A 280,906-nucleotide genomic window follows, 5' to 3' on the forward strand; every position below is an offset into this window, starting at 1 on the left:
CATTTTCCCTAATTTTTCCTTGTAATTTTAAAAAATTGTTTTCAGATAAGACCACATATCATTCTGTAATGTGTTAAATCAAATTAGCTAACTCACATTCCCTGTTTTCTAGATGTAAAGTTTAACTAACTTTGAGATTTCTTTAATTAAGTTTATTTGTCATCAATGTGTTCAAATTGATGAAATTTTCCTCAAAAGAGTGGCATCATCTTTAAATTTCCTAAAAGCTGTTTTTTAAGTTTTATTTCTTCTTTCTATTTTACTAAAGATATCAAAATAGTTTTATCCAAAGAGACATTTTATTTCTTAATCTCACCAGATTTCTGGATTCTCATGGTAAATTTTAACACTCACAAAAAAGCAAAAACTCTATCAATTGAGAACACATGCAAAACATTTTGCAAAATCCTAATACTATATAAATACTATATGTTAATGTTATTTTTAAATATATCTTATATTTACTTACTATGAACAGGTTATATTTTCCTTTTCCCTCAAAATTTTCCTCTTCCTCCACTTTACACTCAGTATAAAACTGAACTCATCACCTACCTCTTGAGGGGAAGGGCTATGTGTCTCACTTCTGTATGTATATAACCAGCAACCAAAATGGGGATTGCAGTATATTAGACCTGGATTCAGGAAAAAAAAAATGAGTTCAAATCCAACCTCAAACATTTGCACACTTTGTGGCCCTGAGCAAGTCATTTAACTGCTCTTGCCTGTTTCAGTTTCTTTATCTGTAAAATGGTGATAATAATGGAACTTACCTAACAATTTATAAATTGCTTGGTAAAGTTGAGGGCCATATAAATGCTATTTGTATTGTAGCTTTTAAAAACCTGTATGGCCCATAGTAGACCTTTAATAAATACCTATTGGTTGAAGGCTAGTCATATTCTTCATTATTTGATGTCATATTTAATTGATCTCTTTGTGCAAACCTTTAAGTCCTTTAATTTTGTATTAGTGATACTTATTATTCCAGTGACAGTAAATTGAATAATCCATTAATATATTTTTAAAATCAGGTTTCTGAAACCCAATTAATTTAATCACAACATAATTAGGAAAGTAAGACATAACTCAAACCCTTTATTGCATTCCCTCTTGTTTTAAAATTCTAGAGTTCCTCTCATTTCTTCATGCTCTTAGGTAAACTAGAAATATTGCATCATGGGCTTTGAGATCAACTTCCTTCCTCAAATCATTAATGAATGTACTTAAAGCCCATTGGCCTCTATTCTGATGAGCAACCATTCATTACTACTCCTTTTCCTATTTCCTAACTTGCTTTTAAGCCATTCAGTAAGTTTAACCCCCTGTTTTTCTTTTGTTATGCACAAATATTTAAGATAGTTGTTCTAACTCCCCATATATTCATTGCATAGTAGAAATTCAGCCTTTATTTATTTCAATTATCACATCCTTTGGATTCATTGCCCACCAACATAGACTGCATGGCAACTCCAATGCCATTTCCATTCTCTGCATTATTTATTTCCTTATTTTCAAAGAATTGACAAATAATTCAGGAAAAGAGAAGAGTTCTTGCTTTTGGTATTTAAATGTTATTTATTGGGCTCCATACCAATATTACAAAACTGCTATTTCTCTCCTCTCCTTCCTCCCAGTGGGTGTATTTCCCAAGGCTTGGTTGTTGACAATCTGACAAACAGAATTTCAATGACTGTTTCTCTGTAAATCTAACTCCACTCCCAGAATTCCATTCTGTTTTTCAAACTTCCTTCTGGATATCTCTACCTCCACTTTACACTCAGTATAAAACTGAACTCATCACCTCCCCAAACTTACCCATCCTCCTAATTTCCTTATTTCTGTTGATGGTACCACCATTCTTTTGGTCATCCCTTGCAGGAAACTTTTTTTGTCATGACTTAGTCTTCCTTCTCTCTCATCTCTCCTTCATCCCTTCATTTGCTAAACCCTATGAATTCTGTATTGCCAGGCTCTTACTTCTAACCCTTCCTTCTCAAAGCAGCAGCTATGCCAATTTTGACCCTCATCAGTTACTGCCTGGACCATTCTAACTACCTCCTAACTTGTCTTCCATTCTCTAGTCATTCTCCTCTTCACCCAATTTTCCAGTCATTCTTATCATCAATCAACAAGCATTTGTGTTATATGCCAGGCACTCTGCTTAGTGCTGAGGATACCAATACAGAGAATTGTAGCAGTTAAAATTAGTTTCTCTGCTAGAAGTATTATATTTTTATGAGGTTTATTAAGATTAAGAATTAAAGAAAATACAAAATAAGAAAGCAGGTGTCTAGGAGGGCCAAATGGCCTATTCAATTACACTACATCATGAGAGACCCGGCGTCTGCTCAGAAGCGGAAGTAGGAAGAGAGACCTCAGTAGGCTTTACGGCCAGTTTAAATAGAAATTTTGATCTCACCCAGGTGTGGATCTCAGTGAGATTAGAGGGCATCTTGGGAACTCGCAAGGACTTCTGGGGATCGAAGTCAGGGGTTCAAATCTCCATTTTTACAGAATGAACATGGAATTCCTCTGCTTGAAACCCCTTACAGGCTCCCCTTTGACTACTAAATAACTAATAATCTTATTCTGGTATTCAGTGTCTTCAACAAATTGGCTTCCCTACACACTTGCAGCCTTATTTCACAAGACTCTTCTTTCATAAACTCAATAGTTCTAGCAAAACCACATCCTCACTACTCTTCTTGCCCTCTTTGTTCTCACCTAATCACTCCTTACCAGGATCATTTCTTCTCCCTGTGGATAAGGCACTTTCTTATCATTTTAGATTCATAGGCTCAGAGCATCATAGATAGTTAAGATAAGAAGGGACCATAGAGGTCATCTAATCCAAATCCATTCATTTTCCCAAGGAAGGAACTTCAGCTGGATGGTTGGAAAGAGACCTTGATAAATTGACCAGTTTTGTAGTTTCAACAGCTCTATTCACCAACAACCTATAAATGTAAAGTTTGTTCCAACAGCCTTGTTAGTTTGCCATATGCCATCCAGAAATCTGCTTCATCAGGACAACAAGGTGGCTGAATAGATTGAGAGCCAGACCTAGAGATGGGAGGTTCTGGGTTCAAATCTGACCTCAGACCCTTCCTAGCTGGATGACCCTGGACAGGTCACCTAACCCCTAATGCCTGACCCTTACTGCTCTTCTGCCTTGGAACCAAAACACAGTATAGATTCCAAGATGGTAAGTAAGGGTTTTTTTAAAAAAAGAGAAATATGTTTCATCCAGCTGAATTGAGAGGAGCCTTGTTCATAGAGTGCCTAACAGCCTATGCCTGCTAGATTGGGGCTATTTGGTTTTTTATTTTTATTTTTTGATGCCCTGTGCTCTGAGACATAGCTCAGGCCAAATTGAAAAACCAGGAGTACTATTATTCTCTCTACAGTTGTTCTGGCATTGTAATACACCCATAACTTAGCTGGGCTGGCAGTGTTTATTCCTATCTCATAAGAATGTGAACCATATCCTTCATGGTAGGGTTCCCCAAGGTCTAGCTCAGCTGGTTCCCAAAGCATCATAGCATTGCCTAATGGTAAGAAAAGCACTGATTGAGAGTCAAAAGATTGTTTTTATGAGGCTATAATTTCCTGATGTACAAAATGAGGTTTTGCATTAGTTGAGCTTTAAGCTTCCTTCCAACTTTCACATTTTATGCTTCTATAATCTATAATTTATTGTGTTGTTGTTGAGTCATGTCAGTTGTGGCTGACTCTTTGTGACCCAATTTGGGGTTTTCTGGGCAAGGATACCGAAGCAGTTTGCCATTTCTTTCTCCAGCTCATTTGACAGATGAGGAAACTGAGGCAAAAAGAGTTAAGTGACTTTCTCAGGATCACAAAGCTAATTAGTGTCTGAAGCCAGATTTGAATTCAGGATGATGAAGCTTCCTGACTCCAGGCCTGATGCTCTATCCACTTAGTTGCCCATTTATTAGCTGACTTCCTCCTTTGGATTTTGACCACCATCATGATATTGTCTGTTTTTAAAGTAAGTTCGGGATCAGAGAACCTGGTTTAAAATCCGCAGCTTCTCTTTTTACTACCAGCATTATCTTGGACAAGTCAGTTAACTTTTCTGGTCAGTTTATCTATAAATGAGGAGGTTGGACCAGAGGGCGTTTAAAGGACCTTCCAGATCTAAATGTGTATTTCTATCTGAAATTAAGGCTGGGAATGTAAAATAGAGGGTCTATAATGGAGTCAGGAAGGCTTTGGTTCAATTCTGCCTGCAAACATAATAATTCACACTTCATGAATGGTCCCTTTTTCTTTGCCTTTTTCTGGGAGAGTGTCCATCATTTCTCTGTACTTGCTCATTAGGAAGTCCAACTAACTATCTTATGGGAAATATGTCGTTGGTGAAACAATCTTAATAGGGTCCTCTCCTTTCCCTAGGCCTATTATATAAATAGTTGCTTCTCAATTATCTAGTATAGGTTAACTTTCAGTGGTCAGCTACCTTGCAAGTCCCTTGAATGATGAAAGCAGACTTATCCTTATCATACTCAGACAAAAGAATCTGGTAAGGGGGCAGCTGAGTGACTCAGTGGATTGAGAGCCAGGCCCAGGGACCTGGGTCCTGGGTTCAAATCTGAACTCAGATATTTCCTAGCTGTGTGACCTTGTGCAAGTCACTTACTTGACCCCCCCCCCCCATTGTCTAGCCCTTACCACTCTTCTGCCTTAGAATCAATATACAGTATACATAGTATTGATTCTAAGATGGAAGGTAAGCATTAAAAAAAAAATAATCTGGTAGCATCTATAATACAAGTTCAAGCTGAAAATCACCTATAGACAATCCAGGGCATCTCATATCCATTCACATGCTTTACTGATCCATTTTAGTATGTTAGTTAAAAGTTCAGTAATCAATATCAATCTGTTTATCTTTCCATTTTTCTTAGGCACTACCACTAAGGATGGCATATTAGGGCAGTTGGATTCTGTAATATTATCACCAGCATTTCTTTGAAATAGTTTCTGAGATTCTTCATCACAGACAGAAGAATTCTCAGATATTAATCTGAATGATCTGGAATTAGTGAGTTGATTCTGTGGGTTGTACCTTAAACATATCCCATATCCCACTCATGCAATGAGAACATCCTTGTTCCCATCTTCACCTATCTTTCTCTCTTGTGGCCCTGGGGTATCCCTCTAATCAGGTAACTCAGGATCCAGCAACGAATTAGGGCTCCTGTAATGATCACCGGAATCTCTGGCCTCTCTCCTCTGTCTGCAGAGTCTACACGGATGGCCAAAAGGGGCAGATATTAGGTCTTGGATTGTTCTTGCAGTATTCTGCCAGAATTTTAAGAAGATGATAATTAGTTCCATCAGGAGTGATACTCCAATGAGTGTTGGAGGACCTACAAAAGCCAGTGTCTACTTTCCGTTGATATCACTTTGTTTGTTATTGTTGTTGACAACAACTTTCTTGGGGAATTTCAAGCTTACCTGGAGGCATCCCAAGTTTGGACAGCCTTTATCACTCAAACCCACAAATTCGAGACATGTCATAGGCTTTAAAGGTATTTTACCCAAATGCCTGCCACAAAACAATTGGAAAATGATGATAACTTGAGATCCATTGTGCAGGAAGTAGAGCTGTCCACATTCTCCATTTTTACCAGCACCTCTAGAAGAGGTCCTATGAGTCTAAGTGGAATAGATGCATAGAGAATTGATGAAACATCAGCATGACTATACTTGGGGGCCCACAGTGACCTTCTGCCCTTGTCTTGCTCCAGTTTCTCGAAGGGAGACTAGAAGATTTTTAACTTTTTTATGACCAAGACCACATTCTCTTTGCCAGAACAGCCAACAGAACAGCCATTGTTGGTAATGGTTTCTGTGTCTGCATAACTCTGATGACATCGGCATCATGGGGGTCGTGTACCAAGTCCAAGATCTGTAGTATAATTTTTCCTGCATTCTTAGGATCCATAGTGAGCCTATCTGTATCAGTCTATCTCACTGACCTTAATATAATTGAATGCTCTTATAATCCTTTCATTTTTCTACCTAATATCTTTTAAATGACCTTATTCTTAAGGTCTGGGTTTATTCCTGAGGTTGAGAGACCTCTATGCTTTCCAACTATAAAAGTAAGAGTATCTGTCAAGTATCTTAAGCTTTATATTTTCTAGAGATTGGTTCATATGGGCCCTCATTAATAGACAAATATTAATGCAGTTAACATATATGTACAATGTTGCAGCAACCATAGTTTATAGGATTAATATACCCCTCCTTAAATACTACAAAAGTATAACAAAAGACATGAATTCAAATTATGAAAATAGTATCATTGGTTGCCATCTGGGACTTTCTCTTTGTTGAGCTGAAATGTTTTCCTTCTAGTAGGACAGCTAATTCTCTCTGTTTAGGGTCTAGTATACCCTCTTATTTGCATACCTTCTCTGATTTCTGTTTGTTATCTGCTTGGATAGTAAGTCATTAATTATACATTCAGTAGCATTCAGACTTTTAAGAAATATGCCATATCAATCAATGCAGCAATTACATAAAAGTAGGTTGAAGCTATGCCAGGATAAGCTTGTTATACTTCCAGAAAATCCACAATATAACACAATTGAAAGTATATTGAAAAAGATATCCAGAATGTAACTGGAAAGAAACAAAATCATGCCTTATATTATTGCATTTCTCTTTATTTTATATATTCTTTTTATTTCTTTATATGCACATATATATTTATATGCAGATAAATTGCAAATAAAAAAAAACAGCCTGTGTTTTCGAAGGTTTGTGGCAACCCTGCTTTGAGTAAATCTATTGGTGCCATCTTTCAAAACCATGTCTCAGTGGCACTTTTTGTTAATTCTTGCAACGTTTCAAACTTTTTGTTATTCTTATATCTATTATGATGATCTGGGATTGGCTATCTTTGGTGTCACCATTTTTTGGAGGGGCAGGTTTTCCATGTTTATTGATTTCATTTCATTACTGGTACTTCCAAGCAAAGGAGGCAGCAGGCAGGTAGGTGGTAGCAGAGTACAGGGATCCACTTGAAGCTTTTGCCTTGATTGAAAGTTTTACCCATGTGCTAGAAGGCCCCCTCCCAGGAAAAGCATTCTTGGACCATGATCTGGGCCTCCTCTCTGCAAGGATCCAATTTGTGCCACAGGTAGGACTCGTATTCCACCTCCAGTCCCGGACTTAGTAGGAAGGCAAGTTCCTAGCCCTGGGAAACCCAGATTCCAGAAATGGTACTGCTATTGTTGTAGCCAAAAAGGATGATACTGACAAAGGTGTTCTTCCTCAGATTGTCCAGGTGCTGGGACATTCCAGTGATGAGGTCATAGCTCATGAAAGTCTGGCCAAGCTCCTGGGGGAAGTGGTACTCAGTGTACCACAGGGACCAGCCATCTTCTTCAAAGTTTATGATATTTGTATTGTATTGAATTATAATTGTATTGGGGTGCCACGAACCATGTCCATATAAGATAATGAACTTAATTGGTAAATGTTGTACATGTTCTGACTGCTCCATTAAGGTCATTCCCCCATCTCACTCCCTTTCTTGGGTCTCCCTGTTCCTTGAGCTATAATAGTATTGAAGAATATTATATAAACTTAGGTGATAAAGCAGTTGCAAGGTGTGAGAGATTTGTTTCCACTTCTGAAAGACGTGGGTAAAATTCTAGCAAACAGCATCACATGCTACAGAGAAATCTTTCATGAAAGGAAGTCAATTGATGCCACAAACTTCATTCTTGTCTTATTTTAGGAAATCACCACAGCCACCCCAACCTTCAGCAAGTTGTCTTATGTCTCAAAGCTGACGTCAGAGACCCAAGCTCTCTCTTTGCCCAAGCTTGAGCCAACTTCGCCCTTTCATCAGGCATGGGACATCAAGTAATAAATCTCTACCACCCTTATCAGTCAGCATCGAGGAAGACCAACAAAAAGAATATGACTCATTGAAGGCTCAGAAGATGGTTAGCATTTTTTTTAGCAATAAAAGTATTTTAAAAATAAGGTATATGCTGTATATTTTTGTAGACATAATGCTATTGTACACTTAATAGTCTACTGTGTTTTGTGAACATAACTTTTATATGACTGGGAAACAAAAAAATAGTATTTAACTTTATTGCAATATTTACTTTATTGTAGTGGTCTGAAACAGAACCAGAAATATCTCTGAGGTATTCCTATCCTGGGGCAGCTAGGTGACACAGTGGATAGAGTATCAGGTCTGGAGACTCTATGTTCCTGAGTTCAAATCTAGATTCAGATGCTTATGAACTGGGTGACCCTAGGCAAGTCACTTAACCCTGTTTGCCTCGGTTTCCTTATCTGTAAAATGAGCTATAGAAGGTACTACTTCATCATCTTTGTCTAGCGAACCCCAAATGATAAGTTGGATGCAATTGAACAACAACAAATGCATGTACTTCCTCTGAAGAAAAAAATAAACAGAAACAAAAATGTTTTCCAGAATAGGAAGACAAAATCTCATTTTTGAAATAAATCTGGCCATGGAGACAAATGAAAAACTTTCTTTCTAAATCAAAGATTTTTCTCAGGCTTCAGTTTTACTTACAGATTTATTGCCTATTTGATAATCACTAAGAGCTAAGTTAAAATAGGGACAAAAGAAGATGGCCTTCCTATTCACCATTACATTGAGAGAGAAGTGAAGAACTCCAAGTTTTCTCATGAAAATTTTAATTGGTAGAATACAATTCCTATTTATACTCAGTCTAAGTCATCACAACCTAAATGATGGACCTTAGAAGGCTTGGGCTGGGGCAATGTATGCTTAAAAGTGTACTTAAGTAGTCCCAGTTTTAGAAAAATAAATCTAGCCCTCCCCCCAACCATATCTTGTGAAATGAAAGCAACCAAAATTATATTCCGATGACCAGAGTGCCCATGTGTAAGGGTATGGAACTTCACACGTATGTGCAGAGGGGCCACATGTATTGAGGGACTGTTGTTTAGCTCAAAGGGAAGCCAAATAGGCATGTCTGGCATCTTCTTCCCCAATCCTTCTCCAAGAGAGACTTTCATTTCTGCCAGGAGATGAAGCAGAAGTTTGGGCAGCAGGCTGCTCTTTTCCCTGGGGAGTACTGAGCTAGAAGGACATCTATTTGACCCCCATAAATATCATCAGTCAAGGGGAAATGATTTGGATCCATCAAACTTTTTTCAGCTTTGTCATTTTGGGGAGGAGTTGGAAGCCCTTAACCCCTTCCTAGTACCTAATACCTAATTCCTAATAACCTTATACCAGCTTTACAATGAACACAGTGAATAGCAAAGAAACCCATATAGCAAAACAGAAACCAGAGAAGATACACGTAGGAGAATATATGCCAAATAATACCAAGTAAAGGAGCTCTTCCTGTGGGAGAGAAAGGACTTGGCTCAACCAAGAGAGAGGGTCCTGGATCTTACCCAAGGGAAGTCTTTAGAGTAGCAAGTTGGGAAAAGAAACATAACAGAGACTCATCCCCTCACATCTTAACAGCCCTTTTCCTTCATCAACCTGAAATAGGATTAGCTTCTGCTATCCTCTCTCAAAGCTGCAAGTCAGGAACGTCCAAACAATTAGTCTTGCTTTGGGTACTAATTGAAAAGGGAAGCTTTGGCCTCTTGCCACTGTACCCTCTTCATTTCCTTCAATAGTGTCAACATTTCATAGGATGGACTTTAGGACAAGGGCTACATTTTGTGTCTCCGGTTCTTAATATGCCATTTTAGAGTATCCAGAGGCTCAAAGTCCTTTAATAATGGTGGAGACTTCTTATGTGATGTTCCAGATCTGATCAAGGGGTGAAGTTGGAACAAGCTTGGGAGAAAAGAGAACTTGGACCTCTTGATTTTAGCTTTGAGAGCTGACCCACATTCTTCAGGAAGAATTCTCTTAAGGGAAAGAAAGACTCTGCAAAGAAGCCAGCATGTGGTATCTCAATCATGTCCCTATCTCGAGATTATCACTTTAGAAGCTTCAGGAATTTCCCCTTTGAGTGTGATAGGGGACTTTGACTCTTGGTTAAACTGAAATGTTTTGTTTCCAGTGCGGAAAGCTAATTCTCTTTGTGTATTGTGGGGCACATTCTCATCTGTTTATCTTCTCTGACTGCTATTTACTATCTATTCGGATAAATGGGTTTATTTGCTACTAACTATGTATGGTCTTTGTGTAATTAGCATTTGTTAGAATAGAGTGATCCCCCCTCCCCCTCTCTCTCCCTCTCTCTCTCCCTCCCTCCCTCCCTCCCTCTCTCTCTCTCTCTCTCTCTCTCTCTCTCTCTCTCTCTCTCTCTCTCTCTCTCTCTCTCTCTCTCTCTCTCTCTCTCCCTCTCCCCCTCCCTCCCCTCTCTCTCTCCCTCTCTCCCTCTCCCTCCCTCTCCCTCCCTCCCTCTCTCTCTCCCCCTCCCTCGCTCTCTCGCTCCCCCTCCCTCCCTCTCTCGCTCCCCCTCTCCCCCTCCCTCCCTCTCTCTCTACCCCTCCCTCCCTCTCTCTCTCCCTCCCTCTCTCTCCCTCCCTCTCCCTCCCTCCCTCTCTCTCTCCCTCTCTCTCTTTCCCTCCCTCCCTCCCCCTCTCTCCCCCTCCCTCGCTCCCCCTCCCTCCCTCTCTCGCTCCCCCCTCTCTCTCCCCCTCCCTCCCTCTCTCTCTCTCTCTCTCTCTCTCTCTCTCTCTCTCTCTCTCTCTCTCTCTCTCTCTCTCTCTCTCTCTCTCTCTCTCTCTCTCTCTCTCTCTCTCCCTGTCTCCCCACCCCACCCCACCCCACCCCCGAGTAGTGTGTTGGTGGTTACTTCTTTCTCATCAAGGGATAGTGATGAGGCATGCAGCTTGAACTAAAAAAAAAATATTTTCTCTGAATTAACAATATTTAGGCAGGGAGCTAGATGTAATTCTAGCCTAATACTACATTTTCTGAATAAAGCAAAGCAGGCAGTTTCATGACTTCAATCTTTTGTTCCCCTCCTATTAGGAGTCAAATCGAATCTCCCTTGGAGAAGATGGGGGAGGGTTTCCAGAGATTAGAGAAATCTATTCATGTCTCCTTGTGAGCCACTTTGAGATAGACCCATGTTGATATACAACTTACACAGGCAACACACACACACACACACACACACACACACACACACACACACACCTTATATTAGTAATACTGTTGTGTCGAGCTTGTTGTATCTACCAATAGGAAATTACCCATTAGGGCTCATAAACTATAGTTTTAGCAGTAGACATATTTAAAAGACACATTAGAACATGGGAGAAGCAACTGTCCACAATGGAGCCATCACATAAATATGAATACAAGTTGGAGGAATAGCACAAAGGGGCTACCAGGTAAGTGTAAGATTTCTGGGACATCAACAAGCTTTTGACATCTTTCTTTTCTTTTCTTAAACTTTAAGTCATATTTTCAGAATATTCTTTGTATCACCCTTCTTGTACCTATGTTCACAATAAACCAGATTTTGCCATGCTTTTCATATAATTTCTCTGTCTCTTTATTCTCTGAAACATATATTGGTATATAATATAAGATTGCATTCATGATGATATTTTTACTTATGCTTATTATGGACATTTCAAGTCAAGATGACCAAGTGTCTGATGAAATGATGTTTCTTAGTGCCATTGGGAAAAGATTTACTCTCTCACCTCTTGATTAGCCTTTCCAAGGAGATCCTTGGAGTCATACTGCCATTGAATTCTAGGATCCAACTGTCATCTGTTTTCATCAAAAGCAAGAATGTCAATAATAATAGGATTCAGTTTTTCCAATAATATATCCAATTACTGGCCATTGGACAAAGATCACACATTTATTATTATTTTTTATCTTGAGAAAATTTAATGAGTTAATTTAGAATATTTTCCCATGGTTCCATGATTCATGTTCTTTCCCTCCCCTCCCCCCACTCCCCTCCTGCAGCCAACATGCAATTCCTCTGGGTTTTACATGTGTCTTTGATCAAGACCTATTTCCATATTATTCATATTTGCACTAGGGTGATTGTTTAGAGTCTACATCCCCAATTATGTTCCCATCAACCCATGAGATCAAGCAGTTGTTTTTCTTCTGAGTTTCTACTCCTATAGTAAAGATCACACATTTAGAGTACCAACCATAAAACAAGCATTTATAGACAACTTAAAAAACTATTTGATTCAAATTACTCTCTGCTTCCTTTTCCCTCAGTTAGTCAGTTAATAAGCATTTATTAAGTGCCTACTGTATGCCAGGCACTGTGCTAAGTAAGCATTGGGGATACAAAAAGAGGCAAAATATAGTCCCTGCCCTCAAGGAGTTTATAATCTAATAGGGGAAAGAGCATACAAACAAATATGTACAAACTATATACAGGATAAATAGGAAATAATTAACAGAAAGAAGACACTAGAATTAAGAGTGCTGTTATAGTACCATCTGGTGGATAAAACAAAAACATCAGGTCTTCTGACTAAATTTCCTTTGCCTTTCCTAAGATCTGTCTCTGTCTCTGTCTTTCTCTGTCTTCTGTCTCTGTCTCTTGTCTCTGTCTCTTGCTACAGCCCCCACCCCCCACCCCCCAACCCAGGGCTTCTTACTTAAATCATGCAATAAATTTGCAGCAACATTTCGCCTCATATATAAGAATTCTGATAAAAGAACTATGTATGTTGTTCTAACGTATCTTCTCTTTTATAGTATGGGCAGGAAATGGAATCCATATCAAATATAGATGAACAATTTTCCAAAAAAGTAGAATATAATAAAAATTATGTATCACTTAAACTATAATGAACATAATTCATCCTCATTGGTACTAGGGACCAATGTTATTGAATTACTTCACAGAATTTGGATAACAGATTTTACTTTATCCAAAAAATCTAGAAAATTTGGCAAATATCGATCAGTATGACAGAGGATAATTATAAATTTTAGATTTCTACTAATATGCCAGTCAATAAGTATTTATTCATCATCTATTATGTGCCATTTACTGTTCTAGGGATACAAATATTAACAAACAATGTAACTTCATTTAGACAAATGCTTGTGTTTTCAAGTTATTAAAGGTTAAACCTTCACTAAGACTTTTGGGATGCCCAGTGTTTATGTATATATACAGAAATATGAGAAATATTCATATATTTGTGTATGTATACACACGTATACCAAGAACAGATGGGAAAAGGTTTTATATATATACACATACATATATATGATAATACCAGCATTTCCCTCTTGTCTTTGTCACATTTCTTCTGGGGTGTGTGTAATGTGATCAGACCAGTGCTCTAGAAAAGATTACTTTGGCAGATGAATGAAGGATGGCCTGGAGAGAGTTAAGGTTAGAGACTTAAGGCATAGAGAACAATCAGCCAGCTATTATAATACCCCAGGTTTCTTTTCTAGGGTCTTTTCTTCTGTCTTTAGTACTAGCTTGTGAATTAACTTGACAGCTGTCAAGTGACAAGTGCCACTTTTCAGGGATTTGACCACATATTTCAAGAAGATGTGAGCAGAGACATAGATAAGATATTGGGCCCTGGATTGGCCACAAGCACAGAACCTCTGAGATCTAAGAACATTTCTAGGATTTTTTTAGCTATTATTGAAATTTTATTTAGGATTTTGTTGCTCCATAAGAGAAGATGAAAGGGACGAATGCAGAGAAACCCGGGAAGACGTGTATGAATTAACGCAGAGTGAAGTGAGCAAAACTAGAAGGATAATTTATACAATGACTATGATATTGTAAAGGAAAATAATTTGGAGAGATTGAAGAACTCTGATCAAAGCAATGACCAATCACAACTCTATAACACTATTACTTAATATTTCTTAGGGTGTTGATGGGCTAGATGTTTTCAGGCATGACCACAGGGTGAATTTGTTTTGCTTAACTCCTTGTTACATTGGAGAATTTTTATTTGGAAGAACTAGAGAACTGAGTAGGAAGTAGGAGAGTAATGACAAAGAGATGTTCAAAAAATGAGAAAAAAAAGTGTCAAACTGTTTTTAAAATATAAAGAAGAGAGCAGGAAAAGTTTGCAATGTGATAAAGGCAAGCAGAGAAATGATGGTACTATTCTCTTTCTGTTCTTTGTATGTGTATATATAAATGTATATACTTACACACATATGCATCTCACCTATATGTATATAGACATATACACATATAATACACATGTATACACTAGGTATCCCAAAAGCCTTAGTGAAGGTTTAAACTTTAGTAGCTTAAAAAACTTCAGACATTTGTCTAAATGAAGTTACATTATGTTTGTTAATGCTTGTCAAGAAGATGAAGGAGGAAGAGAAAGAAGAGGAGGAGGAAGAGAAGGAGGAGGAAGAGGGTAGGGGAGGGGAAGAGGAGGAAGAAGAAGAACAATAAAAAAAAGTTTTAAATGGATAGTAATGGACTTTTAGGGCCTTGGAAAGAGTAGGTCAAATAGCACTGGAGATCTGAAGGGTTCAGAGGTAGGGCTTCAAAAGCCTGGAGAAGATAGGGGGTAGACTGAAAATAAACTGAAAGCCTCAGACCTTAGTGTTTATATTTATATATATATATATTTATATATATATATATATATATTTTATATTAGAACTGAGCCCAGCACATAATTGTTTGCATGCTGCTTGCCCAATCAGATAGTGAATTCCTCAAGGGCAGGGGCTCTCTTTTGCCTTTCTTCCTATCTCCATTGCTAGCAGTGTCTGGCACACAGTACATAGTAAATGCTCATTGACAGACCATCTGGTACATTATAAATGTTCTATCTATCTATCTATCTATCTATCTATCTATCTATCTATCTATCCATCCATCCATCCTTCTTTCTATCCATCCATGTATGTATGTATGTATATATGTATCTATATCTATCTATCCATCCATCCATCTATCTATCCATCTATCCATCCAACTATCCATCTATCCATCCATCTATCTATCTATCTATCTATCTATCTATCTATCTATCCATCCATACATCCTTCTTTCTATCCATCCATGTATGTATATATATGTATCTATATCTATCTATCCATCCATCCATCTATCTATCTATCTATCTATCTATCTATCTATCTATCTATCTATCTATCTATCTATCTATCCATCTATCTATCTATCTATCTACTTGTGGAATCCTGGGAATTTTTTTCTATCTGTAAACTATCATTTGTTTTTGATGATTTAAAATATTTTTTCCAATTTTGTTTTAGTTTTCTAAGATCAATAATCTTGAAGTTACTTTAAACTGTCTCTTGGACCTGTGATATGGAATTGTATTTTCCTTTTCTTTTCATAGTTGAGTTAGTTTTTGAGCCTGTTTTTGTGCTTCGCAGATATTGTCTGTAATTCTCCTATTAAAAAGTTATTTGCTTCTATTGATCTTTTCAGATTTCCTATTATATTCTCCACATTGCTAAAAAAGTGTTTTCCTGCCAATATTTTTAAAAATTATTTTCATTTATTTTGTTAAATATTTCCCAATTACATGTAAAAATTTTTAACAATCATTTAAAAGATTTTTTGAATTCCAAATTCTCTCCTTTGTCCCTCCCCTTCTTTGAAAAGGCAAGCAATTGAGGGCATGTAGGTGGCCCAGATCTAAGGATTCTTGACAATCTTTTTCAAGCATCATTTAATTCTAGCTTATCCTAAAAATTCATATGGTCCTTTTATTTCTTTTTATGATTTTCTTGCCAGGGTTAATTTTTACTCATGTTGTCCAACTATTCCATTTTGTTTATGTGAAGATATCTTGTAGTATTCTTCTTTTCAGTCTTTATAGACTTCAGTTTCCTTTTCTGCAAAAAACTTCCTTGAATCCTGCATATTCATAATTTCTTAAAATGCAATCATATTCCATTACATTCACATAACCAATTTGTTCAGGAAACATTCTAAAGTGAGCAAATGTCTGCTGGTTTCCTTCTGCTGGGCAAGTGGATGGCCACTTATTGGGTATGTCAAAGTAGAGATTCCTGTTCTTATGTGGGCTGGATTGTAGATATCCTCCAACTATGATATTCCATGATTCTGAATAAGAAAGAGAGGTAGTTGATTCCCCCTCACTTGTATTCTTCAGGCAGAGGCTGCTTGACCTTTTAGCCAATTTTTTTTTAGAAAGGATCCTTATTCAAGTAGAGTTTAAATTTAATAATGTCCAAGGTCCATTCTTCCTCAAACTCAGTAATTATACTCCACCACAGAAGGTGGTGCATCCTGCATTTCTCTTTTGTAGTCACCTGACTCTTAACTGACTTGAGGAAGGTGGATTTCATTAGTAATTCTCTGGGACTGAAAATGCTCATTATAATTAGTTAACCTGACTATCCCTGAGTATTGTTTTCATTTCTATTATTACAGACACTATATTCTTCTGATTCTGATTACTTTTCTCTGCCTTGATTCATATGAGTCTTTTCTCTGCTTCTCTGAATCCTGAATATTCATCATTTCTTAAAATACAACCATATTCCATTACATTCATATTACCCAATTTGTTCAGCCATTCCTCAGTGTTCCCTGGGACATAGTTAAATGTTCTTCAAATTCAAATTGGGAAAAATGGATTTTTATACATCAGTATAACATTATTATTGGAAAAAATTATTGGAGAAGACATTCTTTTATAGCTAACATTGAATGGACCTTTGTGACTTAAAAGAAATGGATGATATGTAGCAAAGAGGCTAAACTGAAGGAGTATTGTGAAGTCTCACTATTTATCTTCATTGAATTCAAGTAAAATATTCTTGTGTTAAGTCATTTTCAGGGGGAAAGGATGATTTGTGGATCCTTTGTTTAAATGGCGGTAGCATAAAATTGTTTTTCTTATGAGTGAACACTAGATGTCTCGGTTGTATTAAATCTGTGGTGGAAAAACAGGATCTACAAAAAAAGATAAGCACACACTAAGAATGTGAGGTCTGAAATATGGCACATAGTGTTGATTTATACTGTGAAGACTAGGATTTAATTTGAAACTGACATTTTCTTTGGAGCAAACTTTTGTGATATTCATTGTCTTTAAGGTATTTCTCAAAATATGTTAACAAGGAAGTCCCTGTGAGGTCTCTAGTGTCTTGCCTATTTCTCTTATGAGGAAACAGGAAGAAGAATATTGAGATATATGTTGAGGGTAAGGGCTGGAGTCTTCATTTGAGCCAAAGTAAGAATCTGAGACTTCCTAATACCCATTTTCGACTTCTAAAAATCACTTCTAAATCTTGACTTACTTATATGTATATTTTAGATCTTAAACTGGACCCAGTTTTGGCCCTGCCACTATTTTGTATAACCACAAGAAAGAAATCAAAATGCAGATCTCAGACGTTGCCTCTCTAAAAAAGTCATTTGAAAAATGGAAATTCAGCATTATTATTATAAAATTCCTATATACTTTGGAAGCCTAGCCAATGAGTAAATGTCAAATAATAATGTGACAGTGCTGCAGGTTGGGTCTATGTTTGGTGGATGTGCACAATGAAAGTTCATGCTCTGCAGTATCAGTATGTCCTATTTTCTGCAAGTCTACCAAGAAGTAGACTTTTAATGAACTGCTATTTAAGTCGTTTCAGTTGTGTCTGATTCTTCATGACCCTGTATGGGGTTTTCTTAGCAAAGATACTGGAGTAGTTTGCCATTTCCTTCTCCAGCTCATTTTACAGATAAGGAAACGGAGGTAAACAGAGTTAAGTGACTTGCCCAGGATCACCCAGCTAGTGTCTTTTTTGAATTTGAATTTGAATTTGATTTGAATTTAAATTAACTAGCAGAAGTGTAATACATAATTGTCTACAAAATGGTGCTATATTCAAGCCACCAGTTGAGTGATTTCATAAGTGTGTATGGATTTTCTACATCCAGTTGATCGTGACCCCCTTATGGAGAGCTCTCATCTCTCAGCTTCTGTGATATTGTTTCCTCCAAGATCTCCTACCTCTCTGATTACTTCTCAGTCTCCGTCTCTTTTATTCAGTGTATTTATATCTCATAAATCAGTAAATTCTACAAATCACATCTCGATTTATTGTTTTGTTCATTGTATAGGCCTACTACTGGGAGACTTTAATGCCCACGTTGGCCAGGACCATGAAAGATGGAAAGGACTGCTCAGCAAACACGGCATGGGCAAAATAAACAACAACAGCCTACTGCTACTCAGCAAATGCTCAGAGTTCGAACTCACCATCATGAACACTGTGTTCAGAATGGCAAACAAATATAAAACAACGTGGAAGCATCCATGATCAAAACAGTGGCATCTCATTGACTACATCACTGTACGCTGGTGAGACATCCAGGACATACAGATCACCAGAGCCATGAGAGGAGCTGAATGCTGGACAGACCACCGATTGGTTAGAGCGACTCTTCAAATGTGCATTGTGCCTCGCCATCCAAAACGTGCCCAGACAGTTCGCACATCTTGCAACGTGAGTCGTCTCAGAGATCCATTTTATCTGCAAACATTCCAGTCCTGTCTGGACGACAAGCTGTCTACCAAGGGACCACTCATTGGAAACCCAACTGAGAAATGGAACCAGTTCAGAGACGTGGTGACTGAAACATCAAAGGCAGTCCTAGGCCCCAAACAACGCAACCACCAGGACTGGTTCGACGAGAACAACACTGCTATTGAAGACCTGTTGAACAAAAAGAATAAAGCCTTTATAGAGTGGCAAAATAACCCAAACTCTGCTCCTAAAAAGGACAGATTCAAGTCCCTCCAAGCCACGGCACAGTGTGAGATCAGGAAAATGCAAGACTGATGGTGGGAAAAAAAAGGCAGAAGAAATCCAGCGCTTTGCTGATACGAAAAACTACAAATAATTTTTCAGTGCCCTCAAGACTGTCTATGGGCCATTAAAACCCACCACCACTCCCTTGCTATCCTCTGATGGTGACACTCTCATAAAAGACAAAAAAGGCATCAGCAACAGGTGGAAAGAACACTTCAGCCAGCTCTTCAACCGACCCTCTTCAGTCAACCAAAGGGCCCTTGACCAGATCCCCCAAAACTGCACCATTGAGCAACTTGACGTCCCTCCTTCATTAGAAGTTCAAAAAGCCATTAAACAAATGAGTGCAGGCAAGGCACCCTGTAAAGACGGGATCCCAACCGAGGTATACAAGGCCTTAAAGGGAAAGGCGCTTCAGGCATTCCATATAGTGCTGACCAGCATATGGGAAGAGGAAGACATGCCCCCAGAACTCAGAGATGCCTATATCGTAGTCTTATACAAGAACAAAGGCACACAAGCAGCCTGTGACAACTACAGAGGCATCTCACTACTCTCCACTGCTGGAAAGATCGTCACCCGTCTTATACTCAACAGACTCCTGTCATCTGTTTCAGAGCAGAACCTGCCTGAATCACAATGTGGCTTCCAACCAGATCACAGCACCATCGACATGGTCTTCACGGTGAGGCAAATGCAGGAAAAATGCCTTGAGCAGAACCTGAGTCTCTACATTATCTTCATAGACCTGACAAAGGCATTTGACACAATAAACAGGGACGCATTGTGGGTGATCCTTAGCAAACTTGGTTGCCCAACAAAATTCATCAAACTGATCCAGCTCTTTCATGTCGACATGACAGGGGAAGTCCTATCTGGTGGAGAGACTTCCAATCGCTTCAACATCTCCAATGGCGTGAAACAAGGCTGTGTCCTCGCTCTGGTACTATTCAACCTATACTTCACCCAGGTATTACGACATGCTGTGATGGATCTAGACCTGGGCGTCTACATCAAATACCAACTGGATGGCTCACTATTCAACCTTCGCCGCCTGACTGCAAAACCAAAGACAACAGAGACTCATCCTGGAAGCTCTCTTCGCAGATGACTGTGCTCTCATGGCCCACCAAGAAAATCATCTCCAAACCATTGTGGACAGGTTCTCCACCTCAACAAAACTGTTTGGCCTGACTATCAGCCTCAGCAAAACAGAGGTGCTGTTCCAACCCGCACCAGGGAGGCCAACGAACCAGCCGTGCATTACAATCGATGGCACGCAGCTTTCTAATGTCAACACTTTCAAGTACCTGGGCAGCACCATTGCCAACGACGGGTCCCTAGACCACGAGATCAGTGCCAGGATCCAAAAGGCCAGCCAGGCACTCGGGCGGCTGCACTGCAAAGTCCTCCAACACAGCGGTGTAAGCACTGCGACGAAGCTCAAAGTGTACAACGCAGTGGTCCTCAGCTCGCTCCTGTACGGTTGTGAGACATGGACACTGTACCGGAAGCATATGAAACAGCTGGAGCAATTCCACCAACGCTCCCTCCGGTCAATCATGAGGATCTGATGGCAGGACCGAATCACCAACCAGGAAGTCCTCGACAGAGCCAACTCCACCAGCATCGAAGTCCTGGTCCTCAAGACCCAGCTACGATGGTCTGGACACGTCATCCGCATGGACCCACAGCGAATACCAAGACAGGTATTCTATGGTGAACTGTCAGCTGGACTCAGGAAACAAGGCCGACCAAAGAGAAGATTCAAGGATCAGCTAAAGTCCAACTTGAAGTGGGCTGGCATGACACCAAAGCAACTAGAACGCGCTGCCTCTGACAGAAGCAGCTGGCGAACCCACGTTCACCATACCGCCGCCACCTTTGAAGATGAGCGACGTCGACGTCTTGCCGCTGCGCGTGAACGCCGACACCAGGCCACAACCGCACCTCTGTAACAACTGGCATCCCATGCCCCATGTGCCACAAACTGTGCGCCTCAGCCTTTGGACTCCAAAGCCACATGAGGGTACACCGTAGATGAAACTGCACAAAGACAATCGTCATTCTTGGTCACCAAGAGACTACCACCACTACTACTACTACTAAAGTAACAGAGAAAATATTAATAATGTAGACTAAGCTTAAAAGTATGTTGTTGGGGGCAGCTGGGTAGCTCAGTGGATGAAGAGCCAGGCTTAGAGACGGGAGGTCCTAGGTTCAAATCTTGCCTCAGACACTTCCCAGCTGTGTGACCCTGGGCAAGTCACTTGACCCCAATTGCCTAGCCCTTACCACTCTTCTGCCTTGGAGCCAATACACAGTATTGACTCCAAGACGGAAGGTAAGGGTTTAAAAAAAATTTTTTTTTAAGTATGTTGTTCATTCCTTTTTTTCCCCCTGGAGAGTTGGTTGTTAAATGTTTAAGCACATCCCTGCCTTTCCTGGACCACAACTATCTCCTATTCCTTTAATTCATCAGGGCTCAGGACTGACCTTCCCCTTTAATTTTTACTCTTCCTTTTAGAGATTTCTTTGGCTTCTGTGGATTCAAATATTATCCCTATTCAGATGACTCCCAAGCCTATGCAGCCCTAATCTTTCTCCTGAACTCCAATCATGCAACACCAACTGTCTAATACATATTTCTGTCTGGATTGACCATTGACATCTCCAACCAAACATGTTCCATATGGAACTGATTATTGCACTCTAAACCTCTCCTTCCCCCAGCTTGCCCATTTATATTGAAGGCTTCATCATCCTTCCAGTTAGGCAGGTGTACAACCTCAGAAACATCCTTGACTCTTGTCTTTCTTTTACCTTCTCATCAATCAGTTACCAATTTACTCCCCAAGGTTATAAGCTCTTTTAGGGCAGAGACTCTCTCATTTGGGTCTTCGTGTTCCCAACAACTTATACATGCTCAGAACTTAATCATGTTTGTTGAATTTAGTTGAGGAAACTGAGGCTTGGAGAAATGAAATGACTGGGATGATACAACTAGTAAATGAAAGAACTGGGATGTTTAAATCTCATCTCTCCTGATTTGCATCCCAGGACCCTTTTCTTTTAGAGTTTTATTGTTGCCTTTTTTTTAAACATTAACATTAGTCATTTCCCCTCCCTCCCTTGAACTTTTTTTTTGGTAACAAAAACATTCCAGCAAAAGCAACAAACATATTGGCCACATCAGCCAGATCATACTGCATTTCTCTTTTGTAGTCGTCACCTGCCTCTTTATGGAGTAGGGGAAGGTGAATTTCATTAGTAATTTTGGGGTCTGAAATGCTCATTATGATTAATTAGTCTGACTCTTTTGAGTGTAATTTTCATTCATGTTATTATCAACATAATCTTTTTCAGTTTCTCATTACTTTTTTTCTGTCCCAATTCATACATTTTCTGTGCTTCACAGATTCCTGCATATTCATTATTTCTTGAAGTATGATATTCTAATATTCAATTACATTTATATAAGCCAATTTGTTCAGCCATCTCCTTTTTTCTTTCTACTTTTTTGGATATCACAGCAAGTGCTACTATCAATATTTTGATAGGTTTGGGAAATTTCTTTCTAACTTTGACTTCCGTTGGGAGTATGCCCAATTGTAACTCCAAGAGTATAACCACTTTAGTGGCTCTTTTCAAACAATTTGACATTTTTCTACAGGAAGATTGGACTAAATCGCAACTTCAGCAGCAATATATGTGTGCTTTTCTTCTCATGACCTCTTCCTTGCAAATTATTTCCATTTTTTTGCCATCTAAAGAGATATGAAGTTGTTTTAAATTATATTTTACTTATTCATTATTTGGAGAAATCTTTCATATAGTTGTTGATGGCTTAATTTTTTTTTTAAATTGCTTGTGTCTATCCCTTAGCCATTTGTCTCCAGGGGAAAGTCTGTTGGTCTTTTATATTTTGTCAATTTCCCATATAGTTTGAGTATCAGAATCTTAATAGAAATACTTAATGCATGATTACACATACATAATCTCTAGCATCTTAGGGAGGGGGTTGAAGTAAAGGGAGGGAGAAGAATTTGTAACTTGAAATTTTGAAAAACAAATATTAAACTTATTTTAGCATGTAATTGGAAAAATAAAATATTGAAATAAAAACTTTAAAAATGAAAATAAAAAAGAAATATTTCATGCAAAGATTTTTTCCTATTTAATATTTCTTTTCTTACTCTGGTTATATGTAGAAGCTTTGAAATTAAATATACCCCCAAATTAATTCAATTATTTTTATTTATATAATCCAAATAGTCCTGAAATTTCTTCTATCCATTGATTTATGCTTCTGTTTTAAAAAAAAAATATATATATATATATAAATTAATACTGAATTTTGTCAAAGACTTTTTCTGTATCAATTGATATGACCATGTGGGTTTTGTTATTTATATAAGTAATTATGCTATGCATTTTCCTAATGTGGAACAAACTTTGCCTACCCCGTAAAAATCCAACTTGGTTGGGGCAGCTGGGTAGCTCATTGGATTGAGAGCAAGGCCTAGAGACAGGAGGTCCTAGGTTCAAATCTGACCTCAGATACTTTCTAACTGTGTGACCGTGGGCAAGTCACTTAACCCCCATTGCCTAATCCTTGCCACTCTTCTGCCTTAGAGCTAATGCATAGTATTGGTTGTAAGATGGAAGGTAAGGGCTTCCAAAAAAAAAAATCCAACTTGGTCATAGTGAATTTTTTTTTTTTTAGATAATATTGTTTACAGGGTGCCATAGTGGATAGAAAGCCAACTTTGTAATCAGGAAAATGGGAGTTTAAGTGTGCTTCTGAAACGTACTGGCTATTTACCCTTAGAAAGGGCTCAGCCTCTGAAAACCCTAATCAACTCTCTAAGACTAGAGGGAGAAGGTGCTAGTATACCTTGGTAGAGAAAATTTCTTAATGGAAAACTTCCTTTTGTGTTGCAATCACAGGGCCAGTCCCCATGTTGGCCAAATACTCTATAGACTCTTGGATAAAACTTTCTCTTTCCTTAAGCATTCTCTAAGTTTGAATAACATTAGTTTGTGATGCCTTTTTCTTACCAAAAAAAAAAAAATCTTGCTGTCCCTTATTCATACCTCTTCCAGGATATCCTAGAATCTATTCTCCCATTCATAGATTTTGTTTGTTTGTGTTCTTCTTTGTTCTCTCCATTATCCTTATGCACAGTGTGGCTTCTAGGATGCCCTACTTTTTTCTCTTGCCCATTGTCTCTGTAATTTGTGTAATTATAAATCTCTCTCACTGCTCTTCCCATGTCCATCCATCCATTTATCCATTCATCTATCTGTCCATCCATACGTATATACATCTATCCATCCTTTTATATTTTTCTCTTCCAGCTTATTTATTAATTTTAATCAGTTAAACATAATAACAAATTTCCACATGAGTTTTCCTATGTTATATGACAGAACTTAGATTCCTCCTTCCCTTCCTTTCCCCTTCCCACTGCTGGCAGGTGACTTGATCTGGATTATACATGTATTATCATGCATAACATAATTGTTCATTTTGGTGAGTATTCTTATAAAAACAAAAACCCAAAATGTAAACTCAAATACATAATTAAAAAATAATAAGCTTTCATCCACCTTCTGACTCCAACAGTTCTTTCTCTGGAGGTGGAAAGCATTCTTTGTGATAAGTCCCTCAGAACGGTCCTGGATCATCGTATTGCAGATAATACCTAATTCTATCACAGTTGATCATTCCACAATATTGCTGTTACTGTGTACAATGTTTTCTTGATTCTTCTTGTTTCACACTGCATCAGTTCATGTAGGTCTTTCCAGCTCTTTCTGAAATCATCCTGTTCAGCATTCCTTACAACACAATAGTATTCTACCACCATCATATGCCACAATTTATTAAACCATCCTCCAGTTGATGGACATCCCTTTAATTTACAATTCTTTGCCACCACAAAAAGAGTAGCTATAAACATTTTTGTATAAGCAGGTCCTTTCTCATTTAAAAAATTTCTTTTGGATACAGACCTAGCAGCAGATCAAAGGGTTTGCATTGTTTTATAGTCCTTTGGGCATAATTCCAAATTGCCCTCCTGAATGGTTGCATCGGTTCACAACTTCATCAGCAATGTATTAATGTTCCAATTTTGTCATATCCCCTCCAATATTATCCATTAATTTTTAAAGGATATTCTGGGGAATCTCATTCTTGGTACTATTATGTTTTTGAGAAGGCTCTTGGAGTGGTAGAAGATGCTTGTATCCCCCAGTCTGGGGCCAGTCAATCCTTTATCTTTCCCTCTTGAGACAAGTATTTCTTAGTCTGGGCCTTTGTCAGCCTTGAGATCCACTTTTCCCCAAATCTGAGAGGGTCTTGGGTAGGTCACACTTGAGGAAAGGAAGAGGGAAAAGAGATGGTTCTGATAAAGGCTGCACCTGGGGTTGGAACGGTGTGGGTGGATGATTTGGTTTTTCTTTCTTCTTTTTTTTTTACTGTATCAGTTTCTCTTTCTTCTTCTTATTGTTACTGTTTACTTTATGAAGATTATTTTTGATGTTTTAAAGTGGTGAAAGAGAAAGAAGCTTAAACATCACTCACTCTGCCATCTTGTTTCCTGCTCTATTAAATTATTAGCCCCTTGAGAGGACTATCCTAGTTGCTCTCTTTTTTGTTTTGTCTCTTAACTAAATAAAATCACTGTTTTCTGAGCACTCTGGGTTAGGAATAGAAAAAAAGGAGAAAAATATACAGTAGGAGATTGTTGAATGCCATTAACCCTATTTAGGGGTTCTTAAGCTGAGGCTGTGGATCAATTCCAGGGGGTCCCTGAATTTGGAATTTAAAAAAATTTAATGTAATTGATTTCCTCTATAGTTCTCTGGATTTTATGCATTTAAAACATTATTCTGAATTGAGAATCATAGGGTTCCCAAGACTACCAAGGGAGTCCATGACTGGCAAAAAAATTAAGACACTTTTTTTTGGGGTGCAAGATCAATGGCACCAGGAGTGGGAAGGCTAACTGGTTGGTTGCTGTCCTTTGCACTTGAAGAGGATCAAAATGACATCACTGATGTCTTTTGACTTGTGCATAAATTGGATTTAAGTGAGGCAGAATGGCACAAAGTCGTTGACTTTTCTGTCTCTTCCAGAGTAATCAAAATCCAATGGCAAGACAAAAGTCAAGATGACTGGTGATAGCTCAAAACACAGTGGAGACCTTTATGTCTTTGATGTCTGATCAAGTTCTAATGGGTTCTCAGTGCCCGCTTCTGTCACCCTTAGAGCCATTAGAACAAATTGTTCACATCCACCCACCCACCCCTTCTGCTTGAAGAAGTCTTCACATGCCTGGAGCAAACACTTTGCTTTGCTCAACCATGGTTTTGAGGCCCCTCAATTACCCTCAATCTGGTTTAGCCCATCTGCCAAGATGCTTTACTGAGGTGTGGCCACTACACCTGGTACAGCTTCTTGGAGCCACAGGTGAGAGCTAGGTGGCAGGTGGCTGCCAAGGGGGAAAGCAGCCCTGGAGGGGGCTTGGCAAGTCCTAGAACCAGAGGTATTAGTCTCCCCTGAAAGCCCCAGAAGGTTGTTTTAAAGTTGGTTACCTTTATGATAGAGAAAAGAATGCCGCGTTTATACCCTTGCCCCACTGGTTTTCTAATCTTGGAACATAGTGTGTCCCTGATTTATACCGGGGTGTGGGTGATATTTGATAGAGGAAAGAGGGAGGTGTTAAAGGGATAGTGGATCCACTTTTTGGTATTCACAGCTAATACAAAAGTAAAAAATACACAATAAAGGACTTCTTCTTTATGACAGAGACCTTGACTACAGAAGGAACCAGAGAAATCATCTTTGTACCTATCCATTCATTCATTGTAAAATTGGTTGTAACTAGATCAAGAAATCATGATGACTGACAACCTCCAGAGTGGTCGTAATGTTATTTTGTTGCACAGAGAGCCTGGGTTGACTTGGTATTAGCTATGATGGGATTTTAAAGGAAAACAATATGGCATAATAGAAAGAGAACTGAACCTGAACAAGTTCAGAGGACTTGAGTATGGATCAAGGTTCTGATGTTTTTGAGCTGTGTGACTGTTTAAGTCATTTAAACTCTCCGAGTCAGTTTCTCCATCTGTAAAATGAGACTTCTAACACTCATACCTCCTTTATCCCAGGTTTGTTATGAACAAAGTGTTTTGTAAGCTATATAACACTCTTTTTAAGTATTATTGATTTGTTGAAATAAAGCAATAATTTAAATTGAAGCATTTTGATTCATTTGAATGGTAACTTGAAAATAATATTTAACTGGGGTTTGAAGATCCAAGAACAAACTCTAGTTCTGCCACTCACAAGCTTCTTAAACATTTGCTTAAGTCAAGTTGATAAGCATTTATTGAGAGCCTACTGTATATCAGGCAGAAACAGTCCTGGCCCTCAAGGAGTTCACAATATAATGATAGAATTGACTTATAAATAAATTTGTTTTATGCAAGTCACTTATCTTCAGCCTTTTAAAAAAATTATCCCATTTATGAAATAGGGAAGAGATAAATGAAAGGGAATAAGCATTTATATAGCACCCTTTATATGCCAGGAACTGTGCAAAATGCTTTACAAATATTAATGTATTTGATCTTCACAATAGCTTTGTGGGATAAGTCCTATCATTATCTCTGTTACCATTAAGGAAACTGAGGCCACTAAGGGTTAAGTGAATTGCTCATGGTCACATAGCTAGTAAATGTCTAAGACTAGATTTGACCTCAAGACTCCCATACTCTAGACACTGCATCATCTGACTGTCTCAATGGGCATAACAAAAATAATTAAATAAATGTAATAAATAATACAATTTAAATAAATAATAAAAATAGCAATCATAACAAATATTTATTTAATACTTTCATATCCCACCTGAGTTTAATAACTGCTGAGTGATTATATATATAGTAATTATATATGTTATTTATATATATAGTAATTATAATCCCCATGTTAAAGATGAGGACACTGAGTGAGGACATATGGAAACTGATTGATTTGCCCTTGGTCACACAGCTAGTAGGGATAAAAGGTGGGATTTGAAAAATCCTTTCTACCTGTCTTACTACAGTTGTGTCTGACTCTTCATGACCCTCTGGCTCATGTGACAGATGAGGAAACTGGGGCAACCAGGATAAAGTGACTTGCTGAGGGTCACCCAGATAGTAAGTATCTGAGACTGGATTTGAACTCAGGAAGATGAGTCTTTCCGGCCTGGCAGTCTATTCATTGTGCCACTTAGCTGCCCTATTCTTACAAAACTACCTAAATAAATATCCCTTTTTAAAAGCTAATTGGGTCTGGTTAAATAATCTATTTTTGTAGGTGCAGGAGCTGAGAATGATTAAAAAAATTTTTTTTAAACCCTTTACCAAATCCAGAGGAACTTATGAGAAAGAAAGCTATCCATGTCTACAGAAAGAACTGTGGGAGCAGACATGCAGAAAAAAAAATATGATCAATTACATGGTTGGATGGGGATATGATTGGGAGTTTGGCATAAAAAGATCACTCTGTTGCAAATATGATAGGTTTTGAACAATGATACATTTATAACCCAGTGGAATTACTTGTCAGTCCCAGGAGGGGGGAGGGAAAGAACATGAATCGTGTAACCATGGAAAAAAAATCCTAAATAAATAAATAAATGAATTTAAAACGAAACACCTTTACCATCTGTTTTAGTATCAATTCTAAGAAAGAAAAATGGCAAGGGCAAGGCATTTGGGGTTAAGTGGCTTGCCCAGGGTCACTCAGCTAATAAGTGTCTAAGGCCAAATTTGAGCCCAGATCCTCCTGACTCAGGCTTTTCATTCTATACTGGTTTTTATATTTTTAAATAAAATATTTACAAGTAGCAAAGCAATCTTAGCTCTACTCAGTATAAAAAACAAGTGGTCAACTAAATGTGGTCCAAGGGTTTAATTTATTGACCCTAGTTTATATGATAACCTTGAGGATATGGGCTAAATGATTTGAAAATCCCTTTTTTGAGAGAAAGGAAATTGACACAACAGTGAGTGGCAATTCAGTGGAAGATCACTGGGTGGCAGCAGCTAAAGAAGAGTTCCAATATGGAGACTGAGCAAGTGAAAAAGGAAGCCAGCTGGGCAACACTGGGTATATTTACATCCACTCCACTGGGTATATTTACATCCACTCCACTGGGCAGCCTGGAACATCTTCATCACTGGACCCGCCGAATGACACCAATGGTTCTAGATAGAAGAGCTAACAACAGCAACATCAAAGGTACAGAAGGTTTCCTACAGAGATGCTGGCCATGAAGCTTGGGTTGTCATGGCTGCACATCAATAAAGAAGCATTTATTAAATTTTTAATATATATCAGATGTTATACTGACAGACTCTCTTCCTGTAGATGGGTTCCCTCAAATATTTTCCCTCATCATGTTTCCTCTCCCATCTTACTTGTAGGGATCTGTGGGAGATTCTCTCTTTGTACAAGGATAATTCTTATCATTTATTTTGCTATAATGTTTAAATGAAGTGTCACATGATTTTAAATAAATGTGCCTTCTTGTTGGACTGGTTAAAAGAAAATTGAGTGTATGTGTGTGTGTGGGGGGGTACAGTGAGGTGGCTTAGTGGGTTGAGAGCCAGGGCTAGAGATGGGAGATCCTGGGTTCAAATCTGGCCTCAGGTACTTCCTAACCTGGGCAAATCACTTAACCCCCATTGTCTAGACCTTACTGTTCTTTTGCCTTGGAACCAATACCCAATATTGATTCTAAGATGGAAGGTAAGAGTTTTAAAAAAAGAAAGAAAATGGGGGGAAAGAGGTTCTTATGAGCTATGATTGAGTCTATGTTAACCCAAAATGTGGCTTGCACTTTGGGTAATTTTTAGGGGGTCCCACAATTGAAGGGGGATCCACTTTTAAAATGATAAAGCTTTATATGAGTATGTTAGCACTTTCTGAAAAATTTAAATACCACTTCCTATGTTCTTCTCCTCTTCCAAAGCCACTATAATCTGACTTCCAATCTCAATATTCAACTGAAACATCTACTCTCTAAATTACCAATGATCTTTTGATCCCTCAGTCCTTATCCTCTGTTAACTCTCTTCAACCTCTGACACTGTGAATCTTGTTCTGGATGTCCTCTCCTTCTTGGCTTTTTGTGACCCTATCTCCTGGTTCTCCCACTCCTTGGCTCAGTCTTCTTGCCTCGATTTTCATACTTGTCATGCCTACTAATTTTGAGTGTTCCCCAGTGCTCTGTCCTGGGCCCTCCTCTCTTTCCCCTTTATCATATCATCAGCTTCCACAGATTCAACAATCACGTCTCTGCCAAATGATTCTTAGATCTAGTTTTTCAGCCCTAACCTTTCTTCTGACCTCCAGTATGCCATCACCAACTGACTACTGGACATCTCAAACTAAATATGTCCAAAACAGAATGCCTTATCATCCCCCCAAAATGTGTATACATTTTCCAAATCTACACACCTAGTCTGGTCTTTCTTCTGAGTTCTAATTCTGCGTTTCCAAGTGCCTATTGAGCATTTTAAGCCAGATGTCCCACGGGCAGCTCAAACTTAACTCCAAAATAAAATCTCATGTTTTTACTCCAAATCTCTCCTGAACTTCTTTATTACCCTTGGCCATACCTTGAACAACTTGCAAAGTGGGTGCTATTCTTATCCCTATTTTATAGATGAAGAAATTGAGGCAAATATAGGTTAAATGACTTGTCCACTTAGAGTCACACAGTTATTAAGTGTCTGGGGTCAAACTGGAACTCAGGAAGATGAGTCTTTCTAACTCTAAGCCTGATATTTTATCTGCTGCTTCTAGCTGCTCTTTTTCATATTTAGCCATGGCAATTATGTCTCACAAATGCAGTACTCCATCACCCTGCTCCCTGAGACTGCCCTTCCAGGCTCTCAGCATCAACTATATAGGACTATGAATTGTTCAGCCTCAGTTTCTTCACCTATAAAATGGGAGTGACAATATTTGCACTACTCTAACAACATCATTGTGAGGAAAGGCACTTTGTGAACCTGAAATCAATATATAAATGTGAGACATTATTTATTTATCCTGGTAAACCAGCAGGTTGTACCAAAAGCCTCTCGCTATGAACATGCCATTGTCCTTGGCTACCAAAAGCAAACAGAAACACAAAGGTGACATTTTCAGAGAGTAATTTCTCTTTTTGTAGTTCTAATATGTGACACAGATAGCTTTATAAACCATTAAGGCATTTGCATTCACATCAGGCAAATAGATATTGATGCTTAGCTGGCTCAATGGGGTATCCCAAAAATCTTAGTGCATTTTTCAAGCTTTCATAGCTTCAAAGAGTACTAAGAGCTTAAAACTGTCCTAAGACTTTTGGGAAACCCTAGTACTGCAGTTCCATTCTTCAGAGAAAGCCCAGCAGACAAAACAGAAACCATTATCTCTATGCCTTGTGGGTGGTGATTTGACATGGCGCACCGGAGGCCACCACTGCCAAGAAGTTCCCAACAAATAATCATCTTAGATCAAAGTTTCCTAAACTGAGAGCAAGAAGGAAGTTTAGAAGGACGTCTGAACTGAATGACTTCTTTTATGGACAAGGAAGCTAAAGCCCAGAGAGATAAAATGATTTGAAGGGGGTCACACAAGCCCTTTTTTGATCTAATTATTTATGAATGAATGAATGAGGGATGAAGTGGACCTTTCTGGAAATTTTTGTCTGAGATCCCACAAGATAATGTTATGATGCAAAGTACTGTAAGTTCTGGAATAACAAAATGGCGGCTTTTGGTTAGTAGATACTTCTGGCAGAAAGAAAATGCATCAGAAGCCCCATCTCTTCTGAGTCCTTGTCAGCCTTTCTTAAATGCATTAGTTTGATTTCTTGACTGTGGTAAGTGCACTTACTTCCTAATTTTATGATGCAGAGAATTTCTGAAATGCTCATGTAGCAAACAAAACACATTCCTAAACTAAACATGCACTGATGCATTTGTTTCTACCACCATGTCCACTGTCAAACTGAACGAACTGGTAAAGATGGCAAGAAGCTTATTTAAATTATCAAAGCTTAAAATTGCACTAAGAGATGGGGACAGTTTACATTGATTGATTGATTGAAAATCCTTACTTTGTGTCTTAGAATCAATACTGTGTATTGGTTCCCAGGCAGAAGAGCAATAAAAGCCAGACAAGTGACTTGCCCAGGGTCACACAGGTAGGAAGTGTCTGAGGCCACATTTGAACCCAGGACCTCCCATCTCTGGGTCTGGCTCTCAACCCATTGAGTTACCTAGCTGCCATTGACATCATATGTTTACTAAATAGTTTCGAAAGGAGTAACAAAAAGGGAGGATTCATGAAATGTGATTGAATCTGCTTCTGCAGTGGACGACAGGGTCCTATGTGGCTGTTCTCTCCATGAATGGATGTTGAAGGTGAGCCAGGCTGGGCAGATGTGAATGAACATTAACTCTAGGAGGGATCTAGGTGTTTACTTTCAAAAAATCTACTCCCTGGGATAAGTTTGCTTTTATATTCAGCTCCCAGCTCTGAAAGTAAAGTCAGGGTTGCAAATTAAGGGTTCCAATTTGTGGGTCATTGGTTGAGAGAATAACACAAAGTAGGTGATAATCTAAGCTCTGAGTCTTAAGCATATTGAGGCCAACAAAGAAATCATTACTTAGAAGTCATTGCTACAAAGATAAAATTTTCTGGCTCTGCCCATCATCCTTGAACTCCCACTGCAATGCGAGGTAATGGAAAGGGCATTGGATTTAGAGTAGATGAGCCAGAGTTCAAACTCAGATTCTCTTATTTAATGTGTGTTGTTCTGGAGTTACTTCAACCATGTCCAATTCTTCCTGATCCCATTTGGGATTTGAGGGATACTGGAATGAATTGCTATTTTCTTCTCCAACTCATTTTACAAATGAGGAAACTGAGGCATACAGGATGAAGTGTCTTGCCCAGGGTCATACAACTAGTGAATGTCTGAGATCAGATTTGAACTCATGAAGATGAGTCTTCCTGACTCCAGGTCCAGTACTGTATCTATTGTGCCCTCTAGTTGCTATCCACTACTTACTGTGTAACCCTAGCTGAATAACATTGCCCTGTGTACCTCAGTTTCTTCATCTGTAAAATAATACCTAATATTTATATAGCACCTGAAGATTTTAAAAAATGCTTTATGTATAGCATCTCATTTGATCCTTGAAGCAAGCCTATGACTTAAGTGCTATTAATATTTCCCTTTTACAGAAGAGGATGCTGAGGTAGAGATAGGTTAAATGCCTTGCCCAAGGACAAATGAGGAAATATTCAAACTTAGGTCTTCATGAGTCCAAAGCCAGTGCTCCATCCCCTAAATTATCTAGTGACTTCCTGAAGGAAAGGATGAGAGATTATTAACCTGGAGTCCATGAACTTGCTTTAAAAATATTTATATATATATATATATATATGTAGATAGATAGATAGATAGAGATACTTATTTATAGAATAACATTTGTAATATAATATTATAATATTAATAAGTATCACCAAACTGTCAGACAGCCTGTGAGATGAAAAGAACTCTTGGTCTCTATGATGTATAAAGCCCTTGTTAACAGCTATCAACAATACTTGGAGGTAGCTAGGTGGATCAGTGGAGAGAGTGCTGGGTGTAGAGTCAGGAAGATTTGAGTTCAAATCCAGCCTCAGAAACTTACTAGCTGAATCACTGGGCAAGTCACTTAAGCTGTTTGCCTTAATCCAATGAAGAAGGAAATGGCAAACCACTCATCTTTGCCAGTATGTTCCATAGGGTCATGAAGAGTGGGACACGACTGAATGACAGGAACCTCAATAATACTAGGATAAATTTGTGACAACGAATTGGTTTGGCGAAACCAAACAAAGAGGTCTAAGATGAACTGGCCCTAGGATCTGAAGAGACATCTTGAATTGTTAAAAGTGGGCGTTAGAAAAGAGATTCTGAGAGCAGCCACCAGCCTTCATCACTCTTGGGAAACAACTCATTTCCCCCAAGACAAAGCCAGATCTGCTCTGTTCTCAGATTTGAGGAGGAATGGGTTTGTGCACGATAGAGGCTCTTCATGCCCCCAAACATAACTGGCCACGTAAGTGTCCACTTAGCTAGCAGGTCAAGAGCCATCCCCTGGACTGGTGCTCAGTACCAACTTTCTGGGTGGGAAGTATGGGTCATTGTGGTGAGGTATGGACAGAGTGATTTCTAATCTGGACATTTGGGATCAAATCCGTGCTCTTCTTCCTAGCTGTATGACTGAAGGCAAATCGCTTAAGCTTTCTGAGAAGAAAGTGCTTTAGAACTCTTTAAATTCTTAAAATGTTAAAGAAATGTGAACACTTTCAACTCTTTTCTCTTCTGTACATTTTTCATTTCCTTCTTGGCATGCGTAAGGAGCTCCTGCTATGGAAAATCCCTTTACCCACATTTATCATAACTCTTATGAAACTTATAGGCAGAGAGTTGCCTGAGAGCTTAAAAGACTTGCTTGTGGTCACTAGATAAAGGGAAAAGTATTAAAGGCCTGTGTTTAAAACTGATAAGAGCACCTTTCTAGGTCTGCCCCCAAAATTTTGCCACTAGACCCTGATTCGAATCCTTTCGAGGTTAACAGGCAGACCTGTTAACTGGCAGGACTTGGGGTCGACAGACTTCCCAAACCCTGCCAGGTCTTGTTTAACCTTGAATTTGGGCATTTGAGAATCCAGGGTTGCCATTTCCACATCACTGCAGAGCACAGAGGTAAGACTTCAGAAGGAAGAGAACTGGGTATTTTTGGCATTTTTCAGTATTATTTAAATCAAGGATTGGGGTCTTGTGACTGAATGGTTAGAAAGTTGTCCATGGGGTCAGGCCAACCTGAGTTCAAGTCTCAAATCTGAGGTCCTGGCTGTGTGACCCTCGGTAAGCAATTTAACCTGTAGGCAACTTTCTAAGAATAGATATTACAGAGAAGGTGGCAAATTGGCATTGGTGGAGAGAGTTGCCTAGTGGAAAATTATGTATACCAATGAAAGGTGGGTCTAATTCCATCCCATCTTACCCCAATCCATTAAATGCTTTGAAATTCTCAAGGTGCTGCAAAAAAATGTAAAGCATTATTTGATGCTTCAGAAAAGAGTCATTTATTAAATAGACCTTGATGTCAAACCTTTTATGTATCACAAATACCGCATTGCTGTTAGAACAAGTTTTTCTGTTAGTGTTTAAATCTATTTTGATCAAATAAATCCACAGCAAGTCAGTGGACTTATTCGTTGCTCTACTTGGCCCAGGGACTTGGCCAAGAACAACCCCTCCTCTGAAAGGAGGGCAATGCAGACAGCCAGAATAGCTGGAGGTGAGGGACTTTCAGATATGAAAGAAAATGAAGTAGATGAATTGTTCAACATCCTTCCATGCTTTTAGGAGTTATTGAGATGTGGGAAGTAGCACTGTCATGGGCCATTATCTATGAAGTAGAAAAGGAAGACTGGAACAAGGAATAAAACTTTCAGAATGATTTAAAAAAAAACAACTTCCAGAATGATTAAAGAACTATTGACAATCTTCAGTTTTCTTTGTAACAAATGACGTACTTATTGAAATGCTTTATAAAATTTTCATAAATGAATACAGAGTTCAGAAAAACTTTATAATTGATTTGTTAGGTCTGATTCAAATATGGAAGAAGAGTGCAATAAGAAATCATGTACTCTCATCTAGTGAACTGTTTAGGTCACTGATGAGTCAGGCAAAGTAGAATAACAGAGTGCTTTGACATGCCTCCCCCATTGCCCCCATCAACATAAACACTAACTTAATAATAATCATGTATTAGCATCTTCATTTATTCATTCATTCATTCCAACTTTTATCAAACACCTCTGTGCAATGGGTCATCCTTTGAGACTAACCAAAAGAGTATTCTGTCTTTCATGATGTCACCTTCTAAAGATGCCATGTTCTTCCTTAGTCCTAGACTGGAAGGTCACTGCCATGTTGCTATTTCACTGTGTATGAACAAACAAAGAAACAAAAATACAGCAGGCAAATCCAATGTTCAACATCAGTCTGTAAAAGTACAGTTCCTGCTGGTGTAAGAGAATTACCATTCGAGATATTTGAAAAGAGACTAGAAATAAGAATAAGCCAGTTTTTAATCAAGCAAAACCAAATTTATATTCATTCTTTCTAAAAATAAAATTAGACTTTTTCCAACTCTTTACATCTGCATTTAATAATATTTTCTAAACAAAATACAGATGCTATAACATCTCAAGTGACAGTCTATCATGTAAAGCATACGAGAGATTCATTGATTACATTTACTTCAGTTCTAGTTTGGTCATCAGTACTTGACTCATTACGTTAAACATAGGACTTAGAATAAATTTTCCACAATTGACTATAAACATTAAGATGCTGTCTTAAAACTGCTCTGCTAGAAACTGTATAGAATATACAGAATTACAAAGTCAAGGGTTTTTTTTTTTGGTTTTGTTTTTTAATCAAAATATACAACCCTCCCCCAAAACAAACACAAGCTATCAGCATTTTTATTTTTATTTTTTTTTTACGAATGATACAATTATAGAAAATATTTGTAAAATTATCTTTTCATGTATAAATATTCTGCCATATTTACTTTGGTCTAGAATTATCAGCGTACAAGTCCACTTAGAAAACATCCCACATGTGCAGACTGGAAGAATTCACTACTGATAATAGTGACTTCACAACTTGCATTGTCTGAAGCCAAAGGAACTAATGAAATAAAATACTTCTCCTGGACACATAGCCCTCATCTAGGGTAGCATGAATCAGTGGACCACAGGATTAACTATTCAATACTGTAGGTATTATTTCAACAAAGACTTTTTAGCCTGGTCTGACTCTTACAAAACTTTTAAAACAAAACCGAAAGTAAATGATTAGTGCAGGTATGTTATGTATAAAAAGAACATGTAAATTCACTTGTATTTTGCCCTTTATAATACTGTATGAAAGTGAAAATGGAGACAGGAGGTTATTGAGGCTGCAGTATTGTGGTTATTTAATAGCAAAGCACTACAAAATTAAAGGTCAGCTTCCATCCCGTCCTTTTTCTGGATTTTTAAGATGCAGCCTTGCTCGCCCAATGTAACAAAGGTCCTCTTCATAAAGACTTCAGAGTAGCATGATGGGAAATAGTCCTGTAGAGTGATGATGCAAGGTATCACGTTGGAGGGCCCTTCGCATGCCGAATTGGCTTTAGGGACTGCAGGGCAAGCCTTGAGCTCTTGATGGATGGTTTCCAGAAGATGCTTTAATGTGAGGGGACAGGTCAGGAATGCACCCAATCTCTCTCTGGCAGGTGCAGAAAGTCAGAATCATGGCTCTTACCCCTTCTGGGGAAGAAACAATGTGAACCTCTTTAATCTGACAACCACAGGCAGCAATGAGTCAGTTTTTTTGGGGGGGGGGACATTAAGGATGCTTGTCAGCTGGAGATGATATTAGGGGATGCATAGAGGTCTCTGGCAAGGTATCTATTACCAAAGATGGAAAAGAGCCATCTAGCATGGTCGTCTAATTTCATAGGAGTCCAATAAGTAAGGGAATAGAGAGCCTCTTTACTCATTCAACATCCCACCTTTATACACGGAGTCCAGATGTCAGATAGTGCTAATGCTTGGATTTAAGACCTCACTCCCTTAGGCCAACAACCCATGGGAGATGGAAATGCCACAGTTTCCCTAAGTATCTCACTCTTGCATGATAACTTGTGTGGACTGCCTAGTCTTTCCACAAGATTGGCCCATGGCGGTAGGGTTTGGGCATGGTGACATAATCAAATGCGTGACAGTTTGCTACATAAGCTTACCTTCCTTCAAGCATTTCAAAGGGGGAGCTGGGTAAGTCACATTTCATTTGGTTGGGCCTGCCTTGAAATGGTAGCCTTCTGAGATTTGAACGGTGCCTGGAAGACTGCAGATACGTTCAGCCCAATTTGACCCTTCTTCATTCTCAGAGGTGAGCTGAGCTGTTATGAAACTCTCCTGGAGCAACATACAGTTTAAGTAATTGCTGGTATATTTAGTAGTGTGGTAAAAAGATGTTTGGGGAGGGGGGGGATACCAAATAGACCACCGATATCAAGATCCCCACTGTTGATAAGTAATAACTTCAAGAACAATTTCATCCAGTAGCACACACTGTGTTCTTAAGTTAGGTGTTTGGCCACACTGAAAATACCCTTTATGAATTTTCCCCAAATTCTCATTTCCCCTCATCGTTTTCATTTTCTAACTGAACATGGACAGTGTAAAACTACAGGGTTTGTGTTATTTTTACAAGGTTTGTTTTACAAGAAAGGAAGACGAATGTCTTCTTTAGGTTACTCATCTCACAATTTTTCCCCAACCATGTAGGGTTTCATATAATATCCAAAGTTTATCCTTTGAAAATTTTAACGGTATTAAAACTGGATGAGGGAAAAAGAATCGATGATGGGTTTCATTCACCTTTTAACACACTGGTGAAGTTGACATTCTTATGGCATCTGAACTCTTATTTTCTTCAAAGCGATTCAAGTTCAGTATTTCACAGCCAGTTTGGCAGCTCCTAACAACACTCCACCCAAAGAGTGTCTGGCGGATTCTTTTTCTTTTTAAATTACAAAGTACCCACTGGCCGAGATACTGTAGCTAAGAATCTCATTTACCCTCATATTATATTGGGGAATATGAAGCCTCAGTTTGAATGTTTGGGTGTGTTTTGCTTTTGTAGTTAATGCTGAAACCTATGAATAGGAAGAAAAAGTGTCATGTTTCAGGAACTTACACAAATTTGAGTTTCCTTTATACTTCACCCAATGATGTCGGATACCTAAAAAAAAAATCATATCATTCTAGTGGTTTTCCCACCACTGTCAATCAAAGGAAAACCTCTTCGGGCATAGTTTGTAGGGTTTCCTTCATCTTGTTTCCACCTGAGTCAGTGAAGGGTTGATTCTCAAAGGACTTGGGGATGTCATTGCCCCCACCCTCTTTTTTCTCTGGTTGATTGGGGCTTTTGAATAAATGTTTCTTTTGGTGCATGCCCAGGGCAGCTGCTGTTTTGCAGATTTTAGGGCACTGAAAGCAAGCATAACCCTTCCCGTTATGCTCATGGATATGTTTCTGCTCGTGATTCCTTTTGGTAGACAGATACAGAAAGCTCTGCAAACAGAACTGACAACGATAACGTTTTTCACCAGTGTGAATTCTTTCATGGATTTTGAGGGTTTCATTTAAAGTGAATGCCTTGCTACAATACTGACAGATGAATTCTTTGACTCCAAGATGAATGCGTTCATGTTTCTGTAAGTTCCCTTGAACCGAAAAACACCTTCCACATGTTTTGCAAGCATAAGGCTTCTCTCCAGTGTGACATCTCATGTGCATTTTGAGGGTGGAGGGGCTCTGGAATTGTTTTTGGCAGAGTTCACAAACGTGAGACTTGGACGTGTTATGATGCCAGTGGGGCTGGCCTGGAGGTCCTTCCGTAGGTCCTTTGTCCCCAACACAAAGTTCGCAGTGCAGACTGGGCATCTCTTTACTCTCTTCTCCTTCAGGGATCTTTTCCTTTGGGCTTTTTTTAATGGAGCAGTCTAGGTCACTGGAGTTTGTGAATTCACTGCTCGGGCTCCTGTTTCCATGTCTTTTCTTCCACTTGACTTTCTTCATTTTTTTTAATTGCTTGGATTTCTTCTTGGGTTTATAATTGTAGTATGGCCGCCAAGGTTTGTCTGTGGAATCCTGGTCACTCCCTTCATCAAACATTTCACTCATTTCCACACATTCCGAGCGACTCAGCCTCGTTGGACTGCTGCTCTCTTTCTGTTCCACATCATTTTCTTGAGGCAGACTCTCCTCCTGAGTTTCATGTTTGGATCGTCTTCCCCTTTTATAAAACAGTTTGGACCCTAAAATGTGTCTTTTCACAATAGCCTCATTCCCAATTTTTACTGTTATCTGGCAGAGAGGTGCTACATTACTGTTGGTGGACGTTCCAGGCAAGGCAGGTTTTGCAATATACGTTTCAGTTTTACTGGTTTCCTCAATAACACTCGTGGTTTTACTCAAAGGACCTCCAGAACTGGCGGCATACTTTGCCTCCTCCAACGTTTCTCCCCGGTTGTAGGGCACCATTTTCTTCTTCTCCTTAATGCTTCTGACCTTGGTGGGGATTTTGCCAAAACTCTCCGCATGCTTACTGTCATCTCTTGGGGACTGGTTAACGGTGATGTTGGAAGCGATGGTGCTGCTGCTCGTCATGGCAGTGACTGCATTACTGTGCATGATCACCGAGGAAACCCGGCTGCTGTGCACAATGACAGACGGGGCCGAGCTGCTGTAGCTGATGACCGATGTGGCATTTTCACTGACGTTACTGTAGGATGGAATCGTCACGTCACCTCCCTGTGAGCCAGAAGTGAGACTTTTTCCTCCTGAGGGAACCGGCTTCTCAACAGGGCTAAAGTTATTTTTAACAGGGCTCAGCAGCCCCCCTCCTCCTCCTCCTCCCTCCCCTCCTCCTCCTCCTCCTCCCCAAGGGACCCCATTCTGAGGATCTATAACCTTGTGGGCTTCTTTGCTTGCAGGGACAATGGGTAAAATGGCCGGGCTATTTGACAGCATATTCACACTGTCTGGAAAAGTCAAAATTGGCAGTTCAGAGCTTCGTGGATTCGGAATAATGCAGGTACTAGGAGCAGCCTCACCCGTTTGCCTATTTTCTTGTGGATTTTCATAGGAAGAACTTCTATAGCTCTTATAGGGAGCCCTTTTGCATTTCATAGGCAGCAGTCTGTAAAGCTTGTAAGGATAGATACTGGGCTTCAGGCCTCCGTTGGCCGTCTTCTTATTCACGGGAAGGCGATGGTCAATGGCATGGAAGGATTTCTGATGGTTTTTAAGGATGTAGTAGGTCATGAAAGTCTCCAGGCAGAAGATGCACTGATACCGCCGCTCTCCCGTGTGCCAGATTTCATGCCTGGTCCTATATTCTGCCAAAGCAAACACTTTGCTGCAGTAGTGACAAGGGTAGGTTCTCCTCCATGAGTGGACATTGGCATGTCTCCGGAGGCTTGACAGAGTGACGTAGCTACGCTTGCACACGATACACGTGTAGAGTATCTGCCCATCCACCACCTTCACCGTGTGCTCGACTTCGGGTAAGGTCTGACTCGTGCCGGCATGTTCACCCGCCTTATTCTCAGATGACAGCATTTCAGAACCCTTGTAGGAACTTTCCATCTTCCCATCTGGAGAAGAAAAGCTCTGCTCGTTTCCGACAGGAACAGGGAGACGGTGTGAGTTCATGCACGTCTGCTCATGCTTGTCCAACCTGTTGGAGGTGGTGAATTGTTTATCGCAGTATTTGCACATGAAAGCTTCTGGGGGTTTTGTGTGGAGCAGCAAGTGGGACTCCAATAAAGCTCCATTTTCAAATGATTTGGAGCAGAAAGTGCAATTGTAAACAGGAGGAAGGACTGGGGCTATGGATTCAGGAATGTTAGCAGGCGGGTTTTCGTCTTCCTTAGAAAAGTGGTTGTCTTCTTGACTCTTGTGAGAGTCTGGGGCACAAGCAGCGGCTGGATCTGGACTCTTTTCTCCATGAGTCTCCGTGCTGGTTCCTTTTGGGGGTGCTATTTTTGCCACTGCTAAACTGGAACCTTGAGGCCTTGGGGGTGTCTTTGGCCTACAGGCTTGTGTATTCGCTGGAACCTCATCGCAGTTTTCTTCGCTTGGTGTATAAGGTGAACTGGCAGCACACTCGTACAAAGGACGTCCTTGAAAAGCATCCGCCGCGGATGGAACGGCGTAGGAATGTTCGGCGAGTGTCCTGACGGGCTCAGCTTCGCTGCAGACATCGTTCCTTTCTAGACCAAAGCTGGATGTTCTCATGGAGTCTGAGACCTTTTTGAAACTCGCCCTTAAGTCCAGGGGAGAAAACATACTATTATTATTTTCAGTTTCAAAGATGGAAAAGGCATTTGTGATCCTTGGTCCATTGGCAATGGCTGGTTCTTCGGTTCGTTTTTCACTTTTTTCTTCTTTCACTACACCCTTCTCTGTGATGCAAAATACATAGGGACCTGGAGAGTTGGAGAAATTGCTATCTGTAAGATCTTCCAGAAATGATATTCCCAGCTTTTTTCCTGCAGCTGCAAGATCAGTGACTGTTTCCTGTCTCTTAACAACAACCGTGGAACTGTAGATATAATTAAGGATTTCAGTAAACACTTCAGCCTTGAGATCATCTAACTCCAGGACGTGGCTGGAAATGCAGATAGTACGACTCCAAAATAAATTTTTGAAATAAAGGCTTGAAGCTGCCAGGACATTGCTATGAGCTTTAAATTTAGTGTCCTCCACAATGATAGTGACATCACATAAAATACCCCGAATTCGTTGTTCATTTAAAATGGAGAGGACTGTGTCACTGTGAAAGTCGTCTTTGAGGTCCTTTGAATGGGACATGACTGTCATCTAGAACAAAAAAAAGAAGGAAAATGGTGACCAGCATGTTTTTGAGTCATATACTCCGAAAATTCTCTTTCTCCCAGAAAATATCAGTGAAAATTTAGTTTTAAAAACCTGTATTCATTTCCTTTTTAAAAAGTGTCGATAAATTATTCAGAAGTAGATAAATGGTACAGTGGATAGAACGCCAGACCTTGAATGATGAAGACCTGAGCTAAAATCTACCCTCAGATATGTCTTAGCCATGTGACCTTGGTCAAGTCACTTAAACTCCATATGCCTCAGTTTCCTCATCTATAAAATGAGATTATAAAAGCACCTCCTTCAAAGGTAGGCCAGGATCAAATGAGATAATAACTATAAATGCTTAGAACATAATAAATGCTATGTAAATGTTAGCTAAAACAAAAAAGAAAAAGAAAAACCCTAAACTAATTTATGGGTTGTTGACAGAAAGGAGGGAAGTATCTTTAACTAATAATGATCACTTTATTTGACCAGGGTTTCATTGTCTCTCCATGTTCACTTTATTCAGATTGCAGTTTTTTTTCTTTCCTTGTTTGGGAAAAAATCCCCCGTACTCTCCATCTTCGAATCATTACTGTGTATTGGTTCTAAGGCAGAAGAGTGGTAAGGGCTAGGCAATGGGGGTTAAATGACTTGTCCAAGGTCACACAACTAGGAGTGTTTAAGGTTGAATTTTAACCCAAGACTTCCCATCTGTAGTCCTGGCTCTCAATCCACTGAGTTACCTAATTGCTCCCTGTCCATTTTTTTTAATTTAATTTAAATTTTTAAATTTTTAATTTTGGGGGGGAATTTTTAGTTAATTAGTTAATTTAGAATATTTTCCCATGGTTACAAGAATCATGTTCTTTCCCTCCCTTCTCCCCAAACCATCTCCCATAGCCGACACCTGTCCATATTTCTTAAGCAATTTAAAAAATTTATTTTTATTATCATGCAAAACACACTTCCATATTGGTCATTGTTGTAAGACTCATACAATTCATACAAAATCAAACCCCCCCAAATAAAACCATAAATACACTGATGTGAAAGATAATCTACTTTGATTCACATCCATCTGACTCCATCAGTCTTTTAGAATTGTCCCAGATCATCGTATTTTGTGTGCAGCTGAGTTTTCACAATTGAGCATCATACAATATTGCTGGTATTGTGCACTGTGTTCTCCCAGTTCTGTTTATTTCACGCTGCATCAATTCCTGCAGAACTTTCCAGCTTTTTCTGAAATCATTTTGTTTATCATTTCTTATAGCACAATGGTATTCCATCACCAACATTAAATAACTGTTAATGGTTAAATATTAGACTCTATCCTTCCTTTCCATCCAAAAGTATAATCACTGAGTGTCAGGATTATTAGACTTACTGTGCGCAATTTTAGGAAAGTTTCTTTAGTGGGTTAGTTTTGTGTGTGTGTGTGTGTGTGTGTGTGTGTGTGTGTGTGTGTGTGTGTGAGAGAGAGAGAGAGAGAGAGAGAGAGAATTTGCCCTAAAAGATCAGCTTAACCCATTGTAATTAAACTCTTTCATTATTACTTCCTTGTATTTTTCCAAAATAGAAATTTTCTAAATTATCCATAGTCCAAAGAATAGGAAATAGCTAAAAAGGCAATCTTTCCTAGGAGACTAACTGGTCCTTATGAAAAATAAAAAATAAAATCCGTCCTGTCATTGGATAAAGCAAATATTGTACCCTTCTTTAGACTATAATTTTGTGGCAATTGGGGATCTTTTAATAATTCTAGTTATATTGACCACTAAGGAGAAGCTTTCATTTACAGAGTTGGCAGAAAAGAGTTGAAAATATAAAAGTAACAAACAATAACAAATGTTTTATGCTAGTTATAATACAGAGATTAAGAAACTGACTCTAGCTATACCTTTATATAAATCAATGTAGAACTAGATGTATTAGGGTCAAATTTCAGTTACTAGAATTCAGATTTTTCCTTTCTTTCATTCATTCATGCATTCATTTAGTGAATGCCTACTATGTCCAAGATACAGTTTTAGGTATTATGGGATAACAATATGAAGGATGACAAATAATCCTTGCTTTCAGGAACTTGAAGTTAATCAGTCCCATTATTGGAGCCCATGCATTCATTCAACAAACATTTTGTGTTTACTATCTACAAAGCACTATGCTAATCACTTGGTTTACAAAAAGAAGCAAAAGATAGTCCTTGACCTCAAGGAACTTAAAATATAATACCTATTGCACAAATAAAAAAATTGAAAAAGAAGTGGAGGTTGTAGATAAAATTCCCAAATCCATCCTTAATGGCGTCCTTCTTCAAGGTGCCAGCCTACCAATATGTCCTAATAATAATTCTAACAATCTCTCTTTTAAAAAGTCAGATTATGGGGGCAGCTGGGTAGCTCAGTGGATTGAGAACCAGGCCTAGAGACGGGAGGTCCTAGGTTCAAATCCGGCCTCAGCCACTTCCTAGCTGTGTGACCCTGGGCAAGTCACTTGACCCCCATTGCCTAGCCCTTACCACTCTTCTGCCTTGGAGCCAATACACAGTATTGACTCCAAGAAGGAAGGTAAGGGGTTTAAAAAAATAAATAAATAAAAAGTCAGATTGTATGAGAAACACTAAAACTAAAAACCAAGCATTTGAGGGCTAAAAAACCTCACTAAAACAAAACAAAAACAATCCAAAGGATTTTATGCAAGTGTGTCTGCTTCAAGGAAAATAAAAATTGAGAGATGCTTTACCACCACACTTTTTCTTGTCAAAAAAAAAAGAATTTTCTTTTTCTTTTATGAGTATTTGCTCTCAGGTTTTTACGCGTTATCTCCTGGTACATATAAAGTATTCACAGGTAAAATGTTAGAAATGAAAAGAATCTTAGAGTTCATCTAGCCCCATCCCTTTTTCCAGAAGAGAATTGTGAGAGGAGTCTTTTTAGACTCCAATATATTTTCAGCTTTGTGCATAATATAGAATTCTTGGGATAGATTAAGTCAAATAGTCTAGAAATAGAACCCATTCCCACTCCCAATCACCAGCCCTGCCTTCCTTCCTCGTTGACTGGAACAACATTTGTGGGGAAAGATTCTGACTCCCTACCACCAGAAACTGTCAACCAGCTGCCACTGATGAATATATAAATTCAAGAACCTTAGGAATAATAAGTAGTATTTCCTCAGACCACTAACTAGCCCTTCTTCCACCTGGTCCCCACAGCCATCATATAGTGAAGCAACCTTTATAAGAAGAAGCCACCATAATTAGTTCTAACTGCTGAACCAACTGCTACCAACAGACAGACGAGTACGGTGGTAGATAGCTGCTACCCTCTGGATGAGGTGGCAAGGAATCTAGAGAGAAAGACAAGAGTAACACTGCTACCGCCCTGACCATAACCTTCCCTAGACTCTAGTTCTAAAACATCCTATGAACCTACGCTCAAGAACCCCAGAAAGAAGTGCTCCTCGTGACCTTTTTACTGCTTTCAACACAGATCCAGTAACCATTGTCTAGGGCAATGATAGATTTAGAGACTGCGTGCCCTGTCCAAACCCCTGCCTTACCAAGACCACATGCCATGCTACCCTTGACCAAGTGCTGCATGTTCCTCCCCTCTTACCACATACAGAGGCGAGAGAAAGTGCTCCCATTGGGCGGCTGGGCAGAGGGGAGGGTGAAGTGAAAAAATGTCATCAGGTACATGGAGAGGGGGAGGGAGCAGCATGCCCTCTCTGGCACATGTGCTATAGGTTTGCCACCACAGGTCTAGGGGATCAAAATTTGTGGAAATGGAATCTGTCTATTGCTTCTTTGGATGCAGCAGCTCCCACCTATGCCACAGCCACAGGTACACCACAGATGAACACTTGGAAGATAACATCTTCACTGAAGTCCTTGGTACTACCAAATAGTTGGACATCAGGAACAGGTTTATTTTTTACAAATGGAAATGACATTTTAAAAAAATAACCTTTGCCTTCCCTTTTAGAATAAATACTAAACATTGACTCTAAGGCAGAAGAGTGATAAGGACTAGTCAATGTCTGAGGATAGATTGGAAAAAAAATTTTTTTTAAATCCTTACCTTCTGTCTTAGAATCAATACTCTATATTAGTTCCAAGGCAGAAGAGGAATAAGGGATAGGCAATGGGAGTTTAGTGACTTGCCCAGCGTCACACAGCTAGGAAAAGTATGAGGTCATATTTGAACCTAGGACCTCCCATCTAGGCCTGACTTTTAGATCCACTGAACCATCCAGCTGCCTCCCCTAGAAATGACAATTTAAAAGATGCATTCCCATCTGCTTTGCCTTCACACTGTAAAGACCAACAGGCCTTTCCATCTGACTTGTACCTGAATCCTTCTCCACATCTTGCCTTTTCCCATTTAAAATTGAACTTCAGCAGAACAGAGGGACTTTCTAGCTTTCCAATTCATTGAGACAGTGCTTAGTACTTAGTAAATGCTTCTGCGTTTCTTCATTTGTAGGTGGGCAAAATGAGGCTGGAAGAGCTTATATCTTGATCAAATGTTTATAGTTATTTAGTGACAAATATTGTGACTTCAACTTGCACCTTTTCATACCAAATTATGAGATGGAAATACTTGAATTATGGAACGTGTCACTTAAAGCTGAAAATTGGAGCAGCTGCTGAGCAATGATCAATCCAAAAGAATAAGGCAAATCAGTGGGAAAATCAGATTTGATTAAAACAAATGTAATTTTTGCCCAACTTTTTAGAAACACCTGTTGGGGGGCAGCTGGGTACCTCAGTGGTTTGAGAGCCAGGCCTAGTGACAGGAGGTCCTAGGTTCAAATCTGGCCTCAGATACTTTCCAGCTGTGTTACCCTGGGCAAGTCACTTGATCCCCATTGCCCAGCCCTTACCACTCTTCTGCCTTGGAATCAATTGATTCCAAGACTGAAGGTAAGGGTTTTGTTTTTTTTTAAAGAAACATCTGTTGGGTAAAACTAGAGATTCACATAGCTTCTCACTAGCCTCAATGACATTAGAACATTTCAAATAAAATTTTTGGAACTCAAAATAAAAGATGGATATTAAGAGAGAAACCATTTGTGAGAAAGAGGTTGGTAAAAATTTTTAAGCAAATCCAAAAATGATGAAGAGATGATACATTTTTAAGCATTAATTTTTTTCTTCCATGGCTAATATTGCCATTATTCTAAATTTGTATTCTAACAGTATCCTTGTTGAATGAATATGATATATATGTATTTTTTAATTCTTTTTGGGCTGGACCCATAATTTCACTGGAACTCTTGTTCAGTTGTCTTTCAATTGTGTTTGACTCTTTATAACCCCATTTGGGATCTCCTTGGAAAAGATACTGCTATTTTCTTTTCCAGCTCATTTTATAGATGAGGAAACTAAGGCAAATGGGGTTAAGTGACTTGCCCAGGGTCACTCAGCTAATAAGTGCCTGAAACTACATTTGAATTCAAGAAGAAAAATGAGTCTTCTTTGTTTCAGGCTTGATGCCCTATATAGTATGGCACCACCTAGTCGCCCCCAAAACAATTCATTAGAACTAGAATTTTCTAATGAAACCTCTATAAAAGCATAGAAGTGATATTTGCTCTGTGGTTTCTAGTCTTAGAGAAGAGGCAGGGAGGGCACAGAGAAGTTAACTGACTTAGCTGGGGACACCGAGCAGCTATATGGATCAGAGGCAGCACTCCAACCAAGGCTTCCTTTCTCCAAAGCTAGCTCTTCAGCCACCATTCCATTGGTCCTTGCTCTATATCTTGCTCTATCAAATTAACAAACTCATTAGAAATTACTACTAAATTAGGAGGCTTGGGGCTTTTGGACTCCTTTCCAGCCTCCGCATGGACTCATTTCTGCCATAACTGCTATCTAGTGCTCCCAATCACAGCTCCAGTGTGTGGCTTCATAACCCACAAAAACTGTCCCCTTAGAAAGAGCCCCCGTCTTCCCTGCTCAGAGACAACTGGCACCCCTAAGAATGCCATTTGTCCTTATGTCAATTAAGTAGATGGGAAGGGTGGCATGGAGGTGCGTGTGGGGGCAGCTGATCCCAGAGGGCAGAGCCAGGAGAAATAAGTTTCAGAGGGCAGATTTCAACTCAGTATAAAGAGAAAATGTCCTAAGATTTGGGGCTAGCCCAGAGTGCAATGAGCTGCCTTGACAGGACTGGATGCCCTTTAGCTGCAGGGATTTAAACAGAGGCTGGATGACCTTCTGTCTGGTATATGATAGCAGCATCTTGTCTAGGTGAAGGCTGGAATATAGAATCTCAGAGGCTTCTTCCAACTCAGATTCAGTGATTTTCTTCTTCTGGCTGCCTAACCCTGAGGCATATTTACATGCAGCCACATAGATAGAGATGCACGTATATATGTGTGTGTATTTTTATGGGGAAGCAGCTGATCTTATTAAGATTCTCATTTCAGGTGATATCAAATGAGATAATATTTATAAAGCTGGCACATCCTACATGTTGGCATCCTTCCTCCCCATCCCCCATTTCAGAGGATCATGAAATGGGTGACTATTATGATCTGATCCAGGCTCTTCTGGAGCGAAACAATACTATAGCTATATACTAGCTATATTAGCGGTAGCGAATAATAATGATAGCCAGCATTTACACAGCCCTTTCAGCTTTGCAAAGTGCTTTACAAATATTATCTTATTTAACCCTGGAAGGTAGGTCCTAGCATTATGCCCATTTTTCAGATGAGGGAACTGAGGACAGATTTGAATTCAGGTCCAGTGCTCTATTCTGGGTGACACTTTGCTGCCTCTATGTAAATGGGACGCAGCTGTGTTTCTTGCCTTCTACCTGCGTCTGTAATCTTTGATGACCTTTTCTAGATTGTAACCTCTTAAACTCTGTGTAAAATGACAAGCCTTGTTACTATCAATAGCATGTCAGGAGACTGAATTGAATTGCTTCAAGATGGCGATGAGAGGAAGAGGTTCTGACTCCCGGGCCAACTAAGGAGAATAATACTGTGCTGAGCTCCGTTCCCTATTCTTGGCTCCCAACTTTTGCATGTTTCTGTTTTGATAACCTGGGCATTGAGTGGTATTCGTTGAATGGCAAGAAGATACAGGATTTGCTCTGGTTGCAGCATGATTTTTTTCCCCTAGGACCGCAAGGTATTGAGAACAGTCAACGGCTTGGATCAGAAAACCCATCTGAACCGAACTAAATATCTGGCCTACCGAAACTCAAGATCTCCTTTCAGAGATTACTAGAGATTTCCAGCTTAACAGTTTGACCAATTTTTCCCCGTCTCAGACCTATAAAAATGTTCAAACTTGACTGTAAAATAATTTTTTTTATAAAAAAAATGTTTATTTTACTTGCCAAAGCAAAAAATAACACAGAAAACCTCCCAACTGAAAACAGCGATACGGACTTGATGATTTAGATGTCATGAAACTAGGGTAAGATACGAAGCAGACAACCCTACCCCCTCCACTCCCCAGAAGCAAAGGTTCATTTTATTTTGTTGACCTTCATCTTCAAAGGAGACATCATTGATGGCTATCTGGGTGTGTGGGCTCGACTGAAAAGAACAGTGCGTAACCAACAACTCTTTCCACCCGGTGCACTCGGGGAAGAGGAAAGCGCTCCTTGGTTTGTAGCCTCGGCCTCCATTTCTATTTACTGTTCCTACTTGCATCACTGACCCCCGGCCTCCCCCTCCCCACCCACACGGGCACCTCAAAGCCTCCCTCTTAATCTTTGGTTTCACCATTTATTCCACATGATCAATTCAGACCAATGCTGTGAAAGCACGCTTCCCTCGCTTTCTTCCCCTTTCTCTTTTCCCTACCCACCCCTTTTCCCAACATTGCCTTTAGATATTTATGGGCACCCTTTGGGGACGGAGTTCAAACCTATGAAGAAACTCCTGGGAATTATTTGGTGAGGGTTTGATTTCATGAAGTACCATAATACAAATGAGAAACAGCGTGGAATAGTAGAGAGAGAGCTAGCTAGTTCAAGACGCCCCCTGCTAACCAATAAGGCTCCATGACCTGGGCAAGAGCTCCTGCCTCTCAGGGCTTTTAGGTAACTCTCTAATGCTGTGAAATTTACAGGAAAAGTGCCCAAAATACCGTGGTGGAAGGAGTTTCCCCACTTGGGAATGCTCAATACTAATGGAATCCCAAGGCCAGTCACTAACTCTATAATCCTTCTAACAACAACATTTATTTATATGCCACTTTAAAGTCTGCAAAGCGTTTAGACTATGTCTTATTTGAGCATCACCATAGCTCTGGGAAGACGGTACCATTCGTATTTCTATGGAAGAAGAAACTGAGGCATGGAGCAATTAGACCCGCCTTGCCTTTTGATTACAGAACAAACAAAAACTATCAGAGCCAGAATTCAAACCCGGGTCTTCCCGACCCCAAGTCTAATACTCTATACATGGCACCATGCAGCCTTTCTACTGAAACAGACATAGGATACTTTGAAAATTCAAATTATGTTTTCTGTTGGAATTCTAAAAGTGGAGAAGCAAATAAAGTATCTTATTTTTTCATTAATGTTGTGAATAACAATGATTGTAATCAACCTATTGAGGTAAATTATCTTAACCGTTCAAAAGGCAACACGAGCTCAGTTATGAGTATTTCATAGGGAACATTTCCCAATGTTAAATTTAAAAAAAAATAGATCTCTAAGACCTTTCTAAGGGTCAGAAGTACGGGTCCTTCCATTCCAAGAGACCTAGGCATGGAGATGTTTGGTGATTTCCCCAAGGCCACACAGCAAATCAATGGTAGTGCTGACATACATAATTATGTTTCCACGATTTCTAGCCCTACATTCACTCTAACAGACACAACGACAAAACTGCATGGACACAGCCACTCTCTGTTTTGCTTCAGATTTCCTTGCATAAATAAAGGTAGATTTCTCACCTCCCCAAACCCCCCCTCCGCCTCCACCTTGCCCTATCGCCCTAAACCCCGGTGAAAATAAGGAGGTACTGTATTAGGATACTGACCTGAAGTTTTGCAAAAGTCAAGATCACTGTCCATTTTGGCCCAGGACAGGTTCCATATCAAAATGGAATCTGCTGGACTGGAAACCACTCTCTGTGGAAAGTTCACCGACAAAGGAGAACATTTTGCTTCAGGCTATCAGGCCCCACCATCCCACACACATCCTCACAGTAAGTTTTCTTATAGACAGTGTTGGGAGATTACGTCAGACTTGCTCATGTGACAGGGTATTAGAAACACAGGCATCAGATCTCCAAAACAGATTTCAAAACAGAAGCCCTTTATAGCATTGAGCTGAGTCTAGGAAAAGGAAAATCCTCTCCCTTTTGCCGACCAAACACAACTAAAATGGGGCCTGATAAGTGTTTTATTTACTTGACTTTTAGGGATCCAAATTATCTGGGTTCCCAAAGCATAATTATGAAAAGCAAAGTTGGGCAGCAATGGATCAAGATTTACGTAGACTTGGTGCCAAAATAAATTTAGCTAAATTGTTCTTCGTCTCTGAAGGGGGTTGACTCTTGGGGCAACCTCTCTTTGAATATATTATCTTATAGAGGTAAACAATGGGTCACTGGACTTGTGCTTGCCTGTATGCTGAGGACATGAATGAGTAGATTCGTATTCTTCAGTGTTGCATCAGGCTTGGTTTTAAGACTTCACATAGCTGGTTCAGATAGATTTTCCTTCCTTCCTTCTTCCCTCCCTCCCTCCCTCCCTCCCTCCCTCCCTCCCTCCCTCCCTCCCTCCCTTCTTTCTTTCTTTCTTTCTTTCTTTCTTTCTTTCTTTCTTTCTTTCTTTCTTTCTTTCTTTCTTTCTTTCTTTCTTTCTTTCTTTCTTTCTTTCTTTCTTTCTTTCTTTCTTTCTTTCTTTCTTTCTTCCTTCCTTCCTTCCTTCCTTCCTTCCTTTCTTTCTTTCCTTCTTTCCTTCTTTCCTTCTTTCCTTCTTTCTTTCTTTCTCTTTCTCTCTTCCTTTCTTTCTTTCCCTTTCAGAGTGTTCCTTGTCACTTAGAGTCTACTTCTATATCTACCTTGCATGGACACTGGCAAACTGGTTTCAAGGTAATCTGAACATCAAGCCCCTAGGTAGGATATCTATTACTCTCTCACAATAAAGAATCTGCCTCAAAAGCTCTTTCAAATGCCATTTTCTGCGGGAGCTTATTAAAATAATTAGCTGATTTTCTGATGGCCTAGCTTGTTCCCAAGTTTTAAACATTTCCTTATTTAGGTTTTAATCTGGACAGGACAGTATTATCTACCATTGGACAAATCTCCTTCTGGCTGTTGAGTTTACAGTTTTCCCAAGGAGAAGAAGGCTCCAGCCATTGACAAGATTGTGACATTTGCAAAAATCAGAAGGAACATTGGCTGTTGTATTGGCGCTAAATTAACTGGGAGCCCCCTCTTCCTGAGGGACCCCCTTAAGCCACTGTACCACTCTTCACCCTGGCTCTCCCTGCATCAACCCGGAAACCCATTGAACAACCACAACGAACTTAATTGCTAACAGAGTTTCCTGACCAGTGTGGTTAGAACTTTCTGTGCATGACATGAAGGTTCCACAGGTTTGTCTGCCCTCATGTAAATTGTTGAGGACCAAATGATGTAAAACCCAAGACAAAGCACCAGCTGAAGCATGTGAAGATAGGGGTGCTGGGTTTAAATTTAGTCTCCGGTTTCCCAACTTTATTCAACACTTGCCTAGGCCAAGGAGCACAGAACAGTGGTACAATTGTGTTGTGTTTCAGGGATGCATCTTGTTTGGGATAAATGGTGGTGGTGGTTGTGGGGATGGTCAAGAACCTGCCACAGCAATCCACCAAAGCACAGAACAAAGGGCAACGCTTGGGTCTTTCTTTTCTGAAATGGGTAGTATGAAGTTAATACAAAATTGGATACCTCCTGTTTTTACCAGTAATGTTTGTTTAGAATCATTCTTTTTTAGATGGGTTGTTTATAATGGTTATAAAAACAAATTAATTAAGAAAGATTTGCTAAGCACCCACTATGTATCAGAACTGCACTCTGAGACCATACCCACATCTCCTGGCACCCCTTGTTTTCCTTCAAGACTCAAACTCTATATATGGGTGTGTGATTTGGGGTTTTGGTTTTTAAGATTACTCTATTGCAAAAATGAATAATACAGAACTAGAATTTGGGTGATAATACATGTATAACCTAGTGGAATTGCTTTCAAGTCCAGGAGGGGGGAGGGAAGAGGGGAAGGAGACAACACGAATCATGTAACCATTGGGAAAAAAATAAAATAAAAAGACTCAAGTTCTATCTTTTGATTAGGCCTTTCTCATTCTGCCCAGCTACTAGTTCCCTCTCCTATAGGGTTACTTTTTGTGCAATATATATATTTTGCTCTGTACATGTTGTCTCCTGCTACAAAATGTAAGCTCTTTGAGGATAGGTCATTGTTTATCCACTTTTGTCTTTGTATCTCAAGCATGCTTAGCACAGTACTGATGACACATAGTAAGCCTTTGATAAATGTTTCTTAATGGATTGGCAAATCAGTGTTATTTTGTACGTGTTTTTGTTTTCCCTCCAAAGAATTCTCGTTTTAAATGTGTAGTGTGTTGACTTCCTCAGGGTGAGCTGGTATTTGTTCTAATGAATTGTTTCCCAGGCTACAAACACGACCTGCTCTCCACTCAGCTTTTAAGTTACCCAAACTGAGTTCTAGGCGCCCTTCATGATGGGACAGCCCAAGATTTCTGCCTTTCAGACCCATACACATATGCATGCACACATACATACAAATATACACACATACCTGTGCATATAGGCATATTGCATATATATATGTACCCTACAGAATGAAAATGTATGATGCAAACATGCACTGCTTGTTAAGTAAATATGTACACACATGTATGTGTATGTATATACATGTGTGGAGGTACTATATACATTCTATGCTTACACATGTATGTGTATACACATTATATAAGTAGACGTAGAGAATACATAATATATAGTGTGTGTACATATACACACATTTATTGCTATATGTACGTGTGCCTATGTGTATACATGTGAATATGTGTACAGACTCTAGAAATAAAATATTATATACATATATATTATCTATGCATATTATATACCATGTACATCAACACACACATATATACACATAGGTGTATAAATATGTGGATATATACACAACGGAAATAAAATAACATATATACATACACATTGTATATGTATATGTATATAGACCCTAGATAAAACATACATATACATGAATGTCCATGTTGTGGAGATAGGATTAACTCTTTCCTGATCTATTTTTAGCTAATCAAATCCAGAACTTAAAGTACCCCTACTAGCACTGAGTAAGAAAGGTCACTCCCCCCGCCTCCCCATGGTGCTAGGCAAATTAAAAGACTGCCATTGGTTTCTGTGAAGAAGGGGGAGAGACAGGAAGTGACAGGAAGTTGTGGGGAGCCATCTTACCCCTCCCGCTGTCTGACAGAGTCACAGTCTGGGGAAATGGATATTGCAAAGCAGCGACCAGAAAATAAGGCACCCATGGAACACTTTCTATATGACTTCTCTCTCTAACTTCCCTTACTAATGGAATTGTTATGATTATTGTTCTCTCCCCAATACAGGAGAAATAATATGAGAACAAATACTTATAGGGCTAACACATATATGTCCCACTTTAACCCCCTTAGAATAGTACCCCAAAAAGATTACATTCACAGAATTAAAACCCAAAGATCACTACCCATTACCCCTCCTTTATTTCTCTTAGCAGAGGTACATTCAGAGGCCCCACACCCACTGCAGGCCAAGCAAGACAGATACATCAATCATTCCTCTGAAATACAAGTTATAGACACACTTCGCTGGTTCTTTATGTTTACTATAACCAGGCAACTTTGCCAGGTGCTTGAATCAAACACAAGAAAAATGCAACTTGGAAATTGAGGAAAATTCCAATTCTGTTCTGCTTTAAGTTACCCTCTAACCCCACACCTACCTACAAAATGTTTTGTTACCCATCTCCTAAGTAATAGTGATTGATTGTGAAAGCTGATCAAAAGCAACAATGATTCTCCCAGCTGGTCATCCCATAGGTCAGGGGGAACTAACCTCCATTATGTCATTCATCTATTTCTGTTATAGCAGCAATGTTTCATTGACTATCTCCTTAGGCTTCGCGTCTTTGGTTAGGTTATATGGAAACATGTATGTTGAGAAATGATTTTGTGCCAGAAAAGTATGTACTCACTGAACCTATAAAATAAAACACAAACCCTGTGCGTGGCAGAACACTGTGTGATGCCTAAACACAGGATTGAGCATACAGTGTCTCACACCACTTATTTGACTGACCGCCACACCTAGACAGAGGACCCTGAACCTTGAGAGATTGTAGGCTCGGCTCTCCAAGGGAAGTGACACAGAAAATAGAAGCATAAAAAGAAGATACCAGCATGGTCTATAATTATTCCTTCCTGGTTTCTGGAGAGACTGGTTCCAGTGATTCCTCTCTTGGCTTTGGAGGAGGCTGTGTTGGTGGAACCCTGGCTGAAGACACCATAGGGACCTCTGGCTGAGGATTATCAGGAAATTCACATGGAGACAGAGTCTTGTGGAAGCCTTGTTGGGGCTGAGCCTGGCTTCTCAGGAGGACTAGTAGGCTTATTAGACTCTGTCTCTTTATCTACATTTTTCCACTTTCACTCTCTCTACTTATTTGTAAATAAAGTTGCTAAAAGTTATTTTGACTTAAGCTATAATATTTTTAAATCAGTGACCACAATATTACTTTAGAATTCTCATATTTAGTTAAAAACCATAAATTTAATTCTTACAACATACATATGCACAGGTGTATAAATACACTATAAAATAAAATACATGTACAAATTATATATGTATATAGGCTCTATTTAAACACATATACATACATATACATGTGTACATATCTATTTATATATGTAGCCATGTACATGGTATATAAACACATGTGAATACACGTAGATAGATACTATAGAAATAAAACACACATGTACATACACTAAACATAATGTCTATACATACATGTACACATTTATATAGGCATGTCTATATGTACATATGCAGACTTGTATATACCAATGTATATAGGTAGATATATACATGCTATAGAAATAAAATATAAACACTGTAAGAGTAGGATGCAAGGGAGAGGATGGAATGTTGAAGAAGACTTGACTGACAGGTGAAGACAGTTGGAAGGAGAGGAGAATGGGAGAAGAACATTGACCCGGGTGAGTTCCCAGGAGAAGGAGGGACTTTTGGGACTAAGATCTCAAGGTGAGAGGAGGCTTCTTGCCTTGCTCAAGATCGTACAAGAGCCAGTCAAGAGATTAGCCAAGAGAACCATTACAACACATATAGGTACATATACACTAAAGAAATAAAATGATATATATATGTGTGTGTGTGTGTGTGTGTGTGTAAATCCATATTCATGTATATATGTGTATATGCACCAATGCATGAATGCATACATGTATGTCTGAACATATATACATGCGTGTTCACCTCTTTTAGAGAAATAAGCCATAACTCAGAAATAAAGGTGGAATCCCAGGCACTATGGGAGGTAGATTAGAGCAGGCGTCAATGGGTGCTGTCACATGAGCACAAGCCTTCATGGGAAAGACTTGCCTCACTTCAGTCGTGTGGTCCCCTTCCTGGACAATGTTGCTTCATGAAAGGGATGTGGCTTCTAGCAGATGCTGCAGGCTGCCACTGTACATCTGTGCAAACTATCACAGGCCACCCAAGTGTGAACTACATTAGCTCGCTTCCAATTAAGCATGTACAAGCGTCTTTCCTGGCCTTGGTGTCTCCTAAAGATATGATGGAGACTGCAGGCAAAACAGGTATATAGTAAAGCAGAGAGCGAAGTCAGCAGGGCTTAACACTCACCTCAATATAAACTTTAAAGTTAAAGTAGAAAGAATTCTCCCTTCAAGACTCAGCTCAGGTCCTTCCTCCATTACGTTTTTTGAACCCCACAAGTTGTTATCCATTCAGTACTCCCCCCACCCAATTACTTTATATTTTACTTTTCTATACTTTCCATTACTTACATGGATACACATTGTGTATTACAGTGGAATGGAAACCCTTTGAGGGCAAGGACTCTTCCGGTTCTCTTTGTCTCCTCAGTACTTAGCACTGGTGCCTTTCATATTATTTATTTCTTTTCAGTCATGTCCAAGTCCTTGTGACCCCATTTGGACTTTTCTTGGCAAAGATATTAGAGTGGCTTGACATTTCCTCCTCCAGCTCATTTTTAGATGAGGAAACCGAGGCAGAGTTAAATGACTTGTTAGGGTCACATAGCTAGGAAGCATCTGAGGTTGGATTTGAACTCAAGAAGATGAATCTTCCCAATTCCAAGCCCAGGGCTCTACCCCCTGAGCTACCTCTATTCTTTTGTATACATAGTAGCATTTAATAAATGTCTCTGTGATTTAATTGCCATCAAAGAGTTTTCCTACAGACTTATTCACCTACCCTTTGGGGCTTCTCTCTCAGCTAAAAGCAACTGGAATCAGGAAGACCTGGCTTTCAAGGTCCAAATTTGTCTCCTGATGAGGGGGGTGGGGGGTGGGGGGACATTCTTTTGGCCACTTGTGAGATTTTTCGCTTCAAGCTCCACAATTAAGCAGGTGCTGTAGAGACATTTTGTGATTCTACCATTTGCTATCTGACTGCTCACTAATTCTAACCCCTACAGAGAGAGGCTGTGCTGGGAGAAAAATAGCAAAAGGCTATTTATAGAAGTATGGAGGCTGGTGTCTCATGCTGGTCCTAAACATGGCCTTCACCAAGATAAGAAGAGGAAGGACAGCCAGTGACAGTATAGCATTAAGGAGAGTGGCAAGAGCAAGGGCAAAGAAAGGGGCCTGAAGAGTGTAGTCTTCTGGCTAATCACACATGATGGAAAATGGGCTGATTTTTGTTTTTTCTGGGGCTGGGGCCATTGGAATGGATCAAGATCTGTGATTCTAATTGTGAAAATTCCCACCATAACCCCCAGTCGGCAACCCCTGGAACTTGGTCTCAAAGAGTTGCTTCAGGCAAAGACAGCTTGTGACTTGCCTTTGGCTACATGATCAGGATGTCCCTGAAGTAGAATTTGAACCTGGGTCTTCTGGATTCTAACCCTCCCAACAATTACGTTCTATTGCCTTTCACCATAACCAATAAAAAGCACTGACATTTATATTATAGTATTATGCCTGGCCTGCAAAGCAGAATTTCTAAATTAAACAATCTATCTGTGTGTGTGTTGTGTATGGGGCAATAAAACCCCCTTTTGGCCCCCTCATTAATCTAGAGTCTTATGCCCCTTCTTCAAAGGACACCTGAACGATCCAAATGCAATTTCAATACTGAAATCGACTTTGTCTATAAAATAGTACTGGACAAAGACTCAAAAGAGTGGGCCCCAGGCTAGGGAGTGGGGCTAAGATGAAATATGGGGGGGGTTGTATGCATAAACATACACATGTCATTGTGAAATATGATTTCAATTTGTGGAGCAAAAAAAAAAAGACAAATTTGCTGATGTTTAAAACATTTAGAAACATAAAATCTCTCTCTTTGTGAAAGTGAAAATGCCCATTAGTTACACATAAAAGCACGTTATTCTTATCCCCGTGCCTGCACAGATGTGATTTGGTGTCCCTATACTATATTTGCTCACTGTGCAGCTGTTTTCAGAAATACGATTGTATTTTTGGCCCCATTTCTGCAGTTGGGCTCACTATCGTTTGACGTGACTTGTATTCAATTCTATCTCTGGCAAAGTCCACTTTTAATAGGTCCATGGTACTTCGGCTAGGTCTTTGCAAGAAGCCTTGGGTTTCTCTGACTGGAACATTTAGGGTCAGCCTTGGGAGAGGCAGAGAAGTGTTCTGACAAGAAAGACAAAAACAATCCAAGCCATTGGTCTGAAACGAAGCTGAATAGTATTTGGCGAGATTTTTGTTTAAGAATTCATTAAACAAGTTAGAACATTCAAACTCTGAATTTTGGCTTGCCTGCTCTGACTCAAAAGTGTCAAATAATTCTTAAATCTCCGATGACACCCTAGTTTCAGTTCTGATGGGCCCAGGCTCCATTTACCTTATCTGCCCCCCACCTTCCTTTAAATTGGGACCATATTGGGACCCTTCTTTAGTTTTTTAACAGTATTTTATTTCTCTCTAGTCTGTCAGAGATCATGACATTCACCAATTTTTAATACCCTGGAATCTTCCTGGTGTGGGCTGAGTGGCTTGAATTCCTCAATGACAGACAGCTAAAGGCTTTCTTATTTATCTTGGCTTTTAACTACTGGAATTCCTAGCCATTTTTTGTGCTGTTTTTCCAGTCCAAGGGCCAACAGAAGCAAAATAAGATTTGAGCACCTCTTCCATAATCCATTATCATCATCTTATCTATTCCAAGCAGTGTTTCTAGCTCTTCTTTGATCCTTTTTTTTTTTCAGTATTGCTTAAAAAACCAAAGAAAGCAAACCTTCATTTTTTCATCATCCTCTGATTTCCCTGCCTGGGGTTATTTTAAGCTTTTGCACTTCTGATTTTTTTTACCCAACCAAACTATCCTACTCCATGTATACTCTGATGTCTGCTTTTACTTCCATCTTCTCTATGTCTTTAAAAATCTTCGTTAATAAGCTCCCTTGTACTCATATCATCTCCTTTATGTAATTTCTCTCTTCCTCCTCATCAGAATTATTCTTTGCATAATTAGAATTGTACTTCTTCTGCCCGCCTTGGGCTAACTTCCTCTGAAGAATGGTAAACCATCGGATCCTCCCCTATTGGTCATCTATCCATCTTCACTGAACCCTGTCTTTCAATGCTCCCAGAGTCTAGGGTGCAGATCAGACTATGTCCAACTTTTTTCTTTTCCATCACAAATTTCAAGATGACATGTTCATTTTCCTCTAACGTGCCCATTCTTTCCATCCTAGGAACCAGTTTTTTCATGTTGAGAATTAGATCTGGAATAAAAGTTTCCTTTGGAGTCCCTTTATCTTTTGAAGAATGAAATAATCACAAAGTAAAAAAGACCAAACAAACAGTATTAGCAGTTCTGCCTTGGGCAAAGGATTTGGAGTCTAATAGATCTCCAGATAATCAAAATCTTCTATCAATATTACACTATTCCTTGATATGCTTATTATTTCTTCTTCATATTTATTTTTCTCTTTCTGTTTGTAGTATACTCTGATAATAATATAGTTTCTTCTGCCATTGACTGTCACCTAACACCACCATGTTTCCTTTCCCTTTGGTTCTTGGATTTCCTCACAAAAGGAAATCTTTTTAATATTCAATACTATTCCCACATTCTTTATATACCTGTAAGGGTTATATTGGGGTTTTGACTAATAAGAGAGTTGTAAATTAATATTTTAAATATCATACCCTAAGCTAGAGGAAACTGTTAGCAGCTGTTAACAATTTAGTTTAACTGGAATATAGCAAAAGGAGGGAAATATAGGAAGTAGGTAGAGAAATAAGTTGCCTAACTAGCTACCCTATAACTGCCATCAGAAGTCGTCCAACTGACCACCCAGCTTCTGCTTGGAAGGCCTAGTGGTCTTCAGCCAGAAGTCCAGCAATGCAAGCCTCCTCCTTCACAGCTTCAGTAACTCGCCCAACAAATCAACACCGGATCCAAGGAAAAGAAAAAATAAATAAAACAATAAAATCCCTTCACACACATCTAAGTAGTAGAGCACCTTCAGCTCAGCTCACCAGGCAGAAAAAAGCTCCCACCCCCTTTCAGTCCTTTTGCTAGCCTTTTATATACCCTTTTCTATCTACCTCATTTCCTGTCTCTCTCTCTGGTTTCTCCTTCCTTTCACTCAGGGCTGGTATATCTTTACACATCTCTATGGTAAAAGGACTTCCAGATCCCTGGTTGAATTAGAACAAAGGGAGGAAAAGTCCAAGTTCTTGATTGATTTCATTAAAATAAAAAAGGGAATAAAGAATTTCTTTTCACATACCTAACGTGCTGTTTTTGAGTCAGAATAAATATACCCTTCTAGGAACATTAAAAAAAAAAAACTCTTACCTTCTGTCTTAGACCTGAAACTAAGTACTGGTTTTAAGGCAGAAAAGACCAGGAAATTGGGGTTAAGTGGCTTGCCTTGGGTCCCACAGCTAGGAAGAATGTGAGCCTCGATTTGAAGCCAGACTTCCTTATCTTCAGGCCGGGTGCTCTATCCCCTGAGCTGCTTAGCTGCCCCTTTTTCATTTTCCTTTGCTGGATCATCATCCGCGTCTCTTCCCCCTAACAGTGGATACCCCTCAAGGTTCTGTTCTGAGCTCCTTATCACTTAGCCCTCTATATTCTCTCCCATGGAAAACTAATCAGATCCCACAGACAATTATTATCTCTGTATTTTGCCCTGGTCTCTCCACTGAGTTTCAATCTCACATAAAAATGATTTATTGGACATTTCAAGCAGGATGGCTGAACCATCTTAAACTCCACAGATCTAAAACAACTCATTCTCTTTCTCTCTAAACCTTCCCTTCTTCCAATTGCCCCTATTTTTATTGAAGACGCCATCATCTTTCCAAAATCCCTAGTCTGTAATCTTAGTCTCATATTGGATTCCTCACTCATCTTCATATTTAATCAGTTGCCAAATCTTGCCATTTCTACTTTCACCACATCTGTGGAATCTGACCCTTCTCTGTAGTCACACGGCTACAACAGTAATTCAGCTATTCATTGTCTCTTATTTAGATTACTGAAAATAGCTTCCCAACTGGTCTCCTCGCCTCAAGTCTCTCCTATTCCCCTCCATCCTACGTTAAGTCATTTTCCTCAGTGTGGGTCTGACCAAGAGATCCTCCTATTCAATCAACTCCTGTGGCTTCCACTGTCTTTAGGATAAAATTTGCACCCTTCTCTTTAGCTTTTAAAGCTCTACACGATATAGTTCTAATCTCTATCTTTCTATTCTCACTGAACATTGCTCCTTTCCACCCCTATCCTCTGCCTTCCAGCCACACTGGCTTTTCTATAACAGCCTCCAACTCATAGAGACCCCTCTCTTTCTCTAGAATGCTTTTTGGGTAGCTCAGTGGATTGAGAGCCAGGTCTAGAGATGGGAGGTCCTGGGTTCAAATCTGGCTTCAGAAACTTCTAGGTGAGTGATCTTGGGCAATTCACTTACACCCCATTGCCTAGCCCTTACCACTCTTCTGCCTTGGAACCAATACTAGTATTGATTCTAAGATGGAAGGTAAGGGTTAAAAAATACAATAAAATGCACATTGGGCATTATCTTCTTCAAGAAATCATCCCTGGTCACTTAACCCCAATTGTCCAGCCCTTGATGCTCTTCTGTCTTAGAATTGAAGCTAAGACAGAAGGTAAGAGTTAAAAAAAGAAAGTCATTCCTGATTCTTCCAACTACCTTGCATATATATATATGTGTATATATATATATACATACATAATACACATATATCTTTGTATTTTATTAACTTTATATTTATGCTACATATATATTTTTTTTCTATGTACTCATTATCTTCTCCATTAGGTTTCTTACTGGGAATAGTGATTCTTTCATTCTCTGTATCTAAATCCTTAGCACCTAGCACAGTGCCTTTTATATAAACACTTGTTAATTGATTAATATATTTTCTATTTCCACAAGTAATTTAATTCTTCTGCCTTAAAAATGGCTATAAAAAAGAGGTTTATATTTATTTGTACACATATTCTTAATTGTCTAAGTCTTGCATTTCAGGGAGCAAGGCTCAAGCACTTTCATTAAATAAAAATGTCAGAAAGCTTGCTTTATATAAAAATGACCTTTGGGGAATAGAAGCATGAATTAAAAAGAATCCATTATTTCCTAACATTTCTTCCTTTATGTACCATTTGCTCAGTCTTTTAAAATTATATTCTTATGCCCATTTTGTCATAATCTTAACCATTTTTTCTCTCTTCCTGCCTCTTGTTTTTCATAGTCTGCTGGCATTTTTACTAGTAGGTGGGCAAAAGAAATGAGATTCAAGTCAAATTATCCAGTTTTTCATTTTTAGGAGCTCAAGTCAAAATTTAGTTTGATAGGGAAAAAAGATCAAAATTATTCATTAGGCAAAAATTTTAGGTCATCTATAAATTTCCATTATTCATTTAATAAAAATTCTCAAAAGAGTTCATCATTTAAATGGGATGTGACAAACTTTACCATTGATGTAGCTTTCCTCTCTCAATTTACTTCTGTTGAAAAATAAACTACAGTTTGGGTTATTGTTTACTTTATATAGTTATTTATTCTAACCTAATGAAGCTATTTTTTGCCATGTTACTCTTCATATGTAAAACAATGAAGGAAGACAGGGATAGAATGTTTTTCCTTCTCTCCTCTCCAACTTCTAGCAACCTCATATAAAACCTTCTATATAGCAGGAACTCAACAAATATTTGGATGAATGAAGAGGAAGATTCTGGTTTTGGTTTTTGCTGAGGCATCTTTTCATAGAAGTATAGATTATTAGATCTGGAAGGGACCTAAAATATAATCTGTTCCATTTTAAAGATGAGTAAGACAAAGCTCAGAGAAGATGAATAACTTGGTCAAGATCATAAAACTACTTAGTGGCAAAGGTGGGTCTTGAACCCATCTACTGACATCTAATCCAGTGTTCTCTTTTCTACACTACACCATAGACTTACACGCCCAGAGACTACACTTATTTACCCACATATTATACTTATTTTCTTAAAGTTTCAGTATAGCAGGGGTAAAAATTTTTTTGAGTGAATAATATCTCAAATCAAGAATCAAATGGAACATTAATCTGTTTTGGTTTGTTTTGGAGAATATTTTGGAGTTTTGGTTGAACAATTTGGGAAGATAAACTTGGTTCCAGTTTGAATTGATTCAGTTGCTTTTTCTTATTTTAAATGTTATTTAGGTCAAGGTTCAATAAAATAAAATTTGTGTCCTGCAAATTTGTCCTATTTGTTCTGGATTTTTTTTGTCCTTGTTCTAAAAGTGTTACAATTGCTATATTATTTAGCTATCGTTCTTTTATCTTTGAATTCAAGGCATCTGTGTTCCTCTGATTCAGTTTTGTTCTTTTCCACAGTGATAATTTTAAATTATAGCAACAAATAAAACCTTTTAAAAAGTTCCATCCAAACATGACCAACCCTCTGTTTTCCTCCCTCTCCAAATATTACCAGTAATCTGATGCTCGGTAACATAAGTAACATTAGAAATATGGCAGGATTGAGGAAGGAATTGGGGACTGCCCAGCAGTAGAAACAGAAAGTCCAGGGCTAAGTGGTTGGGGGACACTACTGGACATATAATGAGGCAAGATTAAGTTAAATTTAAGCAGAAGATATTCAGAGAAGTTAAATTCTGCTCATGCTGACCTTTAAAGGAAGAAAATCGGTTAGGAAAAATATATATACAACAGCTCAGATCAGATCAGTGAAGAATGGTGGATAAGAAAGCAAGTGATGACTGAGGATAAATGATACTTTACACCAGTGTATAATCATGAGTATTTGGGAGAGGGGGTATTTTTGCCCAATGGGAGGAGGCAGGCTTCTTCCTCATAGGGGCTACTAACTCTTTGCCTTATCTCTGGTGAAGTGTGGCACAATTGCATTGGGCTTCCAGCATCAAAGTCCCATTATAATGGTGACTTTCTTTGCAGGGTCTGTCTTCCCACCAATTCTGCTAGGGAGGAGTCACCCCTTCTCCTTGAGTGTCTGCACCTGTTCTCAGGTACCCCATCCCAAATTTAGTGTGTTCCAGGCACAGTTATAACTAGTTATCTTTGATTAGAACCATCTGCTGTTGTACATTTTATAAGAGCATGGAAACATAAAACAATAAAAATAAACATTAAGTAGACCTTAGTACCTGCAAACTTGGTAGTTAATAGGTATAAACATGTCTTCTCTTTTTCAAAGAAGGAGACTTAAACCTTAAAGATTAAACTTGTGACAGTCCACAGCTTAGCTTAATTGGGAAAGACGGTACTTTTGTTCATGGAAAAGCAAAACGGGTGGATGGAACGTCAGCCCTGAAGTCAGGAGGGCCTGGGTTCAAAACTGGTCTCATATACTTCCTAACTGTATGACCCTGGGCAGTCACCTAACCCCAAATGCCTAGCCTTAATGCTTTTCTGTCTTAGAATCTATCATTAGTATCTAAACACCAATCTTCATCATCCCGATGATCACAAATTCTCATACTGCTCCTTGTGTTTCAATATAAAAAAAGAAGAAGAAACCATCCTCAAGTGCTCAAAATTCCACTAGACATCAAAACCCAGGAAAGCTTTTGTTTTCTTTTTGGATAAAAAGAGAAATGATATTTACTAGCCTGCTTTACAAGACTCATGTAGGACAGACATATCAGTGAAATTGGGGTACTTTGGTGGATTACAAACCTCCTAACACAAAAGCTGATTGTTTTAAAGACTCCTCATCTTGAGCCCATGTTGGATTTGCTGTTGTAAAGAATGACAGCAACTCGCCTTACATATCCTTAATGGTTTACCAAGTACTTTCCATATATGTTCATTTATGATGGCAATGAAATTGTGGTTATTCTTTGGGTTTGCTTCCTGCCCACAAGGTGGTGCTGAACTCACAAAGAAATCTATACTCTCTCGGTTCACCTACAGTCTTTAGGCAAATGAGTCCCAAATGTATATATCCAACCCTATTCTATCTTCTGAGCTCCAATCCCACATTTCCAACTGCTGATTCGACATTTCTAAACAGATGTCCTATGGGCATCTCAAACTCGGCATGTCCAAAGCAGAACTCATTGTCTTTCTCTCTCAAATGCTCTCCCTCTTCTTTTGAAATCCCCCATTACAGTTGATGGCGTCACCATCCTCTCCACAGGGCCTTGCACTCTACAGTCATTTAATATTTGCGGATGCTAGCAATGTGAAGAGTGAGCCATCATTTTAAAGTTTTCCATATTATACTCTGGAGATAACCTAGATATCTTTAGATCATAAAGTCGATTGTGGAGGGCATAAATAGGTGACATCAGAGTCTCATTTGCCTTTGGTCAAGAATAACCGTGGACAGATAGTTATGAAGTTATAATGGGGCAGTCTTTACTAGCAATGTTCTGGTAAATGTTTAACAACCAACTGAAAAAAAAAGTATAGATGTTATACTTCAAAGTTACATTTTCTTCAGGAAGTTCTTAAATCTTGACAATAAACCAAACAATAAATCAAGCTCTGATTCACAGTGTTTGCCAACTCCAGAGCTTTAAATGCTCAGATTGAATATTTAACAATGAACTCTCTAAGCCAGTGAGAGCTGACTCCAATATGTCTCTAGGCTTTCTGATCTCCCATAAGTTATGTTGTTCAGTCATTCCAGTCATACTCAACTCCTTGTGACCCTATTTGGGGTTTCCTTGGCAAAGACAATCAAGTGGCTTGCCATTTCCTTCTCTAGCTTGATTTACAGATGAGCAAACTGAGACAAACTGAGTTAAGTCACTTGCCTAGGGTCACACAGCTAATAAATACCTGAGGCTGGATTTGAATTCATGCAGATTAGTCTTACTGATTCTAAATTCTCTACACTGGGCCATGTAGCTACCCTACACAATTTTTAACCAGTGCAATAGGGAGGTAAAACAATAGCAGATAGCAAAAATATATGACTCATAGGAACACAGATTCAGAGCTAGAAGGAATCTTAGAGGACCTAATACCCAAGCCCCTCATCTTACAGGTGAGGAAATAAAAGCTTAGAGAAATGAAATGACTTTCCTTTTGTAAACTACAGTAAATTACAGAACCAGGATGTGTACACTCAGGTCCTCTGATTCCATATCCAGTATTCTTTGCGCTGTACCATATAGAAGAGCCAGCCTCAATTCTCACACCATTATGTTACATGACAAGGTATCAGAGATTTATATAATAAAGTGTTACAAAATAATGAGGTGTGAAGGTTTCATTTTGTAACTATCTTCAGTGATTCTCAGTAACATAAGAACAGGAAAAGAAACAACAAACATGGATTAACAGGGTAAGATGGGTCAAAATTCAAGGAAAAAGATATTCTAGGATAGTAGCTAATGAAACATTCAAGTGGGAGCCCAGATGGTCAAGGCTGTGTGAAGGGCAAAGTGAAGTCCCAGTGGGAAGAGGAACCTGGAGTCAGGAAGACCCAAGTTCAAATATGACCTCAGATACTTGTTAACTGTGTGATCCTGAGCAAGTCAGTTTCCTCATCTATAAAATGCATATGATAATAATATCTATCTTCCAGGGTTTTTTTTTGAGGATCAAATGAGAGAATAACTGTAAAGTGCTTAGTATTGTGCCAAGCACATTGTAAGCACTAAATAAATATGTTAGCTATATCAAAGGACTTGAGGTTCAGATAAGGCTGAAGAGTAAATTCAGTCTGAATGAGAGATGGGAGAAGAATGGCTATAGTCAGAATAGAATTCCAAAAATCAGGATCTTTGATGTGATACAATTCCAAGACACAGAAAAGTTATAATTCCATACTCATGGATAGCTGAAGAGGGTCCTGAGAAGCCATACGATTGTGGAGACATGTTTGAGGCATTGCCATCTTGAATATTGGACTTCTCATGGATTGATGGCAAGGAATAGGGTAAAGAGTAAGACTGAGGGCAAGTACTAAAATCATTGAGAGAGTGATGACCTGGATATAAGCAGATGATTATTGGATGAAAAGTCTGGGGAAATGGTTTACATAAATAATCAAGCTAGTTCTGTCCCTGGACATTTTTAGAGAAAGACTATATATATAAGAAATGTTGTAAAGAATATATTTTACAAGAGACTACATGATGTATAAAGTCACCTTTTACCTGGACTTTTGATTAATCTGCCTTTTTCCAGGCTCTTCTCTCTTAATACAATCTTTACGCAGCATCCAAAACAATCTTTCTAAGGTAATATAATGGATAGAGTGTAATACTTGGAGTCATAAAGATCTCAGTTCAAATACCAATTTAAAAATTTACTTGATTATGTTACCTGAGGCAAGTCACTTAATATCTCTTAGCTTTAATATGCTTATCTGTAAAATGGGGATGATAATAGTGCCTACCTCACAGAGTTTTTGTGAATTTATATAGCTGTTGCGATGATAATGATTGCGTCACAGGTCTGATGTTACTTCTCTGCTCATAAAAGCCTTAGTGGGGGGCAGCTAGGTGACTCAGTGAATTGAAAACCAGGCCTAGAGATGGGAGGTCCTAGGTTCAAATTTGGCCTCAGATACTTCCTAGCTGTGTGACCCTGGGCAAGTCACTTAATCCCATTGCCTTGGAACTAATACAGAGTATTGATTCCAAGATGGAAGGTAAAGATTTTTTAAAAAAGCCGTAGAGGCTACTTCTTATCTTCAAGCTAAAATAAAATTCACTAATTGGGTACTTAAGACTCTCCATAATCTAGACCAAGCTATTTTCTGATCTTAAATCCCATTAATCTTTTCTATGAGGTCTATGTTCTGGCCAAGTTGAACTGCTATTTTCCAAATTTGACATATCATATTTGATAATTCCATGCATCTCAGACTTTTAACAACCTTCTCTTTCTTCAAGGCTCAGTGGGGGTGCTAATTTATCCATGAAGTAGATCATTCAGCTAAGAGCGTTCTTTCCTTTCTAACAATTCCCCTAGGTACATGCTGGAGGCCATCATACCCCCACTGGATGACAAGGTCACAGTCTGGGGAAATGGAGTCTGCAAGGCAGCCCCCAGAGAATGAGGTCCCCACTTATCCCCCTCTGTGACTTCTTTCTCTTTAACTTCCCTTAATAATGGATGATTATTGTTCTCTCTCCAATATAAAAGAAATGATATAAGAGCAAAGACTTATAGGGTAAACACACATATTTCCACCTTAATCCCCCCAGATTATTACCCTAAAAGATTACATCCACAGAATTAAAACCTAAAGATCATTACCCCCCTCCTTTACCTCTTCACAGAGTTACATTCACTCCCATTACAAGCCAGGCAAGCCAAGAACACAGGTTGACAGGACACACTTCGCTGATTTGTTGTTACAATAGCCAGAGCAACATCTCCAAGTACCCAAGTGAAACACAAGAAAAATGTGACTTGTAAATTGAGGAAAACCCTGAATCTGGTCTGTAATTAAATTGCCCTCTAATCTTGTACCTAGCTACCCATCTCCTTGTTACCCATCTCCTAAGTAATTGTGATTGATTGTGAAAGCTGACCAAAAATAACAATGATTCTCCTAGGTCAGGGAGAACTAACCTCTAGATCACCCTGTCTATGTCATTCTTCCATAGCAACAATGTTTCATTGACTATCTCCTTAGGTTACATGTCTTGTAGTTAAGTACTATGGAAACACATATGTAGAAAATTGATTGTGTGCCAAAGAAGTATATAATCACCAGCCTATATAATAAACAGACCTCTGTGCTATGGCAGAACACTGTGTGATGCCTAAGCATGTGAGTCTGAGCACACAGTGTCTCTCACCTCCATTACTAGACCGGATCGTCACACTTAGACGGAGAAAAAACCTTGGACCCTCAGAGAGACCGCTGGACGGCTCTCCTTACGTACATTGTCTAGATCTCTGCCATGCTCTATCACTTTCTGCCTTTTACTGCTATCTTTGTATATGTGATATACCATCCAATAGACTATAAACTCCTTGAGGCAGAGGTGGAAACTTTTTGAAAATCTTTATATTACCAGAAAAGAGGCTATGAAGCATAATATATTGTTGGACTTTGAGTTAGAAAGCCTTTGGTTTAAATCCTTCCTCTGATAATAGTTATGCAATTCTGGGCAAATCATTTGACCTGTAAATGTATCAGGTAACTTGCTATGATGAGTTGCTAATTGCAAATTGGTAGGACATGTGTCCCATGCCAATTGTTACAGATCCTTTGCATATCATTTCTATATTTGTTTATATTCCCAGTGCCTAACAGAGTGCCTTATTCATAAGAGGCAGTTAATAAAGATTTATTGTATTGGAGGGCTCTTAGCATGATAGAGTTGAATAAGTTACTGTGTTTAAGTCAGCTTCTCTTCATCATCTCCAGAAAACACACACACACATATATGTAATATATATGTCAGATAAAGAAAACAACAAGAGAGGAAAGGAAAGATTACAAAGGAAAAACCACAGAAAAACAAGGAAGCAGCCTGAAAAAAAATCTCTTACTCAACAAATAAACACAAGAGAGAGAAGAAATCTTTTAAAAAATGACTACTATTACAATACAGTAACTACAACTCACCAAAAGAGAAAATGGAAAAGTATACCTTTAATTCTTTTATTGAGTTCATAAACCACATTGGAAGAGGTAACGAGGGAGATCAGAACTCTTTAAATAGGATGCAACAAAATAAATAAGAGAATCTACTGAGAACAGATATTGTAAGATTGAATAAAGTTATCAATGCTTTTAAAAACATAAAATCTGAGACAAAATACAAAAAATAAACAAAGAGAAAATACTAAAGCAAAACCCAAAGACAATGAAATAAAAATAACTGCTAGTATTTATATAGCATTGTAATGTATGCAAAGTAATATATATTTACACATGTGTATATATGTCATTGTTAGGATTCTAAAAATGACATTATGTGATAGGTACTACTATGCCTATTTTACATATGAAGAAACTCTGGAAGATAGAACTTACCCAACATCATATACATAGACACTTTTTGAGGCAGATTTCAAACTGAGGTCTTTCTGACCCCAAGTTCAGCAGTCTATTTCTAACACTACTTAAAGGTACCTGAGTTCTCTACAACTCAGAGCAACTGATCTTCCATATCATACCTTAGTATAATAATTTAAGAATTATTGGCTTTCTACAAGAAAAAATACAAAGAGCCAGGAATTTTCCAGGAAATCATATCCTTTCTCCTTTCACTCTGCAAAATTTCTGATACTGGAAATGACAATGTATAGATAACTAGAATCCATAGGATATTAGCAGAGTGGAAACTCAAGTTTAATTTATCCAGAAATGTTGTTACCAAGTTCATGAGATTCAATTGTCATATCTTTTTAAAAGTCAGTTCAAATTATGCAGGATTACTCACCATACAGCAAGAAAAGAAAGAAAAAGCTAGAAAATGATATCCTAAATACCATGAAAATCACCTATAATCACATAGTCTATAAAATGGAACATTACTATACTGTCATGAAAAAAAATATGATTTTTTATCTGTTTGGTCTTAGAGGTCGTGACTCGGAAAAACAGGCAGAAATTGCAAATAAGTTAATCAGGTATATTGGTGGGGTATGCTTTACAGATATGAATAGAAATAGATGGCTTCTGCTGTCCCCTTTAAATCAGATTCAGTGATTCTATGTTCCTTCTCAGGTATAAAAGAAGATAAGTAAAAATAAAATGTAGGAATCTAGATTCATGGGGAAGAGAGGTATATATTTATATTTGAAGACAGAGTTGCATTTAATCAAGATGAGCTATATGGTACATTGTGATGAATTTAAAAGAAGTAACATAAACATTGGCAGAGGAGGAAATATATTTAACACATATCCTTGAATGTCAGTATAATACACTTACTGATAAAATGGTTCTTTGTGCTATCTCTAGTCTCTCTATCTCTGCCTTTAACCTTTAACTCAAGCTTTCACTCAAGAGACACTGGGCTTCTGATTGGTGAGAGCTCTCTATATTAATGATATAGATATAATCTGTATCTGTCTGCCTATTCTAGCTAACTCTCATCTGTGTCCTTATTTGTTTCTCACAAAGCACTCATGCTGATAGTGTCCGTTTCATTCTGTTCATATTGCAGATATGTGAATGATCCATCATTCTTACTATGTGCCCTGCCCACATTTTTAAATTTAAAATTTAATTAATATTTCATTTTAACCTCATCTTCACTTTGGAATAACTGTTCCCCTTACCCTACTCAGTAAGCCATTCCTTGTAACAAAGAATTTTTAAAAGAGATTTTAAAAGTTCTTAAAAAGTAGTGAATAAAGATTAACTCATTGATTAATTCTGACAGTTTATGCTGTGTTCTAAACCTATAGTCTTAAACCTCTGCATGTGTGTGTGTGTGTGTGTGTGTGTGTGTGTGTGTGTGTGTGGTGGTGGTTATATTTTATCTTCTCTTAAGATGACCTTCAAGGTCCTTTTTTTAGCTCTAGAGCTATGACCAAGGTGGGTGATTAGACTCACCCAACATTAGTTTTGGTTTTGCAGTGTTTGAATTTGTATCATCACAGTCACTGTGTATATATTTTTCTGTTACTTTAAAGTTCTGGTTCCTTTACTCTACCTCAGCTCATATAAATCTTCCTGTGCTTTTCTGAATTCTATATATTCACAGTTTCTCATGGTGCTGTAGTTTTCTGTTGTATTCATTTATCTGATCATTCCCCAATTGATGAAGCCTATATATTTGAATCATATGTTTGATGACATCTTTTATATACTTCTACCATATAATTCTTCCTTTATATTGTAGCCTTCCCATATGTACCCTTTCATTGCATTTTAGATAGTCTTCAATTTAAATCTCAAGTGACTGAAATGTTCTATAATTTGAAGTCATTGCAGAAGAACATCAAAATATTAAGACATCACTGGTTTTTAAAAATATAGGCGTTAGCATGCTGTTACCTGGTTCAGGGGACTGAGAGCCAGAGGCCCAGGCAGAGGATGTTTGGGGTACAAATCTGGCCTCAGACACTTCCCAGCTCTGTGACCCTGGGCAAGTCACTTAACACCACTCCCCACTGCCTGGCCCTTACCACTCTTCTGCCTTGGAATCAATACTTAGTATTGATCCCAAGACAGGAGGTAAGGTGCACATATATATGTTAATATGTTATATATATATATATTATATATATACATATATATATATATAGGCCTTAATGCCAGGAATAAGCTTGAGGTAATTAAAGAGAACTTGTAATTTTCCAAAGACAATTGATTTTCCTCCTCCTTTTTACTTCTGAGCCTAGATCATTGTCCATATTTAAGACATTTTGTTTTATCTGTCCAAGACATGCTTGGTGTATATATAGACATATATACACACACTTATAGATTCTGAATAATATTACTATTTACAGAGTGCTTTAAGGTTTGCAAAATTCTTTGAAAATATCTCCTTTTATCCTCATAACGTCCCTTGAGAGGAGGTGCTATTATTATCCCAATTTTACAGATGATGTTAAACTGAGAAAGACAGAGGTTAAGTGACCTGTCTAAGGCCACATAGTTAGAAAATTCTGTATTTGAATTCAAGTCATTCTAACTTCAGGTCTAGCACCCTCTTTACTGTACCACATCACTACCTTGACAGGAGAACCCTCTATGTTTTTCAGACTACGATAGGTGATGGGGATGGAAAACAGACATTTTGTACACTTAAATTTTCCAGGAGGGATAGTAAGGTCAAACTTGTTTATGTGTTTTTAGGGTCTTATTTAGAAAGTTTTGCACCTAGCCCCCTCCCCTCCAAATGCATACAGCCCAATGTCATCCAAGAACAGAAGCATCTATAACAAATCCCTCCTTAACTTGGACTTGATACTGAATTTCCTCAATGAAAATATCTTTGGTAAACGGTTCTTTATCTTATATATTTTCTGATATTAATGAACAGGGGACTGAACAAGATTATCTCTATTGTACCTTAAAATAATCTTGCATATTTAGATATGTCTATAGGAGACATTTTGGGAAGATTAATGTAGTGTTTTGCTTTCTTTAATCAGATACTTTTAAAAATAGTCATATAATACCTGCTGGATCTTATATTCACTTCTTGTTTCAAGTCAGTTGTTAGACAGTAAAGATGTGGTTTCCTGCAGCATGTCATTTGTGAAGACTTGCTTAACACTATTTAATTTTTACATAAATGATGCCCTCAATGTATCACATAGGAATCGAGTTTTAGAGGTAGATGGGACTTTAGAAGTCATCTAGTCCAGAGCATAATTACAAAAATTTCATCAAAATGATAAAGTAGGGGGCCAGCTAGATGGTTCAGTGGATAGAGAGCCAGGCCTAGAGAGAAGAGGTCCTGGGTTCAAATCTGTCCTCAGACACTTCCTAGCTTTTTGATCCTGGACAAGTCACTTAACTCTCATTGCCTACTCCTTACTGTTCATCTGCTTTGGTACCAAAACCCAGTATTGATTCTAAGATGAAGGGTAGAAATTAAAAAATAAGAACGATAAAGTAGAGTTACTAATGCTTTCTCAGTCACTTTGAGGAGAGAGTCTCTAGACTTTTGGTCCATTCCAGGCCTTCAGATACCCTGAAAATCCAACCCTCAGTGCTTTCAAAATTGTCTCATCTCCAGCACCAAGCCTCTCTCCATTGGTTTGGTTCACAGTTTATCCTCCTATTTTTGTTCTCTTTAATCCTCAAGAAGCACATCTGACATTGTGATGGAAAAGTCTTAATGTGGTGGCTCTACTGTCCTTGATAACAAAAAGAATTAATTAGACATATTGTTTCCATCTTTCTTCTGGGTATTGTCTTCCCTATTTCATCCTTAAATGCCCTCAGGATGATCTGGCTTAGTTGGATCTTCCATCAAACTTTCTGTAAACTGGATTTTCACTTCATTGTTTCTCTCTGTATCTTGAGATTATACTGCTCATATTATTCCACATTATTCCATCTCTGGAACAATTACTAAGCAAGTTAGTATTCTATACCAGCGTTACTTTGGCTGCCATTTCTCTCTACTTGACAAGTAGATCACGTGTTTGCTGACTGGAGTAGTGTTTAGGCTCTTTTAGTCTCCTTGATATGGCAGCTGTTTCAAATAGATTAAACTTCTGTTAAACAAAAAAAATTAATGCTAATGTTCTTTTTTCCATCCATTTCTATCTTTTAGTATCAATATTTTGTTCAGGTAGGTCAGATGGCATTTTTTTAATTGAATGTAATATTTTTTTTCATTTTAATTCTTATTGTTATTAATTTTTATTTTTGCTCTAACAAAATATATATTGTATATATGTATAGCCTTGACTATACAGACTTCTGTTAATGACAAGGTTATTTACAAGTTATTTCTTATCTTTAAAAATATAACAGATTTCCTTTTTTGTGATATTATTCAGTATGCCCAAATATTTTTCTTCTATGCATAGACTGTCTTCCTCTAAAAAAAATATCAGATAAAAAGTAAAAGGAAATAGTGGGTAATTTTAAACCAGATGAATTTTCTGATATGGTTAAATAAAGATAGACTTAGTAGATATTGATGTATTTTTTTTTGGAGAAAAAAAAGCAAACATAATTTTTTAGTATCTTGACAATCTATTTCTTTTATTTCTTTATTTTTTTGTGTTTTTTTTTTAAACCCTTCCATCTTGGAATTGGTTCCAAGGCAGAAGAGTAGTGAGGGCTAGGCAATGGGGGTCAAATGACTTGCTCAGGGTCACACAGCTGGGAAATGTCTGAGGCCAGATTTGAACTTAGGACCTCCCATCTCTAGGACTGGCTCTCAATCCACCAAGCTACCCCAAAAATCTGAAGATTTTTGTTGTCAAAATGTAACATTTGTGGTTAATAAGGAATCAAAGGGGGCAGCTAGGTCTAAGCTCAATGCATTGAGAGCCAGGCCTAAGAGACAGGAAATTTGAACTCGGACACTTACTAGCTGTGTGATCTTGAGCCCTAAGTCACTTAACCCCCACTGCCTCACCCTTACTGCTCTTCTGCCTTGGAACAAATACACAGCATTGATTCCATGACAGAAGGTAAGGGTTTTTTTTTAAACAAGCAAACAAAAAAGGAATTATAATAACTAAATAACCTGGTCCCATCTTAACTTTTTTTGCCTTGTTATTCATTATTTTGATTCACACACTGTTTATAGAATTCTTTTTTATTGAAAATTTTTATTTAATTAATTTAGACTATTTTCTCATGATTCATGCTCTTTCCCTCCCTGCCTCTCCCCCCATAGCCAACACGCAATTCCACTGGGCTTTACATGTATCACCATCATAGCATTCTTGCTGTTCCTCAGACACAATACTCCATTTCCCGTCTCTCTGCCTTTGTCTACTAGGTCTGAAATGTTCTTTCCTGACCTCTCTGGTATTTTGGAATCTCTGGCTGTCATTGCAGGGAAACCAAAAGAGCCTAAAAACTTCTACTATATCTAGTCTTTCCTGTTCTCCCCTGCCACCAGGCACTTGTATTTTATAATTTGTTTATGCATTTTTAGGATGTAAGTTCATTGATGGCAGAGACTCCTTCGTTTTTGTCTGTATTCTCAGGATCTAGCAAAGTGTTGGGCACTTTGAATGGGTTTAGCATTTTTTTTGTTGATTGACTGGTAAAAACCTTTGAAGTCCCTTCCTATAGGCTCAGAGACCTCTGGGCAAACCCTTTGCTAATTTCACTTTCCTGGGAAAATGCAATAAGCAGAGAACTTGAGAATCAGTCTGATATCAGAGTTCTTCCAAGCCTGGCTTGATGTGCCTGACATATTCTACCAGTAAAATGTAAGCTCTCTGTGGGCAGGGATTCTTGGTTTAGCCTTGTAAGTGACCAGCCTGCTGGCAATGAAGCTCTCCACACTTAGCTACATAGTCCCTAGGGAAGAAACCATAGTCTCTGCCTGGGACCACATTCAAAGCCTTTCCAGCATCATAAAACCAGTCTGTCCTTAGCTAGCTTAACCTTTGAGAACCCAAGATTGCCTCCATGCCAAGATGAGGCAGTGTTTAGTTTCTTCCTCTCCTTTTAAACAAAAAGAGAAATAGTTGAGCCAGTGATTTTAAAAGCTAGAAAGTCAATGAACTAATACTCCCATAATATGCTACATTGAGGAAATTCTCAAAAGGAATGATAAAAAATAAAAACAAAGAAACTGAGAAATGGAACAAAGAGCCTTTTTAAAAGACCTGCAAAATGGATATGTCAGGGGGCAGCTGGGTGGCTCAGTGGATTGAGAGTCAGGCCTAGAGATGGCAGGTCCTGGGTTCAAATATAGCCTCAGACACTTCCCAGCTGTGTGACCCTAAGCAAGTCACTTAACCCCCATTGCCTAGCCCTTATTGCTCTTCTGCCTTGGAGTCAATACATAGTATTGACTCTAAGACAGAAGGTAAGGGTTTAAAAAAATGGATATGTCAATTTTATCTGGACCCAAAGAGAAAAATTTTGTTTTTCTTTATCATAAATGAAAAATAGGAAATTCACAATCAAGCAAAAAAAAAACTGATACAGAATATATGACAACAAAACTGAAAACTTAAATGAAATGGATGAATAGCTACAAAAATATAATACTAACAAAAACAGGAAACAGATCATCTAAACAACCCATTCTCAGAGAGAAATATGGAATGTCATAAATTAATTTCTAGGAAAGTTAAAAAAAACACTTTCCTGATCCAGATCATCAATTCATTCCTCTTTTTTCTATAAAAAGAATTCAATTAAGTACCCAATTCGAAACCAAGAAAAAAATATTCTCGATATTACATGAGTCTCAAAAACAGAGAAATAAAACACTTCATCTGATTGGTTCTACTAGACAAATATCTTGATATCCAAACCAGGGAGAGATAAAGAAGAGACTAATATCATTAGTCAATACTGATGCAAAAATTTTAAATAAAATATTAGTAAAGAGTCTATAGCCATATTCATTATTACCATGTTGGACCTTTACCAAGAATGCAAGGATAGTTCACCTTAAAGAAAATTCAGTACAATTAACTATAGAATAAAATATCCTTGGAACTAGGGACCTCAGAGATGACCTTATTTACTACCTTAATTTTATACATGAAACTGAAAACCAGGAAGGTTAAATTGATTTCCCCAGGATTACACAGGTATCAAGCATCAGAGACAAGATTTGAATCCAGATCTTCTGACTCCAGAATCAGTGTACTTTCTACAAGACATCTTATTACAACACATGATAATTTTATAACAAAAATAATGTGACTGTAGCAATAGACGAAGAAGACCATTCAATGAGACACAATATGATGTTTAAAGGAATGATAAGCACAGACATAGAATGTTCAGAGAAGACTAGTATCTCCAATGTGAGGGCTTGTTGAGCCTTTTTTAGGGATGACTTCCTCCGTAGGTGCCACCCAGCTTTCACCTGTGGCTCCAACAAACTGTAGCGTGCCAGCAGACACACCTGGCTAAAGTGTCTCAGTTAAACCAAGTTGAGGGTGACTGACAGTACTCAAACATATCAGTGACTTAGGAGGATGTCTACCCTGGAATATAATGACTTTTCCCATCAGAAGGGTTAGATAAGAACAATTTCTTCTGATAGTCAAGAAGGCAGTAAAAGCAGGTGCTGTGGTGCATTTAGACCTTGTTCAGACACGGAAATAGCTAATGTCATCCGTTGCATCTTGAGACATCCTCAGTGCTCTCGACTTTTGTCTTGCCACTAGACTTCAATGACTGAAAGAGAGAATAAGGCTGAAGACTTTGTGCAGTTCTGCCTTATCTAAATTGAATTTCTCAGCAATTTAAAAAAGTCACCAGAGATGGCATTTGGTCTTCTTCAAGTTTGAAGGACAACAAAAGGATTCTTTCTACATTAAAAAAAATGAAGGATACCCAACTCCAACCATTCTTAAAACATATTACAATACTATTTTTAAAATGATCTAGTACTAGATTTTTTAAAAAGTAGAAAAATACATGAGTGGATGACATAAGTGAACATAAATAACTCTAGACTTCCAAAAACTAGCTAGGAAGGAATTCCTTATTCAGTAAGAGCTATTGGAAAAACTGGGGGTGAAGGGGAGCAGTTTTGTTGAATGCCATCTTGTGTCAAATACTAATTAAAAACCAAAAGGATAAAAGATTTGAACTTTAAAAATCATAAATTAAAAAGTTTAGAGAACAATAACTATTCTCTCTCTCTCTCTCTCTCTCTCTCTCTCTCTCTCTCTCTCTCTCTCTCTCTCTCTCTCTCTGAGACTAGAGAAGGGAATTACAAAATGGCACAGAAGTAGACAATTTTTGACTATATACATTTAAAAGCTTTTGCTACAATTTTATATAAATAGAATAAAAAGGAAAAATATAAACTTGGGGGAAAGTTCTTTCTTTATATATCTTTTATAAAAGTCTGACTTCCAAAATCCATAGGGAATTAGCACAAGTCTTTAAGATTAATAACCACTGCTAAATTGAGGTACAAGGAATCAAAGGATGTTGAACAATATTTTTCAAAGAGGCAGAGCCAAGATGCTTGAAAAGTCACCACAGTGGGGGTTAAACACAAACCAGCTCCAGGGCAGGCTCCATGCAGCAACAGGTCCTAGGTGCCTAGATGCAGTTGAAGCAGCAGCAAAGGCTTCAGGAACTGCCAGCCATAGACAGTAAGGGAGATGGACAACTGCTCAGAATGATGCTACACAGGTTCCTTTGCTGATTCTGAGTACAAGTCTCTTGTTGCTCTGCCATAGGCTGATCCAAGAAGCAGGCCTGCGGCACACTCTCAGAAGAAGGAGGAATACTAGCATACATCAGCACCTGCAGCCACAGGAGAGTAGAGAATCCTATGTCCAATTCTTGGGGTTACTCACAGACCAGAGAGTATCAAAGACACCTCTCCTTATTTCAGACCACCTTGGAAGAACTGAAAATAGATATATTCCCAGAGCCAGTTCTGAAGGCAGCTACACAAAGAACCTAAATCCTGGAACAGTGCTCTCCCTTCACCTTGGTTATAGACCCCAATTTTAACAATTTAAAATAAAAGAAAAATATTGGAAAATGAGCAAATAACAACAACAAAAGAAACAACACTGGAAGTTATTTTGGTGACAGAGAAGACCCAAACACAAACTCAAAAGAAGACAACAAAATCTATACTGCTGCTTCCAAAGCCTCCAAGAAAAATAAAAATTTCTCTCAAGTCCAAAGAAATTTAAAAGTTTTAAAAAATCAAATAAAAGAGGTAGAAGAAAAATTGGAGAAAAAAATGAAAGTGATATGGGAAAATAATGAGAAAAGGGTTAATAGCTTTGGAAAGGAGGAAAAACAAATACTGAATCAATTGATACCCTAAAAACAGAATCAGATAATTAGTAAAAGAGGCACAGGAATCCAATAAAGAGAACTTCTTAAAAAGCAGAATTAGCCAAGTGAGAAAAATATATACAAAAATTCACTGATGAGAAAAACTTCTTAAAAGGCAGAATTGGCCATATAGAAAATGAAGTACACAAATTCACTGAGGAAAAGCACTTTTTACAAAGTAGAATTGGCCAAATGGAAAAGGAAGTACAACAACCCACTCAAAGTAATTCTACCGTAAAAATTAGAAGTGGACACAGGGAAGCTAAGGACTCCATGAGACATCAAGAAACAGTCAAAGTCAAAAGAATGAAAAAAATAGAAGAAAATGTGAAATATATCAATGGAAAAATAGGTAACTTGAAAAATAAATCCAGGAAAGATAATAGAAAAAGTATTGGATTACCTGAAAGACATGATTTTTAAAAAAGAGTTTAGACATCATCATTCAAGAAATCAAGGAAAACTTTCCTGATATTCTAGAACCAAAGGACAAAATAGAAATAGAAAGAATCTACTGATCATCTCCTCTAAGGAATCCCAAAAGTATAACTTCCAGGAATATTATAGCCAAATTCCAAAACTTCCAGGTCAAGGAGAAAATACTGTCAACAGTCAAAAAGAAACAATTTAAATATTGTGGAGCTACAGTCAAGATAACAGAAGACTTAGTTTCTATGTTAAAGGAACAGAGGGCCTAGAATATGATATTCCAGAAAGCAAAAGAGCTAGGACTTCAACCAAGAATCACTTACCCGACAAAACTGAGTATAATTCTTCAGGGGAAAAATGGGCATTTAATGAAATAGAAGGCTTTCAAACATTCCTGATGAAAAGACCAGAGCTGAATGGAAAATATAAAACTCAAGAGAAGCACAAAAAGGTAAATAGGAAAGAGAAATCAAAAGACATTCAAATAAGGTTAAATTGTATACATCCCTGCATAGGGAGATGGATTCTTGTAATTCCAAAGAACTTTATCATTATTCTGGCAGTTAGAAAGAGTATTCATAGGCAGGGGGCCAGGGTGAGTTGGATATGATGGAATGATATAAAAAATTAAATTAAATTAAGACCTGAGAAAGAGGAATGCAGTGGAATGAGGGGGAAGGGAAAAATAGAATGGGGTAAATTAATCACATAAAAGAGGAATGAAAGAATTGTTACAGTGGAGAGGAAGACAGGGGAAGTGGGAAGGGTAATTTGTGAATCCTACACTCATTGGAATTGGCTCAACAAGAGAAAAGCATACACAATCCATTGGGTATAGAAATCTATCTTACCCTACAGGATAGTAGGAAAGGAAGTGGATACGAGAATGGGGTGGGGGACTGATAGAAAAGAGGGAAAATTGGGGGAGGTGGGAGTCAGACACTAAACAGAGAGGAATAAGATAGAGAATAATACACAATAATCATAATGGTACAAAATTGTTTTACAGTTCTCACTAATAAAGGCTTCATTTCTCAAATACATAGAGAAATGAGTTGAATATATAAGAATACAAGTCATTCTCCAATTGACAAATAGAGGATATGAACAAAGGCAATTCTCAGTCAAAGTAATTAAAGCTCTCTATAGTCATGCAAAATAATGCTCTAAATCACTATTAATTATTTAGAAATGCAAATTAAAACAACTCTGAGGTATCATCCCACACTTATCAGACTGAATTTTATGACAGAAAAGGAAAATGACAAATATTGAAGGGGCTATGGGAAAGCTGGGACACAATGCATTGTTGGGGGGTGGGGCTATAAAATGATTCAATCATTCTGGAGAGCAATTTGGTCCTTTGCCCAAAGGGCAATATAACAATGCCCAAAGAGATAAAAAACAAAAAGAGAAGGATCCATATGTACAAAAATATTTAAAACAGTTCTTTAAGAAAGATATTTTACTTTTGCAATTATATGTAATAATAATTTCCCATATACATTTTCTGAAGTTATAAGATCTGAATTTTCTCCCTCCCTTCCCTCCCCTCTCCTAGAGTTGGTAAGCAATTCGATCTGGGTTACATACATGTATTATCATGTCAAATATATTCCCATGTTGTTCATTGGTATAAGGGAATACTCGTATAAGACCAAAATCCCCAAATAAAAACACAAATAAACTAAAGTGAAAAATAGTATGCTTTGATTTGCATTCTGATTCCAATAGTTCTTTCTCTGGAGGTGGATAGAATTCTTGGACAAAACTCCCTCAGAATTGCCCTGGATTACTGTATTGTTGAGAGTAGCTAAGTCTTTCACAGTAGATGATTGTACAATATTGCTATTACTGTGTAGTGTTCTCCCGGTTCTGTTTATTTCACTCTGCATCAGTTCATTTAGGTCTTTTATTAATACTTTCAAAGCAAATAATGTCAGCTATCAAAAGCTATATGTTAATTGTTCAAAAATCACTAATAACAAGGGAAATTTAAATAAAATCAATTCTGGGGTATCACCTCATCCTTAAATTGATGTGATTAAATACAGTAAGGATTGTGGGAAGACAACCAGGCTAAATCATTGCTCCAGAAGTTATGGATTAATTCAACTTCTCTGGAAAATAGCCTGAAATTATGCAAGACAAGTGACTAAATTATGATATTTGACACAGAAATCCCATTATTAAGACTCTACTCCATGGGCTTCATGATAATAAAAAAAGACCTAACTGTATAAAAATATTTGTAATAATGCCATTGTTATCAACAAACATCTACAAAGAGTGCTCAATAGTGACGGTATGACTGAATAAATTGTGGCCTATAAATGTAATTGAATAAATTTGTACTATTAGAAAAGATAATTGAAGAATTCCTAGTAAAATGAGAAAGTATATGAAATGATTCAGAGTAAAGAAAGCAGAGTCAAAAGACCAACTGCCCACAACACTGCTCGACAACTACCACAAAGTAAATGAAGACAATGGTAAAACATTAAGGTCAATATAATAAGTGATGATGTCATCAAATCATTATCTACTTTTTTTTTTTCAGCCAGGCTACTAAAGGGGAAAGTTACGGGTACTTTCAATAGAAATCAGTTTAAGAGGAAGTTTTTCCATTTTTTGTTTTCACTGAATATACTTTTGCCAGGGATTGACACATTTGTTGTGATAAAATAAGTCGCCACAAAAAGGCAAAATTTTTTATATTAAAAAGAAATTTGTATTAATATCATTTGACTTTGTGTCACCTATATTTCCCAATGTATCCTTTCTCTTCATCCCTCCTAGATGGATAAAGATAATAATAAAAAAAAGATTTTTATATGTAATCTGTCGATAATCTTAGGTAACTGGTAGCTTCTGGTAGAGACATATGCTACGTTAGAAAAAATAACTGGATTTGGCATCAGGGCCCTGGATTTAAAACTCAGCTCTGACAATTTCAAATCAGTCTTAGAACTTTAATCAAATTAATCTCTTTAAGCCTCAGTTTCCTCATTTGTAAAATGAAGATAATAAAAATTGTACTTCTACAGAATTATGAGAAAAGCAAATTGCAGACCTCACAACAATAACATAAATGTGAATTATTAAATTATTATTTTTCTCTGCTCATTTTCACACTCACTGCTCCATTTTGAAAAATATTATGAAATATGTTCCCTCACTAATTCCTTATTTAATTTTGGTTTTTGCTGCTTTGAAAGTGTGGCCTTCCAAAGCCCCGCAGCCTTCAGAAAGATGATACCAGAGACGAAATTTGAAAGGGAATTACAAAATGGCACAAAAGTAAATAATTTTGTCACCAGCAGTGGATCACAGAATCAAAACATTGGTCCAAATCTTGAGAGATCTTTGAGCACAACCCTCTCATTTTACATATAAGGAAATTGAGCTACAGAAAAATAAAGGGTCATGTAGCCAGTCCACCAGATGTTACTATGAAAACAAAACCCATCTCTTCCTAGAATTCAAAGGAAACACCATACATACCTAATTCTCAGAAATCCAGCCTTTTGAATACAGTTGTCATTAAAAAGCCAAGTGTCCTTTTATGTCTCCTATAGAAATTCCTTCCCCCTCCCCTCCCACTGTCAAATGAATTTCCCTCATAGTAAAATGCCTCTGCCACTGGATATGAAAAACAATTGTGCAATTTGTGTCTTCAAGAGTTACCTGTGGTACTAGGAGGTCAAATGACTTGCTCAGGGTGATACAGCCCACGTTGTGTCAGAGGCAGACTAGAACCCAGGTCTTCCTGAGTCTGAGGCCAGCTCTTTCCACTTTGCAATGCCGCCTCTCAAAGAAATCATAAAAACATGTTGGCTTCGCAGCTGAGGATTTGGCAATCTAAATAGGGAGAAAAGAAAGAAAGAGAAAAGAGAAAAGGAAATTAAGAAAAGCATTGAGGGATCTCAAGTCCATTAGCTAGAGGTTATTTTTTTGGAAAATGGTAATCAGTTTCAATAGGGAAAAGGAAAAAAAAAACTTATTCTGGTCCAAACCTATTTTCCATAATCTCCGCAGTTCCTGTTGATTGGGGAGGCGTTCATTCCCCGATTCCCCGTAACTTTCTCTGATTTATCAAACACTCAGACATTAGATTTTTACTTGCTTTCACAGACTTAGAGCTGAGAGGGATTTTAGAGCCTGTTAAGCCCACCCCCTACTTCATTTTACAAGCAAGTGAATTAAGGCACGTGGGGATCCGTAGATCATCCGTGTCCAAGGTGGCTTTTGAACTCAGGTCTTCTAGATTCCAAGCCGAGTGCCCTGCCGACGGTAAGAACCATTGGTTCTTGCTTTTAAGTCTGGTCCAATCAGTTTTTTAACTTGTAACAAATAGTTTTGATTAGAAAAGATACTTAATAAAGATTGAGGTGGAATGTCAGTGGTAGCCAAATCTCTCATACAAGCTCCTCGACCCACCTCTTTTAGAAGGAAAAATAAATTATCTGGAGTGGCTAAAAAACCTTCCAGAATAGTATTCTTTGCAAACTGCCCCCACTCTCCCCTGCTCATACCTTCTGTACCCGGATTTTTTCTAAATGGGGGCACATACTTTCCCATCGGACCGTCTCTAGTTTCGTCTCTGCTTTAATTTCAGAACAAAGGCCCATGGTGCTTGATTGCATAAGAACCCAGCCACACAGAAAATGGCCACAACACGTTGGAAACGTCAACACAGCCAGCAGGGCACCAACCGGGAATAACAGACATTTAACTTTGAGAAGGGCAAGAGTCTAGGGACCGGGTCGATCTCACGCCAGGGCCAAAATATTTGTTTGCAGAATACCGTGAAGGATGACTAAGCCGAAGTTTGGTTTTTCTCCCCGAGCAGGAAAAGCCTCGTGAAAAGGAGTCATAGGAACAATGCAGGTGGTAGCAAGAATTTGAAGGAAGAATTCTTTTAAACCTCAACAGGGAAAAAGGTTTCATTTTGTTCAAAAAAAGCACAGTAAGGAAAAACTAGAAGCACCTTATCGGAAACTCTCCGATCCCACAAAAGAACAGAAAAGCTGAAAATAGATTAGTCAGATGCGATTAAGTTCTTGATACATTTCTTGGAAACATTTAAAAGGAAACAGAAAATTATAATTATACCACAGATGCATGACAAGAGACTTACTTAGACTATATAGAGGAGAGACCCTTAGCAAGGAAACAGGAGGAGAGAAAAGGGAGCCATTGAAGGAGACGAGATTGACAATGGCTGGGCAGAGGAGGTAGAGAAGCCGGCTTTAAAACGGGTCATGTCAGGGAGCAGAAAGGGGGGCTATTGAGGGAGCCAGACAATGGCTGGTCAGAAATGGCAGAGAACCAGGCTTTAAAACGGGAGCAGAACATATCAAGAAGGAAAAAAAAATGTCAGCACGGGCTAAAGCTCTTCTGTAAAATGTTGGACTAGATGACTTTAAGTGCCCTTCCAGCTCTGGTATTTTGTTATTTGCTGTGTTTGCAACTTCCCGATCATAGAATTAAATATGGAAAGGATTTTAGTGTTAACCAGTCCAACCATCCCGGGCCCCCTCTCCCCGCCACCCCTTCTTCCCCATGGTATAAGCTAGGAAACGGATGCTCATAGTAGTTAAATGACTTGCCCAAGGTCACTCAGGTAGTGATGGAGCTGAGATTCAAACCCAGGTCCCAGGGCTCCAAATCCGGTGCTTTTCCCACTGTACCAAGTTGCCTCCTGTATTTCTGTCCCGTTTAGCAAACCATCCAATTCTTCAGGCCTTTGCGTACCATTAAAGTGGCCCTACAGAACACCGTTTTTATAAGTCAGCTCTCAGATTGCTGCTTGTCAGGAACGGAAAGCTGTTGTTCCCCAACTACGTCAGGAACCATAATGTTCAAGAGTCCGGTTCCTGGTGGCAAATCATTTTCCTTTTCCCAAGAGAAAGGCCCCTCCTTGCTGTCTCTCCACCGTTCTCTCTACCTTCCATTTTTTCCCTTTTCAGGCAGGCATCAGTGCTTGAGTGGCTGTACTGGCTTATCCCACAAGAGGCTCCTCCCCAGCAGGAGATGAAAGCCCAAGCAGCCTTCCTTCGGGGAGCCAAAAGGGAAAGGCCTGAACCGTCTATGGAATGCGTTTGCACAACGCTCACAGAGGAATTTATAAATGCCTTTGGTTACAAATGGTCAGATAGCCATCTAACGTACACAGGAAAAACAACAATCATCAAATGGGGCCAGGGTCAAGTTCAAAGAGAAGGAAGTGACGTGGGGCGAATCCTGGCGAATCCCAGGGCGCCTCCTGAGTGTGGAGGGCCAAGGGTGGAGCCTGCCGTACCCCTGGGGTTGGTGCAATGCTCAAACACATCACTCCAGGCCTTGGGCCATCGGAACGGGATGTTTCCTAGGGAAGGGAACCGGGAGCCAAGAGGCATTGTGTGCCTGAGCTTATATGGACAGCCAGAGCGGGGCTCCCAGGGCCCAACACAGATGGGGTGGGAGAGAGCCGGTGGAGCCAGGGGGCCTTCCTTCGGGCTCCAAATTTCCTTCCATTATAAACTAGGACTAAAACTCCATATCCTCTCTGCTCCCCGGACTACTGCGATGAAAGTGCTTACAGTGGGGTCTTTTTATTATTATCCTTCGTGCGGCCCAATGGGCTATGGAAGTCTTCGTATGACTTAATTAATATAGAGTTTGGTAACTTCTTATTTAGGGGAGAGACGAAAAAAAGTTTAAAAATTAAAAAAAAAGAAATTCTCCCAACTACACTCATTGGCCTGAATCCAAGTCCTTCCACAAGACGAGAAATTAAAAACCGTGTTGTCCTGTGCTGTGGCTAGAAATAGGGCAGGGAGAGCCGCCCAGGCCACCCACCCCCTCCCCCCGGAAGATTATCAATATTACTTCAAGTTTGGCTGGCTGACTGTGCCATTAACTATAATAAGATGGGACTGAGGTGATGGCTGACACACTTTAACATCAAAGTCTAGTAGAAAAAAAGAGTCAAGGGGGCAGCAGCTGGGGAGCTCAGTGGATGGAGAGTTAAGTCTAGAGATTGGAGGTCCTGGGTGCAAATCAGATTTCAGATGATTCTTAGCGGTGTGACCCTGGGCAAGTCACTTAACCCCCGTTGCCTAGCCCTTACTGCTTCTTCTGCCTTAGAACCAATGCATTCTGAGGCAGAAGGCAAGGGTTTCAAAAAAAAAAAAAAAGAACAAGTCAGGAGGTTTAAGTGAGAGGCTGACTTCTGCTAGGAACTGCGGGACCTTGGGCAAGTCACTGAGCCCCCTTTTCTTCAGTTATAAAATGCAGAAGCTGAACCAGAATGATCTCTAAAATGCTGTAGTTCCTTCCTTATTTTGTTATGTTTTGGGTGAGCTAGGGTCACTGCCCAGATTTTCTCAAAACATGCCTTGGGGCAGCTAGGTGGAGCAATGGGTAGAATGCAAGGTCTGGAGTCAGAAAGACTTCTCTTCCCAAGTTCAAATCCAGGCTTAGACACTTACTAGCTATGTGACCCTGAAGAAGTCACTTAATCCTGTTTAACTCAATCTGTCAAATGAACTGAAGAAGAAAATGGTAAACCGTCCCCATATCTTTGCAAAAACCAACCAATCAACGCCCCCCCCAAATACCCAAAAGCAGATATGAAAAGTTGGACAAGACTGAAAAATGAGTAAACAGTAACAAAATGTATCTTTTAGCCTGGAGATGGAAGAAAGAGCCCCTCAGGAACTCTTCCACCACTACATCAAACTCCTTTTCTATTTAATATTTATTGAGCATCTGTTGTGTCTGAGGCATACCAGACAATTTTGGGGATAGAAAGAGAAAGAATTAGTCAATCAGTAAACTTTTTTCAAACCCCTACTATGTGCCTACAGGGCACTGCCTTTTTCTGTGCCTCTGACCTCCTTGAACCTGCCTTTTCTTTTTTGAGCATCTTTCTTCTCTTGGCTTCTAAGACCATGTTTTATTCTGGTTTGTCTACTCTGAGCAATAGTTAGTTTGATATTTCCTCTAAAAGTTTAGTTTCCTTCTGCTATCTAAACGTAGATGGTTGTCCGAGTTCTGTCCTTGACTTTCCTTCCTCTTGATAATTTAAACCCTGGAAAAGATTACTTGTTCCTACAACTTCAATTCTCACCTTTTTTATGAATGAACTCTAAACTCAGAATTGAAAGGGCAACGCGTCCAACCCACATGCAGACTTCAATGCCACCTTAAAACGTCCTCAGCTTTGGGTCAACCAACCTATCCAAAGCCCTCAAGTTCCAGGGAGAAATGATCACATCCTAAAGCAACCAAATCTATTTTTCTTTTTCCTGACAACAACTTGACTTGACTTGACTTTTGTAATGTTTATCCTTTACTCTTGCCTGCCCTGAAGCCAACCAAAATCAATCTCTTTTCTGTTCCTTGTGAAAGCTCTTCAAATATGAGGCATCTTAGCACAGGAGACGGTGTGATGGGTTAGAAGTCTGCAAGAGCTGGAGTTCATATTCTGCCTTTGATATTCGCTAAATGTGATCAGAGAAGAAGTTATTTAATAGTGTGGTGCAATGAATAGTAGCTTAGATTTGGTTCAAACCTGAGTTCAAACCCAGACCTGTCATTTGCTCCATGTATGGCCTAAAAGGCACTCAACAAATAGGCTGAATAGAATAAGTTATTAACACCATAGTAGTAGTAGTAGCTTATTTTTATGTAGGGTGTAAGATTTACAAAGTACTTTATTTGCACTATTTCATCACAAAAATCCTGTAGGATGGGTTCTTTGTTTAGTCAGTTCAGTTGTATCTGACTTTGTGACCCCAGTTGGAGTTTTCTTGGCAAAGATACTTGATTGGTTTGCTATTTCCTTCTCTAGCTCATTTTACAGATGAGGAAACTGAGGCAAACAGGGTTTAGTGACTTGTCCAAGGTCATATGGCTAGTGTCTTAGGCAGGATTTGAACTCTGTTCTTCCTCACTCTAAGCCTAAGCACTCTACCTATGAAACCACCTAGCCACAAGGATCTTTAGCTATTAGATCTAGAAATGGATTTTAGAGCACATTGAGTCCATTGTGCAGGATTCAAGTTAGATAACTCTGCCATGTTGTCTCTAGGTTTATCAAGGACTGATGAGGTGGTCTCAGGGTATGTTGTGGTAGAGGGAGTAAGTTCTATAGGGTTGATTCCAAAAAGTTGTTCTGATCCTCTGCACAACACCTAGAATGACCAAATTAAGGAGCCACTGCTGGAAAGGGAGAACGATAAAATATGAGAGCTAAAAATCTAAACACCTTATACAATGAGTTCAGTATTCTCCCTTTACAAATGAATTCTTTATGGTCCAGAGGAAGAAATAAATGTCTTATTTGAGGTCATATAAAGGTAAATAAAATAAAATGATCTATTCTAAAGCCAAAGGTATTGGCTTATAGAATTTTAGAATAGCTTTAGCATAGGAAGGACTCCAAAATGCCACTTCATCCTACACTTGAAGAAACTGAGGCCCAGGTGAAATAAATGATTTATAGGATGCATATATAATAAGGTAAAAGAGTCATGATGTGAACTCAAGTCCTCAGACTCTGAATGTGTTATTACCACATTCTAATACACCACTCTGTCTTCTTTTGGACGATTAGTAGCAGAAAGCGGACAAGAACTCAGACAGACCACAGGATTTAGAGCTGGAAGGGACCTCACTAACCTAGTCCAAATCATTTATTTTATAGTTGAGGATATTGGGGGGGGGGTCACTATGGTAAACATAGATAATAAACAACTTGACTCAATGCTCTATTTGTCATAAAGCCTCACTTAGACCCAAAGTCCTCTATTTTTGCCCATGACTTACCTCATGGGAGAAATTTATCAACTAGTATTTCAAGATCATTCATCCACCATAATGACCCCAGATCGATCCTTGCTCAACCGGACTTAAAGCAAAGCAATATTTAAATTCTCAAATAGGGCCGTGATGTGGCTGTTCCCTCCAACAATGCAGATAATAGCCTATCATGCCTGCTTATATTTTTGGACTTTTCTCCAAGTCCTCTCCCCAAAAGTTTGCTAGAAGGGTTAACCCCCAAGTAGAGACTTTCCTTGCCTTTTTCTGATATCTCCCTTTTAAGAAGTCATAAAGTACAAAGAAAAAAGTCAGACCTTATATTTTGTGGAAAACGAGGAGGGGTTTGAATATATTAGGTACAGTTAGAAAGCTAGTGGGCCCAAAAGGGTTAATATTTCTTGTGGGGAAAATTACTTAGAGATTTCTGGTCCTGAGTTCCCTGCCCCTTCCAAATTAGGATCTGGAAAATACTGTGTCCCAAATGCTATATTTAGATTCTGAATTACTTCCCATGACGAAACTCGTGACTTACTATGACAAGGAAGGACTCTTGGGTCTTTGATTTTTGCTCAAAGTTTCTTTGAAAGTATTAAAAAGTCTTTCCTAAGGTTTTGGACGAAGATAACATCCCATTGCATTTGCTACTCATCACTGGGAAAGAAATCTTTAGCACTTAAAATATGTATAAGACCCCATATACACATCATCTATAATAGATATTTAAAGTGGATTATTAGGGCCACTGTCCAGAAAGAAATTATTCACTTACCTATAGCCAGGAAATAGTCATAAACTGGAAGCATGTACAGGAAATCACAACTCGGAAGATTTATTATGCTCTGAAAAATATAATGCTTACTCTGTGTAGTTGTTTTGTATCAACAAAGCAAACCTAGCTACTCAAGAGTTTGGACCAGAAAGTTTTGTTTATAAACCAAGTAATTGAGATTATAAAGCCCTAGGGCAAGGACCATGTTCTTGCACGTACAGTATAGAACTTGAGTGTGTTTTTGGTGCCCAACCAAAGAAATGAGAAAGTACTGGTAAGGTTGAGATTTTTCTTGAGGCGTGGAGGAGAGGGCACTATGGGTAGCTACTTTCATGGTCTGTTACATTTTCAGTGCTCACTTGAATCGAATCCCCTCAATTTTTCATCTCTTTAAATGTAAAAACAGTTAAAGCTTTAATTTTGTATTTGCTTTTTCACAAAGAAGTCCAATTGTTTCATTAATGTAATATAATCCACCCTTGTTTCTAAAAGTCTTGGGCTAAACAAACAATACCGCACCCATGCTAGAGGAAATTGCCTCAACACCTGTGACTGGTTCATTTGCACAATAGATGTTTTAAAGGGATCGTTCATCCATTGCAAAGTTTTTTTTTTTTTTAAATATGGTCTTTGCAATGATATGAAGTTACCTGATGGTGCATCTGTCACTTTCTGGACTATCAAAAATAGATGCTGGAGCTGGAAATCCCTAAGGTTTAAACTTTGAACATCTATTTCCATGTGATCCCACAAAGCTCTTCCAAGTCAAGTGAGAGGCCAGCTGCATCACTGAGAAAATGGAAGTCTTACATTTCTGATGTTATAAGCAAGTGTAGATGTCCTTATGCTTCTATATAAACTGATTATAGAATCTTTTTTAAAAAATCCTTACATTCCCTCTTAGACTCAATACTGTATACAGTGTATTGGTTCAAAGGCAGAAGAGGGGTCAAGGCTAGGCAATGGAGGTAAAGTGACCTGTCCATGGTCACCTAGCAAGGAAGTATCTGAGGGCACATTTGAACACAGGATCTCCTGACTCTAGGTCTGGCTCTCAACCCATTGAGCCACCTTGCTGCCCTGCTGATTATAGAATCTTGACCTCGGAGGGACCTTAAAAGTCACCTAATCTGACTCTCCTTCCCCATCTCCCATTTTACAAATGAGGCAACTGAGGGCTATAGAGAAATGACACGGAGATCTACAAGCAACAGATCTAGGTCAAATCCAGTTATTATATAGACTTTCCAAACACTGACGAAAAACGTCTGACCAGTCAGCCTTAGCCCTGCATGGCCACAAATACCCAGAGAAAATCGCTGACTCTGAGGAATAAGGGACTCATGACACTCCCTCATTCACCAGAGGGCATCGGTTTAAAGTGGAAACAGGCAGCTTCTGATTTGTGTGCCTGGATGTAATAAAGCCATGATCTTTAAAACAAAACCAACTCCGGCTCCTAACACAACCAACAGACAGCTTCTTTGCAGTGACCAAAGGCCTAAGGGATAAAGAGTCAACAAAGGAAGGCAATTAAAGATAAATGAGCAGAGAAACCGTTGTTCTGTTCTGTTTCAGCATAGAAACTGGTTGACACAGAAACTCCTGAAAACAATTCCCAGGACTAGTGGAGGCGGGCAGGCCCACAGTATACCAAGGCTACAAGCTCCAGTCAATTGTCAGCAATCCAAAGTCCAAAGCAGGATTTTGAGATTGCACTACCGCATGGCTAGAGCCTCAGCAAAAAGCCCCAAGTCTTGTTCAAGATCTTCAGAGAATCTTTTAATAAAGCAGAGAATAAGGGAATATTAGAAATAAGTAACTAATCAAGGCTTCTTCTTTTTTTTTTTGGAGGATTAAGAAAGTGAAATAAAATCTAAGTCAATTAAAAAAATAAACTAATAAAATAAGAGATTGCAGCAATATAACAAAAACCAGCTGTGTTTTTATAATAACACGTACACCCAGACATTCATGGTCATGTCTTACCTCCAGTCCTTGCTTACTAGGGCTCCTCAAGATCTTAACAGCATGGAAGAAACAGTATTGGAGAGAGAAACTAAATATATATAATCCCAGGAAATAGGATATAAAAAGGGGTAGAAAAAGCAACTATCTGTATTATTCTTATCAGAGTTAATTCTTAAGAAAGCATGAAGATTTACTGTAATGCAGCTTTCAAACCATAACCTTTCTTGACATCAGTTTCCTTGTCTGTAAAAGGAGACTTATATGACTGCTAATGTCCCTTTCAGCTCTAAAATCTATATTCCTCTGATTCCAACACCTTCCTTTTAATTCCTTAGCTGGGAACCATCTATCCATGCCAGGGTCAATCTTGTTAAGTCCTATTAACACCTTGTTAAACTGAATAGCCCCCCAGCTTATTTTCCTTGCTTAGCAAATACATGTTTCCTACTTTCACATGAAAATTTTGAAAAAAAGTTCAAAACTGGCATCTTTTCTGATTTAGATTTATATATCCTTCTTCTGGGTTTATTGAAATTGTCATTAATAATTTAGATATCCCAGCAACAATTATAGATACCAGGGCTTCTGCCAATAGGCTGAAATATACAATCAGCCTCAGTTTTCTGGCTTCCTAAAAGTTGCCCTGCCTTCTCCATAGCCAATAGCATGCTCTCTTAACTTTTTTCTTTTAATTTTTAAATATGTTTACATGATTCATTTTCTTTCCTTTCCTTCTTCCCTTCCCCCTCCCAGAGCTGACAAGTAATTCCACTGGATTGTACAAATGTTGATTGCCATTTCTTAACTATTTTTCTAAAGCCAATTATTTCTTATGATTTCTTTCTTTCCTGGCCTTCCTTCAACTTCTTCCCAACTATAAATCTTTCTGTTCATTCTTTTTTTTCTTCCTTCTTTCTCAAAGTGAAATGAATTAAACCTGGTCATCTTTCAATGGATTTTACTGACAGCACTTTCCTCCCATCCTCCCATCGTCCCGGTGTCTTTATTCTTCCTTGGCATTGATTTTGCTATTTGAGTGTCTCTCAGGTTCTGCCTCCAGCCTTTAGGTTATTTTTAACCCATGATGCTCTTGCATTCTTACATTGTTAAAAGTTCATTGCTGCTACATACACCGCTTATCCCTTCCAATGTCTTACTTTAATTCCATAGCTGGAAGCATGACTCCATCCCAGGGACACCTGCATCCCTTGCAATTCTTTAGTCATTGGCTTTATGCCTTCGCCTCTCCTCCAAAAGCCAGCCCCAACCTTATTTTGGAGTGAATAGGCTGCACCTGGGGAAGGGAGTTCTAGACTTCCAGAAAAGACTCGAAGAGGAAGAAGTAAGCAGCTCCTGCTGCTTAAAATGTCTATTTTGAGTGTCCCTTGTCTCCCAGCTGTTATTGTTCTCTTCTCCCCTCATGCAAGTACTGAAATCAGAAGACCAGACGAAAACCCATCAGTGTTTGGATATTCCACAACAGCCCCAACATAGAATGTAAGCTCCTTGGGAGCAGGGACTCTTTGGCTTGTTTTCTTATCCTTGCTTATAGAAGGCACTTGAGAAACATTCATTGAGTGTCATTAATGTGTTGAATGGAACTATTTCTATACTGAAGAATGAATCTAAAGAATAAACCTAAAACATCCCCTAAAGATAAAAAGGAAACTATAAACTGTCCCTTCACTAATAACTGTCTCAGCCAATGGTTCTGAACCCCAGGTCTACGGATTTGTTTAAAAAAAATATATATATATATAAATTTAATATGAATTTATGAATAGGAATTATTTCTAAAAATACTATTTATGAATATATTTATTTATTTAAAAAAATATATATATATTGATTATGGCATTTCAATATTATTGGTTTCCTTTGTAATCCAACATATCCTGTTTTATGCATTTAAGAACATTACTCTGCAAAGGAGTTGTGTGGATAGAATTTGCTCCCCAGGACTCTCTTACTCAGCATCCCTTTTGCGTGCTCTGCGTAGGTACGTAGGGAGGATATATTTTGATGTAACCCTGACTCTTACTCTCTCCTTCCCAGAACGTGGCTGTGGGGGGCTGGGGGCAGAGCTTGGCAAGAAAGTCTACTCGTGTGGTCATACTTATGCTTTGTACTTCTATTTTTTAAATTTCTGCTATTTCAAGTGATTACTCCAAGCATTATATTTTATAGGATTTATTGATATTAATTTAAATTTAGCAGGCTCCCCAGGCTCTGCCAGACCACCCAAGGGGACTCAGTGCTAGCATGGAGGAAGTTACTCCTGAGATTCCTTCTGGAGACCATGGCTGGGAAGACGGGGAGAGATAAGCTGAAGGCTGTATTGCAATCAATAAGTCAGCCCCTGCTAATAACCCCCCACGTGACAATGAATCAACCAGGCCAACACAGTGGCAGCAGCTGTCAAGAACATAGTTTTACACCATCCCTACCCAGCAGGCTCACAGTCTGTGTTTATGGAAGGCTCCCCTGAGCCTTCAGTCAAGTTAAGACTCATCCTACCCTGGCTCCCTAGCTGCCTATTCTCCATCTCCTTTTGTTCTGCCCAGGCCTGTCCCGGACTGTTGGTATTGTTCAGTCTCTGCTTTTTCCCCACAATGCCCTCGTGGCCTAATAGCAATCTCCTCCTTTTCCCCCCTGCCAAATGATCAGCCTTCCCTCTTTCACATCCCTTCCCTGATAGCCTCCCTTTTGCAGAAACCCTTTCAATGAGTGGCAAGGCTCCTCCTTGGGCCCTAAGAAAGGTCCTCCCCATACACAGACAACATACCTCTTCACACGTCCCAAGCAGCACCCCACTACCCCCAAGAAGAAGAGAAAAAGGAAGGGGGCGCCATTGGCCCCCCCCCCCATGGAATTTGACCATATTTGAGGCTGGTGGTTTTTGTCTGTCTTTCTCAAGAGAGGTCCTCTGGCAGCTACTCTGTGCCATCCTCTTGAGCTGGGAAAGGTGAATGTGGTTGTGAGGCCTCCACTCGAGCAGGAGTTTGGGGCAGCTTAAGAAATTCTAAGATCCTAGCGCATTGGAGACAAAAAGGGACTTGGAGACCATCCTGTCCAACCTCTTCCCTTTATGGAGGATTTCTTTGATTGCCCACAAGCTAAGTATGGAGCTTTTTTTGTTTGTTTTATGGTTTTAGACAATAATGAAACTCCTGAGGTTTTTCCTCTATTTGAATTTGTAGACAGGAGGGAGTGAATTCAGGATCTTAACAGCATCTCTCTAGAGTCCCCCAGTCTCAGCTGATAGATATTTGGGGTGTCAGAGCCTCTTATGCAAAGAGGACACAAATAAAAGAGATTAACCAGCAAGAGGAAAAAGATACGAGTTAGCGATGGAAAGAGTAATTCTTCTTGTCAGTAAGGTAGATGTGCTAAGGCAAGGCTATTCAACGGTGATCCAACAAGCATAAATCCCTGGAAACAGGCCTTGATTTAAATGATGTCCACAGAACTGTCTGGGGCAGCCAGCAGAGTAGGGAGACAACTTATTGTTAGCGCTAGACATTTCAAAAGCAAAACTTCCTTGCATGGATCATGAATGCTAATCCTGAGCTTCTTGACTTCACCTCTGCTCCTGACAGTAGCAATTAAAAAAACAAACAACTCTTACTTTCTGCCTTAGTAACAATTATTAAGACAGAAGGATAAGCACATCCAGAGAAAGAACTGTGGGAGTGGAAACACAGAAGAAAAACAGCTGCTTGATCACATGGGTTGTTGGGGATATGATTAGGGATGTAGATTCTAAATGATCACCCTAGTGCAAATATCAATAATATGGAAACAGGTCTTGATCAATGACACATGTAAAACCCAGTGGAACTGCTAGTTGGCTATGGGAGGGGGATGGGAGGAGAGGAGAGAAAGAATATGAATCATGTAACCATGGACAAATATTCTAAATTAATTAATTAAATAAAAATTTTAAACCAAAAAAAAAAAACAAAAGACAGAAAGATAAGGGCTAGGCAAATGGGGTTAAATCATTTGTCCAAAGGCACACAGCTAGGAAGTATCTGAAGCCAGATTTGAACCTAGGTTGTCCAGATTCCAAGTCTGATACTAGCTACTGTGCCACCTAGCTATCCCAAATGGTGACAACTTTTTTTTAACCCTTACCTTCCGTCTTAGAATCAATCCTGTGTATTGGTTCCAAGGCAGAAGAGTGGTAATGGCTAGGCAATGGGGGTTAAGTGACTTTCCCAAGGTCACACAGCTGGGAAGTATGTGAGGCCAGTTTTGAACCCAAGACCTCCCATCTCTTAGTCTGGCTCCCAATCCACTGAGCCACCCAGTTGACCCTAGATGGTGACAATTTTATAGAGTTCATCAGCACACTAAGCCTATCAGCATAGAGCATGGCAGTAACACTAGGAGCTGCTCACTCATTTGGAGCCATAATGTCTAAGGGAGGCCAGGAGGAGAAGAGGCAGAGATCCAAAAAGCAAGAGCAGCCAAATAAAAAAAACCCAACACAAAAACTCAAGGGCTGTCTTCAGTATATCAGGGTAAGAGGCCAATACCCTAACAAAAATCACGAAAAATAACACCCGAAAATAGAAGATACGGATTAAATGGGCAGGTGCCAGTTTGAATCTAAAGCTTTTCATCTGAAGTCAGCGGATCTGGGGCTAAGATTTTTGTGATCTCTTTTTCTTACCAGCTGTTTAACTGCAGTATCTAGACACAATTTCCCCAAGTCTCAGTTTTCTAAGCTATAAAATGGGGATGATGATATTATCACTTCCAACCTCACAAGGCTGATGTAAAGAAAATGCTTTGTAAGTGATAAAGCATCACATTATTGTGGGCTATTATTATGTATACAAGGACATATGAATGTGTATTTATGTATATACTTATGCATATTATATTTAGGTCTATTTGCATAAGCATACCTTTTTACAGATAAGACATACTTCTCAGATGTTGGCTTAGTCTTGGTTAAATGAGGAGAACCACTTAGGACCAATCAAAATGAAAATAATCAATTAGTAAGTATTTACTAAGTACTTATTATGGATTAGACACTGTGCTAGGTACTGCGAGTATGAAGACAAAAATGGAGTCTTTGCCCTCAAGGAATTTATATTCCATCAATATACTTTGTCAGCATACTTTGAAAGGAGACCATTCACACTGAAACTACCAGATAACCTCTGACAAGAGAGAAAAATGAATAAATCCAGCTATGAAATGAAGAAAGTATTGAATGCAGTATAATTATACTGAACAAGCTTCCTTAGGGATACCTCCTTGGGGACAGTTGGAGGCTCAGTGGATTGAGAGCCAGGCCTAGAGACAGGAGATCCTGGGTTCAAATCTGGCCTCAGACGATTCCTAGCTGTGTGACCCAGGGCAAGTCACTTAACCCCATTGCCTAGCACTTACTGCTCTTCTGCCTTGGAACCAATACACAGTATTGATTTTAAAGTGGAAGGTGAGGGTTTTAGAAAAAAAAAATATATATATATCTATACATATATACCTCCTTCCCTTTGAAGAGTTCAGGGATTATGGGTATGGAACCTTGCATAGACTGTGAGACTTAGTTGATATGATGGTTAGATTTGCTTATCTATTTTTTCTTTTAATTTTTTTACTGTAAGGGATAGCTAGATGATTAAGGATAAGAAGAGAGAAAGAGATTTGCAAATGAAAGTGGTACAAAAATAAAATATATCAATGAAATTCTCAAAAGTGAAAATATAAAGTAGTTGAAAAAATTCAGCTTTGAGAATTTCATTTTGGATGAGGCTGAAAGTGAATTTTTCTTAAATCAGATATTGAATACATAAATTGCCCAAGCAAACCAATTTCCCTTGGCCTTTCAACCATCATCAGCAAAACACCCCAAAAAATGGGTAGAATGTCTATAAAAGGCCCCAAATTATTAATAAGAGAGAATATAAAAGTTTTACCAAGAAGAGCATTGTTGTCAGTCAGTCTAGAAGTAATATATCCAGAAATACATATCTATTTATATATAATTCTCTATATATTTTATTTATATATATTACTATATATGGTAATATATAGTAATATATCCAGAAAACCACCAACAGGAAAGAGCATTTGTCTTCAAATATAGGGGCTTGGATGAAACCTGAACGTTACGTCATTTGACAAGAGTCAGTCAGGCAGTCGGTCATTTATTCAGCATCTGTGTAAGGTACTAAGCATACGAAGAAAAGCCAGAGAGAGATACTGCAGAAAAATCTCCCTTTTACGTGAACCAGAACAATAACCTTCTAAAAACTCCATAGAATTTTAGAACGAGACAGATCTTTAAGACCACCTTGTCTACCATCCTCATTTTGCATATAAGAAAACTGAGGTGCAGAAAATCACAACAAATAAGCTGTAGAGATCCAAGTAAATCCCAGATCTTGTGATTCCAAGTCCAGCTCCCTTTCCATTATGCCATGACTATGACGTTTCACCATGTGAGTGGCCAAGGGCAAGATCAGTTTCCTGATCTGAAAAATAGGAGGATTGAACTAGATGAGGTCTCAGCTCTTTTCCAGCTTTAAATCCAGGTTTAAATTCAAGTTCTCCTGAAAAATACTCCAGAAATGTCCTATAGCCCTGGAAAAAGTCCCTGTTTCTCTGGATGCCCAAGAAGGACAGGGACTTTTTAGACTCCTAGAATCATATGCCAGAATATTACAATTACATCTTTGACAAAGACTGTAATATCTTCAGGTACAGTGGAACCTGAACTAAGCTTGTGGCGGTGACTACAGGGGATAATGGAACCCATACTGCACAGTGGTACCAAAATAAATGTGGAAAACTGACTTCTAAAGCCTTGGCCTACCTCCTCACCAACACCTAGACTTCTTCATATGTTGAAGATAAAACAAATGAACAAAAAAATCTTTCCTGTTTGAGCATCTATCAAAACAAAGTACGTTCACACATTTTAATATTCAAAAACTTTTGTGAAGATTGCTGTTTCCCAGGGGTAATGAATAACATGAATCTGACATGTTCATAAATGTATATGGTCCATGTTAAGCATGATTTAATGCTAAATTCAATCTATTAAGTATTTATATCTAGTACATGTACATGCTGAAGCTGCAATAGTCCTTGCCCTTAAGGAATGTAACAATCTATTGGGAGGAAATAATATGTACCACAGAAAATTAAATACAAAATATTTAAGAGTATTACAAAGTAATTTTAGTTGGAGGGGAAGAGTACTAAAAAATCGGGGAAGGACTCTTAGAAGAAACGGCACCTGAGTTGTGCTTTGAAGGTAGCCAGGGATTCTGTGACGTAGAGATGAGGAAGGAGACCATTCCAGGCACAGTCAGCCTAAGAGAAAGGTTTTAGAGTCTCTCTCTTAGTATCTTTTCTCCAGGCCAATCAATGGAAGCAAGCTCTTGTTTGCTGATACCACAGTACTATCTTCAGCAAAACTAATAAATAGGAGTAATACCAAGGTGGTCTTGGCAGACAGACAATACTCCAGATAACAATTGAGGATATCTACATTGGAATCCTCCCCAGAACAGACACCCCAGATTTTCTGCAAGGCAGAAAACTTGGAAAGATAGATTTTTTTCCTCCTTCAAAAAAGGAAAAATGCCAGGAATTTTATATTATACATTATTCTCATAGAAAACCAGAAATTCCATCCACCTGGGATGAATTGTTATTTTTATTCTACTCTTAGCTATGTATACTCTGACCTGAACTTCAAAACACCTTAGCCCTAAAATGGGTGGGGGAGGCAGGCAGAGAGGTAAAGTTTGACCTTCTAAATGATGAGAACTTACTTTCTAAGAGAAATAATCATCATCTTGGGAATAATTGCTACTTCCTAAAGCTTTTTTAGCACCCAGGAAAGCCTATAATTATTATGAATAGAGAGGTTAAGAAAAGCTCTAGATTTTATTGTAGGTGGCCATCTAAAACAGAAGGGGCAAGCACAAAGGCCAAAATACAACAAAGAAATCAAGAAGAGTCATTCTGGATTACTCAATTACCTTTTTATCTATCTAGTATTTGTTCTGTGTGAATTGTAATGGTACTGTTTGTTCCCTATTTCACACGGATGGCTTTCAACCTGTTTTAATTTTCTTAAATGTCATCCTGAGCAGAAACCCAATAGAACATTGCCTTCGTAACTGACTAGAAACATCCTGAAGGAGGCAAACCTATGACAGTGATGTCCACTAGTTTAAAGCTGATAATTTAAAAGTTCACTTTCCTTAGGAACCCTGGAAAATCTACTGTGGAATTGATCCGGGTTTCTGTTAACAGTGAAACAATTTTTATTGTATTTATCTAATCCTGTAATTAAGATTCAAACAGGTTCAAAAGGGTTAATTAGGTCTAGGCTATCAAAATAGCAGACATGAGAATTGTAGCCTTGTTGAATAGCAACGATGTTTTAATTACAAATGCAGGGCTCATTATTTGTTCCAGAGTAAGCTATAATTCACAAGATACTAAGGAAATTGGTCCTGTAACTTGTGCTAAAACAAATGGGCAGTTGCTGCAATTGTGCTACTGCTACTTCCTTTGAGTCTGTGGTCCTCTGCTTGAATCGGCAATGCACAAAATGTACTTAGTCATTTTAAAGTCAAGGGTAGGAAAAGAAAATGGCTACCGAGCTGTAAGAATTTTTTTTTAAAGCTTTGCAGGAAAGAGATTTCAAACTCAAGCTCAGAGAACAGAGCCATGGGGAAACAAATCGTGTTCTAATTGCAATTAGCCTGAAAGATTCCTTGCAAAATATTAAAACTCACTTCCAAAAAGACATTTAGCCCACACAGGTCTGATTTTTACAGATACTGCCAAGACATGTTAATCAGGCTATATGAATAAAGCCATTCTTGACTACGATAGCTCTGAGTCTCCATGGTCTTCAACCACATCATAGAGAGATCTGAGGTTCATCTTCACATTTCTTTCCCAAGCATCCCCACAAATACGTGGTCTGTGTTCATTTCGGGGTTGGGGCTCTGGTTTGGGTTCTTGTCTACTGAGAGCTCTGTGGTTCCCTTTGTGCTAAATAAAGTAGTTGAAGGGGGAAAGAACCCTAGGCAGAAGCATTTTCTGATTCTTAGGATTTCTGAAATGCCTTTCACGGTAGAGGTACTGGTGCACCAGTGATAATGAAACTACACCTTTGTACACAAACGTTGGCCAGCAGCTCCAAGCAGGTTATAAAGAAAACCCCACTTTTGACAGTAATGAGTATAGAGATGGAAAAAAAAAAACCCTTCAGCTTTCAAGCTTTTGGCATACATGCAGCTTCTGAAGCAAAGGGCATGGGTTTTTAGGGTCAAGAAACCGCTTGGAAATCTCAAAACTAGATCATCCTTCTTTTGGAAAAGGAACGAAAAGAACTATAAAATTCCTATTTCATATTTGCATCAAAATAATTTAATGGGCTTCTTTTGCATATTTATTATTGCATTTTTAAACAGGGTTTGGTTGCCAGGGAAACAGGTTCTGGCCCAGTATTAATTTGGAACTAAAATATATTTGAGAAGTTGTGCTCAAAGGAAAAGAGCCTCTAATAATTCATCTGAGAAGGGAGTAGAATTTAGGTTTTACGTAACCATAGCTGTCTATTCTCTACTCCTTGGCTACTTTCTTATGAAATAATCCATTACAGTGGGTCACTGAGACTCAGTTTCAGCTAACAGGGCCATCTTTCCTCTTTCCTCCATTGAAAAATCTACCCTAGACAGCCTAAAAAATGTTAAAGGAAAAAAACCCATATAATGTGTTTGTTTCTGCACATTTAACAAAACTGCCTTTACAAGTAAATGGATCTACAGTGTCCTCTTTGACACGGTCCGCTTAAAATCCGTTTTGGAAAAATTAAATATTTTTCATTTCCCTTATTTAACTTGTTTGCGTATTTTGCCATTTTCACCAGAAACCCAATAATTTTCCGATTCAGTTTAAAATGGGGTGGAATGAAAAGCCTTTTCAAAAATTCCTTTGTTACCTAAATAGCGCCATACCTTTCCTACGCGATTATTTTCAAGGATGGAATCTTTCTACTTTTACAGCAGAATCTCTTTGCAGGTTTAAAAAGAATAACAGCAACTATGTCAAAAGGAAAGGCTGCCCAATTTGAGTCACTAGAAAAAAAAGCCACCATTTTGCTAGTTCATTTCTGTTCTAAAAGCCATACTCTAACCCATCTCTGATGCTGGCTACATTGGCTTGAGAAATCTATAAAACATGCAAATTTCAACCTACCTGCAATTTCCACCTCCCTCAGTGCCGTACCAGCATGGCAGCACACTCTGCCATCTTTATGGAAAGCGATGGAGACCAACTGAACTCCCCGTCTTCTTGCTCACAATTTTTAGATGCAGTTGTCAAAAAATCATACGGAGAACAGCTTGAATGTACTGTGATCATGAGAACTGAATTTATCAATAGGGAAACAGGATGGGTGGGGGATGTCTTCATCCAAGATTTCTCTGAAGCTGCAACCAAGGAGGTGGGTTGGTTGGCTTTTTTTTTTCCTCGCTCCTCTGAGAGTTCGAAAGCCTGGAGCTGACCACTGCAAAGGGCCACTTGTCACATTTGCTGAAAATCAACCTATGGCTACCAGGGCTGAAAATCTAAATTTGAGAACCAGAGCCCCATCGACACACACACCCGGTGTGCACTGCATAGGAGTTAAAAATAGATTGGACGTGCCTCCTACCTGCATAATAAAGATGTAAGTTTCGAATGCTCTAATTTGATATTCACATTAATTAACAATACAACATTCATTATTTAAATGACAGCAAATGCAGGAAGAAAAGGGTGACACCATCTGGAAGCAGTTTTTTGGTTGTTGGGGTTTTTTTTTTTTGTTTTTGTTTTGGGGGATTTTGCTTTAAAGGGGGGGGGATGGGGAACACAACTCTGTTCTGAACGTGATGACAAGCAAACAGCCAGGAGCAAATGAAAACAGAACTGAAAGGTGATGTTTAAATCTCTCAGCCCTTACCGGAGCACAGGCAAGTCTTCCCTACCAGATGATATGGCACACAGAGCATTTACATACTCACATTTGAAATACTAGGCAACGTATAATGAATTCTATACACAGCATGCACACAGCACAAGCAATGTTAATCCTGCCTGCCCTTTCCGGCTGGCAGGGGGAAGATACATACTGCAGCATAGCTCTGGGGAAGGAGGAGGCAAGGGACTGCTCACCTTAAATGCAGTATCTGATTAATGTTGGAAGTGACATTGCATATCAGCTACAGAGTCTTGGTTCAACTGGGTAGGAGGGAACAAAGAAAAATGTCATCAACTGGTGATGTAAGATGAGTCCAATCACTAAACCCTGCTTGGTAAACTCCAAATTCTGCAACCACACAGTGGTAGGCATTTCCAGCCCTTTTCCAGGCGGCTGTGCAATGGCTGGGTCCTCCTGCTTCCTTCTGAGAATAAAACAATCCTTTTGCTAATGAAGAAAGCCTGGCAAGCCCACTGTAATATCCTCTTCTTGGAGAACGAATTCAGACAGTACGTATTTGGTCCTGGCTGGGATTCATGGATTGTTCGTGTTAGACCTTGGGTTGAGAAAACAATGTAAAGCTAGCCTAGGCACTAGATAAATATTAATTCTGATGGATGGTGGAGCATCTCGGCATCGGTTTGCAGAATCCTTAATGGTACTGGGAGGACCGTAGAAGGATGAGGTCTCAGTGCATGATCAGCTGTCTCGGGCTGAGCGATATGCTGCTAACCACAGGCAGTGTAAATATATCTGCTAAATATATCGGCTGAATATGCAGAGGTGGCAGGTACTCTCTTGGACAGAATTTGGTTGAAATATGAATGGTTTGGCTTCATTTAGGAGCACAATAAAGCACAGTAAAGGAGCAAGGATTTCGTGCTGGGTTCTTTTCAATTTACGGCAGGCTATTTATTATAAAAGCGAACCTGAAGGATATTGACCTACATATAACACACAGACTTACAGCATGCCATAGATCGTCAGAGCAAGGGAAGGCAGCAATGACTGTTTTTCTCTCCTCCCTTCCCCCCCTCCAAGAAAAAAAATTAAATTGAAAGCCCCAACTCACAACTGTGAATTCCAGAAGGCTAGAGTACATACTGTACGGGAAGAAACCATGTTGTGCTGGGATGCAATCTTTCTTTGTTTTTCTCCGAGGCTTTTCTCAGCTAAGATTAGACAGTGACATCATGGAAGTCATTGCAGGCACCAAGGTGCTAGAGTTTTAGGGCTGACATGTTTTTGGAACATTACATCTCATCTGTCCAAATACCCAATTTCATACCACCATCTTTCTCGGCATCTCTCCTCCCCACCCCACCGCACCCCACCACACCCCCTGGCCTTCAAGATTAATGGGATCTGCTTAGACCCAGTATAATAAACTGGGACTCTCTTCTATGGAGACTGCGACAAGTAAATAGTGGGAAACTAAATGGTAGAAATAAAATAAAAATTTCAAAGATCCTCCCACATCTCACCATTTATCCCTTCCCCTCAAGAAAAACAAGCACGCACACACTCATACACGCAGCCCTCCAAGCTCCAACGGCAATGAAACGCTTCACATGTGGAATAAAAATTGCCAGCTAGAAAGGATTGCTTAGTCGGGCTTTTGAAGACATACCTAACAAGCAAATGGTAGCTTTTCTATATCTCCATTGTCGCCATGTCCCCAAAGGGAGCGAAACAGCTCAGCTTACTGGAGTTGCTCCCCCAAGACTATGCATGGTCAGATAAAGAACCGAAAGCGCTTAATTTACTATGTTGTAAAAAGAAAAGAGTCTCTTATTTTTAAGGAAATAGAACAGACTCCTCTTCCTCCTCTTTGCTTAGCCACAAAGAAACAATACCCTCCCCCACCCTTAGAACCTGGAAAAAAGCCAGGACATTAAAAAAAAATGCTATGAAACTGATTTTGAATATATACTCTTTATTTATTTTTTTGGTCTACTTGCTCCTCTTTCCCATCCCAAAGAATACCGCACTATTGGATAAACCAGTGTTAATTCTGCCCAAGTATGAAACAGCAGGAGTAATTTCTTGAATCTAAAGCCACTTTTCTTTAATAGCCTCTGTCTTCTCAAAAGACTAGATAACAACAATCATGTTATCCAAAGAGTCAAGTTTGTTGGAAAAAATCTTTCAAGGGAAAGAGACCTATTAAATATTCAGGTGCCATGTTTCACAACTAGATCCTTCCTTCCTTCCTTCCTTCCTTCTCTCTCTCTCTCTCTCTCTCTCTCTCTCTCTCTCTCTCTCTCTCTCTCTCTCTCTCTCTCTCTCTCTCTCTCTCTCTCTCTCTTTCTTTCTTTCTTTCTTCCTTTCTTCCTTTCTCTTCCTTCCTTCCTTCCTTCCTTCCTTCCTTCCTTCCTTCCTTCCTTCCTTCCTTCCTTCCAAAGCCAGGAATTAGGTTGTCCAAGTAGGCATACCTTAACCATGTGGATTTTCTTACCCAGTGGAGCACATCTCTCATATCCAACTAGTTCCACAACAAATGAAGCTCTGACAAAAACCATTAGTTACTAACCTCACATCCACTGATAGAACCTTGTTCTTCCTTCCCCCCCTCCCCCCACAATCTCAAAACAAAAACAAACTAGACAATATCAGAATGAAACCTCTCAGGGCTCTAGAGTCTTCCATTGCCTTAAGAGGACGAGAACTGGATAGGATATGAGGGAAAATACTTCAGACACCTAATGAATGGCAAAAATTCTGGTGATAAGCAAAGCCTGTTTATCTCCTTCCCCAGTTTAGCTTTTTGTCTTTGATAAGCACTCATGGAGCTGCTATGGTGGCTAAATTATGGCTAACTGTAGAAGAACTCTGCATCTCTTTTGCTGGTATAACAACAATGGCAACCAGAGTAATCCATACCAGGCTCCCTTGAGGTAAGGGAATACCATTATTTCCACTTTAAAGGGGCAGAGTTTGGCTGAGTGTGGTCAGATCTTCTATTACTACTCAGCATGCCAGATGCCAAGATGTACACTCAGTTTGCTAGGCCAAGCTGCTTCCACATCTCCCTATGGAATTCACCATCATGCCCTTTTCAAACAGGCTCTAAAAAGCATTCATTGGGTTATTGTGTAATACTCCAAAACTCGATTTGTGTAAATGTGGGACATTTCGGAGAGGTATTTCTTGGTTGTGTAAAACAAATTCAGATTATAACTAGGAAACTTTAGTTTGACTTTTGTGAATGATCGATTTATGCGTTTAAAAAAAAAGAGGAAAAGGAGTAAATGTATCCCTCAAGTCAGGGATTCTTGTCTTTTTTGAGTCATGGACCCCTCAAGTAGTCTGGTGAAACCTAGGGGATCCTTTCTCAGAATCATATTTTTAAATGAATAACACAAAATACATAGAATTACAGAGGAAACCAAGTACATTAGAATATCATGATCAGAATTTTAAAAACAAGGTCATCTTCCTTAAGCTTTCTAATAACCACAAATGGCAAAGGCGCATCTTCATTTACGAGATCTTTATTTGTGAGCTCTTTCCACCAGTCTTCTCAAAGTATAAATTCAACAAACAAGACAAGGCTTATTCATCATTTTTTTCCCTCTTAAAGTGACAATCAAAAATCCCTTTTGAAGATTCATTGACTTTTTAGAGAAGGAACAGTAGTCAGAAAAGAGAGGTAGGTACAGGAATCATAGGCCACAGACTAGAAGGGACCTCAAGAACTCATTTAATTTGACTTCCTCATTTTAGAGCTGAGGAAACTGAGGCCCAGGAGGAGTTAAGTGATTTGTTCTGAGTCACATAGGTTATAAGCATGAGGCAAGATTTGAACTTAGGTTCTCTGATTCTATAACCAACTCTCTTCCCACGAATGACAAGCAGAAGTTTGGACAATCAATCATTAGGAGATCCAAGCCAGAATTGGAACCCACATCACCATTCTATACAATTTCATAGAGCCTAAACTAGAAAGGAAGGTCAATGCAACAATTCCATTTTAGAGATGAAGAAACTAAGACTCAGAGAGAAATGACTTGACTAAGGTCCTCAATTCAACAAATTACAGACATGGGATTTGAACCCAGGTAGGTACTCTGACTTCAAATACAGTATCTCTTCTATTATTTTACACTGCTGTTCTCAAGGTAAGAATCCTGGGCAGTTTTTAGCATCATAGCAATGAGGTTTCCAAAGGTGGGGAAAGTGAATCCTAGGATCTGCCCTGAGGAAGTCTTGGGCTCCATTTTCTTTTTGTATTAAAAATGCTTACGTGCTCACAACCTAATTGCTTTGGGCCCTGAATAAATTGCTTTCAGGCCTGTGAAACCAAACCAAATTGCATGGCTCAAATAAAAGCACATAATCTGTGCATTAACCGTGTCTGAAGCAATCAGCAACAGCAGCAACAGATAGCACAATCACATTAGTGCTCTAGCCCCCAGGTTGCCGAGCCTTCCGTGCAGGCTGTTTTAATCAGAGATGTTTCATACTATGGCTTTCAGGCCAGCCAATTAGAGCTTTGTCCAAACAGGAGAAACAGGGACTTGCTGAGATAAGGATAAAGGACCTCATTCCTAATGACATCCCCTCAAAACCATAATGGGGTCCTTGTTAAAGAAGGTTGCTTTGTCTGATAATACTTATAAGATGTATTTATGTGGCTACCAATTGTATTTAAATAGAATATTCTGAGGGACTCAAACTATTACCTATTTCTCAGCTATTCAGTGGTGTTACTTGGCTTTCAGATTTAAAATTTACTCCTCCCTTGCAGGAGTTAGAAAAAGAGTGTTTTCTCTTTTCTCTATCCCCAGATCCCTATTAAACTAAAAGGCGAGAGAGAATTGACAGATGATTTCCATCATCCTTATTGTCTGTCTCTATATGAAAAGTAGGGAGCAATGTGGTACATTTGAGTCTTTGATTTGCAGTCAAAGGATTCTGGTTCCTATTTCAACCATTTATGACTCATGACCTGGAGTGAGTTTTTTAACTCTTCTAGTCCTCAGTTTTCTCAGCTGTAAAATTAGAGGGTTGATTAGATAATCTGTAGGGTTCCTTCCAGATCTAAATCTATCTTCCAGATCTAAATCTATCTTCCTATGAATTTTATTTCATAGAAAGGGAAACTGAGGCATGAGAATAAGTGATTTGGAGCAAGTCAATTAATATCACTGGACTTCAATTCCCTCGATTGTAAAATGACAGAATTGGACATGATGGCTCCAGAGGTCACTCCTTTCCAGCTCTGGAGCTGTGATCTTGTGAAACTTGACCATGGTTATAGAATCAATGGAAATGAACTAGAACTGAGGCATGCTGGAGATTGGTATATGGGGTTGGTCAGTGCATTTTTCATCTCTGTTGGTGTAGAGTAACTTTAGACATCATCCAGATGGCTCTGCAAACACCCTAGAAGTCAAAACTAGCCATATTCTGTCTGAGCGCATCCAGGGTGATCATCTTACCTGTCGAGGGTAGACACGAGTGGTCTTAACTGGGCACTGAGACTCTGCCTTGCCATACATCCAGGAGAATGAGGAGATCAGAGATCAGAAGATGAATTTTCATGGATGGAGATGGCAGGAACTTAGACCTGCAGAAAGAAGACCCTGAATGAGTATGGTTTGCTGTGAACATATTTATTAAGTGCCTACTATATACAAGATACACCATGCTAGGCTGGGAAGAGATCTCTGCTCTCAGGGAGATTATAATCTAGCATGTATGTCTATTTGAGGGTGGAATTCAATTTAATTCAACACTTATTGAGCAATTGCTGGGTTCACAATGCTGTGCTAGACGTTAGGGATCAAAGTACAAAAATGAGACCGACTTTGCCCTCAAGAAGCCTTACATCATCCGGGGGAGAGGGGAGCAACTATTACATGTACAGACATAAATGTAAAATATATATAAAGCTACATAAAGGGATGAAGGGAAATATATTAGAAATAAGATTAGAAAAGGATTGCATGCACAAAAGAGGCTAAAATAGAATGAATGGCTTGAGAAGTTCAAGAAGGGAATGATTACTTTGAGAAGGGGAGGGTATGCATGTGAGAATATCAATCAGTCAACAATGATTTATTACATGCCTGCTATGTGCCAGGCACTGTGCAAGAAGTTTTGTTGTTTTTCAATCACTTCAGCCATGCCTGACTCTCTGTGACCCCATATGGAATTTTCTTGGTAAAGATGCCAGTGATTTACCATTTTCTTTTCCAGTTAATTTGACAGATGAGAAAACTGAGGCAAATAAGGTTAAGTGACTAACCCAAGGTCACATAGCCAGTAAATGTCTGAGACCAGATTTGAACGGGAGATAGCCTTCCTAACTTTAGGCCCCTACCCACTATTCCCTCTAGCTGCCTAGGAGCTAAGGATCCGAATATGAAAGCAAAGCTTGATTTGAAGCCAAATACATGCATGCATATATGCACGCACATGTACACGTACACACACACACACACACACACACACACACAGCAGAGGTTGTCCCTTCTTGGTTCAAACATTAGCAAAAACATGATCATTGCCTTTGTCATCATCAAATTTTTTCCTCTTGTGAAATGGTGGCCGAATGTTTTCAGTGACTATAATTGGTCAGGATTCTGTTTCTTAGCAGTGCCAAGAGTACATAATGACTTAATGTTTATGGGGAAAAAGAACATTCCTGCATTCTGAACTGGACATTTGTCTGCCATTATCCCAGTTCTGGACCCTGTAAACCAAAGGGCAAAAGAACAAGATTTCCTAGCACCTGGATCAGTAGGGTATGGGAGAAGGAACAAGGAAGGGGTGGGTTGGAAAGCAATGGTGGATAGATGAGTCAGAGTGGAAGAAGGAGAAACCTTGCTGAGAGATCTTTCCCTGAGACCTCCTAGAAGAGGCTCTTTCCTTCTCTTTTTCTCCCCCTGGGTAGCAATTGCTGAAGAGCTCTCAGCCTAAGAAGTATAGCTAGAAGACTCAGCTGATCAAGTAGGGTGAGTCAATAAATATTATACATCTACAATGTGCCAGAAACTGTGCTAAGCACTGAAGAATCAGAGAAAGGCAAGAGATAGCCACTGCCTTCAAGGAGCTCACAATCTAATAAGGAAGACAACCTGAACACAACAACTCACAAATAAGCTGGATCAATTGGAGGCAATCAATAGAGGGAAGGCGTTGGATTTAAGGGGGCTCAGGAAAAGTTTCTTATACCACTTGAGCTCAAACTTGAAGGAAGCCAGGGAGCAGAAATGAGAAAGGAAAGCATTCTAGATTCAGGGGACAGCCTAGAGTTTGGAAATGAAGAACAGCAAGGAGGCCAGTGATGCCGGATCACACAGAGTGAGGGGCATGAGGGATGGAAAGCTATATGGAGAAGGGCATATTATCAAAGGATTTTTTACAATTAAAATTAATTTTTAAAGATAATGGGAAGAGGCCTCTTCTACAGTTTTCAGAGTCTGCTGAGAGGACTGTTCTGGATTCAGTCACCAATCATCTTCAATATAACACACACATCCCTCCTCCATCACTAAGGAACCAAACAAAATGAATGTCCTTTAGCAAGGGGCCAGAAGACATGTACCAACAGAAGGGCCCCGAATATATGCCCAGCTCCATGGGAAATGTTCCCATCTAACTTCTTCAACACTATTAAAAGCCTTTGCCTATGCCACTGAACTGCCCTGATCCCATGCTGCCCACTCATTGAATTAAGAAGGATAATGAGAATGTGGCATGACTTGGTTGTCTCAAGTCCAGGAGGATCATCAACCCCCTTTCATCTTTCACCATAGCCTGAAGATTCACTACGCCCACTAATCCCATGCTGGCAACTGAGGCTTGGTCAGCCTTCTTATGAAAGGATTTAAATACCAAACAGGCTTTCCTATTTGATTTTAGAGGTAATAGGGAGCCACTGGAGTTTATTAAGTAGAATATAACAGGATCCCATGGTCAGAGTTGAACTTCTAGAAAATTTCTTTGACATCTGAGTGAAGAATCAACTGGAGTAGGGAGAGATTTAGGGTAGGCAGAACAACTAGCAGGTTGTTGCAATAGCCCAGCATGAGGTACTAAGAGTCTTCAGTAGAAGACCAGTGGCATGGAATGACGGACTGCAGTGCCAGAGGAAAGAAGGTGTATGCAAATTGTTAAGAAATAAAATCCACAGTATCTGACAACTGATTGGATGGGGGAGGAGGTGTGTGAAAAAGAGTTAGGAATTGAAGATGACAGCTAGGTTTTGATCCTGGGTAACTGGGAAGATGGTGGACTCCTAAACAGTAGAGAGAAGGGAAGGTTTGAGGAGAAAGATGATTTCAGTTTTTGAAATATTGAGATGGCCATAGGCCATCCAGTTTGTTGGAGATACTTTACTGGAAGTCATCAGAGCTTTAAGAATTATTGGCATAGAAATGATCATTAAATCCATGGAAGCTTATGATGCCACCAAGTGAAATTGTATAGAGGGAGAAGAAAAGAAGGCCCAGACAGACTCTATGGCTTATCTAGTCATGACCTGGATAAAAGTCCAGCAAAGGAGAAAGGGAAGGAGTGGTCAGATAGGTAAGTGGAGAACCAGCATAGAGTAGCATCATGAAAACTTAGAGAGAAGAGAGAATTAAGTCCTTCGTTATGGGAGGGTCACAAAACTGGGTTTTTTATCTCCCCTACCAGGACTCTCTGCTCCAGATTGTTTTAATCCCTCTTCCTCTACCCTGCCTATCATTTCTCCCCCGCTCTTTATTTTTGTTCAGTTTCCCTCTCCTAGAATGCCTTCCCCTACCTTTTTGTTTATCCAAATTCTAACCACAGTATAAAATTGAGTCATAATCCTCCTCTTGGAATTTTGGGATTGAAATCAACATTAGACATCATATAGTCCAATCCCCTCATTTTGCAGAGGATTTCACAGGGAAACTAAGACCTACAGACCGTGTAAATTAACTACCCTTTTCTTTCAAATCCCATTGTAAAAAATTGTGTGGTCACATGGTGAAGGGGTTAAATTAGTGAACAAGGAGGTTCAGATAAGTTTGGGTCCAAGGACAAAAATTCTGTGAACATATCTGATAACATAACCGTTGTTCTCTTCCTTCTCCACCCTTCACTTGGTAGGGAAATGTGGCTATGTCTTTCCAGTGGTAGCTAGTTATCTGAGAACTAGAGAAGGGAGAAGGAAAAATAAAATATACTAATAAGACATGAAGGGCAGCAAGACCTACAAAGGAACCCAGAGATAAAGACCCTCTATTGGGGCTAATTTTTTCTCTTGTGAGGAGGTCAGGGGATATGATGATGACAGTTTAATAGAGTAAACAACTAAAGCCAGCTATTTGAGACAGATGATTGAGTGACATTTAGAGAGGAATGATGCCTGTGAGCATCAAGGGATCAGAGGAAAGTGCAATATGGCTTAATGAATATAAAGCCCAAGATCTAAGGAGAAAGGTCACTCCCTAGAGCTGCTTACTGCTTCCATGTAGAGTCAATAAATGTTTAAATGCATTGAGTTGCTATGCTTTCCTTGATTCTGACCATTTATGGAATTTATTTTTAAAAATGGAAAGAAGCATTAGGAGGAAGATGGAGAAGATATAATGTCATTATCCAAAGTGTCCCCAAACTGGAATGCCATTCCTTTGGCACTTAATCATACCTTGTCCCATTACTTCCATGATTATCTTAAAATGTAACTTAAACTCTTCATTGTAATTTTACTTTTAATGGGATTAGCCTTTGTTTAAAACAAGGTCCCTGTTTTCCTTGATCTTGCAATCTAGCACGAGTGCAGATGCTTCTTCATATCTCCCACAGTACCTAGCACAGAGACTTGCCCATAGTAGACACAACAAATATTTGTTCATTTATCAGTACCACAGTACATTTGATGTTGTATGTGAAAGGGAGGAGGTATGTGCAAATTGTTATGAAAAGAAAATCAACAGTACCTGATAACCGATTTGATATAGGACAGGTGTGTGAAAAAGAGTAAAGATACTCTAGGGTAGTGTTGGTGAAGGTTTTTGAGTTTGTGTGCCCAGACTACAACTTCAAGCTGTCTGTGAGCCACCGGCATTAACCCAGAGAGCAGAGGGAGGAAGTGTTTCCTTTGGGCGACTGGTTAGAGGGGCAGGGCACTTGAAAAATGTCCTTGGGCACTCGGAAGAGGGGAATGGAGCAGCTCCCCCAGTGCTAGCCAATACTTTGTCAATGCTACTCTAGGGTATGAGGCAATTGATTCAAGTGCTGAACTTGAAATGAAGAAAATCTTGGTTTGAATCCCATTCTGATGCTCACTAGCTGTGAGATTGTGGGCAAATAATTTAAGTTTTCTAAGTCTCAGCTCCCTAATTTGTAAATAATAACAATAACACCCTATAACTCTAATTAGAAGATAATATAATAACCTCATAGAGTTATGAATTTCAAATGAAAGGAGATGTATAAGATACTTTGCAATTTAAAAATTTTGTGTTATTCTTATTAAATGATGATAAAATGATGATAGCTATTATTATTTGAAGTGATTATTAGACCTGGATTCAAATGCTACTTTTGACTCAATACCCATGTGACAATGGGCAAGATACTTAACCTCAGATATGGATTCAACTATAAAATAAAGAAGAATGAACTGGTTGATCTCTATCATCCCTGCTAGATCTCCATCTATGATCCTATTATTTCAACCTGAATTATATTTCATTAATTCAGATCACCAGTAATGGGATTTGAAGATTAACCTTTTGGATTCTTGTAAAAGAGTCTGAAGAATGCCCCATGATAAATACTTGTTGATAGATTGTGTGTTAGTAAAATATGAATTGATTGTAATTGTAAGAAAAATGGCCCAGGGGTAAGAGGTTAGAAGTGGGTAGAGATTTTTAGATCATCTTAGGAAAATTCAACAATGTGATAGATTAATTTACTAAATTAAGGTGAGCTGGCTAAGTTTAGTTAACTGCAGCAATACTTACCTCACCCCCACCTCTCCCCATCTGATTTGCAAAGAAACAGCTCATCGTGTTAGCATGAAGAGCTTTAAAAAAATCACAGGCTTCATTTCCCATCATTCTCATACTTAGATTTTGAAACCAAAAGGTGCAAAACTAAAAAGGCCACAGAACACCTGCAGGAAGCCTTGACTGCTCAAATTCTCACCCTTGGGGCACACATCTCCAACTCCAGGACACAAGGGCTACTTAAAATGGCAGGCTTTTAATTACACTGACAAGGGTCTTTGAACACCCACACCCAAAGCTGTGGTTGATAACAAAGGAAGGTACTTCTTAAATGTGGAGATAAATGGGCAGGGACCTCAGTGCTGAAACCAGTTCTTGAAGGGGATCAGCAGTATTCTGAGAGGATTTCACAGATATATAGATATATATCTACCACATACATGGCTCAAGAGAAGGCTCAGAATGGGCACAGATGGTGCTGGTAGGCTCTAAGGCAGCGGTTCTCAACCTCTCAATTTGTAGCAATGAGAATACATAATGCACATCAGGTATTTACATTCCAAATCACAACTGTAGCAAAATGACAGTTTTGAAGTAGCCACCAAAATGATTTTTTGGTTTGGGGTCACTGCAACCTGAGGAACTGTATTGCGGGGTTACGGCATTAGAAAGGTTGAGAACCGCTGCTCTAAGCAATTTAATTTCAACACCAACTGCTCTCTCCAAAATTACCAGTGGTCTCTTAGTTGTGGAATCTAAAAGCTTCTCCTCACCCTTCTTCTTGACCTCTCAGCAGAATTTGACATTTCTGATCACCTCCTCTGGAATATTCTTTCCTCTAGCTTTTTGGGACATTAGTCTCTTCTTGTTTGCCTTCTACCTGCCTGACCCCACCTCTTCAATGTCCTTTCCTGATTCATTAGCCATGTCCTATCCACTAACCATGGATGTCCTTTCCCCCTCCCCCCAAGGCTCTGTTCTGGGCCCTCTTCTCTTTTCCATTGATATGATTTCACATGGTCATATCAACTCCAATGAACTCAATTATCTTCAAGAAGATGATTTTCTAGATTTATATATTCAGCCCCAGTCTCTCTCCCGAGCTAGGCTTTTATTACCAACAGCCTCTTAAACATCTCAAACTGGATGTCTCATAGGCATCTTAAATTCGTGATGTCCAAAATAGAACTCAGGAACTTCCTTCCACCTCACACGCAACCCTCCCCTCTTCCAAATTTCCCATTTCTGTGTAGGACACCATCTTTCTAGTCACTCAGGTTTACAATCTTGGTTATCATCCTCAACTCCCTCCTCCTACTCACCCCACACCAAATACTATTGTTATGACCTTCAAAATATCTCTCATGTGCATCATCTTCTCTTCACTCACACATCCAGGACCTTTGTTCCGGCTTTTATCACCTTTTGCTTGGATGACAATAGCCTCAAATTGGTTTTATTGCCTCCAGTCTATCATCCCTCTAATCCATCTTCCACAGAGTTGCCCCCAAAGAGATTTTCCTAAAGCACAGGTGTTTCTAGTCATCCCTCTAGTGCCATCCCTCTATTCAAACTCCAATAGCTCCCAGTTAGTCCTAGTGTCAAATATAAAGTCCTTTGTTTTACATATATTTAAGTTTAATCATAAGCTGTCTTTCTGAGGCCAGCCTCAGAGGAAAAACTGCTTAATAGATGATCTAATGAGAAAAAAAAAAGAAGTTTTGCACCCAAACCCCTAAAAGGTGTTATTTCACCAAATATTATTGAAAGGGAAGAATAAGAACATACTTCCTCCACTAAATCAATCAATCAATCAATATTTATTAAGCACCTACTATGTTCCAGGTACTGCGCTAAAGCTCCAATTAGATACCTGATAAAAATAGAGGTCCATATGAATTCTTAAGAGACAAGGTCTGGAAGGTCCAAGCAGGAAGAATTTGATGTATGGCCCCAACAGATGGTACATAAGTGGTGAGAGATGGGGTAACATTTTTGATGGCAGAACAAAATTAAAAAAAAAAAAAGAACTCAGTAGGCTATAATGTTGGCCTGAAGCTTAGAAGATGACATTTTAAAGGGATAAAAATGATGTGGGGATTTTTTTTAGAGCAACATTAAAAGTACAGGACATAGGAAACTTGACGAGAATAGGTCTGAAAAAGATCGGGGGGCGGATTTAGTGGACTACAGCCTCAAAATGAATCAACAGTATGAAATGGAAACCAATATCTATGTCAAGGGAGGCATAATATCAGGACTGGAAGGACCACAGCTGAATTGTGGCTTTCCAATGTTCTGGGTAGGAGGGACAGTAATATTGGAGAGCATCCAGAAGAAGGTGATCAAGATGTCAAGATAATGATAGGGGGGAAGAATGAATAAATGTTTAACCGTTCAAGGGGAGAAGACTTCAAGTGAACAATAGTCTTCCAATATTTGAAGAACTGCCATGCCAAAAAGGATTAGACTTCTGCTTTGCCCCAAAGGACAAAACTAATTGCTATGGATGGTCATAGCAAAGAGGCTAATTTAGGCTTGATAGAAGGGAAATTGCCTAATTAAACTTGATCCCAAGTAACAAGAATTGACTCAGGACGGGATAGATATTCCCCTCATCGAAGATCTTCGAACTCAGTGCAGATGACTATTTGTTGGATACATTTGTGAAGCAGATTCTTCCCCAGATATGGCTTGGTTGATGTGGCCGCTGATGGTCCTCCAACTCTGAAATCCTACCATTATCTGTTTTCTCCCAATAACAGCATGTATCCATGATGTCTTTGTCATTTTTTACTACCTCCTCTCATGTGTTAGAACACATTCTGGTGCTGGACACAGTGTCCAGGGTCAATGTTCTGATAGAGTGGCTTCAAAGACTTTTCAATAGATAGAACACATGGTTCCCTGTGGGATGCTTGGAAGCAACTCGAGGCACAGAAATCATTCAAATCTGTCCTCCTTTACAAAGTTCAGTAAATTCCCGGCATGTGTAAATTAGGCAGGCCTGGAAGTGGGTGGGGAAGTATGTCACTTATACCACTTGCCTGGAATCAAAGCCTTCTAAAAATTCTCCAAATTTTTAAAAAATTTTGTTACCTTCTTTATTTAGGAAGTGACAATTTGTGAATTTTGGAGAGATATTCAGGTAGAAAAATGCACACAAAAAAAATTCAGAGGGGAATCACTATATTACTGAGACTCCAAAGGTTGATGCCAACAATACATATAGTCATTACCTTTATGGATGCTTTGAAATGATGTTGGCCCTACATTCCACATTACTCAAAATATTAGACATATATCACTTCCCCAGTGACTCAGCTTCCCTAAAAACGTCATTTATGAAGTCAGGGTGGAGATATTCATTTCTCTGACAGAAATGGAGAAGACACTTGGGTTAAGAACAAAACCTCAAAGACAGCCTTGCTTTATGGTTCTTAAAAAATTCCAGTTGGGTATTTTCTAAGTCTCTTCTTTAGGAGAAATGGGGGAATTTGGATGTGAAAAATTAAAAGCCCACACTTCAATGGATGGTTGGCCCCAGTGAATCTGTAAAACCTATGACCTTTCTAAAGGCAGAGTTGGAGGGGGGGGGTGGGCTGTGGTGATGGAAAAGGAACAATATTAGTAATGTTGGCCTTGGTAGGCAGGGTGCTTAATAATACTGGGGTGTTAAGGCTATAAAAATTTGGGGGAAATACCACTGAAGGAATCCCTATTTTAGCCTCCCCTGGCCGCCATATGCAAGTCTTGAATTTCTAATTGAAAGCTGGTATTGCCGTAGAGAGAGTTCAGGGTTTGACTCAGAAAGACCCAGGTTCAAATCCAGCCTAGACACTTATTAACTGTGTGTCTTTGGCTACTGTTTGCCTCAATTTCTTCACCTGTAAGATAGGGATAATGATTGCATCTATGTCATAGGGTAATTGTGAGAATCAAAAGAAATTTTATTTGTAAAAAACACTTAGGAAAAATGCAAGATACATATGCAGGCACTACCCAAATGCTCGTTTCCTTCTCCTTCCAAACCCTTCTCTGTTTATTGCTGCCAAGACACTCATGAAGAAGGGCTGGGGAATGATGTCTCTTTACTACACTCAGCACCAACCATGGACAAATGATGTGTCTCTGGTTTGTTCATTTTACAAAATAGGACATATCTATTACTGTGATGGGCAGTAGATAGAATGCCAGGCCTGAAATCTGGAAGAGTAATCTTCATAAGTTCAAATCTGGTCTAACAATACTTCCTAGCTGTATGAATCTGGACAACTCACTTAATCCTATTTGCCTCAGTTTCCTGATTTTCAAAATGAGATGTAGAAGGAAATGGCAAATGGCTCTACTATATCTGCCAAGAAAACCCCATATAGGATCATGAAGTCAGAAATGACTGAAACAAATGAATAACAACAAAAATTGCTGTGATATGCAGCAATCAAGCATCAAGTCATTCTTATCAATGTCAACTCCTACATATCAAGGTTTTTAAGAGAACTGTCTTTGACACATCAGAGATAAGCGATGTTGGTGGGTCAAGCAGTACAGCTCCAAATCCCTCTATAACTTAGACCAGAGGCTTTGAGTCTTTGCATGTTGTGGGTCCCACTTTGGCAGTCTGGTGAAACCTATGGATACCTCAGATAGTGTTTTTTACATGAATAAAATATAGAGGATCATAAAGAAAATAAATTATATTGAGATACAGTTATAAGTTTTTTTAAAATTCACAGACCCCAAATTAAGAAGACTCGCTAACTTAGTACAAGGTCTTAGGGAATTGCTCTGGCTAAAAGTGCATCAGTGTATAGCTGGGCTGGTAACAGACTCTTCTGAATTTAGTAAGCTAGGTTGGTCCTTGGTCAAGAGACTAGGGCTTTCCATCTTGGTCAAGGCTTGCCAGGGCTTGATGCGCATTCATTCTTTTAGCACAGCCTTCAAGAACCCTGAGTTCCTTAAAGGAATAAATTAAAATAAAATTTAAATTAAAAAATAAAGACTCCCAAGTCCCCTCTATTTCACCATAAGCCTCCAGGATAATAAGAATAGTAGTTACCATTTATATAGCACCTACTAGGTGCCAACCACTTTACAATTATTATCTCATTTGACCCTCACATCAAACCTGGGAGGTAGATGCTCTTGTTATTTTCATTTTGTAGTTCAGGAAACTGAGGCAAACAGAAGTTCTGTGACTTACCTACCTAATAAGTATCTGAGATTGAACTTGAACTCAGGTCTTCCTGACTCAAGGTTCAATGCTCCACTGTGCCACCTTGCTGCTTGTACCATAGAGGAGAGAGAGGGGCACCTCTGACTCTTCTCCTTCTTAATCTCCTATACCCAACTAGTTCCCAAATACGGCAGATTCCAGCCCCACAACGTTACTTGTCTCTGCTTGCACGGTTATCACTCTATTTTAAATCTGGATCACTTTTCACCTGGACTATTACAGTAGTCTTCCAAGCAGTACTCCTATTTTAGTCTCTGCCCAAAAGATGTCAAAACAATGTCCCTAAGACACACGTGTGACCTAGTATTTTCCTATTCCACAAGCTTCGGTGACTTCCTATTTTCTCTAGGATAAAATATAAACTCTTCAGTTAGCATTTAAAATCCTACACCATCTGGCTGCAACCTACCTTTCTATTTTGGTGCCAAATTGGACAATTGGCTGTTCTTGAAACTCAGCATTCCTTATCCCAACTCAGGGCAGTTGCACAAGTTGTGCCACATGCCAAGAAGTTACTCCCTTCTCGGTTTTGTCTTAGAATCTTTGACTTCTTTGAAGGGACAGCTCAGATTCAACTCCTCTATGAACATTTCCTTCAGATTGTAATAACTGTTTTTCAGATCTAGTACAAGCAAAACCAACCTAGCCAGGGCAGATAACAAATCTTCCCTCAAATCAACTTTTTTGAGACAAATTGTCTGAGGGGAACGGGGAAACTCTGGAACACGATGTAGCTGCCTAGCCACAGAGTAGAAGAAGGTGGGTGCTCGTTTGGGGTGCAAAATTCAGGGAGTGAAAGCATCTATTAGCTCTCTACTTTAAATTAAATCTAAATTCTAAAGTTCCGCTCAGATACTTAATTCAGTTGTTTCTACATAGTAAAGATCTCAGGTGCTATTAGTGGCCCTCTACATTTCAGGAACACTGAGCCAATGCCCCCGTTACTCCATCCCGATCACAGTTCTGCTTCTCTTGATCTACTGCTCATTCTCCTTTGAAATTAGCTGTACTTGCTCATTTATGTACATGTTTTACCACCATTACCATCACTACTAATACCTGTCTTTGAGAATAGAGGTTGCTTTGTGTTTGAATCCCCAAGTCTAGGACCGAACCTTGCACACAGTAAGTATTGAATGCATGTTGAATTGGAGACTGTATCGTTCTGAAAATAAACGGGTACACTGCATTTTCAAGGGGGGGGGGCAGGTTTGACCAGTGATACAATTTTGGCCAAAATCTCTTATCCCGTGATCCTCTGAAGTAAGGGTCAAAGGCCAAAGAGCCTTCTGCAATATACAGAGAACCACTAAAATGAGGCTGCCCCTCTTCCTTAGATAATTTCCAATGCAATCGCTTCTTAAAGAGGGAAATATGAACAAAACCTCCTGGGTAATCTTGATCTCTTTACTCTTTTCCATTTTTACTTCCTTTCACGTGTGATCTGTTTCTCTCATTAACTATCCCAGTATCTAGTTTGTTTGTCGTAGATAGAGACATTGAGCCATTGGTTTTATGTTTCTTCCTAGATAATTTCGTTGATTAACTTACTGCCTTCAGAAGGTACAGAGACCACTTTTTGAGCTCAGGCATTTCATCTTTGTACATTTAAAAAAAATAGTCTAGCTTTTAAAAATCATTTGCGTTGTGTGAATTTTAACTTTAGATATCAAACTGTGATTTGAGATTGCTAGTCCCCGCATCTCTTTTGGGGAGCACACAATACTTTTGTGAATAAATGGATGGCTAGATAAAAGTACTTATTAAGCACTCACTACATGCCAGGAGCTATGTTAAATGGCCGAGATTCAAATATTAAAAAAACAAAAACAAAACCAAGATGGTTCCTGTCCTCAAAGAGTTTACAATCTAATTGGGAAGAAAGTGGTAGCCCAGGAAGACACAGGGACAGAGACTGGGGTCATAGGGCAATTGATTGGTAGTATCTTAACATTGATTTGAGTTCCCAGAGCTGAAGGCAGACATTGGTAAGAAAGGAGGAGCATGATATAGTGTCGCTTTGGAATAGCAGGGCAAGCACAGGAAAGAAGCAATAGGCTGAATCTGGGTCAGGCTAGTTATGGTGATCCCTTACCCTTCAAGAAACCAAGGGTGCCTGGGCAGACCTAGAACTCAAATACAGGATTAGAGGTAGAGGATGGAGGGCAACAGCATGTTGGGGAGATGGGCAGGAGCAGCAGCATCCTTTCCTGATCCCTTTTCATCCTAGTGTCTTACCTCTGTTGATTGTTTCCCATTTATCCTGTATGTAGTTTGTTTCTTGTTTGTGTGTTGTCTCCTCCATTAGATTGTGAATTCCTTAAAGGCAGGGACTTTCCACCTTCCTCTATGTACCTAGTGTTTAGCACAATGCCTGGCACACAGTAGGTACTTAATAAGTGTTTATCTGTGAAGTCCCGTTGATAAGGTTCTGTGTGGTTTTCTAAGATTATAATCATCTTGCTCCATTATTATTTTTAAAAAATGTTTACTGATTGATTGGAAGCCACGCATTCATTTAATTAACAAGTATTGATTGAGCACTAAATATTGATTGAAGCAAGAGAGTAACCAACTAAAAATAAATATGTTAAGAGTTGGAATTGACCTTAGAGATCATCTGGGGCTAACTGAATTATTCCAGGAAAATAAGAGCTATATCTATGTCTATATGTGGTGCTCATGTATTTGTGCACATAGAAACATATGTGTATACATGTATCCTACATGTACATGTGTCCATACACCTACATATATACAGTGCATATGCATCACATGTGTATTGTGTGTATAATAACACAGTAACGACAATTGACAAACATTTAAAACATTTATACCAGTCTATGGAAATATACATATATATGTATATGTGTATATATATGGGAATATATATGTGTGTACACATTTATATGAGTACATATATTAAATGCATAGTATATATATATATATATATATATATATATATTCACAGGCATAAATATCTTAAATGTTTGCTGAATACTGAATAGAATGGATGAGAAAACTGAGGCCCATAGAGCTTAAGTGACTTGCCCAAGATCATGCATCGGATCACAGAATGAGGACTCGAAGGGTCAATAGAAGTCATCTAGTTCAATCTTTTCATTACAGTTGAGAAACCTGAGGCCTAGAGTAGTTAGGTGCCCTGCCCATGGGGATAGATATGCAAAGGATCACACTAGATTCCGTGGGGGAATATGGAAAATAAGATATGTTCCCTTCCCCACCCAAAAAATGGATAATTTGGGAAGAAGACCCAAAATGGCAGGATGTTCTAAGTGCCATAAGAAAGTTACAAGAATTCAGAGGAGGCAAAGATGAGGACCTTGCAGAGGATGTGGTTTGTAATTTTGGCTTTGAAAGAGGTGCAGAATTTCAACAGTGGAGATGGAAGTGAAGGGAAGGCATGCCGGGTGGAGAGAACATCTTGGGCAACAAAAAGGGAAAGCCTAGGGTGTGTTTGGGGAACAGTTCAATGATGTAAAGAAAGACAGAGATATAAAACTAGAAGGTTAAGGTAGCAGTCTAGGATTCTCGCTCTGATGTGATCATGGACAAATCACTCAGCCTCTGTGCCTCAGTTTTTCTTTCCATTTAAAAAACCACAAGCAATAATTTCATCTTATTTATGAGATAAAACTTACCAGCAGTAGAACATGAAATCTATAAAAGATTCTATTAAAAATAAGCATAAAAAAACTATAAAAATTCAAGGTACTATTATCTTCCTCCTTGCACTCTACTGGTGTGCATCAGTCAATTTATAGACTGTTTTCTTTAGTGCTTCCTAAAGGAACAAATCAATCCTCTCCTGATTTATCTGACTTAAAACTTCAAAAGGGTTTCCCTCAATATTGCTCCTGAAAACAAAGAAGAAGGAATTTCTCTACCTAGGAAGTCTTATCACCAGGCCTGAGGAAAGAAGGGGGAAAATTCACACTTCAGGATAATCTTCACTGCAAATATTGGGAGCAAATTCAAGAATATTCTGTGGCTTATACTTGTGTAGCCAGAACTGCAGACAGGCAAGCAGAGAGTGGGTTTTGCTGCTTTCCGTCTTCTTAAGACTAAACAGCCTGTCCTATAATCTTGCTGGATCACAGAGGGAAAGGCCATGTTAAACATAGCACCAAATGATGTTACATAACTAGATAGAGATCCTATTTCAGGATTTTTCAATCCCTTTTCTTTTAAAAAAAAAAACCTGGGAATCACTTGGTTGGGGGGGGGGGGAACAAGAGAACTCATGAATTTCCAACCTATTTTCAGTGCCTCCTCTCTGAAAATAGGGACTCTAAGACTCTGACATATTAAGGGATTTGCTCAAGGTCATGTTAGTATGTTAGTGGCAGATGCAAGCTTCAGGTCAAAAACGGCAACAACATTAAAAAAAAATCAAGCAAACACAAACTAACAAACCATGCACACATTTACACACTCATGCAAAACCATGCTAAAAAAACCTCCAACCTTGTCACTGGAACGGATTGGAAAAGGTGCGAGCTTCTGATGACATACCAGTTCGGTAGTGCCTAGTTTTTATTTTTAGACTCTTCTATCGGCAAGCTTTTCATTCATTCCAGAAATGCAGGCATCATCATGGACTACCTGGAGAGCCCATATGGATCTAAGGCATATCTGACCTAAAGGAAAACAAGCTATCTCTCCATAGCCCAAAACTCTAGCTGGCACAGCCAGAACTTCCCAGAAATCATGGTGGACCAAATGATTAACCAGAATTCACTGAGTAGTCTTGAAATAAGTGGATTATTCTCCATCTCTCCATTCTAAATGGGGCCAGGAGAGAGAGAAGGGCGAGAAAAGATGGTCTTTTTTTCCCATAGAAGAATTCTGAATGTACCTCTTCCGGGAGGGTGTTTGTACTCTTTGACCTGGAGATTAAGGAAGTCAATCAGTCATCGAATCAACATTTACTGAGCACCACAGTGTGCAGAAAGCATTGTGGGAGGATACAAAAATAAATTGCAGAGACAGTTCCTGCCCTTAAGAAGCATACTTGAGTTAATGACGTAGATAAAGACCTAATGGAGCAATGCTGGCAAATCTGGAGGAGGATAATGCAAATTCTGAATAAATATAATGTATGTGTGTGTGTGTGTGTGGTGATTTTTGAAATAATTGCAGACCAGCTCTAAATCAAGATGAGAGAATGAATAGAGCTATGTCCAAGTGGAATAGTTCTGGCCAAATAGGAAATAACCCCTCCCAGGAAAGTCCTTTTTGAAAGAATCTTCATCAGGAAGGTCAGAAGACTAGCATTCCTAGCTCTCTTGACAACTGACCTCTGCCCCAGGAGATCCTTACAATAATAATAATAGCTATGAAGGCTTAAAAAGTGCTTTTACAAATATGAAAGGACCACCACAGGGGCATCATGAAGGAATTCCACCTCTCCCTACAATTTCTTACTCTTTCTCTGGGAATAGTAATCAAATCAACACTGCCATTATTTCTGGAAAGGGTGTGTCAGTGGACCGTCCTATGGCTCCACTCGCCATTCCAGTAATTTTCCAGACAAAACACTCTTCCCTAGCCACTCTTTCTTATATTTGTTGTATCGTCCATTAGAATGCAAGGGCAGGGACTGTCTCTTTTTTAGATCTGTAAGCCTAGGGCTTACTAATGATAATAAAAGCAAGCTGTTGTATAATGCTTTAGAATTTGCAAAGTACTCTACAAATATTATCTCAGTTGTTCCTCACCAAAACCTTGAGAGGTAGATGCTATTATTATCCCCATTTTACAGGTGGTGAAACTGAGGCAGAGAAGTAACTTGCCTAGGGTCACATGGCTAATAAGTATCTAAGTTGGATTTGTACTCAGGCCTTTCTGACTCCATGTCTAGCTCTCCATCCACTATTTTATTCCGTTGTTTATTTAGTCATTCAGTTGTGTCTGATTCTAAGCGACATGTCCATGGGGTTTTCTTGGCAATGATATTGGAATGATTTGCCATTTCCTTTTTTTTTTGAGTTTCATTTTACAGATGAGAAACTAAGACAAATTAGGAGTTAAGTGACTTGCCCGGGATCACGTAGCTTATAAATATCTGATTCTAGATTTGAACTCAGATCTTCCTGACTGCAGGACAAGTGTTCCATCCACTGTGCTACTTAGCCACCTCTAAATCCTTGTACAAAAGACCTCAACTTTCTTTTAACTTTCTAATGCTCTTGACTTTTGTCCACTAGGCTTCAGTTCCAAATACCTGCCTTCTAGCTGCATAGTCAATTGATCCTACATAATAACCTGTTTGTCTTAGGAGGGTGAGTAGGTGAATTGTAACCTGAAACTAGGCTCCCACTAGAGCAGGACTCTCCAAAGTGGAGGAGCATGGTCTCCAGGGAGGGGGCAAAGAAAATACTAGAACATCTAAGAGGTTCTTAACCATCGACCCAGGACAGATTTCAGGGGTCCGTGAACTTTGATGGGGGAAAAAAATTACATCGATCATCGTTGTTTTCACTAACCTCAAACTGAAATTTCTCATTTCCTTTATTTATTTAAAAACATCATTCTGAGAAGGGGTCTTCAGCCATCTTTCTCCTAAAAGGGTCCATCACACGGGTGCGTGCACGTGCACACACATACACACACACACAGGCTCAGAACTTTTGGTCTATTTATATTTGTTTCTATCTTTTAAAATTAGACTCTACTAATATTTAACATAAGGGCTGCCAGTGGAATCCTCATTAACCTTTTATGTCAGATGGCCACGTGCCCCTTCTGGTAGGTGAGAAGGTATCTTGTGAGAGGTGTGGGAGTTCTACAGCCCACAGGACTTGGCAATAGGACCCTCCCTCTGCTCACCAGCTTCCACAGTATTGTGGCTTCTGTGTACACATATAAGTAGGTTTACTTATTACTTAGCAGATTCTCTAGTTTTCAGTAAACCGACCAATAAGATGGGCAAACGGCTTTGAAAGATTCCTACAAAGAAACTGCTGACCGAACATAATACTAATAATTATGTGAGCAAGTAAATGATGAGAAAACGCTGCTCTTAGTAAGACTGACAAAAAGTGTTCCTTCTTGTGAGAAATTATTGAAGTTACTTGAAATATAGATTTATAGTCACTTGCTTTACTATGATATTATCCAAATGTCTTGAAATATTAGCCGAATGATAGTAAAAAATCATCACAATTAGCAAGACATTTAAAAACTCAGCCTTTGGGGCTGAAAACAACACACTTTACCTCTAAAAACTCCCATTTCTGTGCATTTTTAAAAATTAGAAACAATTTTCCAACCTGCTAAAAGTTTTTTTGAAATGAAGAATTTCAGTGAGATTTGATTCCGTGAATAAGTATTTTTAAAAACCCATATATAGTGAGAGACATATATATATATATATATATATACACACACATAAAAAGCAACACTCTCAAATTAATTTGCAAGAATAACTGATTGACATGGGAAAGGTGGAAATTTACTAACTGGATTTCAACAGAAACATTTTCAAAGTTGGAGGATGGAAATATCATGATTTAGAGCATTTTTCTATTTGAATCTATGTATCTTTCCAACGTATCGTTGTCAGCTATGACAGCCATCAAAACTAAGTAGCAAAATAAACCCCACTTAGCACCAGACCTTGAATCTCTCTATTACAAAATGTTAAAGCAAGATTTAAAAAAAATGAAAGATATTCAGATATATTATTCTCATATTTTAGTTAAAACAAGAGATTTTTGTATTGTTGAAATTTCTTTAAAGATTATTCCCTCTTTATTTCATATTTCAAATAGTTTATATATATTTAATATGTATGATAGAGTATTATTTACCTCATCATAAAATGATTTATGTATATTTCAATATATAAAAGCTATGGCTATGCTATCGTATTTTAAATGGTTTATGTATATTTTATAATATATATTAGGATAGTACTATATACATAAAATTTATAAATATATATATAGAGAGGAAGCTTTAAAACTTTTTATTGATGGGCTATGTGACTGAAAAAAATTGGAGTCCACTCCTTACATGATAGCAGATATAACAAATGCCTACATTTATATGTGTGTGTGTATGTATGTATGTATGTATATTCCACATGTATGCATATTTTACATAAATATTGTCTACATACATGCAGAAAAGGTGGGGGAGATAGAGGATGTAACCGGTAACTCCCAAATCACAGGATGGCAGCTCTGGAGCCATGTAGACCTGAGTTCAATCTTGAGGGCCCTTCTGTATCATCTCTTTGGGTTGTATTTTGACTTATATTTTGTATTCCCCTGGGTACCTCAGACTTTGACAAGGTCTTCACAAAAAATGGGGAAAGGTCCTTAATTCCTGTGAAAGCATTCAGGCTAACAAAACATCTAAGAGAGGAGAGGCTTTATTGAAACAAACCAAAAACACCAAGGACGTATCCTGGAGCTCTGAAATTGTCACTCTCATTCCTTTTTCCCTTTGTGCCAAGAAGTCTCTATACAACTTTTCTGACTTTTTGGTAACACCTTGGATAGACTCTGGGCTGCCACGTCAAGGGAAAAGTACCCCAGAAAAACGCTGTCACCAGCTTCCTAGCAATGAACTTCATCATCAATCTAGTCATCAACTCATTGATCTTAGCTGTTGCAGTAACTTCAAAGCTGGGAATTTGGGTCAAAGCCAGAACAGAGTGCCACGTTAATGGAGCAACCAGGGCCTCAGGCAAGGTGAATCCACCTATTGTCAAGGAGACACAAGGGGGAGGGGGCAGAGCCTTGTCCAGTTTTTTCTGGGGTGAACCTATAACTGATAACTTTATTTCATGTTAAAACCCTTTTAAGTAGGTTGTGCAAATACACCAAGGTTCTGACATATTCAATGATTTTTCCAAAGTCATATAATGTGTGAGTGGCAGAGAAGCTCAGGTCTTTTGCCTATAATATCATCTTGCTACCTCTGATACCTTATAGTAGTAAGTAAGTAACCCCATCTAATTCTATTTGAATTGACCCAAAGAAAGAAGGTGATCTAAAACTTAATTTACACCAGTTCTAGGGGTTACCTAGGCTCTCAGCTTTCATGTCTCTATTCTCATTTTCCTTCACAGAAACTTAGAGCTTGAAGAAAATTAGAAATTATCTTGGTTCATGTTATACAGGCAGAGGCTGAGACGCAAAAGCTAAATTATTTGCTCAAGATGCCACAGCTGATCAGTGGAAGACCTGAGACTACAACCTGGATCTTCAGACTCCAGGACCATGATGGTTCTTCCCTAATAAAATGAGGGTGGGATTAGGGCAAGTGTTCTTAAACTGGAGTGAATGAACTTTGTTAAAAAAATTTTTTTTGACAGCTATATTTCAATGTAATTTGCTTCTTTTGTCATCTTACGTATTTTATTCTATTTGTTTAAAAACAGAATTCTAGAAAGGGGTTTCATCAGACTACGAAAAGGGTCCATGACCAAAAAAAAATGGTTAAAAATTCTTGCATTAAAGGGGCCTGGAAAAGGAAATTCTGGTAATCCAGAACACAGGAACCAATCTGATTGATTAGTCCATGTTCCCTGCCTGTCCCCATCTCCTGGGCCATCATTATATCTAGATATTTTTCTGGACATAATAGTTTAATCATTCTAGTCCCTGAGAATTTTGTAAGGCCCTATAAATTCCTGCATATGTCCTTTAAAAAGCTGCTCCTACGGCATTCATGATTAATCGTTCTAGAAGCAATTGAAAACAAGACTTTAAGGTCCAAATGGCATTTGTCAAATCAGTTATGGCCCACGGACCTTGCTACAGAAAATTGTGAGGCACAATTTTTACTAATTTTAAGACGGCTCTTATACGACCCTCTGTGTCCAAAGCCTCAAATTTATAAATCAGAGTGGTGATTTATTTTACAAAAAATATTCACCGGAAGCCATAACTAAGGTAGACAACCAGTGCTTTGCTCTGAGGAGTGGAAATTTACAAGATGCTGACAATTCTTCTATTCAGAGAATTAAAAACAACTAAGCTTAGCACCTAGTTAACAAGAATAATTAGTTAACATAGGAAGCTACCAGATGGCTTACTTCCTCTCACCCAACTTAAAAAAAAAAAAGTTGACTTTTGGCACATTTCACGCAGCTTCCCAGAGGTAAAGGTTTTGTGAAGCTTGCCGACAGCATCAAAAAAAAAAAAGTAGTTACGGTCAAGGGATTGCCATGAGTTTCCTGTAAATGGTCTGTTCCTCTGATATACTTAAAATAGGATTGTTTGACCAAAAAAAAGCACACATTTTTCTAAAAAAATCAGTTCATACCAATGGTTTTGGGAACATGTCTGTTATGTAAAACGAAATGGAAGCTGCTCTCAGTTGAGTTTTTCTCCAAACTAGCCAATTGACAATGGCACTTTTTGGACAAGTTGGGGGAAAAGAGAATGCTCAGCCAGGCTGATCAGAAGGCTTTTAGAATGATTCTTTTGTATTTGTAGGCACATACAAGTTAAAATGTTTTTAGTTTTTTAGTTTGTTTTTTTTTCTGGAAATTTGCTTCCTTGCGTCGTAGGGGATTCTAGATAACTGCCACCATCTAGAAGTTGGGATACTGAAAAGCACACGAGGCTTGGATTCAGATGACGTGGGTTTAAGGCCCAGACCTGCCACGGAATTGCTGTGTGACCTCCAACATATGGTAGAATTTTATACCTAAAAGGAATCTTAGGTTCCCTCTGGTCCAACCTGGTCATTTTCAGATGAGGAAATGGAGGCCCAGAGAGATCGATGGACACCTCCAAATTCACACAGATTGTCATCAGAGCCAGGATTGAAAGTATCTTTTGATTCCAACATATGGTGCCCTTTCCAGTAGGATAGCTGTCTCAGCCTCAGTTATCTCATCCATAAAATGGGAGTTAGAGTACTGGGTTACAGAGCGCCTAGGATGGTTGTGAGTATTAAAGCAAGATAATGGGGAGTGCTTTGTCACCAGAAATCATCACATAAACATAAAAGGGATAGGCAAAATGAAGACCCAAGGTTTGCGGGAACCAGAGAGTGTTAGGTAGGAAGATACGCCATGCGGAAAAGACGAGCCGCCATAGGCAGGGTTCTGGCATCTGCTCTTATGCCAGATGTGAGGGCATACGCAGGAGTAAAAATAATCCTTCCATAAATAGGGCACTGGACAGTGGAAGCGCGAGTAATCAGGTTAGCAAACTGGGGACTACGGTTCCGCAGCCTGCCAATCCAGCCCCTGCCTGGGCTGTGGTCTTCCTTTACCTGCTGTTCCAGGTGGCCAAGGGCCATGTGAGAGGCGAGGGGCACCAGCTAGCCAGAGGGTTTGTTTGGAAGTGGGACCGCTCAGTTCATGACCCAGGAAGTAAACTCTCCCCAAGTCTCTGAAGACAGGCAGGCAACGCTCCAGTGGTCAGAGCCAAGGCCAGGGGACCAGAGAAGGGGAGAGCCGGACAGAGCCCTGAGCCTGGGCAGCCTCTCTCAGGGCTGCAGCCCTGGCACCTTGGATCCTGGAGGCTTCCGTCTCCCTTCTGCGGGCCAGATGGGAGCCCAGGCTGGCATTGCGGGCTCTGTGGTTGTACCCAGCCCAGGCCCTGTTGGCACTCCTGCCTCTCCCTGCCCCTGCCTGCATTCCAGTGGCAGTCAGTGCCAGGCACCCAGCCTCCCCAGGCCACGAGATCTGTCTTGCTCGCTCACTCTCTCTCTCTCCCTCTCTCCATTGGGGGGGAGATGGAGCTCCTGGTCCACTCACTTGCCCTCGTACAGCTTCTGGTGGGTGGCTCTTGGGAGGGGGCCCTGTGCTAGCTGAGGGGGAAGGTGCAAGGGGTTGCCCCCCCAGACTTACTCTCTGTGCAGACTCCTCTGCTGCCCGCTCCCCCGGGCTCAGGGCTCAGGAGCGCTGCCTGCTTTTACCTCTCTCTCTCTCTCTCTCTCTGTCTGTCTGTCTCTGCCTCTTGGGCTCCTTCAGCTGCTGCCCCGACCAGCTCCAGATATTTGCCCGCTGATGTCACCACTCTGACTTCCTGCATTGCTCATGTTCAGTAAAGTTGGGGCTACAGCCCGTCCTGCCTCCCACCAGGGGCTTAAAGAAGAAGAAAAAAAAAAAGCTGGGAGGGGAGGAGGAGGAGGAGAAGGAGGAAGAAGAGGAGGAGGAGGAGGAGGAGGAGGAGGAGACCGGCGGCCAGAGGGAGGAGAGCAGAGGGGAGGGCAGGGCACAAGAGGCGGTTACCTTACTTTGAGATTTACTGCAGCTGCTACTCCCATCCCCCCCCCCTCCAGTCCAATTTCCTGGCTGCTGGGGAAGAGGCTGGTGGACTGAGCGAGCTCAGATGACGTCAGGGACAGAAGCTCACAGTATCTGACTCAGCAGAGGCAGCAGCCTTGGTTACAAAGCTGCTGCCCCGCTAAGGGGCAGGGGACATAAAGGGCCTTTGAGGGCCTCCCCTTCCACCCCCAGCTCCCCCAGTGCTTGGCTTGCCACCACATCTTTGTTCTCTTGGGGTGTTAGGAGCTGGGATACCCTGAGAAAATTTCTCCTGGGCCTGCTAGATCCGCCTCTGCCTTGGCACTGACTGAAAGGGTGCCCTAGATGGTGCTGATCAGCCTGGCAGAGAGTGGTTCAGACTGGAAATTTATAGCCAGGGCACCTAAATTCGAATTCCAAATTGGAGATTGCTTGCTGGGTGACCTTGGGAAAGTCATTTACTTCTCCTGGTCTCAGGTTCTTCATCTATAAAATGAGAAAGTTGAGTTAGATGACCTCTGAGGGCGCTTCCAGACCCAGATTGGTTCCCTCTGACGCTTTTCAGTCAATGAACATTTATTAATCACCTACTATGTGCCACCTGTCCTTTGCTAAGCACATTTGTAAAATGAGGCGATCAGAGGCCTTGGATTTGGAGTTCGAGAGCTCCAGTTTGAATCTTGACTCCGTCAGCGCTAACTGTTGCTCAACATGGGGAGTTGCTCATCCTGTGCTGGTGACAGCTTAGCAGAATCAACCCTTGCCATGCCCATTCTGAAATCCCAGAGGCGTCAGTCCTGTTGTTCATCAGTGGTTGGCAGCTTTATACTTCAACTCTCCAGGAGAGTGTGAGTTTGCCAACCAATCAGAATTTGCATTTTAGTCTTCCTCATCATTTGGGCAAGCAGGCACTATAAGGGCTGTGCCCTGGAGGAAGGGGGAAATCACACCTGGTGAGGAAGATACAAGGTCCTCTTCATTGAAAGGGATCAGGTCTCTAATCAGTAATTCTTGGCACGGAGCCCTGCCTCAGTTGCTTCTATTGCAGATTAGATAAATTTGTTGGTGGGCTATCGTATTGTTTTCAAATACTAATATGTAGGTTGTTTTCAATTCCACCTGTGTGAGCGGGCCAGTCAAGAACCATGGAGCCTTTCTCTTTAGATTAGGCAATCTTTCCACCTGCAATGGCAGCAGAGGGAGGAACCTTGCCTTTCCACTGGGAATTCTGCCAGTTGCTACTCAGAGGAATCACTTTCATTCCATGGAGACTTTGTCCCTGATGTCATCAGTACGCGGCAGCCAGAAGAACAGGTTGAAACCAACTTCTTTCTCTCTTTGTCCCTCTTTCTCACAGTCTCTTGTATTTTGTATTACTAACAAGCTTACTTTAGTAAAGAAAACAACCTTTTGACCATCAAACTCTTTCTGATCAATATTACTTTTCTTCCTGTTTCATTATCTGTACAAAGAGATACAGAGCAGACTTGTGAATTCATTGGAATTCCTCAACCAAGCAGGACAGAACCTCCTCTGCAAAGTAAAGTTCAAGAAGATCCTTTCTATTTGAATTTGACCGCTCTGGGAAATAAAATGATTTCCCCAAAGTCACTAGGCAAGAAGTGTCAGGGAAGATTTGAACTCAAGCCCTGGCTTCATACAGTTTTTTTCTACTATGCCACACCTCTTCTCCCTATTACTATACAATCGCACAGTTTTTTAAAACAGAATTGTAAATAGGTGGTAGGTGGCAGAGTGGATGGAATGCCTGACCTGGAGTCAGGAAGATTTGAGTTCAAATCTAGCATCAGACACTTACCAGTTGTATGTCCTTGGGTAAATCACTTAATCTTGTTTGTCTCAGTTGGAGAGGAAAATGGTAAACCACTGCAGTATCTTTGTCAGGAAAACCCCAAATGGGGTCACCTAAAAGAATGGATCATGCCTGAACACCAACAACAAATCTATGCATAGATACTATTTTGTATTCTGCTCTCTTTACCTAACAGATTTTTCTTATATACCTTTCCATGAATTGACAGAGTACACACACATTCTTGACATTTTTCAAAACTAAATACATTATAGTATAGTATAGTATAGTATGTTATGTTATATTATGTCATGTTATGTTGTGTTATGTTATGTTATAATGTTATAGTTTGCCTACCCAGCAAAACGGGGAAGAGTCATAATCACTGACACATACACAGGGCTTGTCTACAAGTTTTAGCTAAGCCGATTCTCACAATAATCCTGTGAAGTTAGTTCTACAGGTATTATCATCCTCGTTTTACAGATGAGAAAACTGAGCCCCAAGTGGCTAAATTGTATGTGTCCCTTGTCACACAGCTAGTATGTTTCAAAGGTGGTTTCAACCTTTCCCCACTCCAAATTTGATATTCTTTCCATTGTTCCATATTCCCAGGCTATAGAAAACTCCAAAGTGTTTGTTGTCTTCCTCCCCCACAAAAAAGCAAAGAAACCTTAATAGGATTTATTCTGCCCATTCCCATATAGCTTGGCCTTTGGCTGAAAACTCATTACTTTAAAAATCATGTAGGTCTTTAGTAACTAGTTTCTTTGATCTCTTCTATCACCCTTTTTTTGTCCACCAGACTCTTAGTAGTTTAAGTTGCTTGTCAGATAAGGTATCTCCCAAATTAGATGAAGTTTAGATAATACTTTGTGATACTGGAATAACATGAAATGGAAAAGAAAATGAATAGTTTAGAACTGTTACTAATCCCAAGACACGGGCTTGCTTTTTCTGTTTTCTCTAGGGTTGACTTTAACCATGGAGACCAAATGAAGGCCATAGACAAGGCACCTCGCAGGGTAATACAAAGAAGCTCCTGAAATTACACCTCCTTCATATCCAGCTCATCTGAACATGAAACCGTCAGGAACGCTCATTCACTTTCTGCTCAGAAAGTGCCCCCCACCTTTTATTTGTGTTATAGACAACCTAAACGATTGTCCTTAATGATATATTTTGATGATGTGATGAATTGTGTTCATATGTTATTAAGCATATTAATGTTTTGTGTACTGCTTTTCCCTGGTTGTCATCTCTGGGATTTTCTGTGTTTATGATGTCAGTCTGAAGCTAGACACTCCAGAGGGACATTGGACTCATTCATTCAGTAAAGTGCACAGTGCAGAAACATTCAGGTGACATTGTCTAGAACTGACAAAGAATTAATGGTAAAATTAAAAAAAAGAAAATTTTAATTAAAATTTTAAAACTGTTAAATAGGAACATAGCTTTAATTGGAAAAAAAACACTACAACAATGTGGATTCATTTAACAAACTGTTGCCAAGTAATTTAATTATTGGGCTGTGTTGAATGGATTCATTTATGATTGATAAGATAGATTGCTTAAATGCAAACAGATAGTGTTTTGTGTTCTTAAAACACTTCATTTTCTGAAAGTATTTCAGATATTCCCTTTGCAAATTTTTCCATTCATCCAATTGTTTACCAATTCTTTCTTTATGGAGAATCTACTCTTGGTTGAATTATTATGAACCTCTAATTACTAGGATTGGACTGTTAAGAACAATTGGTGTATTTTTATAGCACTTTGGGGTTTACCCCTTCTTTCAAGATATATAATTTCATTTAAGTCTCACAACAACCCAAATGAGGAAGATATTAAAGGTATTCTCCCCATTTTATGCAGAAGGAAATTGCAGCATAAAGTGAAAATTAATGAGGTTTCATGGAATCTGCTTTTTTAAATGATGGAGCTCATATCTATTTGACTTGATTCTTATTTGCTCTTGTAGTCCAGTTCAAGGAACTTCACAGAATTATAGTCTTTAATATGTTAATATCACTCCATGACAATATGTTTAAGCCATCATATGGCTATTATAACCAATTCTGTTACTCTTCATATCTATTTATTTTGATGTATGTTCTGGTCAGGGGTCTTTTTGACTAGGGAGGCAGCATGGCCTAGGGACAAATAGCTGGTTTTGAAACCATAAAGACCTAGGTTCAAATCTTGCATCTGATACCTAATGGCTGTGTGTCCCTAAACAAGATTCTTAACTTCTCAGTGCTTTAAGTGAGTCTCTAAAGAGACTACAATGGGCAGCTAGGTAGCTAGTAGAGTGCCAGGTCTGGAGTTGGGAGGACCTGAGTTCAACTTTGGCCCCAGACACTTCCTAACTGTGTAACCCTGAGCAAGTTACTTAACCCCCATTGCCTAGCTCTTGTCCTTCTGTCTTAGAATTGTTAGTAAGATAAAAGTAAAGGTTTAAAAATAACAATAGACTACAAATTGCACTGATTTGTGGTGGTAGAGTAGGTCCTTCCTTAACTGCTCTTTATACCAATGAAAGGACTGATGATTTCAGTCCTTTGCCCAGTCCCTGTGCCTAAATATCTAATTACTTTAAATTAGGTACTAGCCATTTATAATGAGTATTTAATAAATATTAGATTCCATCGAATTTGAAGTGATTAAAAGAAAAAAACAAATCATATACAAATTAGATTTCTTGATCAGGCAGAATTAAACTCTAACCAGGATTATGAATAAAGGATTGCTACTGTCCTACAGTAAACGAGATTATGAATTTCATGATGAATGCCTACTAGTTTGGATCTATACTAATGGAAGGAATTCCCTAATGTTTAACCCTCAATCCCAGCTCTGAAACTGTAGAGTCTTAGAGAGTTGTCTGGGGGCACTGAGGGATTAACTTGCTTTCCCAAGGTCACATCCATAGCCCTCCAAGCATTATACCATACTGCCTCTAATCTCTTAGTAGTTACTTAATAAATACTTGATTGATTGACTTTGAAATGAATATATTTCTCAAACTTGGTCACTGTACCGTTTCCAAGAAGTCAAGAAACTGTAAGATTAACAGAAGCCAGTGCTCAGTAAGTGACCAAGGATATGAACAAATCATTTTTAAAAGAATTGCAAACCAGCAGGGACCGTATTTTTTAAGTTCCAGATCATGAATAAAAAGAGAAACATAAACTAAAATAACTGTTTACTTTATACCTTTCTATGTGGCAAAGATGTTGGAAGGTGAAAAGAGTCAGGCCAGAGGGTCTAATAAAAGCACACTAATGTACTTTTGTGGAGCTGTGAATTGGTTCACCCTTTCTGGAAAACAATATGTAATTATATTAGAAAACGTACAAAATTCTTCATATCCTTTGACGCAGTGATCTCGCTATTGGGTATATACCCCAAGGAGGTTAAAGACAGGAAGAAAGACCCTGTATAAGCCAAACTATTCATAGCAGCACTTTTTGTGGTAGTAAACCAGAAACAAAGTGGGTGTTCATTGCTGAGCAAACTACGGTTTTGGAAGTAATGGAATATTATCATTCAATAAGAAATGAAAAAGATGAGACATTCAGAAAAACATGAGAAGCCATATTAACTGATACAAAGTAAAGTAAACAAAACCAAGAGAAGAATGAATACATTACAAGGAAGCCAATTCTGGGTAATTGTACTGACCGAGCAAGATGCCAGAAAATAATGAAATATTCATCCTACCTCTTAGTGGGAAAGACTATGGGGACAGAATGTTGCATAAACTGTCAGATGCCATCAATGTATTAGTTAATTTTCTTAACTGCTTTTCTTTGTTACAAAGAAGGGGACCATTATGTGGTTGAGATCGGGAAGAGGATTTATGTTAGAAATATCCAGGGTATAATAAAGAGTCTTAACAACACTAAAAAAAAAAGTAAAGAAATAAAAAGCCCCCTAAGGTTAACCAGCAAAAAATGACTGTGAAAATGCCATTTTAAGACCATTAGATAGAGTTAGGCCCTCATGTAGATAGTGAGTTTTCATTTTTGAAGTAGGATTAAGATCACAAAGTCAGAGAAGGGGCTGGAATAAAGAGAAGAGAGTTGGGAAGCATTGATCCTCTGAATTTGGTAGTTAGAGAATTGATTTTTGGATTATAAAATTTCAAGTGACTCAATTTTTTATGTCAGGCTAGAGCACAGTGACATTTTACTTCCTAAATTAATTATAGTGAAGGGCCTACATAAATCGGGTAAATTATTGCATCTGAACATGCTTGAGTGAGTCATTTCTTTCCCAAAAGGGCATCTTGCATTTAGAGTGGAGGAAGGAATGGCAAATGTCACAGATAATGTTTCTCATCCCTTTTGTATACATTTTATTTTTTCCATTTGCAATTTTATTCATTAGAATTCTAAACAAGTACAAGTTGGTTGAAGATGGATTTGTTAGGATGCGAATTATAGTGGAATGAAAAGTTAGTTTTCATGATTCTAATTGGGGTTGTTGTATTATTTAAGATGTTTAAAGTTTTGTATTCTTGGACAAAAGTCCTGCTCTGATATCTCACTTTGGCATGGAAATGATCCTGGGTTCTTGACAGTTATGGCAGCCTAGTTCAAGGCATGTATGTTCTCCATCTTCTTCAAAGACCATCCCAGCTACATATAGAGATGCTCATCTCCAGCAATCTGGGTACTTGGTAATGAATTCCATGGCCATGGCAACACATGAACCAAAGAAAATATAATATGACTCAGGGCTGTTTGCTCCTCTTCCTTTCTCCAACAGTGAAAGAATAGGGCCAGGTTATTAATAATTATAGATTTTATTAATTTCTTAATTAAAAAAAATTTAACCCATTTATGGACCTAATCTGAATACTGATTGGCAAGGAAACTTTGAACTGCTACATATGCAACCTGTTTTTCCATTTTCTGTGCTACTCCCTCACCATATTGGTACCAGACAGTCTAGATATTTAATCATCTATTAAAAAACTCCATTACTTTCCATTTTAGAAGTGATATTAAGTATCAATTTCAAGGCAGAAGAGTGACAAGGGCTAGGCAATTGGGATTAAGTGACTTGCCCAAAGCCACACAACTAGGAAGTATCTGACATCAGATTTGAACTCAGAAACTCTCATCTCCAGGCTTGGCTTTCTATCCACCAATCTTCCCCAATCACCTGACCATCTTAACCTATAGCAGTTCAGAACTCCACCAGCCTCAGAAACCCCAGAAACAAGGATAACAGATGAGTGCCACTATGCCTAGCAAATCACAGATTTTCCCTTGTCGATCAACATGAATGCAACTGTTGATATTCCAAATATGAGCTCTCCACCCAATCATCAAACAGAGGAAATATTTCTATACTACTGGCAACATATAATGTTTCCCCATAACAAAATCAAAAGATAGCAAAAAGTTGCAGCTAAACAGAAGAATGACTCACAAGTTCTCCTTGAAAAGCAAACAGTAAAGTTGGTTTTATTGTGTTCCAAAGGCAAAAATAAACATTGTGTTTCTTTATCTAGCCAGCTTCAGAGCTCCAATTGTGCTTCTTTGTAGCCATCTTCCTATCCAGTCGCCATGAAGGGATTCCCATCTCCCCCAATAATTTCCAATTTTTACTCTGAGAATCATACTCAAATCAACACTGCCATTGCTTCTGGAAAGGCTGAGTCACTTGACGATCCTATAGCTCCACTCACCATTTTCCAGAAAAATCATTTTTCCCTAGGAATCACTGCCTCATATATATTGTCTCTTCCATTAGAATGTAAGCTCCTTGAGTATGGAGGTGATCTCTTTTGTATCTGTATCCCAGAGGTTTAATAATAATGATCACAAGCATTTAATCATATGTATAAATAACAAATAAATAAATGGCAGAAATAATGCTAGCCCTTAGTTTTAGATATATGCTTTGGATTGAATTAGGGAAATGTCCTTTTATTCAAATAATTTTTTATCATTTAAAAAAATATCCTTATCTTAGAATCAATATTGAACATTGGGTCCAAGGCAGAAGAGTGGTGTAAAAAGGAATTCTTTATTCCTTTTTTAATTTAACGGGAGACCTGGAGGTCCTCTTACCATAGAGATGTGTAAAGATTAACTAGTCCACAGTGACAGGAAGTAGAAAACATAGAGACAGGAAGTGAGGTAGAAAAAAGGTATAAAAGGGGCCTGTGTCAGTTGGTTGGTCTGTCAGTTACTGAAAGTTAGGGCTGGGAGCTGCAAAATTGGTTGCTGGGAGTGTATTGGGTTGGTGGTTGGCGTTTAGTTGCTGGAATATAAAAGGCAGACCTGAGTTTACTGGGAAGACTTTTGACTTTAGCTTTTAGAGGGCTTTTTGGTTTGGGGGTTTTTGGCTTTTGGTTTGGGATGTTAAGTTTGTTTTTTTCTTTAACTGTTTGAAAAATGGCTGGTCTTCAACAGACCTAATTGGGGTTGGATTAAACACTGATTGGGTTGGTTTGATTGGGCTGGATTGAGTTGGAACTTTGCAAGGTGGTTGTTATTAGCGGTAGTTATAGGTAGATATAGGCAGTTTTAGGTAATAATTATAGGTAGTTATAAGTAGTTACAGGATAACTAGTATAGACATTAGGAAATATATATTTCCTATATTTCTCTACTATATTCATTTTGCTATATTCTTTTACTATCTCTTTTAATTAAACTAAATTGTTAATTGTTAAAAGCTGCTAGAAGTTTCCTTTTCTCTGGCTTAAAGGGATAATATTCATTTACAACTCTACTATATTCTCATTAAAACTTAAATTATTAAAAGCTACTCTCTTATTTTGTCAAAATCCCTAATTTAACTTGCAATGGTAAGGGCTAGGCAATAAGGGTTAAGTGACTTGCCTAGAGTCACACAATTAGGATGTGTCTAAGGCCAGATTTGAACCTAGGACATCCCATCTCTGGCCCTGGCTTTCAATCTACTGAGACACTTAGCTGCCCCCAATTTTTAGTTTATGGATAAAAGTGTGTTGTATTTTTTTAATGCCTTTTCTAGGCCTATTAATACATGAGATTTGTTGGTTTTGCTGCTCCTATGATTAATTATGCAAATAATTTTAGTTTGAAATATTCTTGGCATAAATACAACCTGGGCATAATGAATAATTTTTTGATATGTTAATATTCTATTTGCTCTTTTTGTATCAATACTCATTAGTGATATTGGCCTATATTTATCTTTTCTCTACTTTATTTTTACCACCATTACCATTATAGTTTACTACCAAGGCCATAAATAGAATTAGGTAGAGTTCTTTTTTATTTTTTGAGAATGATTTAGGTAGCATAGGGATTATTTATTTTTATATGTATAATAGAATTTATTTGCAAACTTATCTGGGCCATTTTTTTTTCTTTAGGTGTACATGATTTACAAACTTCCTTTTTTGAGGTTCAGTTGTTGAGATTCTTTCATTCCTGTTTCACTCATTTTAGCTATTATATAATTTTTAATCATTTTAATCATTCATTTCATTTGTTTTTAAAAAATTTTAAGAATATAATTGGTTATCATAGTTTCTGATCATTTCCTATACTTCCTCTCCATTTTTGAATTCCACATTCTCATTTTTTAATATGATACTTATTTTCCTCTAACTTAAAAAAATAAAATTAGCTTGTGGTTTATGGTTTTTCCAGTCTTTTGTTTATCAATTCAATAATATTTTGTCATTTCAGTCCTTATTTGTATTTTATTAATATTTGTTATAATATGGCTTTTCTATACTTATTTATGACTTTATGCACAGCACATGATCAGTTTTTACAATGATACTACTCAATGCAAAAAAATAAATATACTTCCATAGTAGGATTTTGAGAACTTATTAGGATTTATAGTTCTGAGGATCAAGCATTTCCTTTTAGCCCTTTGACAAGAATTGGGCCATCTTGATCCTTAAGCTGGGTGATGAACTTGAGTAACACCCAGGAATTTTGACAAAGATATAAAATCTGTGGAAAGTCAGAATGTGAAAGGAGATGACAGGGATGGCAGGAGTTAAGCAGCAGCAGTAGCCAGGAGGAGATGAGAAACCCTCTGCCCTCCCAGGACTCAATGAACTGAATTGGAGCAACAGCCTAGGATCAGCGAGAAAACAGAAAATGGAAAAAGCCAGGCTGGAAAGGAAATATGGTAAACCATTGGGGCTACCCTGTCATGGACAAAAAAAAATTCAGATTGAAGTTGTTGGTTGTAATTGCCTCTTTAAGAACTAAGAGAAGTTCTTTAAAAAAAAAAAAAGGTCTATTCTTTTACCAACTTGTCCGCCCGATGCCTATTCAATAACAAGTCCCTTTATAGACTCTTCATGTTCATTTATCCAAACTCTTTATGGTATTCTGATTTTGTTTCACATATCAAGAAATGTCAAGTTGGCCATGAATGCATATGCTATATACTTAGTCTGTGCCAAGAAAGGGGAATGGATGGATCCAGGGGTTAGTTGAAATTTGACAAATTTAATTTTGTTGTAATATAATTGGACAGATTAACATATGTTAATATTAGAATAGAGCCTTAAACCTCTTTTCTGAATGTTCTTTATTTTCCTAATGGGGGTCTCCAAACAAGGATAAATTTTTTTGATCATTTTCCATCTGACATAAATTTCATGAAATATCAGAGAAGAGGATCATCCAGGCTTGAAGACCTTTATATTGCCCCCAGATTTTAAGTTGTGGCTGATTGAATCTCTAGTCTCTGACTCAAGAGAGGAGATAGGCAGGGAGAAAGGAACAGTGACTGAGACCAACCCTAAACCACCCTTAAAGAAAGATTCAGTCTCAGCCCTTTCTAGGAAGAATGATGGAGAAGAAAGAATCGAATATCTCTTGGATGCCTCTCACCTCTATAGCAACAACTGCCAAATGCTGCATTTCTTTAGTCACATTCAATGATTTCTACATTTCTATAAAATCTATTTTGCTTTCCATATGCTCACCAAAGCCATCATTTTCTTCTTGTTTATATTTCTCTTATATAGTCATGAAAGAGGCATATTAAAAGCTCTTACTAGTCAGATCTTTTTTCATTTCAGTTAGCATTTCCTTGGTGCCATTCAGTATATTGGTATTCAGTAATGATATTCTTTGATTATCTATAGTTCCTTTAAACATAATGTGGTTTTCTTTATTGCCTCATTTGATAATGTTTGTTTTTACTATTGCCTTTTCTGAAACAATATTTGCAGCTCCTGATTTTTTAGATTTAGCTAATGCATAATACATTTTATTGTATTTTCTGTTTTAAATATACTTATTATATGATATTCCTTGTCTAATTCCCCTCCTCTTCCCTGCCCTGCTTGTACTGATACCCAGAAGTTTGGAACCCGAGAGCATATTTTCTACTCTTATTCTGTGAACCAATCTGGGCATATGCTATTCAAGACTTTTCTTGAATTTGAAATGGTCTTAGTGTCATAGATTAAGAGCTAGAATGAACCTTAGGAATCATCTAATTTTGCCCTCCACCCACATCCCTTATTTTACAGATGAGGTAACTGAGGCCTAGAGAAATAAAGTAATTGTCCAATGTCGCACATAAAACAATGAGCAGAATAGAGGCTTCAAACAAGTCTCTTGACTACAAATTCATCACTTTTTGCACTCTCTCACACTGTTCTTCTTTATATACAAATTTCTTCCTCCTGGAAGCTTACTTTATTTTCTTCTTGATACTGAAAATAGGAGATCATACTTTTTAGATGAACTAAACTGGAGGTTTTTCAATGATGTCATGCATTATACTGATTTTTGTTTTGCCTTTTTTCCCCTAATATTTCCAGGAAATTTGCTTAGATTGTTTCCTGAAATATAGTATTTGGGCTCTTTGTTTTATCCTGATTTGGGGGGAATATTATAATTCTCAGCTTTTCTTGCTAAGTTCTACCTTCTAGGCCAATTGTTCCAGTTTTTGAAGTCTAAAAGCATTCCTCAAATTTTATCATTTAATTTTGCTCTGATATATTGTCCCATTTTAGCCTGTGTCTAAATATGTCTATGATTGTTTCTTTCCAATTCATTTTTTCAGAGTCTTTACTACTACATTAACATTTTCCATTGTTTATTCCAAAATCACGGTTCTCCTCTTTGCCTTTTTTAAAAGTCTTCTTGGAGTGTTCTTATGTCCTTCCATATTTCTTCTTTGGACAAAGATTGTAAATTAACACCCAGTCCTGTTCACAATTGAACAGAAGAAGAGAATGGATTGTTTGCCTTTTGAAAATGTAAGATTCTCCCTGAAACAATGATCCATGTTTTCATCATAAATATTATTTCAATGATAGTATTAGTCTCTGAAGAATCAAAATTGATATTCTATTTTTCATTTTATTTCCTTTCTTCATGAGTTTTGTCTTATATGTGATATACGTGTCTTCTTTTACAGCATAAAAGATATGGAAATATGCATTGCTCAGTAGCCCTGTGCAATGGTATAACCTATTTCAGACCATTTGCCTCCTTGGGGAGGAAGGAGGAAGGGAGGAAAGGGAAAATCTGAACTGCAAAATGTCAGATAACAATTGTTAAAAATTGTTTCTACATGTAACTAAAAAAGGCTACGTCTGACCATGATGCTCTTCCTTCTCACAAAGTTTCAAGGATTCCATATTCTTTTCAGAATAAAAGGCACGTTTCTCATTTAAAAAAAAAAAGAATCAAAGTTGAGAATCACTGATAGGACAATAGGGATAGGGGTACACATTGGGACTGACTAGTTGGAAACATTTCACCGACAGTAAATTGTACAGAAGAGGCATGAAGGATGTCAGAGTTCTATGATCAGAAAATGAAGTCTGCTGATCATGTAGCTAAGATCTGTGTCATGGCTATGTACGTTAGGTTGAGATGGCTGGCAGGAGGAACTTTTAACCCAGGTGGTGAACTCGGGTTTGTTTTTGTTTTTTCCCCTTTCATATTTTGATCATTGTATTTCAATACAATTGGTTTCCTTTGTAGTTCTATTCACTTCCATTTATGCACTTAAAAATATTAATCTGAGAAGGGGTTTGTAGGTGTCACTAGACTACCAGCAGAGTCCATGTTTCAAAAAAGTTATTAAAGATCCCAAAGAGTTTTTATTTATGTGGGTTATATCCATTAATATTTATATTATCAGAAATCAAAACTGACAAATTTTTAAATGTTTATTCATTTAGAAATACTAAATTTATTATTTTTAAACAATATACATTTTAATGAAAATTAACTATATTTTCTAAAACAAACAAAATAGAAAGAAGAGTATGTTTTAAATGTTTAAAATATGTTTTACATATTTTTGCAAATCTATTTAATGACTGGATTAATAGAAGAGAACTAGATTCTCATAAAGTAATTAACATTTATATAGACCTTTTAGGTGTCTAAATTGGGCAAAATTATTATCATTTTGTCTTTACAACAGTCATGAGAGGCAGATGCTGTTATTATCTCCATTATACAGATAAGGAAATAGGCAAATAGGGGTTAAGTAACTTGCCCAGGGTCACACAACTAGAGTCGAGTGTCTGAGGCCTGAGATGAACTTAGGTCTTCCTAACTCCATGTCTCTCCTCATCTACAGAGTCAGTATACAAATAATTCACAAATACACAAATCAATACAAAAACAGTAAGTGGAAAATTACAGTTTGATACTTCAGTGACTGTTATTTTATTGATTTGGGCATTACGCCACAACTCTTCTATTCCTTCTCATTCGGTTTGACTTGTTCATGTCTTCCCATAAACCCCCCACAGCAATTCCTCCTCCCATAGTGATATGGTTCTCAAAGTGGAGTCATTGGACCTCTAGGGATCTTCAAGATCATTTCAGGATGGTCATGAGGTCAAAACTACTTTCAAAATACTAAGATATTGCTTGTCTTTCAAAATACTCTTTTCCCTTGCCAACTACAATATCTCTGAGAATCAGATTTTCTTTATATACTTTCAACAAAATAACATACTGCAACAGACTGGATATAGAAGCTGAAATGAAAACGAATTTCTTTAGGCTTTTCTCTGTTTTTTTTTTTTCTGAAAAGATGCCTTCGTGAGAATTTCTTATCTTCTCATCTTTTTTTTCACCCTATTTGGCACTTTTCTTTCCTTTAGGAAGTGATAAAGAAGGGCTAGGCTCATGCATAACCAGTCACTTAGCTATCTTGCTAGAAATCCTTAAAATCCATTTGAACAAAAGATCCCAACATTCTTCCACTGATGGCATAAGGCCTCAAACTACAGATCACCATGATGTCAGGAGAATCAGAATTATAGGCACCCTAAAAGCCAATGGAAAGATGTGTAGGGAGTTTTAACTGGCTTTAGATGTTGATAAAGACAACTGATATATGGGAAATGTTATTTAAAAAAACTATCAAAAACCTGAAAGATTAGAGGAGGGAGGAAGATGACACATAAAAAGGAACTAGAAGTTTGTGGGAAGGGCAGTGGTATACTAGTAAATGTTCAACAATTTTTCTCTCTGGGAAAAAACTCCTGCATGCTGGACACACTTTTAAGTTTACTCTACATGAACATTTTCTCCATCACTTTCTTAAGTCTAGATGACAAACTAAACAATAAATCAAGTCCTGATTTGTAGCATTTGCCAATTTCTGAAAATTTAACAAAAGCTGGTATAAGCTGGTGCCAGCACAGCCCTTGAGGGAAGGTTAATTTTTTAGTGATCCCAGTGTTGCCCTGGTATTTATGAAATATTGAAAGAATCCTATCAGTAGGGCCTCTCTCAATTGGACGGATACTCTATGGAAGATTTATGGAAAAGACAAGGACAGAAATCATGCAAGATGAGAAGACTGTGAACCAGATGATATAGGGGGTAGTTAATAACCACCAGATTATGGAACCTGTGGAGCAGAGGGGTAAGATTCATAGTACCCGGCCCCATGCTGCCCACAACACTCTCTGATGAGTCCTGAACCAGATTAAAATGCAATTGGGAAATATTTAGCAAAATAAATTAAAATATGGATAGCATTACATTTCAAAAAGCAAGTTTAAATCAGTAAGTCACTATGCAACCTGCAAGGAGTCTTCTGTACCAATTAGTAGCCCCATCTCTACTTGAATTTGCCATTATCGTAGTAGAAATTAAAATAAAAATATTAAAAGGTCAAACTAGTAACCCTTTGAGGGACAGTAACATTTTAGCAGTTCCAAAGCCTTAAATTCAAGAGATAAAGTCCTTATCTGGAATTCAAGGCATTGGTCACAAATGGGAGAGAATCAAAGAGGTACTGAGTCTTTCTGAAATCATACCAAGGGATAAAGACTATCTGTGCTTTCCCTGCCCCACTTACATGGCCACGTTTGATGTTCAGCCTCCCTTTAGAGATCTGAAGTATGACAGAAAATTCTTTATTTCAAATAACAAACAAAAACTTCCGAACCTCTCCATCTCTCCAAACACTGAAGTTTCACCTCTAGGTACTGTCTAGTAACTCCATTGCACTTCAGAAAAGAAATATTTTTCAGTTATTGCCAATCATCGCCATTACTAAGGGTCATCTTCATCACCATCCTCATCAAGAACTCTTTCTTGGGTCTCTATTCTCAGAACCAGAAACATTAGAAGTGAAGTAAAAAAACAACAAAACTGTTCATTTCACGATTTGTCCTTCTTCCTATTCACGTAGTACCGTGTGCCCTCTAGTGGTCATGTAAGAGGATAGCATGCAAGGAAGGTATATTTAAAATTAAAATGAAATATAAATGTAGTTGTACTCAAAAGAGACTTTAAAAAATCTGATCCAACCTCTTTCTTAACCCATAGAGGTGAATGCTGAGCTACAGAGAATCGCTTCTTTTGCATAATAGTTTCTGCTCCAAAGATCTATTCTCTAGAGTGAGAATGTGCAAATATTTTGCCTGAAATGATGCCATTATCACTGTCAATCAATCAAAAAGCATTTATTAAGTGCCAAGTATGTGACAGGCACAGTGCATTGTTATGGTTATATTGCCATGATGTGCTGATATCTGTGTTAATGCATCAGGGTCCTCTTCCATCCCAATGAATGACAGGAATCCCAGACATTTCCATTCAATTAATAAAAATAAACTAGGTATAAATAACTCCTTCGCCAGCTTGATAAGGTCACAGGGGCTTTGGGTCACTGGCTGAAAAGAAATGACACCCCAAAGGAAATATTCTGTGATTAGCTGAAAAGAAGCTGCCATTCCCGTATGCCTATGTATAAAAACAGTGAGCTAGTTTGGAGACAAGCAGTCTAGTGCTAGTCATATCCAATGAGAAAGAACTCATGAATAGCTTTTGGGGAAGGGGGAGAGAATGGGAGTGTTTTCTCTCTTCCTTTTCTCCCCTGCCCTTCCTGACCAGGTGAAGAACTTTGAAAGTCAGACTGTCTGGAGTTCCCATCATCATTGGAACAGTCTTCACTGGAGCTATTAGTAATGTCTCTGGAGCAGCAATGGCTAGCATATTTATCAGGAGCCAAGAGATGCTCTGAGGACCAAACAGACACATTGAAGTTAGATAATTCCAGAGATCTCTGAGGGTGTCAACTTGGAGTCCAGCAGAAGCTACATGAGGCATGAGAACTTCCTGAAGAGACACGTAGACTTTCATTAAAAGGGAGTGGAGAGAGAATCCTTTAGCTACTTGTACTCTCTGAGTTTGAACCTCTTCTCCCCGGGGATCTTGCATGGGCATGGGGAGATCAGATTCCTGGTTTGGGGGAATGTTTCTATAACAACTTTCTTTGCTATTCCTGTTTAGTAAATACTGTTTCTAACAAGTAATTGTCTAGCCAATAATCAATGAGGAACATACCAGTATGACCTTGTGAGTGATCATCAGACCTCAGGGTTACCCCTAGAACCGTGAACGAGAATTGTAGTAAGTGCCCTCTGGAGACCCCACCTGCCATTGCAGATGGGAGTTGGGGAAGTACTACTCCCAGAGTAGGTATTACATATATGGCATGATATACCAGAATCTCAATATCAGAGAACTTCAGAGTTAAAAGGAACATCAGAAATCATCTGTTCAACCTGGTATAAATTCCCTGATGATCAGTCATCCATCATCTACTAGAAGAGGAATAATAACAACAGCATTTGGCAATCAGGTAACGCTTTAAGATTTACAAAATGCTTTCTTAAACTCTGTAAGGTAGGCAGGACAAGCACTACTTATGATGAATCATAAACCGAACACCACAAATGTTCGAGGAGAAAAGGATGAAAGATTTCTGCAATGGCTGTCACCCTAATTATGAGCACCTAGGTAGGCTTTAAGAGTCTACAAAGTTCTCTGAAATTTCCAGTGTCTATATTCAGTTTTTGAACAAAAGAAGTGAGCGCCAAATCTAAAAGCAATACTCTGGACAGCTGCTGACTCTTGCACATCTGCTGGTTGGTAATATCAGCAGGGTTTGGTAACAAATTAGACAAAACATTCTGATAGTTCAAAGATAGATATATTTGTTTATATAAATGGAGAAGTAGACTTAGATTCCAAGCTCCAAGGTTGGATGGAGGCATTTGCTGAGTTCGGGTCCTCAAACTCCAAGGTGCTAGAGGCTGCTTTGAATAATACTGACTCCATTTTCAAGTTGATTTTTCCTCTAGGGATGTATACCCTTTCACTTACTCAATACCACTTTTCTTCCTTTTGTGTCTAGGTGAATTTTGCTCACAACTGCTAACATTGAGATAAAGTTGGGTATCAACTGTCTTTATTTCTCTCCATAGATTCCCTTTTTGAGCCTTTTTCATTTTTTTGATTACCATATCTACTAGGGATAGACATTACTATAGAAATCACACATAGGGAGATAGATAGATAGATAGATAGATAGATAGAGAGAGAGAGAGAGAGAGAGAGAGAGAGAGAGAGAGAGAGAGAGAGACAGAAAGGTAGACAGAGAGATAGATAGAGAGATAGATAGATAGATAGATAGATAGATAGATAGATAGATAGATAGATAATATAGAGAGGGTAATTACTTTCTCTCTTGGGGAGGGTATTCAAGGGAAGGCTAGTATATCTCTAATGTGAGGGCTCACCACTCCCATTTTGGGACTGCTTTTTCCCTTTGGTTTCTACCTGCCACCCAATTCTCACCTGTGGCCCCAAGAAGCTAGGGCATACACAGTAGCCATACTTGAGTAAACCAGCTTGGTAGGCAGCCTAAACCAGATTGAGGGTAATCAACAAGCCTCAAATCTGTTGGCAAGCTGGGGGGTGTCAATCCCAGGCTTATTAAGACCCCCCCTTGAATAAGAGGTGGAGAAAAACAATTTGTTCCAATGGCCATGAAGGTGATGGAAGCGGGCACTTTGGAGTGCTTAGAGTTGGTTATACATTGAAGAAGGCAAAGTCATCCACTGTATCCCAAGTCATCACCAATTGTCTTAACTTTTATATTGCCACTGGACTTTGTTGCAAGGTCATATAAGTTGTACAAGGCACAGTTCACATGCCAAACTGATTTATTGTTACATTTGTTGACTAGTATTATGGAAAAATTAAATGTCAAATGGTCATTGAAGCATATAATCACTTTTTTGTTAATTGACAGTGGGTAGTTATCTATTCAATATTACAATCATCATTGACTCTAGGAACAACCTACTCCCCTGATTTCTAAATGTCCTGCTAAGTCTATCTCATACCAGTGCTCATGAGAAAGCCCTCTCTCTTCCCACCTGGAGATATGTCTCCTTTCTGTCAACCAGTTCCACTATGGAGTAAACATAGGATGCTCCAACTCGCTAGAAATTTCTGAGTATGAGGAATATATGAATCGATCAAGAGATGACTGGGGCCTCAGATGGGTTTTCATGATTCTAGCTTGGAGTTTTGACAAGTTCCATTTGAGTTTTGATTAATGATTGATTACTTAAGCTTAACATGAAAGGAAAACTACTAATGGAAGCTTCAATTTCCTAATGTCATTAGCATATGATGATCAGATTTTTACCAGATCTGAGGGGCACACATGTCAATATAAAACTATATACCAGTGCTTATAACAGAAAAATAATTTGCTTAACAATTACTTAATCACAAAATGGAGACTCTGAACAAATTGGAGTTGTTCATGGTACTAACTCGTAACAAGTAGTATGACCTTTTTACTCCCCATAAGCTTCTGGAAGCTTAGATCTTTTTATTCCAGAGACTGACATCTTCATTACAAAACTTTCTTGCTTTCAGATATTCCTATCCTTCTGCCTCCTATTGACTTAGCCATCTCTGCTTGGAGTAGGGCCCACACCCCAATAAACCCATACCAAGAATGGTTTTATTTATTTATTTTTAAATTTTTATTTAAATGTATGTATGTATTTTAATTAATTAATTTATATAAATTATATATGTTTAATATAAATTCATTTATTTTAAAACTCTTACCTTCCATCTTAGAATCAACTCTATGTATTAGTTACAAGGTAGAAGAGGTGTAAGGGCTTGGTAGTGGAGGTTAAGTAACTTGCCCAGAGTCACACAGCTAGCAAGTATCTGAGGTCAGATTTGAACCCAGGATTTCTATCTCTAGATCTTGCTCTCAATCCCCGAGCCACATAGCTGCTTCCTACAATAGCTTTTTAACTAGCTTCTTCACTTCCAGGCTTTCCCTCTTTCAGCATTTCTTAGTCTGCCTCTAGATTAATCCTCAAAGTAGCATTTTTATCATGTCTCTCCCCAGCTCTAAAATCAAACTCTACGCTAGCACCAAACTCTTCAGGATCTGGTCTTAGCGTACATTTCCAGCTTTATCTCTTACTCTACCCCTACAAATATCATTTATTCCAGTCCAATGAGATTCCTTACAGCTCTCTAAACATGACTGCTTTTGTCCTGTTTCAGTGACTTTGGTTCATGTAGTCTCCTCTGCCTTTGATGCCCTTCACCACCCTCCTCCACTTAGCAGATTCCCATCCATCCTTAAAAGGTTAGCTCTTTTATTAAGGCTTTCCCCCAATCCCAACCAGGAGTCATTTAGCCTCCAATATTACTTTGCATCATCCATATACCTCTTAAGTTGTATTGCTTTGTATTAGAATTATTGGGGTATGTTTTCCCCTCATGAGATTATATGCTTTCTGAGGTCAGAGACATCAGTATATAATGTACCTCTCTATCCCTTAGGTCACTTATCACATGACCTTGGACCCTGTAAATGCCCATTCAATATTTGTTAAATGAAGGATGGAATCCATTCCACTCCATGTTGGGAATGGCAACATCATATCTCAGGTGGTAGCTAGATGGCACCATAGTGCACAGAGGAATGGGTCTGAAGTCAAGAACACCTGATTTCAGATATGGTAGCAGAGGCATTTTAATGGCTCTATAACATTTGGCAAGTCCCTTAATCTCTCTCTGCTTCGATTTCTGCATCTCTAAAATGGTCATAGTAATAGAACCCATCTCCCCAGGGTTTAATGAGGATCAAATGAGATGATATTTATAAAGCACTTAGCACAGAGTACATAGCACATAGTAGTACTTAGCACATAGTAGGCACTTAATAAATGCTTATTCCCTTTCTCAAATTTCACTGAACTTAGAACAGTGATGGTGACCCTATGACACAGGTATCAAAGACGGCACACAGAGTGCTCTCATTGGGCATGCGGCTGCCCCTCTCTACCATGCCTGATGACATTTTTTCACCTCACCTGCCCCTCTACCCAGCAGTCCAATGGGAGCACACAGGGGGTAAGGTGAGAAGCTCACAGGCAGCAGAGCTGAAAGGGAACAGAGAGCTTGGACCACTCCCCCGACCCTCTATACTTATTGAGGACATTACTCACATCCCCCACCCCTCTACCCAGCGACCATTGGGACAGCTTTCTTCTTTCCCTGGATGGAGTAAGTGGGGCAGGATGTGCCTGGCACTTGGTAGGGGGAGGGGCATGGCACATGATCTGGGGGGGTAGGCATCATGCTGTTTAGAGAGTGGGATAGGACCTGGCACTCCATCTCTAAAAGTTTGCCATCACTGACTCAGAGCATGAACCCAATCATGGGGGACTGAGAGGATCATTAGCTGACATCTTTCCTGAGAACTCTCCCACCTCTCAGTGGACTCCAGACTTTAGATGTATGCCATTGAAAATCTCAGGTAATGTCTTCTTTTCTGCATAGAAGAAAGAGGAGGTGACAGTACTTCAAGGTTCTATGCCAACCCTTTTGGTGAGAATTTAAGCTCTGGTCAGGAGCCACAAAGTGGACAAGCTAAGAGTAGGTAAAGCAGAGCCAAGGTCAACAAAGTAAACATTTGTTCCTTCACAGGCCTTCAGTTCAAGATTCTGAGCATTGTCCTTGGACCCTCCTACCTCAAATGCTGTTTATGAAGAATCCTGGTGTCTGTGGACCTTCCTGTTCTTGCAACTTCCTCCACAATTTTTATAATTCATTTGGTACTAATTCTCTCCCTCTGCTTACATTATCCAGGCAGTATTGACCTTGGGATCCTCCTAGGAGTAGAGCTGTGATTCTTTTGTTTTCATTTCCCCTGTCTTGGACACTTCCTTTGTTTCAAGATCAGTTCTAAGTGTACTTTCAGCTCCCCTGCTGAAATCACATCAATTGAGCCATTCATTAACCAGCCCCTCTCCAGCTCATCCTCTTGGCTGCTGAATGTTTCTGTGTCACAATTAAAAAAGACTATCAGGCCAAGCTTGGCAGTATTGTTATCAAACCAGCATATTCCTGTTCCTGGCATTTCCCTGTGACTTAACTGTTTCTGAACTCTTCTAGGCAGGATGCTCACTCCAGGTATGCACAGGAATGCACGCTTCCCACAATTACCAACATTCAAAATGTTTCATCTTTAATATGGGGACAAAGCTTCAGACCAACAGCTTGTAGATTCTTTCTACCTCTCCCACTCTGAGCCTTCCCTTTTATAGATCATCTGCCACCTCTCATAGGGGTTATATTCTCTTGTTACCATCTTAGAGTTAATCCCAAATAGATATAATATCTGATAGTCTTATAGGATCATCGATTTCAAGTTTGATGGGACCATTAAGTCCAACACTTCCATTTTGAAAATGAAACTGATCCACGCATATATGTGCATGCCTATAATCCTATTACTGAGGAAGGCTGAAAACTGGTGGTTCCTTTGTGTGTGTCCCAGAATTCTGTACTGCAGTAGGACTAAATTCTGTCCAGTGTATGCACTGAGTTTGGCAATAATATGGTGTGCCCTTTGGTTGAAGAAGGCTGCCAAGGTGCCTAAGGAGGGGCAAATTGATTCAGGTCAAAAAAAACCCAAAACAACAAGTTAAAAGTTTAATTACTGATCAACACTGGAACTGGGGCTGTGAGTGGCTGCTGAAATTTCCTTCTGAATTAAATAGGCATGTCTAGTCTCAAAAAAAAAATGAGGAAGTTGAAGCCCAGGAAAGTTAGACTTGGCCAAGCTCACACAAGTGATGGATGGAGGCAGGATTTGAATGCAAGTTTTCTGACTCCAATATCTTTTTTATCTTCCTGCCATATTGTATAGATTTCTCTGTTTATAGAAATCTCTAGACCAGGGTTTTTAAACTTGAAGTTAAAACCACAAAATTGTTTTTTTTTATATTTTAATAATTGTATTTCAATATAATTGGTTCCTTTAATCCAATTTCAAGAGAATTGGTTCCAATATAATTGATTCCTATATAATTCTATAGATTGTCTTTTATGCATTTAAAAAACATTATTCTGAAAAGATGTTTATAGATTGCACCAGACTACCAAAGGGGCCAACCATATAGACAAAATGGTTAACGCCTAGACTACATTTCCTTTGAATAGTGAGGGGACTCCCCAATTTTGTTTTAGAATCAATACTGTGTACTGATTTCAAGGAAGAAGAGTGATAACAGCTAGACCATGAGGGTTAAGTGACTTGCCCAAGATCACACAGATAGGAAGTGTCTGAGGGTAGGGACTCCCAAATTATGAACGAAGTCTCATTTCTCCTTTCCTCTCCTCTGTCTTCTTTTCTCATCTCCTCTCTTCTCTCTTTTCCTGTCTTGCCTTCTCTCTTCTCCTTTATCCTCTCTCATCTCACCTGTCTCGTCTCTTCTCTTGCCCCATCCTCTTCTATCATCTCTTCTCTCAGCTAACAAAAGGCTTTAAACACAATCGTGGTAGCAATTTGTCTACTAAAAACCTTGCTAAGTAACTAGAGATTCTGGTTGGGTGGCTCAGTGGATAGAACTCTGGACTTGGAATCAGGATGACTTAAGTTCAAAGGGAGACTCAAGAACTTATTAACTGTATGTCCCTGGACAAATCACTAAATGTTTAGCTCAGTTTTCTCCTGTAAAATGGGGATAATAATAACACTACTTCCCAGGATTTTGTAAGTATAGAATGAGATAATATTTGTTAAAATGTTTGTAAACCTTTCAATACTATGTAAATGCCATTATTATTATTCATCCCCAGTAAGTGGACCTCTTGTTTGGTAAATTCTTTGGCTATAACTTTATTCTGTACTATGGATTAACCTCAGACTTAAACAAAGAATAAATTCCAAAAGGAGTGGGTCTGAACTAGGTCACTATTCATATCCTGGCTACAAATGAAATCGTACAATCGAAAGACCTGGTCTGCAGCTGTCAGACAAAAGAAATCTGTCCTGGACACAATACTATTTTCAAAGCCCCAAGGGACTGATTTTCAAGATGTCTGGAAAAAAGGGAAAGTTTTGAACAGTATTATTACTGTACAGCATTATTACTGTATTATTACAGTATTCCACAATGCACATCATTAATTACCAACCACATAAACCTAATTTTTTTAACTACCTAATCTCTAAGAGGATGATCTACACATATCAAGAATAGCTTTAATGACAGTACAAAAAGGTATAAAGTCAGGCCTTCACAGAACTGTGGTTTATTGCAGACCACACCATCACAGTCACACAATTAACTGGAAAGTGTAGAGTCTACACAAGCCTATTATTCATAGCATTTATCGATTACAAAATAGTTTTTGACCTGATAGAGTCAAATATAACCTCAAAGCTTCCTCTCTTATATAAGGTTTCTCTCGCCCACGTTATAGTAATGTTATGTTCCTTGAAAGATGCAATTAATTTTTCACTAACAGAGGCATAAAACAAGGAGATGGAGCCTTGTGCAAGGTATTCATCATTATCACAGAGAATGTCCTGCAGAGAATCCAAAGGGAAGAGGAATCCCCCATGGATGGATGGTGAGATTCCCCCAGAGAGTTGTATTTGCAAGTGATATATCTGTTTTTTTTTTTCAGTGAAATTCATGAGGATTCAAAAGAGATTGGTTTAACTATCCATGCAATTAGGTGATGAATGGCAACTCCTCGAGTTTGCCATTAAGTTGAATGGCCCAACCATTAAGTTAGTCAATCAGGATACGTATCTTGGCCAGAAATTGTAGATAGACAATTAATTGTACACAGAATTAAAAGAAAAGTTGGTTTATCTTTGAACCATTGCACAGAATTTGTGATGATCCCAAATTTCTCTGTGGCACAAAAAGTTCTGCTTTCTCCACTGTTTCTTTTTATAATCACAATTATTTAGATTTAATTGGAATTTTCTTTCTGTGGTTCTACAAATAGATTGAGAAGAAAAAGAGAAGGTAAGTTGTGTTCTTTACAATATCGATATTCTTTCCGTTGCTATGATTGTGGATGGATATATTCTCTAAATAGTCAAAATAGTCGGTGATCCAAAGAGCAATGGAGAGAATTAGAGAAGGTGTCAAGAGGTTACAGCAATGATGACTTGTACACAAAGACAAGGAGGATCAAAGATACTTAGGAACATTGCAATTGTAGACATGCTGCTAAAATAAGCACAGAAACTTGCAACTGGAGAAGGAGGGAGGCCAGTCATGTACTAAGTACAAAAGATATAACAGACTGACCCCCCAAATATTGCTTTCTTACATATGGATTAACAAATACTTAGAGGAAGGCTTTCATGCTATTGGATAGTTCCTTTATGGTAGGCATGAATAAGAATCACAAAGAGTAAGGTGATAATGGATGGTTTGTGATTTGTAGTTGGTAGCTAGGTAGTGTAATGATTAGAGCCCTGGACCTAGAGTCCAGAGGATCTGCATTCAAATCCAGATGATCAAACACAGTGCTTAATAAATGCTTTATTTATCTATCTCTTGATTTTTCCCCCCAGAGAAATGGGACATGAGCTGGTCCTTGAGAAACAGATTTAAATGGATGGTGAGGAAAGAAGCACAAATGAAGAAGTGAAGATATAAATGAGTATAATGTTTTCATGAAGCAGAGGAATCTAGTCTGATTGAAGAGATGGCTTTGTGTTTGGGGAGAAATGGACAGCTGGGTGACTCAGTGGATTGAAAGTCAGGCCCAGAGATAGGAAGTCACAGGTTCAAATCTGGCCTCAGACACCTCCAAGCTGTGTGACCCTGGGCAAGTCACTTCATCCCCATTGCCTAGCTCTTACCATTCTTCTGTCTTGGAACCAACACACAGTATTGATTCTAAGACAGAAGGTAAGGGTTTTAAAAAAAGAAATGGAGACCAAAATTGGTTTTGATTGTGTATATATATATTTGTGCATGTCTGTGTGTGTGTGTGTTTATTGGGGGATGCTTGGATAATGTAGGTTTAAAAAAAGCTATGCAGAATAGATGGGAATAGCTGGAGTTGATAGGGACCATTTGGTAGAGTAATGGGCAGACACTATGTCTGGCTCTGATGAGGATCTCAGTGCTTAAACCATGAGCTACTATGAATCCCCTTCAGCTGATGGACTTGGGGAAGCTGTGTCCTTTTTTACTTCTTGATCCTGAGAGAGTAAAAGGCCCTCACCTTGCTCCTCACTTTTTTTTAAGTCCATTAGTATGAGACAGGAAGTACACATCCCTTCTACGCATTTCTTTCCATCATCCCAAGAATCTGGGAGGGAGCCAAGAAGAGATGCTGTTGTTGTTCAGTCATTTTTCAGTCCTATCTGACTCTTCAGAATCCCACTTGGGGTTTTCTTGGCAAAGATACTGGAGTGGTTTTCCATTTCCTTCTCCTTACTCATTTTACATACAGATGAGGAAACTGAGACACACAGACTTAAGGGACTTGCCCAGCATCACATTGCTAGTAATTGCCAGAAACCAGATTTGAATCCAGAAAGATGAGTCTTGCTGAATCCAGGCCCACCACCTGCCCCTAAGAGTACCTAATGAGAATGACTGAGTTCGGGACATCTTTCTCACTTGGTTTTCCCTTTCTGGAAGAAATGGCAGTCGAGTCTAACAAAATCATTTGCAAGCAAGATTTCGCTTCTTTCTGATGTCTTACGATATCTAAAGACAGCATCTGTGTGTTATTAAGTCTGCAACAGACTCCAGATCCAATCAGTCAGCAATAAAAGAAAACCAAAGAGACTAAACAGGATTTGGATGTCTTCAGGCGAGTGTAATTTGGGAGCCTGGTGAAAAGTGCTGATGGTAAGGTAAACAGAGTCACCAGAGCCAAAGCCGTCTGTTATTTTGCCTTTACTTGTCTCTTATTTATGCTGATACCAGCACTTCTAACTATGGCAGCCAGAGCTACTTACTTCAAAGAATTCAGCCATCACTCTTCCCTTTGTTAACTTGGGTTTCTGTCTATTACTGGATGTTAAAAGGCAATTAGTACCCAAAGAACAATTTGCCTTCTCTTTTTCCTTCCCAATCTATTATTAGAATGAAATGATAGCTTAAATGGATGGAAGGAAAATATCCAATTAAGTATAAATAATTATGATGATTAAAGGGACAGTGGGGGACAGGGCTCCAAATCTAGTGCTGGAACAAAGAATTTTAAATTGGAAGGAAACCTTAGATATCACCTCATGCAACTCCCTCACTTTGAAGTTGAGTAAACTGAGGGAGACCTAGCAAGAGAAAGAGATCTATTCTCCATCCTAGAGGTAGAATTTGAACTTCAATCTTTAGACTCTCAATCCAGTGCTCTTTCTACTCTATTGATTAAAATGAAAGGGAGGATTACTAGAAATGTGTCTGTCTGTGTGTGTGTGTGTGTGTGTGTGTAAAAATACTGCCCTTTCAATTCATGCAATCATCAGTCTAGAGCTAGAAGGGATTTTAGAGGATTTTACAGATGAGGAAACTGAGGCCCAGAGAAGAAAAATGACTTGTATAAGGTCATACAGTTACTAAGCATTTGAGGCAAGATTTGAATGCAGGTCTTCCAAGGCCAGTGCTCTATCTGATACATCATAATGCTTATTGGATTAATTCATATTAAATAGGCCCTCTCATACAAAATTATTCATTTAAAAAATCCCCCAGTAAGCATGACATTTTTGTATGTTCAAACTCATCTGGAAAGCATGAGTATAGGATATGGGGAAGCCTTGATATTTGAGCTACTGAAATAGTCCATCTACATTTATTTTTTATGTAGTAGGACGGCCATCTATGGCTTCTGGTCATAAGTAGTGAAATTAAACCTATGCCAGCTGTCATTGAGAGATGTATGTAACCACAGAGTCATTTTTTTTTTGGTTCACTAACCTTCTTTCTGGTGAAGATAAGTCTCCTGGGTCCTCTCCCATATTACCAAAAGCCTGCAGGGAATCTATTGGATGATCCCTTGGTATGCCATATTCAACAAATCCCAAAGTAAACTCATTATCATTCTTCCCAAACCTGTCCTTCTTCCCAGCTTCCCTATTCCTAGTGAGAGCACTGAGATGTTTCCAATCAACCAAGATATAAACCTTGGGATCATCTTCAACCTCATTCTCCATCCTCTTCAATCAGTTGCCAAGTCCGGTTAATTCAACTTCTACAATATCACTCATATCCATTCCCTTTTCTCCATTGATGCAACTCCCACTCTAGTTCAGACCTTAATTTGAACTCAGGAAGCTGAATCTTCCTGATTCCAGGCCCAGCACTCTATCCACTGTACCACCTTGAAACCCCAAACCTCAATTTCTTTGTGCTTACAATGGGATGAATAATACATGTAGTATCTACCTCACAGGATTTTTGTAAGAATAAAATGAAATAAAGTTGTAAAAAAGACTGCAAATCAAAAATCACCATATAAAGATTAACTGTTTTTAAAGGTTTTCAGCTTCACTCTTCGCCTTTTAGTGTTAAGTGACTAATAAGACTAAAGATGTTGATAAGCCCTAAGCATGTGGACCCATGTAGTTCCACAAGAACACTATTGATAATAAAGAAGCCCCAGCAATAGAAGATAGTTCCAGTAGCAGGCAGCAGATGACAGCAGTTCAGGAAAGAAAACTCAGGCAGAGGGAAATAGCAATGGGAAGGCAAAGTGGAATAGGGGCTGAGAGTGAGGGTTCAGAGAGTTAGAGCTATGAGAATTAATCTGATCAGGATACTTAGGAGTGTGATTTGCCTGGAGCATATTCCCTTTCCCTTTTTCTGTATAGTGGGATTTTCCCTGTTTATTTACTTTGCTGTACTGTCCTACTGAAAAGCTTTGTGGTTTGATTTATAGCTTTACTTTTGTTGGTAGAGAATTTCCTGGATGAGGGCTTGAACTGAATTTATGTAGCTCTGATTACCTATTTATCTTATATGCAGAACATCATGCAAAATGCCAGACTGAAGGAATCAAAAGCAGGAATTAAGGTTGCCAAGAGAAATATCAACACTCTCAGATATGCAGAGATGCCATTTTATTAGCAGAAAATGAAGAAAAATTAAGAAGCTTCTAAATGAGGATGGCTTAAAAGTTTAACATCAAAACACCTAAGAACTTGGCATCGGGTCCACTCACTTCCTGGCAAAAAGAGGGAGAAGAAATGGAAGCAGTAACAGATTTTATATTCTTGGGCTCAAAGTTCACTGTAAATGGTGATTGCAGCCATGAGATTTTAAAGATGCTTGTTCCTTGGTAAAAAAGCTATGCCAAATCTGGATATGCTAAAAAAGCATGCTAAAAAGCAGAAACATCATCTTGTTGGCAATGGTCTGTATTGTCAAAGCATGGTTTTTCCAGTAGCAATGCATGGCTAGGAGAGTTGAACTATAAGGAAAGCTGCAGAATTGACACTTTCAAATTGTGGTTCTGGAGAAGACTTTTGAGAGTCCCTTGGACAACAAGGAGCTAAAATCAAACTAAACTTAAAGAAATTAATTCACTAGAAGGTCAAATACTGAAGCTGAAGTTTAAATACTTAGACCACATAATGAGAAGACAGTATTCATTGGAAAAGACCCTGATGCTAGGAAAGATTGAAAGCAAAAGGAGAAAAGGAGGTTGAGATGGATAGAAAGTATCATGGAAATAATGAGCATGAACTCAGACTTTGAAAAATAGTAAAAGATAGGAGGACCTGATGTGCTATAGTCCCTGGGGTCAGAAAAAGTTGGTAACAGTCACCTCAAATACCCCACACTGAACTTGAACTTCCACGAAGTCTGAATCCATACTACACTTAGAAATAGCCCATCTCCATTTTCATCTTTCAGAATCTTTGTCTTCCTTCAACCTCAACTCAAGGGTCTTTTCCTCTCCATAGAGTTGTTATTGTTTTTTTTATCCTCAATTTCCCTTTTACTATATCTGTTCAAGAGGCATCATGGCATAGTAGATACAAGATGGAACTTGGGAGTCAGAAAGACCAGGGCTCAAATCTTGATTCATATACTTGTTAACTATGTGACCATGGGTAAATCACTTAATTTTTACCAACCTCAGTTTCTTCCTGCATCAAGTAAGAGTAATAATAGCATTGACCTCACAAAATTATTGTGAGACTCAAATAAAATAATGCATATAATGTGATTTGAAATTTTAAAAATATTATATAAATGTGAACTATTATTGTTACTATTGTCTCTACCCAGTAAAATGTAAGCTCCTGGAGGGGAAGTAATATTTTATTTCTGCCTTTGAATGGTCAGTGCCTTGCACATGTTATATTAGGCCCTAATAAATGCCTGCTGGATGAAATTAATTAAATCCTGTGATTTTTCTACTATGCTAGTATCATTCTATGATCTCTGATTTCCTATTTATAAAACTGAAATCCAACCATATTGAACTATTTTATCCTCCTCTTTCTCCCCTTCCTCTTTTTCCTTCTCTCTTACCTTCTGTCCGAGTAATAACTGTAAGACAGAAAAGCAAGGGCTAGGCAAACAAGGTTAAGGGACTTGAACAGAGTCACACAGCTAAGAAGTATCTGAAGCCAAATTTAAATCCAGATCCACCTGACTCCAGGCCTGATACTCTATCTTTTGTCCCTCCTAGGGGGAACCTGAATCCTCCCCTATCAGATACAGATAAATCAAACCAAAAAAGAAATAAGAAAGAAATAAGAGAAGTGAATGAAATTTTAGAAAAATTAGAGTTAAGAGATATCTGGAAAAAAATTGAATAGGGATAAAAAGGAATGTACCTTCTTTTCAGGAGCACATGGTACATATACAAAGATTAACCGTGTATGAGGGCATAAAAACATTACAAATAAATGCAGAAAAGCAGAAATAATAAATGTCACTTTCAGGTCATAATGTGATAAAAATTATAATATATGTATCATATATTATATTATATTATATTATAATATAATAAAAGTATAATATAAAAAGTTCATGGGGAGACAAATTAAAACTAAAAATTAATTGGAAACTATTGTGCCACCTCATTGCCCCTACTTCTTGCTCTTCTAACAGGACATTCCATCCCCCATGTTCTGTGCTTTTTCATTGATTGCCACTCATGCTTGGAATATTCTCCCTCCTCACCTCTTAGTTTCCCTGGCTTCCTTCAAAACTTAAATCAAATACTATCTTCTTCAGAAGATTTTGCCAAGCCACTCTGGCTGCTAGATCTGTCCTCTCTAAGGTCACTTTCTATCTGCTTATATGTATATGACATGTACCTGATTATTTGTTTCCCTAATTAGAATATAAACTCCAAAAAGGCAGGGAAAGTTTGTGTCTTTTGTATCCACTTGTCATAGTGCCTGGCACATAGTAATCCCTTAATAAATATTTGTTGATCAGTTGATTAGAAATACAAAGAAATAAAAGAGCTTCTAATCTAGTTGGGGATGTGGCCAACGGTACAGAAAGATAAGAATACAAAGTAATCTATGATGGGCCAAATTTTGGTTCACACATGTAGTGCTTTAGAAATTCTAAGGAAGAAGAGATCACTGTGGGCTAAGACTGCTGGAAAGACTTCAGAAGGAAGCTGTACTTGACCCAGGTTTTGAAGGCAGGAGAAGCCTTAGGTAGGTAAAGGGGTGAGAGGTAAGAGTAGGGGGTTCCCAAGAAGGGGGAATAAGGTAAGCAAAATCTTAAAGATAGGAACTCATGTGACATTTTGAGGGACAATGACTAGATCAGGGTGCCTGGAGGTCATGCAAAGGAGTAATGAGAACTAATTTGCAACAATTTGCATTGTTGAAGCCAGATTTTGGAACCCATTCAGTGACCAGGAGCCAATCAGTCAATGAGCATTTGTTAAATGCTTAGTATATGCTGTGCATTTGGGATAATACAAAGAAAGGCAAAAAGAACCCCTGCCCTCAAGGAGGTTACATTTCCCATAGAGAAGACAACACATATATGATACAGAGTAGCAACAGTAACCATAGTGGGAAAGGCTTCTTGCAGAAGGGAGCATTGGAGCTATCCCAAAGAAAGCCTCAAAAGCTAAATGGCAGAGGGAAGAAGGGAGAATGTGCCAGGTAAGAAGGCTAAGGTAGTTGGATCATACAATGCATGGAGGGAAACACATTTTAAGAAGACTGAAAAGGAAGGGAAAATGTCGGACCATGATTAATTTTTAATGTGACATAGAAGTATTTGCATTTGATTCTGGAGGCAAGAGGGAGTCACCAAAGTTAGTTTCGTTATTTTTTCCTTCTCCTTTTCAGCATCTCTGTTTTATAGCTGTGCTGGTTGATTAGTTTATATGGGTGAAAGGATATCTCACAGATAGATGGTCTCAAAATTTTCCCTAGATTTTACTGGATGGCTCCAGGTTTATATGCTATTGAACTGTACAGAAGGTACATGAGCTTTACGAATTCTGAGCTTCCCAAAATCCAAGAGAAGCAAAGAAGCAAAAAGCATGTAATCGGAAAGAACATTTCAACAGCTGATATCTTTATATTTTTAAAATATGGGCTTTGATGAAATATTATTGTTTGGTTAAGGTAAAGCTCATCCTTAATATAGAGACAGAAGGAAATGAATGCTAGTCCCCTGCATCTGATATGACCTCTAATTTATTCCCCATATATCTTATTTATACATAGGTTTGTTTTGTTGTTGTTGTTGTTTTTGGCATGTTGTGTCCTGTACTTAATTGTAATCTCCCTGAAGGCAAGGCACTGTTTTTGCCTTTTTGTATCCTCCGCACTTAGCACAGTGCCTTGAATACAGTTAAGTGCTTTGTAAATGCATTTTGGCTTGATTTGGCTATCCAGCACAAGGATTACATTTTAGAGAAATCACTTGGGCAACTAAATCGGAATGAGGACAGACCTGAGACAAGTAGTTCAATTGCAATCATCCTGCATATGTTGATGAGGCCTGAACTAGGGTGATTGCTGTAGGAGAAGAGAGAAGGGGACAGATTAAAGCAATATTAGACTGAGATAGAAACAAGATCAAAAGGAAATCTAGGCAATGGTAATGTGTTGGTACTAAAAAAAATAATTATTGAGATTAGAGGAAAAAAATCAACACAAGAGAACAATCCTGACACAAGAGCCCCTGATGTTTGATAATGGCCATCAGGTTAGGATAGGTGGCACCATGTCTTTTTATGAAACCTAAAAATACTCCAAAATGGAGGCTTACACAGCACTGGCAATCTTGAAAGACCCAGGCTCATTTGAAAATCTGCATAATCAGGGAAAGGCAGGTCTGATTATTCCTAATTCATCAAGGACCCTTCCAGAAATTAGATGAATCATCCTTAGTCACACAACTGGAAAGAGATCCCAAGGCTCCTGACTCATAATCCTTCCCAGAAGAATTCCCTCCTCTTAAGAGCTCATCATTTCCAACTTCACCATGGGACTTATGGTCCCATGCAAATGTATTTATTCTTTCCAGTAGTTCTCTGATTCTTGGACTTTTCCCTTATCCCAAACTTTTGAATGGAGAGGGCCTGCTCTCTTTCTACCCTAATTAACCTCCTCTTCCTCTATCTGAAAGATGGTGTCCTATAACCTTTTATCAAGTCATTTAATCTCTCAGTGACTCGGTTTCCACATCTGTAAAAAAGACAGAAACCTAGACTGTCCAGCTTATCTCACAGGGTTGTTATGAGGAAACCATGGGAGACCTTAAAGTGCTCTTAATAGAAATATTATGGTTATTTCCTGAAAAAGCCCATTCGATAAGTACCATGGCTAGGGCTTAGATCTGCACTATGGCTATTTTACTTGCAGGCACACATAGCAAAATCACATTTACATAAGTACTTTGACATGCAGTCAAAACCCAAGTTGGAAAGAAGGAAATAAACATTTATTAAGTACCTACTATATGCCAGGTACTATGCTAAATGCTTTACAAATATCATAACATTAGATCCTCACAGCAACCCTGGAAGGTAGGTACTTCTATTATCACTCCAATTTTACAGATAAGGAAACTGAGGCAAAAAGGGTTACGTGACATTCTCAGGGTCACACAGCTAGTAAGTGAGGCAGGATTTGAAGTCAGGTCTTCCAGATATAGTGTCCAGCATTCTATCTACTGCACTCCCTGCTGATAGCTGGAGGCTGGACAAGGACATGCAAGCAAACACTCAATCCTATCCTCATGGTCACAGATTCACATACACATATTTACTGATGTGAAACACCAGAAATTATACAATCTGCCAAAAAAAAAAAATCAGAGACAGGTATTTGAGCCAATAGCTACTTATTAAAGAGCTCTCCCACCTCCAACAAACAGAATTCCAGACCTTCCTCACCATCTAAGACCTCTTCTTGCTCCAGGGTAGAAGTTTTATAACCCTCAAGTTTCCCGATTGCAACCCTGAAGGCCCAGATGGCACAGCACAAAATGTCCATTCCCATTGGTTTTTGCATGCATGTATAACTAACTACCCCTTCACCACCACCACCACCACTCAACCGGTTCAATGTCCTCATTGTCCACAGGATGGACACCATGTAACGGCCTTCAGGGGCCCACAGATACACTATTCACAGGGCAACAGCACCTTGGTAAGAGGTGCATCAGACAGAACCCCCAAAACTCGTGCCCTGCAAGCAGCAGGGTCTGCAGAATGGAGAAGGTCAATACCATTAGGAAACAAGGGGAAATGGCAAAGGACTCAACCTCATGACATCTCTGACATACATAAATGATCAAGCCTAGGAGGGAGACCCTTTAGCTGTGGTCAAGCAGAGGCATGTCCTTACAAGTTTAAAGTCTAACATAAAAAGAATCTACTCAGCTATTTAATCTAATTATTCCCAATTATAATATATATGAAGATTAGTTGATTATCTTTAACTGTATATTAATGTCTCTTAATAAAAAAAATCACTATCCCCATGGAATCACATTAAACTGGATAATACTGATTAAATATCAACATAGGGATAAAATAATCATTTCAATCCCAAGAAAAGGGTTAACTCAAATAGGGTAGGGGTCAAATAATTTCTTACAGACACTATGCTTTATGGAAAAGATCATTCTGCTAGTTCCCAAGAAGAATAAATACTTTGAACTATTGTCTTAGAAGAATTGACTTCAACTTTGCAGATCAATCCCTGCTCTCCCACCCACTTCCCCACACTCCACCCCATTGTTGAAAACAATTTACAAGATGGCTGGCCAGAGCGAAGGCTGCAATCTGTGTCCATTAAACAGAACAAAATGTACTGACCCACATCTGGAACAAATCTGTGACCCTTGCCTCAGTGGTATGCACATAAATGAAACCATGAAGAGAAAAAAATCCAAGAATTATAATCATGTAAATAACTGAGTGTCTCTGGGATGTGGAAAAACGCATGATGGGAGTTGAAGTTCCACAGATTAGAAGGAAACCTTTTTTATTGTGATTTTGAGAATGAACATAAGGACTGCTGAGGGAAAGGCACAGGGAGAAGGCAATAACACAAGCAAGGAGAGTTTAAGAGAGGCAAAGACAGAAGCTTGGGGAGGAAGCAGCAGCTCAGTGCCAGTATGAAAGAAGGAAGCCCTTGCAGGCAGTCTGTGGGGCAAGTTCAGAGACTGAACATTCCTGCTTGACTCTGGTGGACAGACCTCTGCTATTTAGGACAAAGAACCCTGATAGTGGTGACTAAAGTGGACTGACGCTCATATTTGGCACTGTCCCTTTAAAAATGCAGAAAAACTAAGATGGGTTTAAGTCATGTCAAATCAATAAACATTTATTAAGCACCTACTATGTGCTAGGCAATGTGCTAAGCTGGCGTAGTTGGACATTTCCTCTCTGCCTCTGCGGTGCCCATGTTAGCATGCCAGTTAAACCTGAAAGGAAGAAACGTTTGTATCCTTAGGAGCTGGAGGAAGGCTAGAATTGAGAGGCACTCCTGGGCCAATGAAGGCCTTTGGATGGTTCAAATTCCTTTTAAGGGAAAACTAGCTTAGCCTAGAAGGCAGCAGGGATATATATATATATATCCCCTGGCGCCAACTGGAATCTGCTGTTAAATTTTGAATACAAGCATTTAAGAAATAGGCAAAAATACAAATGGAGCTTGATTTATGGTTGTGTTGGTTGTCTAGACTTAAGTGAAGAAAATATTAATAATGAAGATTAAAACTTAAAAGCATGTTGTGCAAGAGCTAGGTCTAAAGATGGGGGGGTCTAGATTCAAATCAGACCTCAGACACTTCCTAGCTCTGTGACCCTGGATAAGTCACTTAACCCCAAATGCCTATCTCTTACCACTCTTCTGCCTTGGAACCAATACTTAGTAATTCTTCTAAGATGGAAAGTAGAGGTTTTATTTAGAATATTTTTCTATGGTTACATGATTCGTGATTTTCTTCCCACCCCTCTTTCCTCCCCCTCCCCATCAAACCACATGATTGATCATGTGTTTTTCTTCTGTTTTGGTTCCCACAGTTCTTTCTCTGTATATGGATAGTGTTCTTTCTCATAAGTTCCTCTGGATTGACCTAATATTAAGCCATCCTTGCATTCCTGGTATAAATTCAACCTGGTCATAGTGAATAATCCTTGTGATAACTTGCTATAGTCTTTTTGCTAGTATTTTATTTAAGATTTTTACATCTATGTTCATTAAGGAGACTGGTCTATAGTGTTCTTTCTCTGTTTTTGGTCTGCCTGGCTTTGAATCAATAACATACTTGTGTCATAAAAAGAATTTAGTAAGACTCCTCTTTTGCTTATTTTGTCAAATAATTTGTATAGCATTTGGGATTATTTGTTCTTTAAATGTTTGATAGAATTCAATTACAAATCCATATGGCTGGCCTTAGGGTTTTTTCTTAGGGAGTTTCTTGATGACTTGTTCAATTTCTTTTTCTGAGATGGGATTAAGTATTCTATTTCCTCTTTTGTTAATCTAGGCAATTTATATTTTTATAATATTCACCCATTTCACCTAAATTGTCATATTTGTTGCCATATAATTGGGAAAAATAGTTCTTAATAATTACCTTACTTTGCTCTTCATTAGAGGTGAGATGATCCTTTTTATCTTTAATACTGTTAGTTTGCTTCTCTTCTTTCTTTTTTATTAGATTAACCAGTTCTTTAGATATTTTATTTGTTTTTTCAAAGTACCAGCTCCTAGTCTTATTTATTAGTTTAATAGTTCTTTTATTTTTCAATTTTATTAATTTCTTCTTTAATTTTTAGGATTTCCAATTTAATTTTTATCTGGAGATTTTTAACTTGTTCTTTTTCTAATTTTTTAAGTAGAAAGCCCAATTCATTGATCTCCTCCCTCTCTACTTTGTTACTATAGGCACTGAGTGATATAAATTTTCCTCCAAGTACTGCTTTAGTTATATCCCATAGGTTTTGATATGTTGTCTCCTTATTGTCATTCTCTTTCATGAAGTCTGTAATTGTTTCTATGATTTCTTTTTAACTCACCAGTTTTGAAGAATTAAATCATTTAGTTTCCAATTAATTTTAAATTTACCTTTACATGGACCCTTGTTAATTATAATTTTTATTGCATTACAATCTGAAAAAGTTGCATTTATTATTCCTGCTTTTCTGCATTTGTTTGAAATATTATATGCCCTATACATGGTCAATCCTTGTACATATACCACATACTACTGAGAAGAAGATATATTCCTTTTTATCCCTGTTCAGTTTTCTCCAGATATCTATTAACTCTAATTTTTCTAGCATTTCATTCACTTCCCTTACTTAATTCTTATTTATTTTTTGGCTCAATTTAACTAGTTCCTAAAGAGGAAGGTTGAGATTCCCCCACTAGTATGGTCTTGCAATCTATTTCCTCCTTGAGCTCTTTTAAATATTTTTTTTATAGAAATTTAGATGCTATACCATTTGGTGCATAAATGTTTAGTGATTATATTACTTCATTTTTTATAGTATCCTTTAGCACAATGTAATTTCCTTCCTTATCTCTTTTAATCAGATCAATTTCTACTTTAGCTTTGTCTAGTATCATGATTGCTACTCCTGCTTTTTTTTTAACCTTAGATGAAGTATAATAAATTCTGCTCCAGCCTTTTACCTTGAATCTGTGTGTGTCACCCTGACTCAAATGTGTTTCTTATAAACAACATGTAGTAGGATTCTGGTTTTTAATCCACTCTGCTATCTGCTTCCATTTTATGGCACCTCCCTCAATTGCCTCCCTCTTCCCTTGTCTTACTCCCCTTCTGCTTCTCTGCTTAGTGTAAGATAAAATTCTCTACCCCACTGAGTATATCCATTTTATCCTCTCTGAGCCAGTTATAATGAGAGTAAAGTTTAAGCATTGCCCATTACCACCCTTATCATCCCTTCTCTATAATGATTTTTCACATTTCTTTACATTATATAATTTGCCCCATTCTATCTCTCCCTTCCCTTATCTCCCAATGCAATCCTCTCTTTTAGCCCTTGATTGATTTTTCTTTTATATATTATTCATATGCATATATTATATACATGCATATCATTACATTTATATATATCATATCATCATATACATCATATCATCATAATCAGCTTACTTCTCCACCCTCTTTCTGAGTAAATTCCTTCTATCTTCTTTACTGCCAAGAGTAATTTTTGAGAATTACAGAAATCTGCTTTCCTTATAGATATATAAACATTTTGACCTTAATGAGTCCCTTAAATTTTCTTTGTTATTTACCTTCTTGGGCTTCTCTTGTGTCCCATATTTGGCCTTCAAATTTTTTGTTTAGGTCTGGTTTATTCCTCAGGAGTGCTTGGAAATCTTCTATTTTATTGAATGATCATCCCACTTTCCCCCCCCAAAAGAATATACTCAGTTTTGCTGGATAGATGACTCTGGGTTGTAATCCCAAATATTTTGCCTTCCTGAATATCATATTCTATGCCTTTTGATCCTTTCTTGTAGAATCCACTAGGTTCTGTGTGATCATGTTTGTAGCTCCATGGTATTTGAATGGTTTCTTTCTGGCAGCTTTCTGGCAACATTTTCTCTTTGGCTTGGTGGCTCTTGAATTTAGCTATTACATTCCTAGAAGTTGTTATTTGAGGATTTATTTCTGGCACTAATCTGTGAATTCTTTCAATTTCAATTTTATTTTCTTGTTTGAGGATCTCTAGGCAGGTATTTTTGATAATTTCTTGTAACATGATGTCTAGGGTTTTTTTTTTCTTGATCGTGGCTGTCAGGTAGTCCAGTAATTCTCAAATTGTCTCTCCTAGATCTATTTTCTAGGTCAGTTGTTTTATCAATAAGATATTTAATGTTTTCCTCTGGGTTTTTTTTTTTTCATTCCTTTGATTCTACATTATTGTTTCTTGAATTCTCATGATACCATTAGTTTCTAGATGGCCAATTTTTATTTTTAGGATCTGATTTTCCTCTTGACAGTTTTTGATTCTCCTTTTTTCAATTGGCTCACTTCTTGCATCACTTTAATTTTGCTTTCCCACTTTTCCTCTGCCTCTTTTAATTGGTTTTTGAACTCCCTTTTGAGTTCTTTCTGAATCTATGTCCAATCCATATTTTTTCTTTTGGACTTTGCATGTGTTCCCTTTGCTTTCACTCTCCCCTTCTGTGTCTGTACCTTGTTCTTTGTCTCCATAAAAATTCCTTAGGTGCTTTTTTTGGTTGTTTACTCATTTTTCCTATCTAATTATAGGTAGGCTTGGGGGTGTGATGATGTGATGGTCTGAGGGTTGAGATCCCCCACCCCTTGCTGATTCAATTGACCCTTGAGGTGCTGAGAGCTTAAAGACTTTCCTCAGGCTTAGGTGTAAGCTTTTGATCTCACTCTGATCTTGATCAGGTCAAGGGCTGTGTACTTGATGCAATCAGGCACCCCCTTGATTGTTCTGTCTTAGAGCTTTTCCCTGAGCTTTAGGCAAAAAGATCAGTATTCAATACTTAGTACTATCAACCACCCCAAAGTGTGAAATAAGTTTATGTCAAGGCTAGACTAGAATTCCCAGGATGTTGGGTTGGGCATAGGTTCCCATTACTTCATCTCAGAGGGACTCAATTTCCATGTTTGTAAAAAGAAGGTAATCATTTGGCCCTATTTATTTTACAGGATGGTTGTGAGGAAAAATTTGAAGACCTTAAAGGGTTATAAATATAAATATTATGGTTATTTCCTAAAGGAGTCTATTCTGTAAGTACCATGTCAGGGAAATGATATGACTTGTACTTGTATTATGGCTAGAGAAAGCCATGGAACCAGTCATACTGAATATGGCAAGGAAGGAGATTTACCTCATTAGGGCTAAAGGATCATAGGTACAGTGCTAGAAGGAATCTGAGAAGCCATGTGATCAATTCATTGTTACAGATGAGGAAAACAAGGCCAAGAAAGTTAAGTGACTTGCTCAAGGTGCCACAGGTAGAAAATGACAGAGTCAAGATTCAATCTTATTAGGTTGGGAACTCCCCATGGTAGGGAGTTTAGGGGGATTGTTTTTTGCCTTTCTTGGCATTCCCAGAACTTAGCACCATTTTGGGCACATGTAAGGTGATTAATAAACATGTATTTGATTGATTTACTGACATCTTTTGACTTCAAATCCAGAATTCTTTCTACTGTGTAAAAAGGGAGAAGGCTAGTGTCTGCTGGTGAAAGTAATTCAATTGGTCACAAGTGTGGCACCTTTGGCAAATAAGCCTCTATGGCTTGGAAAGTTCATATCTCTATTGGATCCTGAGAAACCTAATAATTGGTCAGTGAATATTATTAAGCACCTACTGTGAACCAGGCCTTGTGCTGAGGATACAAAAAAGGGTAACAGACTTTGAGGAGCTCATTAATGAAGAATATTTATTAAGCACCTATTATGGGCCAGGCATTATGGCAGAGGTGCGGAACCTTTAATGAATTTAAGTGCCCAGAGGGCAAATTTAAGCCATCTGTGAGCCCCAGCATTCCTTGAGAGAGCTGAGGGAGAAAGTTCTTGTTTTGGGCAGCTGGACAGAGGGGTGGGGGCATGCAAAAAATGTCCTCGGGCATTGGCAAGAGGGGGAACAGAGCAGTTCCCCAAGTGCCAGCTCTGCATGCATGTCACACCTTCACAAATGTGCTACCAAAAAAGTTTTATTTGGTATACACTTTGAGAAGCTTGCTATTAAAAAAAATATTTATTAGGCACCTATACAATGAGTCGCACACAGGTTAGACAATATTACAGATATAAAATCTGGATAAGACACAGGATTATAGATTTAGAATGGGATCCCTATTCCTTCATTTTGCAGATGAGGAAACTAAGACACAGAGGAGTTAAGCCACTTACCAAGTTCATCCAGATAGTAGAGATTCAAACCCAGGTCTTGTCTTTTGACCTCAAATTGAGCAACTTTTCTATTGCCCCTTCATTGTGTTGATTCTTTTCCTGAAGGAATTTAAGGCTCTGTAGGAGGATAGATATCAATAGATGCAGCTATGATATAGTTTTATATAAGAAGTAATACTAGAGAGCCATTAAAAATGAAATGCTGTGTGAAGTCTGAGGAGTCTCCTAATGGGAGGTCAAGGAAGATGTCCTGAAGGGAACTGTGTTTTTAGGGACTAGTTGGCACTGCATAAAGCACAGCACCTACAGTTAGGAAAACCTGAGTTTAAATCCAGCCTCAGACACTTACTAGCTGTGTGACCCTAGGCAAGTCACTTAACCTCCATTTGCTTCTGTTTCTTCCACTATAAATGGAAACAATAATAATAACATCTACTTTGCAGGGTTGTTGTGAGGATTAAATAAGAAAATAATTGTAAAGTGCTTACCAGAGAGCCTAGTACAATGAAGGCACTTAATAAATGCTGACTATTAATATTATTAATATCCAACATGTTACCTATCCTCCCAGTTTCATGTCATCTGTAAGTATTCCATTTAAACATCATCTAAGTCACCTATAATAATAATTTTTAAATCCCTTTACTCTCAGACACCTGAGAAAGGCTGCTCATAAACCAGAAGTAGGATTTCAGGAAGTCATAAAAAGAGAATGATGATTCCATTTCCATTTACAGTTAGTATCAGAGAACATCTAAGCAGGAGGAGGACTAAGTGGCTGAGTCATAGCTGATGAGGGAAAGCAAACAGCTGGAAATGTCAAATAGAAGGATATTGATTGAGATCGTATAATCCCCTGAAGTCAGAAGAGTCACTGTTGAACGTCATCAATGAGAAGAACCAAATACAGCAAACTCGAGTCTTCTGACAAAAATTAATGTAGCCCTTTCTCATAAATAAGCTCTTTCTTTAAAAAGTGATTTGTTCTCCCTGTTAATCAGATGGGTTAACATATGTAAAGCTTCTTACAAAACTTAAAATATTACATACATTCTTGTTGTTTGTTAAGTTGTTCAGTTATATCCAACTGTTTGTGACCCCATTTGGGGACTCTCTTGACAAAGATACCAGAGTGGTTTGCCATTTCCTTCTCTAGCTCATTTTACAGATCAGGAAACTGAGGTCAACAAGGTCAAGTGACTTGCCCAGGGTCACACAGCTAATAAGTATCTGGGGCTGGATTTGAACTCAGGAAGTCTTTCTGACTTCAGGTTTGACATTCTAACCACTGTGTACCTTGTCTGCTATATATGTAATCAGCTATTATTAATATTAATTTTTTGAGTACCTACTATAGGCCAGGTTTTGTGCTGGGGATATAAGTACAAAGAGGGAAACAATCCTTATTCCCAATGAGCTTATATTCTAATGGGGGAGAAATGTGTAAATAAAATTACATATAGCATGAAGTTTATATATATGTGTGTGTGTGTGTGTGTGTGTGTTATACAACATGTGGATATTGAATACAACATATTCATATGTAAATATATGTATGCATTTATATTCCCAGATACAGTAAATATAATGCACTATGGGAGATAGGGCACTAGCAATTAAAATGGATTCTTTTCTATATTTCAGTGTATTTCCGAAGATCCATGTTCTTCAGCCGCTAGGTTTCACATTGGCTAAAAAGGTGGGTGGACCTGGAATCAGAAAGATTTGAGTCCATATCCAGGCTTAAACATTATTAGCCATGTGACTCTGGGCAAGTCACTTAACACTGTCTATCTCAGTTTTCCCAACTGCAAAATGGAAAACCTACCTCCCAGGGTTGTTACGACAATCGAATGAGATAATATTTATAAACTGCTTAGCATAGTGCCAGGCACAGAGTAAGCATTTAATAAATATTATTCCTTTCCCCTTACTTCCTTCTTGAGTCCATTCTGCATTCCAGTATCTTAGAAGACAAAATTCACAACCCTCAAATTATGAGCTTTTCCACACTTAATGGAGCTGGTTCTTGGATGACAGACAGTTTAACTCTTTAAGTTCACACTCAATGTCTTTTCAGCTGGGTTTCAAGCACTATCTGCTGTAGGAAGCCTTCTAGGTCTTTCATCACCATCACTGGGAGAGCCTTCCCCACTAGATTATCTTGTATCTGCTTTGCATTTGTGTGTATATATATATATAATACTTACCTACAAGCTGACTCCTCTTTTTGACTAGAATGTAAGCTCCTTGAGGGCAGGGATTTTTTAAAAAAATTTTTTTAAAAAAATGTTTCCAAGGAGGTCATTGATAAGAAGAAAGTCTCAGTATATTCCAAAATATTTATATAGTACTTTTTGTGATAGGGTAGCTAGATGGTTCAAAGGATAGAGTGCCATGCCTGAAGTCAAGAAGACCTGAGTTCAAATCCAGTCTCAAACATCTATTAACTGTATGACCCTTGGCAAGTCACTTAATCATGTTTGCCTCAGTTTCCTCATTTGTAAAATGAGCTGGAGAAGGAAATGGCAAATCACTCTAGTACCATTGCCAAGGAATCCTCAAATGAGATCATAAAGGATCAGACATTGCCATGAGTTTAGGGTCTGCCTTGTTCATGGCTTCAAGGATTCTTGGCTAGGTGTGACGACCAAGGTGCGAATGAGATAAGGAAGGCAGCTAAGTGTGTCAGCCTGGGGCCAAGTTTTGCATGGAACTGCTTCCCCATGCCCAGGGTTGGCTTTTATTTTTATACCCCAAATGAATACAAATTTTCTTGGCACACAGCTACATTATTCAACATACATGTTCAAAGCATATAATTGGATAAGTGATACATTAACTTTTAATAAATTGATTAACATTCTGTGATCATTCTATATTCTTATATTATTACTATTGATTCTGACAGTACACACAAAGCTTTTGCAAAAGAGAAATTATTTCATCACAGGTGACATAGCTAGAGATCAGTTTTTTCATTAACCTGTGAGGTGCTTGGACTTGTGTACAATCAAAGAAAATCATTTGTTACTTTTAATAAAAATAGATAATCAATCAGAAGTTCTAGAAGACAATTGACAAACACTGTAGCCAAGTTGAGGGATCAAAGGGACTTATGTTTCATGGGCAGTTTCCAAGATAGATTTTAGTTGGTAAAACAAGTCACTGAGGCATGGTGTGCTAGCCTCTCCCTAAGGTGATTGATGTACTGGCTTAGGAGAATTTGTTCTGTGCATAGGAGTGGCGAATTTCTGAGCGTAGTTTTGTTAGAAGTTATATGCATAAGCAGAAGTTAACCCATGATAGTCTTTTAGGTTTGGTTTTGTAAGTATGATCTTTTGGTGGTATTCGGAGGGGATAATGTGGAGCATTAGTATTAATCCTACAAGTATTTTGCTCTCATGTTATTTTTCCTGAAGCTAGGGAGAGAACAATAATCATAGAAATTCCAATAGTAAGGGATGTTAGTGAGAGAAGTCACCCAGAGAGGGGCTAAGTGGGTCTCCATCCTCCCAAGGAGCCACTTTGTGATCTCCTCGTTTCCATGAGTGACCATGTCAAAATATCTTGGTTTGACAGCCTTGGCAAGACATGATACAACAAACAACATTTTTTGTGATAACAAAGAATTGAAAACATATGCCCATTTTAAGGGAGGTGTTGGGTAGACAAATTGTGGTACAAGAATATAATGGAATTTTGCTGTGCTGTAAGAAATGACAACTATGATAGATAGAGAGGAACATGGGAAGATCTACATGAGCTTATAGAGAAAGAAGTTGACAGAACCAAGAAAACAATCTACTTAGTAACCATAATGAGTAAATGGAAAGAACAACCACACCCACAAGCAGATCAAAAGTGATTATTGCAGAATTATGAAGATAAGCATGGCTTCAAAGAAGAAATATAAGAAAGTACTCCCACCTTACCTCTTTTGCAGAGGTGGGAGGTGCCCACACGTTGAGCAATGCACAACATTTTCAGATTTTTTCTTATGTTTTTATCGGTTATTCTGGTTTTATTTCTCTTTTTTGTCTTTAAAAATACTATTTGTTATATGAGATGGCTCTCTGGGAAATGAGGATGAGGTCTGAGGAGATGCAAAAGCAAAAATAAAGATATTAATTAGGAACTTTTAAAAATGAATTTTAATGTGTAATTAATCTTATCTCTGATATAACATTTTTCCTTTGAAGAAACCTTGACACTGATCTAACCTGGCCTTATGCGAGACAATTACAGTAGTGTCCCCTTATCCCCTAATTTTGCTTTTTGTGATTTCAGTTACTGGTACCCTGGTGGTCCTGTGCCCCTAGATGTGATCTCTCCTTTTGGGGTTGAGGCCCCCAAGTGCCAAGCCAAGGGACAGGAGCAGAGAGAGGGCACACATATATATATATATTTCCTAAACTACTTTATGATTATGCTATTTTTAGCATTATCATTAATATTAGATATCATTTTGTTTTTGTATCCAAGTGTCTCCTGTAATTATTTTCCTATATATAGGGGAAATGTACACACACAAGTGTGTGTATTTCTCTCTAGAGAGGGGGAGACATACTTTACTTTTTTTCGTATATATACCCAAAATATGTGATCCCTCCCAAATACAGTCGTATGCTTATATCTCAGGTTTCAACCATCCATGTCTTGGAACATATTCCCCGTGGATACAGAGGCCCTTCTGTACTTGAGTCCTTCTTAAACCACCCTTCTCTCAGCAAGGACTGTTCTATCCCAGAGACTACCCTAATCACTGTTAAATGCCATCCTGCCCAAAGAGTAAGACAGGCTGTGGTATCTCCTGCTTTAACTAAGGTGATAAATTTGAATTAAATGGAGCAGATCATAGATTCAAAGGTCCATAGATTCAAAGTTGAACAGGATCTCAGAGGCCATCAATTCCAACTGTTTCATTTTACAGATGAGGAAACTGATACTCAGAGATTACCTAGCTTGCCTAGGTCTACATAGTTAATAAATATGAGGGATGAGAACTTAATCCAGGTCCACGTTCTGGGATCCCAAACCATTGCTGACTGGGGTACTTCTCTTTGGTCATTCTTCCCCAACTTAGCAAGCATCCAGGCTATTGGAAAGAGCCGCTCAGGTAAGTCAGAAAGCCAGGAGTCTGGAACCTAGGAATCAAGCATTGCCCATTGGTCATATGACTTTGGCCAATCACTTTTCAGGGTCTCAGCTTTCACCTGTAAAATCACAAATGTTGGACTCGCTTACTTTCTTTATCCCCAGCTCTAAAATACTATGGTACATGTCTCACCCTAGGGATGCTTTTATGGGGTCATAGAGTAGACATAGTCATTCCTGTCTCCAATCTACCCCAACCAGCTCAGTCTAGGTCCACACACCTAGAACTGGCTTGGAGCCATGCTCATTCTCTACAAGAAACAAGTTGAGCAATCTTTCACCTGGGCACTTTTCCAGGGACATGTGGTTCAGTGTCAGACTTCCATGCAGAGAGAAGGTAGGGCATGTGAGATATGGAAGCAAGAATGAGAGAAATTGGGACATGGGTGCTGGGAAGGAATCTGTCCTGGAAAAGCAAAAGGAGATTAGGAGGCAGAACTAGAGGTGCTTGGGAAATGCCAAATACCATTCAATCAGCATTTATGAAATGCCTATTATATACCAGGTACTCTGCTAGTTGGCACTGGTAATAAAAAGACAAAAGTGGGATAGGTCTGTCCCCAAGGAGCCTATAGTTTAGGACAAGAACTACAAATATAAGTGTATACAAAACAGATACAAAATGAATATAAGATTAGTTTTTTGTTGGAAGAGGTATACATCAGCAGCTGGGGGTGGGGGGACAGAGGACATACCAATCTATCTATCTATCTATCTATCTGTCTGTCTGTCTGTCTGTCTATCTATTAAAGAGTTTGAGAATGTATTGATTGGAAGGGAAACTCCCATGTGCCAGAAGTCATTCTGGGATATATCTGACTGTAGTTTGGGTCCAGTTCCACGTGGTATCAATCAACAATCATGTATTAAACACTTTTCGAGGACCTGGAGACATGAGAACAAAAGTCCTCAGGGAGCTTACATTCTATCAGCTATAACTTATATTCTATAGAATGTGAATGATGGTCAGTGATGGAGAAACCAACACAATGATGGATGCATCTCCCCTCCCTTTCAGTCACTTTTAGAGGGGATAGCATGGATGGCAGGAAGCTTAGGAGAACAGTTGCCTTACTCAATGTTACACTTGGAAAAAATCAAAGCTTAAAGCTCTAAGCTTTTTGGAACTACAAATTTGCCCCATGCAGGGCAGGGTACCGGCTCTCCCAATCTTCATAGCTCTCTAGGAGCTAGTCTCCTCATTTTCCCAGGCTGGGGTCCAAGGGAAGTAGAAAGACGCCAGGCACTTGGAGGATGGGGCCACCTGGTGATTGGAAAATAGCCTGGACTATTGGCTGCAGGGAAATGGGTGGGGGCACCTTGTCCTGGGCAATGCTGGCAACAGAGGGAGGGCAGACTCTTACTGAAGCACTGCCCATATTTTGAATCTACATTCTGCAAGATATGTGGGTATCCTGGTAGTATCTGGAGTCTGCATTAACTATACGCCCCCAGAAAAGCTCCTCTGGGTTTGAATTAATCAGTCCCCCCTTCAAAACCATAAATGAGTCTCCAGTGATTTCTTTACTTTGATCCACTAGTCAGGACACATTTGTACAAAATAAGGGACATTTAACCAAACAAAAACAAATGAAGGGGAGGCAGCTAGGTGGCCCAGGAGATTGAGAGCCAGACCTAGAGACAGGAGGTCTTGGGTTCAAATTTGACTTCAGATACTTCCTAACTGTGTGAACCTGAGCAAATCACTTAACCCCCCACCCTACCCCATAGTGTACTTCTGCCTTGAAACCAACATACAGTATTGATTCTAAGATGGAAGGGAATCTTTTTTTTTGTCATTTTTTTAAATGAAGGGATTAAAAAAAAGATTTCACTCTACCTACATTCTAGGATCACAGATCCGTAGCTGGAAGGGATCTCAGATTATCTAGTCCAAACCCCTCATTCTATAGATGAAGAAAATGAGGCACAGAGAACTGAAATAATTTGCTCACTCATTCAAGTAATAATCATCAGTGTCAGGATTAAAACACACGATTTGCTGACTCCAGAAACAGGAATCTTTCACTGGGGAAAAGTACTCTTGTCAATAGTCAACATTTAGTAAGCATTTACTTTATGCCAGGCAGTGGGCTGAACGCTAAGGATACACATAAGAAAAAGAAAGATAATCCTTACCCTTAAAGAGCCTAAAGTTTAATGGGAGAAGACAATATGCAAAATGAACCCAAAAAGGAAAAGGAAGGGGAGGGGAAAGGAAAGAAGAGACACAATATACGTCATATTCATGGAGTCAAAACTAAGCAGAGCAGCTGATGGGAAATGAAGTCAGCTGGAAAATTCTGAGATCTTTAAAAAGGGAGAGCTTGAAAAGGGTTTATGGCTTCATCCTGTTGCCCTATAATCAAGGGAGAAATGAAACTAAGGGTGCTATCCAAAACCGTTTCCAGGGAGCGCATATGGGAGACACTCAAGTAAGGGGCACATGTGGGAAGGGCACATACCTGGAGGGCCCGCACAGCAGGAACATCTGTGGCCAGTGCACACATGTGGAAGACACTCATAACAGAGACACAAGTGGCAAGCAGTTCACACCTCTGGAACTTGGAGAACTATCATCGTGCTCTGGGGACAGATACTGTGGCTCTGTTTTTCATTGCTCTCTGAAAAGCATTATGTCTCCATTTCCTGTTGTATTTTCTCTGCTGAATATCTTCTTTGATCATCCTGTCCCCAAATGGCTCTCTACTACCATCTACTGGGCTTTAACTCTGCAGAGATGCTCTGTTGTCCTCTGTTCCTATCCAAGGTGCAGTGCTGGAAAGACTGTCTCAAAGGAGAGCTTGGCCAGCCCTCTTTAGCAACCAGTTGAGGTTATCTGCCACCAAACTGAGTCATAGAGCTCACCAAAGTCATCAGAATGCCCTATGTTGACATGCTCCATACAGGTCAGGGTGCCTGCTTTCCCAATCTTCATAGCTCTCTAGGAGCTAGTCTCCTCATTTTCCCAACCTAGGGTCCAAGGGAAGTAGAAAGATGCTTGATCTGCTGCTGTTTTGGAAATCTTAGAAAGAGGAAAAGAAAGAAAGGAAGAAAGCAGGTAAGAAAAGGAAGGAAGGAAGGAAGGAAGGAAGGAAGGAAGGAAGGAAGGAAGGAAGGAAGGAAGGAAGGAAGGAAGGAAGGAAGGAAGGAAGGAAGGAAGGAAGAAAAGGCTTAAAAAAGAAAAGAAAGTTAATCCCTGTTGCTAGAAGATATAGAGAGGGGTAAGGGTGAGTAGAGAGGAGAACACTGATAATGATCTTATCACATACTACCTTTATGATGGCAAGGTTATAAAAATGAGCTTCTAGAGAAGTTTCTACCATTTTAATCCTCTCGGGGCTTTTATTGGACAATCCTCTTGGCACCGGTAGTACTAAGGGGAAACAAAAAAGAAAAAATGTGTATGCCCCCTCCCCCTGAAGATTCACCATAAAGAAAAAATTTTTTAATGTGGAGGAGGATAAAAGCCAGAAATCTGTGCTTTCCCTCCTCCATTCTGCAGGACTATATCTCAAATCTCAATGATCTGGTCCATATGGTAGGTGATGGATGCTACTTCTTTGCATTTTATAGTGAGCCTCCTAATGCAAGATGGTGATTATGAGCTGATGAGCCAGAGTAGAATCGGGATAATAGGAGCACAGCAAAGATGATGACACCTCCAGTACAATCAGATTCCTCTCCTGACAAAAGGCTGTGATACAAGCAGGAGCAGTGCTGAGACTACCAGAGCCATGCCACAGATGATGTCACTTCTGGCAGAATCAACTCTATCACCAGAAGGTCAGAAACTTCTTGCACAAAACCAGTTCAGGAATCTAAGTTGATACAGACATTTCCCCAGTACTGCCACCCACTTAGTATTCCCTGGATCGTCCATCCAAACTTCTCCTTCCTTGAGAGCTATTATCAGGGAAATAATATGGAATCTTTGTTCCCTCACCCCCATCCCATTTAGAGGACTCTATGGTGGGGGTGGGGGCTGGCTGCCTCCTTCTTTCATAGGGACTAAATATGGACTCTTCCTCATTCTCATTCAGGAACTGAGACTTACCTACAAGAGAGCGAGGGGATTCCCTTTCTTCTAAGTAAGTGCACATTCACCACTGTTATATATATAGCCACAGTTTTCCCTCCTCCCTGTTAGTAAAAAGTAAGGCGCTTCTCAACACTCCCAGGTGCTTTCTGGGAAGCAGTGTTTGAACCCTACCATAGATTAAGAAGTCTGCCGACTGAAGGGAATGGGAGCTATTTTTCCAAGGTATGTATATGGAGTTTTTTGGAGGAATAAAAAAGAACCTCGAGGCCAAGGAGAATGTGCCAGGGAGGAAATCAAAGCCAGCTAGAGCTATGTTTAAAAACAGTTCATTCTTCTCAAGTAAGTTTTCCTGAAAACTGGATCCTAGAAGCCATTGTACTAGAGATCCCTTGTCCTCCCTAAAGTAGCATTCATTTGTCACAGATAGGGTTCCTAGAACCCTGGACACTTATACACTTAATCTATACTGGCAGGTGCATACAAGACAGGTGTTGATTAGTAGGGGAAAATTTCTTGTTTGGAGATGGAAGGGTGCCATTTTGATAGTTGGGGACAGGTTGAAGGTCATGTGGATTACTGGGAATTTCAACTGGCATAAGGAGCCCATTTGAGCGAGAAAGGCCATATTGTGCGATTATGTCCAATACAACATGGCATCGACCCCTCAATATCCATATTGGCCTAGACTCACTTCCCAAACTCTATTGTTCTTATAATGGCTCCAACCTAGTTGTTTAGTATATGATGTCTCTTATGGGTGCTCACATGCCCTAAAAACAAGTGTATACAGTACGAGGCATTGGCAAAATTCCTCTATTGCCCCTAACCCCAAATAGGAGCACTTTTCAGGTCCCAGATCACTCAGTTGAACCCATGACCAGCACCTGGGAACTAGTATAAATGTCTCTGCTCTTAAACCTCTCTTACATTCCAGCCACATAGCCTGGGATTCGGCCCCCTGGGAGGACTTGCCAGGTCTCCTATTCCCTAGGTAGTAATTTTTTACCAAATTAGTGGCAAGTTTCATGTGCCCCTCTTATAAAGGAGAGAGCCAGTAAAATGGCATCCTTTAGGAGCTTATAGGAGTAAGTTGGGCTAGCAGAGGAGGCAGAGTTCCAAGGCTTGTCTCTGGCATAGTAAATCATCTCTTCATGAAGAGCACTAACTCTGAAGAGACCCAGGTACCCATGATTTTTAAAGTACCATTTCTAGGTAGCAATAGAAGCATCCTTTGCTCCACCTAGCTGGTTAGAAGAACCATCTGGTATTATAGAACCCATGTAGGCAACTGGACAAACCATGATTGTCTAACTACAAAGTCCATTCAGTAAGAACTAACACTTAGTAACACTGCCCTTTCAGGAACAGCAGAGCAGCTACTTTTCAAAAGTGGTATAAGAGGAAAATTTGGGAAACTTGTTCTAGAAGTACAACAGTTGTTTATTCTGGCCATCCTTTGGTGCCTGCCAAAGGCTCCATTCAGCCTGGTCTTTGTGGACAGAGAATGTGGGGTTTAACAGTCATAAGACCCAAGAAGACAGATTTTAGACACACTGCTTCGGGTATCACAAGGCTATAGCGTATTCTTAAGAGACATCATTGTACATAACTTGATAAATGGGGACCATCATGATATCCTAGTGGGAAAGGTGATTTCCCTGAAACCCACATGGACCAATAAGTCTCTAGGCTTCCTTCTTAGGTCAGGAGGGGAAGTTACTGTGCTCAGAATCATCTTGATTTTCCACACCTACTATATTCCCCAAAATTTGACTGAATGGGCTGGACCCTGGACTTTCTTAAGGTTGATTCCCATCCTTTGTCCTTCATCTAGGCCACCAGCTGATCTAGGGTCTTTGCTACCAAGGCCTCATCTGTTCTTGGTCAATATTATGTCATCATCGTAGTGGTATACATCAATGCCTTCAGAAAAGGTGGTTATCTCATAGGTCTCTGCCTACCATGATACAGCAATATGAGGGAGATTTGGGATGGCTCTGGAAGGATAGCAAAAATATATTGAACCACTTCCCAGGCCTTTGGAGCGCAGCCGCCCGAGTGCCTGGCTGGCCTTTTGGATCCTGGCATTGATCTCATGGTCTAGGGACCCGTCGTTGGCGATGGTGCTGCCCAGGTACTTGAAAGTGTTGACGTTAGAAAGCTGCATGCTGTCGATTGTAATTCACGGCTAGTTAGTTGGCCTCCCTGGTGCGGGTTGGAACAGCACCTCTGTTTTGCTGAGGCTGATAATCAGGCCAAACAGTTTTGTTGAGGTAGAGAACCTGTCCACAATGGTTTGAAGATGATTTTCTTGGTGGGACATGAGAGCACAGTCATCTGCAAAGAGAGCTTCCAGGATGAGTCTCTCTGTTATCTTTGGTTTTGCAGTCAGTCGGCGAAGGTCAAATAGTGAGCCATCCAGTCGGTATTTGATGTAGATGCCCAGGTCTAGATCCATCACAGCATGTCATAATACTTGGGTGAAGGATAGGTTGAATAGTACCGGAGCGAGGACACAGCCTTGTTTCATTGTGCCATTGGAGATGTTGAAGTGGTCGGAAGTCTCTCCACCAGATAGGACTTCCCCTGTCATGTCAACATGAAAGAGCTGGATCAGTTTGACAAATTTTGCTGGGCAACCGAGCTTGCTGAGGATCACCCACAATGCATCCCTGTTCACTGTGTCAAACGCCTTTGTCAGGTCTATGAAGACAATGTAGAGACTCAGGTTCTGCTCAAGGCATTTTTCCTGCATTTACCTCACCGTGAAGACCATGTCGATGGTGCTTCGATCTGGTTGGAAGCCACATTGTGATTCAGGCAGATTCTGCTCTGAAACAGATGACAGGAGTCTGTTGAGTATAACACAGGTGAGGATCTTTCTGGCAGTGGAGAGTAGTGAGATGCCTCTGTAGTTGTCACAGGCTGCTTGTGAGCCTTTGTTCTTGTATAGGGCTACGTTGGAGGCATCTCTGAGTTCTGGGGGCATGTCTTCCTCTTCCCATATGCTGGTCAGCACTATGTGGAATGCCTGGAGCTCCTTTCCATTTAAGGCCTTGTACACCTCAGTTGGGATCCTGTCTTTACCGGGTGCCTTGCCTGCACTCATTTGTTGAATGGCTTTTTGGACTTCCTCTATTGAAGGAGGGACATCAAGTTGTTCAATGGAGCAGTTCTGGGGGATCTGGTCAAGGGCGCTTTGGTCGACTGAAGAGGGTCAGTTGAGAAGCTGACTGAAGTGCTCTTTCCACCTGTTGCTGATGCTGAGTTCTCCAACACAGCAGTGTAAGCACTGCGACGAAGCTCAAAGTGTACAACGCAGTGGTCCTCAGCTCACTCCTGTACGGTGTGAGACATGGACACTGTACCGGAAGCACATGAAACAGCCGGAGCAATTCCACCAACGCTCCCTCTGGTCAATCATGAGGATCCGATGGCAGGACCGAATCACCAACCAGGAAGTCCTCGACAGAGCCAACTCCACCAGCATCGAAGTCCTGGTCCTCAAGACCCAGCTACGATGGTCTGGACACGTCATCCGCATGGACCCACAGCGAATACCAAGACAGGTATTCTACGGTGAACTGTCAGCTGGACTCAGGAAACAAGGCCGACCAAAGAAAAGATTCAAGGATCAGCTAAAGTCCAACTTGAAGTGGGCTGGCATGACACCAAAGCAACTAGAACTCGCTGCCTCCGACAGAAGCAGATGGAGAATCCACATTCACCATGCCGCTGCCACCTTTGAAGATGAACGACGTTGACTTCTTGCCACTGCGTGTGAACGCCGATACCAGGCCACAACCACACCTCCCGTAACAACTGGCGTCCCAGGCCCCATGTGCCACAAACTGTGTGCCTCAGCCTTTGGACTCCAAAGCCACATGAGGGTACAGTGTAGATGATAATGCACAAAGACAATAGTCATTCTCGGTCACCGAGAGACTACCACTACTACTACTACCCAGGGGAGAGTAAATCTCTCCTGATTAGTCTCAGTCATAAGAATAGAGAAGAAAGCACTGGTGAAGATGATAAGCCCATTCTATATTCAACCCCACACTAGGGCATCTAGTCTATTATATATAAGGTCAGGAACAGCCATCATGATGAACATGATTTTATAGTCCAGCACCCTGTGATCCATCATACTACGTTCCCAGGTATCATCTGCCTTCCTCAGAGACAATAAAGTATTATTGGAAGGGGAACTAGAATACTATGCAGGTGGACCATCAATTGCTTTCTTATCAGCCCTAAGCTTCAGGAGCCTCACCCAAAGTTCCCTCTGGAAGAAGGTGTCATTCCCTTCTGTCCACCTGGCAGCATAGCAGGTTCTGTGACTCCTCCCCTGCTCAGGGCACCTATTTATCTTGAATGCAGTATTTTCTTAAGTCACAGATGTCCTGACCTCTTGCTTGTATTTTCAAAGTTGATTAGCTCACACATGCATAGTTGTGGGACAGGCAAGACCCATAGCAAAAGTCTGAAGCCATTTTGTTAGGTTCCACCCAGAAAGTGTGATCTACTTTCACTCAAGGCAGGTTGGTCATAGATCAAACCTGTTTTCTTTAAAAATTTTCCCTTGTATATCCTCTTTGGAAAACCATCTACACCGGGAATTCATCTTGATGTGTCCACAAGAGCAAAATATTTATGCCATCTCTTTTTGTGATAGCAAAGAATTGGAATCCAGGCAAATTTCCATTGAATGAATTGTGATGTTGGTTTTGCTTGATTATACATATTTATATCAGATTTTATTTTTCTTGCTCTCTCAATGGGTTGAGGAGTGGGAGGTAGGAGGAAGAGAATTTGGAACTTAAAATAATAATAGTAGTTAATATTCATATAGCTCTTACTATATGCTAGGCATTGTGCTAAACATTCAATAATTATGATCTTATTTGATCCTCACAACAACCTGGGAGATAGGTGCTATTATTATCCCTATTTTACAGATGAGGAAACAGAAGCAGAGTTTAAATGACTTATTCAGGGTCCTACAGCTAGGATGCATCTGAAGTCAAATTTGAACTCAAGTCTTCCTGAGTCCAGGAAATAAAACTAAAATAATAATGATTTTTTAAAATTGTGGTACATAATTTTGCTTCTGTTTAGTCATTTCAGTCTTATCCAATTCTTTGTGACCCCATTTGGGATTTTAAAAATACTGAGTGGTTTACCATTTTCTTTTCAAGTTCATTTTATAGATGAGGAAACTGAGGCAAGCAGGATTAAGTCACTTGCTCAGGGTCACAAAACTGTTGAGTGACTGAATCCACATTTGAACTCAAGACTTCCTGGCTCCAGATCCATTGCATTACCTAGCTGCCTCAAAAATGTTTTCAGAAGTGATGACCACAATAAACACAGAAAAACATAGGGAAAAATCTATATATAAGAATAAGGCAAGTTGAACTAAGAAAACCAGAGATACAATGACTACAGCAATATAAATGGAAAAAAATAACCACAAAAAGTGAATATTGCAGAATTATAAAGAACAATCATAAATCCACGAAGGAAATTTAAGAAAATACAACCACCCTTTTGTAGACATAGGAAGTCCATGATTGTGGGGTAAACTCCTTGAGAGAAGGACTATCTTTTGCCTCTTTGTATATCCCAGTGCTCAGCATGGTGCTTGACTCATAGAAGGCACTTAATAAATGTTTATTAATTGATTCATACATATTTTCAGACTTTTTCAATGTGTTCTGTTTTGCTGATTTTTCTTTCTTTTTTAAAATACTATTTATTATATGAGATGAGTCTCTTGGAGGTGGAAGGGGAAAGGGAAAGATCCTGGGGAAATTATGGTGATGTTAAAAAAAAAGTCATCATAAAAAACTTTTTTAAATCTTTGGTTACCTACTTTCTCAAAATCAGTTTTGGTGATTCTTTTCTCCCGAATTCCACATGAGTTTTTTTGGGGGGGGGAGGAGTTTGGGGTATAAAAGTGAATCTCATTTTTAATATTCTCTGATTTGTGTACAAATGAAACTATATGAAGCAAAACAAAAACAAATTTATGATCCTTCACTTCTTCCAGCAATAAAATATGCTCAGGTCTTCTACAACCTCAAAGAACATGGAGTGATTAAGTAATGAAATACATCAGATAGCAATGAAACTCTTGCTGGAATATCTAAATGAATATTTGTACTTTAAATTTTTAGACTTGAAAGACATGGCCTTTTCCTCTGTCCTGACATTTTAACAAATATGACAAATGTACTCAGGGTATAGACATATGAACCAAAGGATCTTGCTGATGGGAGTATTGAGGACAGGCAGACAACTCCAGAGCCCTTGCAGCTGGGGGCCTTTTGTCACTGATAGGCACCAGAGTGGTGGCAGTACAGAGAAAGCAATTTGTTGTTCAAGATTACATAACTTCGTTGGTCCTTTATTATTGACTAAAAGAAAGCTTTTAAACTGCCAAATTGAGCCTATTGAGGGATCTTGAACCCTATTTCTTATGTAACTGCTAACCTTGCTAATAAATTGATGTGCTCAAATGCAATTTCCTCAGTTTTTATCAGTTTCGTTCATAACAGTTAGGGAGCTAGCCAGAAGATTGAAAGAAGAACCCCATCTCTAGAGATCATTTCTTAGAAGAACTACCTAGAGTGCATTGATGGATTACTCCAGAGATCTCTTAGAAGAACTACCTAGAGTGCATTGATGGATTTCTCTATGGAAGACTGCCCTGGAGGTTGGATTACCCCTTGATCTTAATTGCAATTTTCCAAGCTAAGGTAACCCTCCATATTAATGAAAGCCAAGAGCCCCTTAAGGGAATTAAGTTTAAAGAAAATGCTTAAGGAAATAATAAGATCCAGTAGCAGCATACTGAAGAGAAGGTCCCCCCCCACCCCTAAAATTTCTCACATGTTTTAACAAGGGGAAAATCCTGGTTTAATTAAGAATGACAAAAAGCGCGCTATGAAATTATGTGAAATTTGGTCTGTTTGAAACTATAAGAGATTCAGCTGGTAAGTTATTCTGGGCCAATTTTATCATCTTGATTATTGTTTATTAAAGAAATTGAGATTGGCCATTGAACAATCCCATCCCTACCAAGTATTGGTTTGCTGGGTGCCCTGTCTAAAGGACCATGCCCTCCGCTCCTTAAAAGATCCATTTCTATTTGTCAAGTGAAGTGTTTTGAGAATGCTTTTTAGAAACCTGTGTACACTGACTTTTGATTAGATTTTCAGCAGAAGGAAAAATTTTGTAGGCAAGTACATCTACGTGTCTATTTTATCATATCATTCTGTGTGTTTTGGTAAATGTTAATAATTTCTTCCTGTAGTCCAATCAGTCAAATTAAAAAAAGTATATCTTTCTGAGGAACTTTCAAAGCCTTCCAAAAGAGAACTATCTTTGCCTTTCTAACTCTGACCAAGCTGGAAGGGAAGACAAGAGATCCAGAAAAGGAGGAAGGGAATTTTTATTCCTAGTCTGCAGAAATGTATAGCACTTTGAACTAGAAACTAAAATTTGTGACTGAAATGTAAATTCTCTACTGTAAATTTCCAAACTATGGTTTGAGTGTTTTTAAGAAAAGGGCAACTGAAGTTAGTTTGAAAGTAGTATTGAAATTTTATCCTGAAACGAAGTCGTGTGGTCTCATTTAGAACTAGATGTGTTCTCCTATTAGGGAAATCATGTAAAATCAGAACTTAATACGAAATACATTTGCTATTTAGTACTATGCCAAAAAATGCCAGGATTGAATAAACCCAAATTAAAATCCAGTCTCAGAAATTTATTAGCTGTGTGACCTTGAGTAAGTTTCTTCACCTCTGTTTACCTCAGTTTCCATATCTTTCAAGAGGATAATAATAATAGTATACACCAACTGGAGCTGAGAGGATCAAACAATTGTAAAGTGCTTTACAGTGCTTGGCTTGTGTAGATGACGAACAATATATATTCAGAACTTATAGGAATTAATTTGTATGAAATATTTCTTTGGTAATGTTCTTGCACTTAAAGAGTGACTTTCTGAATTAGCATTGACTCCATTTAGAAGTAAGCCTCATAAAGGGAAGAACTTCAATCTAACTTCTTATAACTATCCTGTGATGTTAGTTAGTGAATTATTCTGCTGATACATTTAAGAAATTCAAAGAACAGGGGTAGCTGGGTTGCTCAGTGGATTAAGAGTCAGTCCTAGAGATAGGAGATCCTAGGTTCAAATCTGGGCTCAGACTGTGTGACCCTGGGCAAGTCACTTAACCCCCTTTAACTTAACTTTAACTTAACACAACCATTGACTATTAAAAAAAATTTCAAATAACAACCGACATTAAAAAATGACTAAACATTTTAAAGCACCACAGAAGGCAAGGCTCCCAAACTCTTTAAACTTTAAAAGCCAAAAAAAAAAAAGGTCTGGCATGTTGTAAACTCAATATAAAATAAATATTAGCTATTTTCTGTCCTGGGTTATTATTTACTGGATTTGATCTAATTTGTGTGGAATGCCAAGACTGATAAGATGAATGATTAGGATAAAGCATTTATTTTGTCACTTTTGACATTTTATACTAAATGCATCCAACCGACTTACGTTATTAGATATCTAAGTTTTCTTATATTATGAAATTTGGTATGCCATTGTACTAGAAGAAGAGCTTTCAGATTAAAAGGGAAGGTGCAGTATCGAGAACAGCAACTTCTCTTTTAAGCTGTTCTCTTTTCATTGGGATACTGTCAGAATATGAAATGAGCTATTTGAAGAATGGGATAAAAATGTTTGAAAACTATTAAATATTTAATGAGGTTTATTTTGTGCTAAAATTGATAACAATGATGACTTACCGTTGGGGAGAAGAGTAGTCAAGTTCTTTTAAGTTATTCTTGTCTGTGAAGCAACTTGGGACTGATCAGACCTCGTGACCATACATTGTGAAATTCTAAACTACTGAAATTTGAGGAACTAAGACCTCTTCCAGCCAAAATGGAACATTTTACAAGTCTACTTAAAGGATGAATTTCATCTCAGATCATTTGGAAAATTATGAAATTATTTCTGTTAATAAAAAAGTAATTTCAATACATACCATTCACTGTATTATGAACTACCATTCACTCTATGTGTGAAACTCCAGAAAGGAATTATTCTTAAGTTATAAATGGATAATCGAATGTTCTAATAATTGTGTCATTGTTAACAGCCAGTAGAACATGAAAAGTAATAATATCCTGGTTCTAAGCTATAATTAGTGAATCTTTGATCTTTGAGGTAAAAATCTTGTGGTCCTGTAATCGAATATTATTCTAAGTTTTGATTTTAGATGTGACTGCTTAAGGTATCATTAAGCCAATGCTTAATCATTCAAGAGAAATGTCATGTGCCAGCCAAAGGGAGCCCAGTCTGAGAACTGCTAGAAGTGGATTTTTATTCCAGATAGAAGTTTAGGGAACAACTTTGGCAGAGGCAAAGGTAAGATCCTTTGATTCAGTTTTCTTCTCATTGTGCTCCTTCCTTTCTAAGCAGGAAATTTTCCCACCTGGATATTCTGAGTCTGGCTTTTTTCCCCTGTGAATAAAGTGGAACTTTGCTCGATGATTAGCTGGCATGTGTGACTTGTGCCTACAATCAAACAAAACTAAGGGAGTTATTCCCCCATTTTGGCTTATGTCATATAAGCACATGCCCTTGAGGGGACAATTTTGATATTGTCATAACCATGTCCCTCTTTTTTCCTTTTGTAGCAAATTTATTTGTAGCAAATTTGTAGCAAATATAAATAGGGCAGGTTAACAGAGGAAGTTTAATTGTTGCAATACTAAATCTATTAATAGATTAATATTAAAACATCTGAGTTGCTCTAATAGGATACAAGAATGAAAAATTTTACTGTTTTCAACCTGAATTTGTCATCAAGTCAATACCCCATTCAACTAAGTCAGTACATTCTTAGCTTTGCCAATCCCTTGCTAATAATGATCTGCTTCTAAGATTGAATTCTTGAAGTATTTCATTCTCTCAGAGTGATATGGGGATAATATCCTCAAAAGGAAGGAATTAAATGAGGTCCTAAACTTTGAAACTACAACAGGATCAGACTGTTTTATTATTGGTTTCCAAATGTTTCTAATAGGATATACAGGTCTTAAGTATGTTTCTAGCAACAAGTTCTCAAAACTCGAGTAACTGTTTTATATAAAAACTACATAAATAATTGAAATGTTCTTTCTTTTAGCTCTGTTATTAATAGGGTTAGAACCATAAGATCTAAACTGGCTTTCACTGCAAAAAGTAGTTATTAGAAAACGAAATTTAATAGATTGTACTCAATGATATTGAGTTTTGCTACTGGAAACTTAAACAAAATTATAGAGGAATGGTTCTAACCATAATAAATATGACATTGATTTATTCATCAAGTATGGTATTTATAAGGTGCTTAGCACAGTGACGGGCACATAATAGTTACTTGAGAAATTATTCCTCCACCCCCGAATTGTTGTAGAAGAAAAAAACATCATCTGGTTATTTCTTTTTTTAAAACTCCTTCCATCTTAGAATCAAGGCTGTGTGTTGGTTCTAGGGCAGAAGAGTGGTCAGGGCTAGGCAATGGGGGTCACGCAGCTAGAATCACACAGGTAGATTCTCACACAGCTAGAAAGTGTCTGAGGCCAGATTTGAACTGGTAATTCCCTTTTTGGTGATGAGCCCCTTCACGTTTAGTTAGGCTGCTTTTCCAATGACAGCCCTACAGTCCTCAGCATGTTAGGACCCAACAGAACTTATATTCTGCTCTCATAACCTTTCCCAGCTCAGAACTACCTCAATACCTGCCATGACAAGACAGCAAAGACAGACCTAATTGGATGTTTTCCAAAAGACCATGTTAAAATAAAAATATCTTATCATAGGTGGAGTAACTCAGTGATAAATTATTTCTATGGTACAGAGATGACATCTCTATGGATAGATTATCTCTATATAGGAATTATAGAGATAACCTATAGATTATATATGTATATATGTATAATCTATAGATTATCTCTAAGGTACTAACATAGCGCCTCAAGGTAATGGGATATAGGTTGGGTTGATTTTCATATTGATTTGAGGAATTAAAGATACCAATTATAGGGCACTGTTGGGAAGGGCAGAAACTAAGGCATCAGTCCTCCAGAGAGCAGTTTTGGACATCCAGAGGGTTACCATTTTTGTTCTCAAAAAGTACAGATGAAAAGTTGAGGGAGAATGTCACATCCCACCCAACAATGGGGTAATAATAACTGTTGGTGACTGGTTAGCTAATAAACATTTATTTATTTATTTATTTTAAACCCTTACCTTCCATCTTGGAGTCAATACTGTGTATTGGCTTCAAGGCAGAAGAGTGGTAAGGGCTAGGCAATGGGGGTCAAATGACTTGCCCAGGGTCACACAGCTGGGAAGTGTCTGAGGCCAGATTTGAACCTAGGACCTCCCATCTCTAGGGCTGGCTCTCAATCCACTGAGCTACCCAGCTGCCCCCAACATTTATTTATTTTTAAAACTCTTACCTTCTACCTTTTTTTTAACATTACCTTCCATCTTAGAACCAAAATACTGTGTATTATTTCAAGGCCAAAGAATGGCAATAACTAGACAATTGGGGTTAAATGACTTGCCCAGGGTCACATAGCTAGGAAGCTGTCTAAGGCCATAGTTGAACCTAAGACCTCTCATCTCCAAGGCCCGACTCTATCCACTGAACCACCTACTTGCCTCTATTTATTAAGTGTTTCCTCAATGCTAAGTACTGTGCTAAGACCTAGGGATACAAATAAAATTATAATCTTTATTCAAAAGAAATAAAGAAAGGCAAAAGACAATCCCCACTCTGAAGAAGTTCATGGTCTAATGGAATAGGAACTGGTGTTCTCCATGCTCAGAGTGCATCATCATGGTGGGCTGATGGAAATCTGCTATGTAGAAGAAGCTAGGGAACCTTTTTCCATGAGAGTTGTGATAATGAGGAATGGAAGACCCCTAGACAGACTGGAAAGCACCCAAAGATATTGTGTAACTGGTTTTGGTCTGACTGACCACATGGATAAGAGAAGGCTTTTCCAGTGGACTATATAGCCAGAAGCAGGGGCATCTTCAGAGATCCTTGAGTTAGCTTTGACCAAGGCTTTTTGGCTGTTTCCTCTTTAATTGTCCTCTTAATAAATCTTTTAGACACTCAAAGAGGATGTCTTTTGAGAAACAATATTTAAAGACTTTGGTTTCTTATCCTTATCTCTGTTGGAACTATAGAAATGGGCTCAGACTTTGGTTTATGCCTTTATTCTCTTCCGTTTTAGATGACGGGAAGGGAATCTCTGATCTTGAGAGTTTTGAAAGGTCCAGTAGGCATCCAGGTATCCCTGGGTCCCAGAATCTGAGTTTTGCCACCAGTGAAACATCAACGTCTCAAGGCACATAAAGCACATGGAGCACCCACTTCTCAGACACTTAGATGAGGACTCATTTGTCAATCACACCACATCTGGACATCTAGGACCAAAGCTATGTAAGTACTGAGCCGAGTTTGAATCTACTCTCTCCAGAGACAGCGTCAGTGTAGGGGACAATGTTTCCTGAGGCATTGGGGGACTCATGTTAGCACTTTTCTTCTTATAACTTTAAAATAAATATTCTTTTGTTATAACAACTTATAGGCACTAATCACTGGTATATAACAGTTGGGATCGGAGTGGAGAACACAGCAGATGGGGGCTTGAGCAGATAGTTTTAGAGATACTTTAATCCTTTCTGAGTACCTAACTCAATTCTAGCCATAATCCTAACCCCAGAATCCAGAGAGGAAGAAATAGCTTCCTGGCAGTGGGGGCCAGAGTTCAGATCAGGAAAATGTCAGATTTAAAGAAACCCAATTACCCCTGGGGATACAGGAGAAAGGATCTAATGTGACCCAGAAATCAAATCAATTACTCCTTTTTCCCAGTAGCAATGGCAATCAGCTCTCCTTATGTCTCCATCCCTGTGAATTCTAAAACCAAAATACCTCTTCTTGATTTCATTCCTCTCCAAATGTTGCCTCTTCTATAGAAATATAAACTCCTTCAGGTCAGGGACTATTTCTCATTTATATTTGTGTCACCACTGCTTAGAACTGTACTTGGCACCCAGAAAACTCACAATAAAAGGTTTTCGTGGTCCCCCCCCCCCATTCTTTCATTCAAAAAGGCAGACTGGGTTTGTACCTTGATGTCTTAGAGTGCCAAAGTCCCTGGAGCTGAAAGGAACAGAAACAGAGATTCAGACTAGAAGATCAACACCACCAGATCAGACCAGAAGGGAGGGTACAGGGAGTACTCTGGCTGTCCATTTGTCTGGTAGGCTTGCCTCTCTGCTTCAGCACTTTTCAGACCAGAGATCATATCCTGGAGGGCTTAACTCTTTCATCTCTGGAACTCTTCCCAGCCGCCTCTGACTTTTGGTTTTTTAATTTATTCATTTGTTTGTTACATTAAAATTCCCAGCTATCCCCTTTCCTTCTTCCTCTCCTCGTACTAGAAAAGACATAATTTGTCAAAAAGATATGTGTATATATAAAATTGTCTTGCTTGTTTCTATTTATCAGTTCTTTTGATTACATTAAATTAAAAAAATTATAGACAAAACTAACAGTTAATATTAGGAGGAAAGCAGAAAATTGGGGAAAATTTTTATAGATCTCTTACATAGAGGTATTATATCTAAAATGTATAGAAAACTTTGTGAAATTTATAAGAATGTGAGCCATTCTCCAATTAATAAATGGGATAAGTGACTTTCCCAGGGTCACACAGCTAGGAAGTATCTGAAGCCAGGTTTGAACCCAGGTCTTCCTGATTCCAGTCCTGGAACTCTATTTGACCTGGATCCTATGTTCTAAAATATTTATAGCAGCTCTTTTTGCGATGGCAAAGAACTGGAAACTGAGGGGATGCCCATCAATTAGGGCATGGCTAAACAAGTTGTGGCATATAATTGTAATGAAATACTATTGAGCCATAAGAAATGACAAACAGGCTAATTTTAAAAAATATGAAAAAAAACACCTCTGACTGTGCAACTTTGTCTCACTTAAATCCAATTCATCCCAAGTTAAGGCATCACCCCATGATCCTCTTCAAAAACAAAATATTGAACAATAATTCCTAATTGATGGGTGCCTTACACGACCTGCTACATCTAGCTTCACCAGCCCCACATACACTTTCCATCTATAAAGTCACAATCAAATCAATACTGGTTTTGCTACCAAAAAGTGCCAATCTCTTCCCTTCTAGCCCCATTCATCAACTCCAAACCAGAAGCCCCTCTCTGATCACCACTCTGCTATATGCATTGTTCCCCCAACCCTCTTAAGAATGTAAACTCTTTGAGGGCAGGGATTGCTACAAGTTAGTGTTTTTATACCCAGTGTATGCTGCAAAAGAAAGAATTCTGGGATTAGGGTCAGAGGACCAGGAACCAAATCCTGGGTCACCCAATTACTACTTGTATAACCTCGGACAAAGTGAGAGCTTTCTAAGGACTCAGTTTTCTCAACTATAAAGTGAAAATATTTAGACTATAAACATATTTGAGGTCCCTTTCAATTCTAACTTTACAAACAATATAATATGTCATTCCTATACATTTTTGTCTAGGGCAAGGGTTTGAGGGCCAAATCTAGCCCATCATCTATCTTGTACTGACATTGAGATTTTAAGATGCAATAAAATTTTATTTTAAAACATTAAAAGAATTATAAACGCAGTGTACAAAAAAATAGATGATGAGCCGGATTTGGTTTATAGGTTTTAGTTTACAGATCTTTGGTCCAGGAGAGAATCTTTTGTTACTGGCATCACTGAGGCTCAGAAGAGTTCTGTGTGATGGTGATGGAATACTACTGCACTGTAAGAAATGATGAGCAGGTTAATTTAAAAAAAAATAAGCAAACAAACATGGAGGGGGCAACCAGCTGGGTGGCTCAGTGGAAGGAGAACCAGATCTGAAAATGGAAAATCTGGGGCTCAAATCTGACCTCAGCCCCTTCCTAAATGTGGGACCCTGGGAAAGTCACTTAATTCCCATTTCCTAACCCTTACCATTCTTCTGCCTTGGAACTAAAATGAAAAGGGTTAAAAAAAAAAGAAGAAAGACCACCTCTGACTTTGTGCAACTCTACCTCACTTAAATTCTATTAAACACAAGTCTAGACGTCACAAAAGATGAACAACAATTCTGAGAGACGAGTGCTTTATGTGGCTTTTCCCTATCCCCTCCAGTATTTGTTATTTTGTCCTTTTATCATTTCAGGTAATCTGATAGGTGAGATGATGCCCCAGAGTTGTTTTGATTGCATGTCTTTATTCAATAAAAATTTAGAGCATTTTTTCACCTACAGATAGCTTTGATGTCTTCATCCAACAGTAGTAAGAAAAGAGGGAGTCTCCATACCAAAATAATTACTCTGTATAATCACGATAGATTCATTTAACTATGTGTGTGCAGGTGTGTAATTTATCAAATAAATAGTCACGAGCCACTACTGTTCTCACTTGTAGATTAGAGAATATTTCACAACTGTCCCAGTTTGGGGCCTCTGAGAAAGACAAGGGAAATGAATGTGTGTTGTTCCCTAGGTTTCCCTACAGTAAGGGGGAAAAAAAGCACAGATGGCCCTTTAAGTATGGCCACACAAAGCCTGGGCATCTCTAATGATAATCCATATGGAACCTGGAAACAGTATTTACACCTGGGGCTAAAGATTAAACACATTTCCTTGTGGAGGGGGAAAAAATCACACCTTCCATCTCAAATTGCTGACTCTAGTAAAAAATGAACAAAGTACGAATTGCAATTAAGCTGTCCAGATGGCTTTAGTGTTTTTCCCTCTTCTGTTTCTGAAAAAATTAGATCAGTATTTCACTCCTCTCAGGGTGGACCTGGCAGAAGCCAAGCACGGTGTCCACTGTTTTATCCTTTAACAATAAAAGCATTTGGGTGAGCACTGGGGGGCAGCTGAAGCGTGTTCTAACCTAGGTCCAGAGTTGGCATGCTTTCTAAAGTAAAAAGCCAAATTTTCATTAATTCACTGGCTTATAGGAGTTGGGAAGAGAAGAAAAGGATGTTATCCAGAAGCATATAGGTAAATTTTTAACGACTTCTGGCTCTCAGAAAAATAAAAGTGTTCACACACTTCTTAAACAAAACTCTTATCTTTTGTCTTAGTATCAGTTCTAAGACAGAAGAGTGACAAGGGCTAGGCAACTGTGTCTTGCCCAGGATGATACAGCTAGGATGTGTCCATAGCTAAATTTGGACTGAGGTCCTTGTGACTCCAAGCCTGTCATGATATCCTCTGTACTACCCAGCTGCCCCTCAGACACTTAATCTAAATTATTAATATTTCCTCAATCAGTTTTTAAAGTCTAGACGATCAAAATATAATAAATCAAATCCTGATTTGTCATTTTTGCTGATTTCTGAGATGCAAATGCTCACACTGAAAATTTAACAATCAGCTCTTTGGATCTTGTTCTAACTAGCTCCAGCACACCCCTGGCTGTTATCTAAATTATTTCCTTCGAGTTTTCAAGGTTTTTCCTATCTATAACAGACCCTTTTAACATGCAAATACTTTTGAAAGGGTTTTTGTCTTTTTTTATGTCATGGATTTCTTGGGCAGTCTGGTGAAGCCTATGAATCCTTTCTAAGAGTAATGATTTTAAGTACACAAAAAAAGGCACAGGATTTCAAGGGAATTAATTTTGATTAAAAATCAATTAAAAGGAAATTCACTTGTATTGAAATACACTCGTAGGGGAAGCTAGATGGCTCAGGAGATTGAGAGCCAGGTCCAAAGACAGGAAGACCCGGATTCAAGTGTGGCCTCAGACACTTCCTAGCTGTGGGATATTGGGCAAGTCATTTAACCCCCATTGCCTAGCCCTTCTTCTGCCTTTGAACCAGTATTTAATAACGATTCTAACACAGAAGGTAAGGGTTTTAAAAAAAAGAAACCCAGTAATAAAATTATTTTTTAAACAAGTTCACAGACTCCACGTTAAGAATCGCTGATAATAAGTTATATGAAAAATGCTCTAGATTACTAATAATTAGAGAAATGCAAATTAAAGCAATTCTGAGGTTCTGCTTCACACTTATCAGACTGGCAAAGATGTCAAAAAAAGAAATTGATGAATGTTGGAAAGGCTCCAGGAACACAGCCACATTAATAATGCAGTGTTGGTGGAGCTATGAATTGGTCCAGCTACTCTGGAAAGCAACTGGGAATTCTGCCCAGAGAGTTATCCAAGCATCCATACCCTTTGACCCAACTATACCACTATTAGAATTGTGCTCCAAAGAAATTAAAGAAAGAGGAAAAGGACTTCTATATATGTAAACATTTAAAGCAGTTTTTTCATTGGTCACCAAAACTTAGAAATTAAGAGGGTGTCCTCTTATTGGGTAAAAACCAATCAACATAAGGATAAACCATGAGTCCAAAAGGATGATAAAACATGGCACTCGCTTTCTGACAGGGAGGAGATAGATGAACTTAAAATGAGGAAAGAAATCTATATTTTTGGACATGGCTAATGTGGGAATTTGTTTTTTTGCCAGATAGTGTATAAAGTCTGAGAGATTCGTTCTCATTTTTTAATCCTCATCTTGGCCCTTGAGGAAGCTAGTGGTACAGTAGATAGCACCTTGAAACTGTTATCAGGAAAAAAACGTGAGTTCTAATCTTGATTTATTATTTATTAGCTGACCCTGACCCAGTTACTAAAAAACAAACAAACAAACAAAAAACCACTTTGCCTGCCTCAGTTTCTTCATCTGTAAAAATGGGAACAATAGCACCTACTTCCTAGAGTTGTAAAGTTCAAATGAAAAAATATTTATAAGGTACTTGGCATATACACATAGTAGGTACATAATAAATGCTTATTTCCTTCCTTGCTAATGGGATCACAAAGAGACAGACACAACTGAAACGACTGAAGAACAAAGTGTAAAATAACAGCATTCCTCACAGGATTGTTGTCAAGATCAAATGAGAGAATTATCATAAAATTCTTAGCATAGTGCCTGGTACATAGTAGGTGCTTAATAAATGCTCATTCCCTTGACTTCCCTTCTTTGTTAATATGGAAGGAGAGTAGGGAATTATTATAATGTAAAGACAAAGGGTGCCAATAATTTTTTATTGCAATATATTGCAAATATATATTTTTTAAACAAGGGGAAGAAAGAATGCCTGAGTGTCTCTCAGCTTACATTCTAGTAGTAAATGAATGTCTTTTGGGGATTGGGAACAAGGCAAGACAATGAATACCAGATATGGTTCTAGGAACCTGAGATATAAAGACAAAAACTATAATCATCTCTGCCATCAAGCAGCCTACATACTATTTAGAGGAAATGGCCCAGATAAATAAATAAATTCTAATTTAATTTGTCACAGTGGAGAATGGGAGACAGGATCAGGAAAGGAAAGATAAGGATTCCAAGTGGCAGAGGAGTGGGCGGATGCATGATTCGGACAAAGAAACAGCAAGTAGGTCATTTGGCTGGAAGAGTGGGTATATGTGAAGGGAAATGATACAGATGAAGTCTAGACAAAGAAGTTGGAGGCAGATAGTAACGGGCTTTAAAAGCCAGAGGAGTCTCTAAGCAAGAGGAGGGGTGGGGGGATGGGGAAGATAAGGGCAGCTTCAAGAGGGACAATGGCAAAGACAAAGCATCTACTTTCCAGTTTTACTCAGGGCTGGTCCTGGTGCCCATTACATACTATGGATACTCTGCCCCAGCCCCAGCCAATGATCCATTATGCTGTGTGGGCTTATTCCTCATCCCTCCATCATTGGAGCAAGAGGATAAGAGAAAAAAAAAATTTAGCTTTGAAGCACAGAACCTCTACAGGCATACAGCAAAGGACCTTCAATTGGGGATGCTTATTTTGCCAATACCTGGCAGAATAGAATGTAGCAAACAATGCCCCAGAAGTCCAGTCGAATAACTTGGGATCATGCCACAGGAGTCTGTGTTCAAAAACAACATTCAACTCTTTTATGGTCGCATGCTTTTCCAATTGCTTTTTTCTTTTAAAAAATTTTTATTTATTGTTTATTTTTTGTTTTCATATTACCTTCATTTATTTTATCTCTTTTAATCAAATCTATTTTTGCTTTAGTTTTTCTGAGATCAAGATTGCTACTCCTGCCTTTTTTTCCTCAGTTGAAACCCAATAGATTCTGCTCCAGCCTCTTACCTTTACCCTGTATGTGTCTAGCTGCCTCAAATGTATTTCTTGTAGCAATATATGGTAGAATTGTGGGTTTTTTTAATCCACTCTGCTATTTCTGTTTTATGGGTGAGTTCATCCCATTTACATTCACAGTTATGATTGCTACCTTTATATTCCCTCCATCTTGATTTCCTCTTTTAAACCTGCCCTTTTTCCTTTCACTTTCCCTCCACACCAGTGTTTCTCTTTTAATCATTCCCTCTTCCAACTCCCTTATTTTACTCCCCTTCCCACCACCTCCCTTCTTAATCCCCTTCTACTTCTCTATAGGGTAAGATAGGATTTTATACTCCCAAAGAACCTGGCTTTTCTTCTCTCTCTGAACTAATTCCAATAAAAGTAAAGTTTAAGTATTTCCCATCACCACCCTCATTCTTCCCTCCTTGTAATAGTACCTCCACCACATGCCTCTTTATCATATCACCTTCATTTCTGAACATACATCTTTCTTTCCTTTATAAAAGACTTTAAAAAAAAAAAGAAGGGAAAAGTTGCTCATCAAAATGAATTAGCATATCAATCACATCTGAAATTCCACATCCATAGTTCCTTTGTAAAAGGCTGGAGGTGGATTTTCTTAATATTCTTCCTTTTTTTTTACAAAACCCTTACCTTCTGTCTTGGAATTAGTACTAAGTATCTATCCATCTAAGGTGGAAGAATAGAAAGGGCTAGGCAATTGGGGTTAAATGACTTGCCCAGGATCACACAACTAGGAAATGTCTGAAGCCAAATTTGAATCCAGGACTTCATGACAGTAGGCCTGGGTCTCTATCTACTTTCTACATAGCTGCCCCTTCTCTTTTCTTATTGTTCTATGATAAATCATGGTATTTTCTTTAGCTCCCCCAGTGCTATGACTCTCATGGGACATATGGTGCTTTGACCTTGTGCACTGACACCCAGGCTGACCACAATTCTTCTCTCTGTCTTATTTTGAAGTTATCCAATCCCCTATACTATAATACACCCCACCCCCAGAACCCCCTAGCTAAGGTATCCCTTTCCCTGAGCCTACCTTTCCCTCACTGCTAGTCTTTTTGGGAGGTAAGGGAGGGATTCTCAAGGGAAGGTGGGCCATTCCCTCCCCCAGTATCATCATGGATGTTCCCCTCCTTATGCCCTAAGTCCAACACCCTCATTTTATAGATGAGAAAACATAGGCTAGAGGTATTATAAGACTTGTCCTGGGTCATATAACTAATAAGTAGTTGTAGCAGGATTAGAATTTGAGTCTTCTTGAATGCAAGTCCTGCACTCTATCCACTGAGTCTTCTATGATCACCAGCTCTATTTAACTCAGAATCAACAAATATTTTATTCTCTTTTTATGCAAATTCTTTGATGGCTGGAACTGTATTTTTGTTGTATGTGTTTAAACCTGGTTGACCCCAACACATTCCACAATTTCCCACACATAGAAGGTACTTTATAGATGCTTGTAAAATTGAACTTAGTATAAGTATTAGTATTAAGCATTAGACAGCATTAAGTATAAGACAGATTAGCCTCAAAGACTACTCTGATCGTTATCGTGTCATTAGCGTGGCTTTCCCTGAACCCTCATGTAACAAAGTTGGGTTGAAGTATGGCTCCTGGAGTGCCCAGCATGTTTCCTGGTCACTTTGGACCACTTCTTGAGAGACAGCTCAGAATTGATAATGCACCAATGCATTGGAAGAGCGAAGCATCTCTATACTGGCCTCAAAACTGGAAAAGCTGCTGAATCCACATGTCAGGAGAACAATTTGAACCCAAGGTGATGTGACATGCTTTGGTTTGTCTCCATCTCTTTCCTCATACAACCATAACTGTAGTTCAAGCTGTGGCCTCTTCCCTGGATGACTCCAATAGCCTGCCTCAATCCCTCCTCCTCTAACCTATTCTCCACTCAGCTGCCCAAGTGGTTTTCTAAAGCAGAGGTCTAACCATGTCACTCTCTGCTTCAGTGGGCTCCACTAGCTCCCTCCAACCTCCCTAGGATCTAATCTAATAGAAAATTAATGTAATTAATGTAATATAACAATATAGTATAGTATATAATGACATGCTAGGATATAGGATATGATGTGACAATATAATGTGATATATGAATAACAATGTAATATAAATACATAATACATAACATAATATAATAGACTATAATAATATATGTATAATATCATATGAATTATAAATATATAAATTATATAAGTATATAATATAAATTATAAATATATCTGATATATCATACCATACCACACCATTCCATACCAGACTGTATCAGACTATACGAGACTATCCCATCCCATACTATACTATACCATTCCATTCCATATTATTCTATACCATACCGTACTATACTATACCTTTAAAACCCTGCCACAACTTAATCCCTTCCTGTTTTCAAGTATTCTTCCATTTCACTCCCCTCTTCCTCCTTTAAGATGCAGTGATGGTAGCCTACTTTTAGTCCTCAGATGTATGACTCCATGCCCCTTTTCTGTACCTTTTAGGCACTGGCTCACTCCATCCCTGGAACTTTCTGCCTCTTCACATCCGTGGCTTTATCCTTGACTTTCTTTAAGACTCAGCTCGAATACGGCCTTTCATCAATGACCTTACCTGTTCTGCTGAGTTGAGAAAACCCTTTATCTACTCTACAAATATCTTTTATGTGCCTCTTTATTTACAGGTTCTCTCTCCCACTACTAAATGAGCTCCTTGAGGACAGGGATTGTTTTTTCTACTTCTTTCTTTCTTTGCCTTTCCTTTGTATCTCTAGTACCTTGCTTGCTTGCTTGCTTACTAAGTATTTGTTGACTTGATTGAGTGGTTCCATGTTCTTCACAAAGGACTTTGTAGCTGCTTTGGCCCACCTGGGGGGAAGTGGAGGAAAGGGAATAGGTATACCTAGCACTTACTATGTGCCAGACACTGTGCTAAGTGCTTTAAAAAAATCATCTCAGCAGTTGCCAAGGACTATTGATTTCACATCTGCAGCATTTTCTGAATGTGCCCTCTTCTCTGTTCTGACATCGCCCGCTCTGGTGCAGACCCTCATCATTTCATGCCTCCACTACTGCAATAGCTACTGCCTGCGTCAAGTCTCTCTGCACTCCAATCCATCTCCCATTCAGCTACCAAGGAGACTTTCCTAAAGTATAGTTCTGATCCATGATATCCCTCCCTACTCAATAAACTCTAGTGGCTCCCTTTTGCCTCCAGAATCAATGCTAAAGGCTTTGTTTGGCATTCAAAGCCCTTCCTACTCTTACCTCCTCCTACCTTTCCAGTCTTCTTATTCCCTGAGGCTTACTCTTCAATCCAGGGATGCTGAGCTACTGGCTATTTCATGAGCAAAAGACTCTGACTCTGGGACAGGTAAGTGGCATAGTGAATAGAGCACTGGACTTGGAATCAGGAAGACTCGTGTTCCTAAGTTCAAATCCGTCCTCAAATGGGGTCATAAAGAGTTAGACATGACTGAACAACAACAGGCTTGTCTCTGGGCATATCTCTGGCTCTCCTTCATGTCTGAAACCTCTTTCTCCTCAACTCCACCCTTCCTGGTTTCCTTTAAAGTCCCAAATAAAATTGACAGGAAGCCTTCCCTACCCCTCTCAATTCTAATGTCATCCCTTTCTTTGTTCATTACTTCGTATTTAGCTGTAGATAGCTTATTTGTACAAATCTGTTTCCATGTTTTTTACTCCATTAGATTGTAGGTTCCTTGCAAAAAAGGACTGTCTTTCATCACTTATTGTATCCCCGGGAATTTGCACAGTTCCTGGCACATAGTAGGTGCTTAATAAATGCTTATTGACTGACTGACCTTGAGAGGGCCCCTTTCCTTTGGTCACTGAATGGCCATTCAGGCCATGCCATATATATTTACTTATGCATTGCCTTCTTCTACTCTTTTCATGATTGACTTGGAATCAGAGACTTGAACTCTGAGGCTGATAGAGGCTTCTCCGATTCTGACCGCCAGAAAAATGAATTATTACTAAATGGAAGAACATGATAAGAAATCAGTGATATGGCATAAGAAACAAGGGTAGACATTCTTGGCACCACTTCTGACTTGCTCAGTTTTTTTTTCAAAGTCTTTATTCTTCTTACCAGCAGCAAGGGAGTTGGCGGGGGGGGGGGGGGCTCCCCTCACAGAGTCATAAAGGATCTCAACTCTGTAGCATCATTTCAGATATATGCTAATGCTTCCACTTGGAGTCCAGATGTTGTGGTTGTGGTTATTGTTGTTTTTCAGTCATTTCAGTCTTGTCTGATTCTTCATGACCCAGTGTTGGGGTTTTTTTTTTTTTCACAAAGAAACTGGAATAGTTTGACTTTTCCTTCTCCAGCTCATTTTATAGAAGAGGAAACTTGGGCAATGGGGTTAGTGACTTGCTCAAGATCACAAAGCTAGTTTAGTGGCTGAGGACAGATTTGAATTCAGATTTTCCTGCCTCCAAGCTTGGCACCTGTCCTTTGTGCCACCTAGCTGTCCTTGTGATCCTCTTCTTTCCATATTGTCTTGTAGATTCCCCAAGTGAGAGTGCCTTTTGGAAAATGATTCAGCATCTCTTCCTCTACCTCTTCTTCTTTAGGCATCACTCACTAAATTATTTTTATTAATTGATTATCATTATTTATTGACTAAATTTCTAATTTATCACAATTATAGGATCACCCAGCAGCTGGGTGGTACAGTAATAGAGTGCTGGACTACAAGATAGGAAGAATGGGGTTCAAATTTAGCCTCAGATACTTACAGGCTGTGTGATCCTGTAAAAATCACTTAACCATCTTAAAACTCAGTTTTCTCATCTGTAAAATGGGCTTAAAATAGCTCCTACCCCCCAGGATTGTCATGAGGATCAAATGAGATACTATCTGTAAATCACTTTGCAAATCTGAAAGTGCTACATAAATTCTAACTATTATTCTTGTTATATATCATGTCTCTGCTTGGAATCTGTCCTGAAGTCAGGGGTCAGCAAGCTGCCAAGGGAAGTCGGTAATGATATGGTAATTCAGTTGCAGCCTAATAAATACAAGACCAATAGTTTTTGTGTGATACTGATGACAACTGATACATACACAGTAATACCTTCCACCTCACAAAAAGCTTTCCTCACAACAGCCCTGGCTAAGTCTTACTGCCATCTTTCTACAGATGAAGAAACTGAGGCTCCAGGAGTTTAAATGACTTGCCCAGATTCATGCAGAAAGCATTGAGCTGGGATTCAAACACACATCTGGGCTTCACATGTAACAAAATGAACTTAGACTTTACTCTTTCTTTCTAGAGGCAGAGATTCTTAACCTGAAATCCAGAAACTCCCTAGAAGTTTGTAAATAGATTTTGGGGGGGAGGTGGGGAACAGTCTGTCATCTCAAATGAGATAAAAATTGCATCTTTGTTTTCATTCACTTTTAACTGAAATTTAGCATTTTATTCAATTATGAATTTAAAAAACGTCATTTTGATAAGACCATAAGCTTCATTTACTAAATTTCTTTTAGTAGTTGTTATTATTATTATTGTTATTATTATTATTGCCTAAATATCTAAAGGAGTTCTGGACTCAACAATGGTTTAGAGCTTTGCTTTAGGCACAAATTTTGAGAGTCCCATCTAGTATAGAAACTTTTAGGACTAGGTAACCCAGAAGCCCTTGCATTTGAAGTACTGGAAATGCACAGTGCTTCTATCTTCTTAGGTAAGTCCTTTTTAAGGCTACTGATCTCCGGCACTCTGGTTAGGATGCTGGGCTCAGAATCTCATCTTGCTACTTCCTGAGAGGGTGGAACTCTTAGACAAAGATCCAATCTGTAGCTTTCAGCAGGCCCCTGAAGGGAACTAGAGAAGTGGTCTTAATTGGTCAGATTGGGAGGAAATCCGACATATGATGGGCTAGGCACAGACCAAGCTGGTCCCAGATCAGATAGGAGCTCTGAGGTGCCCCCTCTCCCACCTTACCAGTACAACAAATGCTTGGAAAAGAGAAGTACCAACGAGATACTTAAGTATAACAAGCCTTTGCAGCTTCTTGCTTTGTAACGTTCCCCTTCTTTGGCTATTTACCCTTTGTTTCCTAGTGGAGTGATTAACAGAAAAATATATGCAATGACATATGCACATGCATGAACACACACACACACACACAAAGGCCCCCAAAAACTCAAGGAAGGGGATGCTTTTTAGAAGGAATCAGGAAAGGAGACATGCAAAAATCTGTGTCCTTTTCTACCTATGTAGAAGAAAGGCTGTCGGCAAATGAACCAGAGGAGCAGCTGAGCCAAGCCCTGGGAGGGAAGAAAGCAGGACACGAGGAATTGGCCCACAATTCAGGAAGGTGCGCCATGTTGGCAGGATCTATCCTGCAATGCCCTTTTGTCTCCCTTAGACCGTGTGCCATAATTCAGCGACCGATCCAACATAACTTTACCGATCCGATGATGGCAATGTCAATGGGAAGCGCTCCATGGGTTAACCATGTTTAGAAACTCATTTACAAAATACTGGGTATTTAGTGCAAATATCGATAATATGGAAATAGGTCTTGGTCAATGACACATGTAAAATCCAGTAGAATTGCGCATCAGCTACAGGAAGGTGGTGGTGGAGGGGAGGGAAAAAGCATGAATCTTGTAACCACAGAAAAATATTCTAAATTAATTAAATAAAAATTTCCAAAAATTTAAAAAAAATGCTGGGTGGGTTGGATTAGTTGAGCAAAGGAAGCTGAGAAGAGTTAAGAGCAGGAATTCACAGGCTCTGATTTCAAATTCTCACCATAATAATTATAGTAAGCATAGTAATAACTAGCATTTATTTAGCATTCTAAAGTTTGCAAAGCCCTTGATCTATATCTACATAATTTATTTCATTATATTTAAAATTTTTAATAATGTAAATAAAAATATAAGTTTATAAAAATTATATTAATAAAATTATATATACACATATATAATTTATTTAATCTCTACAACTACTTCTGGGAATTAGGTGCTATTATTATCTTCATCTTAAAAGATGAGGAAACTGAGGCTCAGTGAAGTTGAACAGCTTGTGAAAGGCATATGGATAATGCATGTATCAAGCAATAATCAAACTCAGATATTCCTGGCTCCAATCCTGGGCTCAATCTAGTATGCCACCTTGCTATCATTCCATGACTTCTTTTATGATGTTTCAATTCTAGCCAGCAATGCACATCGTCTCCGGGTATTTTCAAGCACTCAACAAACATCTTTATTTAAAATACCTACTATGTGCAGAATCAGGCTAAATGTTGGGGCCATCCAAAGATAAATAAGACAAAGTCCTTGTCTTCAGGGAACTCATTCCATCCCCTAGTTTTGCCCTAGACTAAAGTCTTGCTCTCCTGTTCCTGCTTTCCATCCCTTAGTGAGGGTTTCATGTCCCAAAGACTGTCTGGATACCCTGAGAGAGCTGATAGCAGAGAAAGACAACACGACGAGTTTTACAAACCTTTGTCTGCAGTAGAGAGATCTCCATTTCCCTTCTCAGGCTTAGAGCAGGACTGAGAGGTCCTTTCTTTTTGTGTTTTTGGTTTTGCCTTCCTCTTCTTTCATGGATAAGCTTGGAGGAGAATGGAGGGGGGAGGCCTAGAAAAACAGGATCATCCCCTAAAAGCTCCACCAGCACCACTGCCAGATATGTAAGCAAGTCTGGAGAGGCTGAACAGGGCAGTTCTGGGTTTAGTAAGGAGGCCCTCTAAAAACCAGCCCCTCAGAAAACCACAAACACACACAGGAGGCCAGCAGGCTAGATAGGAAACCAGCAACAATCTGATAAAGGCATGCCGGCAAATAGCATTTGCAGAAAGGCAGCAGTGAAGAATGAACCCAAGGGGACCCCGTCCTATAACAGGAAAGCACTAATTAGCAAGTAGCCAGGGGAGAGGAACCAGGAAGAATATGTGGCGTGAATGAATGAATCAGGGCAGCTAGATGACTCAGTGGATAAAGAAGGAAGTCTTGGGTTCAAATTTGACCTCAGAGAGCTCCTACCTGTGAGATCCTGGGCAAATCACTTAGTCTCTATTGCCTAGCCCTCACCACTCTCCTCGCCTTGGAACTGACACTTATATAGATTCTGAGATGGAAGATAAGCGTTTTTTAAAAATGAAAGAATGAATGAGAAAAGCATTCATAAGTACCTTTTATGTGCCAGGCACTGTATTAAGAGCTGGGGATATAAATACAGAAAATAGTTCAGCTCCTGCCCTCAAAGAGTTACATTTTAAAAGGAAAGACAACCCACGTAGGGAAGCAATGACCAGGGCGGTGAATCATAAGGAAGATGAGTTGATCCATTGAACAATACTTTCCATAAACAACAATATATATTTTTAAACAACAATAATCCTTACCTTCTGTCTTAGAATTGATACGTGTGTTGGTTCTGAAGTAGAAGAGCGGTAAGGGCTAGACATTTTGGGTTAAGTGACTTGCCAAGGACCAAACAGCTAGGAAGGAAGCGTCTGAGTCCATATTTGAACCCAGGATCTCCCATCTCCAGGCCTGGAGCTCTATCCACTGAGCAAACTAGCTGCCCCTAGTTTAGATTTGAATGCTGTGCCCAAAGCCAGAAGAGCAGGGACCATTTCCCCCCTTTCTTTGTATTTCAAGCACTTAGCAGAGTGTCTGGCACATAGTAGGTGTTTAACAAATTGCTAAGTTGCCCGATTTACTTCTCAGATTCTGTTTCTGGCCCGGGTTGCCTAGCTCTCTTCCCTCTACTACATTATATGAACACATCCTCTTGCTTTTGTCTCTTCTAGAGTCTGTTTGATCAATCGGTATTCTTCCTTATGGGCTAAAGACCCTACTCACTCCTCCAGCTCCTGCCTCTCCCTTGAGACATCACCAGATAGATAATGGTACAGTCAGTGCTCTTCCTCCCACCCAGGACTCTTGGCTACTCTGACCACACTCCTGCCCCTGTCTTAAGTAGAACAAGATAATCATCAGATAATTACCAGATAATAAAAACTCACTTCTTGTTCATGATAGGGAAGCAGCTGGGCAATAGAAACTTGATGGGGGGGTGGGAGGACCAGGAGATCCCTGGTGCCTCCATACTAGCAACAGCTGTATCTAGTCCATATGTTTTAGGAGCAAGCAGAACTGTATTTTGAATCTAGCCCCATCATTCCACCATGGTTGCAGAAGAAAAGAATTGTTTCAGGAAGCAAGAATAAGGACCAGGGATGCCTCGATGAAGTAAGGCAACTGGTGAGTGGTTGTCTATTGCAGAATGTTCTCTTTTGTATATTTTTGTCATTCTTGTTTCCTTACAAAAAGAATTTCCTCCAAGGAAGATTAGGTGGGTGGGAGGTGGAGGTGGTGTTTCTCTTGGTTAAATTGCATGGTCATATTCTTTCCAGAGTAGAGCTGAGACATGTGATTTATCTACCAGTGAAGGAAGGGTTTCTCACATCTTGGTGAAGAGGAAAGAAAGGTCCAAAGTGCTATCAGAACAAGGGAAAGGCAAGAACCAGGCTGAGCTGATACTAGAGCATCTACAGAGGCCTGAAAAAAAATTTAATGGCAGAAAGAAATGGAAAACCAATGGCTTGGAGTTGAGAATCTGGCTAGGGAGTCCCTACCAGATTAAAAAGCAACAAGCAATGAGTACCAGAGTTAACTTTAGCTCAATCTATTTCCCCAAAGAATAACTATAAAATATCACAACCTCACCCACCAACCTGCAGTACACCATCCTACAGATACACCTATCATCAGTGGGAAGAGTACACATACCCATAGAATAGTCCATACATAACCGAGACGACTCACTAGAGTGCCCAAGGCCCCCTCTCTTTTCTTTGTGTTCTTATGATGCTTTTCTTAAGGCCAATGCATCTACTTGGCAGGCCACTCTGTTGGTTTTCTGGGCCTTCTCTTTGACACAACTTCCCTTTAATCTGGAGCTATACTCTCTAGTCCTGCTCTCTGTTAGACAACACAGCTTCTACTGGCTGAACTCTACTTGTAAGGTGGCATTGCCAGTGACAAGAATGGGGTGTCAATGTGAATTTTTGGATGACTCAGTTTACATTTACTTTTGAGAAACCCCAGGACTAAGCACACCAAGCACCTTTTTATTTTGGAGGCTCCTCTATTGGCTGAAAGTTTCCTCTCTGCAATCCCAGCTCCTGAGTCTGACCTTTGTCTTTCATTTGTTACAGCTGACCATTTTCTACTGTCATAGCTGTTGAGTATTTGGAGGTTTACGCACTTGTTTGTAGTTAGTCTCTGTAGGCTTCCCAAAGGTATAAAGAGACTCTCAGGCTCAGCATCTCTTCAGAGTTAGCATTAAGCACTGTGTCTTCTCCCAGGGATATGGTTCCCAGAGCCTCAGTCTTTGGTTCTATATGGAATTTGATTTATGACTCTGTGTGATGCTCAGATTAACGAGCCTATCCCTTTTTCCTGATTAAAAAGTGGGTTTTCAGTCTACTTAGAAGGTGTGTATTTATTTCCAAGTTAACAGGGGGAAGGACAGAAATCCCTCCCCTTGTCCTCTCACTCCCTTACTCTGAAAGAGGACCAAGAAGAAAGAGGAAAAGTTTTCATTCTCCATATTCAACTGCCACCCACCCTTCAGCTAGTCCATGGCTAGATGCTCTATAAGAAGTTAAATAAGGAACTTCACCCTTCCTAAAAGGAGCAAAGAAATGCGATGACTTCTCTATACCTCTTCTACACGTGAAAGAAAATAACTGGAGAGAGCTGGAAAGATGAAATGAGACTAGTGGAAGGTTTTAAATGTCATCCTGAAGAACTTGTATTGTATTCTGTTGTATTTTCAGTTGTGTCCAACTCTTCATGACCACATTTGGTGTTTTCTGTTTGCCATTTCCTCCAGCTCATTTTAGGATGAGAAAACTGAGACAAGAGGGTTAAATGGTTTGCCCAGGGTCACACAGCTAGTAAGTGTCTGAGGTCAGATTTGCAGAGGAGGATGAGTTTTCCTGACTCTAAGCCTAGCACTCTATCCACTGGGCCACCCAGCTGCTCCTTGTATTTTCTAGTAGAGGAAATAGTCCCTAAAGATTTCAAAAAGGGAAATGACATGGCCAAAACTGTGCCTTCGGAAAATAATTTTGACTGATCTGTAGAGAATGGATTTAGAGTGGGAAAAAAGTAAGAATCAGGAAACCCAGTCTGAGGCTATTACATTTGTACAGGTGATGAAGTTCTGGGTATGTCATTAATGTATGTGGAGAGGAGGGAATGAATAGGAAAGAGACCGTGGAGGTAGATTCAATTAGATTTTAATATGAGATGTAAGGGAGAAGGAAGAGACAAAGATGAACCTGGGTCATTGGAAATATGGGGATATCTTCAATCAATCAATAAACATTTGTAAATGCCTATTATGTGCCAGGTACTCTGCTATGTCCTGGAGAGCCAAACACGAAGAATGAAACAATCTCTACTCTCTAATAGCCTTGATAGAAATTTAGAACTTTAGAGGAGGCGCACGTTTGAATGCAAAAGAGGATGAGTTTGGTGTTGGACGTTTTGAGTTTGAGATGCTAATAGGACTTCCAAATGGAAAGTTCTAGTAGGCATTTGGAGATGTGAGGATCTGGAAAAAGATGAAAAATGCACGTACATTTGGAAACCACATGCATAGTGAATGATAAGTGGATCCTTGGGAATTCATGTTGGAGATAGGATTCCTTTTTGGAATGGACTTTAGATCAGGGATTGGCAAACTACATTCCACAGACCCAGATGAACCCCATGATTTTGTACAGTCTGCAAGTCAAAAATGTTTTTTTAAACTCTTACCTTCCATCTTGGAATCAATACTATGTATTGGTTCCAAGGCAGAAGAGTGGTAAGGGCTAGGCAATGGGGGTTGAATGACTTGCCCAGTGTCACACAGCTGGGAAGTGTCTGAGGCCAGATTTGAACCTAGGACCTCATGTCTCTAGGCTTGGCTCTCAATCCACTGAGCTACCCAGCTGACCCCTAAAAATATCTTAAAAATTATTTTCAAATAAAATTACATTGGGACCCCTAGTTGGCTCAGTGGATAGAGAGCCAGGCTTGGAGATGGGAAGTGCTATTTCAAATCTGACCTCTGCTGACCCCTGGCTATATGATCTCTGAGGTGTCTTCCAAAAAGTCTGAGATTCTTGGCTGCTATGATTATTCTGTGATGCTCCTGAGGGCAGAACCAGGACCAATGAGCAACTGAGGGATTTTGATTAAATATGAGAAAGAAGCTTTTAATCATTAGAGCTCATTGAGATATATTAAACCACGGAATAATGAGGTCTGGAGGTTTTCAAAGGCAGGATGGATGACTTCTTATTAGAGCTGAGGACAGGAGGGGTAGGTTCTTGGACAGCATAAGTTCATTGACCTCCAAGGTGCCTTCCAAAACTGAGACTCTGTGAGTCTATTATAGCCCTCTAGTGGGGGAAAAGAATACTAAGCGCACTATCCTTCAACAACTCCCAGTATTCTTTGTTTTGATCTGCTCTACAAATTAAGTAATCTTGCGATCCTTTATTCAGTCTCTCAAATAGGTTTTCTTGCCAGGAAGAATAAAATACCCTGAACAGCTTATTCTCCCGTTGTTCAGTTGTTTCAATGGCATCCGACTCTTTGTGACCTCCATTTGGGGTTTTCTTGGCAAATATACCAGAATGGTTTGCCATTTTTTCTCCAGATCATTTGACAGATGAGGAAACTGAGGCAAAGAGGGTTAAGTGATTTGCTCAGGGTCACACAGCTAGGAAGTGTTTGAGGTCAGATTTGAACTAAAAAAGTTAAGTCTTCCAGACTCCAGTCTGGCACTCTATCCACTATACTGCACTAACCACTGTCCACTATACTATACTATTGACTAGCTGCCTGTATCCAATTCTTAGCAGGTCTTTAATAGCTCAAGTAACATAGCATAGTAGATAGAACACTGGCCTTGAAATCAGGGAAATGCAAGTTCATATTCCACTTTGGATTTTTATCAACCAAGTAACCCCAAACAAGTCAGGCACTCGTCGCTGAATCTCAGTTTCTCCAACATCCATAAGTGTCTGTTTTTTCAGAATCATTTATAAGACACGTTTCTTAGGATAGGTATTACTGTCCTAATTTTTCAGATGAGCAAGCGGAGTCTGAGAGAGGTGAACTGATTTGCCCATAGTCACGTGACTAATTAGATCTGGAATTAGGACTAGAACTCAGGTCTTACAATTCCTAGCTCCCTGCTCCTGCCTCTTTACTGAGCTGCTGCCTTCTGTTGTGAATAACAAATTGGCATTCCAATTAAATAGCCAAAATGACTCATGTGAATCGGTTTATCAGGAACTTATTCCCCTAAGGGAGCAGGGAAAAGAACTAGCTTCTAATCTGCCAAAGATGAAGACTAGATCCTGCAGCAGAGGCTGGGGTTAGAGTGACTGGGAAAGATCCAGCTGGGAAGCCCTACCTTTTTCCCCAACAAATAATTGAGTTAAATTGGGTCCATTTGGAGCAGCGTAGCAACAATTTCCACTTTTCCTGGAAAAATTGAAATGTCTGACCACAGTAGAGACTTCTTAGAACTCACTAGGTGATCATCTCAAATCCCTGGATTAACAAGCAGGATAATAGTAGGTTACTTCTTGGTGGGGTTTTTTTCTTTTGGGAGTGCTCATTTTTATATGATTTTAATAATAATTTTTACATTTTTCAATAAGAATTAGTTTGGGTTTTAAAAATAATTTTAAAATCTTTAAATAATAATTTTAATATTTTTATACTTTTAACAATTCGTTTTGAATTTTTTAATTTTAAGTGTAAAATAATTAGTTTTATTTTTAAGTAATTTAAAGTATTTCAATGATAATTTAAATATATTTTTTATATTTTTCAATAATAATTAGTTTGGGTTTTTAAAAAATAATTTTTTACAAAGGACTCTAAGACAAAGATCTAAAATCCATTTAAAGATGCTTTGTATTTCATTTTAATTTTTTTCTTAATTACATATAAACAAAAATTTTTAACATTAATTTTTAAAAAAATTTGAGTCCTAAATTCTCTTCATCCTTCACTCCCCTGCCCCTTCATTGAGAATCTAGATTTTATTCATGTGTAGTCTCATAAAACATTTCCATATTAGCCATGTTGCAAAAGAAAATGAAGAAAGAAATGCAAAAGAAAAAAGAGAAAACCAAACGCCCCCCAAAGAATAAATATACATATGTTTCAAGCTGAATTAAGACTGCATCAGTTCTTTCTTTAGAGGTAGAGAACTTTTTTTTTATCATAAGACCTTTGGGATTGTCTTAGATCATTGTATGCTGAGAACAGCTAAGTCATTTACAGTTGAGCATCATAGAATATTGGTGTTACTGTGTATACTGTTCTGCTTCTGCTCAGTTCACTTTGTATCAGTTCATACAAGTCTTCCAGGTTTTTCTGAAACCATCCTACTCATTTCTTATAGCACAATAGCATTCCATCCCAATCATACACCATGACTTGTTCAGCCATTCTCTAATTGATGAGCATCCCCTCAATTTCTGATTCTTTGCCACCATAGAAAGAGCTACTATGAATATTTTCATACAATGCAGCACAGTAAATGTCCAGTAAAAAAAAGTGCTTCTTTTCTTTACTCTCTTTGGAATACCTGACTAGTTGTGGTATTTCTAGATCAAAGAATATGCACAGTTTTATAGCTCTTTGGTCATAGTTCCAAATTGCCCTCCAGAATTGTTGGATCAGTTCACAACTCCATTCCCTTTTTTTCCACATCTCCTCCACCATTTGTCACTTTCCTTTGCTGTCATATTAGTCAATTGGATAGGTGTGAGGTTGTATCTCTGAGCTGTTTTAATTTGCATTTCTCTAATTAATAGTTATATAGGGCATTTTTTTCAAGGGTCATTTTTAAGATCTTTTGTTGTCTATGATGTGTGTCTTGTGTATAGATGGGAGTGAATTGAATCCATCAATCACCTTACTCATCATAATTATGAAGATAATCTTTACCCTGACACTTAAAAAAAAAAACCCTCACCTTCCATCTTAGAATCAATACTGGGTATTGGTTCTAAGGCAAAAGAGTGGTAAGGGCTAGGCAATGGGGGGTTAAGTGACTTGCCCAGGGTCACACAGCTAGGAAGTATCTGAGGCTTGATTTGAACCCAGGACCTCCCATCTCGGGGCCTGACTTTCAATCCACTGAGCCACCCAGCTACCCCCCTACCCTGATACTTTTACCAGGCAGTAATCCTTTTTAGCAAATCAAATAATCAAAAACATGAAACTAGATGTGAAAAGTCCTTAATTGATTTGGAAAGAGTAAAGTGATTCATGCCATCAGATTAAATGAAATGTGTTATATATTAGGATTGATTGAAGAGACTCAGTCATACCTTGTGACTCCAAGAAAAAAGAACAAGCCTATTTGGAATTTGGAATTTCTGTGGCAAGCTACTCCAGGAGAGGAAAGAGTTTAGCCCAAGTCCCTACTAGAGAATCCCTTGAGGGAGAAGAAAGAGAGAACTTCTGCTCCAATCCCCCATCATACATATCCTCTTTTAACCAGAGGATGACCTTGTAAATTTTAAAAGACAGGAAGATATTAGACTTCCTGTGAGCATCCTGGAAGTATCCTTGAAACAGCAGTGTCTGTATTGGGAGCAGAGTACAAATTAGACACATTGAGGAAAGGCAACTTTACGACTCTATAAGGAGCCAGTCAGAAAGCTACAACATATCTAAGAAGAACTACTTCACAAGAATCACACAAAGAGAGAAAAAAGACTTCCAGAAATCAAGAGCTGTGCATTTATTCCTTTGCCACATAAACTTTCTATAAACTTAAGTCCACTGTTTGCTGGGCTGTGTATATACACAAGGGATAATGTGTTCCAGACTTTTGATGGGATTTTTTATATCAACTATCCTTACTAAACCACCTGAGTCAATATTGGTTTCTAAAAGCAAATTAAGCCTATCTGGCTAATTGACATCAACTGACATCAGCTTGAAGGGAGCACGCTGGTGAGGGCTTGTGAGCAATAGCGTTAGAAAGACGCTGCCAGCCCTTCAAGATTACCCCCCTAGAACCCTGAAAAGAGTCGCCAGCCTTCCCCAAATGCATTGCTCAGAATTGAACGCAACATTCCTGATTCAGGCTAACTTCACGATTTGTAATGGTAACAAAGATTCCTGACTGGGCAGAAATTTGATTGAATTGATTGAATTTTAAGTTCCTTAAAGTTAGAAGAGGACACCCAGGTCCCTGGAGGCTTTAAAACTAATTGTAGTCAACCATTCTGGAGAGTAATCTGGAACCACACCCAAAGGATCATAAAACTATGCATTCCCTTTGGCCCAACAATACCACTATTGGATCTATATCCCAAAGACATCAGAGCCAAATAGAGATGAGTATTAATAATAATAAATAGCTTTAAGAGTTTCAAAGTGCTTTACAAATATCTCACTTTGTCATGACAATAACCCAGAGAGGTAGATGCTCATTTTAACTCCATTTTATAGATGAGGAAACTAAGGCTGAGAAAGATTAAAAAGACTTGCCCAGGGTCATACAATTAGTAAGTGTCCAGATTTGAAGTCAGGTCTTCCAGACTTCAGATCCAGGACTCTATCCATTGCACCACCTGGCCATAGCACAGCTTCAAAATTTAGTTTAGAATTTCTGTTTTCCAGTGGAATTACGAGTCAATTATGGGAGGGGGTGGAGGGAGGGGAGAGAAAGAATATGATTCTTGTAACGAAGGAATAATTCTGGCCTTAGATATTTCCTACCTGTGTGACCCTGGATAAGTCATGTAACCCCTATTGCCTAGCCCTTACTACAGCAGTGATTCTCAGATGGAAGATAGGGATGTTTTTTTAATTAAAAAGAGAGTAAATGGCCTAATGGAAATATGTATTGCATGAAAGCACTGGTATTTAACCTATAACAGACCATTTACCACCTTGAAGAGGAGAGGGAAGAGGGGAGAGAATCTGAAATACAAAACATCAGAAACAATTGTCAAACAATTATTTCTACATGTAATTGAAAAAAGTATATATGTATATGTGTATACATATGTATATATATATGTATATATATATATATATATATATATATATATATGAATAAATAGCGCCTTCCATTCAGGAATGCAATAAAATCTCAGCTCAATTAAGGAGAGAATATTCTCATTTAGGACAGGCTACTTTTAGATGTCTCAAGGGGTACAAGTCCTAGGAGTCAAGAGACATATTGAAGGTCTGGCTTTATCCATGTATCTCTGACTCCATAAAGGCCTGCTGTCCATTATTATAAATTTAGACCTTCTCTCATTTTATTTCTTAAATTTCCTTCTCTTGCAGTCTCTTTGAAGTCTCTCCCTGGGTATAGAGCATCATGGGCTCAGAGGTATTTCTACCAATCAGGAGTCACATTTTCCTGCATGTGCACAGCATGTTGTGTCATCAGTATGCTCTTTAGGTTCCAGAGAGGAGAACCAGGAATACTGGGTAGAAGTTACAAAATGGTAAATGTAGGCTTGATGTCAGAAAAACAACAACAACATTTAACAACTTCCTAAATTAGAGCTGTCTAAGAGTAGAATGGATTCTCTGGGAAAGTAGCAGGTTACGCTTCCAAGGCGGTATTCAGGCAAAGGTTAGATGACCATTTGTTGAGAGAGTTATAGTAGGGAATTCATTTGGTATATGGATGGGACTAGAAGGCCACTAAAGTTCATTCCAGATCCTAAATTCTGTGACTCTATGGTTCTGAGCAGGAGGACTATTATGGGACCAAAAATTCTGAGGACGGTAGTGAACATTAAAGTGGAAAATCATGGGATCTCTGCTCTGTATAGAGGCAAGTCCATCTGCCAGGGCTGGAGAGATGAATTGGATGGGTCAAAGTATTAAAAGTCACAATAAGAGCAAAGTCATTTTAGTGTTCACAAGAGTGGGAAAGGTGGGTGGTATTAGATGAGGAGGTAATAGGGGAAAGAATTTTAAAAGTTACTATCTTGAATGAACTTGATAATTCTAGCTCCCAATCTCCCTGACTTGTCTTCCTCTTCCCATTCAGTCTCGTGGAAGCCATCTTGCCCTCCTTATTCCTCATGCAAAACAAACTGTATATCCCTACATGAACTGCAGCATTCCCAAGAATGTTCTACTTAGGGAAATAGTATGGTCTATGTATAGTATTTATTTATAGTAAATAATAATAGAATATAGTAAATATATACTATACAAAATATATGCTCATATTTGCATAATATATAAACATGATATAACATGATAAAATGTAAAATATATATTATATAAAAATATAGCAAGTAATATTAGAAATGGGAAAATGTAGTTATTTAATGGCCTAATCCAACAAGTATTTATTAAGCACTAACTGCACACATGATATCAGACTATGTGCTAGAAATTCAGAGACAAAAGGAAAGAAATGTAAGAACTAAAGAAGCAGGGCAGCTGGGTAGCTCAGTGGATTGAGAGCCAAGCCTAGAGATGGGAGGTCCTAGGTTCAAATCTGGCCTCAGACACTTCCCAGCTGTGTGACCCTGGGCAAGTCACTTGACCCCCCATTGCCTACCCTTACCACTCTTCTGCCTTGTAGCCAATATACAGTATTGACACCAAGATGGAAGGTAAGGGTTTAAAAAAAAACAAAAAGAAATAAAGAAACTTTGGGGCCATAATTCTGAGCTGAAAATGGACTTTATTCATGGGTAAATAGAGTTCAGTGGCCCCATCACACCCAGTCTGTGATGAAAAGCCCTCTTGTGGATGTTCACAGTTTGTTTTTCTAGGATTTTGACAGTTGAAACAAAATATTGATTAACAAATAGTCAAAGTATATTAGCTATATATAGCCCAATAGTCAAAGTATTTTAGCTATAGTTAATAAATTCTAATACTGGGTCCAAGTACTTTATTGATCTTGTCACTAATATCCTCAGATGATATTTTAGGAAAAGACATCCAGACCTTATTACAGACAATAACTCCCAAGAAGAAACTTAAAGATATACAAAGTTGTCTTTTTGAGTCATAAAATATGAAGACCCTACTATGTGCATACATTCCTAAAAAAGCAAATACTAGTAATAATTTTCTAATTTTACAACTATCTGATTTCTTCCATTATCTTTATTAGGAGTCAGGAGATAGTATAGGTATATACTTAACATCTGAAGGTTTATAATAGAACTCTTAAACTAACTCTCTCCTTATCTATCACAGTTAATTAACAACTAGGACTAACCTTTCTAACACCCTAGTTATATTTACTACTTAAAGGATTATAGAAGATGAATTCATTTTATACTAAATAACATAAAAGAAATTAGACGAAATAAATTCAAATTCAAAACCAGCCCCTACCATCAACACTCTAACCTTCTATTGAGGATACAACACATAAATAGATTTACAGAGACAAATAGCACTTAACATAAGGGGAATTGCAGAAGGCTTCCCATAGGAAGTGGCCCATATGCTGAGCCTTGAAAGAAACAAGGGCTTCTAAGAGGTGGAAGAAAGTACTCTAAGGTGGGAGAGAGGGGAATAATAGAGTCAATGGAAAGTCAAGGGAAGGAGATAGAATTCCAAGTTTGTAGAGTATCAAGTATGACCAGTTTTACCAGGACATACAATGTGAAAGGGATTATTGTGAGAGGAAAAAAAACTGGAAAGGTAGTCCAGAATCATTTTGTGAAGGGCTTTAAATGCCATGGTACAGAACTTATATTTTATCCCAGAGGTAAATAATGAGCTGTTGAAGGCTCGGGAGGAGGAAGGTAACCTAGTCATATTGGTGCTTTAGCAAGACTATTTTGGCAACTGGGTAGAGAATGGATTAGAGAAAGGAAGAAGGAAATGAGAGCCTGGAGCTCAGTAGAGAGGATGGTATAATAGTTCCAGAAAGAGGCAAAGAGGAGCTGAAAACATGTGGTATTGTATGAATAAAAAGAAGAGAATGGACGATGGAGATGGATGAGAGATAGAATAAGCAAAACTTGGTAATGGGTTAGATATAGGAGAGTGATAGAAAGAGGGTCATCAAAGATGAATCCCAGGTTCAGTCCTTTTTTATGATGATCTTCTCTTTATAGTGGAAGGTCAACGCAGAGATACAAGTAAGATTGCTATTCTGATTTGTGATAAGCAAGGCAAATCCCCTCCTACCTAGGAATCCGTTCTGTGACAATTTTCTTTTGGCCTTCTTTTCTAAGACAAGTTCATAGAGCTTACACTTCCTAATGGTACTGTCGATGATGTTTATGGTGATTTTCAGAAAGGTAAATAACTTTATATATGGGAAACTAATTTACTTTAATCAATGTATTGCTTTGTTTATTTTTTAAACAATTCTACTTGGTTCTCCAAATCAGGATGTGGTATAAATTAATTTCCTTATATGTGGTTCTTCAGTATATACCAAGGCAGAAAATTACAGTCCAGCCCTTTTTCTTGAAGATATCATCTCCCCACTTGCCTATTCAGTCAAGAATGCTGATTCCCAGCCAGTTAGGAGGTGCCAAGAATAGCTAGTCCATAATGGATGAATGAAGGGAAACATAGAAACAACCAGCACACATATCTCCTACCTTCCTTCCCATGGACCAGTATCTGGGAAATAAACACAGAGACAAACTCATATTCAAGACAGACTCCTGGAGATGCCAGATATGTAGCCATTTGGATAACAACTCCTGAGGCTTACCTGGATCAGAGCATCGCCCTTCAAACAACTGGATAATAACTTGTATCTCTAGAGCATTTAACCTTCACAACAGCCTTGCAAGGTAAGATGTGTTATTGTTTCTATTTCATAGATGAAGAAATCAAGACTTAGATACAGAGCAATAATAGGGTAAGGCAAGGGAGGGATACATAATCCGAAAATAACTAAAATGGTATTTACAATCCAAAGTATCTCATTAGTTTCATAGAATGTAATTTCTTGCCTCAGTTGCAAAATTAGCTACTTATGCTATTTAAATGATTTGCCCAGGGTCTTACAACTAGCAATTGGCAAAAGCAGGATTTGAACCTAGGAATCCTGATTTTAATTTCATCTACATTCCCCACTATATATTCAGTCTCTTTGATGACTCTTTAAAAAATCTCCATAGTGATGTCTAGTCTATTAGCTACCAAGAACAGCTGTACCCAACATAACCAGCTCTTCTTTATCTTCATTAAAACTTTCCCACTATATTCTGTCACAATCCTTTCTTAAGACAGTGCAAGCTCAGCTATAGTAGGAGGGCTTGGGTTTCTCCCTTGATATAAGAACCCAGATCACTGCCCCAGCTGGGCCACAACCCCTGGCAGGGAATTGACCCAGAGAAGCCATCTCTCTGCAAATAGGGTGATTTCCATCACATGCTCCACAATGCAGATACTGGTTAATAAAAATTGACTATTAAAAGTCTCCATTTCAGGAAAGAGGTCTCTGTGGGCAAAGGGCCACCACCACAGATAAATTAGAAGAGAAAAAAGCAAGAATTGGAGGCAGTAAAATCAATTTTAAGGCAGGAGAAAGATTTGGGCTAAACAATTGGGGTTAAGTGACTTGACCAGGGTCACACAGCTAGGAAGTGTCTGAGGCCAGATTTGAACCCAGGAATGTCCTGACTCTAGCAGTGGCTATTTCACTGCCCCTCTCTATAAAGCATCTTAACTCTTAATAAATTACTTAGCAGAATTACTCAACTCACTCAGAGAAAATGCTGGTCTCTAGATGATGATAGGCACATTTATGACTTGGACAGACTATAGATATTTTTAAATTTCATTATAAAAAATACATTTTGGCAATGACATGTTCTGATGGTATATAATGGTTATATGGTGTGCTGCCTCTAAGTGTCCCTTTGAATCAAATAGTCATATATGTCCAGGAGCATCTAAATCACTTGAAATGCTCCCAGAGCTAAGTGTTCCAAATGACTGAAATTTTTAGAGAAAAACTAACATTAAACACCCTGATATTTAATTGCAACCTTCTCAAACGTATTCTCTAGTTCCCTGCCTTAGGAAACAGAGTACTTTAAAATAATTTAATATTCCCTAGATGACTTAATATCACTGTTGTAAACATCAATTATTATAGTTTGTCATAGGTAGAAGAAAGCAGTTCATATAGGTATGTAAACTTTCCTCACAGAAACCCATTTTTTTACAGATGATAAGACTGAGGCCTAAGAGGCCATGGGACTTGTCCACAAATGTGCAGCTAGTAAGCTTTGTGTTCCACACTTGAAATAAGGTCTTACTCACTCTAAGGAGTACCTTTTAATCGCTATCCTAGGCTTGCTCCCAGATTCAATGCAGAACTTGCAAATTGAGATTATTTGGACCTTACAACTAATGGATACCAATCATGGAAATTACTCTGGAAATTATATTCTGAGAAAAATCCCTTAGATGATTTTGCTCTTTTGTATCTTTCTAAAAAAGGGGGAGTGAAGGCAATGATGTTGTAGGAGCTCCAGAATGTGGTAAAATGGCTGTCTTTCTGCTAAATTAATTCCTAGATCAAAGACCAAAGCAGCTTTCTCTCATGTGATTTTCTTCATCTCCAGAAAATTTTTCTTCAATGTTCTTTAGCACCATTTAAAACATTTATTTTTTTGTTCCATTCACAGTGGATCATAACAATCTCCATGTTAACTTCAATCCTCCTTTCTATTTCACTTGTATTTTTTGAATATGTAAAAGAAGGAATGATGTGGCAAAAAAAAAAGAAAGAAATCACTGAACTGGGTTCAGTAGAGATCTGTGAGCAGATCTTAAATCTGACACTTTCTAGCTGTGTGACCATAAGTAATCATTTAACCCTCCCAAGCTCATGGACCAATCACTTAACTCTTCTCACACATGTTTACTCTTCTGTAGAATGGGCTTAAAAATAGCTATTTTTATAACATCCTTTTTCATAAGATTGTTGTGTGAATGAAATGAGATAGTATGTGCATGTATCAATGTTAAAGTTCTCTAAGTGTCAGCTATTAGCCATTAAAATTTTAAGAATTACTGTTTTTCATCTTGGAACGATCAAATGTAATTGACTTTGCAACTAGGACAATCCTGATGGACTTAAGAGAAAGAACGCTATCCACATCAAGAGAAAGAACTGTGGGAGTAGAAACACAGAAGAAACATATGATCTATCGCTTGTTTGTATGGGTGTATAATTTGGGGTTTGGGTTATAAAAGATTACTCTATTGCAAAAATGAATAATATGGAAATAGGTGATAACACATGTATAATGCAATGAAATTGCTTGTCGACTTGGGGAGGAGGAGAGGGAGAGAACATGGATCATGTAACCAGGGGAAAATATCTGAAAATAACTTTAGAAAAAATAAAAAGGAAAGAGGAGCACAGATTTCTGTTAAATTCACATAATAGGATAATACAATTTTAGAACATAAAAAAAAAAGAATTACTGTTTGTATTCCCCGGAGAAGCCAGGCTCCAAAATCTAAATATTTTTCTTTACCCATCACCATTAGAAAACATTTCTGATGACATGTCAGGATGCAATATTCTCAAAGTTCTTGCTCATGTATCTTTAAGGCAGGGGTCCTTAACCTGAGGTCCATGAACTTGTTTTTTATTATTTTTATTATTTTATTTCAACAAAACGTGCTTTCTTTGTCATGCTATGTACTTTGCTTTCTAAATTTTAAAAACATTTTTCTGAGAAGCAGTTCTATAAACTTCACCCAACTGACAAAGATGTCTGTAATAGACAAAGAGTTTAAAATCCCTGACAACATTATAACGTGGTGGAAAGTTCTATACTGTATTTATATGAATGCTCTACTTTTTAATGAAATCTTTTCTGTAGAGACATTTTCATGTAAAACAGTTGGGCACAAAGAACAGAATTAGCCTCCGAGTCAGCAAGACCTGATCCCATGTTTTGGTTATGGGACCCAGAAGAGATTGTTTGCTCTTTCTATGTTCTGGGCAATTCTCTAAGACTATAAGTTGAAAGGAAATATACAACTTCTTCCTTGGAGTTTTTTTACTGGGGGAATTCAATAAAGTCATAGATCCAGAACTGTGTCCCCTAGCCCCTTAAAAGGGGCTTTTTTTCTATTCTGAGATGGGATTTGAACTCAGTTCTATAAGATAACACTATATAATGGCACTGTGCTAGAAGCTGGAGTATCAGACAAATATGTTTCAGGTCCTACTCTGAAGGAAAAATGCACTCTAATAAAGGAAAAAAATACATGCACAAATAAGCTCGATATAGGAAAGAATGTGATAAATATAAAGCTGGGGAAATGGGAGGGTACAGGCAAAAGGATATAAGAAATTGGAAAATAAAGACATCCTTTCCAACTAGGTTGGGGGATGATACTGGAATATTTCCTGGAAAAGATGGTGCCAATATGAGACCTAGAAGAATGGAGGGATTTCAGTAGTGATGGGCATCAGGGGCAGGCTATTCCAAGCATGGAAGATGGTGTAAGCAGTTATGGAGATGGGAAAATCTGGGATGGGATGAGAGAAGATAAGATCAGGGAATGGAGATATATCCCACTTGGTTGGAAATAGACTGTTGAAGTTGTTGGTAATGGTCCTTCATTTTCTAAGAAGACCAATGATATCAAGAATGATGTCTTGGGGGGCAGCTCAGTAGCTCTGTGGATTGAGAGCCAGGCCTAGAGATGGGAGGTCCTAGGTTCAAATCTGGCTTCAGCCACTTCCTAGCTGTGTGACCCTGGGCAAGTCACTTGACCCCCATTGCCTAGCCCTTACCACTCTTCTGCCTTGGAGCCAATACACAGTACTGATTCCAAGACAGAAGGTTAAGGTTTAAAAAAAAAAGAATTTACATATCATCTATGAGGCAATAGTTGATAGTATGAGACTTGGGGGTGAGTTCAAGTGTTGCTAGCTGTGTTGCCCTGATCAAGTCATTTCATCTCTATATACATTGGGCAGCTCAGATTTCTCTACTAGTTGGAGAGAATTCAAGTCATATAGCTCAAATACTGAAAGAACTGACAGAAGTGAGTGGTAAACATAATGCTGAGACACTTGTCAGTAACTTATACAAGATCATGAAGAATGGAAGAGGTTCGAATGGGGAAAAAAACAAAAACAATCCCCCTGACTTTTAAAACATGGGAGAGAATGGAATTTGAAAAGTAAAGGTCAGAAAACTTGGTTTCAATTACTAGAAAATCTGAAATGTTAGGAAAGAAAGGCTAACTAAGCATCTTGAAATGAAAATGGTTACAAAGAACTAACACACCTTCATCAAGAACAATCCCTGCCAGACTAACCTTATGTCCTTTTATAACAAGGATTATCATTGGCCAGAGGCACATTGGAATATCATTTACTTTTAGCAAAATATTTTATCTCATCTTGTACTTCTGAAGAAGATGGAGAAATGTAGGCTAGATGATGATTCAAATGAGCTAGTTTCACAAAAGACTGGTGAGAGCCTGCAGGGTTTTCCCACATAAGGACAGAATGTTGTTTTTATTATGCAAAAATCTCAGCATGCTTCATTGACTGTTGTCTACTTGGGCAGAATTTGGCAAGCATGGGCAAAATAGTCTTCTCTTGATGAATTATACAATAACTATTCATAAAGGTGATTTTCAGAAGAACCACAATTTTTTTTTTCTGGGGCCATATGGTTGGTTTACTATTTAGAGATGTTTAAATAAAATATCTTTTACATGTGTCAGACTCTATTTTCCTTGAAATGCTATCACCAGGATTCAAATTCAGAAGACTGAAATAAAATCAGTCATTTCAAAATTTCAGAGAAAAACTTAAACTGGGCACAAGCACAAGAAGAGTTCTTGAAAGAGCCTTAAAAAGTCTTTAAAAACTAAATGAGGGGGCAGCTAGATAACTCAGTATATTGAGAGCCAGGCATAGATATGGGAGGTCCTAGGTTCAAATGTGGCCTCAGATCTCTTAGTTATGTGACTGGACAAGTCACTTAATCCTAATTACCTAGCCCTTACTACTCTTCTGCCTTGGAACCAATAACATAGTATTGATTCTAAGATGGCAGGTAAATATTTTTTAAAAATGAGAGGGGCAGCTGGGTGGCTCAGTGGATTGAGAGCCAGGCCCAGAGACGGGATGTCCTGGGTCCAGATCTGGCCTCAAATACTTCTTAGCTATGTGACCCTGGGCAAGACACTTAAACCCCATTGCCTAGCCCTTACCACTCTTCTGTCCTAGAACCAATTCCCAATATTGATCTTAAGATGGAAGGTAAGGATTTTAAAAAAGAGAGAGAGAAATTGAGGAAAAATTAGGAAAAAAAATCTAAAACCAAGAAAAATTGGGAAAGATATCCAAAAATTAAATGATGAAAATCACTCTTTAAAAATAATAATTGAACAAGGGGAGTTGATAACTCCTTAATACAAGAAGATTAAAATTAAAATTAAAAACAAAAAAAATGAAAGAGAATATTAAACTTATTTCAAAAACAACTGACTGGAAAAACAGATCAAAGAGAGACAACATAAGAATTCCTGGACTACCTGGAAGTTATAAAGAAAAAATAAAACTCTGAACTTTAAGAAATTATTAAAGAGGAACAGCTAGGTTGCTCAGTGGATAGAGAGCCAGTCCTAGAGATGAGAAATCCTGGATTCAATTCTGACCTCAGTCACTTCCTAACAACGTCACACTGAGCAAATCAGTTAACCATAATTGCTTAGCACTTGGGCAAGTCATTTAACTCCATTTCCCTAGTCTTTACCATTCTTCTGCCTTGGAACTGATACTTGGTACTGATTCTAAGACAGAAGTTAAAGGTTTAGAAAAAATTATTAAAGAATATCCCTAATGAACTTGTGAGATAAAGACAAGAAAGCTCAAAGAGTCTTCAAAGAATATACAACTTCATCAATGTTGCTTCTTTCCATTGGTTCTCAAACTTCTTGATCTTGGAACCCATTATACTTTTAAAAATTATTGAGGACCCTCATCCTAAAATCTTTTGTTTATTTTGATAATATTGATAAATATTTACCTTTTTGAACTTAAAACAGTATAGTATTCTGTTCATACAGCTAGAAATGTCTGTGTCCAGATTTGAACAAGGTCCTCCCAATTGGAGGCCTGGTGCTCTATCCACTGTGCTAACTAGCTACTCCAACCTCAGTTTCTTCACGTGTCAAATAAAAGGCTTGGACTAGAAGATTTTAAAGTCTTTCTAGGATTGATATTCAGTAAGTCTGATAGGGCACTGGTCCGGAATTTAAATCACGACTCAGTCATTTGCTAGCTGCATGACTATGGGCAAGTCATCTCACCTTGCCCCCTCAATTTCCTCATCTGTAAAATGGACAGAATAACAGAATAACAGCACCTGCTCCAAAGGTTGCCACGAGGATCAAATGAGATAGTTGTAAAGTCCTTTATAGACCTCAAAGTATCATAAGAGTGCTGGCTATTCTTGTTACATCCGGTCTAAGCATTGGCATAGCCATGAGGCAGAGGAGCTTCTGGTGGCCTTGACAGAACTGTGCCTTACAACAAAAACCAAAGCCAAAATATGACTTGAAAATAAAACAAGCGAGAAAAGGGTCTGATTCAGTTCTGTTTAAGGGTAACCATTAAATAGATCATGAGAAAGGTTAATAGTCTTTCTCATTTCTGGGCAACATGCATGCTAATCCATTTTCATATCCACCTTGGCCGAGGAAACTGAACAGTAAACAAAGGAAGTTCTCTTGAGCCAGATGCAAAGGACAACTGATCCGCCATATTCCATGCCATTTGCAAGGGTGTGTTTCATTGATTTCATCCCAATGACAAATGATCTGCTATTCCATGTAAGAGACCAAACCTGTTTTTATCTTGTTTGTTTTTTAAGTTACATAAAATATAGAAGTATATCTTTGTTCTGTAGTGTAGTTTGTTTTACTGCTCTTATTTATGTCATCCCTAACAAAGATGTTCTTTGTCTTTACAAGTTGTTTAAAATCAAAGAATAACCAGAGAGTTTGATATTTCAAAGGACACCCGTGACTTGCGTGGTACAGTGGAGAAAAACAACAACATTGGATTTGAAGACAGAAGAGTAAGCATTCAAATCCCAGCTCTATTACTAACTACCTGTAAGACCTTTGGCAAGTTACTCTGGTCTTCATCTGAAAAATGAAAGAACTGGACTAGATCAGTTCTTAACTTGGGAACCATTAACTTGTTTCTTAATGCTCTGGTAACATAAATGATTTCCTTTGTAATCCTACATATTTGTTTTTATGTAAGGATTTATTTCATGTGTTCGTCTTCCTTGTTTCTATTCTTCAGTTCATGATTTTATGTATTTAAAACTTAATTCTGAGAAGAGCTTCATAAAGCTTCACCAGATTGCCCAAGGGGCCCTGGACAACAAAAGTTGAAAAAATCACTGGCCCTTCCAACTCTAAACTTATGGTGCTCTTTCTCCTTAGGGGTCTTATCTTCCTTTTATGTCCTGCACTAATCTGTAAAAGCATAATATCTCTTAATGAGATATAGAATGAGAACTACAATAATCTTATAAACTTCATCTCCAAAGATCTTCATGATTCAAGGTCAGTCCAAATAATAAAAGGTGAAGTAGGTGAAACATACCGTTTTGGCAAGTATCCTATGTCCTGGAGTAGTGAAATAAAACACTAAGCTACCATGTAGGAGACCTGGATTCCAGTCCAGGTTCTGTGACTAATCAGCTTTGTGACCTTGCTCAAAAAATTTTGATCTTGCTAGGCCTCAGTTTCTTTCTTTTTTCCCTTAAACTTTTACATTCTGTCTTGATATCAGTTCTAAAGTAAAAGCAACGAGGACTAGGCAGTGGAGGTAAGTGGCTTGCCCAGGGTCATACAGCTAGAAAGTATCCACAGCCAGATTTGAACCTAGGTCCCTCTGATTGAAGGCATGTACTCTGCCTCAGTTTCTTTGTATGTCAAATGAAAAGCTTGGATTAAAAGATTTCAAAGAGTCTTTCTAGGGCTGATATTCAATATTTCTGTAACTAGTAACCAACAAACCCAAGCTCTGATCTGGGACAGATCTTGGAAGAAGTACCCTGTAAAAATATCACTTTTCATTTGACTTGTTATGTTGCCCAGAACTTATTCTGGGAAAAATATCTCTGAATACACATCATCTAGATCTTCACAGACGTGGGTAGAAGAATCTCAAATACCTAAATAAGAACTTGAGGTAACAAGTGCATTTTACTAGGTACAGGACAGCCTTTATGTTACCCCTCTGTAAGAGAGAAGTTACAAAAGGAGAGAATAAATCATATCCAGCAATGCAAAGGAACAGCACAAGCTGGGGAAGGGCAAAGAAGACTCAAGATTCCAGGAAGGAACAGAGGAGCTGAGAGAATTCAAAACTGCCAGGCTACTTCTGGTCGACTCTCTCCTGGAATAGATAGTCTGAGAGGAGGACTTCCGAGGTAGAAGATCCCTCTGGACATTTATTACCTTCCAGTGAACCCCTAAATTTCTCTGGTTCAAGCTGAAGACAAAAGTAGACTGGGACATTATAGGAAGCCATCTATTGAGAAGATCTTTCTTTCCCCAAATTGTCCTGAACTTCAATTTATAGCCAGATTAGCTTAGAAGGAAGGAGAAACCAGCAACTGACCAAAAGGAGGGTCAGGCTGATAGCCTGAACCCCTCAGGATTTGGGGGAGGGGCAGGGGGAAGCTCAGTTGCAAATCTATGGGGTTTCCTTTTTCCAATTTTCCTCATGGAGCACCCTCACTCTGCCTTGTGTGTCCTCAAAAATAAAGTGTTGCTGTTTAGATCAGGTATGCCTGCTTTCTGACACCAAAGGTATGGGGAGAACCATACCTTTCCCCAAAGAGGAGAACTAGCTCAAGACCAGGGCTGAGGATTGAACTCAGGTCTCAAAAGGGAAAAGTAGCAGTTGGGAGGATCCCAACTCCCAATAGGGAGGATCCAGAGGCAGGAAATTTACCCTGCCTCTCAACAACAGCTAAGATCAAGAAGGGAGGAAGTGGGTCATTTCTCAAAACCTTCTCCTCCAGTCCTTAACCTCCACCTCCCAAACCCCAATCTCTGAGGGGACAAATTGTGCTAACTTCCCCATGGTGAAGAGAGGGGAGGATTGATCTCTTCCCTCTCTTCATTTCTTCAGCTCTTTCACCCCCTCTCTCCAGTTCCCTGGTGTGTGTGTGTGTGTGTGTGTGCTCTTTCTGGTCATACATCACACCTCATAATATACAGAAGACTCATAGGACTCATAGGAGTCAATAAATAATACAGAAAATACATAAGAGATTCATAATAGTCCAGAAACAATCATATATTGCCCTTCCCTCTTAGATGGGTCCCACTTTTCAAAAGGGTCTTAGAGTCCTCTAGCCTCAAAGTCCCCCTAAAGTTTGGAATTCCCTTTTGAAATCTAAATACAACTAGTGGCTTGAGAGCCAGGCTTAGAGGTGGGAGGTCAGGGGTTCAAATCTAGCCTCAGATACTTCCTAGCTGTGTGATCCTGGGCAAGTCATTTAACCCCCATTGCCTAGCCCTTACTGCTCTTCTGCCTTAGAACCAATACACAGGATTGACTCTAAGGCAGAAGGTAATGGTTTTAATTTTTTTTTTAAAAAAAAGGAAAGAAAGTAATACATCCTAAGTGTGCTATAAAGGTAACATCCCAGCATTCCTTTTTAACCCCAGAGAGACACATACAGATTTGATTCTAAATTCATTGTCCTTCTCCTCATGCCATGCTGCACCCTCAAGTCCCTTTTAGCTCTAAGCTTTTGCAGTTCTCTATCATTCTTTAGTAAGTCATTGCTCTTAATGAGCAATCAAATAACTAAGAATAATATGGATAAGGAATAACTAATAAGGCTTCAGGTATTATTCTCTCTAGGGAGATTTACGTTTTAATAAATTATTCCTGTTGACCAAGAAGGCTTCAAGGAATTAGACCTCAGATACTTCCTAGCTTTATGACCCTGGGCAAGTCATTTAATACCCATTGCCTAGTCCTTTCCATTCTTCTGCCTTGGAACCAATATCCAGTATTGAGTCTAAGACAAAAGGTAAGAGTTGAAAAAAAAAAAGCAAAAAGTCAAGGCAAAAGCAATTGTCTTCCCTGAGAAGAAGAATCTCTAGTTCTTTGACATTTTAGCCAAAAGTAACTACAACTTTGAGAAGTCCTTCCTTTGGCTTGCTAGAAAACTTATCGGAGATCCTAATTTGGAATTTGTTGCACTGCCTGCTCTTGAACCCCTAAAGGTTGTCATGGATCCAGAGCTGGCAGCACAGTATGAGCAGGACTTGCAGATTGCTCAGACAACTGCACTCCCTGATGAAGATGATGACCTGTAAGGGAATAAAACTAGAGCCTAGCATCAGAGGTCTAGTTTAATAGGCAACTGTTCTCTATCGTGTTTGCCATTTTATTAGGTTACTGAGCAGAACATGTGCTTAATCTTTGGGATACTGAAGGAGATGAAGGAGATTTGGAGTGAATGTGGCCATGCAAAAATATATGTATAATTCCTATTTTGGACCTGAATATTTAGTTGTTTTGGACTACAATTATGTCCCCTTGAGTTTCAAATATAAGATTGCTGCAGTCCCATCACATTATTCAGTGGTGAATCTTGTTTGTTACTATCATTCCCATTCTTTTTTTAAATTTAGATTATAATAAAGTTATATTTCAAATATCAAAATAAAGTACTTTATAAATCTTAAAGCACTATATAAACTGTATCCGTTGTTGTTATTGTTGCACTGATCAACAAATAAGCATCCCATGTTGATTTAAATGAAATCAAAGGATAAAAGGGATTATAGATTGATGGAAGACAAGGGAACTAGTTAATTTGATAAGCAAAGAAGGGAGCTGGCAAAATTGTTTCTATTGTATGTCCAAAGGCAATGAGAAATATCAGTTTAAAGGAGAGATATCAGGCTTTCTCAGATGATATCCCTCACTAGCCCACATCTTTATTGACTTTATTGGCAATTGACTCAAAGTTATAGAATTAGCATGGCTTCATTAGGAACAGTTTCTACCTTACTAAGCTCATTTCCTTTTTCGAGAGTAACTAAGCTAGTGGAGATCCCAGGGGCACTACACTGGAGTCGACACTGAACAATTAATGACTATTCTTTGGGTCCAGCCATTAAGGCAGTCCCAAATCCATCTAATTGTATTGTCGTCTAACCTATCTCTGTTTCCCACAGAATAGCATGAGAAATTATATCAAATAATTTGATAAAATCTTAGACTCTATCTGTAGGATTCCCCTGACCAACAACTTTAGCTTTTAAGAAACTTTAAGAAAAAAATATAGTTAGTTTGGTACTTCCCATTGATGACGATGCCAAATAGGCTCTTTTTGATGGCTGCTTTCTTTTCTAAATGTTCACTAACCATTGCTTTAATAATATACCTTAGACCAGAGGTTCTTTTTTAAACCCTTACCTTCCATCTTAGAATCAATACTGTGTATTGGTTCTATGGCAGAAGAGTGGTAAGGGATAGAGAATGGGGGTTAAGTGCCTTGCCCAGGGTCACACAGCTAGGAAATTGGAACAGAGGTTCTTAACATTTTTTTTTAAGTCTTGGACCCCTTTGGAAGTCTGGTAAAGAATATAGTAAGCCTCTTCTCAGAACAAGTGCACAAAATAAAACATAGGATTACAAAGACAACCAATTCTATTGAAATAAATATTGTCATTCTATAAAAAGCCAATTCACAGGTCCCAGGTTAAGAGCTCTTGCTCTAGACCTTTGTCAGGAAGCAGTTAAAATCTCTGGAATCTGGGGGCAGCTGGATAGTTCAGTGGATTGAGAGCCAGGCTTAGAGATTGAAGGTCCTGGATTCAAATCTGGCCTCAGACACTTCCCAGCTGTATGATCTTGGGCAAGTCACTTAACCCTCATTGCCTAGCCCTTACTGCTCTTCTGCCTTGGAACCAATACATAATATTGATTCTAAGACAGAAGATAAGGGATTTTAAAAAATCACTGGAATCTAGCTTACTGATTCCAATCTCTTCCCTTTTCTGAAAATCAAGAAGGCATCTGCTCTTCTCTAAGCATGGAGTAACTCACCAATGTTTTTCAAGCATTACCAACAGTGGCTCAGCAATCATATCTGCCAATTCTTTCAGGACCTAAGAAGGGACTTCCCTGAGACAGGTGACTTGAATTAGCCAAAGGCAACTAAGTTCTTGCTCTGCATAACCTTATATAACCTTATTAATCTTGGAAATCAATCCCTCTTTTGTTTTGTCCTTTCCAGGCCAAAGACCAGTCTTCTTGGTGGAGAAAACAGAAGCAGAGTAAGAACTGAACAGCTCTCTGCCTTCTCTCTTGTCGCTTATTTTATCCATGCCAACAGAGGCCCTATCCCTTCTTTCTTCTCTTTCCTCTAATATAATTTAAAACAGCAACAAACAGAAGAGACCCTTTCTTGCAACCCATCACTTATGACTCATCAGCCCTTTTCTCTCTGTTAGTGTAAATCTATTGAAAGTGGAATTTCCCCTGCTTTTTGAAAGATGGAATTATCATTAAGCTGAGTTAAGAAATTATTAGCTGCTCTGCTGCTCACGGAGCACCCCAGCAGATGGACAGATAATTGAAGTCTTCTATTGCTATATCTGCAAGTTAGGCTTATGATGAATTTCCCCCACTTCTCATCAGTTCTTCCTGTCCAGTTAGCGGATAGAATATGCCGATGACAAAATTGTTTCTGTCTCTGTCATCACTGATCTTCACCCAAATCTTTTTCCATTATATTTTTGCTCTCTGGTTCCTGGATTTCCTCCCCTTACCTTAACCTTCTTAATATATAAAGCTGCCTTGGCTTTCTTCACTTAAAAAAAAATAAATCACCTTTTGTCCTAATGAAGTATCTTCATCCAGACCCGTATTCCACTCAGAGGTTTCATCCCCTCACACCTTGGTGATATTTATGAATCTTTTTGCCTCTTGGCATTAGAACTTCCCATCCCTGATTTATCTTGCTTATGGCTTATATTCTGGACATTTGTATATAGAAATTTAAGATCCTGGGTTTTTCTACTGACCCTTTTCTTAAATGTTACCTCCTGGGAGCTTCTGGGCATGTCAACCATTCTTCTTGCCCTGCATTGTAGCTGTTCTCTGTGATATTTAACTGGGCGAATATACATAAGCAGTTTTCTCCACACCTTAAGATTAGCCATAAAGTCTAGGCCAAAGCCTACACCTGGATGGCTGATGGGTTTTGTTTTTACATATCTGTCTGCCTTTCACTTCCTTATAAATCAACCTGTTTCGTTCCTAGTCAGGGCATGTTCTGTTGTTAGGAATCATTTCCAAGGGATTTGGAAATAACCTGAGCTGTGTTTACAAAAGCAAGGTGGATTGAGAAGCTTTAAGTCAAGGTGCTGATGAGCATTTATTAAGCACTATGTGCCAAACACTGTCCCAAGGGCTGGGAATATAGATACAAGCTGAATGACGGGCAATCTCTGCCTTCTTGGAACTTAGAGTCTAATGAGCAAGGCGACGTATAAAAGGAAGCTGAAAAGGAGGGATACCCATCCAGGGAGGCAAGGTAGAAAAAGTCTGCACAATGAGGAGTGCAGCTTGGAGAGGAATAAAGCCATGGTCAAGCTGGGCATCTAGCTTAAAATGGAAATTTTAGAGTGGAACCAGCCAATCAGAAGAACATAACTCGGGCAAAGAAAGTACCACGCACAGCCTGGAACATGAAGTCAATTTCCAGGATGAGGTTTCTGTGGCATGGTCGAGAAAGTCTACCATTGTGAATTCATCTATTTTGTTCAATAAAGATAGGTAACTAGAACCCAATAAACCATTTCACACACATCCCACCCTAGAAGTATCTTATCTGTTTACTTCAAATTATTTAAGTATTTGCCTCAACTATTACAGGTTCATAAATTTAGAGATAGACGGGTCATCAGTCATCATCTAGTCTAACTTGTCTGGTCTGCCTCGTTTTATGTAGAATGAGGAGAATGGCCATTGAGGCTGTCTTGAGAAAATGAACAGAATGTTCTGCCTGGTATCAACTGGGATGAGCCTACTTCTGGACATGTATATTGGAAGGGCCCATTTTCTGATGGAAAGCATGCCTCTTGGGAGCCTAGAAAGTACTTTCTGAGAAGATGCAACAAGACGGGATGTATGAAAGACAGCTAGGTAACACAGTGGAGAGAGCACCAAGTCTGAGGTTGGGAGGACCTGGGTTCAAATCTGTCCTCAGATACTTCCTAGCTGTGTGACCCAGAACAAGCAACTAAACTCTCGTTTGTTAGGGTTTAAGTCTGCCCTTGCCACTCTTCTCTCTAAGGATTGATGCTAAGACGGAAGGTAAGAGTTTTTAAAAAAGAATTGACATTCAGAAATCTCTGGGAGTGCCTTCTTTTGTACCATCTCTTCCCCTAGGGAGAGTAAAGTTAAATTTAAAATGATGACAATTAGTTGTTCCTTTCCCAAAATTTACTTCCATGACTCAAAAGGGCAATAAACATTAGACACCGAAATCATGGAACCATGGAAACTTCAGGGCTAAAAAGGATCCAACTAGCTTTTTTTCACTCGTAGATGAGGAAATGTTCATAGGAAGCCTCATTCTCTCCTTTGGAGCTCAGGAGAGTATAAGCAATAAGGCTTCCAAAATCTAGAGGAGAGTCTTAGCCCCTCCTACCTCATCATTTCTCCCCTGGAACAGGCAGCCTCCATGCCCATTAGTTCTATAAGCAGCATAGACCATTGCCAGCAAAGGAGAGCTCAAGGCAACCTGACTACACAGATTCTTGGTCCCATCTCACCTTGAGTCAGCCTCCATTAAGGCCACACAACCAGGTTTGTACTCAGATATAAAAACCTTACTAAGGGGAGGAAAGGATTTTTCTCAGCTAAGCTGACACAGGCCTGTATCCTGACTTCTCTGGAGTGAGTGGTGGTACATGGGGTAGGAATATAGGGTAGAATGAATGTGGAGCAAGGACAATGGAGAAATAACTAAGGGCTGAATTGTTTCCAAAATTGTCGTTTCACTAAATGGTTCTTTGACTTGGGAATGGAATAACCTGGCAGAACAATAAGCCTCGCCTCCTCAAAAGTCAATTTTGGCTTGAATCATCTAAAAGGAAAAGGAAGTACCTTAAGGTCTAGCAATGGAGAAACTCTAGACATTCCTTGCTGTAGGGGTTTCCAGGACATCTGTCTCTAACAAGAGTGAGCCTGCAAAGTGTTTACAATTCCTGAGTTGATTGGTACAGGTTCTGTGTGGTCATATACATCAATTCTTGTGTCTTTAAAGTATGTTGTATACAATGCATAAAAACTACCTGTATAATATAAAATTAATGTCTAATATTTATTATAACTCATGTATAATACAAAAATCATATTGAGACATGCATTTACATATATTATATAGACATCAGTTATAGATATTAATCTAAATATATAAATATTAATTTAATTAATTAAATAGCTTAAACTACTAAAACTTAAAACCATACTAAGACTTTTAGGATACTTTAAATATATATACAGGAATCATATAAATTTATGTAGCATATAATACATATATGTAATTTCTAACATTCTTAACAACATCTCTTTCACTTTGGGAATGGACATGGACAAATAACCAGATTATATCTTTATTTTCTGTATTGGACTAAAACCTCTTATGCAGGTAGTAGATAAGCTCTTTGTCTCTAAATAACCAAGTGACCAATTTTCCCCCCACAGGTTTTTACCTGTTTCTCATAAAGAGCTTAACAAGGACTAGATAGAACTGGTACTACCAGTTAGAATTGTCTTTGAGAGCACTTCAAGCTGCTTTATAAAAAGTGCTGCTGGCTTTTGTGTTGTCTTTTCTTTTAACTGAATGAACAGACACACCTCTGAACCCCCCAAGGAAGGGGAAAATTGCTTCTGGCCTGGGTAAAAGTGTTGTTCATTGTGACTGGTGCTGCCCTTGCCCTCTGAGATGACAAATATTGAATAATAATGATGGTGGCTGTTATAGACATTATAGACAAACAGACAGACAGATAGATGGATAGATAGACACAGAGAGATAGATAGATAGATAGATAGATAGATAGATAGATAGATAGATAGATAGATAGATGGATAGATAGATGGATACATACATACATACATACATACATAGATGGATAGACAGACAGACAGATAGATAGATAGATAGATAGATAGGTAGATAGATAGATAGATGGATAGATAGATAGATAGACACAGACAGACAGACAGACAGATAGATACATACATACATACATAGATGGATAGACAGATAGACAGACAGACAGATAGATAGATAGATAGATAGATAGATAGATAGATAGATAGACACAGACAGACAGACAGACAGATAGATACATACATACATACATAGATGGATAGACAGATAGACAGACAGACAGATAGATAGATAGATAGATAGATGGATAGATAGATGGATACATACATACATACATACATACATAGATGGATAGACAGACAGACAGATAGATAGATAGATAGATAGATAGATAGATAGATGGATAGATAGATAGATAGACACAGACAGACAGACAGACAGATAGATACATACATACATACATAGATGGATAGACAGATAGACAGACAGACAGATAGATAGATAGATAGATAGATAGATAGATAGATAGATAGATAGATAGATAGATAGATGGATAGATACATACATACATAGATGGATAGAAAGATAGATAGATAGACAGACAGACACAGATAGAAAGAGAGAGAGGGGGTAAAGGGAGAGGGAGGGAGGGATGGATAGATAGATATTATATATAACATTTTAAGGGTGCAAAGACTAAAAAGGCACCCTACTATTAGATCTAGTGAGTTAAGTGCTATGGGTATTATTATTAATCCTATTTTACAGATTGCAAAACAAAGGCTAAAACATTAGTTTGCTAATTAGTTTGTTAACTAGCTGCTTGACACAACTAGTAAGTGACAAGATCTCCACTCCTTTCTCTCCTGATTCCAAATCCAGGGTGTGAGTCTGGTCACTAGGAAGGTAACTCTTCAAACAAATTGGGAAAACACTCATGACATCATGCCAATCAGATTATTTCCATATAATCTGATATGGGAGGAGAGTAGCAATAGGGGCAAGAAAGTAAGGGCCAAGCCTTCCCTTAATGGCACTGAGAAAAACACCCAAAAGTCGCTCATAAAATACCCCATTGCCCTCTATGTTCATTTCCCATAAGCTCACAATCTAAATTTTGAGAGAGAAACAAATCAAAGGCTTTGAGTAACAGAGATCAAACGTGTCATTATAAACAAATTTAGATCCCCAAATATATGGAATAGACTGAAACTGTGTACTAGGGTTGAAACTAGTGACATCCATCTTGTAGGCAAATTTGGATATTTATTTTCAGGTTTTGTTGGAAGATGAATGTTGGGTTTGAGAGCAGTGAGGCAGTAGGAGACGGGGTAAACTGATCATGGGGGAGGCATGATTTGACCCATAGGATATAGAAATCCATTTAATAATTGACTGTGTTATGATGGGTTCTACTCCATTATATACTGTGTGTATGCTAGACATAATGTGATGCATCATTCATTTAACAGGATTTATTAAAGGCTTGCTGTATGCAGGGCAGTATGAAAGGTATTAGGGAAGAAACAAAATTTAGGTGAGACAAGGTCTCTGCCCTCATGGAGTTAACAGCACTTCCTTGAGTTGGTCATGAACAAATAATTATAATAAACAATATTACACGGCAATGAGTGGAGGGAGATGATTGTTACTCATCAGAAAGATCAGACAAAACTACATGGACAAAATGAAATTTGAGTTGAGTGTTGTTATCAGTGAAGATTCAAAATTAATCGATCAATCAGTCAAGTGTCTTCTGTTTTCCAAACACTATGCTAAAAGCTGGGGATACAAGACAGTGGAAGAGTCTCTGCCCTCATGGAGATGGCATACATCTATAAGTATAGACAGAGTAAATACAGGGAAATTTGGGGCTAAGGAGACACACTGGCAACAGAAAAGGATTGGAAAGGACCTCATGTAAAAGGAAGAACTTATAGCCATTGTATGAAGGTGGCTCAGAGGGGTGGGAAAGTGGAGGCTGGAAGAACTTTCAGGAGGCTTCAACAACAACCCAAGATGTGCTAAGACCAGCTTCAGTTATTGAATTTTCAAATGCTACAAATCAAAGATTTGATTTTTTGTTTTGTGGATTAAGATTTAGGAAGCAATGAAGAAAATGCAGATTAAACTTAAAAGTGTGCCCTATTTTTCAGAGAGCCAATTGTTAAACATTTACTAACACCCCCTTCCTCTCTAGGAAGGTAGTAATAAAGGCTTGTACAGGTAGTTTTGCTATAACTCACTATCAAAGTACTTAAAAGTCACTACACTGTGTAAAATTGCTCAATAAAAACCATAAGGCTTATGGGGGAAATGGGGTTAGTGGCATGATGATTAGTGCCAGAGAAAACATAGGAACCTAATAACCAAAACAACAGCACAGTTTTATACGTGTTCAATAATTAAGAAGTACCTAATTCTCCAATAAATAGGGGTAATATCAATAGCCTCTGGCTAGTTCTCTGCCTTAGACCTGGCTCACTGGATTGGCTAATCTGATACCTATGATCTAGAGGGAAGTGTAGGGGGTTTCATTTCCATGTTAGTATGTGGTAGTGTGTGTGCGTGTGTGTGTGTGTGTGTGTGTGTGTGTGTGTGTGTGTTGGGGAAGGTGAATTTGGAATGCATTTATTGGAAAGTGGTCATATGTGTGTGTGATTGTTTAGGAAAATGAGTTTGAAATGCATTTGTCCTGACCAGTCCTCCTCCTGTTGCACCAAAGGAAAGCCAACAAATATGGCACTTTACCTTGAAAAAGACCTGAAGCTTGTTGTGGAAGGGACATACGCGTAAGTGTTACTGTGAAGGTGACTGCATTCTCACTATTTCTCACAAATGAAATAAGTGCGTAAGCAAACTCAAAATTTATGCTTAAATTATTTCCTAATATAGTAATCCTATTGGAACAAATTCATGTTTTTAAAGAAATGTTATAGCAAAACTAGTGGTTCTAAGAAGAAAGAGAGAGAGAGGTCTCAATGGAGAGATTTTGTGAAAATAGAATGGACAGAAAGGACCTTTTGGAGAAGGCACTAGTTCATATTTTCTGGCAGAAAGGAAATGGGGTGGAGAAACAAAGAACAAAGAACGTCTCTCTTTCACTTCTTTTCTAGTCATGTTTTGAACTAAATATTCCTCTTAAAGAGAACGGCCAAGTTATCTCCAAACTTCTCCAAATACTTTGTCTCATTAACATTAACATGTGAAATTATTTAGAATTATTATTTTGTTATCATCTCTTTCAATGCAAAAAGAAAAAGTCCTGGGATGTCACTGTGTCTTATTGTGTCTTAATATAGTTCTGGAAATACACTATTGTGTAGGTAAATGAAATAACTTTTTTTTGGCCAGTAAGTAAAAATAGTAGGGTATAAATTCATGTTCAGTAATTTCACTGAAAGATTCTTCAGGACAATTCCAGAAAGAGACAGGATGATAGGGGATGTGTCATTTCATTCTCATATTACTTTGATTTCTTCCACCAGATACAAATATTTTGAAAGTTTTTCATTCTGTGTAAATGAAAAAGTATAAGTATCTTATATAGTGATATGTATTAAAAATGTTGTTTTTTTAATTTTTATAAATCAGTCGAGGAAATAATGGGCGTCAGAGCATATCTGGGATAATGCTCTAGTTTAATTATAGTTTACTTGTTGAATTTGCAATACAATTTTGTGTTCTGTATTTGTAGTATAGGTAATTTGGTTGCCTTTTGTTTTTATTCTTAGTCATATTAAGGTCTTTATATGTAAATAAAATAATTTTGGTTTCATTCAACAAATATATTTTATACCACTTTTTAGCCTGTACTATAACTTGATAAAATGTCCATTTATTCTAAAAATATTTCTTTTTAAGAATAAATTTTATTTACATATTTTTAATATCACCATAGTTTCCCCCAGTATATCTCCCCCTGTTTCGAGAGGAATTACATTCCATGTAATAAGTGTACTTTTTCAAAGGTAAAAAAATAAAATAAAATAGGAAAAAATCAGTATAAATGATCAATAGATTGAAGAAGTTTGAAAATATGTACACTGTACAACACTTGTGGATATCTCACTTCTGCAAAGGTGTGAGGTATAAGTGTCTTTAGCAGTATTATAATTTTTAGTACACTGGCACAGCCCAGCCATGAACATTAAATATTTCTCCAGCAATTTTAAATGGTCCTTATTTCTTTAAGGAGAACTTTGTAATTGAATTTATGCATCTTTTGCATGCTCTGGTAAACTGATGCTCCAATACTTTATGTATTTTGAAATTATTTCAAATTGCATTTCTCTTCCAATATTTCTTCTTGGAGTTGTTATTATTATAAAGAAACTCAGTTGATTATTGAGAGCTTATTTTGTGGCCTGCTACTTTGTTGAAGCTATTGTCCCAATGAACATTTTTGCAAACTCCCTAGGATTTTCCAAGTAAATCACCACATCAGCAGCAAATAAGGTTTTATCTCTTCTTCACCTATCTTTATGCCTTTGATTTCTTTTTATTTCATTATTGCTATTGCTAGCATTTCCATAACTATATTAATTAGTGGGGAGAGTACATACCCTTGCTTTATTTCTGTATTGACTAGGAAAGATTCAAGTATATCCTTATTGCATGTGATGCTTGCTTTTGGTTTTAGATACTTTTTTGGGATTAAAAAGGTTTCTCTATAATTATCATTTATAGAGTTTTTATTATGTTACTATTGTACTTTGTCAAAAACTTTTTCTTCACCTATTAAAATAATTGTGATTTCAGATGTTTTCATTTTTAGTATGATCAGTTATATTGGTTGTTTTCCTAATGATGAACAATTCTTACATCCCTGGCATGAATCCAACTTGATCATAATAAATAATTTCATTCCTTATTATTAAGTTGGCTTTATAATGAGATTTTATTTTAAAATTTAAAATTGGTATTCATTAATGATATTGGTCTACAGTTTTCCTTTTGTGTTTTATTCTCATACCCTGGTTTGGTATTAAGGCTATATTTGTTTCATGAAAGGAATCAAGTAAATTTTCAATTATAAAAATGATCTGTGTATGTATAAACTAATTGTTTTTGAGAAATTTGAGAATTCTTGAAAAATAGAATTTTCCTATGAATCCACAAAGACCATATTCTTTTCTCCCCTCCCCTTGTTGGTAGTTCCTTTACAAATAGTTGCATTTTTCTTTTCCTGAGATTAGGTAAGTCACTTAACCCCTATTTGCCTCAGTTTCCTCTTCTTCAAAATGGAGAAAATAATAGCACCCATTTCCCAGAGTTGTTGTGAGGATCAAATGAGATAATAATTGTAAAACATTTAGCATAATGACTGGCATATAGTAAGCTCTATAAATGTTAGTTGTTGTTATTTAAGGTTGCTATTTGGTATTCAGTTAATTTGGACATCCAAAGATATTTCTGCAAGTTTTTGATCTGTTTATCATATTCTCTGAGAATTGCTTTTCCTCCTTTTGGGTGAGGAAGTTTAACTGCTTTAGAGTAATGGGCAATGAATTTTATTAATTTACTATGGGTTTTTGTTGGAATAGTTTCCAATTCTATTATGGTTCATTTTATAGTGTTACAGGTGCATATTAGCTGGTATTATATCAATGATGATTGCTTTATATATGTTCTTCCATTTGAGCTTTAATTTCAGGTCTCTTAACATATTCAGTCATAGCTTTCTCTTTGACGGCTTTGAGCTCAATTTGTATTACCTGGAGGAGATTAAGAAATTTATAAGTATTACCCTCAAAGAGGTAAAGTTTATTTTGAACTCTGTTTCCAAGCCTAAAGCCTTCAGTATCAAGCTTTCCTTGGAGTACATTAAGTATTAGACTTACTGAATCCAAATGACATTTTGATATCATTGGGGAAATATTCCATGAGATGGAATTTAATGTATTTTTTCCAGAGGAGCCATATAATTTGAGCTCATCCATGGATGTCAAGAAATTCATAAAAAAAAACTTGAGTTGAATAAGGAAATAGGGAATCAGGAAAAGCTTCATGAAGGTGAAAATTGAATGAATTTTGACGGAAATGGAATTCTATAGGCAACAGAAAGGAAAGCTGTGAATGCTTTGCATAAAACACATAGTTGACATGTTTATAAGATTACTAATGTTTTCATCTTTTATTGTATATGTGTATATATATTATGCCTTCTATTAAGAAGACTGGGCTCAACATCACTTATGAGAAGGTAGTAACATGATTTAATCATCATTCATGCACCACTAGGAAGCATTTGAATTAATTATAGATTTTATCTGGTTCTACCCCTTCTCCAATTTTGCAGAGAAGCTAAAGTTTTGGACACTTCTGCTCACGTCATTCATTATTTTAACAATGCACAAGCTTCCTGTTTCTCATTTGATCTAATTTGCTTTTTCATTCTACTAGATTTTTTGTGACCATAAAAATGGCCAGAAACTTTCCATTTCATCCTTCTCTCTCTTCTCTGATATCTTCACTTTTCAAATCTCTGTAGTAAATTTCATAGATATCAAATTGCTATTTTGTTCTTTGCATTGTTTTGACTCCTTATATGGTCTTAACCCTCTTACTCTCTTCCTTTCAATTGCTAACTAAGGGAATCTAGAATTTATGATCTGCTTATGTTTTCTGAATTCTGTTATGTATATTTCTTTTTTACTTTACATTTAATTGGACAATAAGGTATTCTAGTTTCTATAGCAAGGAAGAAGGGCAGAATTGGTGAGATCTCAGAGGAGAAGAATTGTAGTCTTTGGTTTCCAGCTTTCAGAGAGGTTGCATACACTTCCATGCTCTCTTGAGGGAGAGGCCTTTGGAAGGTGAGAAAAAGATTTTGGGAGGAAACCAAAATGTAGAGGATTCAGCATCTTGAACATGTCCTGAACCAAAAATAGACCAGTTTGACTGAGGCCATTTTCCAGTTCTCTCAGTCATCAGCTCTCTCTCTCTGTCTCTTTCAGTCTGCTGGCCTGTCTGTCTGCCTGTCTGTCTGTCTGTCTGTCTGTCTGTCTCTGTCTCACATATTCAAGAAAAAAAAAATCCCCAAGTTTCCAGTGGGATAAGCTGTAACTCAGGGACATGCTTAAGGCACTTGTCCCTCTATATGTCAGCTTCTTCCCAAATTCTCTTTTTCCTTTCAGGAGCCTCTTCCTGAAAAAAATAAAGACTGGAAGGCAAAAGGCAAAGGACCTCTCTTCTCCCATAATCTCATCATCTCTATCCTCATGCTATCCTAAAAGGTCAAGTAATACTTCTCTCCCCCAAGGAGGAAAGTGTTATGTAAATTCTCAGGCTTGAACACAGAGTTATATTCTATTTTGTTATCATAAGTCTGCTAGTTGGATTCATGCTACCAAATTAAAAAAAAAAGATTTTTCAAAATTTCAGTCAAATGGGGCAATATTCCATTTCTTTCACTTGTGAAATCAAAATTGTTTCTGTTATCATTTTGTGATTAGGCAAAATTTCTAGAATATTCACTAAATGAGCAGCAGACTTTAATTTTCCCTTCTCAGAACTAGATAAATCTAACCAAAAAATAAATAAGAAGGAAGTTAAGGACATGAATAGAACCTTATATAAATTGAATAAGATAGATATCCAGAAAACCCACACACACCTGCATGAGGTCAATAGAAAATCTAAGCCTAAGCATACACATAATCCAAACTGTTTCTAGTGGGACAACAATGAATTAGAGAGCATAAATATTCTGCAAGTCTTACTTTAACATTCATCATAACCTAGAGGTAATCCTGAATCTCTAAAGGGCTGTGGCACTGAAACAAAAGTTCTACTGGGTATGACCAAGTTGAAAAACTTGTTTTAGAAAGAGTATGGTCCTAGCAACAGATTGTCTCTGCTGCCTAAGAACCAATCTAGCAAAATATGGTCCTGCTAACATGTAGTAACTGAGAACCAGATGGTCTAAAGTGGCTAAATTAAATATTAATAGGAACATGAGGAAACAGGCCAAATGTTAAATTGCCAGAGTTGCTGCAAATATTTGTTTAAGAAAAAAAGATGAAAATATTAATTAAGAGCTATAAAGCTGTTCATGTTCATTGACCCAAAGGTCTCATTACTAAGTTTAGGCTCTAAGGACATCATTGAGAGGGTAAAAAGCTGTGTATGTATAAAAATATTCATAGAAGCTTCGTTTGTTGTGACCAAATAACTGAAAATAACACAATTGCAATGAATGGAAGAAATGACTGAATAGATTTTGATATTTGAATGTAACCGATTATATCATGGTATTAGAAATTACAAATATTAGAAATATAAAAAATAAGGAAAATATATAAAGAGATTAAAAGAGAAGAAAAGAGAATAAGAATAACTCATGCTATGATTTCACTAAAATAATAAGAGCAACAAAATCAAGAGAAAAAAGTATCTAGGTAAAATAAATCCAAAGGAAACTCAAAAGCAGAAGATATTTATATTAGCACATATATATGGTTTACATATTTTAATATATTGTAAATATGTGGAGTTTGTGGTTTTGCACAATTTTTATGCATTTTTAGTTAAATTTTTTTGTTGTTGATGGTGGTCACTAAGTATGTAAAAAATAAAATAAAATAAAGTTATATCTTATGATTATCTAGCACTGGCTGGCAAAACATAAATGTGAGACTTGGAGCTGAGTGTGTCATTCGCAAAGAGTAAGATGAAGCCCTTGCTTATAACTGGCAAAAATCTGTTTCCATTCTTGTTCTAATATAACTTCTTACAACTTATATTTTGCTCTTTCCACCAAGTGGGGTATTGATATTTCTGATATGTTCTGGTGTATCTGAACTTATGGCATCAAAACAAATTTCTGTTTTTCATTTGATTCAACTTGTAGTTTTATTCTGTTGGACTTCTTATGACCATACAAATGACTCAAAATTTTCCATATGCAAACTCTATTTCTCTCTATCTCTCTGTCTGTCTATATCTCTTCTTCCCCTTCTCAATGAAGGAACTCCACTTGCTTCTCCATCCTCATCATCATCAATGTGATTTTCAGTAGAATTTTATTCCCAACTTATGATACCTTACATAATTATTTGCATCTTAAGAATGCTTGCTTGCATTAAACTTTCTAGACTGTATACTCAATCAATATTAATAAGACATTTCAGAGTTCCTGCCATGCCTTTACAGATACTGTAATGATCTTAGAGTATACAAAATCCCTTCTGTACAGTATTTCCTTACTTTAATATTATCCCCCCTTTATAGAAAGGATAATAGTTTAGACTTTGAGGAGGTGATTATTATTATGATTATCATTATTATCATCCCATGGAAGGAATCTATGATTCTCAAAAGATATATGTCATAGATAATAATAATAATAATAATAATAAAAAACTAACTGTCACATTGATATCAGATAGAGGCACAATGAATTCCTTCCAAAAGCTGACTTGATTCTTTGTTCAGCCTGGGGCAAACTATGCCTTTAAAATAACTCCTTGGGTTTTGAAGGCTCTCTAGTCATCCAGATGCCACTTAAGATTCAAATATTCCTAGAAGGGGAAAGATCTAATTAGCTTACATTTGAGCCAGTGTCTACCTTGGGCTTAAAATTTAGTGGGAAGAGGATATTGGATTGGTTAGTGTCAGAAGGAAGAAGAGGACTGCTGACTAAGTAAAAGGAGAAGCAAGAGAACATACAAATAAACCTAACTTATACTTGGACTTGCCTTAAATGTAAATTCTGTCTTCCAAAAGACCTTTAAAGGCAGCATGGAATAATGAAAGCTTGTCCCATCTCTACCATTTTCCATCTGTGATCTCAGTAAGTTAGTTTATGTCTTAGGACTTCAATGGCTACATCTACAAAATGAAGATGAGATGATGATCTATGAGAGATTAAATAAAGCCCTTTCTTGGCTCTAAATCTATGATGACTCTGTGTCCTAATCCAGGTCTATCTCAAATCCCCAAAGACTTGGATTAGAGGCAAACAAGGTGCAAGAAATCAGATATGTAAGTTACATGGGAACATTAGGGATTGCCCCCTAGAAGCCAGCATCCACGTGGGTAGGTTTCCTTTCCAAGGCATTGACATGGGTTTGACATGGAGGATACATACTTCGCTGTAGTGCTTCTTGTGTTATTGGATGCACAGGAAGTATTTTAGAAATTCTTATTGGCTTGACTTGGCTACCTTTACAACCTAGACTCTCCTTCCCATACTTTGATCTTTCCCCTGCTTTAAAATAAAAACCCACCAAACAACTCAATATGCCTCAGATTCAAGAATTTCCACTTACCATTCTGCAGGAATAGCAGGGCTATTTTCTCCAGTCTTCTCTTCACTGAGAAAATGAATATTAAATGTATTTTCATAGTGTGGGGAAGGGAGGGCCAGGAGAAAGGGAGGAAGAAGAACCTGTTTTATAATTTAAGAGTTTACAACATGGGCAAAACTATGTTAAATATTTATTTAGCCTGGATTAGATTAAATTTAGAAAGGCTTGGACTTCTCAATATGTGTCTTGATTTTTATATTTGTTACTATTTCTATATAATACTTTCTTTTTATTCTTGCCTCTTTTGGTAAATTGGAAAATATGTCATTCAACTATAACTAATCTATAGAGGGAAATAATGATTTCGTATCACATTTAACAATAGTTTTAAGTGATATTTTAGATTGTTTTTAATATCTAGATTCTAAATATAAATCATCAACACTGAATGCTGCAAAAATGGGTGAGAAGATAGTTTGGAATTGGCAAATAAAAAGTTAATGCTAATGGAACTGGAGTGACTAGAACAATACAGGAGATATCTAATTTTTAAGAAGCTTACCGATATTTAATTTTTTTTAAGTGCTACTCATTTGAGGGCAGCTAGATATCAAAGTGGATAGAATGCCAAGTCTGGAGTCTGGAGGAGCTGAGTTCAAATGTGGATTTCTTTACTTCCTAGCTATGTAACTTGGGCAAGTCACTTAACCCTAACTGCCTAGCCTATGGCTTCTCTTCTAACTTAGAACTGATACTAAAACAGAAAGTAAGGGTTATTAAAAGAAAAAAATAATCAGTCCTCACCTCAGGTAGGCTTGGCCAGGGCCTTAGGTGTTGCTTGTAAAGATAAGTAAATAATCAAAGTTCCCCCAAATTAATTATAAGCTAAGATATTATATTATCTGAGTCAGCTTTGAACAGAACCCATGAATAAGCGGGTTCTTTCAGCTCAAGAGTAATTGTAATTCATTGACATGATAGAATCAAAACATTTGAGAGGTCATCTAGTCCAGCCCATTAGGGTCATGAATCCCAACTGCAACATGCCTAGCAAATGGTCAGCCTTTCCTTGCTTCAAAATTCCCAGTGTGAAGGAGAATGGAATGGAATAATTAGTGAGGTGGACAGTCTCCATGATGGAAGGTGAGAAGCAGCCAGCCAGGTTCCAACAGAGTCTACTCTGAGTCTCCTGTCTTATTCTCTGGCTCTGACAATTGAAGCATAATTATCTGACCGGTTAGAAAAAGGCCAAACGGGGGCATTCAGTATGGAGAATGTTAATGATGATAACTAGCATTTATAAAATGCTTTAAGGTTTGCAAAGAACTTTACATCTTATAACGTGTGATCCTCACAATATCTCTACAAAGTAAGGGCTGTCATTATCCTCCTTTTATAGCTGAGAAAACTAAGACTGAGAGAAGTTCTTTGACTTGCCCATAATTACACAACTAGTAAGTAATGGAGGCAAGATTTGAACTCAGTTCTTCTTCATTGCAAATCCATTACTCTAGCCACTGTACCACCTAGCTACCTCATTATGACAAAGGACCCTGTACCTCCCCAGAAGCCTGGAGTTTTGTGTGTGTGTGTGTGTGTGTGTTTTCATATTTAAATATTTCCCTTAGCTTCTTGAACCATGTCTTACAAAAAAATTTCAGAGGAAATATGGATGTTTGACCTGGACATAATTCAGAGGGAATATAATAGCTATTTTCAAGACTTCAAAGAATTGTTGGAAACTGTTTTTACATGTAATTGGGTAAAAATTTTCAATTTAATTTCATTTTTAAAAGAGTTTGAAGAAGAATTAGATTTGTTCTGTTTGGATCCATGACTGTTCCAAGTTTTTCTGAGTCTCCTAGAATCCTGTCCTCTGAAGCCTTTCCATGTTGGAAAGAGTTGATTCAATTCATTTAAACTGAACACACATTCACTGAGGGCTTACTTACTACATGCCAGGCACTGTGCTAAAACAAATAAGCATTGGAGACCCAAAGACCAAAAGTTAAAGTCCTTGACCTCAAGGAGCTTACATTCTACTTGGGTATAATGTATACAAAGAGGAATCTTCACAGGGAGCATTAACAGAGGATGAGAGAAAGCTCCCTGGAGAAAATAGTGCCTATTGTTTGTTCCATGAAAGAAAATAAAGACTCTTACAGGTGGATATGAGGAAAGAGTACATTTCAAGCACTGGGCTTGGGTAAAGCCTCAAAGAGATAGGAGATAGTGTATTGAGCAGCTAGGAAGTTGGATCAGCCTGAATATAAAGTATAAGAAGGAAGTTAAAATGAATAAACTGGATAGTAGGTTGGAACTAGAATGTAGAGGGCCTCAGATGTCAGACTGAAGAGTTTTTTATCCAATAGTCAACATGGAGCCACTTCTGATCAAAATCTATGTTCTGGAGAAGCCATTTTGATGTCTATATGAAGGATGGATTGGAGAAAGAATGGAAGTAGGGACTCCAATCTAGAGCTATTCGGGAGAGAAATGAGAAGGACCTGAGCTTAGGGTGCTGGCCAATGAATGGAAAGAAGGGGATGGATACGAGACAAAGTAGAAGACTTGGCCTATGATGGGTTATAAGAAATGAAGGAAATGAAAGAGTCAAGGATTATTGTGAGAGTATGAACCTGGGCAATTCAAAAGATGATGATACCTTCTTAAGAAATAGAAATCAAAGCCTACTGTAGCATTGTAAAATCTCAGGATAATATAGATATACATATATATATATATATATATATATATATATTTATCAATTGTCCATTTATATCCTTATTCCTTAGCTTTTACTACTCCTTGCAATAGTATATCACCAAATAACACAGTTCCCAAAATCTAAGTTAGTTTGCCTACATAATGCTTTATTCATTCATTCTTTCTTTTAACAAACATTTGTCAACCAACAGCTGGGTTCAGGGCATCGTGCTAGGTTGAGAGGGATGTGAGTTGGCAGAACAAAGATGAATAAGGATAATTTCAGCTGTCAAGAAGCTTAAAATCTTTCAGAAGGAAAAACTGAGGGGTCAAAGAACTAGTTCAAACTAGAATATGAAACTTGGTTATATTAGAGATTGAGATGAAAGAGATTATTTCTGACTAGAGGGATCAGGAAGGGAGATAGGCCTGTGAAAGGGGATGTGGGAGATGCCAAAGACAAACTTTCTTAACTTTGTAATTCTGTTGGGGGCCAGCCAAGAGTGTAGGTGGTTAATTTGCATTTGAATGCCTGGAGCTAGGTAAGAAAAAAGTTTTCTCTTATCCTCCTTCCTTCCCCTAGTTCAATTAACCACTTTTTAAAATCCCACCCTCTCTACTCTCTTCTGATCTTTTCAAGTTTTCTCCTGAAATTGCATGAGATTGTTGGTGTAGGGCAAAGAGAATCTGCCAAGAAACCAAGAAAACCTGGAATCAAGCCTTGCTTCTGATATATATTGACTATGTGATTCTGGACAAGTCAACCCACCTCCAGTGCTTTAGGCAACTTTAATGTTATAAATGGCAGAGATGATGAACTGCATTGGTAGAGGTACTTTTCTCACTTGGGAACTCTCCTAGGCAGTAAAATCACAGATCCAGTCCTTTTCCCTAGCCACAGTTCCACCATGGTTTTTGCATAAATAGTTTCTGGACAAAGTGAGGGGAAGGATTATAACCTGGCTGCTCCTTTCTGGTACTTCTGAAACCTATCTTCCTTCAGCATTTCCCTACCCAAACAAGTGAGCTTTCTCATAGTCAACTTTGCTTCAGGCTATTGTGGCTAGTTTCCTTGCCAGTTTTCTATGGAAGAATGATTTCCATAAGAGTCCTGTGAAGTACAAGGTGTGCTGGGCACACCTTGCTTCTAATAGGCTGTATTACACTCAGAAGGTGGCTGAAGATTTTCTTCCTAAGAGTCCCTTAACATTTCTTGGAAGTGGATGCTGCAGAAGTTCCCAATAGCATGTTAGAGCAATAGGGTAAAAGGAAGAAAATAGACTCTCATGTAGGTTTGAGTAATTGAGAACTAAAGTCAACAACTAAAGTTTCTAGTACTTAGTTAAACACTTAAGAACTGGGGGGAAATTATTCTAGTTAAAATAACAACTTTGCCTTCTTTTGAACTCATGGGAAATGACAATATTATCAAAATTGGTCAATTCTGGACCTGATTATTTCAAGTGATGATGCTGTTCTTCAGTTGGAGCTCTTTGAATAAACTGTTCAAAAATAAGGCACAGAGAGCTCTTTGTTTAGGGGGGAAAAGGTCAAGTGGATGAGATTTTATCCTGGGATTATTTTTCTCTATATACAATCTCTTTTGATGAGCTCATTAACTACCTCATCACTACTATCTGACTGACCCTCAAATTTATATCTACCTTGAACCTATTTATAGCACTCTAACCCAATTACTAGTTGAATATTTCTACCTAGACAGCCCACCTCAATTTCAGCAAATCTAAAACTGAATCAAGCATCTTCTAAACTTCCTTCTAAAAGTTCTAGTTCTAAGAGAGTCAGCATCACCATCCTGCCAAGACATCCAGACTCATATCCATGGAGCCATCTTTGGCTCTTTCCTCTTTCACCTCTCATAATTTTAGTCAGTTGCCAAGTCTTGTTTCTACCCCAGCAATATATCTACCATTGGCCTCTCATTTCTATTCACACTTGTAAAATGGAGATTTGAATCCTAGACTTCAATCCCCAGAAGTCCTTGGTATTTCTCAGAATTCCCTATAATCTCACCTGAGTCTCCACATGGGTGAGATCACAATGAGTATTTAACTGACTCTCTGCCTCAGATGCGCTCTCTTCTATTGAAGTGATGTAGTAGGTAAGCTAAGCTTGGGGGTTTTGAATGGGCTAATCAGCCCTAGGCATGTGGCTTTTCTTATTTTGTATTTCTTTATTCCTTAATTTCTAATAATCTTTAATAAACCTCATAAAATATAATACTTTTATTACTAGAAACTAAATTTAATTTTTACAGTAATGGCAACCATGAAGGGATGAGAACTTCTCAAAAAAAATTTTTTTAAGATAGCCTAGATAATTTTTTTTAAAGCCACGTTCCTCCTGCCAAGGCTTTTCAGCAAAGCTGATTCTTGAGCTCCTCTGGACCTGCTTGACCAAGATCACTGTCCCGGCCCAGCCCTGGCCCCCGCCCCAACCCCTGCCCCAGCAACTCTGGTCTCCAACCCAAATTGCTCACTGCCCTAGGCCCAGCCCCAGGACCCAGGCTGCTGGTAGCTACCCCAATTTCTTCAGGACTCACAAACCAGCTGGTAAAAATGGGGATGTTCTTCCTTAGGCTACAGGGACCATGGGAGGGAATAACGAGGAGAAGGAAAAGACTTTTCCAAACAGGAAGTTATAAGCATGCCTTATTTAAAATGGTATCTTTTGAATGCACTGATTCTGTTACTTATCTCACCTGAGATTCAGGGGAGAAATTCATCTCTTTGGCCCAATTTGAGATTCCAAAAACCCACCCTCACTATGGGGAGGCAGCTCAGTGGTTCAGTGGATTGAGAGACAGGCCTAGAGATGGGAGGTCCTGGGTTCTAATCTGGCCTCAGACACTTCCTGGCTGTGTGACCCTGGGCAAGTCACTTGAACCCCATTGCCCACCCCTTATCAATCTTCTGCCTTCTGACAATAGGCATCTAAATGGATTAAAAAAAAACAATAAATGTTAAAGAGACTGGAGGTTATATTTTTAAGGTATTTCAGACTCCAATGTTTTATAAAAAACTTCTGTATTTTATTGCATTTTACTGATTGTTTTGGTTAAGATTTAATTTTGTTGGTTTTAAGTTCATATATTAATGCAATCAACACTATTCTGTTACACTGAATCATTTTAATGTACTGGGTTTTAACTATTGTTATATTCTGTTGCTTTTCCCCTATAACTATACTGAACAAATATTATAATAAGCCTATATAAAAACAGTCCTTTTTCTGTTTTGACTTTGTAAATTGTCACATAGAGGATAGATAGACTTCATAAAAAACTGGATACAATTGTATAACAACCTTTGGAAAATTTAATGAGCTAAATATCTCAAACTGATTTTAAGGGGTCTTTTAGACCTGATTTTTAGATTTTTTTTCAACAACACTGATCATTTTGCCTGCCTCTTACAGGAGGTAAGGTCCATTTTAGTAGCTGAAGTGAAATACAATTATAATCCCCACCTCCCACATTTATAAAAATGTGAATGGATGGGACATCACAGTCTCAAACCAAAGGAGCTAGGAAGTTAATCCCAGGGCATGGTATCCCTCACTCTGGATGACTCCCAAAAGAGGAGCATTTCTCATTTATAACTCTTCAGCTCACTTTACCAAACATCAACAGTACAGAGGTTTGGGTTTTTTTTCTAGACTCCTCTGCCACATTATTTAATGATATCTAGATTTCTTAATGATGTTCTAGACCCAAATAAGTTTTACTTTCTTTAAAAATATATTTGCCAAGGTTGAAACACTGCTACACCTGAAAAACTTGTGACAATTATCTATTTTCTTTAAATGTCATACAACAGACTCATGTAAAAAATGATAATGGTTTTTGTTTGCTATTGTAATTAATTGGGCTATTGAGAATTTGGGGGATATTGATACCTACATATTTGTACTACTGTTATTTATTTTTTAAAAAACTGTTACCTTGTGAAATTCATTTGCTTGTACTCACAGTGGATCATGGCCAGGTATGAAGAGAAAATGGATCTCATTTTGGTGAGAAACCTTGTACTCTACATTTCCTTAGCTGACACAGTGTGTCAATGATTATAAGCTATATTTTTAAATTTAAAAACTCTTTTTATTATTATATTTTGCTTGCATGCGCAATATACTATTTCAGTTTTTTATTTTTTCTCTCTTTTTTTATACTTGAAGCACGTCACCAGTATTAAGATTTTCCTTAACTTTTTTGATTTGCAGTAATATAAGTTTAAAATATATTTGCTATAATGTCAATGCATGCCCCCAAAGCTTGAAACTGTAAAAATGATGCCACTAATTGTTTAAAAAAAATTCTGAGACTTTGCTTAATGATTCTGTCTGATTCCAGGACAAGATACACAAAAGAGCCATTGCACAGGGCCAAAGAAACACAAAGCTAAACCTGAATTGTGCCAAAAGAGCACACAGGTCAAAAAAGAAGAAACCAATCCCGATAGGGTTGATGAAAATTCTAAGCCAATACAAAGGACTTGAACGTAGTCTGAGACTTGAGGTTGCGATGCTTAACATATGTAAGATGGTAGCCTTCCTTGTATCCATACTCTTCTTGAAAATACTTACAGACAAGTACCAAAATTTGGCTCCTACCTGGCTCCTATAATCTAGTCCCTATTCTGTCTTTCATAATGTGGCAACTTTCTGTAGTCCTGGCTACTGACTGGGTAAATGCTTAATTGCTTATATCATTTTAATTGGGCCCTGATTCAAGGACCTGTTACAGATTTATTTTTCCTTTACTTAGAATTTTTACACATAAGACTTTGATAGTCTATATTTCATCCAGAAATTATCTTTTTTTATTTGGACTTTTTTTATGTTTTTGATTTCTCTTACCAATTGATTCATACACCTCATAACTCAGCCATGCATCCCTAAATGATCCCTATGTTTTTCAATCACCCTCTTGGAGGGGGATGTATAAATTATTATTATTTTAAATTGCAAAGTTTAAATTCCTTGAGAAAGAAATTTTAAGTTAAGAAACATGCTACTTCTCTGAATCCAGAAACTGAACTGTTTGGAGAAGACACCATGAAGATACCTCCACAGACCACAAGTGGCACGAGAAGATCAAGAATGAACTTTGGGTGTGGTTGATTGAACATTTATTTGTATGTATACTCTTATGCCAAAGGGGACTGCCCCCTAACTGGCTTTTTTGTCAATGTGTCTAGCAATTATTGGTTTTGTCCTCTTTTCCTCTTATCCTTAAATCATTCTAATTTCAAAGTTGGTATGTTTACAAGACCCAGCGGAGAGACTAGTCTTCCTCGGGCCTCAGGGGAGAATGTAAAATAGAGATTTGTACCCTAGACTTCAATCCCCAGAAGTCCTTGGTATTTCCCAGACTTCCCTATACTCTTACCTGAGTCTCCACCTGGGTGAGATTACAATGAGTATTTAACTAGTTCTCTGCCTCAGATGCCTCTCTTCCATTGAAGTGATGTAGTGGGTAAGCTAAGCACAGGGGTTTTGAATGAGCTAATCAGCCCTAGGCATGTGGCTTTTCTTATTTTGTATTTCTTTATTCCTTGATTTCTAATAATCTTTAATAAACCTGATAAAATATAATATTTTTATTACTAGAAACTAAATTTAATTTTTACACACTGTACTCACCCTCAGAATCAAAAGTATAGAATCTCAAAATACAAAGGAATCCTAGAGACTCCAATCCATACCTGAATAAAAGTCTCTCTTGCTACTTACCCAAAAAATGGTCAGCCAGATTTTGCTTTAAGATCTCATGTGAGAGAGGCAACTAGTTGACCCAGTGGTTAGAAGTCAGGCCTGAAGTTGGGAGGTCCTGGATTCAAATTTGACCTCAGACACTTCCTAACCATATGACCCCAAAAAAATCACTTAACTCCAATGTTGAGCCCTTACTGCTTTTCTGCTTTGGAACCAATAGTTAGTATCAGTTTTAAAATAGAAGGTAAGGGTTATTTTTTTTTTAAGATCTCACATGAAGGGAATCTAATAATTCCTGAGGCAGGCCATTCTAAAACTCTTTCTGCTGAATGAAACAGGTTCATTCCTTAGAGAGCTCCCAGTCTGCTTTCCAGGATATCATTACTCCCCTCAAGGAGCCCCCAGTGTGACAGCAGAGATGCTTAATTACAGAACCACGCAAAATTTCCAAATAAGTTTTTTAACTTGTTAAGTTTCTCTTCTGATTTAAATAATCCCTAGCCAATCTAATCCTTGACTAGGATCACACAGCCAACAAATGTCATAGGCAACATTTGAACATGGGTCTTCCTAATTCCCAAGTCCAATATTCTACCACAATGCCACCTACCTGCCCCAATGTACTGCCCTAAGCTAGTCACTTCTCCCCTCAAAAAACCTTCAGTGGTTGCCATTATCTAACCATCAAAATTTAGATTCATGACCTAGGCATTCAAGGACCCTTCACACAATTCTATGTTTTAGTCAAACTGAAGAACTACCCATTGTTTTTTCATCCTTCCCTCTCCCATCATCCCATTGTCCTCTTGTATTTGGCATGACCTCTCTCCTGCCTAGTCTCCATCTTTCTTGGGTTCCAAATCAACTGCCAACTTCTCTGTGAAACCTTCCCTGATTGCTTCCCCCACCCTAGGAAATGTGGTCTCTTCCTTCTGAAATTCATAACCACATTTTGCCTGCCTCTCCGTTGCCCCTATCACAAGGATTCTCTTCTCTTTGTATCCCCGTTACTTATTAGCACAATGCTGGACACATAGTGATCATTTAAGAAATGATTAAGTCTTTCACTCTTTGTATCTTCTCTATCTAGTGCACTTCATAAATGTGGAATTGAAACGACTGAAGCTTTCTGTGATCCCTTGTGTAAGAGCTCATTCGTCCTTCCCCTGAACTTCTATTGGGCATAATAATTTCTCTCGTGTATTTATACTGCTCTCCTTACTTTCATTCTGAATTGTGTAGTGGTTATTTGTGTGCAGGTATTTTGAGACTGTAAACTTTTTAATGGAAAAGGCTATGTCTTTTTTTTTTTTACTTCTCCTGTCACTAGCATCACTGTATAAACCATAGCAGCTATTCAGGATCTTCTGTTGTCTATACCAATGAAAGGGACAGCAAATAAACAAGGCCACTTGCACGGAATGAAATGAGAGCACTCATTCAGATAATGAAGTTCAAAAATGCAAACTAAGGGATATTACCCGTGATCCCCCATCTCCTGATATCAGGGGATGTGCGTTTTCTCAATCTTTATCCTGAGCCAAGGTTGGTCATTCCAGTTATAGTGTTCGGTTCTGTTGGACTATTCCCTCCATTTATCTCTATGTAGACATTGTGTATTACAGCAAAGTTTTCATTCCAGTCTGGCTTTTCCTGGCAATCTGGCACAATTCAGCACCACCTGCACATCATCTCTTGGGGCAGATCCCTCCTATTGTTATCGAGGAGCATCTATTTTTTTAAAAAGAATCTGTTTTTCCAATTATCTATAAAAGTAAATTTTAACCTTTGTTTTTTAAAATATTTCATTCCAAATGTTCTTCTTCTCCTCCCTCCTCATTGAAAAAGCAAGCAATAAATTATACCTGTACAGTCATGCAAAGCATATTTCCATATTAGTCATGTTGTTAGGAAAAAAAACACATGCAAAAAGAAACCACATAAAAATAAAGTAAAAAATAGTATGCTTTCATCTACATTCAAACTCTACCGATTCTTTCTAGTAGCATCTATTTTGTATTAATTCTTTATAACTTGAATTTCAGAGGGTGATAGCTGGATTGCTTTTTGGGGAATAGCCTAAGTCTTTCTCCTTGAAGCAGAGACCTAGTTGTTTTTTTTTAAACCCTTACCTTTTTTTTTTAAACCTTACCTTCCGTCTTGGAGTCAATACTGTGTATTGGTTCCAAGGCAGAAGAGTGGTAAGGGCTAGGCAATGGGGGTCAAGTGACTTGCCCAGGGTCACACAGCTGGGAAGTGTCTGAGGCCAGATTTGAACCCAGGACCTCCCATCTCTAGGCCTGGCTCTCAATCCACTGAGCTACCCAGCTGCCCCCTAAACCCTTACCTTTTGTCTTAGAATTGACACTAGGAATTGGCTCTAAGAAAGAAGAGTGGTAAGAACCAGGCAATGGGGGTTAAGTGACTTGCCCAGGGTCATGAGAAGATGGGATTAACTCCACCCTACTTATTCTTTAGATTTTTAGCCACCAGGAATATATACATCCCCACTTAAGGATTAAGGGGGGGGGGGTTAGGGGGAAGGTCTATGACTCATGTGTGCTAGCAAGTGGCAAATCAGAAACAACTGACTGGCCCCTGGGCAGTCTGAAGCAAGGTGGACCACAGGCACAGGAAGTGATGCAAAGAACTGTCTTTAAATTTGGTGGTCACTTCCTGTGAGGAGTCTTTGCCTTTGAATTTGGCCTTGGAGGAGCTTGGGCTTGAGACCTCAGAATGCTTCCATTTGGACTGACACCTGGTGAGTGAAAAGGACTGCCTTCCTTTCCTTGGCTTTTTGGAGGCACTAGCTTATGGAGAGGCCCCTCGTCTTGAAGGAGGCTTTGTGGCTAGAAGGCTTGTTTAATTAATTTTCTGGGACCCCCTTTGCTGAGGCCACTAAAGTCCTGCCTGGTTCAGACCAAGTCAGAGTATCAGAGTATCTCTCCCTCCCTCTCTCTCTCTATGTCTCTCTCTCTCTCTCTCTCTCTCTCTCTCTCTCTCTCTCTCTCTCTCTCTCTCTCTCTCTCTCTCTCTCTCTTCTCTTTCTTTCTCTCTGTTTCTGTCTCTCTTTTTCTCTATCATTTTCCTTACTTTCTTTCTCTCTATTTGTAAATAAAACTACCATAAAAGCCATTCTGACTTGAGTAATTCATTGTAGTTTAGTCATTAAATTCCTGGCGACCATACTCTTAAGTATCAGTCCAACCATAAAATTTTCCCCTTACAGTCACCCAGCTTTGAAGTGTCTGAGGCAGATGGTTACTCAGGTACTCTCAACTCCAAGAGGCCCATCTTTACCACCAATATTCTCCTAATGGAGTTGTGTCTATGATTATATACAGAATTGAAGTTGAGGATAACTGAAAGACGTAAGAGAGAACTAACCAGTGGATGAGAATAGGCTGCAAGTACATTACAAATAGGGCAGATCATATTACAAATAAGGACTTGCATAAGAGCAATAGAATGTATCAAAGAAACAAACATATAACTAGAAAGAAAGATGGATTGGTGATGTAGCAAGAATGAGAACTAAGAGACATCCTACCTACTCTATTAGTAATGTATAGATGGAATTTTGTACCCCAGGACTATGATCCCCAGAATTCCTTTAGTATTTCCCAGAATTCCTTTCCTCTGAGTCCTCACCTAGGTCCCACATTTTGTTGTTAAAAGTTTCTGTGAACTCTACCCTGGCTCTCTCTTCTTCCCATGTTCTCCTCCTTGCTCCCTTTCCCTTGTGCCCTGGCTAGGATCCTCCTCCTTACTAATGCATCGCTATCCTTTACTTCCAGTTATTATTAATAAATCTTATAAAATTATAATACTTGAAGTATTTGGATATTAATTTTTAATCTTACAGTAGCCACAGAAAATCAGGAGAATGAGAAGGCTCTCAGAATGTAGGCATTGACCCCTTAGGGCAAATTTAAGGGGCAAGAGCCACGCAGAGTGGGTAGGCATGAATAATTGATCATCAGCATGATTGGAAGGACTGAAGACATCCGTGAGATCACAGTACATTAGTCTTAGAGATGCTCATTTTACCTTATCTTCAAATAATCTTTTGGGGTACCCCCATTTTCTTAGGCACTGAATATGGTGAGGAAAGAAAGAGAGACTCAACAGAGAGAAATGAGAGAGAGAGAACCTGAATTAAAAGAGGCCAAAGAAAAGACTGAGATTAGGTATACAAAATAGGCCAATTCATTACATTCAATTAATCTGCTTAAGTGGCATGGACAAATCCAGTAAACTGAGGGGAAAGAATGGTGATAATCTCCTTGGATCTGACCTTACATCCTAATCATCAGGAAGAATGTGCTCTACATAAAGGCTTCTCAAATTTTCTTAGTTTTAGATATTTGGGGTCAAAGACTATTCTTCCCAACCCACCACCCACTAAATATCTCATCCCTGTCCCAAATGGGCTGCTTTGGCTGCTCCGTGGAGTGGTAGAAGGCGTGTTGGATTGGCTGTCTTGTGATTTCTCATTAAGGCCCCCCCTAGTTTTACCCTCAATCAGGGGGTGCAGATTAAATGCCCTTCCCTGACTAAGTGAATGCTCACAATGAGCAAGTGAGCTGTCTTAGCATTAGAGACCCATGTGATAGACTGTTGGGTGGAAGAGGGATTTAGATTTGTTCTACCTCAAAGGGCCAAAGAGGCACGTTTAGGCTTACTGTAAGGTGGGGAAATCTCCCTAACAATGAGTGCTATCCCAGTTTGGAATGAATTGAGTCAGGAGGGGGCAGGATCCATTTTAATGGAGGTCTTCACCAAAGGCAGAATGACTGATCCTTTGCTATATTGTTGGGGAGGGAAGAGAAATTCTTGTTTAGGTATGAATTGGACTTGATAGCCCCTGAGATCTCTTGCCATCTCTGAAACTTGGTGATTTTGTGAATCATTATAATTTCTAAATGATATCCATTTGAGTGAAGGATTACTCATATACCCATTTCATAAACACACATAATAGTAGAGGAGAAGGGAATGGGGGAAAAAGGCATTTATTGAGTGACAATATATGCCAGGCACTGTGCTAGGCACTTAATAAAATCCTAGAAACAGTACTTAATTTCTTGCCAAATAGTAAATAGAAGGGTTCTGTTTTCAGGTTAGCTCTATAGCTTATGTGTTATGAAAGGAACCCCCTTGTGAGCAACTGAAGATTTATAGAGTTGACATAATGAATGCCTTGGACTTGGGGTCAAGAAATCTAGAATTTGAATCTGATCCCCAATAGTAACAAGCATTGGGCTTCTGTACAATTTATCTAATCTTTCCTCCTTTTGATCTCTCATATGCAAAATGGGAGTAATAATAGCATCTACCTCACAGGATTTGGGGAGGACAAAATGAGATCATGTCTATAAATATTTTCAGAGCTCTATATAAATGTCAGCTATTGAGCTAGCCTCATTGCCTTGGACTTTGGCAAGATGTTGCGGCCATCAAGAAACAAAGAAATGTAGAAATGTGGAAGGTACTCTCCACCACTAAATGGAAAGATGGGACCATCTCAAGTCAATGGTTAGCCAAAAAGCCATAGATAGTCCTTATTGCCCTACAGGGGTAGTATACAGGGGAGAGCTGTGAACCTGTGATTTAATTGGTGTGGGGAACTCCCAAGGAAGAAACTTTCTTCACCAATGTTAATGGACAACTTATGTTCAACTTATAGTCTTGGAGAGTAGAATGGAGCACTAGGAGATTACATGACTTATCTTGGAGTCATATAATCAGTATGTGTCAGCAATATTTGGCCTAAGAATGTGTTGTTAAATGATTAACAATGGGCTCACTGGAGGGAAAAATGTGTTCTGGACACACTTTTAAGTTTAATCTATTGATATTTTCTCCATCACTTTTTTACATCTAGACAATCAACAAAACACAAAACAAAACAATTAAGCCCTTATTTGTAGTTTTGCATTTGTTATTAATGCTAACTAGACTGGCTCCAAAACACCCTTTACTCAAACCCATGTTTTTCTGTTACAAAAGCTGCCCTCTTTGCCCATTACCCCATCCTGCCTCTCTTATTGAGAATATTGTCTATAATTGTTATCATGAAGGAGGAACAGAGAGAAATAAAAGACAGAATAAAGACCCAAGCAATTTCCTTCCTAGTTATATACTGATACTGCCTAAGAAGACATTCTTTTGTCATTTTTCAGTCATCTCTGACTCTCTATGACCCCATTTGGGATTTTCTTGGCAAAGATACCAGAGTGATTCGCCATTTCCTTCTCCAGATTATTTTATAAGAAAGGAAACTGAAGCAAACAGACTTAAGTGACTTGCCCAAGGTCACATAGCTGGGAAATATCTGAGGCCAGATAAGAAGATATTCTAGAAACTCACAATTTGTTTTGCTATTAATCTAGCTCAATGACAACTGGTCTCATGCTTTAGACTTTGGAAGAGGTTGATGTCAGCATGAAACAAAGAAGTGTAGAAATGTGGAAAGTATTTTCTGTCACCAAATGGAAAGATATGACAGCTTTCAAATCAATGGTTAGTCAAAAATACTACTTGTAGGTATTTAATACCTTGTAGTAGATATTCAATAAACATTTGCTAATGGAATCAAATGAAATAGAATTATTTTCTTTTTAGCAAATATAGTTAGGATAGGACAATACTACATTTCCCAGAATGCTAGGGGTTGAAGGTACATGAGAGAAAGTACTGAGTGATTGGCTGGAATAGAAAAGAACTGAAGGAAAGGGTGTGAAGGGATCATGTGGGCATTTTCACTTTGGAAATTAGTGAGTGTTACAACTCAGAACTATTGTTTTGTTGATTGTCTAAATGGAATAAAGTGATGGGGGAAAATGTTTAAAATGCACAGTAAAGATGAAAAGTATACAGGGTACATTTTTCAGTGAGTTGGTTGTTAAACACTTATTACCACACCCCTGAGAAGAAAAAAGAAGTTTCTGGGAGAAAAGTGGATTCAAAAGCTATCTCTACGATCAGTGGTAGCAGTTTCTGTGCCAAGTATCTGCAAGGAACAGGTTAGAATGACTGGAACAGCATAGAAGACAATGCCTGAGGTTTGCTGAGCTAAAATAGTGTCTATAGTAGTTAAGGTGACCTTATTGGACTGTGCTCTTGGGTGGAAGCCAACAAGCATGTATGAGATGCATAGGGAAACTCTAGATCGATCCACATTTCAAGGACTTCACTGTTGATGTTAGATGTTTGTTCTTGCTACTAGGCTTTAGCTGGAGTCCTGTTTATATTCTCTTCTGGTTTCATAATACTGTAAATATGTTTAAGTTACATCATCTGCCATTCTTTCCTTTGCTTCATTCTCTTAAGAGGAAGAAGCTCTCAAAGTCAACTCTTATACCCTTAATCTATCCTTGATCAGTTCCTTCAGGGACTTAACCCTTTAAGCTTTCTCTCTCTCTCTCTTTTCTCTTCTCTCTCTCTCTCTCTCTCTCTCTCTCTCTCTCTCTCTCTCTCTCTCTCTCTCTCTCTTTTCTCTTCTCTCTCTCTCTCTCTCTCTCTCTTTTCTCTTCTCTCTCTCTCTCTCTCTCTTTTCTCTTCTCTCTCTCTCTCTCTCTCTCTCTCTCTCTCTCTCTCTCTCTCTCTCTCTCTCTCATTCCTTCCCTCTCCAACCCCCACCTCAATCTCTTATGTAGCCTAAAAAACCCTCTCTTTTAGACCCAGATTTATGAATCTCCTCAGAAAGAGTCTCCTTTTTTTTTACTGTTCTTAGAGATCTCCAGCCTCTCTATCTGTGGGACCCAGAACTTTACTCTTTTAAAAATTGTTTTAATTAATTAAGAATATTTTTCCAAGGTTACATGATTCATGTTCTTTCTTTCCCCCTCTTTCCTCCCCCCTTCCTGAGTTGATGAGCAATTCACTGGGTTCTACATATATCATTGTTTAAAATCTATTTCCATATTCATATTTGCAACAAAGTGATCATTTAAAGTCTACATCCCCAATCATATCCCCAATGAACCATGTGATCAATCCTATGTTTTTCTTCTGTGTTTCTACTCCCACAGTTCTTTCTCTGGATGTGGATAACACAGAACTTTACTCTTGATTGAAATAGATATGGTGAATCGAGTGGAGGACTAAAGGCATTTTCAGAGTCGATTAAGTCCCAGACCCCCTAGGATTAGTCTCCCTTGCCTTTAATAGATGATTTACACATCTAGACTAGCCAGCATCACACCATCTGTACATATGAGGAACCATCAGTTACATCAAGGGGAGAAATTGTGAATGCTGTGGATATGTTCCCTTATTGTGGCAGTATATTTTCTAGGGATGTGCACAGAGATGATGAGGTTGACACGTATGTTGCCAGAGCTGGCTCAGTGTTAAGGGGACTCCAAAGGAAAGTGCAGGAGATAAGAGGTATTAGACTGACTACCAAATTGGAGGTCTGAAGAGCCACTGTGCTGACCTCATTGTGGTACACCTGTGAAACCTGGATGGTCTACCAGCACCACACCAGGAAATGGAATCACTTCCATCTGAACTGTCTTAGGAAGATTCAAGCAGACCAGGAAAGATAAGGTACCAGATACTGAGGTTCTTCCTCCAGTTGAACTGCCAAGTATTCAGATTCTACAGCAGAAAGAACAACTCCTTTGGGCTGGTTGTTTGAATGTGAAATGTCCTATGTCTAAACGACTACTTTTGGGGAGAACATTGTACATAATCGCAGCAATATTGTGCCAGGATTATCTATGAAAACTTGACTACACTCAGCAATGCAATAGTCTGGGATAACCCTGGAAGACTCATGAAAGGGAATGCTACTGACCTCTGGAGTCACCTTTGGCATCGGTGTAGCCATAGTTTTATTTTAGGGTTTGGATTATGTATAAGTGTGCTCTTACAACAATGACCAATATGGAAGTGGGTTTTGCATGACAAAATAAGATGAAAAAAAAAACTATTTTACAGAGAACTCACATAAGGCAAGTGCTAAACAGTAGAAAGACACTCTCAAGGTCTCTCTGAAGAACTCTATTATCGATTGGGAGACTTGGGAGACACTGGCAAAGGACCATCCTGCCTGGTGTGCCCACAGGAAAGAAGATACCGTGTTCTATGAGCAAAACTCAATGGCAATAGCTCAAAAGAAACATTAAGATCTGCAGATTTAGAGACATTTCCATACCAAATGTCAGACAGGCTATCTGTGTCCAACCTGTGACAGAGCCTTCTGAGTTCCTATGGCCTGATTAGCTACAGTTAGACACATTGTACATTGAGCCCGGCATAGTGACATCATTTTGGTCCTTTTCAAGTTCAGAGGCCAATGACCAACCATATCTACCGGAAAGTGACTCCATTCTAGGGAATGGTGCCTCGCAAGAAAATCCCAAAGGTTTTTGAGATAAGACACACCATTTCTCTAAAATCACTTAAAACCTGGCAGCCGTCCCTGACTGGCCTGTTGAACAAGTCATACTTGTTGATGTATTGATTTGTTGTTGTTGTTTTTTAAGTAGCCACTATGAGAGAGCTGAGTGGCTCAGTGAATGGAGAGCCAGACCTGAAGAGGGAAAGTCCTAGGTTCAAATGTGATCTCAGACAATTCCTAGCTGTGTGACCCTGGACAAGTCACTTGTCACACCAGATGCCTGGTCCTTACCATCTTCTGCCTTGGAACCAATACATAGTATTGATTCTAAGCCGAAGGTAAGGGATTAAAAAAGAAAAGAAGTAGCATCTAAGGGTTTGGTTTTGGGCAGTGAGGGATTAGTATCCTCTCTGTAAGACTTGGTACATAGAGTGCTCAGCATACATCAGGAACATTGATATTGATTACTGACTGATGTCATGACTAGTGGAAGCTGGGATGCCTTGTTGGGTCTCAGTTAATTCGGAGTCAGATTTACTCTCTGAGTTGAGAGTGGCCAAGTGGACAGTCCCTTGCTTCTTCTGTTGGACCCTTATACTAAAGGTTGTCAACAGCTTTCATACCATTCTTTTAGCCTTGCTCCAAATTCACCCTGAAGTCCAGACCTTGAATAATAATAATGGCACTATGGATAGACCACAGGAAGACAAGTTCAAATCTGACCTCAAACACTTTCTAGTTGTGTGGCCCTAAGCTAGTCACTTAACTTCTGTTTACCTCAATTTCCTCAACTGTAAAATGGGGGTGATAATAATAGCACCTACTTTTCAGGGTTGTGAGGATCAAATAGGAAAATAACCACAAAGCTCTTTGCAGAGTGTCTGGCACATTTCTTGTTGTTGTTCAATTTTCTTCAGTTGTGTTTGACTCTTCCTGACCCCATTTGGAGTTTTCTTGGCCAAGATACTGGAGGGGTTTGTCATTTCCTTCTCCAGCTCATTTTACATATGAGAATAGTGAGGCAAACAAGGATAAATGACTCGTCCATAAGGACATGGGAAAATGTCTGAGGCCAGATTTGAACTCAGGAAGCGAACTCCAGGCCTGGCACTCCATCCACTGTGCCACTTAGCTGCCATCTGCACAAAATAAGAACAAAATAAATGTTAGCTATTATGATGATGTTAATAATTAATTATAATACTCATTAGCTGATTGTTGATAAATCCTAACAGCTGAAACCCTTTTATTTCATTCCTTCCTTAAAACAGCCTTGTGAGATAGATACTATAAACATAATTGCTACAGATCAGGAAGTTGCTATGATTATACCCATTTTACAGATATTGAAACTGAGGCAGACAGAGATAAGTGACTTGCTTGGGACCACCTCGCTAGTCTAAGAGATGGAATTTGCACAGCTTCCTGACTCCAGGTTGAGTACCTATCATAGTGCCTCCTACTTGGCACTCTGTGTCCGCTCTGCTTTTTCTCTCTCCCAAATCTAATTACCACTCAATCCCAACACCTCATCCACCCAGTCTTTTTGCTCTTGGTAACCTGTGGTTCTCATACTCCTTGCACTGACTCTTGACATGAGAAAAGCAGCTGGAATGAGAAGAGGCTTAATGTCTGGAGATCTGGGTTAAAATGAAAGGCCTGGGGGAATAGCTAGGTGGTGCAGTGGTTAGAATGTCAGCCTGGAATTGAGAGGACCTGGGTTCAAATTTGACTTCACACTCACTAGCCATGTGACCCTGGGCAAGTCACTTAACCTCATTTGCCTAATCCTTGGTATTCTGTCTTAGAGTCACTACTAAGACATTAAATAAGGGTTTTAAAAAGTAAAAAATCAAAGAACAGGGAAATATTGCATTACTGTGGACAAGTCACTAAACCTCAGTTTCTTCATTAAGAAAGTGGAAATAATACTTTGATGACTTTCATACCTCACAGGAGTGTTGGTTGCTTCAGAGGGAGGCACTTAAATTTCAAGTGCTTAATTTAATGTGAGGTTTTCGACTTTGGCTGCTCTGCGTCCCCCTCCTATAGCATCAGGAGAGACTCGAGGCTTAGTGCCCACAGGAACACCAGCCCCAAAAGCAGATGGCAGGAAGACGAAAGCCATCTGTTTCCTTGATTTTCTTTTCTTTCCCTGTTATTTTTTCCCCTCTTTCCCCACGTGTATGCTTTCTGTTTTTATTATTCTCTTTCCATGTCAGTTGGATATTCAGGCACAAAAACACCTAATAGCAAAACAAAGCTAGGCCTTAACAGCAAAACAATGGTCTGGCAATTTTTAGTTCTCCCCTGGATGGATCCAGGAAACCTCAAAGGAGATTGTAAAAGCGGGGAAATACAATTTTGATTAACTTTCTAAAATTCCATGTAGTCTTCAGGGGAAAAAGCAAGAAAGGAGAGAGAATGGGGAGTGAAAGTATAAAAATTATAATGAAGGGGCAGCTGGGTGGCTCAGTGGATTGAGAGTCAGGCCCAGAGATGGGAAGTCCTGGGTTCAAATGTGATCTCTGACACTTCCTAGCTGTGTGACCCTGGGCAAGTCATTTAACCCCCACTGCCTAACCCTTACTACCCTTCTGCCTTGGAAACTATATATAGTATTGATTCAAAGATGGAAGGTAAGGTTTTGGGGTGTGTGTGTGTGTGTGTGTGTGTGTGTGTGTGTGTGTGTGTAGCAGATACATGCCTTATTTTTTCTATCTTTCTGGTACATTCTTCAAAGAACTATAATCTTGTACTGTTTCCCTGTATGCCAGAAACATTCCTAGGTTTAAAGTCTGACAGACTGGTAAGGGTAATAAAAGTAAAATTCTTAGATTTCATTGAAAAAGCTGGCATGGATAGATCAATAGATAGAGAGAGAGACAAACAGACAGACAGAGACAGACAGAGGAAGAGAGAGACACAGAGAGAGAGAGACACACACACACAGAGAGACAGAGAGACAGAGAAACAGAGAGAGACTGAGAGAAAGAGAAAGACAGAGAGTGAGAAAGAGAAGAGAGAGACAGAGACAGAGAGTCAGAGACAGAGAGAGATAGACAGAGAGAAGAAGAGAGAGAGATAGAGAGAGGCAGAGAGAGAGAAAGAGACACATAAAGTCAGAGAGACAGAGAAACAGAGAGAGATTGAGAGAAAGAGAAAGACAGAGAGTGAGAAAGAGAGAGAAGAGAGAGACAGAGGGAGAGATAGACAGAGAGAGGAAGAGAGAGAGATAGAGAGAGGCAGAGAGAGAAAGAAAGAGACACAGAGAAAGTCAGAGAGACAGAAACAGAAAGAGATTGAGAGAAAGAGAAAGACAGAGAGTGAGAAAGAGAGAGAAGAGAGAGACAGAGGGAGAGATAGACAGAGAGAAGAAGAGAGAGAGAGAGACAGAGAGAGGCAGAGAGAGAGATTTGACACACATATGTATAGATTTGGATATAGTACTTATATAAGATTTACAAAGCTATTACCTTATTTCATAATTGTCCTCTCTCGACACACCTGGACTCTAGGCATTGACTACTGGTGTTATTACTTGTAGGTTTTAAAGATGAAGAAACTCGAGGTTCAAAGTCTTACATTTCCCCATGGACACATGCTAATAAGTTCTAAACGAGATGGTCTCTATTACAACAAATCATTGGGCAACCCAGTGAAAGTTGCTAAGAAATTGCCTAAGTAGACCTAACTGGCAGATGCTTAGAGTCACAGATTTAGAGCTGGCAAGGGCTTTAGAAGCCATCTAGTCGAACTCCTTTATTTTATTCAATTATTTTAAAAGATGTTTTATTGATGTTTTTTGTTTTAACATCATTCATTTCTAGAAATACCTCTTCCTACCCTCTACCCCCTTCAGTTTTCAAATGTGGAGACTTTTGAGGCCCAGAGACATGTAGTCACTTGACTATATCGCTAAAAGCTCAAGCCCCTGAACTCTGGTCCTTTGACTTCAAATCCAGTGGTTTACACAATAATAGGCTGCTTCCATTTCTTCCTTGGTTTGCTGAATATATATTTGCTGAGAACTACTCCTAAGCAATTTGTCTGTCAACAAGCATTTATTAAAGTGTCTATGTTATGCCTGAGAAGCAATGTGGGATAGTAGTTAGAGATCTGTCTTCTGACCTTGGAAGCCCTGGGTTCAAATCCTACCTTTAAAGAAATGCTACATTTGTGACCCTGGACAAATCACTTAACTTCTCTAGGTTCTAAGAGTATAAATTTTGGAGAAAGTACTGACCTGCATTAATGGAAAGAATTTCCTCACCAAGAAGTTCCCTATACCATTGAAATATAGGTTCAATCCTTAATCCAATTATTTGCCAAGTAGGGTACTGGAGATATAAAAATCAAACAAAAAAAAATTAAACAGACCCTACCATTCAGGAGTTTATAGGGGGAGGAGACAGCATGTACATAATAAGTAGATCTAGTTAGACAGCTATAAATATTTCTCTCTGCCTCTCTCTGTTTCTCTGTTTCTATCTTTGTCTCTGTCTGTCTGTCTGTCTGTCTCTCATATGTACACACAGAATAAATGCCAGTAATCTGGGGTGAAGGCATATTCAGAAAGAAGGTGGTCTTTGAGTTGAGCTGACAAGGGAGCCCAGACAGGGGTTAAATAAGGCTTTGTGCTAGGACGGAGGAAGATAGGATACAAAGTTTATAAGCTGTGGTCTGAGCCCTTGATGGATTGAAAAATAATAACAGCCAGCATTTTATATTTTGTTTTAAAGTTTGCAGGGCACTTTACATGCTCTCTCATTTGATCCTCACAACACCCCTACAAGTATGCGCTATTATTGTCACCCTTTCATAGATGAAGAAACTGAGGCGGAGAGGTTAATTGACTTGCTCCAGCATCACACAGTTAGTGTCCAAGGAAACATTCTAACTCAGGTCTTCCTGACTCCAACCCTTTATCCACTTGGCCACCCAGAGTCAATAAATAGGGACAGCCACCTCCCTGAAAGTTTTTGAGAAGGGAGAGGGAAATGGGGCAGAGAAGCTAGCCCAACCCTCTTTTGAAAAATCTATTTCCAAGTACCTTTCTTCCTTTTTATAAGCAAACTCTGTCATCGACAGTTGAGGTTTGTCCTCTACTGACCCACCCCAGCAGTGATTTTGGATGAAGAGTCGCCTCACCCCCCCCCCCCACGACCCCCAATCCTTTAGTTGGGGCTCAGGGTTGATGCTGCTTCATCAGGAGCCAGTTGTCAGGATGACAGCCCAGCCCCAGCAGGAGCTATAAACTTCAACCAGCCACAAGAGTGTGCATGTGAGGTGACTGCAACATTTTCCCTGCCAAACCAGAATTAGCCGGTATAGGAATGAAAGAGTGTGGAGACTTGAGCTTGCACAGGCTGGACGCTCAGCTCTTACTCAAATACCCCAGAGCCCCCCAGTTCTGCAGGGCAAAGGGCTGAGGGTAACTGAGGCTACCTACACCTGCTTGAGCCGGCCGGGGGCAGCGGTCAAGAGGAGCTGGAGGGCCGGGGTACCGCAGCTCCAGGATGAGAGGTGCCACTGCAGCCAGCCTCAGCGTTCAGGAGCTCCGGGAGCAACAGAAAGGAGCTGGGGAGCCCAGGAGCAGCGCCCTGTGAAGCTGCTGACCCCGGGCTGGCCGGGAGCGGTAAGTGTGCCCAGGGCCCCAGTGCTGCCCCTGGGGATGGGAGCCCAGCAGCAGAGGGGGCACCGCAGCCCCCATCACTGCGAATGCCAGGAACAGGGATGGGGGTGCGGGGTGCAAGGAAGCAGAGGAGGAAGAGGAGGAGGATGCACGGAAGGGAAGTGGGGAGAAGGCTAAGTACTCAGGGGTGTGGTGACCCTGTCCTCCCTACCCTGTGAGGGAGGAAGGGGCTTGGTCCCCCGCCTGGCTGCTGCAGCTTGGGGTAACTGTCGGTCATTGTCTGCGCTGCTAGCGGAAGAGAAGGAGGGAGGGGAGAAGGAGGGAGGAACGGATGGACAGACGGAAGGAGAAGACGTGTGCTTCTTTCTCGTCGCCTACAACCCCGGGGGAAGCCAGTGAGAAGCTAGGGGCCCCAACCTCCCCGCTCCTCCTGGGGAGCCCCTGGCCAGGGCTGCACGCTCCCATCCTTGTGGCCAGCTCCAACCGCTCAAGCCCATCTCAGAGGCCAGAGAGCCAGCTGAGCCAGTGTGGATTCTGGTTACTGAGGAACAAACAAGATATGGCCATTTATGGGGCCAGGAGGAGGAGCAGCGGGAGGCGGGAGCAGCGCAAGGATCACCGAGGCAACAGCTTCAGGGCAAACTGGCTGCGGACTGGAGGTGCCTCAGTTTCCTGAGGGGGCCAGGGCTAGAGGGAGAAAAGGGAGATGTGCCTTGGGAAGAAAGCCCAATAGGCTCCCAAGCTGCTATGGCTCCAGTGCCGGACAGAGGACCTATTCCGGACCTATTCCAATCTCTCAACCCGAAGATACTGACTTGGGGGTCTGGAGCTAGGGAGAGAGTAGGGGGAGGTCACACAGCACAGAGCCAATTGGGATCCCAGAATTGCGAGGGGGACCTTAGGGTGGAGTCCCCCGGGCGAGTCTGGCCCGCCCTTATTATCCGGATAGGATATGGGGCAACACGTGCTGAGGACAGCAGCAATCTGGCTAGAAGATGGATCCACGCCCCATCCCTCCCTTGCCATCCCTCCATTCCTGCATCCCTCCAACCATCCATACAGCATCAAATAGTTGGGCAGCAAATGCTGCTGCTGCTGTTGCTGCTTCCTCAGCTGCACCTTTTGTCCAGGTCCCTCTGTGCATTGCGCCTCAGTGTCTCATGCAAAGAAGGAAAATGGGACAAATCCCTCGTAATCAGCAGCCTTGTGCAGGGCTCCACCCCTCCTGGAAGCACTTCGGTGCCCTGCCTTCTCTTCCTCCTCGGATCCTTTATGTAGCGCTGGAAGGAATGGCAGAATCCAGTCTCCTCATTTGAGAGGTGTGGCCACTCAGGGCCAGGGGAGAGAAGTCAGGGACTAGCTCTGGCTCTGATCCAACTCCGCTGCTCCCCTTCCTGGCCATTTTTGGTGCCTAAGTGCCGAGTCCTAGACAGCAAGCCCCACGCAATTGATGTTAACCCCTGCTCATAGAACTACCGGGCGGGCGACTGAACTTTGGTAATGAATCCATTTTGCGCATGCCAACGACAGTGTCCTTCTTACTGTTTCTCACACTAGACCCTCAATTCCATGCATTTTCACTGCCTGGAATTCTTTCCCTCTTCCTTTTCACCTCTTGGCTTCCTTCGAGTGCCAGCTAAAAATTCAGCTTCTACTGGAAACCTTTCTTGATTCCTTGTAATGCTGGTGCCTTTCCTCGGTTGATTTATCCATTTAATCTTTTATAGGGCTTGTTTTTACCTAGCTGTTTTCTTCTCTTCCTTATTGGGCTGTGAGCTCCTCAGGGCTGTCTTTTGTCTTTCTCCATAGTCCCAGGGTTTAGCCCCGTACCTGGTACACAATAAACATTTAACGAATGTATACCAAGTGGCAATGGGGAAAAAAAATCTGAGGGGAAATAGAACTATCTGGATTGCCCCCTTATCCTCAGTGGAGACACTCCAGTTGGGTTTTTTTTTTTTATCATATTTAGGGATCTTTTTATATGCAGCCTATTGTAGAATGTTGTCAAGCATCCCCATACCTGCTTTGCTCCATGTCAATAAATCTGGTTTTAGTCACATTCCTCTTTTTCTTTCAAACCCTTCTGTCTTAGAATCAATATTGGTTCCAAGAAAAAGGAGTTTAATGGCCAAGCAATTGGGAGTGAAGTGACTTGCCCAGGGTTACACAGGTAGGAAGCACCGGAGGTCAAATCTGAACCCAAGGGGGCAGCTGGGTTGCTCAGTGGATTGAGAGTTAGGCCTAGAGATGGGAGGTCCTAGGTTCAAATCTGACCTCAGACACTTCCCAGCTGTGTGACTGTGGGCAAGTCACTTGACCCCCATTGCCTAGCCCTTAACACTCTTCTGCCTTAGAATCAATACCCAGTATTGAAGGTAAAGTAAGGGTTTAAAAAAAAAAATCTGAACCCAGGACCTCCTATCTTCAGGCCTGGATTTCAACCTATAGAGCCACCTAGAGAACCCCATATTCATTTTTTAAAAATTATTGGATACTATCTTGAACTTTTCAAGATATTATCCTCTCAGCGTTGTGAGGCTCAAATGAGATTTGTAGAGTGCTTACCACAGTGCCTGGCATGAGGTAGATGATTACCAAATGATTCCGTCCCTCTTTCCTACCTTCCTTCTTTCTAGTAAACTACTTTAAGGGGGCAGCTGGGTGGCTCAGTAGATAGAAAGTCAGGTTCAGAGATGGGATGTCCTGGATTCAAATCTGGCTTCAGACACTTTCTAGCTTTGTGACCCTGGGCAAGTCACTTAACCCCTATTGCCTAGCCCTTACCATTCTTCTGCCTTGGAACCAATGCTCAGTACTGATTTCAAGATGGAAGGTAAGGGTTTAAAAAAAATACTTTAAATGCAACTAGCCATCATATGGACATGCAAATTAAATAGACTAATTATATAACATATGCTAATATTCCCATTATAGTTCTATCATTCTTCATTGGACCACATTTGTAGTTTTTAACTTAATAGATCTTACCTTTTCTCCTCATTAAAAACTGGAATACCAGGGTTTTAACCAAATTATTAGTCAAGTGAGATGATGGCAAGAGATAGCTAGGTGGCTCAGTGGATTAAGAGTCACACCTGGGTTCAAATCTGACCTCAAATACTCCCTAACTGTGTGACTCAGGTCAAGTCACTTAACCTTCATGGCCTAGCCCTTACCTATCTTCTGCCTTGGAACCAATACACACCATTGATTCCAAGATTAAAAGTAAGGATTAAAAAAAAAAGAAAAGGTTACAAAGCAGACAGAAGGTAAAGGGTTAAAAAGAGAGAGAGAGAGAGAGAGAGAGAGAGAGAGAGAGAGAGAGAGAGAGAGAGAGAGAGAGAGAGAAATGATTGTGTTTTCGCTTTTAGAGGAGAATTAGGCAAACAAGAAATTCCAATTTTGGATTCTGATGCAGTAGAGTAGGACATATTGCATATTCTGCAACCCCAGATATATGTGATTAACTATGAATATGTTAGATTAGCAGAGGTGCTGATCTTTATTTAACAACTTGCACAGGTTGCTTTTTTTTTTTTTACCATGTCTCGGGAATTTGGATTTGAGAGGAGAGTAGAGACACCAATTATTTTTGTCCCCCTATAAATCTGCCATAAATGGTCTACCCAATATGTTGGGTTCGCAGGGGGAGGCTTCCTTGAGGTTTCTTGGCATTGTGTGTTAAGCATACTAGAACATGTGGACTATCCATCAATTATCACCAGATCTTATAACAACCCTGGACCACCTTCACTTCCCAAAGTATCTATTTCTGAAACCCAACTTTTTCTCCATAATTATTTGGTGGAAATATGTTGTCCGATGTCCTCTGGGTAGTACCTCAATTGTCATAGGCACAGCAGGGCTGGTCTCACCCTGTAACAGTCCAACCAATTCATTCCTTGTCACTGAGACCCATCCATAAAGAAATGCAATCAAAATCCCTACCATTCCAGCCATTCATTATTGATAGAAGAATGCTGGGTCATTAAAAGCATTGTCGAAATTCCCAAATACAATCAGCTCACCTTTTATTCAATTCTGTGCCCGGCGCACTGGCCATCTGTGGTGTCTGTCAGAGATTCTTGTACCAATGTACCAGATTAATGGGTTGGTCAGCCAATAGTATGCCATAGTCTAAACAATAAACTTCTTTCATCCACTTGGTTTTCCTGTGTAGATAATTAAGTCAAACTCTTTTGAGTATGATTCTTGTTTAAGAGAGACCACAGTGTTCCAGCACAGTATCATCTACAAAAAGAAACATCTGGAAGGCTTCATTGTCTCTGAGGATTCACATTTGGATTTTACACCGAACATCCTCCATAACAGTAGCAAATATGCTTGTTAATAAGCAAAAATCTCCCTGTTTTATGCCTCACTTGATACAAATAAAGAGAATCATTGAGTAAAATTATCTCTGTTGTTATCTTTTCCAAAGAACCTTCTGTGATTTTGACATATGCATGGGATTTACCTTGTTGGAGGAGAGCCTTTAAGTGCCATTTTCCTCAACAGAATCAAATGTTGGGTTTTTGTTAAAAGTCAACAAACAGTAAACACCGTGGGATCATGAATCGTCTAAACATTTCTGTCAGTTTTATGTCTGTAATAATATGGTTTGCTGAAAAATGTTCTTTGAAAAAGCTCTCTCCTGCTTTCACATAGATGTTGATGCTTGCATAAACTAGTTACATGAATTTTTTTTGTTGTGCTGATGGGAAAGCAGGCATATGAGTTGGTCGATACTGATATTTTAATGGTTGCCTATCTTTTCTTGGTGATATTAAGACTTGTGACTTTCCCTCATATGTTGCGTAACCTCCTTTCATTTTTAAATATCTCAAGAACTAATTTCTCAAAATGTTTTCAAAAATTGTGTAATCTGTAGCATGAGTATTTTTGTGTACATTTGACCTAATTCAGCTGCTCTTGCCATCTTTGTTTTTCTCTGGTGTCATTTCTTCTTCCTCACATAGCCCATCAGAGGCCATGTTGATAGTCTATAAATGGGCTATCTCCACGTGATTAATGGAGAAAAGTGTTTGTTTATATATCTTATCTGCTCTTTTTCCACCTTCCAGTTCATTCTTGGGTCCGTCCCATCAGGGTGATCTCTCACCAAACTTTCTGCAAATTTGTTTTTTCTCCCATTGCTTCTTGTTCTTTTATGAGGTTACTTAGTCATAATTTTCCACCATCTTTTTCCGTAAGAGTTTGCAAATTAATTTTCTAAATCAATCGTGTTCTTGGCTACTATGTATCTCTGTTTGGTGAGGAAATGAGCTGTTACTTGGCTGAGGTGATATCTAAGATTTTTTTTATTTCATCATTAATTTATATTAGTTAAACTTCTCAAATAAATTTTGACAGTCTTTTCAATTATGTATTCTTTTATCTGTTTCATATGGTGGGGATCAACAATTAAATATTTTAAAAGGCCAGGATGAACTTGCCTTAATTGGATGTCATATCTTTAAAGGTTGTTCTTTCCCTTCATTTAATATCCTTTTCTAAAGCTTGGTGCTTTGATTGTATGTAGCTGACTAATTTTGTAATGACTCGCCACATGAGTAACCAGTTGTTCCTCATTTAAATAGAATGTTCATTTTTATGATGTTATCTGGTGTTCATTATGCCCAATGCTTTCAAATTCTTCTCTCGACAGCCTTCATGATATCTAGACATGAAACCTCTTAGAGTCCACAAGCCTTTGATCTTTGGCTTCTTACTCCTTATCATTTTCCCCTCCTTCTTTGATTCTTTTCTTTTCTTTAGTTAATAGAATTTATTCCCAGCCTCTTTCTCCCCTCCCCACCCCATATCACTCGACAAAGATATATAGATATAGATATAGACATATAGATATAGATATAGATATAGATATAGATATAGATATAGATATAGATATAGATATAGACACAGATTTTTGTCCTTAGTGTTTTTGTTTTTCAATTTATTCTTCAGAGGTAGACATTAAACAAGTTATTCTTCAAACATTATATCTGTAGCTGTACATATTGTTCTCTTGGTTACTTGTTTCACTCTTCATTACTTCATGAAGATCTATCCAATTTTTTTAAAAATTAATAAGCCCATTTTTTTCTTAATGGTGCAGTAGTATACCATCACAGTCATATACCATAATTTGTCCAGCCATTTTCTAGCTGATGGACAGCCCCTCAATTTCCAGTTCTTTGTCACCACAAAGAGAGCTGCTATAAATATCTTGAAAGATATATAAGTTCTTTTCTATTTTCTCTGATCTCCTTTGGAAACAGGCTCAATAATGGCATTAAAAACACTGGGAAGCATAGGAATAAATATGTTTTTTTCTTAAAATGATGCAAAGAATCTACTTAAAACTATCAGCAAGTATTATTCATAATGGGGATAATAAACTAGAAGCCTTCCAATTAAGATTAGGAGTGAAACAATGATGCCCATTATCACCAATATTAACATAGTATTCGAAATGCTAGCAAGAACAATAAGAAAAGAACGAGAAATCAAAGGAATCAGAATGGGCCATGATGCAACAAAACTCTTTCTGCAGATGACATGATTCAACTAAAAAGTTAGTTGAAATATGAATTATTTTAGCAAAGTAACAGAATATAACATAAACCCACATAAATCATGGGCATTTTTGTATGTCACAAACAAAGTCTATTAGAGGAGATAGAAAGAGAAGTTCAATTTAAAATAACCATAGACAAAATAAAATACCTGAGGATATGCCTGCCAAAACAAACCTAGGAATTAAATGAATATGATTATAAAGCAGTTTTTATGCAAATAAAGTCAGATTTAAATATTGGGGAAATTGTGTCCCTGTGGGAAGAATCAATATCAGTTAAATGTCAATGTTACCTAAACTAATCTATTTATTCAATTATTCAATGGCATTTAATAAATTACCCAATTAAATTACAAAAAAATTATTAAGCTAGAAAAAAGAATAACAGTTCATTTAGAAGAACAAAAGGTAAAGAATATCAAATAAATTTATTTAAAAATGTAAAGGAAGGATTTTAAACTGAATTATAAAGCAGTAGATAAAAGCCATCTGGTTCTGGCTAATAAATAGAAAGGTAGATCAGTGGAAAAGAACAGACAAAGAATAAACAGTAATAAAATATTCTAATAACCTTGTATTTGACAAAAGTATAGATCCAAGTTTTGGGGATAAGAATTCATTATTTGGTAAAAAAAAATTACTGGGACAGTTGGAAAGTTTGGCAATGATTAGGTATAGACCAATATCTTACACTATTCACTGAGATAAGATCAAAATGGATATATGATCTAGACACAAAAGGAAATATAGTAAGTAAATTAAAAGAACAGGTAACATATTACCCATCAGATTTATGGAGAGGAGAGGAATTATAAATAAACAAGAGGTGGAAAGTATTGTGAGGTGTAAAATTGATCTTTTAATCTGATTACACTAAATTAAAATATTTCTGTATGAATAAAACTAAAGTAGCCAAGATTAAAGGAAAAGCAAAAAATTATTGGACAGAAGTCTCATGATTAAAATACATAGAGAACTTTGTCAAATTCATAAGATCAACAACCATCCTTCTTTTGATACATGGGCAAAAGATACAGACAGACAATTTTTAGAAGAAATCAAAGCCATATTACAGTGTACACACACACAATACTCTAAGTCACTACTGATTAAAGAAATGCAAATCAAAACAACTTTGAGATGTCATCATACACCTATCAGATTAACT

The 280,906-nt window shown here is 38.7% G+C and overlaps 2 protein-coding genes and 1 long non-coding RNA gene across 13 annotated transcripts in view; 2 read left to right on the top strand and 1 right to left on the bottom strand.

The window, feature by feature from the left end:
- Positions 1-35,653: 35,653 nt before the first annotated feature.
- Positions 35,654-210,977, bottom strand: ZBTB38 (zinc finger and BTB domain containing 38). Of its 11 annotated transcripts, none has more exons than XM_016425254.2 (4): positions 109,975-110,104; positions 104,725-104,790; positions 84,651-84,824; positions 35,654-42,338 (listed from the first exon to the last, which is right to left on the bottom strand). In XM_016425254.2, exon 4 carries the CDS (start codon positions 42,336-42,338, stop codon positions 38,739-38,741), a length of 3,600 nt encoding a protein of 1,199 aa, XP_016280740.1. In that variant the 5' UTR covers positions 84,651-84,824; positions 104,725-104,790; positions 109,975-110,104; the 3' UTR covers positions 35,654-38,738. The 11 variants fall into 11 exon arrangements, 9 of the variants coding, with proteins under 9 accessions (XP_016280740.1, XP_056663381.1, XP_007502180.1 ...); XR_008913993.1 differs by lacking the exon at positions 35,654-42,338 and adding an exon at positions 79,539-79,985; XM_056807403.1 differs by lacking the exons at positions 84,651-84,824; positions 104,725-104,790 and adding an exon at positions 210,632-210,977 and having other exon boundaries at positions 109,975-110,102.
- On the top strand, positions 132,995-139,230 carry LOC130455829 (uncharacterized). The gene is made up of 2 exons (XR_008913995.1): positions 132,995-134,258; positions 135,728-139,230. It is a non-coding gene; the product is annotated as an uncharacterized LOC130455829 (long non-coding RNA).
- Positions 210,978-272,509: 61,532 nt separating the features above from the next.
- Positions 272,510-280,906, top strand: part of SLC16A14 (solute carrier family 16 member 14) — a 55,136-nt gene continuing 46,739 nt past the window's right edge. Inside the window, exon 1 of the mRNA XM_016425257.2 lies at positions 272,510-273,158. The gene's annotated coding sequence lies outside the window, so the exon portion shown is untranslated. The remainder of the gene's footprint in view (positions 273,159-280,906) is intronic.

This window comes from Monodelphis domestica, chromosome 8, assembly GCF_027887165.1.
Source record: "Monodelphis domestica isolate mMonDom1 chromosome 8, mMonDom1.pri, whole genome shotgun sequence".
NCBI classification, from domain to species: Eukaryota; Metazoa; Chordata; class Mammalia; order Didelphimorphia; family Didelphidae; genus Monodelphis; species Monodelphis domestica.

What these genes read in the sequence shown, in the direction of transcription:
- ZBTB38 (XM_056807403.1), bottom strand. Translation starts at nt 110,034, where the DNA reads ATGTATGGCAAGGCAGAGTCTCAGTGCCCAGTTAAGACCACTCGTGTC. An exon ending in CTCGTGTCTACCCTCGACAG is followed by an intron (nt 42,339 to 109,974) that starts GTAAGATGATCA and finishes TTTTTGTTCTAG; the next exon opens with ATGACAGTCATGTCCCATTC.